Consider the following 245,565-nt stretch of genomic DNA (forward strand, 5'->3'; position numbering starts at 1 on the left):
ATTCCGTTATCACTCCTTGCTTTGTGTTCTTCAGAAAAGTGCCTCGTGAGGCATCCCTATTCAGATTGGTGATTGAGGCCTCAGAGTGGTGGCATCAAGAGAAACTAGTGGATAAACAAGAATGTAGAGAAAATTACTTGCCTTACAAAAACTGCGTTTTCACAGTCAACCGAATTCTGATTTTTTTCACAAATTGGTCCTTTGACCAATCAGATCAGCTCTGAAAAAGACCTGACCGTAGGGTTTGGCTTGGAGTCTCAGGTAGACGTTACGGTTAGGCCCTGGTAGTTAGGCTGCTGTGGTGAAGGCAATCCCCAAAAAGAGAACTCCAAATTAGTTCTGGACTGCAGGTGCTGAATGGTTGGCGATATTGTTGAGGTAGTACAGGCATACGGACGAGATGCCCACAGAGTGAACCAAACTTAGATCCCAGGAGAGCTAGCAGAAGCGATAGTGGCAAGGAAAAAAATCTCCTTGAAGGAAGAATCCAAGTGATGGTTAGTGGATCGGATGGAGGGGCATGTTGAGATTGTCTGAGCTGCAGGAGGTAGGTGAGTAGTTCGTAAGGGCTGAGGGCAGATGTTAGCCGGAACAGGTAGACTGGTGTGGTTCTGCCAAACTGATCAGTTTTGGTGTGTTTGATGGTGAAATCTTTGTCGAGGATGGTGACATCTGACTCGCTGGGATTACGAGAAGGGTTGTAGATAGCAGATGAAAACTCCAAACATTGCAGGAATAGAAATTGTATCCAAAAAAGAAACATTAATTCTACTGTGGAAGAGACTGCGATGGCGATAACCGTACCGCATTGTCTGGATGCAGGCAGAAAGGATGTTGATTGTGATGGGCTGGCAGCAAGGGGGGGGGGGGGGTGTACTTAGGTGCAATGGAGGACCTTGAGGAGAAGGGAGACTTGCAGGTGAGAGGAGGATGAACATGGAGACCCATTAAGAAACTTGAGAAAGTTCGTCTCGGCCAGGTATGTCTGGATGGAGGATGTCCGCATGGAGGGATGAGCTGGCATGGGTGACGAAGGCAGCCATGATGACCAAGTTTTTGGAGTGAAAGGCATGTGACAGATTTATGGAAAAGCATCTCCAGGCTGTCCAGAAAGAGGACAGGGTACTGCTAGGATGGAGTGGCGTAGCTGGGAGATGAGGAAAAGGAGTGGATGATTCACAGGAAGGTAATCATGGAATAAGGAGAGACTGGGGTTGGTGGGGGTTCTGTATACGGGGCCAAGCGCCTGAAATTGGTGACTGACAGAGAATTAGCGATGGAGTTGCATTGGTCGGGTACATGTGCAGCGCTAAGAACTAAACGATTGGTTAAGAGATTGCCAGGCTAGACGTCTTAGGAAACTCATGATACGGAGGGAGTCAGAATGGCCATTGTTAATGTGTACCACGAAAAGTTTGTCGGAATGGATCAGTATGGCCCTTCTGGATCATTCGTGCCCCCAGGGAGGTGGCTACAACAATTGGGTACAACTCGAACAAGGCGAAGGAGAGGGGGGGGGGGGGGGGACGCAGGAGAGGAGGCAAGTTCAGGAGGCCAGGCAGCAGCAAAACAACCACTGTAGAAACCCCTGTACCTGGCATCGGTGAACAGCTTTAAGTCTTCAGGAGAAGGTGATACCGTTCAATTGACTCTGGAGGTAGCAAAGCCTGAGCTCCGAGGGATCAAAACACCAGTGTGAAGCAAGGAAGGCACAGAGGTGGCCAGGGAGAGAAGGTGGGAAGGAGCAGCCTTGAGGGATGATCCTGATGGCATAACTCAGGTGGCCCAGCAGTGACAGCAGCTGACGTTTAGTGCAGCGGGGAGATTCCAAGTAATTGGAGGGAAATGCACTGAAGTTCATTGAGACACAGGGAGGCCTGAAAGGAGACTGGGTCCAGCATGATGCTGAGGTATTTGAGGCGAGGAGGGATCTTTGTCTTCTCAGAGAGAAATACGCCAAGGCGGTTGAAGATGGACGAGGGTGGAGACATTCATCAAGAGCCAATGGAGGGCCTCGGCTAAGGTGTTGATCGTTCGAGGGCTGCTATTGCATCCAAAAGTCAGGCGGACAGAGAAGTAGTACCGCCCCTCCCAGCAGACTCCGAAGAGATGCTAGGTGTTGGGGTGGAGGGCCAGCACCTTGAAGGCGGAGAGGCCAGGGCAGGCGTACAATTTGGAGGCCACTGCTGGCAGAGGAGACAAGAGCAGGGAGGGAGGAATGGATGGAGGGTGGGAAAAGCTGATGATAAGATAGACAAAGGGGCGGGGGAGGACACACAGAGATGGAAGGCCATTGGTAGGGGGTGGAGCCATGGCGTCTGGGATGTTTGCGGGCTGCGTCTGGGCAGAAGCAGTGTGCTTACCCCCCCAGAGAGCCCACGTACAGGCGGAACAGCTCTGCCTTGTTGTCATTACGATGGAACGGGATCCCTCATTCCCGGAGCTTCTACTGTAGCCTAGAAACGGTCCAGTAAGACAGCACTGAAGGCCCAGATTTGGATGCCTCAGAAGTGGAAGCAAATGGGAGAGGTTCTGTAGATGGGTGGGATAGTGGGGGCCCGAGCCATCCCCGCATGCGGAGAAGGGAGGCTGGTGAGCTCCGGCAGGCAGGGCGGTGAGGAGATCAGCCTGGAATCTGGCCAAAGCATTCCGGTTCTTTGGGAGGCCTGGAACGGTGAACTGAGACAATGGACCACAGCTGTCTGGTTAGAGGTGGTGCGTCCCCGATAATGGAGAGTCTGGAACTTGGTCTGAAAACATCTCTGAATACAAGGCAGTGAGATCAATCTCCATTGTAAACGAAGTAAGTTATCTAACTTAGGTAACTAAGTAAACTTTGAGTAGACCTTTCGATCAATCAAGGCTTTTCACACACAGTGTCTTGCATGCGACACAAAAGAAAGAAGGAAAGACTGTTTGGTCAGGTTTAAGTAGGGTGGTAGTGGTGATTAAGGAGAGTGAGAACAGGTGTTGAGGCTGATTAGCAGTTAGTAGCAGCTGGAGCTTGTTTGAGGATCTAAGTTTAAGGCAATTAGTTAAGTGTTGCAAACGGTAGTGGAGACTGATTGACAATGGTTAGCAGCTGGTGCTTGTTGAGTTGCTAGGGAGCTGAGTTCAAGGCAACTAGTTAAGTGTTATACTATATTACCAAAAGTATGTGGACACCTACTCGTCGAACATCTCATTCCAAAATCATGGGCATTAATATGAAGTTGGTCCCCCCTTTGCTGCTATAACAGTCTCCACTCTTCTGGGAAGGCTTTCCACTAGATGTTAGAACATTGCTGCGGGGACTTGCTTCCGTTCAGCTACAAGAGCATTAGTGAGGTCGGGCACTGATATTGGGCAATTAGGCCTGGCTCGCAGTCAGCGTTCCAATTCATCCCAAAGGTGTTCGATGGGGTTGGGGTTGAGGTAAGGGCTCTGTGCAGGCCAGTCAAGTTCTTCCACACCGATCTCGACAAACCATTTCTGTATGGACCTAGTTTTGTGCACGGGGGCATTGTCATGCTGAAACAGGAAAAGGCCTTCCCCAAACTGTTGCCACAAAGTTGGAAGCACTGAATTGTCTAGAATGTAATTGTATGCTGTAGCATTAAGAGTTCCCTTCAATGGAACTAAGGGGCCTAGCCGAACTATGAAAAACAGCCCCAGACCATTATTCCTCCTCCACCAAACTTTACAGTTGGTACTATGCATTCAGGCAGGTAGCGTTCTCCTGGCATCCGCCAAACCCAGATTCGTCCGTCGGACTGCCAGACGGTGAAGCGTGATTCATCACTCCAGAGAACACATTTCCACTGCTCCAGAAGCCAATGGCGGAGAGCTTTACATCACTCCAGCCAACGCTTGTCCACCTTCACATTTACCACTAGCCCAGTAATCACTCCTTTCAATGGCACCCTGTTATCACCGATCTTTCCTTGAGTTGTGTGACATGGAGCGCCCGCTCCCTCTGGGTGAAAGAAACACACACAAATATGGCAAGCCCACTACAGGTTTCCTTCACTGACTCAACTGCACCCAACTCCTTTCCCACCCACTCTGAAATCACAAATGGATCTGCTAAATGGCAAGGATCCACTTTCTCCCAAAATGTCACTCCTACTGGACCAGATTCTTCTTTATCATGTCCATCGATGATAGGCTCAGGCTCCAAGCTCTTCAGCACACGTTCCACTTCACTTAACTCGCCCTCACTTACTTCCATTTCAACCTCCATCACTCAACCTGGCGTACTGTTTACTCTGTTTGTACTTGCCACCAGTCTCCTTTTTCCACTCGACCGTCCCCAGAAAATCTTCTCCCGGCGTTGAAACGAAGAGGAAAACCCATCACCGGTTGGAAACTGGAATGTTTGTACCGCCCCTGCACATCGAGTCTGTACTTGTACCCTGTGTATATAGCTAAGTTATCGTTACTCATTGTGTATTTATTCCTTGTGTTATCGTTCTATTATTTTTCTCTCTGCATTGTTGGGAAGGAACCATAAGTCTACAACTGTTGTTTACGAAGCATGTGACAAATAAGATGTGATTTGATCTCCCACACATAGAGCTAATTGCAATAGAGAGAAATAGTAATGGCGTCTTTTTGTAGGCACTAACTCCGCCATGGTTTGTTGGACAAAGCCTATGAGGAAAATGAATGGCGTTTTTGGATAAACGCCCAAAATAAGGTCTGTGGTAAACACAGGCTTAGGAGATCTTATACGTTTTGTTCTATGAGATCATCTTCATCAGCTAACGTCACTTTTTGTGAATTTTGAAGAATGTAATAATAAAAAACACATATCACATGAAGGCTTCATCATTCATTAAGTTCATGTTAACTAACTGCTATTATCTCGTAGCACAAAACATATAAAATGTCCTAAACCTGTGTTAACCTCAGACTTTATCTGCGGTGTTTAGTCCAGAACCCTATTCTTTCCCATACATTTTTTCCTATAGGGATAGCTGAACTAACCAGAGGTCATTTTTTCCCCGGGTTTTAGGACTACAAACTGGCGAGCTCTATAGCGGTCTATCAATCTGACCACCATCAAAAAAGAGGCTACCGTCCCTTTAAATCCTCCCCCGTATTATTCCTGGAGTAAGCAGTTTACCATTAAAAAAAAGAGCGAAAAATAAGGAGAAAAGCACACTCCCGCTAAAACACACACACTGACAAACACAAACACACAAGTGTAAAAGAAGAGACCAAGTGGATTCGTGTTTCTATCGTCCTCTGGATTTAGTGGGAGGGGGGAAGAAGTTTCTTTCCCCAAAGCCAAACTCTTGGATCAGACTTGCAGACTCACAGAGACGATGCCTTTCTTTTGCCTAGTCTCATAAACCGCTCAGTGGATTTGATAGCCGCTCAGATTATTTTCTGCAAATTATTCCAACGGGAGGTATTGAGAGACTGAGCCAGAGAATGCTCCCACAGGTCATAAGGATTCTATATGTCTTGTCTTTTTGCTTTTTTCAAGGAGGCTTTATCAGGTAAGACAGCATTGCATTGCTTGTGGGTTATCTTTCACAGGGCAACAGAGTGGATTTGAAGCTGTTGTTTTCTTTGTTTTTTTCTACATTTCATATAATCCCTTACCGAGATTATATCAATATCTATCTGATTATTGTGGTTCAATTTTGCTGTGAGGATGCAGAGGAATATCAAATTTGGATCAATTGATCTTGAGACTAACCAGGCATTGATTGCTACCTGACTTTTGTCTATTTGGACCTTGGCAAACACATTCTAATATATAATATTTGAGCCCTAGAGCCTTTGTTTAAAAATGCATTAAAAGTGATCTTGACCGCGGAGTCAAAAATATAGAGGGAAGAGGTTGACAACAAACAATCTAATTATAACGGCCATGTAAACCATGAGGGTAACAATTACTGCAACAATAACTAGCAACAAAAGAGACATGCATACAATGGATTATTCACAGCACTGTCTCCTTATGTGCAAGTAACATATTCGTTTGATTCTACCTGGCATGTTACCCTTGTATTAACACAATGTGATGCAAAATACGTATATCTCACCAACACCTAAACAGAGAAGATAGAGCAGATTAGAGAACCTGTAATGACCTAAACTACCTGTAGAGCATCCAGTTGAATTTATATTAGTAGATACTGTGTGGATACATGTATATTGTAACCATTGTGTAACAGTCACCATAACCTGGTAACCTCATCATAACCTGAACCTACTAAACCATTTTAAAAGTTTTTTTTATAACAAATGCCTTCTTTTGAAAAATCTGTCCTGACGAGTTTCAGAAATGGAGTGATGAAATGAGTGTGCCTCGCATGTGTGCAACGCTTGATTTAATTATCATAGGAAAACAGTGGCATGCTGCTGTCTCATTTCTGTTTAGACAAGGTGTCTGGGTTGACAGACACGGGAGAGACGCTCACTCTCTTTCTCTCTCGGTCGAGCTATCTCTTCCCTGCTTTCTGTATATTTCTCATTTAATTTTTTGCTTGCTATCTCCCTCCCCCCTCTCTCTCTATCTCCATCTCTCCCTCCCCTCTCTCTCTATATCTCTCCCTCCCCTCTCTCTCTATATCTCTCCCTCCCCTCTCTCTATATATCTCTCCATCCCCTCTCTCTCTATATCTCTCCCTCCCCTCTCTCTCTCTATATCTCTCCCTCCCCTCTCTCTATATATCTCTCCATCCCCTCTCTCTCTATATCTCTCCATCCCCTCTCTCTCTATATCTCTCCCTCCCCTCTCTCTATATATCTCTCCATCCCCTCTCTCTATATATCTCTCCTCTCCCTCCCCCTGTCTCTCTCTATATATCGCTCCTCTTCCCCCCCCCCCCCCCTCTCTCTCTCCTCTCTCTCTCCTCTCCCTCCCCCCTCTCTCTGTCTCTCCCTCTTCCCCGTTTGCTGTATCTCTCTCCCTGCGTAGCAGAAACTTTTGCAGTGAACGCTTTCCCTATTTCATGCCCTGTCAAACCCAGGTGTGAGCAGGGGAGGGAATTAAGATCTGCATAATCCCACCGCCAGGCTTGACACTCTGTGAACCTTGGGGCTGGAGAGAGCAGCCCTTTAGCTTTGGGAGCAGGGGAACTGACAGCACCTCCTCAGAGAAATCAGCCCATCAGCCCTCCAACCAGGCAGGGAGAGAGGGGAGACAGAGGGTGGCAGAGGGTAGGGATAGGAGAAGTGTGGGGGGAAGGAGGGGAGAAAGAAGTGTAGATGGAGGGACGGGAAGGAGAGACATGGAGACAGAGAGGATAAAATAATTAGAGAGGACAGACTGGGGGAGAGGGAGAGAGCAGGCCTAGAGGGGGAGGGGGGGGGGGGGGGGGGGGGGGGGTAGACAGAGCGAAGACAGAGGGTGTGGAGAAGAGGGAGATGGGAGGAAAAGAGAGACAGAGAAAGAGAATGGGGTGGAGAAGAGGGAGATGGGAGGAAAAGAGAGACAGAGAAAGAGAATGGGGTGTAGAGTAGGATAGAGAGGTAGACTAGAAGGAGGGGACAGCTGGTGTGGGGGCTGGGAGAGGGCAAAATATAGCAAGAAATAAGAGAGGGAATGACTCCGTCCCCTGTGGCGATGGGGAAGGAGGGACCTGTGGCTTCTGTGGCTGGGTAACATGGTTGGTTTCTTAGGGACTGACACGTCAGGACATCGAGCCGGGCTCAGTAAATTACACGCTTTGTAATCAGTCATTGTAGTGGAGATTCAGTTGTGTGTGTGTAATTTACGTCTGTGTGTTCACTACACTGCCAACCCAACATGTGGATAAAGCAGGCACGCTAAACGGGAGTCTGCTCTGGCCCACTCAGATGCTACAATATCCCTGTCTGTCTTCCGCTCTGAACTGACCCATATCATCACATGTCCCAGTGAGGGACGACAGGGAACACGAACAAGGACATTAATTTATAAAATGTGTACTTAACATGCTAAACGGGCGCAAAGAGATGATAAACTGGATGGTCAGTGACTCAACACTGGATAGTCAACTTCGAGATTCTAGCGTTTTCTTCTGAAAATGGGTCAGTGGTCATAATTATGTAAATAAGCAAGGGATTGGGTTGAGCTTGGTCGAGTGTGTGGAAGTAGGGCTGTGGCGGTCATGACATTTTGTCAGCCGGTGATTTTCATGCAAATAACTTCCAGTCTCATTTACCGATAATTAACATAAACACGTTTAGTATCTCCGGTTTCCACGCATAGCCTACAAGCCACTGATGCAGACCTTTTGTAGCATCTACATTTTAAAAAGTAAATTTTATATAGCTTACTAGGCTTGGGTGGAATCTAGATTGTCATACCTTCATACCGGGATATTCGGTAATACCGGGACTGAACACAAGGGGCATTCTTTTGTAATCCGAATGTTAGCAATGCTAACAGGTACATGTAAAATCCCATAGAGAATGCTAACTAAAAGCGAGTGCATTGTGAACATTTTTATACAGTCTCTGACCAAAATTATTTTCAGGACAGAAATCCCAGCTCATAAAGTTATACAAGTAACTGAAAAATGTTACTCACAATTTGCTGCGAAACAAATATTAGACAGCAAGGCTCTTGATCCAGGATGGGATTCTCTGCTGTTACCGGCAAGTGAAGCTTGATTTTGAAGAAGCTAACCACTTAGCTAACTAGCTATTACATTATCAAACCAAATTCACAACTGCATAACATTTAGCACCTTTTAGACAGTTAACTTCATATTTATAAGATATCTAGCTGGCAAATATTTAGTTGTGAATTCCATACTGTAACTAGATCACCTGGTGCATGCTGTACAACAGTGAGTGACTCACAAGGCTCTGGTCTCTCGTTAGCCTCATATGAACCATCCTGATCTCTCGAGCTCACATTCTGTTTCGCTACTTGGATACACAATGTGAGCTCACAAGATCAGGATGGTTCGTACGAGGCTAGTCTCTCGTCATTGTGTGCTTGTAAACAAACACCACGTGACTGAGTACTACCGGTAAGCTTCATAATTAAAAATTATGTGACTGGTGAAATTAAGAATGCGATCTAAATCTCCTAACATATTGCACAAGTTCACTGCAGGTATTTACTTAAAGTAGCTACGAATATATATACAGTGGGGAGAACAAGTATTCGATACACTGACGATTTTGCAGGTTTTCCTACTTACAAAGCATGTAGAGGTCTGTAATTTTTATCATAGGTACACTTCAACTGTGAGAGACATAATCTAAAACAAAAATCCAGAAAATCACATTGTATGATTTTTAAGTAATTAATTTGCATTTTATTGCATGACATAAGTATTTGATACATCAGAAAAGCAGAACTTAATATTTGGTACAGAAACCTTTGTTTGCAATTACAGAGATCATACGTTTCCTGTAGGTCTTGACCAGGTTTGCACACACTGCAGCAGGGATTTTGGCCCACTCCTCCATACAGACCTTCTCCAGATCCTTCAGGTTTCGGGGCTGTCGCTGGGCAATACGGACTTTCAGCTCCCTCCAAAGATTTTCTATTGGGTTCAGGTCTGGAGACTGGCTAGGCCACTCCAGGACCTTGAGATGCTTCTTACGGAGCCACTCCTTAGTTGCCCTGGCTGTGTGTTTCGGGTCGTTGTCATGCTGGAAGACCCAGCCACGACCCATCTTCAATGCTCTTACTGAGGGAAGGAGGTTGTTGGCCAAGATCTCGCGATACATGGCCCCATCCATCCTCCCCTCAATACGGTGCAGTCGTCCTGTCCCCTTTGCAGAAAAGCATCCCCAAAGAATGATGTTTCCACCTCCATGCTTCATGGTTGGGATGGTGTTCTTGGGGTTGTACTCATCCTTCTTCTTCCTCCAAACACGGCGAGTGGAGTTTAGCTCTATTTTTGTCTCATCAGACCACATGACCTTCTCCCATTCCTCCTCTGGATCATCCAGATGGTCATTAGCAAACTTCAGACGGGCCTGGACATGCGCTGGCTTGAGCAGGGGGACCTTGCGTGCGCTGCAGGATTTTAATCCATGACGGCGTAGTGTGTTACTAATGGTTTTCTTTGAGACTGTGGTCCCAGCTCTCTTCAGGTCATTGACCAGGTCCTGCCATGTAGTTCTGGGCTGATCCCTCATCTTTCTCATGATCATTGATGCCCCACGAGGTGAGATCTTGCATGGAGCCCCAGACCGAGGGTGATTGACTGTCATCTTGAACTTCTTCCATTTTCTAATAATTGCGCCAACAGTTGTTGCCTTCTCACCAAGCTGCTTGCCTATTGTCCTGTAGCCCATCCCAGCCTTGTGCAGGTCTACAATGTTATCCCTGATGTCCTTACACAGCTCTCTGGTCTTGGCCATTGTGGAGAGGTTGGAGTCTGTTTGATTGAGTGTGTGGGCAGGTGTCTTTTATACACGTAACGAGTTCAAACAGGTGCAGTTAATACAGGTAATGAGTGGAGAACAGGAGGGCTTCTAAAAGAAAAACGAACAGGTCTGTGAGAGCCGGAATTCTTACTGGTTGGTAGGTGATCAAATACTTATGTCATGCAATAAAATGCAAATTAATTACTTAATCATACAATGTGATTTTCTGGATTTTTCTAAAAATTACAGACCTCTACATGCTTTGTAAGTATGAAAACCTGCAAAATCGGCAGTGTATCAAATACTTGTTCTCCCCACTGTGTGTGTGTATGTATATATATATATATATATACTTTTTTTTTTTAAACATCAAAGAAATTGTTTCTAATGACGGTATTGAAAAACCATCCCGTGGCTATTTCCAAATACCACGGTATATGGTACACCGCCCAAGCCTAGCTTGTAAGACATCAAAGGGGTATTTTATTATAATCCTCAACGTTTCATCTTTCAGAACACATCGACTCCTCTCGATTTACAGCATTTCCCTCACTCAGACAACAAGTACCCAAGCCTATAGCCTACACCATCAAAATAAATGAATTATTTATTTTAGGCAGGTCTAAAGAAACATTATGATAAGAAGAAAATGTAGCCTATTTCTGAGGTACAGAATAGCATATTTTGAGTCATCCTGATCTGGCTATGCCATATGGCTGTGGGCTACACTAGTTCATTTAGCAGCCAAGATTTATTTATAGTTCCCGTGGCATTATTTTATAGTAATTGATCATAGCTGAATAAAATAGAAAGGATATTTTCCCAAAACTAGTTGCATGAAAGGCAAGCCCTCTACTCTGTTTCTTGCACAGGCTGCACACACTTCATCAATCTCTCATTCACAATTTGACAAGCACTTGATCATATTCTTACCCATCAGACTATTCTCAATTTAATCTGATGTTTACATATGGCCTACTAATATATGTGTGGAATGATTTATTTTATTTGGAATGGCCCACAAAAATAAATACATGTCATCCATACCCTGCACTCGAATAGCAAATGGAGATTATGTGCGGTTACATTTTTAATATGCCAGGTAGGCTACACCGTTTGTGAAGCGAATTAATGTGCTTCATTTAAAGATTTGAGCAATAAATATAGCAGCACGAGAAATCTGGGATCCTCTTTTTTAAATAGTGGCCAGTCAAAACTGTTTTCACATGCGATTGCTCTATGACTGGGCTTATAAAAACAAGTTTCACTAGGTTCTGTAGGCTATGGCCTCTCTACCCGTGTTCCAGGAGTCCTAGGCCTATAGGCTATTGTAATTTTGGAGTGATTTGGCCACTTAAGTTGTGATACAAACCTTATCAAAACATATAGGCCTATGAAGGCTAGAATACATGATGCATGCGACTGATTTGAAAAAGTAGGCAAAAAATACATGTGCTGTTTCTCTCCTTAGACTGCACACCCTGGGCATCATTCACAAGTGATAATATTCTCACCCATCAGACTGTCAATTTAATGTCGCCTTTACATATACTAAATAATATGTGTGAAATTAGTTTTGACTTAGAATGGACCATTATCATGTACCTAATCGCTTGAATAGCTAACGAAGGACGCTTTTCCCGCGGTTCATTTTCATGCCAGCCAGGTAGGCTGCTCCTGTTGTAAAGCGTAGCGATGTGCTTAATATTAGGAAAGTTGAGAAATAAATATAGTAGGCCTAGCCTATAGAAAGCTAATGGGATCCTCTTTTTAATAGAGGTCATCAAAACTCTGTTTTCTCACGCAATAGCATAGCCTATAGAAATGTTCCGCAACAGGGGCATATAGGAACACTTATTTCATTCCATGCATCAACCAACTATGAGGAGCTGGCACTCGCTGTGCAACAGGTGATCCTATTCCGCTCAAACTCAATACCAGTGCTCTCATGAAGTGTTTTGATTTGATTTTCGATTTCCTTTGCATTGATGTCAGAGTGATTAGAGGGACAATAGAGCGCTGAGTGCTGGCCATTAGCGACTGGCCGTTAGCAAGTTTGGTAGGCTACTAATGACCATCAGCAGCATCAGATTGCAGTTTTGGAGCAGCCTAGTTACTGTGAAAGAGTAACGTGGAATTTGACTGTGGTCATGACTTTTGACTGGCGGTAATATGGTCACCGTAACAGCCCTAGGTGGAATGCATAAGACAACGCACAGAGGGATATCTGAGAGAGCCCAGCAATCTTGTTTATGAGGGGAGTCCTTGTTCCAGTTCAGATCATTTGCTCCTATTCTAGGCCCTTCCGGTCTTCCCTTAATGGGCCAAAGAGGATTGGGTAGTTTTAAGATGGAAGGTTGCTTGATCATATTGGAATTGGGCCAACTGAGTCAAGACCAACCATGTCAAATAGTCTGGGCATATTGCTGTATGTAAAATGTATGCACGCATGACTGTAAGTAGCTTTGGATAAAAGCATCCGCTACAGTGCCTTGCAAAAGTATTCATCCCCCTTGGCATTTTTCCTATTTTGTTGCATTACAACCTGTAATTTTAAATGGATTTTTATTTGGATTTCATGTAATGGACATACACAAAATAGTCCAAATTGGTGAAGTGAAATTAAAAAAATAACTTGTTTAAAAAAATTCAAAAAAATAAATAACAGAAAAGTGGTGCGTGCATATGTATTCAGCCCCTTTGCTATGAAGCCCCTAAAATAAGATCTGGTGCAACCAATTACTTTCAGAAGTCACATAATTAGTTAAATAAAGTCCACCTGTGTGCAATCTAAGTGCCACATGATCTCAGTATACAGTGGGGGAAAAAAGTATTTAGTCAGCCACCAATTGTGCAAGTTCTCCCACTTAAAAAGATGAGAGAGGCCTGTAATTTTCATCATAGGTACACGTCAACTATGACAGACAAATTGAGGAAAAAAAATCCAGAAAATCACATTGTAGGATTTTTAATGAATTTATTTGCAAATTATGGTGGAAAATAAGTATTTGGTCACCTACAAACAAGCAAGATTTCTGGCTCTCACAGACCTGTAACTTCCTCTTTAAGAGGCTCCTCTGTCCTCCACTCGTTACCTGTATTAATGGCACCTGTTTGAACTTATCAGTATAAAAGACACCTGTCCACAACCTCAAACAGTCACACTCCAAACTCCACTATGGCCAAGACCAAAGAGCTGTCAAAGGACACCAGAAACAAAATTGTAGACCTGCACCAGGCTGGGAAGACTGAATCTGCAATAGGTAAGCAGCTTGGTTTGAAGAAATCAACTGTGGGAGCAATTATTAGGAAATGGAAGACATATAAGACCACTGATAATCTCCCTCGATCTGGGGCTCCACGCAAGATCTCACCCCGTGGGGTCAAAATGATCACAAGAACGGTGAGCAAAAATCCCAGAACCACACGGGGGGACCTAGTGAATGACCTGCAGAGAGCTGGGACTAAAGTAACAAAGCCTACCATCAGTAACACACTACGCCGCCAGGGACTCAAATCCTGCAGTGCCAGACGTGTCCCCCTGCTTAAGCCAGTACATGTCCAGGCCCGTCTGAAGTTTGCTAGAGTGCATTTGGATGATCCAGAAGAGGATTGGGAGAATGTCATATGGTCAGATGAAACCAAAATAGAACTTTTTGGTAAAAACTCAACTCGTCGTGTTTGGAGGACAAAGAATGCTGAGTTGCATCCAAAGAACACCATACCTACTGTGAAGCATGGGGGTGGAAACATCATGCTTTGGGGCTGTTTTTCTGCAAAGGGACCAGGACGACTGATCCGTGTAAAGGAAAGAATGAATGGGGCCATGTATCGTGAGATTTTGAGTGAAAACCTCCTTCCATCAGCAAGGGCATTGAAGATGAAACGTGGCTGGGTCTTTCAGCATGACAATGATCCCAAACACACCGCCCGGGCAACGAAGGAGTGGCTTCGTAAGAAGCATTTCAAGGTCCTGGAGTGGCCTAGCCAGTCTCCAGATCTCAACCCCATAGAAAATCTTTGGAGGGAGTTGAAAGTCTGTGTTGCCCAGCGACAGCCCCAAAACATCACTGCTCTAGAGGAGATCTGCATGGAGGAATGGGCCAAACTACCAGCAACAGTGTGTGAAAACCTTGTGAAGACTTACAGAAAACGTTTGACCTGTGTCATTGCCAACAAAGGGTATATAACAAAGTATTGAGAAACTTTTGTTATTGACCAAATACTTATTTTCCACCATAATTTGCAAATAAATTCATTAAAAATCCTACAATGTGATTTTCTGGATTTTTTTTCCTCAATTTGTCTGTCATAGTTGACGTGTACCAATAATAATAATAATAATAATAATAATAATAATAATAATATGCTATTTAGCAGACGCTTTTATCCAAAGCGACTTACAGTCATGCGTGCATGCATTTTTTGTGTATGGGTGGTCCCGGGGATCGAACCCACTACCTTGGCGTTACAAGCGCCGTGCTCTACCAGCTGAGCTACAGGCCTCTCATCTTTTTAAGTGGGAGAACTTGCACAATTGGTGGCTGACTAAATACTTTTTCCCCCCACTGTATATACACCTGTTCTGAAAGGCACCAGAGTCTGCACACCAACTAAGCAAAGGGCACCACCACTAAGCAAGTCAACAGAGACCAACGATAACCCTGAAGGAGCTGCAAAGCTCCACAGCGGAGATTGGAGTATCTGTCCATAGGACCACTTTAAGCCGTACACTCCACAGAGCTGGGCTTTACGGAAGAGTGGCCAGAAAAAAGCCATTGTTTAAAGAAACAAATAAGCAAACACGTTTGGTATTCGCCAAAAGGCATATGGGAGACTCCCCAAACATATGGAAGAAGGTACTCTGGTCAGATGAGACTAAAACTGAGCTTTTTGGCCATCAAGGACAAAGCTATGTCTGGCGCAAACCCAACACCTCTCATCACCCCGAGAACACCATCCCCACAGCGAAGCATGGTGGTGGCAGCATCATGCTGTAGGGATGTTTTTAATTGGCAGGGACTGGGAAACTGGTCAGAATTGAAGGAATGATGGATGGCGCTAAATACAGGGAAATTCTTGAGGGAAACCTGTTTCAGTCTTCCAGAGATGTGAGACTGGGACGGAGGTTCACCTTCCAGCAGGACAATGACCCTAAGCATACTGCTAAAGAAACACTCGAGTGGTTTAAGGGGAAACATTTAAATGTCTTGGAATGGCCTAGTCAAAGCCCAGACCTCAATCCAATTGAGAATCTGTGGTATGACTTAAAGATTGCTGTACACCAGCGGAACCCATCCAACTTGAAGGAGCTGGAGCAGTTTTGCTTTGAAGAATGGGCAGAAATCCCAGTGGCTAGATGTGCCAAGCTTATAGAGCCATACCCCAAGAGACTTGCCGCTGTAATTGCTGCAAAAGGTGGCTCTACAAAGTATTGACTTTGGGGTGGTGAATAGTTATGCACGCTCAAGTTCTGTTTTTTTTGTCTTTCGTGTTTGTTTAACATTTTTATTTATTTTGCATCTTCAAAATGGTAGGCATGTTGTGTAAATGAAATTATACAAACCCCCAAAAAATCTATTTTAATTCCAGGTTTTAAGGCAACAAAATAGGAAAAATGCCAAGGGGGGTGAATACTTTCGCAAGCCACTGTAAATGGCCTCTTATTTATTCTACATATCAGTGACATCCACAATGATAGTAGGGAATATGACAGCTTGTGTCAAGGAACTGTTGTCTGAAGGAACTGTTCCTTTTCAAATTGACACGTCAAAGGAAAAACTGTTTTCCCGAAAAACAAAAACCTTGCCTTTGGAGAAGCTTTGGATTCGGGACAGGCTTTTAACTACTAATTGATACAACAGACTTTGAAAGAGAATACAAAAGTCCAGAAGTGACATGAACTTGTTATTACTGCTGTTTTCTCTGGTATGAAAGCATCAAGGGAGCAAGACTCGGGGCTAGTCAACAAAGGAGAGAGCCTTGATTTTGAATGAATCACAGTCCTGTTGCTCAAAGAATGTTGGGGTACAGTGGTTCATACAAATGAAGAGAGAAATATATTCTTAATAATAAAGTGTACGTGGGGACACATTTTTATCTTACATTTGTCTAAAGGTTTATTGAGACCGAAAACGTTGGTATAAGATTAATTGAATCTGAGTAGCATTTAAGATCTCCAATGTGCTGGAGTTTCTTTTTATTATCTTACATTTCTCTGACTCAGCCGATATGGTAGTTTTTCACAGTCAGAGTAGATTAATGAGGAGATGTTTTGGGGAGGAGGAGGAGAGAGCGGAAGGACAGATGGGATGCAGACGTGGGTTAACGGGAGAAAATGAGGACCAAGTTAGTTGGTGGGTGGTGAAAAGGGACTGTTCTCCTCTGCCTGTCATCTCTGCCTTGAAGGAGCGCGCTATGAGGATCCAATCAAACAAGACAAGGAATACTCAAAGAGAATGGATACAAATGAGTTACTGAAAAGGAGCCAAATAATTTAATATCGTTCTTGTTAGAAAACCACCAAAAGCCTTGAATATGGACCCAGCCACACAGAAAGGTCACCTCTGTCAACCGTATTGAGCCAATGTTTGTCTATGGGGCTCATCATACGTGACGGACAACAGAGATGTTGGACAGCATCCGTCATTCTGTATTTTATTTTTTTGTTAAACAGATGCATAACGCATTCTTCATGCATTTCATCCATGGCCAGGAAGCCGGCACTAGCTAACAGCTTTGGAATACCAACACCATCAGAATACACTTCTGATTTCAGTCAGACAAAAATACAAATATTCCTTTGGATAGACTTATCGTTTTACCATTCATCCCCTGTGCACATAGTTGTCTGAGGCTGTTTACCAGCATCTTTATATGAGCTCAATAGCCCTCCGTCCAGCCACGCTCATTTTGTACAGAGCAAACCAACTTTTCCCCCTCTATCAATATTTGTCTCGTCGCCTCTGTGGCTTTCGGCAAACAGGAAATGAGCACACAAACCCAAGGCATACATTCAAGCATGCATTGCAGCTTCCTCTTTGCCAGGGCTCACTTGAAAAAAAGATTCCTATCTCAATGGGACTTACCTGATTTTAAATAATTGGATTTTTAAAAAAGAAGACATTGCAAAATGTGGGACCCAAAAAAATGTGTATTAGGACACATACAAAGCCGTCTAGTGCTTCAGTGGGCATTAGTTTTGAGCATGGCTATATGGCCCGGAGGGGTGACAATTTACTGATGGTCTCTCCAGTGTGTTAGTGGCAGAGGCTGACACCTTGGGCCAGGAGAGAAGAAACGGATGGTTCTCAGCCCATTTCACCCAGCACCTCACCTCGCCTGACCTGTACCATGTCTCTACCATGAGATGGAATGTGCAGAACAACCTCCTTTTGTCCACAACTGAAGGATAAGGGATTGGCTAAAATAGAGTATGTAGGGCTGAGAGGTACAGTAGCCTGGGATCCACACTGAATATCACTCTGGCCGTGTCCGAATACCCTTGCAGCCTAAATAGAAGGCCGTTTTGAGTATGCGGGGGAAAAAAGAAAGTTTAATAGTATGCAACATTTTGAAAATCGAGGAAAGTTTAAATGCCTGGATGTCATACTCGTTTTGGCTTTGACAACAGCTGATCAATTAGATATGGGGATGCGCTACAGAAATCAACGAATAGCGGGAAACGACACAATCACGCATGACGCATTCTCAGTATGCAAAAATAGAATGTTTAATGGTATGCTACATTTTGAAAATCGAGGATGTTATACTCATTTCAACTCTTCATCAAATATACTTTGATGCACACTTTTCCACTGTGCGTTGGAAGAGGTGGGCTGCGAGTGATAGGCCCTAGTCCTCTTCAAGTAACCAACAACAAAACTAGGCTATTTAATTAGGAAGATGCCCGACGCTTCTGCGGTAGTGTTTAAATGTATAATAAGTAGTTTTTGTTCTCCATAAAATGATCAAGAGTATTGCATCGTAGGCTACATCTTTTGAAAGCAGGTGTTTTTTTCTCGCTGAAAAGTGTTTATTGTTCTCTTGGCCTTCGTCAGAGCTTTTAAACTAAATACTAAACCATCTTTAGATTTCTGAATATGTCTGCACCAGGGATGTTATTGATGCCAGGTTAATCAGGCCTTTTGATCTGATTGTTTTAGTTTTGTAGGCTACCTATTGAATTATTTAATATATGGATCAAGCCTTAGCAGTCATTCTGATCTCGTTCCCAATGATCAGTGCTTTAGTTTATGTTACTGTCCAGCGGTTTTGAATTTGTGATGCACCCGACTGTCCACTTTTGTCTGTGCAATAGCCATTTGATTTTGAAAAGTTTTGGTGTATGTACTAGGGCTATTTGATTTAATTTATATACACTACCGGTCAAAAGTTTTAGAACACCTACTCATTCAAGGGTTTTTCTTTATTTTTACTATTTTCTACATAGAATGTAGAATAATAGTGATGACATCAAAACTATGAAATAACACATGGAATCATGTAGTAACCAAAAAAGTGTTAAACAAATCAAAATATATTTTATATTTGAGATTCTTCAAATGGCCACCCTTTGCCTTGATGACAGCTTTGCACACTCTTGGCATTCTCTCAACCAGCTTCACCTGGAATGCTTTTCCAACAGTCTTGAAGGAATTCCCACATACAGTGGGGAAAAAAAGTATTTAGTCAGCCACCAATTGTGCATGTTCTCCCACTTAAAAAGATGAGAGAGGCCTGTAATTTTCATCATAGGTACACGTCAACTATGACAGACAAATTGAGAAAATAAAATCAAAAAAATCACATTGTAGGATTTTTAATGAATTTATTTGCAAATATGGTGGAAAATAAGTATTTGGTCACCTACAAACAAGCAAGATTTCTGGCTCTCACAGACCTGTAACTTCTTCTTTAAGAGGCTCCTCTGTCCTCCACTTGTTACCTGTATTAATGGCACCTGTTTCAACTTGTTATCAGTATAAAAGACACCTGTCCACAACCTCAAACAGTCACACTCCAAACTCCACTATGGCCAAGACCAAAGAGCTGTCAAAGGACACCAGAAACAAAATTGTAGACCTGCACCAGGCTGGGAAGACTGAATCTGCAATAGGTAAGCAGCTTGGTTTGAAGAAATCAACTGTGGGAGCAATTATTAGGAAATGGAAGACATACAAGACCACTGATAATCTCCCTCGATCTGGGGCTCCACGCAAGATCTCACCCCGTGGGGTCAAAATGATCACAAGAACGGTGAGCAAAAATCCCAGAACCACACGAGGGGACCTAGTGAATGACCTGCAGAGAGCTGGGACTAAAGTAACAAAGCCTACCATCAGTAACACACTACGCCGCCAGGGACTCAAATCCTGCAGTGCAAGACGTGTCCCCCTGCTTAAGCCAGTACATGTCCAGGCCCGTCTGAAGTTTGCTAGAGTGCATTTGGATGATCCAGAAGAGGATTGGGAGAATGTCATATGGTCAGATGAAACCAAAATATAACTTTTTGGTAAAAACTCAACTCGTCATGTTTGGAGGACAAAGAATGCTGAGTTGCATCCAAAGAACACCATACCTACTGTGAAGCATGGGGGTGGAAACATCATGCTTTGGGGCTGTTTTTCTGCAAAGGGACCAGGACGACTGATCCGTGTAAAGGAAAGAATGAATGGGGCCATGTATCGTGAGATTTTGAGTGAAAACCTCCTTCCATCAGCAAGGGCATTGAAGATGAAACGTGGCTGGGTCTTTCAGCATGACAATGATCCCAAACACACTGCCTGGGCAACGAAGGAGTGGCTTCGTAAGAAGCATTTCAAGGTCCTGGAGTGGCCTAGCCAGTCTCCAGATCTCAACCCCATAGAAAATCTTTGGAGGGAGTTGAAAGTCCGTGTTGCCCAGCGACAGCCCCAAAACATCACTGCTCTAGAGGAGATCTGCATGGAGGAATGGGCCAAAATACCAGCAACAGTGTGTGAAAACCTTGTGAAGACTTACAGAAAACGTTTGACCTGTGTCCTTGCCAACAAAGGGTATATAACAAAGTATTGAGAAACTTTTGTTATTGACCAAATACTTATTTTCCACCATAATTTGCAAATTAATTCATTAAAAATCCTACAATGTGATTTTCTGGATTTTTTTTCTCATTTTGTCTGTCATAGTTCACGTGTACCTATGATGAAAATTACAGGCCTCTCTCATCTTTTTAAGTGGGAGAACTTGCACAATTGGTGGCTGACTAAATACTTTTTTTCCCCACTGTATACTGAACACTTGTTGGCTGCTTTTCCTTCACTCTGCGGTCCGACTCATCCCAAACCATCTGTTTGGTTGAGGTTGGGGGATTGTGGAGGCCAGGTCATCTGATGCAGCACTCCATCACTCTCCTTCTTGGTAAAATAGCCCTTACACAGCCTGGAGGGGTGTTGGGTCATTGTGCTGTTGAAAAACAAATGATAGTCCCACTAAGCCCAAACCAGATGGGTTGGCGTATAGCTGCAGAATGCTGTGGTAGCCATGCTGGTTAAGTGTCCCTTTAATTCTAAATAAATCACAGACAGTGTCACCAGCAAAGCACCCCCACACCATAACACTACCTCCTCCATGCTTAACGGTGGGAAATACACATGTGAAGATCATCCGTTCACCCATACCGCGTCTCACAAAGACACGGCGGTTGGAACCAAAAATCTCTAATTTGGACTCCAGACCAAAGACACATTTCCACTGGTGTAATGTCCATTGCTCATGTTTCTTGGCCCAAGCAAGTCTCTTCTTCTCATTGGTGTCCTTTTAGTAGTGGTTTCTTTGCAGCAATTCGACCATGAAGGCCTGATGCACACAGTCTCCTCTGAACAGTTGATGTTGAGATGTGTCTGTTACTTGAACTCTGTGAAGCATTTATTTGGGCTGCAATTTCTGAGGCTGGTAACTCTAATGAACTTATCCTCTGCAGCAGAGGTAAATCTGGGTCTTCCATTCCTGTGGCGGTCCTCATGAGAGCCAGTTTCATCATAGCGTTTGATGGTTTTTGCGACTGCACTTGAAATGTTCCATATTGACTGTCCTTCATGTCTTAAAGTAATGATGGACTGTCATTTCTCTTTGCTTATTCAAGCTGTTCTTGCCATAATATGGACTTGGTCTTTTACCAAATAGGGCTATCTTCTGTATTCCCCCCCAACCTTGTCACAACACAACTGATTGGCTCAAATGCATTAAGAAGGCACACTTGTTAAATGAAATGCATTGCAGGTGACTACCTCATGACACTGGTTGAGAGAATGCCAAGAGTGTGCAAAGCTGTCATCAAGGCAAAGGGTGGCCATTTGAAGAATCTCAAATATAAAATATGATTTGTTTAACACTTTTTTGGTTACTACATGATTCCATATGTGTTATTTCAAAGTTTTGATGTCTTCACTATTATTCTACAATGTAGAAAATAGTAAAAATAAGGAAAACCCTTGAATGAGTAGGTGTTCTAAAACTTTTGACCGGTAGGGTATGTTACAGCACTTTGGTTTCACTAGTAAATATGTTGAAATGGAACCAAATGATCTGTTTCTGTCTTCAGTCATTTTTAAATAGGATAGATGGGCTACTATGGTATAGGTTGAATGTGATAGTCGGCCTACTCAGGCTGGTTATAGGCATAGAACTCCATTCATATTCTATTCAGATTTTAAAGAAATTAATCAAATTGGAAATTAGCTATTATCAGGATGGTTAATGTGATGCATGTCTGTTGAATTTGGAAAAATCCATCTGCACTCGGCCCCGCCCCACCTACTCAGCCAGTCAAATCAAATCAAATTTTATTGGCCACATGCGCCGAATACAACAGGTGCAGACATTACAGTGAAATGCTTACTTACAGCCCTTAACCAACAGTGCATTTATTTTTAACAAAAAAGTAAAAATAAAACAACAACAAAAAAAGTGTTGAGAAAAAAAGAGCAGAAGTAAAGTAAAATAAAATAACAGTAGGGAGGCTATATATACAGGGGGGTACCGGTGCAGAGTCAATGTGCGGGGGCACCGGCTAGTTGAGGTAGTTGAAGTAATATGTACATGTGGGCAGAGTTAAAGTGACTATGCATAAATACTTAACAGAGTAGCATGGGGTGGGGGGGCAGTGCAAATAGTCCGGGTAGCCATGATTAGCTGTTCAGGAGTCTTATGGCTTGGGGGTAGAAGCTATTGAGAAGTCTTTTGGACCTAGACTTGGCACTCCGGTACCGCTTGCCGTGCGGTAGCAGAGAGAACAGTCTATGACTAGGGTGGCTGGAGTCTTTGACAATTTTGAGGGCTTTCCTCTGACACTGCCTGGTATAGAGGTCCTGGATGGCAGGAAGCTTGGCCCCAGTGATGTACTGGGCCGTACGCACTACCCTCTGTAGTGCCTTGCGGTCGGAGGCCAAGCAGTTGCCATACCAGGCGGTGATGCAACCAGTCAGGATGCTCTCGATGGTGCAGCTGTAGAATTTTTTGAGGATCTGAGGACCCATGCCAAATCTTTTCAGTCTCCTGAGGGGGAATAGGCTTTGTCGTGCCCTCTTCATGACTGTCTTGGTGTGTTTGGACCATGATAGTTCGTTGGTGATGTGGACACCAAGGAACTTGAAGCTCTCAACCTGTTCCACTACAGCCCTGTCGATGAGAATGGGGGCGTGCTCAGTCCTCTTTTTTTTCATTCATCTCCTTTGTCTTGGTCACGTTGAGGGAGAGGATGTTGTCCTGGCACCACACGGCCAGGTCTCTGACCTCCTCCCTATAGGCTGTCTCATCGTTGTCGGTGATCAGGCCTACCACTGTTGTGTCATCGGCAAACTTAATGATGGTGTTGGAGTCGTGCCTGGCCATGCAGTCATGGGTGAACAGGGAGTACAGGAGGGGACTGAGCACGCACCCCTGAGGGGCCCCCGTGTTGAGGATCAGTGTGGCAGATGTGTTGTTACCTACCCTTACCACTTGGGGCCGGCCTGTCAGGAAGTCCAGGATCCAGTTGCAGAGGGAGGTGTTTAGTCCCAGGATCGTTAGCTTAGTGATGAGCTTTGAGGGCACTATGGTGTTGAATGCTGAGCTGTAGTCAATGAATAGCATTCTCACGTAGGTGTTCCTCTTGTCCAGGTGGGAAAGGGCAGTGTGGAGTGCAATAGAGATTGCATCATCTGTGGACCTGTTGGGGCGGTATGCAAATTGGAGTGGGTCTAGGGTTTCTGGGATAATGCTGTTGATGTGAGCCATGACCAGCCTTTCAAAGCACTTCATGGCTACAGACGTCAGTGCTACGGGTCGGTAGTCATTTAGGCAGGTTATCTTAGAGTCATTGGGCACGGGGACTATGGTGGTCTGCTTGAAAGATGTTGGTATTACAGACTCAGTCAGGGACATGTTGAAAATGTCCGTGAAGACACTTGCCAGTTGGTCAGCACATGCTCGGAGTACACGTCCTGGTAATCCGTCTGGCCCTGCGGCCTTGTGAATGTTGACCTGCTTAAAAGTCTTACTCACATCGGCTACGGAGAGCGTGATCACATAGTCATCCGGAACAGCTGGTGCTCTCATGCATGCTTCAGTGTTGCTTGCCTCGAAGCGAGCATAGAAGTGGTTTAGCTCGTCTTTAGGAAGTCTTGTCACTGGGCAGCTCGCGGCTGTGCTTCCCTTTGTAGTCTGTAATAGTTTTCAAGCCCTGCCACATCCGACGAGCGTCAGAGCCAGTGTAGTACGATTCAATCTTAGTCCTGTATTGACTCTTTGCCTGTTTGATGGTTCGTCGGAGGGCATAGCGGGATTTCTTATAAGCGTCCGGGTTAGAGTCCCGCTCCTTGAAAGCGGCAGCTCTACCCTTTAGTTCAGTGCGGATGTTTCCTGTAATCCATGGCTTCTGGTTGGGGTATGTACGTACGGTCACTGTGGGGACGACATCATCGATGCACTTATTGATGAAGCCAGTGACTGATGTGGTGTACTCCTCAATGCTATCTGAAGAATCCTGGAACATGTTCCAGTCTGTGCTAGCAAAACAGTCCTGTAGCTTAGCATCTGTGTCATCTGACCACTTTTTTATTAACCGAGTCACTGGTGCTTCCTGCTTTAGTTTTTGCTTATAAGCAGGAATCAGGAGGATAGAGTTATGGTCAGATTTGCCAAATGGAGGGCGAGGGAGAGCTTTGTATGCGTCTCTGTGTGTGGAGGAAAGGTGGTCTAGATTTTTTTTTCCTCTGGTTGCACATTTAACATGCTGGTAGAAATTAGGTAGAACGGATTTAAGTTTCCCTGCATTAAAGTCCCTGGCCACTAGGAGCGCTGCATCTGGATGAGCGTTTTCCTGTTGATTTATGGCCTTATACAGCTCATTCAGAGCAATCTTAATGCCAGCATTGGTTTGTGGTGGTAAATAGACAGCTATGAAAAATATAGATGAAAACTATCTTGGTAAATAGTGTGGTCTACAGCTTATCATAAGATACTCTACCTCAGGCGAGCAAAACCTCGAGACTTCCTTAGTATTTGATTTTGTGCACCAGCTGTTGTTTACAAATATAGACAGACCGCCACCCCTTGTCTTACCGGAGTCAGCCGTTCTATCCTGCCGATGTAGCGTATAGCCCGCTAGCTGTATGTTATCCATGTCGTCGTTCAGCCACGACTCGGTGAAACAAGAGCCGCTACTGCGTTGCAACCGTGGCATACTGCATACTTTTTACTAAACGGTGCGTGCTAAATAGTATGCAACGATGAGTAAATAGTATGCAGTTTAAGTATGCAGTACACTAGTATGGGTATTCAGACAAGGCCACAGTCTGTGTCTGGAATGAGGGGTGTTTTGCAATCACTGTGAAGACTGATCTGACCTGCTGTAATTTAGCCAATTCTAAGTGGCCCTCTGTTGAAGCAGGCCCAGACTGACTCGGTGAAGTGAAAATGAGTATTCCGTTTTCAATTTGCAACACAGGGAAAGGGGCCAATTCTGTCATATGTCCTTGTCAAGCACATCACCTCACATGCACAGTAACATAAATTAGTGTTTGTTTTCACACAACTTTTTTCCTGAGAGAGGATTGACACTTAATTTTTACCCAGTAGTAACCCTTACCCGCTACGTCCCCGGGCTTGTGTGGCAAAGTTGACAAAGTTACATTTCTCCACTGCCATCCACCAAACCCAGAGCGACTGAATAAAGCACCCATCATGGAGTGTAACTGATGCGGATGATGGGAGCCCCGTGTCGACTTTTAATCTCTCCCTCCTGACAAGTCCCCCTAATGATTAAGGGTGCATCCCAAATGGAACCCTATTCCCTGTTGTGCACTACTATAGGTTCTGGTCAAAACTAGTGCACTGTGAAGGGAAAAGGGTGCCATTTCAGATGCAGCCTTAGACAGCAGTCGGCTAGAAGTCATCAGTATGCACAATCGTCCGCTGGTCTGGATCGGAGTTGGAGAGAGACGCAGACTATATAAAGTGCATATGTAAGATGACTGGTGTTCCGCTCGCAGTGTTTCCTAAACCCTGCCAAGTGACACAAACTTCTATCATTACAACCCAATATCAACAAATAGTCACAGCCTCTCCTTGTACTAACATAGGAGTCATTACAACTGTCTCGTATTACCACATACCGTTCCATAGTGGCCGTGTCCGAATACCCATACTAGCGTACTACTATGTACTCATTGTTGCATACTTAGTAAAAGGTATGCAGTATGCTACGGCTGTAACGCAGTAGCGGTTCCTGACTGGCTGAATAGGTGGGGCGGGGCCGAGTGCGGTTGGATTTTTCCAAATTCAGACTAACCAGCCTGATGGTAGCTAATTTCCAATTAAATTAATTTATTTTAACTTTGAATAGGAATGGAGTTTTATAGGCCTACTCAGGCTGGTTATAGGCAGACTATCACATTTGACCTATACGTAGGCGATATAGCCCATCTATCCTATTTAAAAAGGACTGAAGACAGAAACCGATCATTTGGTTCTATTTCAAACATTAGGAACACCTGCTCTTTCCATGACAGACTGACCAGGTGAAAGCTATGATCTCTTATTGATGTCAGTTGTTCAGTCCACTTCAATCAGTGTAGATGAAGGGGAGGAGACAGGTTAAAAAAAGATTTTAAAGCCTTGAGACAATTGAGACATGGATTGTGTATGTGTGCCGTTCAGAGGGTGAATGGGCAAGACAAAGGATTTAAGTGCATTTGTATGGTAGTAGGTGCCAGGCGCACCGGTTTGTGTCAAGAACTGCAACACTGCTGGGTTTTTCACGCTCAACAGTCTCCCGTGTGTATCAAGAATGGTCCACCACCAAAAGGACATCTAGCCAACTTGACACAACTGTTGTCAACATGGGCCAGCATCCCTGTGGAACGCTTTCGACACCTTGTAGAGTCCATTTCCTGACGAATTGAGGCTGTTCTGAGGGCAAAAGCAGGGGGTGCAATTCAATATTAGGAAGGTGTTCTTAATGTTTTGTACACTCAGTGTATATCAATTAAAATCAAATAGCCTAGTACACACACCAACATTTTCAAATGTTCAAATCAAAAGGCTATTGCACAGGCTAGATCCATAAATTGTATAATTAAATAGGTAGCCTACAAAACTAAAACAATCCATATGTTCAAATCAAAAGGCCTGATTAACATGACATCAATAACACAGCCACATCCCGAGTCCCCGGTGCCAACACATTCAGAAATAAGCTCTGACGAAGGCCAAGAGGGAAAACCAAACACTTCAATGAGGAAACAGAAATCCATTTTTTTTTTTGACTTCTGTTTTCAAAGATAGCCTATGATGCAATACTTGTGATCATATTACGGAGAACAAACTACTTAGCATACATTTGAACACCACCGCAGAAGCTTCGACATCTTCCCAATTAAGTAGCCTAGTTTTGTTGGCTACTTGACGAGAACTAGGGCCTATCACTCGCAGCTTACCTCTTCTAATGCACTGTGGAAAAGTGTGCATTGAATTCAATTAGATGGAGAGCCGAAATGAGTGCAATATCCTGGCATTTAAACCATCCTCGATTTTCAAAATGTCGCACACTATTAAACATACACTTTCGCATACTGAGAATGCGTCATGTGTGATTGCGTTGTTTCCCGCTCTACGATGATTTCGGTAGCGCACCCCCATTATCTAATTGAACAGCTGTTGTCAAAGCCGAAATGAGTATGACATCTTGGCATTTAAAATATACTTGATTTTTGAAATGTCGCATACTATTAAACTTTTTATTTTTCCACACACTCAAACGGTCTACTATTTAGGACACAAGTATGTGTATTCGGACACGGCCACTGTGGCATATTGAACACAATGGCGAGTGTATAGGCCATAGATATAGAATCCTAATATACTCTATACCAGGGGTACTCAAGTACTATTTGAGAAGTTCCGGTCACACAAATGTCCTAGGTGGCAAAGGTCTGGATGGATTTAGTCATTTATCAGCATAGTAACAACCCCCCACCTCGCAACACATGCATCCCCAGACTGTTTCCTGCATTCTACACATTTCCCATGTCTTATGTGTGTTTGTATGATACCAGGTGTGACGAGGTGTGAATGAAGGAGTCAGGCGCAGGAGGTAAAATCCAGAGTCCAGAGTTTATTCTGTTTACATAAATCAAACGCCCAAAGTGTCAAACAAAACTATTACAAGGGAAAACATCCACCTTGGCATAAACACAGTGAATAGTAGCTCAACCGAGCTACACGCTCTCACAACAAACAATCACTCACAAAGACAAGGGGAACAGAGGGAACACTTATACACATACTAATTAGGGGAATGAGCACCAGGTGTGTGTGATGAGAATGGGATCGGCAGTAGCTAGTACTCCGGTGACGACGAACGCCGGAAGTCGTGACAGTAGGAGGCAAATCCCAACCGAATTCCCCCCCAAATTATTTACAGTGCCTTCAGAAAGTATTCACCCCACTTGACCTTTTACACATTTTGTTGTGTTACAAAGTGAGATTACAGTTTAACAATACTCTAATATCAATTATACAATTTTTCAATAATTAAACATTTGATAACTAAAATATAGTCAATGCATAAGTATTCAGCCTCTTTGTTTAGGTAAGCCTAAATTAGTTCAGGAGTAAAATTTGACTTAACATCACAGAATATGTTACATGGACTGTGAAATAATAGGGGTTGACATGATTTTTTTATGACTAACCCTTCCTCTGTCCCCCATACATACAACATCTGTAAGGTCCCTCAGTCAAGTATTGAATTTCAAGCACAGATTCAACTACAAAGACCAGGGATCCTTTCGAAAGCATAAAAGGTTAGTGATTGGTAGATCGGTAACAATATCAAATCAGATATTTGAATATCTCTTTAAGCATGGTGAAGTTAATAATTATGCTGTGGTTATGTATTAAACCACCCAGACACGTCAAAGATACAGTCGTTCTTCTGAACTGAGCTGCAGGACAGGAATGAAACTGCTCAGGCATGTTACCATGAGGCCATTGGTGATTTTAAACAGCTACAGAGTTCGATGGCTGTGAAGTGAGAACTGAGGATGGATCAACAACATTGTAGTGACTCCACAATAATGATTTATATGACAGAGTGAAAATAATAATACAAATATATAGAATAAAAATATTCCAAAACATACATCTTGTATGCAATAAAGCACTAAAGTAATACTGCAAAAAAACGTTTTGACCTAAATGCAAAGACTTATGTTTTGGGCAATTACAACACATCACTGAGTAACTGGCGCCTTGTTTTCAAGCATGGTGGTGGCTGCATCATGGTATGGGTATGCTTGACATCGTCAAATACTGTGGATTTCAGGATAAAAATGTATGGGATGGAGCTAAGCACAGGCAAAATCCTAGAGGAAAACCTGCTTCAGTCTGCTTTACAACAGACGCTGGGAGAGGAATTCACCTTTCAGCAGGACAATAACCTACAACACAAGGCCATATCTATACTGTTACTTACCAAGAAGACAGTACATTTTCCTGAGTGGCCAAGTTACAGTTTTGACTTAAATCTGCTTGAGAATCTATGGCAAGATTTGAAAATTGCTGTGTAGCCGTGAGCACCAACATCTTAACAGAGCTTGAATAATTCAGAAAAGAATAATCCAGGTGTGTAAAGCTCTTAGAGACTTACCCAAGAAGACTCACTGCTGTAATCGCTGCCAACTGTGTTTCTAGCGTGTATTGACTCAGGGAGATGAATACTTATGCAAAGACTACATTTTAGTTATTTCATTTCTATCAATCTTTTTTTAAAATAAAGAATCTTCTACTTTGACAGAGAATGTTGTGTAGATTGTTGACAAAAAATGACAGTTAAATCAATTTGAATCCCACTTTGTAACTTGTCGTGGATATTCTAACCAAATGGAAGATTCTTCAAACAACAACTTTATTATAAGATTAGCAAAAATGGAGTGGTTAACAATCACTCAATGGTGTAGAGTTCAGAGCCCAACGAACAGAGTTGGGTCTCAGCTTTTATAGGAAAGTACAACCTCTGTTTTACGTGGCAGTTAGCAGATGTGTGGAAACAGGGGCGGGGAACATTAGTGTGTAAAAGGTGATTAGCTTGTCTGTGCAGATTAAGATAGCTGACGTTGCCACTATTCTCTGTTCCTTCCTGCAAGTTTCCACACAGCTGAGTTCCTGCAGATTGTGAAAACAGGAAGTCACATACTGCGGTTGCACCCAAACGGCTCTAATCTGTACGCCCAGACTTATGACTAAGTCACACAAGACACGTTTTTTCAGTAAAAAACACTAGCAAATAACAATAGACAATTCTCTAAGTAAAAAACAGCATAGCATGTCTGTGTAATTTTCCACCATAAAGTATGAACACTTTTTCAAGGCACTGTAGTTTCAGTGCCAATAATGATTTTTGAAGTACTTTCAGAATTCCTGTTCAGAAGAGTGCAGAGAAAGTTGACAAATATAACAATTGTTTATTGCACAGCTGAGGAACATGCTTCCTGAGAGTATACTTTTTAATATCTCAAGAAAATATACTTAAGTATTCTATCATAAAAGTATATTTAACTTAAATGTCCACAAAATATGTTTAAAGTATACTTTCAAAAATGCATGTGCACAAACATTTGCATATTCCCCAGCATCCTTTTCTGCAGTTGAAGTTTTGATTTATTATATGATATTGTTCCTCATATTTAGCTTATTCAGATGTTTTGATGTTCATTTTCAAACTGAATCATGTTGTACTTTTTAATAACACATAACATATTTTATTGAAATGTAAATGCCAATGGTGCACAGTTCTCAAAAGTCTTACTTGTAAATTGCTGTTCCAGCTGCAACTGCTTTGTAAATAGCATGTTAACATTGGCTGAGAAGATGCCTTGGTAACCTTTACATGGCTAATTACAATAGCTGATGTGGTTAATGAGTAGAAGTGTATTTGTAAAAGTATACTTGAAATGCATTATAAATACACTTTTTTGTTAAGAAAATACAGGGATTCTAATTGAAATACCAGTTTAGTATATGTCTAGTTGATGAGAAATATAAAACATTTACTTAAGGTGTATTCAAAGTATATTTGTTTTGCTCTTTATCTAATATACTAAGAAATGTCCCAATTTAGATCATTTTACATTTATTTAATATACTTAAATGTGAATTTTATTAGAGAGACCGAGAGAGAGAGAGATCCTGAGGGTCTCTCGACCTCCGCTTTGTCAATGGATTACCAATTTGGGCTCTATTATGTAACGCTTATGCATGCGATTACTCCATAATTACTATTGAAGCCGGTATGTAATGTCCTTTGCTCTATATGGAAACAGCAGATAAAGCAATGATTCCATTATATAGAACAAAACTGACCAGACTCTTACAAATTAGTGCAATTAAGTGTAGTGCCATAACATTGTAGTAATTTATTAGGCAACGGTGTAATGAGTTCAAGCAACAACCAAAATACAATTCCATATGCTATGCAGTGGGGGGAAAAAAGTATTTAGTCAGCCACCAATTGTGCAAGTTCTCCCACTTAAAAAGATGAGAGAGGCCTGTCATTTTCATCATAGGTACACGTCAACTATGACAGACAAATTGAGAAAAATTTTCTCCAGAAAATCACATTTTAGGATTTTTTATGAATTTATTTGCAAATTATGGTGGAAAATAAGTATTTGGTCACCTACAAACAAGCAAGATTTCTGGCTCTCACAGACCTGTAACTTCCTCTTTAAGAGGCTCCTCTGTCCTCCACTCGTTACCTGTATTAATGGCACCTGTTTGAACTTGTTATCAGTATAAAAGACACCTGTCCACAACCTCAAACAGTCACACTCCAACCTCCACTATGGCCAAGACCAAAGAGCTGTCAAAGGACACCAGAAACAAAATTGTAGACCTGCACCAGGCTGGGAAGACTGAATCTGCAATAGGTAAGCAGCTTGGTTTGAAGAAATCAACTGTGGGAGCAATTATTAGGAAATGGAAGACATACAAGACCACTGATAATCTCCCTCGATCTGGGGCTCCACGCAAGATCTCACCCCGTGGGGTCAAAATGATCACAAGAACGGTGAGCAAAAATCCCAGAACCACACGGGGGAACCTAGTGAATGACCTGCAGAGAGCTGGGACCAAAGTAACAAAGCCTACCATCAGTAATAATATAATATGCCATTTAGCAGACGCTTTTATCCAAAGCGACTTACAGTCATGCGTGCATACATTTTTGTGTATGGGTGGTCCCGGGGATCGAACCCACTACCTTGGCGTTTCAAGCGCCGTGCTCTACCAGCTGAGCTACAGAGGACCACAGTAACACACTACGCCGCCAGGGACTCAAATCCTGCAGTGCCAGACGTGTCCCCCTGCTTAAGCCAGTACATGTCCAGGCCCGTCTGAAGTTTGCTAGAGTGCATTTGGATGATCCAGAAGAGGATTGGGAGAATGTCATATGGTCAGATGAAACCAAAATAGAACTTTTTGGTAAAAACTCAACTCGTCGTGTTTGGAGGACAAAGAATGCTGAGTTGCATCCAAAGAACACCATACCTACTGTGAAGCATGGGGGTGGAAACATCATGCTTTGGGGCTGTTTTTCTGCAAAGGGACCAGGACGACTGATCCGTGTAAAGGAAAGAATGAATGGGGCCATGTATCGTGAGATTTTTAGTGAAAACCTCCTTCCATCAGCAAGGGCATTGAAGATGAAACGTGGCTGGGTCTTTCAGCATGACAATGATCCCAAACACACCGCCCGGGCAACGAAGGAGTGGCTTCGTAAGAAGCATTTCAAGGTCCTGGAGTGGCCTAGCCAGTCTCCAGATCTCAACCCCATAGAAAATCTTTGGAGGGAGTTGAAAGTCCGTGTTGCCCAGCGACAGCCCCAAAACATCACTGCTCTAGAGGAGATCTGCATGGAGGAATGGGCCAAAATACCAGCAACAGTGTGTGAAAACCTTGTGAAGACTTACAGAAAACATTTGACCTGTGTCATTGCCAACAAAGGGTATATAACAAAGTATTGAGAAACTTTTGTTATTGACCAAATACTTATTTTCCACCATAGTTTGCAAATAAATTCATTAAAAATCCTACAATGTGATTTTCTGGATTAATTTTTCTCATTCTGTCTGTCATAGTTGACGTGTACCTATGATGAAAATTACAGGCCTCTCTCATCTTTTTAAGTGGGAGAACTTGCACAATTGGTGGCTGACTAAATACTTTTTTTCCCCACTGTATGTGCAAAGTGTGAGCCTGATTTGTAATGGTGTGGTTACAGAATTAGATTTTGAAAGATGGATACTGTAAGTTGGCCAAGGTCTCATAGTATGGAATTGTGTCAGTGCCAGTAGAATCCTTCCGAGGAGAGGAGGAGATATCCTCAGCTAAGATGAAACAGCGTGAGAGGGCAGGGGTGAAACGGAGTTGACAGCTAAAGGAATTTGGACCGAATGAGAAATCAAGAGGTCAACATTTCAGTTTAACCTTGCGTTGGTCTGTCAAAATAGATGAGAATTGAACTGAATGCAGAAGAACTGTTAAAGTGATTGATGAGACTGCCCTTTTGCACTGCCTAAATGAACACCTGTCTTGACTAGATGGGCATATTATGCACTTCAGACTTCTACCCGGTACAGCCAGAGGAGGAAGGAGGTCTGGTTCCTATCAAGATCTCTTCCTTCAAGGGAGTTTTCCCTTGATACTGTGCTGCTGCGTCCTCTTAGGTAGGCCAGGTTGCTGTAAAGCACTTTGTGACAAATGTGGTTGTAAAAGGGGCTAAGTGAATAAAGTTTGATTGCACATAACTACACTTAAATCTAGGTTATTGGCACTGCTTAGCACTGTCTCCTTTTTATGTTGGTCTATGACATGTCTACCTAAGATCCTTAAGACCATATACTGCAAGTGATATGCATTATAGAATGCAATTAAGAGAAAGTGGCAGCAAAAGCAAAGTGGTGTCCATTAGGGGTTCACTGTGTAGCTCGTCTGTATAGGTGATGCCATCAGAGGTAGCATATAGGGTGGTGTTGAGGTCACTCTTATAAAGGACAGACGGTAAACAGGCATGTCGATTATACCCCAAACAACAACAAAACAACACATTTCTATGTCCTTCTCTCTCTCTCACCACCTTTACCCCATCTCCCCAACTTCTCTCTCTCTCTCCTCCCTTTCTCTCCCCCCCCCCCTCTCTTTTTTGAAGCCCATGTCAAGCATGGGTGGCGACGCAGTCTTGAGAGAGGGGGGGAGAGGATTACAACTGCGCTCGTCAGATAACAACACAATGGTAGCGCGTTGTGGGCCCCGCTCCTCTCCAGGAGCATGAAATGAGAGCGAGCCGTTGCCGGGGCACACATGAGACGTTTAATTCCTCACAACGCCGCATAAATTAGCAGCGCTGGTGTCAGAGCAGATCTCCACAACCCTTGACTCCATCCAGCCTGCTACTGCAAGAGCACATAAACTCCAACAGCACTAATCACAGCCGTGCCACCGTCGAGTAGCAAAGGCTGACTTGTGCACTGACCTCGCTACTGAAGCTAGCTACTACACAGGAAGTGTGTACTAACTGTTTATCGACGTTCTGCATCCTCCACTGTACTGGCCAAGAACCAATGAGACCCTTGGAAGTTTCCTCCAATAATTTGTTGCCTTGACAATTGTAATATATTGATTAGTTCGGTGTTGTTCTCCATTACGTTTTCATACTTGTCCTGTGTTTCGCATTAGTACAGGTTTTAGGATATATTTTACAGATAAACTGATGGAGGTGCTTTCTCAAGGGTAAACAGCAGAGGCTACCCATGGTCATAAGCCCCCTATACTGTGGCCTCAGGTCCAGTCCCAGACACCCGACTACACACCATAAATGAGATTGACTAGCTGTCCTTAAGTGAGGCAAGGTCGGGAGATGTAGTCTAAGTTGTTACAGTATTGGGGTTTCAGGCCTGGGGTGGTCCAGTGGTCTAAGTTGTTACAGTATTGGGGTTTCAGGCCTGGGGTGGTCCAGTGGTCTGCCTCTGGGTCACATGTACTATCTTTGTTCCACTGCATGGGTTCGAATCCGACCCACTTCTCTCTCTGTCCTTCTTTGTTTTTCTCTTTCTCACAACCTTGTCCAATAAACATAAAAAATAAAAAAACGAGTGGGAGTTACCCACTCCTTTAAAATAAGTGATTAGGACATGTGACGCAATATATTCAGTACACTAACTAACCCAGTGCCGACACACGGGACACAATCTATCATAATGAAATCGTTATGGGAATACAGTATTTATGGGTTTGAACATTGAGCGTGTATCCATACTGTATGTGCACAGAGCAGGGTTGTGTTCAGCAGGCCATGCAACAGAAAACGTTGTAAAATAAGCATTTATTATTGGTCCTGGTGGTCCCTCCCTGTTTCAGTCCTTTTTCTTCCGTTTTTGTGCCTAACGAATGGGAATCTGCCCACCGTTCCCTTAGAAAACCTCCCCAGTCTCCTCTCCTGCTAGGTGCTGTGGTACTGGTCTGACAGGCTGTCTTCATGTTTATCTGAGCACGCCCCACCGGGCCCACAGCCTCCTCCACATCATTACATGACTGCCACTGTATCTCGTTTATCGGGCAAACATACACCGATTAGGCTCCCGACGTTCGCCCATGGTTGCGTCCCAAATGGCACCCTATTCCCTATATAGTGCACTACTTTTGACCGGGACCCATAGGGTTCTGGTCAAAAGTAGTGCACTATATAGGGAACAGGGTGCCCTTTGGGACATTGCCCTTGTTTTTGCCCTCGCCTTGATGCTTGACCACTGTGGCTCCTCTCATTAATCTGTCTGGCCCTCGTAAAACGCCCAGTCACCCACATCGTTATGCTGTGGGGACATGACCAAATTGCTGACTGCCTATTGGCTGGAGGGCCAATATCATATCATTGGATCGCTGGATAAACATGTCGTAGACGTTAACTGATGGCACTGTGTGGTGGGTACTTTTTTTACTGCAACGATCTCTGGAGATGTCTGTCTACACAAAGTGAATTTGTCTTAAAGATTTAAGGAGTTTTTCTTCACATTCTTCACAGAGGAATCAGGTGTACTGTGGCATGGCAATGCTACAGTGTGTGTGTGTGTGTCCAACACACTGTGGAGGTGGTGCCAGTTTGCAAACAGAAGGCACTCCACACAAAAGACGACTCGTCCTCTGGACAACCATACGAGTGGGCAAGAGCTCTGCTGGAGTATACTCCAGTATACTCCTGAGTGGCGCAGTGGTCTAAGGCACTGCATCGCAGTGCTAGCTGTGCCACTAGAGATCCTGGTTCGAATCCAGGCTCTGTCGCAGCCGGCCGCGACCAGGAGACTCATGGGCGGCGCACAATTGGCCCAGCGTCGTCCAGGGTAGGGGAGGGAATGGCCGGCAGGGATGTAGCTCAGTTGATAGAGCATGGCGTTTGCAATGCCAGGGTTGTGGGTTCGATTCCCACGGGGGGCCAGTATAAAAAATAAATATGTATGAGTCGCTCTGGATAAGAGCGTCTGCTAAATGACTAAAATGTATAAATGTAAATGAGTTAGACCAGCTAGTGAGTGAGGATTATACTGTTCAGGAGTGGAGCCAAAGTCTATCCACTCAGTTGGCTGATTCACACTATAGTGTTGAATCGTACCGTACTGGCTCGGATATATAATTTTTATGTAGTCCTTTCCTGCAGCAGCTATGGCGTATGCATAACCAGGCCAGCCCAGTAGAGCTCAATTTGGCCCTTTTGTGTGAATCAGACATACACTGAGTGTACAAAACATTAAGAACACCTTCCTAATATTGAGTTTGCCCATGTTGACTCCAATGCTTCCCACAGTTGTGTCAAATTGGCTGGATGTCCAATAAGGGATCATAGCTTTCACCTGGATTCAAATGGTCAGTCTACACTCTGTATGTGTCTATAACACATAATACCATAGTGAACCAGGAACCATTAGGGCAACATGAGAGAAAAGGGAAACCCAACAGTATAGGGCACAATGGTTCAATTTCTATCTCCATCACCCCTCTGTCCTCCCCTGCTTTATCAGCAACTAGCAAACTAAAAATATAGAAACACACAGGGACAATATCATCTCTCCCTCAGAGGGCTCCTAGGGTTCTTAGTGTTGTCTGGGGGTTGCACTGACGGGAATTCCAATTAGTCACCAGGTAGCAGGAAGCTGTGTGTGTGTGTGTTCTTGTCATGCTGGGCTTCATGTGTCTCTGAGAGGGATCTCAGAAGGCTAGCACAGATAAGGGAGCAGAGCTGGGTTGCGTTCAGTAGGCATGAAATAGGAGAAAACATTTTGAGATGCCATCCATCTGAAAGCTCATTTTGGTTTTCCATTTGAAGACATTTCCACCTGTAGGAACCCAGCTGAACTAATCTACTCTGGGTGTTGTGTGCCCTATATAATCTACTCTGGGTGTTGTTGTGTGCCATATATAATCTTGTCTGGGTATTGTTGTGTGCCCTATATAATCTACTCTGGGTGTTGTTGTGTGCCATATATAATCTACTCTGGGTGTTGTTGTGTGCCATATATAAAACATTTAAATAATTCCAAAAGCTCGTGTGGATCCTTGTAGATTGGCTATACTTTCATATTGTTGAGGAGTTTGTGGGTTACTTTTGCTGGTACTTTTGCTGGTTTCAACAACACAATCCATGTCTGGTAGACTGAGATGCTGTTTCTCATTAGAACTGACTTTTGAATAGTGAATAGCTGTTGTTGGTAACGCAAGATGTTTCCTGAAAAAGCAGTTTGATAATTTTACAGATGGCAACAAAAATCTCTAAAGTTAAGGGTGTTTTCTTGACCATGGCTATGAGGGTGTGAACATGTATTTCTGATAGCCTCAGAGAGGTAAATATTAATTCTGTTAGGACTTACAGTGGAGAGGGTTCACATGCTGTCTGTTATCTGGTGCTGTGCATCTGTCAGGTTTCAGAAGAGGAACCTCCTGCCAGGGTTTGTACACAGTCAAATGCAGCATTAACTGATACGGAAAACGACCAATTTGATGAGCGTCTTTCACGAGCATGATTAAAAACCCCAGCCGACACACAAACAAACACGGATGCGTGCAGGCACACACACACACAATCTCTGGCAGGCTCAGGTCCAGCTTTGCCACGTCTCTCTCCACCACTGTCTGTCTGTCTCTGGTCATGCCATTGAGACTGAGAGACCAGGGGCCATGCCTTTGGTGTTCCTTTACCTCTCTCGCTATCCTGGCCAAAATGTGGGTCATACCCAGTGCAGTGTGTGTGTCTCTATGAGTCAGCGTGTCTCTGTCTGTGTGTCTGAGTTACCATGTGTGCGTAATCTGCTGAGCCCCTGTTATGCAGAGCGGCAGACCCCGTAGGGCTGTCTACATTGGTTTACGGTACAGGTGGGCCGTAATTGGGGCCAAGCGCCGGTTGACTCACCCAACCCCGCTGGGACGTTGGTTCACCCCAGGGGGGGTGGGGGGGGGGATAAGCTAACAACCCTGTGACTCAGCCTGGTAGTGACCAAACAGAGGAGCCAGGGTTAACAGCAGCTAGTTCACTGCTAGTGCTCCTCCGTTATCTGGCCAAGTGATGACTGATGAGCTGACACCTCCATCCATATTCAAGTGATTACCAATGAGACTGATGAGCTGACACCTCCATCCATATTCAAGTTATTACCAATGAGACTGATGAGCTAACACCTCCATCCATATTCAAGTGATTACCAATGAGACTGATGAGCTAACACCTCCATCCATATTCAAGTTATTACCAATGAGACTAATGAGCTAACACCTCCATCCATATTCAAGTGATTACCAATGAGACTGATGAGCTAACACCTCCATCCATATTCAAGTGATTACCAATGAGACTGATGAGCTGACACCTCCATCCATATTCAAGTGATTACCAATGAGACTGATGAGCTGACACCTCCATCCATATTCAAGTGATTACCAATGAGACCAGTGGAAGCTCCTCAGCGGAGGAAGGGGAGGACCATCCTCATTGAATTTCATAAAAATACAAATAGTGAAATATTAAAGTGATCCTTTTTAGATAAAACTATACTAAATATATTCACGTCACCAAATAATTGATTAAAACATTGTTTTGCAATGAAGGGCTACAGTAGCCTCAACAGCACTCTGTAGGGTAGCACCATGGTGTATCCGAAGGACAGCTAGTTTCCGTCCTCCTCCTGTTACATCGACTTAATAAAAAACCTAGGAGGCTCGTGGTTCTCAGCCCCTTCTATAGACTTACACAGTAATTATGACAACTTCCGGAGGACGTCCTCCAACCTATCAGAGCTCTTGCAGCATGAACTGACATGTTGTCCACCCAATCAAAGGATCAGAGAATTAATCTAGTACTGAAAGCATAGGTTAGCTAGCACTGCAGTGCATAATATGTGGTGAGTAGTTGACTCAGAGAGAAAAAGACAATAGTTGAATAGTTTTGAACAAATTCATTTCTTCAAAAATGAAAGAAGCAAGCGCGAGAGAGAGCGAGAGAGAGCAAGGGCTAGCTATATTTTGTATTTTTTTCACTTTCACTTACTTATGTTGACTTGACATTAGCTAATATGGTGACAATGATGTTGGCTGTGTGTAGCAGTTAGCGGTTATGATATGGTTTGGCTTGGAAAGGTTTTTTCGCCTGGTCACAGACAGCTGATGTGTTGTGCACTGAAGTCCACAAGTGAAGAGAAAAGGTGAGAGGAGGAGAGCGCGTAGATGCGAGAAGGAATTATAGAATGATCTGGCTGCTATGGAAGTGAACTGTGTTTGCGTGTGATCAGGGGTGTATTCGTTCCGCCGATTCTGTTGAAAAGCCGTTTCGCAAATGGAACAAAACAGGGATAAACATACCTGAATTTATCCAATAGAAACTCTTGTTTGCAGCTGTTGGACTAATGATTACACCATATATCAGCTAGATTCAGACAAGTTTGTGCAAGGCGGTATTGCATGTGTCACTGTCTGTCACCTGGATTACTCATCTCTCTCGACCTGTAAACTTTCATTCATAGGCTAGATTGTAGCAACCTCGTGATGGGTATAGGGAAAGTTTGAGTATCATGTAGTAAGTAGCCTAAACATATCAATGTTACATTGAGCTGGGTAAATGTAATATGAATGACAGTCATCAAATATGATGTAACAGAAATGAGGCCATGCTCATAAAATAAATCAATATTGTCCTCATCTTAAATGGCACCGACCGCCACTGAGTGAGACTGATGAGCTGACACCTCCATCCATATTCAAGTGATTACCAATGAGACTGATGGGAGCTGACACCTCCATCCATATTCAAGTGATTACCAATGAGACTGATGAGCTGACACCTCCATCCATATTTATACTGACTCAAGCAGACTGCGTTTGCATCCTATTCCCTATACAGTGAACTACTTTTACAAAAGTGGTGCACTATGTAGGGATAGGGGGTGATTTGAAAAGCACACTGCAGGTTCTGATTATACAGTAAGATACTGTATGTAGACTCCTCCAATGGGATTGTGTGTGATTTCCGTCTGGTGAGAGATCCAAATGGGATTTGAAACAGGTGGTGTCTTGTCAGTGGTGGGAGGGAGGGAAGGCATACACTGGGAGAGAATCCGCACTGACACACACACACACGCAACAGTGATTTTGCGCACGCACACACACACACTGAGTAACACACAGACTCACTTCATTTATATAACCCAATTACCAATCCAATCCAGTTCGCTCGCATTGAAAATCCAATCGTACTCCTCTCTAATCGCTACATTTCATTACCTTGACTAGATCAAGAACATGAAGCCCCCTACTTCTCTGATCAGGGAGATTATACTGACAACGTTTGAACACACCCACTTTGCATACGGCAAGGTTAGTGAAAAGGTTAGTGACCGGTGTAAATGACATCAACCCACGGTCAGCAAACATCTGCTGTAAATGTTGTGTGTGTGTGAAGAGCAACACACACACATACACGGTGAGCAGCCAATAAGCATGTTAGCCTAACGAGCCAAGATGCATACATCTCGCCTACTTGCTTAATCAATTATTCAATGGTCAGATCCACTCTAATGCACTGTGGATTAGAAAATAGAATAGTAGAGGATATATTCTAGTAGTGTTTTAATGCAGATGGTAACCCTCAGATGGATACAATGTAAGTAAGCTTTGTCCCAGCCAGAACTGGCCATAGGGCAGGAGCCCATCTCCCATTTCTGTAGCTTGAAGTACAAGTACAGCGCCTTCAGAAAGTATTCAGACCCCTTGACTTAATCCACATTTTGTTAGGTTACAGCCTTATTCTAAAATTGATTAAATTGTTTTTCCCCTCATCAATCTACACACAATACCCCATAATGACAAAGCAAAAAACGTTTTTAAAACCCCCCCGCAAATATCACATTTACATAAGTATTCAGACCCTTTACTGTGTACTTTATTGGCAGCAATTACAGCCTCAAGATTTCTTGGGTATGACGCTACAAGCTTGGCACACCTGTATTTGGGGAGTTTCTCCCATTCTTCTCTGCAGATCCTCTCAAGCTCTTTCAGGTTGTATGTGGAGCGTCGCTGCACAGCTATTATCAGGTCTCAACAGAGATGTTCGATCGGGTTCAAGTCCAGGCTCTGGGCCACTCAAGGACATTCAGAGACTTGTCCCGAAGCCACTCCTGCAATGTCTTGGCTGTGTGCTTCGGGTCGTTGTCCTGTTGAAAGGTGAACCTTCGCCCCAGTCTGCGGTCCTGAGCGCTCTGGAGCAGGTTTTCATGAAGGATCTCTCTGTACTTTGCTCCGTTCATCTTTTGCCTCGATCCTGACTAGTCTCCCAGTCCCTGCCGGTGAAAAACATCCCCACAGCATGATGCTGCCACCACCATGCTTCACCGTAGGGATGGTGCCAGGTTTCCACCAGACGTGACACTTGGCAAAAAGTTAAATCTTGTTTTCATCAGACCAGAGATTCTTGTTCCTCATGGTCTGAGAGTCTTTAGGTTCCCTTTGGCAAACTCCAAGCGGGCTGTCATGTGCCTTTTTACTGAGGAGTGGCTTCCGTCTGGCCACTACCATAAAGACCTGATTGGTGGAGTGCTGCAGAGATGGTTATCCTTCTGGAAGGTTCTCCCATCTCCACAGAGGAACTCTAGAGCTCTGTCAGAGTGACCATCTGGTTCTTGGTCACCTCCCTGACTAAGGCCCTTCTCCCCCGATTGCTCAGGTTGGCCGGGCGGCCAGCTCTAGGAAGAGTCTTGGTGGTTCCAAACTTCTTCCATTTAAGAATGATGGATGCCACTGTGTTCTTGGGGACCTTCAATGCTGCAGAAATGTTTTGGTACCCTTCCCCAGATCTGTGCCTCAACATAATCCTGTCTCTGAGCTCTACGGACAATTCCTTCAATCAGTTGAATTTACCACAGGTGGACTCCAATCAAGTTGTAGAAACATCTCAAGGATGATCAATGGAAACAGGATGCACCTAAGCTCAATTTCGAGTCTCGTAGCAAGGGTTCTGAATACTTATGTAAATAAGATATTTCTGTTTTTTATTTTTAAAACATTTGCAAAAATGTCTAAAAACCTATTTTCGCTTTGTCATTATAGAGTATTGTGTGTAGATTGCTGAGGATTTATTTTATTTTTTATATCCATTTTAGAATAAGGCTGAACGTCACAAAGTGGAAAAAGTCAAGGAACTGTCCACCCCCTGGACAGGCCGCTTGTCTATTGAAGGGCATTACCCCCAATTAATTTCCTTAATGCTGAGTGCCAAGCAGATGCATCAGGTCTCATTTTTACATTCTTTGGTATGACTGGACTGGGGATCGAAACCCCAACACTCCAATCTCAGGGCGGACACTAACCACAAGTTCACTAAGTTAGTATGGAGTATACAGCAGCACCATAAATATACCAGGACTAAGGTGTGTGTGATGCCTAAGCTTTGTATCCGACTACTAGTTGACTAAAGTGTGTGTCTATTAGGGCTGACCCCATTTAGTCGTTTGTTTGGTCGATAGGCTGTTGGTCGACAGAGATTTCTTTAGTCGAGCAGTAGTAAAAGAAAATAGTGGTGTACAAGACACCTGTCTGATTGGCACCTGTCTGAGTGGACTGATCCATTGTGGAGGCCGTGGGGATGGCACAGTCCATCAGTCTAAGTCATGTGCTACTGAAATTGTATATGGTTATATTACATAAGAACAATGGTGCAACACTAATACAATAATATTATTTCATAACAAATGCGCTTTCTCCCTCGTTGGAAAGTGGTCGCTGTTTACGGTTCTGAAACACATCAGTGCGCTGTTGAATTGGGGCCTTTTCCTAGATCATGTTGCTATGTGCATAGCAAAGTTAACCAGCATATTGGTGTTGAGAACAATGCTGCGGAGGTAGCAGCAGAATGAGGAGATGAGAAAACAGCCCTTGCCTTATTGTCTAAGAAAGGTGAGGAGAGAGGAAACCTGAACTTAATTAGGTCTATAATCAATAGCCTAACTGTTAAATGTGCCTGGCTTTATAAATCATCAATATATCTACAAAAATAAGACCGATCCTGCTTCTGTTGCCTGTTTGAGTGTTTGTTTAATAACCTACTGATTCCGTGAGGTGAGCACCAAGCCTCACGTAACGACATGTCAAGTAAACAACTTCACAAATGTGGCTGTTTTTTTTTAGCTTTGCTTAGCTGTAATAAAGGCTTTACCCTTTTTTTTTCAGTTACAACAGCCTCTTTGGTATTATTTATGTAGTGTTTACACTGTTCGAAATTGTCTGGAAAAAATATTTTTCTAATAATAATAATAATAATAACGCTCCTTTTTCTTGATCTCCTTCTTATTATTATTACTATTATTATGTTAATCATTATAATAAGTAATGTCATTATCATTAGTAGGCTTAGTATAGTAGCCTTGTATAACCACCATCGAGCTGTAGGCCAAAGAGCACATCCTGTTTAGTCTTAATACCGTAACTTATTATATTTCAATACTTCTATAGGCTACTATATCAATCAATCATTAATTCGTTCATGTCATCACACAGCATACGAGTCATTCATGATTTGAAATGCAATCAAGCATTTTAGTTTTAAAATAAAATAAAGCAAACCTTGAATAATTACCTTAAACAATAAATAAACTGCTCCATTTCGGAAAGTGCATTCATAAATAAATAGCGACAATTTTTTGTCTTTGCTGTAATAAAGACTTAGCAAAAAAAACTTTACAACAGACTCTCTAGTAGGCTTATACTTTATTTAGTGTTTACATTGTTCCAAACGGTCAGAAAAATTATATTGTAATCTACACAGCACCTGTTTGGCACACATAATATGCACGCAGCGCTTGCGCCTTACCTTATTTTGCTTGATCTCCAGTATTTTCCACAACTAGTCACATTTATTCCATACATCTGACTTTCCCTTCCTGAGCAACCTATAAAAAACTCAGCAAAAAAAGAAACGTTCCTTTTTCAGGACCCTGGCTTTCAAAGATAATTCGTAAAAATCAAAATAACTTCACAGATCTTCATTGTAAAGGGTTTAAACACTGTTTCCCATGCTTGTTCAATGAACCATAAACAATTTAATGAACATGCACCTGTGGAACAGTCGTTAAGACGCTAACAGCTTACAGACGGTAGGCAATTAAGGTCACAGTTATGCAAACTTAGGACACTAAAGAGGCCTTTCTACTGACTCTGAGAAACATCAAAAGAAAGATGCCCAGGGTCCCTGCTCATCTGCGTGAACGTGCCTTAGGTATGCTGCAAGGAGGCATGAGGACTGCAGATCTGGCCAGGGCAATAAATTGCAATGTCTGTACTGTGAGATGCCTAAGCCAGCGCTACAGTGAGACAGGACGGACAGCTAATCGTCCTCGCAGTGGCAGACCACCTGTAACAACACCTGCACAGGATTGGTACATCCGAACATCACACCTGCGGGACAGGTACAGGATGGCAACAACTGCCCGAGTTACACCAGGAACGCACAATCCCTCCATCAGTGCTCAGACTGTCCGCAATAGGCTGAGAGAGGCTGGACTGAGGGCTTGTAGGCCTGTTGTAAGGCAGGTCCTCACCAGACATCACCAGTAACAACATCGCCTATGGGCACAAACCCACCGTCGCTGGACCAGACAGGACTGGCAAAAAGTGCTCTTCACTGAGGAGTCACGGTTTTGTCTCACCAGGGATGATGGTCGGATTCGTGTTTATCGTCGAAGGAATGAGCGTTACACCGAGGCCTGTACTCTGGAGTGGGATCGATTTGGAGGTGGAGGGTCCGTCATGGTCTGGGGCGGTGTGTCACAGCATCATCGGACTGAGCTTGTTGTCATTGCAGGCAATCTCAACGCTGTGCGTTACAGGGAAGACATCCTCCTCCCATCATTGGTACCCTTCCTGCAGGCTCATCCTGACATGACCCTCCAGCATGACAATGCCACCAGCCATACTACTCGTTCTGTGCGTGATTTCCTGCAAGACAGGAATGTCAATGTTCTGCCATGGCCAGTGAAGAGCCCGGATCTCAATCCCATTGAGCACGTCTGGGACCTGTTGGATCGGAGGGTGAAGGCTAGGGCCAATCGCCCCAGAAATGTCCGGGAACTTGCAGGTGCCTTGGTGGAAGAGTGGGGTAACATCTCACAGCAAGAACTGGCAAATCTGGTGCAGTCCATGAGGATTAGATGCACTGCAGTACTTAATGCAGCTGTTGGCCACACCAGATACTGACTTACTTTTGATTTGTTATGTTCATACAAATATTTACACATGTTAAGTTTCTGAAAATAAACACAGTTGACAGTGAGAGAACGTTTCTTTTTTTGCTGAGTTTATTCCCCCCTTTCGAATGTATTTGTCTCTTCCTCTGCATCCATTTTGCTGTCCCGTGTTACGGTGTTCAGAGTTTGTTAAAACCAATTGATTGATGTGATTATGAAAATGTATGCACTCACTAACTGTAAGTCGCTCTGGGTAAGAGCGTCTGCTAAATTACTAAAATGTTAAAAAAAAAAAAAAAAAAAAAATGATATGATACACTATAGGCACTGCCTGCCCGCTCATTAGGCAGGATGGAGCCGGCCCGCTCATTAGGCAGGATGGAGCCGGCCCGCACATTAGGCAGGATGGAGCCGACCCGCTCATTAGGCAGGATTAGGAAGCCACCTATGGCAGCAGATTTACGAGGGAGGCATTTTCTGAGCTAAACTGACCGAGACACACCACCACCAACAACAACACATAAAACCTCACATAATTCTGCCTGAACACAATGACAAATTCTCTCAACCAGTGGAATATGGGCTTTTTAGGTGAGCTCTGATGCTGCCCTTTAATAAGCAGTGCCCACTTTGTCAAAGGCAGGGGGCCAAAATATTTAGCTTGTCCATTCCCAGCGCGCCTCTCCGGGGTGCTGTTGGAGAGACGCATCTCTGCAGCGCTCCACCAACGTTCTGTCAAAAAAAGAATCTAACATAAATCATGTAGCAGATATAGGATATGGTAGAAAGAGCATGTGGCCTTTTCTGGAGGTAAAATGTATGACAATGTAATAATGAGACGGACACTTTTTACTTTTTTTCTTTTTACATCCGGTTTCTCCGATCAAATAGCCTAACCTAAATGGTGCTCAATCAAAAACAAATAAGAGCTGTCATGTTAACAAAGCAACATATCCTTAAAACAGGTCAGGTCAAAGAAAAATGGACAATATGGAATGGACAATCACAACTGTTGGCCAGGAGTTTCACCCCATTGTCATGATCAGTGGTTTCAAGTTTGAATCCGTACATTTTTTTGAAAATAATATTTCCCGCTGTGTAAACGCATTGCAAATGCTCGAGATGACTCCTGATAAAGTTGGGTAGCTGATATTCAGAGCTTAAATAGCCAAATTGATTAGTCACATGAATCGGGACTAATAAAGCCAATGCAATAGCCTAATTTACAAATGGTGGGCCTACCACATGGATGGGCATTCATACAATTCCATTGGGGGCGAACATGGTAGGCTACACGAGCCAACGTCTTTTGGACATCTTTTTTTGGTGCAGTTCCGGACCGGCCTTGATTTCCACATCCATGGACATTGGTTCAGATTTGGTCCGGACCGGACCAAATACCAATCATAGACGTCTACGTTTGGTTCAGATTTGGTCCGGTCTGAACCAGCCTTGATTTGGTCCAAACATAGACGTCTATAAATTACTTATTTTCAACCTTCATTCAGAACCAAAATTGCGCCTCCTTTCAACATCCGCCCAAAATACTTAATTTCAACATCAGGAAAATAAGTATTTTCAACTTTCATTCAGAACCGAAAATGAACCTGATTTCAACGTCCAGAAAATATGCCACCTTAGCATCCTGGAAAATATATATTTTAAACATGCAGAAAATACATTTTCACCTTTCATTCAGAACCTAAATTGAACCTAACTTCCAACGTCTGGAAAATACGTCTTTTAGACGTCTTTTCAACGTCAATTCGCTTACTGGGACTATAATGCAGGGTGCAGCATTTTTTGGTCTCGGCAGAACGGTAAAGTCCTGGCTATAGGTCTTATTGTGCCCTATTAGGACGGGATTAGTTTTACTGGGGAGGTCGGGTAATGTAATTATGTGCACGAGAACAAAACGCCACATCTGTAATTTTAGTCCCGTCCGAATCTGCCATGGCAGTAATTTTTACATGGCAGAAGAGTAACAATTCAAGCCAGAATAACCTACTGCTTTTTGGCGAACTCCAATGTCCTCTGATAATACTAGTCCCGTCCGAATCGACATCCCTGTGTTTTGAGAGAAATGTCTGAGTTTGAAAGGTGTTGCTCGCTGTTTGCGCAAGAAAACAATAACTGATTTGATAAATTGAACGAAGTGCTGCGCATAAACTATATATGAATGGCCTACATGTAGCCTATCAACTTTCACAGTGAATGCTTTTGTTTATGTTTTGTACCTATGAATTGAATATCGCCAAATGCATCAGTAAAAAATTCTGAGCCTATTTAATGCAACCTTGCTGTTAATAGATCGCAAAGCAGCAACATACAACTGACCTAAACTTATGGAAATTATAAGTTAACTTTCTCATCCATAGCCTTAAAATGCATCTCAAGTGCAATTGTACAGTTTAGCTCACATCTGAAGGCTGTGGGGCATTTAGGACATACTGCGAATCGCTACAATATCCTAATGATAATGATCAGTGGCGATTTTAGCATGTAAATCTTGGTGGGGCAAACCCCCCCCCCCCCCCCCCCCCCCCATTTTTTTTTTTTTAAATGCATGCCAGCAAAGCCACTACACAACACTAAACAATATATTCATTGCACTATAACAGTGACAAACGGTGCCCACAAACTGTTAGGGCCTACATAAAGCTGTCCCAACAGCAGAGCTTTGTGTGAATCCTTACCACCGCTACACCTGGCTATCAGCGGAGCCTTGTCTGGCAGTGAAACAGTTCATTCAGCCTCATTTACTGCCTTTTTAAAAAACAGAGCTGATATGGCTGACTTGCTTCAACAAATGTAATTCCTACTGACAATTGAGATGTACAAACTATGGCATAAGGGAACGATGAGCGGATAAGAGGCAATCCGTAATTTCGATTAAGACATTAATGAGCGAGCTAAGACGGACATAGTTCATAACTTTTTGTTAATCACTTTTGAAATGTGCAGCGACAGAATTCAGAACATGGGCCGTTCTTTCAGTGTTCTCCCTGTACACCAAGTCACAACCGTAGGATAAATAAAGGGGGCATATAAGCAGACAATGAAAGCTCTTACAATATTCGATGATGACATTTCTCTTAAACAGGCTATAGGCTACATGTGCACCACCAAGTCAGAACAGTAGGCTAAGTTATAAGGTGAAAAGGGACCAAATTATTAGGCAGAGGCACATGGGATACTAACAGCTTACTACACAACATGCACTTAGTATTACTTTCTTAGCTACAGTATACATATCTCCCTGGCATATTACATCATTTATGCAGCAGCATACAATAAATTTTTGGACTCACCTTGTTGTGCTGTGCTCACTTGAACAGGAAGGTGGCGCGGCGGTCCTTCTTGTGGGCAAATTTTGACATCAAACTTTGTCATCAAAGTCTGGCGTTCTCTGGATTTATGGTTCTTTCAAGACAGCTGGAAATTTGGAAAAAAACTAGGTTGAATCATGACGTCAGTGAACTTCATGTCGGAGCTCTAGAAAGAGGCCCGAGTTCCCGACTTGGAGCTCGTTTTTTTCAGAGTTCCCAGTTGTCTTGAACTCACTGAAGTCTGAGATTTCCCAGTTCCGAATTTCAGCTGTTTTGAATGCGGCAGAAGTCATGCTGGATTGACAGCATGGCCAATGTATTCAACCTTTTCTGGCCCATGGTGTTGCATGTGAATGTTTTTATCCTTTTAAGCTTGGAAAAGAGACCCTTAAACCCAGATTTGGACCACACACCCTCTCCACTGAATAGCAGGCTAATGATTGCTTTGCAATGCTTGCAGTTAGCCACTGATTCCTTCCAAACCAGTCATTGTTGAATTAGCAATTTCCAACTTGTTGTGTAATGTTTGGCCGATGAGCACCGATACGTTTTATCTATAATTTCTCTTCATATGAAAATCCTTGAAAAGGATTTGCCAGTAGATTGTCGACTTGATTCATGATGATGACTGCTTGTCTAGCTTGCTAGCTAAGATTTTGAAAGTATGATGTTGACATGATCAGTCCAATCAAAGCTACGGTAGATATAACATGATTTGGCGTCCTTTTATCTGTGGCCAATGACCTTGAGCCTTCTTGGATGGGGACTTTTAATGTAAATCTATGGCAGGACCCAAGGGGCTTGAATATTTAAGCTCTCCCCGTAGATTTTGCGGTGACGTAGTGTCCCCACGAGTGACAGAACACTGAGCCAATCACGGCGCAACTAGATAACATTACCAACCTCTACGCTCTGTATTTTCTGCTGGCTGCCCCACCACCACAGAAAGCACTGAGCTAGGCTGAAACGCCTGCATTTTGGAGCTGCCTTACTCAAGAAAGCAAGAAAGAGATCATATTTGTATGCAGCTTTATTAACTCAATTAACTATTTATTTATTTTTTATGTTGTTTGCAAAGTGATATGTGACACGTATTAATGCATTTTTTTAAATTTTATATAGTTTAACAGGTGGGACTCAAAACAGGTGGGGTTCTGCCCCACCTGCCCTGAATGACGGGTCACCACTGATTATGATCACACTTCCTCAATTCAAATATTATGGCTACACTATAGGAAATGTGGTTTGGTGTGGTTTAGAAACTTGGGAGCCAAGCTGGAGTTATCAGTGTGGCCCTATCACCTGGACACGTTGAAATAATGTATCTTCACGCCTGGAAGAAACCTCCAGGTTTCTGTCATAACTGTCAATTTATTGGAAGAAAATAAAGAATTACAGGGGACAGTTTGGAAAAAAACTAATCCCGTCCGAATAGTTCTCTGGAATAACAGACATTCTGGAGTAATAATTACATAACCAACGTTCTCTAGTAATACTAGTCCCGTGCCAATAGGTCTTTGGTCACGTGCATGCGATGCATACATGTGTCACTTAAAGAGAGCAAGGGTTGAGGGAATAGGGAATGTTTTTCCTAAACAAATGAGGGATTTCGGTAGCAGAACTTTTCAGTCAAATGCCTGTAATTATGTTGCAGCTTCAGCAACATGGACAGCGCGATAAACACTTTGATGTTCTGTGGTGGTCGCTGCAGCAGGGAGGAGAGCGAGAAAACGCAGCAAGTCTGAGCCCGCCTGGCACAATCAAATCAATTGCTGTTCGGACTCCCACTAGTCATTTGTGTGTCTTAATTATTTAATCAAACCGTGTGCTTAAAGCATCAGACGAGCTCAGTGAAATATAGTTGATTTGATGAAAACACATAGGATGTGTCAATATATAGAAAAAGTCACGTTTTTAGTCGGGGACAGCCCTAGTGTCTATAGAGCTGCTCTTGCCGTATCTCCAGCCCTAAACAGACACATCAACCGCTGTACTCCTGCCGTATCTCCAGCCCTAAACAGACACATCAACCGCTGTACTCCTGCCGTATCTCCAGCCCTAAACAGACACATCAACCGCTGTACTCCTGCCGTATCTCCAGCCCTAAACAGACACATCAAAGACTTATTTCACAGCCAGCACAATCACTGTCTCTATCAGAGATCCGTGTTGCAGTGAGACTGACAGGAGGCAATCCGTGCTGATATCAGATCTGGGACGTGTGGGAAAGTGTGTTGAATACAGGGAGGATGGGAGAGACAGGAGATATCTGGAGACTGAGGGCTCAGCAGAGCTGACTGTATGTGTGTCCGAAATAGAAGCCTAATCCCATAGGGCTCTGGTCAAAAGTAGTGCACTGTATAGGGAATAGTATGGTGGAATTTGGGACGGACACCTGCTAGAAGCCCTTAAACCCTGCTGTAGGGTAGAAGTGGGATCAACAGGGTAGAGTTCAATCCGCTTGTCAACATTATTATGAGTAATTGCCGTTTTTAAGACGACAAGGAGGATGTTGAAGTATTGCAGGTGTTAACAGAATTCATCAAGTCCTTCAGGTCCTGAGCAGAACAATGCAAACAGTGCCATTCACTGTACAGTAGGCCTTCAGTAGCGTGATTACGTCTAGCACTTTGAGTATTTCAGTCTAGTAACAGCTATTTTTAAAGGCAGTGCTAAAGACCTTATACCAATGCTTTGACAAGATACCGCAGAAAAACAACTATATTGGGCTCATTGTGTGAATTTCTCCATATGTAAATCCTTTTAGTGGGTGACATTTTGAGTATGTATGCGCATATTAAACTGTATTCTGCCTAATCAGTTAGTTACTTAGACGAATGCTGAAAAGAGGCAACAAAAACAACAGCCATGTTATTAATAACAGAAGAATCAACTGCTGGGTTTTTGCGAGTCGGCACTCAGTGAGACGGTTGAAAGTGACAGCAGATGTAGCAATTAAGAGTTGAAGAGACCCAACGTGATAAAGCTTCTCTCATTTCTACTCGTGTAACATCCAGACACCTAGCTGATAGCAGCATCACATTAGAGAGGAGAACAGTCAATATGTAATATGAAGGTTTCGGTGTGAAGAAATATGGAAGTTGCAAGACTGAAACTAGAGGAGTAGATCAGCTAAAACTGCACTGGGTCATCAGACCAGATGTACTACCATCAGACCAGATGTAGCTCTACCATCAGACCAGAAGTAGCTCTACCATCAAGAGTGCAGGCCTATTGTATCCTGGTCAGTCTGGAGACGCTAAGTTTGGAGACATTGTTTCTGTTGGGCCTCTAGAGATGTCGAGACTCACTCCCGCAAGATTAAAGATTGCATTACAAACTAGAGAGCATGAGCGTCGGAAGAGGCGATTGACTTCTTAGTGGGTTAGCAGCATGGATTAGTTTAAATCATTATACCCCAGAGCTTGCAATAAGATAGCTAAATATACAGTGTTTCCATGAAGCTAATTTTGCACACAAACAATGTGTTGTGCACTAAACAATTTTATATTTTGTTATTTAAAAAATACTTAGCATAAACACAGTAATGAATGTTAATAGTTCAGTGAAGAGGTGGAGATGGAAGAGAGACCATTAAGAAAGAAAAAAACGATATGCTATGTGTCATGACTCTGGTTTGAACACCCCCTTTCCTGGGGGCCAGTTTTATGACCGGTCCTAAATACCGTGCAGACTTTCTCTTCCTTGCCATGAAGTATTGGGAGAAAGGACCCCTTTGTTAACAAAGGAAGTCTTCCTGCCAAGACTCCAACATCCAAAAGTGGATAAAGAAACAATATTCCTACTTAAAATAATGTGGGAAATGGTTGGTGGGGACTTAAAGAACAATCATGTCAAGTTCGTTACTATGTTGTGATGTCATTTAAAGACGGTGGAACAGCATAACTGTATCTCTGGGGGGCTACACTTCCCAGTTATGAGGTTTGCATCAAATTGTTGTATAAAACGAATGATTTAAGTATAATAATACTTTTGTGAAGATAACAATGTGATTTTAGCATTCTAGATTAGATTGTTTTCCATATTGATTTGTTCTCAGTGGCCACGCCCAGATGAGCACAAACACGATGGAACGCCCCTTTTACCCCGAGTGCATAAAAAGCCTCGTGACGAAATTCACCTCAGACCAGCAGACGTGAAGCGTGAGCTAAACGTTACAAAATGGTTTAAAACTACAACTCCATTACCAAAGGAAGACCAGCAGACGTGAAGCGTGAGGTAAACGTTGCAAATGATTGAATTTCTACCAGACCAGGAAGCCCACAGCTTAAAATGGTTGACACTCTACAAGACCAGCAGACGTGAAGCATGAGATAAACGTTACAAAAGGAAGACCAAGCATACTACGGTAAAAGCTGGATGTTGCAAATGGTTGAATTTCTACAAGACCAAGAAGCGTGAAGCTGAAGCTACACGTTAAAAAATGGTTAGACCAGAAAGACCAGAAAACGTGAGCCGTTAGTCCACACGTTTGAAATGGAGTAACTCTGAAACTCTCAACCTCTACATGAGGTGAAGAAGAAGACAATGCACTAGACCTTATCATTTCAGTCTGCAGCTGGCATGTATAGTCGTCTAGAGAACTTTCACTAAAGACACGAGAGGAGAGGACAATCCCTCTCAGACAACCGCTGGTACACCTGAAGTATCCATTCTAACCACAACTAAGACCAGAACCTCTACCAAGGACATTGGGATCTCTGGTGAGCAAACCAGAGTCCTACATCATCAACTCAACTATCGAGGACAGCTACACGTAATTACATGTTGCATTTCTAACGCGAATGAGCGTTATTAGGGTGCATAAATATTATGATTACTGTGAGCGTAGTTTCTAAAGTAACCACGATAGTTTAAATCTCTCTCTCCCTTCCACTCTGACCCTCCTTCTACCCAAGCATTCATGCTATTGTTAGTCCAGTCCACTAGGGACCTGTTTTCATTGTGTTACGTTAGTAATCAATAACCTGTGTGTGTTTGTATTGTGTTATTATTTATTTAGTTAGTAAATAAATAATTAAGCCAATTTGTGTATTGCTGATTCATCAATGAGGTTAGGGTTCTTGCAGGTTCAAGGAATATGTGACGTTCAGAATGAGACTGATAAGAGGTAATTATTTAATAAGTGACTGTGAAATGATAAGAAATATCTAGATATCTTGAGTTAATTCGGGAAACGGTAACTCGTTAAACAACTTTTCCCGTGGTGCCCCAAATTCCTAATGAGTTAATTGTGACATGATTAATTTAATCTAGTAACAATTAAACATAGTAGGTAATTATTGGATCAATAATAGTCATCACAATAATGAAAGTCACGTCACGACATATTGGAGCCCCCGTGTGAGGAATCTAAGATGGAATGAGGCCTTATTGTTGAATTTATATGAATTGTGCAGCACATTACGTTATACACCCAGGTTACGTTATACACCAGTAGAGCCGTAGGCAGGATTTGTTGAGGTACAGTTGAAGTCTGAAGTTTACATACACTTAGGTTGGAGTCATTAAAACTAGTTTTTCAACCACTCCACGAATTTCTTGTTAACAAACTATAATTTTGGCAAGTCGGTTAGGACATCTACTTTGTGCATGACACAAGTAATTTTTCCAACAATTGTTTACAGACAGTTATTTCACTTTTATAATTCACTGTATCACAATTCCAGTGGGTCAGATGTTTACATACACTAAGTTGACCGTGCCTTTAAACCGCTTGGAAAATTCAAGAAAATGATGTCATGGCTTTAGAAGCTTCTGATAGGCTAATTGACATCATTTGAGTCAATTGGAGGTGTACCTGTGGATGTATTTCAAGGCCTACCTTCAAACTCAGTGCCTCTTTGCTTGACATCATGGGAAAATCAAAAGAAATCAGCCAAGACCTCAGAAAAAAAGTCTGGTTCATCCTTGGGAGCAATTTCCAAACATCTGAAGGTACCACGTTCATCTGTACAAACAATAGTACGCAAGTATAAACACCATGGGACCACGCAGCCGTCATACCGCTCAGGAAGGAGACGCGTTCTGTCTCCTAGAGATGAACGTACTTTGGTGCGAAAAGTGCAAATCAATCCCAGAACAACAGCAAAGGACCTTGTGAAGATGCTGGAGGAAACGGGTACAAAAGTATCTATATCCACAGTAAAACGACTCCTAAATCGACATAACATGAAAGGCCGCTCATCAAGGAAGAAGCCACTGCTCCAAAACCGCCATAAAAAGCCATACAGCGGTTTTCAACTGCACATGGGGACAAAGATCGTACTTTTTGGAGAAATGTCCTCTGGTCTGATGAATGGAACTGTTTGGCCATAATGACCAGCGTTATGTTTGGAGGAAAAAGGAGGACTTACAAGCCGAAGAACACCATCCCAACCATGAAGCACTGGGGTGGCAGCATCATGCTGTGGGGGTGCTTTGCTGCATGAGGGACTGGTGCACTTCACAAATTAGATGGCATCATGAGGAAGGAAAATGATGTGGATATATTGAAGCAACATCTCAAAACATCAGTCAGGAAGTTAAAGCTTGGTCGCAAATGGGTCTTACAAATGGACAATGACCCCAAGCATACTTCCAAAGTTGTGGCAAAATGGCATAAGGACAACAAAGTCAAGGTATTGGAGTGGCCATCACAAAGCCCTGACCTCAATCCTATAGAAAATGTGTGGGCAGAACTGAAAAAGTGTGTGCGAGCAAGGAGGCCTACAAACCTGACTCAGTTACACCAGCTCTGTCAGGAGGAATGGGCCAAAATTCACCCAACTTATTGTGGGAAGCTTGTGGAAGGCTACCCGAGATGTTTGACCCAAGTTAAACAATTTAAAGGCAATGCTACCAAATACTAATTGAGTGTATGTAATCTTCTGACCCACTGGGAATGTGATGAAATAAATAATTCTCTCTACGATTATTCTGACATTTCACATTCTTAAAATAAAATGGTGTCCTAACTGACCGAAGACAGGGAATTTTTACTAGGATTAAATGTCAGGAATTGTGAAAAACTGAGTTTAAATGTATTTGGCTAAGGTGTATGTAAACTTCCGACTTCAACTGTGTGTATCCATTTGAACAAGATACTAGAGGTTGCCTCCGGTGTTGTATATCTGACGAAAAGTCAGAGTGTGTGTGTGTGTGTGTGTGTCAGTGAATTACTGAATACTACGAGCCAGGACCTATTGGTCCAGATGATTTTTAGGTATTCTCAGACATTGTCCGGTTGGGCCAAATGGGTACTATTTCATCTGTCTCCTGCGTCTCAGGAGTGAGTTGACTTGGTCAGTATGATTTTTTTAGAGCGTGGACATAGGGCTAACAATGATAGAAATTTGGATAGATATATTAATTGACCGGGCCGGAGTTATTATCCATCTGCCTATCGTGCTTCGGTAGCGTGGGTAGGCCACAGGTGTATCTCTTATGTTACCACGCATTCCGGTAATATAGTGCTAGCAAAGAGAATGCCGAATGGGTTTGAATGTGAGACATCACTAGTAAACCCTTCCCGTAGTGTATGGGATACTGTTGTGTGCTTAAAACAAGTATAAGAAAGGTTAGCTGTGCACTAGATGCTAAGCTAACAAAGGGAGAGCACCCATTTTGTTTTTCCTGTGTCACGTTGAAATCCCCGTCTTGGCCGACGGAAGTCCCACACCTCTTTACTCCTGTTCGAGTTCAGCTTTCTGCGATCAGTGACCCCTAGTGGTGAAGAATCGCAAGTACGTTTTTTGGAAAAATGTGAGAGCAAAACGTGTTCTTATAGTGTGTAACTACGGGCCAATCTCAACTGATTGGATATCGTTGTCTCATTCAATTGAATAAGTTAAATTGCCGAACATAACTTTTCAGGTTCTTCCAACTAATGAGACATTTTAAACTTTTCCATATTAATCTAGATAAAGCAACGCTTTTCAGGTTAATTAAAGTTTAATACCCAGATAGCCTATATCATTAACATTGATTAATCAATTCAATTTGCTTTTGCAAACTCATTGGAGCCTACCCCCACAGTACTGAACCAGTATTGATGGAAGTTCCGCCTTCACGGGAATCCCACGTGGCTTCAGCCTTAAGGATAAGTGGTGAATGTACCCTCACATTTGAACTACTGCTTACACTTATGATAATCCAACCAATCTCAACTGACTGGATATCATTGTCTCATTTAATTGAATAAGTTAAATTGCCGAACATACCTTTTCAGGTTGATCATTTGGATAAGATCCAAATTGATTTTGTTCAACAAAGGAGACATTTTAAACTTTCCATATTAACCTAGAGAAAGCAACGCTTTTCAGGTTAATTAAAGTTTAATTCCCAGATAGCCTATACATGTGTGATTAATTATTATCATTGATTAATCAACTCAATTTGCTTTTGCTAATTCATTCACATTACGGATGCAGTATTGATGGTTCATTAATGATTTATAGATTCAAAATGTATAGATTAAAATCGTTTTTGCAGCTTCCTACTCAAAACCCAAACTTTGGAGAACCCCCCCCCATTAAAAAAATGTAATAATGTGCAAGCTATCAGAGGGGGTGGTCCCCACTCCCCTGCTAATTAGTGAACCCTCACCCATAAAAAGATTGATCGCTGACCTCTGCAGCGATACCAACCCTAACTATGCCATTAGTGGAAAAACAGCAGAAATTGCAACAAAGGCCCTCCAAAATCAACCATCGGGCGCAGTCCTTGTAAAGGTTCTCTCCAGTTTAGCCCTGATGTATCACCATCAGAGATTGGCATCGGTCCAATACCGCAGTGCACAGCTGAAGCACGAGCAAGAAATGGTTGATATGAAGGGACAGGTGGAGAGAACCGGGAAACGAATAACAAAAGCAGATGAGGGAAAACATTCTGTTAACCGAGGAACTGCGTTTGAAAACGTAACAATTTAAAAAGAATTACAAAAATGTATGATGACGAACGAGCACAAACTCTTCAACAAAATCGTCTTCTACAGGAACAAAATCATCTTCTACAGGAACAACTCGATTTAGCCAAAACTATATACGACGAAGTCCATGCCAAACTATATAAATCTGACGAGTTATCTACAAACAATTTGATAACCTACATGCTGTTTTGATGAACGTTACCCAAAGCAATAATGTTCTAGTCCAAATGCTGCACTCCAAAGACGATCAGTTAATGAACACAATGACCAAGTTGGATGACAAATCAGCGAAACTCATTGAAGTCGCTGACCAAGCGGAGGAAATCTCATCACTGAATCTCTCGCTTCGTACTCAATAACTCTACCTGCAAACCATGTCAGATAAGTATGAGGCCGAACGGAGCAAGTGCGACACTCACGTGTCTGAAATAAGTACTCTAAGTGCCCAAGTGGACTCTGCTATGCAGCAGAATACCACCCTTAGGTACCATCTGGAGGAATTCCAGAACAGTCACGTGCTACAGCGTGACTACCCAGTTAAGCAACCAAGCTCGCAACCGGAGCTCTGTACACAAAGGAGTGAAGATGACAGAAGGTTTCAGACTTTGCCTCTCGCAGATGTCCTTCAGTCTTCCCCTCTTGGCCATTCGGTACAGGGTAATATGGCGCCTCCTCGCCAACAAAGCTTCACTTCTCCTCTTGGCCTTTCGGCCCACAATTCCCCACAGGATGAAGCCAACCCTCCCCACGCACTTGGCACGGAACGCCTTGACAAACTCGTCAAAAACATTCGCACCTTTGACCCTGTTCCAGGTAAGCCAAACGACACTGAGACGTTCCTAGCAGATAGAGGACGCCTTGGATAGCTACCTGAACGCTACGGGTGCTGACAGGCTTTACTGTTTTGAATTGAACGTCGAATAGACACGTGACAAGGTTAATTCGTCTCCAACAGCAATACGTGCAAATCGACTATGCTAAACTTGCCACAGCTTTAAAAAGCTAAGAGCCCTGACATCTCGATTTTGGGGTTTGAACAGGAGCACTCACTCCAGTTAGAGGGTGCATTATCAGGTATTGAAGCATCAAGAGATGACGTACAACAACAGTTTCTACCACAAAACCACAATACCAATACCCACCACGGTCGAAATAACTGTAAAATACGTCGCCAGCGAAACGACTACCGCTACAATCGACCGGATAGCTACGTTCCTGCACCCAATCCACCCAACGTGTCAGAGCACAAGGGTAACAAGGGTGTAAAAGGGTTCAATGACGACACAAGCATATACCAATACTCGCTAAGAGAAATAAAGAACCGGAAAGAATTTGATAAACAGGAAAAAGACAAGTCACTATGACTAGATGTGGAATTGCCGGACAACAGGTCTGCCAGAATTAACACCCTTAGCAAGGACGTTAACAATCAAATGACTCCCACTCTCATTCGAGACCTTATCCAGGGCCCGCTCAATCAAGACACAAGCACTACAAGCTTTGTCTATAGTCACTGATACAAACGTTGCAAAGAAAAAGGTCAAACACATCGCAAGAGACAATTCCACTCGAAACCCGATAAGTCCATCTGTTTTCACCATGAACAGAAATTACACATCACGTCGTTGCGAACGACCACTCCACTTTGTGGGGGAATATGACCACAAAACGCGACTCAAACAGCCCATACCTGGAAACAGTCCTGGAGGACTGCTTAGCCTGTCATGTGCTTGATTCAGGCTCGACAATATCGCTCATCTCTCAAACGTTGTTCAATGATCTCAAAAGGGCTTTGAACCCAGCTAAACGTTTGTTGAAAACGGAACGATGCGATACTTCACTTCGAGGTTTCACCCAGACTACCTCACCTCTCACAATGCGACTCATGCTGAAATTACACTTCCAAGACGTATTGCTTGTTCACCCTGTGTATGTTACCAGCCTCAAAATTGAACCCCTGCTACTCGGAGTAGACTTGATGGATCGGTTGATCCCACTGATGGATTGGAAGACCAACCAAGTGTGGTCACAGGCAACCGTGCCGTATCCACTGACCATACTGTCGTCTCCTACCGCTGACTGCGACACAGTCATTCACAAAGAGCATCTATCGAAAAATGTCTCAACTTCTCTGTGAAACATCTGACCCAAGGAGATATTACGATATCTCATCACATTCAATCAGCAAACCTGATTGACCAGTCCTTTCATGATTTCAAGCCAGCAGTCTCTGTGAATGAGCCACTTCCCTCCTCCTTGGAGTCATGTGATACTGTAGCTGAGATTAATTTATCTTGTCCTACGGACACTTCCGCAAGCACTGCTGCCGTCTCAGGAATAAAAGCATCGACGTACAGAGTGTACTCTGCTTCCGATGTTACATTTTCCGCTTTGAAGGGGACTGAAACCCCTTACAATGAAACTAACGGCGTCAGTCCTGAAACTGACCCGATGACTCCCACTGGTGAAACACTGTGCCATATCGCAGAAAGATATCCTCGTCTCAGTTCGCAGGTACTGGAAAGGTCGCCACACTGACAGGCCACGACAGCCACAGAGCGTTTTCAAGCACAAACACCAGGAGATTTGGTTGAATGGTTACAGCCAATCTACTAACCACGCGGCTGCTGACAACTCGTACAAAGGGTCCGACCTTTTCGTTTGTGCCTCGGACACCAACACCCACCGCTGGTGGGGGGGGGGGGGGGGGGGAATACTAGCCCAGACCTATGATGAGCCTCATCGAGTCCAGTGGGGGGGTCGAGTCTACGTGCAACACTGTACGAGACCGCCAGAGCAGGAAACAAATCTAGTTGTAAACTTCCCCAGGAGAACAGAGAGGAGCAGACAAGCCCCTCAACGGGGATAACCTTAGAACACATCTGAGATATCACTGAGGTGTACCATACTGTTCGTAAAAGAACTCCAGTGGACTTTCCACCTCCAAAACAAATGGCAACAATAATCATTCCTTGCCATGTGTAGTTTCAACTACAATGCAACTAGTAAAATGCTCTAATCATGTATTCCGGTAGGATAACATTTCAGAATAAATTGGTAGGATAGCTGGTCCCCTTGAGTAAGAGTACCAGTATCAATGCCAGCAACAGTCAGTCCAGCCACAATCAGTCAGAAGGTTAGAGACCTAACAAGTCAAATGGCCCTTGACAACAGCGACAGAGGAGTTAGTAGTCACTCAGATTGCAACACGTGGAAGGGAATCTCCCAAAACACTCTTCTAATGGTTAACACACATGCCACTAATAAATCGAACTCTCCATTCAGGAGGAAAGTTATTAGAAGTCATGAACCATGATCACACCGCGTACGACTGGTTCAGTGCTTATAGAGTACTTCCGTTGTGAGGTTAGCTCCTCCGTGGATAACATAGCTATGAAATAGACTCCTTCATACCTATTGCCACTACAATGGTGTAAGACACTGTGACCTGTAGTAAAACCACTACAGGTCCCCTCGACACCAATTCTTACTGACCTCCAGGCATTGACATGAAAATTATCTGATTATGTCAGACTTATTCTGAACAGGTTGCAGCCTACCAGGATACTTGGGTTTCTTTCCCTAGGCATGCGCGCTTATGGAAGCATAAACGCACATGTACAATGGAACATTTAATGAGGATTTATGCTAGGATCACTTAAAGGTCTGAGCAAAACACCAGCCTGGGTAAAGTTGAATATTTACCCTGAGGCCTTTGATTCTACAGCTACCATAATCAACAGTTTCTCCCCAGAAGTCCATAGGTCATCCCTGTAGACTGTCTGAAGCTAGTGCCTTACAAACTGTAGACTTATCATATAGTTATCAATTTAGGATAGAGCCTAAGCAACACACCACTAATTGGGAAAACCCTAGACTTGACATTTGAGACAATGCCATGATAGTCATTTAGCCAAGACCGTGGACGTATATAGAATACAGTCCAATTAGATGATTAAGCTGTGGTAACTATATTTTGTATCTCTTTTGTTTATGCTTTTATTCATTTTGTTTCATTTTCTCTGACACTTAGGAAGTGATAGAGCCTTAAACAAGTTCCCCATAAACCATCAGTTAGTGCCACAACGCTGCTCATTTGGGAAAGAAATGTAATCATGTATTTTGTGAGTGTGTGTGTGCGTTGTTAAGTTAAGTTAAGTAAACCTAAGTTACTGCCCAGATCTACCAGCCTGGACGACCGGACGATGGGTCCGGAATGGCAATGCCCAACCAGGACACCCGCTGCCCATTCTTGTGGCGGACTGCTCCGTTGGAAGAAAGCCTACCAGGGTAAACCACCAGAGGGGGACCGCAACGGCGATCCCCAACCAGGACATCCCCTGGCCATTCTTGTGGTGGCCTGCATCTTGCAGAGATCCTCTCAAGGTAAACCACCAGAGGGGGACCGCAACAATGATCCACAACCAGGACATCCTGTGGTCATTTTTATGGTGGGTTGCAACTTGCATAATAATACCAAGATTGAACCACCAGAGGGGGACTGTCATGACTTGCCCTCATGGGTTGAGGATCAAACATGCCGGCGAGGCAAAGGATTGAACACCCCCTTTCCGAGGGGCCAGTTTTATGACCGGTCGTAAATACCATGCAGACTTTCTCTTCCTTGCTATGAAGTATTGGGAGAAAGGACCCCTTTGTTAATAAAGGAAGTCTTCCCGCCAAGACTCCAACATCCAAAAGTGGATAATGAAACAATATTCCTACTTAAAAGAATGTGGGAAATGGTTGGTGGGGACTTAAATAACAATCATGTCAAATCCATTACTATGTTGGGATGTCATTAAAGACGGTGGAACAACATACAGTGGGGAGAACAAGTATTTGATACACTGCTGATTTTGCAGGTTTTCCTACTTACAAAGCATGTAGAGGTCTGTAATTTTTATCATAGGTACACTTCAACTGTGAGAGACGGAATCTAAAACAAAAATCCAGAAAATCACATTGTATGATTTTTAAGTAATTAATTTGCATTTTATTGCATGACATAAGTATTTGAAACATCGGAAAAGCAGAACTTAATATTTGGTACAGAAACCTTTGTTTCCAATTACAGATATCATACGTTTCCTGTAGGTCTTGGCCAGGTTTGCACACACTGCAGTAGGGATTTTGGCCCACTCCTCCATACAGACCTTCTCCAGATCCTTCAGGTTTCGGGTCTGTCGCTGGGCAATACGGACTTTCAGCTCCCTCCAAAGATTTTCTATTGGGTTCAGGTCTGGAGACTGGCTAGGCCACTCCAGGACCTTGAGATGCTTCTTACGGAGCCACTCCTTAGTTGCCCTGGCTGTGTGTTTCGGGTCGTTGTCATGCTGGAAGACCCAGCCACGACCCATCTTCAATGCTCTTACTGAGGGAAGGAGGAAGTTGGCCAAGATCTCGCGATACATGGCCCCATCCATCCTCCCCTCAATACGGTGCAGTCGTCCTGTCCCCTTTGCAGAAAAGCATCCCCAAAGAATGATGTTTCCACCTCCATGCTTCACGGTTGGGATGGTGTTCTTGGGGTTGTACTCATCCTTCTTCTTCCTCCAAACACGGCGAGTGGAGTTTAGACCAAAAAGCTCTATTTTTGTCTCATCAGACCACATGACCTTCTCCCATTCCTCCTCTGGATCATCCAGATGGTCATTGGCAAACTTCAGACGGGCCTGGACATGCGCTGGCTTGAGCAGGGGGACCTTGCGTGCGCTGCAGGATTTTAATCCATGACGGCGTAGTGTGTTACTAATGGTTTTCTTTGAGACTGTGGTCCCAGCTCTCTTCAGGTCATTGACCAGGTCCTGCCGTGTAGTTCTGGGCTGATCCCTCACCTTCCTCATGATCATTGATGCCCCACGAGGTGAGATCTTGCATGGAGCCCCAGACCGAGGGTGATTGACCGTCATCTTGAACTTCTTCCATTTTCTAATAATTGCGCCAACAGTTGTTGCCTTCTCACCAAGCTGCTTGCCTATTGTCCTGTAGCCCATCCCAGCCTTGTGCAGGTCTACAATTTTATCCCTGATGTCCTTACACAGCTCTCTGGTCTTGGCCATTGTGGAGAGGTTGGAGTCTGTTTGATTGAGTGTGTGGACAGGTGTCTTTTATACAGGTAACGAGTTCAAACAGGTGCAGTTAATACAGGTAATGAGTGGAGAACAAGAGTGCTTCTTAAAGAAAAACTAACAGGTCTGTGAGAGCCGGAATTCTTACTGGTTGGTAGGTGATCAAATACTTATGTCATGCAATAAAATGCAAATTAATTACTTTAAAATCATACAATGTGATTTTCTGGATTTTTGTTTTAGATTCCGTCTCTCACAGTTGAAGTGTACCTATGATAAAAATTACAGACCTCTACATGCTTTGTAAGTAGGAAAACCTGCAAAATCAGCAGTGTATCAAATACTTGTTCTCCCCACTGTAACTGTATCTCTGGGGGGCTACACTTCCCAGTTATGAGGTTTGCATCTAATTGTTGTATAAAACGAATGATTTAAGTATAATAATAATTTTGTGAAGATAACAATGTGATTTTAGCATTCTAGATGAGATTGTTTTCCATATTGATTTGTACTCAGTCAGTGGCCACGCCCAGATGAGCACAAACATGATGGAATGCCCCTTTTACCCCGAGTGCATGAAAAGCCTCGTGATGAAATTCACCAGACCAGCAGACATGAAGCGTGAGCTAAACGTTGCAAATGGTTGAATTTCTACCAGACCAGGAAGCCCCACGGCTTAAAATGGTTGACACTCAACAAGACCAGCAGACGTGAAGCGTGAGCTAAACATTACAAAAGGAAGACCAAGCATACTACGGTATAAGCTGGATGTTGCAAATGGTTGAATTTCTACAAGACCAAGAAGCGTGAAGCTGAAGCTACACGTTACAAAATGGTTAGACCAGAAAGACCAGAAAACGTGAGATGTTAGTCCACACGTTTGAAATGGAGTAACTCTGAAACTCTCAACCTCTACACGAGGTGAAGAAGAAGACAATGCACTAGACCTTATCATTTCAGTCTGCAGCTGGCATGTATAGTCGTCTAGAGAACTTTCACTAAAGACACGAGAGGAGAGGACAATCCCTCTCAGACAACCGCTGATACATTTTGAAGTATGCATTCTAACCACAACTACGACCAGAAACTCTACCAAGGACCTTGGGATCTCTGGTGGGCAAACCAGAGTCCTACATCTTCAACTCAACTATCGAGGACAGCTACACGTAAATATATGTTGCATTTCTAATCTGAATGAGCGTTATTATGGTGCATAAGTATTATGATTACTGTGAGCATAGTCTCCAAAGTAACCATGATAGTTTGAATCTCTCTCTCCCTTCCACTCTCACCCTCCTTCTACCCAAGCATTTATGCTATTGTTAGTCCAGTCCACTAGGGACCTGTTTTCATTGTATTACGTTAGTAATCAATAACCTGTGTGTGTTTTGGATTGTGTTATTATTTAGTTAGTTAGCAAATAAATAATTAAGCCAATTTATGTATTGCAGATTCATCAATAAGGTTAGGGTTCTTGCAGGTTCAAGGATTATGTGACGTTCAGAATGAGACTGATAAGAGGTCATTATTTAATAAGTGACTGTTATCGATATATAACCTATACACTACCGTTCAAAAGTTTGGGGTCACTTAGAAATATCCTTGTTTTCGGAAGAAAAGCCATTTTTTTGTCCATTTAAAATAACATCAAATTGATCAGAAATACAGTGTAGACATTGTTAATGTTGTAAATGTCTATTGTAGCTGGAAACGGCAGATTTTTAATGGAATATCTACATAGGCGTACAGAGGCCCATTATCAGCAACCATCAGTCCTGTGTTCCAATGGCACGTTGTGTTTGCTAATTCAAGTTTATCATTTTAAAAGGCTAATTGATCATTAGAAAACCCTTTGGCAATTATGTTAGCACAGCTGAAAACTGTTGTGCTGATTTAAAGAAGCAATAAAACTAGCCTTCTTGAGACTAGTTGAGTATCTGGAGCATCAGCAATTGTGGATATGATTACAGGCTCAAAATAGCCAGAAGCAAATAACTTTCTTCTGAAACTCATCAGTCTATTCATGTTCTGAGAAATGAAGGCTATTCCATGCAAGAAATTGTCAAGAAACTGAAGATCTCGTACAACGCTGTGTACTACTCCCTTCACAGAACAACGCAAACTGTCTCTAACCAGAATAGAAAGAGGAGTGGGAGGCCCCGGTGCACAACTGAGCAAGAGAACAAATACATTAGTGTGTAGTTTGAGAAACAGACGCCTCACAGGTCCACAACTGGCAGCTTCATTAAATAGTACCCGCAAAACACCAGTCTCAACGTCAACAGTGAAGAGGCGACTCCGGGATGCTGACCTTCTAGGCAGAGTTGCAAAGAAAAAGCCATATCTCAGACTAGCCAATAAAAATTAAATATTAAACTGGGCAAAAGAACACAGACACTGGACAGAGGAAGATTGGAAAAAAGTGTTATGGACAGACGAATCGAAGTTTGAGGTGTTCGGATCACAAAGAAGAACATTTGTTCAAAAGTTTGGGGTCACTTAGAAATGTCCTTGTTTTCCATGAAAACATACATGAAATGAGTTTGAATAGGAAGAGATTTCACCCCATGCTTCCCGAAGCACCTCCCACAAGTTGGATTGGCGTACGGTCAAGCTGCTCCCACAACAGCTCAATAGGGTTGAGATCCGGTGACTGTGCTGGCCACTCCATTATAGACAGAATACCAGCTGACTGCTTCTTCCCTAAATGGTTATTGCGTAGTTTGGAGCTGTGCTTTGGGTCATTGTCCTGTTGTAGGAGGAAATTGGCTCCAATCAAGCGCCTTCCACAGGGTATGGCATGGCGTTGCAAAATGGAGTGATAGCCTTCCTTCTTCAAGATCCATTTTACCCTGTACAAATCTCCCACTTTACCACCACCAAAGCACCCCCAGACCATCACATTGCCTCCACTATGCTTGACAGATGGCATCAAGCACTCCTCCAGCATATTTTAATTTGGTCTGCGTCTCACAAATGTTCTTCTTTGTGATCCGAACACCTCAAACTTCGATTTGTCTGTCCATAACACTTTTTTCCAATCTTCCTCTGTCCAGTGTCTGTGTTCTTTTGCCCAGCTTAATCATTTATTTTTATTGGCCAGTCTGAGATATGGCTTTTTCTTTGCAACTCTGCCTAGAAGGTCAGCATCCCGGCGTCGCCTCTTCACTGTTGATGTTGAGACTGGTGCTTTGTGGGTACTATTTAATGAAGCTGCCAGTTGAGGACCTGTGACGCATCTGTTTCTCAAACTGGACACTAATGTATTGTCCTCAGTTGTGCACCGGGGGCTTCCACTCCTCTTTCTATTCTGGCTAGAGCTAGTTTGCGCTGTTCTGTGAAGGGAGTAGTACACAGCGTTGTACGAGATCTTCAGTTTCTTGGCAATTTCTCGCATGGGATAGCCTTCATTTCTCAGAACATGAATAGACTGACGAGTTTCAGAAGAAAGTTCTTTGTTTCTGGCCATTTTGAGCCTGTAATCGAACCCACAATTGCTGATGCTCCAGATACTCAACTAGTCTCAAGAGGGCCAGTTGTATTGCTTCTTTAATCAGCACAACAGTTTTCAGCTGTGCTAACACAATTGCCAAAGGGTTTTCTAATGATCAATTAGCCTTTTTAAAATGATAAACTTGGATTAGCAAACACAATGTGCCATTGGAACACAGGACTGATGGTTGCTGATAATCAGCCGTTTCCAGCTACAATAGCCATTTACAACATTAACAATGTCTACACTGTATTTCTGATCAATTTGATGTTATTTTAATGGACAAAAAAATTGCTTTTCTTTCGAAAACAAGGACATTTCTAAGTGACCCCAAACTTTTGAACGGTAGTGTATATGTTATATATCGATAAGTCACTTATTAAATAATTACCTTTTATCAGTCTCATTCAGAACGTCGCATAATCCTTGAACCTGCAAGAACCCTAACCTTATTGATGAATCTGCAATACACACATTGGCTTAATTATTTATTTGCTAACTAACTAAATAATAACACAATCCAAAACACACACAGGTTATTGATTACTAACGTAATACAATAAAAACAGGTCTAAGTGACGCCAAACTTTTGAACGGTAGTGTATGTGTTTGTAGAAATGAGGCCGGGTAGATTCCAACTCAGCCACACAACTCGCAAGGTCAATTTATGTCCCGGGACTATTTTTACTCTACTGCCTGCTCCTGTGTCTCTTGTAGCCCTGTACAGCATTTTCCTACCGACTCTATACCTCCAATTCTCAACTGTACTCTGAAAAACAATTGTTGAAGGAGGATAAGGAATTCTCTGAGCTCCATAGACAAATGATGATGCAATGAAGGGGAGTCGAGAATGTGATCCTTTGTGTCCTATGTGGTCTTCCTTCAGACTTCAATGGTAAACAGGAAATACAATTCCTCATTCTTAAGATTTTCTCTTGAATAAAAATCATATAGTAGGCCTATTAGAATATTTTGGGATGGTCAACACTTCCTGCAGTGTGGTTGATTACATAGCGGGTGAAGCTGAAATGTGTGTAAAATTGGAAACATATTGGAGTCATTTGTCTTGCAAAGAGAAGCAGTGCCTCTGCTGTAAATTGAACCAGGAACTCCCTTATCACCATTTATGACTTAACTTATCTTTCACAACCCAGTCACGACTCAACAAAAACATGTTTCTCCTCCCAGGTATATTTCTGTATTTCTGGCATCTTCTTTGCTCCTCAATTCATGCACCTTGGTTGGAAAGCGATGCAGCGGCAGTGATCCCTTCCCTTGGCACTGTATTCCAGTGTGCTGTGGTGTGTGGTTTTGCCCCCTGCTCACAAAGGATAGATCTGGCCTTTACATCTGACCCATGCCAGTTTCTCACAATTCCTCGGGCAGAGCATTTTCAGATTTAGAAAACGTTTATGTCCTCGAGGCAATTCATTTTTCAGCAGTCAAAGAACATACAGACAATATACATATTAAAATGTCGAACACAACAGAGAAAAGCTACGGATATTTACAGAATATTTACAAAAAGTCGGCAGGATAGTGCAAAGGTCTTAACATGTCTGAGTAAGGCTGGGCCGGTATTTGCATGTCAAAGTGCTTAGTGCTTAAAGTGCATATTAGTCCAACGTCTTGTTCATTTGAATTATTTTGTCCAGCTGTTGATGCGATCACTTTGTTGTGTTTGACTGGGACTGGGAGTTGCTGAAGCATGCTACTGTATAGAGCGTCAACGCTGTTCGCCATAGGCATAGGCATCACTATAGTGCAGTGTCAGTGAAGACGAATGCGCAGTGGTAAATTGCAATGTTCTCCAAATCCCATTCCCCAATGAGGCTATTGATCAATAGTGAAGGGCTTCTGTTACAGGCCATGGAGCGAGAAGGTCCACATAGGTCATTACAGACAAAAAATGACATGTTGATATATTACCATTTAAAGGTCAGTGGATATGTAACATGAAATAGGGCTTGTCAACGGTCTGTGTATGGTCTGACAAGGTTCCATTCATTTTGGTTTTATTGTCAAAAATATTCACATACTGAAAATGTTTTAGCGTGTGATTGGGTCAGATGAACAGTCAATTGTGAACCGCATCTGTGTACTTTGCAATGTAACCCAGTTGTTACAAAGGGTGTCTTTTTTGCTGATCAAACACGCTAGTGCAAAGACGGATGTACTAACACAATCTGGTCTGGTTGATGATGATGATGATGATGATGATGATGATGATGATGATGATGATGATGATGATGATAGTATATATGCCATTCAGCAGATGCTTTTATCCAAAGTGACTTAGTCATGCATGCTTACAAAATTTGTCTGAGAGCAAAATCGAAAGCTTGAGTGGACATAAAGGACAATTTCACAGCTAGGGGAAATTAAGAAGGCCAATTTCAACAGGTGGAGGGACCTGTTTTGTTCCGTCTCCCATTATGCTAATTCCACACATGGCTGTCTAAATGACTGATTTCCCGTGATGCGTGCTGAATCCAAGGAGCGGCGAGGCCACTATTCCGAATTGATATGCTTTCTGATCACTGGTCTCACTAATAAAAAGCAATTGGCAGCATATGTTTGCAATTCATGCGCTGAATATGGACTCGGTCTAATTTAAACTAATCTAGTTCAGTGAATTCTACACAGATGCACTGCCAACCCAGGTTCATACAAAATAATAGCCAGCTCCGTTAGCACAAATACTTCTTGTTGTCAGGCAAAATGATTTCAACAGTGCTTGAGTAACATGAGAGAAAAGAGAAACCCACACTCTGCTCTTGCTAGTATCACTGGTCTTTTATTAAGCTTCACGTATCGGCCTCAAGGCCTTCGTCAGAGCTTTTGAGTGTTTTTAATTTGCACCCTTATGTAGACATTGCTCCACCCACATCCATTCAATGCATCGAATGGGGTTGGAGTCAAGAAAAAATTAACATGTTACAATGTGTATTTCATAAATATTCGAATAAAGTGTGTTTTTTAGATGTGTTTAATACACTTTGTGTAGACACTTTATTCGAATATTTATGAAATGCACAGTTTTATATTTTGTAACTCATGTTTATTTTTCCTCGACACCAACCCCATTCGATGCATAGAATGGATGTGGGTGGAGCAATGTCTACATAAGGGTGCTAATTAAAAACACTCACAAAAGCTCTGACGAAGGCCTTGAGGCCGATACGTGAAGCTTAATAAAAAACCATGATACTAGTAAGAGCAGTGCGAGTTTCTTATTTTTCTCTCATTTGTTCCCATGCACCTGTAGCAAAGATGGCTCAAATGTGCGAGTGCCATTTTGAATAACAGTGCTTGAGTAAAATGGTTTGAGACTTGCATTAAGGTAGGTCCAGAGGCGAGGATGTATTATTTAAGACTGTCCAAGCTAATAGTGTCGGCTATAGCTTTAATGTGAGGAAAGAGGGAGTAAAGAAGTGTGCTTAATAGACTCCTAGGGGTCCAATGATGCCTATGGAGGGAGAGTGGAGAGAAGAGTTGGTGCCCTAAGCACTGACCCGATCACCCTTCCCCCTTCATCCAGTTTATATATATATTTAATACAATGCAGTTCAATGCAGTCAGACAGTTCTGTTGTTCTACACCGCCTGACTCGTCTCAGTTCTGTTTTCTTTCACTTTCAGTTGTATCTTCTCATAGTCCCTGCATTTTAGTGAATGTTCACATTATATATTATATAGCGTTGTTAGCCCTCTCTTGCTTTACCTCAGCCTTACTGGTTGCCTCACTACTCCTCATGAAGATTATAGCCTCATAAATCCAAGCATGTAGTTCATGGGAGAAAGAGAAAACAGTGCATTCTGTATGGGGGTAGAAGACATGCTACTGTATAATGCTGTTCTATGGTGCTCCAAATGTCAGAAAACCTTTAGCTAAGTGAGGCTCAGGCAGAAGGCTGGACTGTCTTGGAAGCATTGGCTGCAAAAGCTCACTGGAGAAAAACTCCCCCACATGACTTGTATAGTCAACAGAACACCAAAGACAGTGAACATGGTCACTTCAGACTCAGAACAAGCTGTGGTACCTAAAGAAGCTCTCTATGCCCATGAGCAAAATCTTATATTGTAAGCCTAAAGATTGTCTGGTTTAATGACTGACATAAGAAATTGATTAATATTGTATCATCTGTCAAATCAAGAAGTGATGAAAAACTTGAAAAGCAGCAAAGGGAGGCCTCCAAAGATGTTTCCAATAGTTCCAGGACTGTCAGATACTGTTGCTGTGCTGACCTTACACTCACTGCTCCTGACAGGTCTGACACAAGTCGACACAGTACTTCCTTCTCAAACCAGACTGTCAGCATATTACACTGGCTCAAAACAATCAACACAGGATGAACAGATACACACTCACCTCCCTTATTGAAATGTGAAATATTGGTCCTGTGGTTTTCTGCTAGTAATTAAATATCGCATTCATTCTGAATTAGTACTGAGCAGTTCCATCTTTGAGGATAAACAAAAACTGACATACAAGACAGGGAGTTGAATACACTTGTCCAGATTTAATAATCATTAGTCGCATGGCATGAAGCCATCTTGAGAATCAGAAAATACAAATTATCGCTATGCGTTCATCTGTCTCGGTTGTTGCTCAAAGAGAGATGTACAAATTAGAAACCAAAACGATTTATACTCAAGTTCTGCATGTAATATTCAGTGACAAGGATGTTTTACAGGGTTATTTTTTCACCAAAATGCATTCTGAACAGCTGTTGAGTTATGATGCAATTCTCCTGTCGTATTTGGTAACAGCACTGTTCAAGGTTTGCCCAATCCCACAGTTTTGTGATGTTTCCAATTGCATTTGAACTGTGGCAGAAATATATACTTTTTTTCTCCTCTCCGATGGCGGAGCAGTTACAAGTCCCTGTGTATCTGTCTTTGTTTATAATTTCAAAAAATATGGCAACAATTTGACCTCCATTTCAAAACACATTGTCGACCAAATTTGTTATTTGTCTGGAACTCAATAATAAACATTTACATTACATTTTAGTCATTTAGCAGACGCTCTTATCCAGAGCGACTTACAGTTAGTGAGTGCATACATTTTTCCTTTTTCATACTGGCCCCCCGTGGGAATCGAACCCACAACCCTGGCGTTGCAAACGCCATGCTCTACCAACTGAGCTACATCCCTGCCGGCCATTCCCTCCCCTACCCTGGACGACGCTGGGCCAATTGTGGGTCTCCCGGTCGAGGCCGGCTACGACAGAGCCTGGATAAACTAAATAAACTAACCACATTACAGGAGTCTGATACAAAGACAATACAAGCCATTGTTCTGTGAGGGGGGAGGAAGGTAGAGAGCGAGATTAGGAAAACAGAGTTGTTAGATATTCTTGGACACGCTCCGATGTGGATGCAGAGATCAGACGAGGTAGAGAAGGCCTGAAAAGGTCATTCAATGTCCCCGACTTGCATCTCAATGATTTAGGAAGAGGCCTTTTATTTAACAGGCTCCTGATGCTAATAGGCTCCTGCTACTCTGTCAAGCGCCATCACCACTGACCTAAAGATACAAGCAATACAGACTTGACGGACCACAACCTCTGTTAGATAGAAGTGGCACAATTTACATTCAACATTGGGTAATCGTCAATATTAGGATATCGTCAATTGTCCAGAAGAAAAAAAACTCTCAGACCTTAATGTCGGTGTTGTTTTTTGGGCTGCTTAATTGTTGTAGTTGGCAGGTTTCACTGGCTTAACGGGAAGGAAGAACATTCTACCCTTGATGACGGAGGACAGCGTAGGCAAGACTCCAATTAGAAATGTGTTAGGGTTGATGGAGAGGTGATGTACTGTAAGGCCTAAGTGGATGCATAGGAATCCCACAGCCTTCTCAAGGGCACATGGCTAAAGATTCAGGATTCACAGGAGAGAGGGCTGCAGACCATTACAAACAGGACCTAAGAACTGCTGAACTGTTGTGGACTGAAGGAAGCCAATATAATGTTGTTAAGGATCTAAACTCAAGGACCACTCCAAAATAAAAAATTTTTTTTTTTTTTTTTTTTTTTAAAGGATAGCTTATTATAGTAGCGGTCGGTATGTAACGGGTGGGTTGGACGGTCCAAATAAAGATATTCTCAGTCCCGATGTCAAAATTATAACTACTAATTAAAGTAACAGCTTTAAAAAAAATGACATTTTAAATAAAAAATCAAATCAAATTTTATTTGTCACATGCTTCGTAAACAACAGGTGTGGACTAACAGTGAAATGCTTACTTATGTGCCCTTCCCAACAATGCAGAGAGAAAGAAAATTGAGAAATAATAGAAAAGTAAAACACGTAATAATAGATACACAATGAGTAACGATAACTTTGCTATATACACGGGGTACCAGTACCGAGTCGATGTGCATGGTAGTTGAGAGCCATCAGATGAGGCATTTCAAACTGAGCTGTCCTCAGTGCCTATTAGTAGCACCAGGCACAGAATGAGTCACCCAAAGACAGCTCCACGATCCTAGGCTGGAATTAACTCAAACGTTCTCTCAAAAGTATGTCTTGCCTAATAGCTTTGGCTCCAGAGCATTGCCTCGCTGATACAGTATATGGCAGGGAAGTAGGTTGGCTTATGCGCTCGGCTCACTCTGTCTTAAGCGAGAATGTGAATGAAAGTTTCCTCAACTCCACTGAACCCTTTTGCGGCTTAACTGACATGGGCGTCATAAAATGGACACCCTATGGAGATTTGTTAGATTTTCTCAGGTAATTGTCATCAGTCACCTTCCCGCCGGCCTGTCACAATCACCCAGAAATCCATGCCAACACCTTCGCAATTGTATTAAAGGAGACCAGTTTCTCATGTGTCAATATTTCTTGAACTGTCACAGCTATTTAGTTTTTTAATGCTCGAGGTGAGATCGAGTCACAAATCTGCAGCTCAGAGAAAATCACTGTTTAAAACTTGTCAAGAAAATCTGATTGCTTTTGTCTTTGGAAATATAACTATTTTGTGTTTGCACTTCAATTTGGCGCTTGGTCTCGCAGCAGATAGGCACGAAACATATATTTACTGGATAGAATTCAATTCAGGTTACCCATACAACGCTGTGTGTGTGTGTGTGTGTGTGTGCCCGCGCCTCTGTGGCCATAACAGAGAGTAAAAGAGATGGAAGGTGCATCAATATTGTAGCAACTGTAAACTTCATCCAACAGCAGATGAACCAAAGACAGGGGAATTCAGGAACTTTCCCGCAGTAAGAGAGACTGAGATGTAGCTCAGTAGAATCCTCAGGGGTATATAAATTAGTTGATTGATTTTCAATGGAGGGTGGAGAAAGTGAACGTTAGTCAGACATCCAAGGAGACCAAGGAGGCCGCAAATCAAATCCTAATCCATCTGTCATTAAAAATGCATGTTTTGTGCAGGAATCATCTTATGAAACATATCACAGCAAAGTTTGAACGAGGGAGAGAGAGAAATGTACAAGTGTGATGTGTAATACTATTCAAGGCTTTTAAACTATTTTATTTCCTGTTTAAATTTAGTCATCAGAAACACCAGAGCATCAAAAACATGAAAAAAAATTACAATCATATCTATGTAGCTAAGTTTGCTACCCAGTTTCATCAGATTTGGGGGCTCTTCGGGATTGAATCGAGTCAATGTTGTGGCTTTTCAAGGTGTTTTCCTGTGTAGCTGGCCAAAGCATGTTGGGTTTCATTATGTTTTCTCATACCCGACTCTATACACAGATCAAAAGAGCCAATGCATCTGAAATGGAGGTGGTGGTTCGTTGAACCATGTTATTTGGATAAGTAACCTTGCCTGAGACCTGAATACATTTACATTATTTAGCAGACGCTCTTATCCAGAGCGACTTACAAATTGGTGCATTCAACTTATGATAGCAAGTGGGACAACCACTTTTTTCCTTTTTTTTTTATGGGGGGTGGGGGAGGGGGGGGTACTATTCCAGGTATTCCTTAAAGAGGTAGGGTTTCAAGTGTCTCCGGAAGGTGGTCAGTGACTCCGCTGTTGAGGACAGCTCATTAGACTAACACAGTCTTGTGGCACGTAGGAGACCGGGGTTCGAACAAGAGTCTATGGGACTCAGCAGATGAGTACAGTTCAAAGACCTTGTGATCTGTCTGGAACCTTCACCACCCAGGTTACACAGGGCACCAGGTTACACAGGGCACCAGGTTACACGGGGCAGACGGCACACAGGGACCCTCTTCACAGCCCAGGTTCCACAGGGCACCAGGTTACACAGGGCACCAGGTTACACAGGGCAGATGGCACACAGGGACCCTCTTCACAGCCCAGGTTCCACAGGGCACCAGGTTACACAGGGCACCAGGTTACACAGGGCAGACGGCACACAGGGACCCTCTTCACAGCCCAGGTTCCACAGGGCACCAGGTTCCACAGGGCACCAGGTTACACAGGGCAGACAGCACACAGCGAGCCCCTTCACAGCCCAGGATACACAGGGCACCAGGTTACACGGGGCAGACGGCACACAGCGAGCCCCTTCACAGCCCAGGATACACAGGGCACCAGGTTACACGGGGCAGACGGCACACAGGGAGCCTCTTCACAGCCCAGGTTACACAGGGCACCAGGTTACACAGGGCACCAGGTTACACAGGGCAGACGGCACACAGGGACCCTCTTCACAGCCCAGGTTCCACAGGGCACCAGGTTACACAGGGCAGACGGCACACAGGGACCCTCTTCACAGCCCAGGTTCCACAGGGCACCAGGTTCCACAGGGCACCAGGTTACACAGGGCAGACAGCACACAGGGAGCCTCTTCACAGCCCAGGTTACACAGGGCACCAGGTTACACAGGGCACCAGGTTACACAGGGCAGACGGCACACAGGGACCCTCTTCACAGCCCAGGTTCCACAGGGCACCAGGTTACACAGGGCAGACGGCACACAGGGACCCTCTTCACAGCCCAGGTTCCACAGGGCACCAGGTTCCACAGGGCACCAGGTTACACAGGGCAGACAGCACACAGGGAGCCTCTTCACAGCCCAGGTTACACAGGGCGCCAGGTTACACAGGGCACCAGGTTACACAGGGCGCCAGGTTACACGGGGCAGACAGCACACAGGGAGCCTGGGGGAGGGGACTGGGGTGGGATAGCCGTCCATACTTCACAGGAGGGAGCCCGGGTTATGACTGATCAGCTAACGATTGCATCAAAAGCATCGGGCGAAATCAGCGGCGTGCCAGTCAGGAGAGATCCATCACACAAGCTAGGGCCCGTGGGCTCTGGAACTGCTATCTCCCCCTCACTCTCAATCGCTCTCTCTTTGGTCTGTTGGGCCTGTCAGTGTCAGACTGAGCCATGCTGGAGCTGGAATCGAAGCCTTCCTCCCCTGTTGTGACATTCACAGCATTTCAATTGAGCCATCAATCTGTCAAGCCACACTGCTGCTAAGCCAGGCGAGAGTACACACTGAAAGAGAGAGTGCTGGGGTTGGACGTGGATGTACCTTTTCCCCTTTCGCCGCCTCACTGTAGTTAGTGTCTATTGAGCACAATATGTACTGAACATCATGTGACAAAAGAGGGGTGTTCGGGGGTGGCTGTGCAGAAGTTGTTTTAGACCTTGTTTTTCCTTCTCGTGTTTTCTCTTCCTGTGTATTCCACTGATGCCGATTTGAACTTTCACATTCTCTAACTATTGCTTCTCTCTCCCTCTCTTTCTGTGTTTGTTTTTGTTCTTCTTCAGATCGGGCTTCTGTAAGGAGGAAATAAAGTCCTCCAGTAGGACAGTCCCCTCCTCGCAGTCCCCGTCTGACTTCCTGGACAAGCTCATGGGGAAAAGGTCTGGCTATGACGCCCGCATCAGACCCAACTTCAAAGGTACCTTAAGTATGTTAAGAAGTGGGCCACAGCTCCCATAAAAAACACAGAGACTTCTCGGAATGAATGCAAGCAGACAGCCACCTTTCTTTTAATACAAAGTAAGATAGGACTTGCCTGTAGAAGTGGATATGAAGCATAGAACTGCTCACTTGCTTACTTAGTTTGAGTAAGTTAGAATTGTATCCATAAATGTACCCAGATTTCTATTAATAGTAAATAGTTTGATTACTGAATGCCATAATGTAATTATTTTGTTAGATACTTCTCCCTATTAGCTGAAATCATATATTTTTGAAGCCATTTTAGCCGTCGCGCTAGCTGTTCAGTCCGAACATATTCACAAATCATGGGAATTCATCGTGCTATGCAGACTCGGTCTCCCTCCGAGGCACGTGTTGCTAGGCAACCCTCCTGCACTTGCCTGGGCTGGCCTGCTCCCTCCATGGCTAAAGCCAGTGTGGGGAATGTGCTAACAAATGTTTGTGCTATGAAACTAAATAAATACTGCACTCTGTCCCACAACTTTTTTACTAGATTCATGATAGTGTTGTTAGACAAGGCAAGGAAAGTGAACTAATTTTGCCCGTGCTAACTTTCAATCAAACCATAACTGAATGCCTCAATGCCTGCCTGCTTTATATAGCAAGCTATGGCTACGTGACTCCCTGTCTGTAAGAGCTAACCATTTTCATGAACAGGGCGGTGTACCTAATTAACTGGCCACTGAGTGGATATTTCATACTTGCACCACATCAGAGAGTTGACAGCAAGACACTCTCCACTTCCTGTACATACAATAACCCTCAGTGTCATTCAAAGATTTCTAAATGATCTCTAACAAACTTTTACACATCAGGTCAAACAGTTGAAAGGATTCTTCCATATAAGGAGTGATGGATTGTCTTTTTATTCATTTTTCAGGTCCGCCTGTGAATGTCACCTGCAATATTTTCATCAACAGCTTTGGGTCCATCACGGAAACTACTATGGTGAGTCAACTGAGTAACTTGAATTTCCACAGTGAATTAACATCCTAGAATTAGAAACCATTCATAATTTTAAGCTAATAATTGACTGTGTTGCCGACTGCTGCCATCTTGAACGGGTCTCAAAGAGACAAACCAGTATAAAGAAAGGTGAAATAAAAAATGTAAATTAATATACGCTTTATACAAAATACCATAAATATCCAGGTAGCATGATAACCCTAAGGCAGTCTCATTGTTTTGTAATCATGAATTATCGTGATACAAATCTTATTTGAGCAGGTATACACTAGCTAAATCCCAGAATTTACAAAAGATAAATCTAAAGGATCTCCTCCAGCTAATACAATACCCTGTTAATTCCTACTCTTTGGCCTGCTCAATATTGGAGCAATTCCCTCACCTCTCTCCCTTTTATTTCCTGGAGTCTATAAGAGCAACCTTCAGAGACCAGTGGGTCAGTGATGTTCTGATAATGAACTGTCCGCTCTGCAATTAAAATGAAAAATTGGAGAAGAAATGAGTGAAATGGAGAGAAGAGAAATATAATCTCTCCCTGTAAGCCTGTCCAATACAAGAGGGAAAGTGCTTGGTCAGTAGATTGTAGCAGTAAACTGTTAAAGGTTATTGGGCACAGAGGGCTTGACCCCAGGTTAGGTCAGTGTGGACAGAGAGGACACTAATGATGTCACTGGACAATGTGGTAAAGGCCTAGTGTTTATTGTGATAAATGTGTTGTGCTTTCCTTTGTTTATTTGTGGTACCTCATGGGAACAGAGACAGACAGTTGTAAACTGCTGGAGAAGAACACAGACACAGCTGAGTCTTTCAATACCATGAGGATTTACTAAAATGATTTACTTGAATAACTCCTGTGAATAAATGAGGACGTTAACTTTTTGTGGAATTTACCCAATTTCAAAGTAGCTATTCATTGATTTTGCTTCACACAATGCAGATTTTTGTCATTTCAACAGGCACTGAACAGAACTTAGATTAACCCAGAATATGGTACTTCAGCCTGCACTAGGTATTCTAGGTTGTTGTCTGTGATTTCCACCTTTACAAATGGACAAAATGTAAATTACTCCTGCATGACTCCTAATTCCATTAGTATAACCCTAAACTACATAGATTCACCCTACTTTTCAAACAACCAATTAAAATGTGTCGCATTGTCTTGGCTATAATTAACAACAGTAAAGGTTATTAATTTAATCAGACTTCCCACTTTACATCAGAGACAGACGATCATGAACTGAACAAGCTAATTAAATAATTGAAACCTGGCAACGTTATCACTTCATTAATTGCCTCCTATAGTGTGTGACAAGGTATGACACACTGTCTCGAACTACTATGTCTCAATCTCGATTCATCTTCCACAATTCCTCACATCCTACATCCTATCTCCTCGCCTCCTTCTCAGCCGCAATCGAGGAGAAGTTCCAAAGTCCATCCCCTCTGACCTTCTCTAGTGCGTTTTTGAGGAGGAGGCGAAGAAAGAGGATGCGAGGAATCGAGAAACAATTAATTGAGAAAGGGACAATTACTAAATTTCTTGTTCAATCCACAGGACTACAGGCTTAATGTGTTCCTACGGCAAAAATGGAACGATCCCCGTTTGGCTTACCAGGAGTACCCAGACGACTCCTTGGACCTGGATCCTTCCATGTTGGACTCCATCTGGAAGCCTGACCTTTTCTTCGCTAATGAGAAGGGGGCTAACTTTCACGAGGTCACCACCGACAACAAACTGCTGCGGATCTTCCAAGATGGGAGTGTACTGTATAGCATCAGGTGAGCAGAGACAGTTCGGTGTGTGGCCACAGGGGGAGCTAGTAAGTTATTCAAGACAATTCTGGCTATGGCCACGGGGGAGCTAGTGAGTTATTCAAGATGCTTCTGTCTGTGGCCACAGGGGGACCTAGTGAGTTATTCAAGATGCTTCTGTCTGTGGCCACAGGGGGAGTTAGTGAGTTATTCATCACATGAACTTTGATACCAATATATTAGCCCCACAATCAAAACCAAAGTTTTGAGTTGATCTATCTCTCCTCCAACATTCATGACCCCATGAAAGGAATTGAAAAACATGCAGTTGGTTACAACGGCAGATTTATTTGCTAACAATGATCACACACTAGTCCAAAAGGCGTTTTAGTAGCTACCTCTCTGAAACCGAGGACGCAGAGAAACTTTGAAGGCTCATTCGTCAGTGTATCTGTGGGCGATTTATTTTTTTTGCCTGGAATTTCACGTTATCGCAGCACAATAGTGATGGGGCTCCTGCTGCGAGTAGTGTAGCGCTGGTGGCTCTCGTCTGTCCTCTGGGCTGCGAGTAGCGTAGCGCTGGTGGCTCTCGTCTGTCCTCTGGGCTGCGAGTAGCGTAGCGCTGGTGGCTCTCGTCTGTCCTCTGGGCTGCGAGTAGCGTAGCGCTGATGGCTCTCGTCTGTCCTCTGGGCTGCGAGTAGTGTAGCGCTGGTGGCTCTCGTCTGTCCTCTGGGCAATGCATTACAGCAGGTAATTACACGGCTTCTCTTTTAACTCAAATTCCCTAATAGTTCCTTCTCTTTCCCACGGCTCCTTGAAGGCTCAATGCGTCAGCGCCTCAATCAATAAAAGGAAGATGTCTACCAATTAGTTTGCTATTGTAACCAAATGGCATTGTAACTCACAGCATCCTTTACAATTAGCCTTTTTTTGATCGTGCGGAAAAATGCTCACAATTCATCCCGTAATGTATAGTACAATGTTAATCTTGAGGTAGGTCGTAAAACTGTCCACCGTCGAAGCATTAGGTGAGTTTAAATAAAATGTCTGCCCTGTGAAGTCCCTTTACTGACCTTTGCAGCTGTCCTCCTTGCCTCGGTCTTCATTTCTCCCTGTATGTTGTAATTCTCTTCTTTCACGCTCTCCTTTGCCCTTTACCTTCACCTAAAACTGCCCTTCTCTCTTTCTATCTCAGGCTGACTCTCATCCTGTCCTGCCCTATGGACTTGAAGAATTTCCCCATGGATATTCAGACCTGTACCATGCAGCTTGAAAGCTGTGAGTCTCCCTCTATCTCCTTCTTCCTCTTTGTCTTCCTTCCTCTCCCCTTTTCACAGCTATTAGCTTCCTCTCCCCTTTTCACAGCTATTAGCTTCCCCTCCCCTTTTCACAGCTATTAGCTTCCTCTCCCCTTTTCACAGCTATTAGCTTCCTCTCCCCTTTTCACAGCTATTAGCTCCTCTCCCCTTTTCACAGCTATTAGCCTCCTCTCCCCTTTTCACAGCTATTAGCTTCCTCTCCCCTTTTCACAGCTATTAGCTTCCTCTCCCCTTTTCACAGCTATTAGCTTCCCCTCCCCTTTTCACAGCTATTAGCTTCCCCTCCCCTTTTCACAGCTATTAGCTTCCTCTCCCCTTTTCACAGCTATTAGCTTCCTTTCCCCTTTTCACAGCTATTAGCTTATAGATGGAGCATTTTAAGTTGTGAAATTCTTAAGAGATATTATCATCACAAAGGAGTGACATTGATTTGAGGTTACATTCAATGCCTGAATGTGACAGGCTAGGTTTTGAGTTGCTGCTTTTATCAAACATCCTCTGATGATGGTTACTCTTGCAAAATTAAAGATGGACTTTCTGACACCGGCTTGTGTAGTCACTGACTCTGCAATAACAAATTACAGGCTAGCTTTGACAGTGATATCCCGTCAGGGTAATGAAATGCATGTGCGGTGTACCAAACATGTAGGAATCTCTTCATAAAAAATATAAATAGAGCAAAGTCAGTCGATAAATCCTGTGCATAGCATGTCCTTCCTTATTACCTAGATAAAAGGTAAAGAAAAAAATAATTCAATTCGCTGCCCCCAGCACTGATAGCATCTGCCCCCCCACAAATCCAATTTCCAGGATATCAATAATGAAACCTTCATTTTGTGTTCCCTTTTATTCTATGACCCACCCCTGGCGCCCGCCACCAGGCCAGACAAGATAACTTAAGTCTAGTGAATATTCCTATTGCTTTCCCACTCTCTGTTTCAATTGGAAGATTTATACTAGTGTAGGAACTTATTGAAGCATATACACTGAGTATACCAAACATTAGGAACACCTTCCTAATATTGAGTTGCACCATCCCCCCTTTTGACCTCAGAACAGCCTCTGTAGAGTACCACAGTATGAGTCATAATACCCATAAAACCTAGCGGTCAAACAGGGAAATGGTTCCAATCGTTTTTCCATTGGAACCATTTCCCTGTTTGACTGCTAGGTTTTATGGGTATTATGACACCTCCACTGTGGGGCTCTATTCGTCAGGACATGGACTCTACAAGGTGTCAAGCGTTCCACAGGGATGCTGGCCCATGTTGACTCCAATGCTTCCTACAGTTGTATATATATATACTGTTGGTAGAGCATGGCGCTTGCAACGCCAGGGTTGTGGGTTCGATTCCCACAGGGGGCCAGTATGGAGAATTTAAAAAAATTATGCACTCACTAACTGTAAGTCGCTCTGGATAAGAGCGTCTGCTAAATGACTAAAATGTAAATGTAAAATGTCCTTTAGGTGGTGGACCATTCTTGATACACACATGAAACTTTTGAGCATGGAAAAACCCAGCAGCGTCGCAGTTCTTGACACAAACCGGTGTGCCTGGCACCTACTACCATCTTGCCCATTCACCCTCTGAATGGCACACAGACAATCCATGTCATAATTGTCTCAAGGCTTAAAAATCCTTCTTTAACCTGTCTCCTCCCCTTCATCTACACTGATTTTGAAGTTAACAAGTGACACCAATAAGGGATCATAGCTTTCGCCTGGATTCACCTGGTCAGTCTATGTCATGGAAAGAGCAGGTGTTCTTAATGTTTTGGATACTCAGAGTATACACATTTCAATGCCAAATGTGATAAAGATTAATACATATATTTTTGGGAATCAACATGCAGATGCATGTACAGATGTAGGATCTTAATTTGACCTATATTGTCACAGCTAAATAATCGTGCAGCAACAGGATTTGAAAGTTGAGGTCAAAATGTTGCTTGATCGGTAGATAGGCTATTAGTTGGCCAAAAGTAGGCTACATGAAAAGTGCTATACTGTTAATATAACCATGTTGGTTTTCTGTGAATTTATGCAAATCATGAAGCTCAACTGCATTTACTGCGGTGCAGGAAAATTCACTGCAAAAAAAAGGTGATCAAATTAAGATCCTACATCTGTTAGGTTCACTATTCTCAGCATTGCCCTACAGAGTAACCCTATACCCCCCCCCCGCCCCTCTTTTTTAGTCGATGAGTACCTGCCCCCCTAAATGTTTCCACTCATTGTCTGCAGTTAAACCCTCCTAAAGTGTGGAGAGCAAGTGAGGAGAGAAATCTGCGGAGAACGCGCCAGCAGGTTTACTACCTGACAGGGCCATTACAGGAGTCCTAATCCTTTCTGATTAAATGAAGCCCTCCTCTCCATGGCTCTAAAGGGGCAGGCCAGCTCTGTTTTGACAAGTGTTACTACACTGCCCAAGGGTGTGGTCACCTTGGCTGCCCAGGGAGGACATGGTGAGGACACAGTTGCAGGTTTAACTGCCACGCGATGTGCCAACTGCCAAAGCTGCCACATTGAGGGTGAGAGCCAGGAGAGAAAAGAGAGGGGGGAGAGGGAAAGAGGGAGGGGTCTGAGGATTCCAGGCCAGTGCTGTTTGTTAGCCGTAATCTTGATGCCTTGAGCTCTAGTAGATATAAATAGACCTTCACATGTTAATGTTTGCCTTATTCTGACAGATCATGTAGCTATATCCTACTTCAAGCAATCTTTAAAACCATCATGTGTTCTCGTGACCCAATTTGGTATCATTAAGCCAGTAAGTATATGGATAAAGTGTACAGTGCATTCGGAAAGTATTCAGACCACTTATTTTTCCACATTTTGTTACGTTACAGCCTTATTCTAAAATTGATAAAATACAAAAAAAATTCTCATCAGTGATATATATTTTTATACATTTGCAAAAAAATCAAAATCACTGTGTTTTGTCATTATGGGGTATTTTGTGTAGATTGATGAGGGGGAAAAAATTATTTAATCAATTTTAGAATAAGGCTGTAAAGTAACAGTGGTGGTGGCGTTGTTTTCAAGCTGCTGGTAAGGATTGGGGGGATAATATCTTCAATAACTGATGTCTTTGTTACTCGGGCCCCAGATGGACGTCAGTAGTATTATTCAGATGTGTCAAGTATACCACGGCAGCCTCAGTTTACTGTCCTTTGTCTGAGGCGAGGCATTCCCAATCAACTCCTGTAAGCTGTGCTCCCATGGGCGCGCAAAGCAATTACGGTTTCGTCTTGAGTGGTTACGTATGTCCGCTTGGTCGAGTGTGATGTATGTTTGCTTACACAGTAACCTTGCCAAACTGACCGGCTTTGCGGGTCTTCAGCGGCGCAAACACGTGTAAGCGAATGCAAGGGCAACCCTGCATCCATTAAGCCATCAGCTCTCGCTGTCGGGGAGGCATGCACCTCACGTTCACCCTTCGCATTCAACCTTCAAGCAACCGGTCTGCCACTTTGGAAGCTGTGGCGTATGACCTTTTATCATGACAAACAGGCGGGGAGGGAGATGTGAACGGAATGGCAGCTGGACTGAGGGACGTCACACTGTATACCCCACACCTCTCTCTCCCTCTACCACCCTCTCTCCATTTACACCTCGGTCTATCTCGGGCCAACCCTCCATCTCTCCCTTTCTCAACTCTCTCCCTCTCTCCATATGTCTATATCGTTTAGGCTTGGGCGGTATACCGTATACCAGGGTATTTGGAAATGGCCACGGGATGGTTTTTCAATACTGTCAATACCATTTGAAACTTTCTTTGAAGTTTTCCAATACATTTTTATATTTGTAGCTACTTTTTAAGTAAATACCTGCAATCAACTTGTGCAGTATGTTAGGAGATAAAGCCGGTTCTTCAGTTAACCCTTCACATTATTTTACATTATGAAGCTTATAGTTCCCCAGAACATTTGAGCCAGTCACGTGTAAATAGCACAAAGGGTGAAAGCCGGAGCAGGTGAGTCCAGCTGTGTATTGACGGGTCGTGTTTCATATTAAAAGTCAAGTGTTTTTTTGCTTCAATAGAGTGATCAGGGACGTGCAACTATAGTTTTCCTTCACAGAAAATAGCTTCATTTTCATGAACAGAAGTGGAACACTATTTGGCTGGCAGCCTCACAAGTAAACAAGTTTTTTGCAAAAACAATGCATGGCCATCATATTTCTAATGTTTATCATAGAAAGAATGTAGCCTACATTCTTAATGTTTTGCTTAAAGTTCATCTTGGTAGGTTGGCTATACCAAGAAAAGTACAGGAGAAAAAAGCTACACATCAGTCAGAGTGCTGTCTGCAGATAGAATGCCAGTTCGTGAATTCTCATCTGAGTGGAGAGGTGCAACTGAAGCACAAAATGTGTGTGATGCCCAGCAGAAATTACAAAAATAAGCATTTTAGATCTGCGTTTACAAAATGCAGCATGAGATTTCTTACCCGTATTATCTTTATTTCCTGCGGGAAAAATTAAGAATTCTGCGTTAATGCGACCCCTAAGTTTAACTTCCCTTACGAAAAAAGATTGCAGTATAACCGAGGTACAATGCAGTATAACTGCAGTTAAATTGCAGTCTAACTGCAGTATGCTGCAAATACTGCTTTTTAAAAAACGTTTTTCTTACTGCAGTAATTTTGCAGTACACTGCAGTTATTCTGCAATTACCACATCCAAAATACCACAGTCGACTGCAGTTACTGCACTTTTACTGCAGCTTAAAAACAGTTTTTTTTTTTTACGGTTTGCTATTTATCTAAGTAAGTTACTGAATTAATAAGGTGACTTAGCTTTCTGCCATGTTTGAGAAGTCAAAACCCTTTGGATGAGTTACCTGTACAGCTGCCACTGCTATCCATTGTACTCCTCCGTTCTCGGCCTGTCTGCTCCTCCTGGTCTGCTCTTCTCCGAGCAGAGCAGGCAGGCCCATTGCTCTAGCTACTCCAGACATTCGGTAGCTCCTACATATATTTATAACTTTATGAGCTGGATTGTCTGTCTTTGCAATTTGTTTATTATCGTTTGTGCTTGTTAGCATATTTAGCTAGCAGCCTCAATGAAAATTCGCTATTACTTGTGCTACTTTTGTTAGCATTCTGGTAACAGATGCCCCCTTGTGTACTAAGCAGGTAATACCGTAAATCCCGGAATGAGAGAAGGACGATATGAACATCTGGAAACCGCCCAACCCTAATATCTTTCCCTTTGCACCTCTGTCTCCATTTCTCATAATCTCTCCCACCCCTCCTCCCCTCACTCTCTCGCTCTCTGTAGTTGGGTATACCATGAATGATCTGATCTTCGAGTGGTTGGCCGAGAACCCGGTGCAGGTGGCTGATGATCTGACGCTCCCACAGTTCGTGCTGAAAGATGAGCAGGATCTGGGCTACTGCACCAAGCACTACAACACAGGTGGGACCTTGGTGGAACTTCACTTCAATTGTTCTTCTGATAGAAACAGAAATTACAGTATAGAGGTTTGGGGATTGAATCCAAGTTTAAGAAAAGAGTTCAGAGCATAAAGACGGTGCTTTTTGCTCACTTAGTTTACATGAGAAAAAATATATAATTAAGTCCCGAATGGAGTAGCAACAACTTCCTTCTCAATATAGACCAGTGGCAACTTTTCTAACCTACACAATTCTTCTGAATATGCCAAAAAGACTGACACAAATACTTACCATTGCTATTGTCTCTGGTGGCAGGTAAATTCACCTGCATCGAGGTTAAGTTCCACCTGGAGAGACAGATGGGCTATTACCTGATCCAGATGTACATCCCCAGCCTGCTCATTGTCATCCTGTCCTGGGTCTCCTTCTGGATCAACATGGATGCTGCCCCGGCTAGAGTGGGCCTGGGCATCACAACCGTGCTCACTATGACCACCCAGAGCTCCGGATCCCGGGCCTCTCTACCCAAGGTGAGCAGAGATAAGGGTCTACCAACATCAGGGATAGTGTTAAAAAGTAAGACAAGTAAGCGGGATGATGGATGGCGAGTATAGTAAGTGCTAGCAATGCTAAGGCGCGTAAACACTATTCACCAGATGCGTCACTGTCAACGCAGAGCTTGTAGGAACCGCTAACATTGGTGGGTATGTATCAGAATCTTTCAAATTGTTTCAGTCCAATCAGATGACTCCTCTCCCAATGCTGATTGGCTCTTTCAGATGTCACTTTAGTAGGCTGGCTCAAAGTAGACCGTGCCAATTTTCGAAGTATGAAGCTAAGCTCGATCTGATGTTACACCTGGTTATCGTCACCTGCCAGATCAACGGAACGCAATGTAATGGTCCAGTTCATAACCAATACTTCCAGCATCTGCAATGCTTGCCATGACACACATGTGGATGTACAGTGAGGGGAAAAAGTATTTGATCCCCTGCTGATTTTGTACGTTTGCCCACTGACAAAGACATGATCAGTCTATAATTTTAATGGTAGGTTTATTTGAACAGTGAGAGACAGAATAACAACAAAAAAATCCAGAAAAACGCATGTCCAAAATGTTATAAATTGATTTGCATTTTAATGAGGGAAATAAGTATTTGACCCCTCTGCAAAACATGACTTAGTATTTGGTGGCAAAACCCTTGTTGGCAATCACAGAGGTCAGACGTTTCTTGTAGTTGGTCACCAGGTTTGCACACATCTCAGGAGCGATTTTGTTCCACTCCTCTTTGCAGATCTTCTCCAAGTCATTAAGGTTTCGAGGCTGACGTTTGGCAACTCGAACCTTCAGCTCCCTCCACAGATTTTCCATGGGATTAAGGTCTGGAGACTGGCTAGGCCCCTCCAGGACCTTAATGTGCTTCTTCTTGAGCCACTCCTTTGTTGCCTTGGCCGTGTGTTTTGGGTCATTGTCATGCTGGAATACCCATCCACGACCCATTTTCAATGCCCTGGCTGAGGGAAGGAGGTTCTAAACCCAAGATTTGACAGTACATGGCCCCGTCCATCGTCCCTTTGATGCGGTGAAGTTGTCCTGTCCCCTTAGCAGAAAAATACCCCCAAAGCATAATGTTTCCACCTCCATGTTTGACAGTGGGGATGGTGTTCTTGGGGTCATAGGCAGCATTCCTCCTCCTCCAAACACGGCGAGTTGAGTTGATGCCAAAGAGCTCGATTTTGGTCTCATCTGACCACAACACTTTCACCCAGTTCTCCTCTGAATCATTCAGATGTTCACTGGCAAACTTCAGACGGCCCTGTATATGTGCTTTCTTGAGCAGGGGGACCTTGCGGGCGCTGCAGGATTTCAGTCCTTCACGGCGTAGTGTGTTACCAATTGTTTTCTTGGTGACTATGGTCCCAGCTGCCTTGAGATCATTGACAAGATCCTCCCGTGTAGCTCTGGTCTGATTCCTCACCGTTCTCATGATCATTGCAACTCCACGAGGTGAGATCTTGCATGGAGCCCCAGGCCGAGGGAGATTGACAGTTATTTTGTGTTTCTTCCATTTGCGAATAATCGCACCAACTGTTGTCACCTTCTCACCAAGCTGCTTGGCGATGGTCTTGTAGCCCATTCCAGCCTTGTGTAGGTCTACAATCTTGTCCCTGACATCCTTGGAGAGCTCTTTGGTCTTGGCCATGGTGGAGAGTTTGGAATCTGATTGATTGATTGCTTCTGTGGACAGGTGTCTTTTATACAGGTAACAAGCTGAGATTAGGAGCACTCCCTTTAAGAGTGTGCTCCTAATCTCAGCTCGTTACCTGTATAAAAGACACCTGGGAGCCAGAAATCTTTCTGATTGAGAGGGGGTCAAATACTTATTTCCCTCATTAAAATGCAAATCAATTTATAACATTTTTACATGCGTTTTTTTGGATTTTTTTGTTGTTATTCTGTCTCTCACTGTTCAAATAAACCTACCATTAAAATTATAGACTGATCATTTCTTTGTCAGTGGGCAAACGTACAAAATCAGCAGGGGATCAAATACTTTTTTCCTCACTGTACCTTAACTGGATAAGTAGCTGCTGCCTCTTGCTAGGCCTCTAGATTCGTTAGACTGGATAAGCAAATATCACAATAGCTAGGCCATGTCTAGACATGTAGCTGGCAAACTATTACTATGGAATTTCAAATTTGAGTTTGACCTGTTTTGACCTTGGTGTGTTCCTGAATAGAGCGGAGTTGACTTTCCCTGGGTTTTACTGTGATCTCTCATGGATGATGTGTCTGCCTGTATCTTATTGACTCCCATTGGAATTCTGAGCCAATCTGAGTATATGGCTCCATAGTCTGCCTGGTTGAGGGATGGGCTGAAAGTTCTTGCGCCACACCCCCGTCATTATGTACACCAACATCTCCATTGATTGGCTATTGATGACCCGGTGACCTTGTGTGCCCCTTGCCTGCGTCTCCAGGTGTCCTACGTGAAGGCCATTGACATCTGGATGGCTGTGTGCTTGCTGTTCGTGTTCGCCGCGCTGCTCGAGTACGCAGCAGTCAACTTTGTCTCACGGCAACACAAGGAGTTCATCAGACTGAGGAAGAAGCAGCGGCGGCAGAGAATAGTAAGTGTAAACCACCACGCACCAACCTGTCATCTCCTATCACACTGACTTACGCCCCATGTTATTGTGCGCCACTGTTTATTCAGAAACTGACAACGGCAACACGCTACAGCTGGCCGTCACATTACACAAGAAAGATCAGCTTGTTTCAGACTCAGCTCATTCCCATGGTGAGCACTGACCTGCACAGAGGTCTGTGTGCTCCCGGCTCCCGCCAGCACCCCATTCCCCTGCTGTGTTAACAGGCTGTTCTCCAGCCTCACATCACTGGAACTCTGGGAAAGTAATACAGGGGGTTTTAAAGGCTGAACAAGAGCTTAGGAGTTAAATTGCTGATCTGAAGTATTACTTTCCAGCCAAACAACCAATCCACCATGTACCCACTTGTAGAGGGTGGAGAGCGGTAGTGCTACTGAGAGCATATGATCAAATAGGAGACCCTTTAGCGAAACGGAATTCAATCTCAAGAGCAGAGACAACAGAGTCCGAAGGAATCACATTCAACTGTGCTCCAAAATGGCTGGGCTGCTTTCCCAGACTTGTAGTAAAGCTTCCACTGTCCAGGGCAGACAAATCCCACAGATTTAGTAGACCGTCTACTGGACCCAAATCAATAACAGGAGAGAAAATGATTGTCCATGAGAGCAAGAAGTAACTCCTCCCATAGACGCGGGAAGATTTTTTTGTCCACGCTACAGACGGCTATATCGGTCCGCTAACACAGGACTAGTAAAGGGCCAGTGCACTATTTTTGTGTGGAAATATTAATATTGTTTTTTAATTCTGATTTTTCAGGGGGTGCTGCAGCACCATCGGCACCCCTACTTCCCGCGGCTATGATTCCTCCTCTCCACATCAGTTGGGCAATTACTCCCATCGAGAAATGTATCGAGAATTATCCATAGGGTGGTATTGACGCAAGGCCTTGGGCTGATGGAGCACACCTAGCTACCGCCACTGACTGACCAGGGTTAATCAATAGCTACTGTACCTCCATGCTTGGCTTTGAAAAACCAGAGAGAGCAGTCAGACCCTAAGCCCCATGTACCCATGGACCTCTACTGTATACACTACAGCTTACGTCATACAGGAAATAAAATGTGTGTTATATTGTAGGGTTTTTGCTGAGCCAAAAATTGTTGGGTGTTTGTAGAACAATTGTAGGGTGTTTGCAGAGCCAACAATTGTAGGTTGTTTGCAGAGCCAACAATTGTAGGGTGTTTGCAGAGCCTACTCTAGTTCCTTAAGGATATTTTTCTCAGCCTCCTGAGCCACAGTAATTCCCTTGGTAACAGCTATGGAAGATGTATCGTCCGTTCAACGTTTTCCTTTTTTTTTCCTGACCTAAAGGCTAAATAGCATAGCTTGTTTTCCGTTTAGTTCTGCACCACGTTTGATACATTTTATGTCCACATCTTTTATCACTCATTTTGGCTCAAAGCTAGTGCTTTAGCTGAATTTGGAATGAAGCAGAGAAAATGTCCTGCACTCAGCAAAAAGCAGATGAGCATTTCTGAGGAATTACGTTTTGGAGGAACGAAGCGAATAATTATCTCGAATCTTGTAATATCATAAAAGCTGAGCAAATAAGTACACAATCCAATGTGCAACTGGTTTCTGACTGGTATTAAAAGAGAGAATAGCATGGTTTATGACTGGTATTAAGAGAGAATAGGATGGTTTCAAATGGCATTATTCCAATCTGTGTACTTGCTCCTTTCCCTACGGAGGCCCTGGCCTTGGCCAATCAACCGGGGAGTGTAGAGTCACTGAGGAAAGTGAACGACCTGCCTGGCAACAACACTACCAGCACCAGCTACCACGGGAACTTGAATCAGCACTGCAGCGCCTGTGCCAGGGTAAAACCGACCCCTGTGTCACCTCTGACCCCAAACCGAATGTCTTCCGCCACTTCTGATCCCCAGACAGAATGTGTTCTGCCCCACCATGTGTCGAGTATTTGATCCCTTGCTGATTTTGTACGTTTGCCCACTGACAAATAAATGATCAGTCTATAATTTTAATGGTAGGTTTATTTGAACAGTGCGAGACAGAATAACAACAAAAAAACGCATGTCAAAAATGTTATAAATTGATTTGCATTTTAATGAGGGAAATAAATATTTGACCCCCTCTCAATCAGAAAGATTTCTGGCTCCCAGGTGTCTTTTATACAGGTAACGAGCTGAGATTAGGAGCACACTCTTAAAGGGAGTGCTCCTAATCTCAGCTTGTTACCTGTATAAAAGACACCTGTCCACAGAAGCAATCAATCAATCAGATTCCAAACTCTCCACCATGGCCAAGACCAAAGAGCTCTCCAAGGATGTCAGGGACAAGATTGTAGACCTACACAAGGCTGGAATGGGCTACAAGACCATCGCCATGCAGCTTGGTGAGAAGGTGACAACAGTTGGTGCGATTATTCGCAAATGGAAGAAACACAAAATAACTGTCAATCTCCCTCGGCCTGGGGCTCCATGCAAGATCTCACCTCGTGGAGTTGCAATGATCATGAGAACGGTGAGGAATCAGCCCAGAACTACACAGGAGGATCTTGTCAATGATCTCAAGGCAGCTGGGACCATAGTCACCAAGAAAACAATTGGTAACACACTATGCCGTGAAGGACTGAAATCCTGCAGCGCCCGCAAGGTCCCCCTGCTCAAGAAAGCACATATACAGGCCCGTCTGAAGTTTGCCAATTAACATCTGAATGATTCAGAGGAGAACTGGGTGAAAGTGTTGTGGTCAGATGAGACCAAAATTGAGCTCTTTGGCATCAACTCAACTCGCCATATTTGCAGGAGGAGGAATGCTGCCTATGACCCCAAGAACACCATCCCCACCGTCAAACATGGAGGTGGAAACATTATGCTTTGGGGGAGTTTTTCTGCTAAGGGGACAGGACAACTTCACCGCATCAAAGGGACGATGGACGGGGCACCGTCAAATCTTGGGTGAGAACCTCCTTCCCTCAACCAGGGCATTGAAAATGGGTCGTGGATGGGTATTCCAGCATGACAATGACCCAAAACACACGACCAAGGCAACAAAGGAGTGGATCAAGAAGAAGCACATTAAGGTCCTGGAGTGGCCTCTGTGATTGCCAACAAGGGTTTTGCCACCAAGTACTAAGTAATGTTTTGCAGAGGGGTCAAATACTTATTTCCCTTATTAAAATGCAAATCAATTTATAACATTTTGGACATGCGTTTTTCTGGATTTTTTTGTTGTTATTCTGTCTCTCACTGTTCAAATAAACCAACCATTAAAATTATAGACTGATCATGTCTTTGTCTGTGGGCAAACGTACAAAATCAGCAGGGGATCAAATACTTTTTTCCCTCACTGTACTTGCTGCTTTGCTTTGGCTCTGCCTCCCAAGTCAAAGTCGATAATGTAAAACATTGGTGTGAATTGCCCTGGCCAATTTCTGGTCCTTGTCCGCCCCTGCCCTGCAGAGTCAGGACACTGCAGAGTCAGGACACTGCATGGTGTTGATCACAGTGGTGAGAACGGCACTCCTCTCCAACAAATCACAAAGTGTGTACCGAAGCTACCTGACTGGGGCCATGAGCACAGGCCAACAAGGATTAGTACCTATTATCTTTAGTGAAACGCATCATTAGACCTCAGCACATGACATACTGTAGTTTAGGTGGAGGTAGAAGAGATAATTAAGTGCAAGAAGAACTCCTCATCCTTCTGTTGTAAGGTGTAATTTGTCACAGTGCAACAGATAAACGGTTAGTTTCTACCAAGTTCACTTACAGCCAAGGAACAAGGCAGGCAAGTCGGAGAGGGAAGCCAATGCTCATTATTGAAGAAAGGAACTTGGCGGAGCTGAAGTTGGGCTATAAATGGGGACATATTGCCAACTGCCCTTCACTAAGGGCATTTCAAGGGTCAGGGAGAGAGACACTTGGGGGGGGGGGGGGGGGGTCAATCAATTCACTCACTGCTTTCACGCTGACTACTAATCACCCAATTTAGATCCTACATCTCCACTTTCCCCCTGCCAAATGGCATCTCTCAAGGTGTCAAAGGACTGTCAGTGTTAAGCTACATGTCTATTAATATTCTCCACAAAGAGAGGGAACAGGGCATCTCACTCTGCGTGGAAAGGGTGCCATCCATCACATGGTAATGCCCATTGTGAGTTTTTTGTCAGACACTGACTTTTCACTCAGGCACCTTGAGAGGTCCATTATTTCAGAAGTTTAGGGAAAAAAAGTGTCCTTAGCCTACAAAGATAAATGGAGGTAAATTTTTTTACACTGATAATTAAAATTTCACTTTTGCTCTAATGATGCTGTTCCTCTCCCGCTATCCTCCCTCTCTGTAGAGAGACTCCAGAAAGGCAGATGATTGAACAAAATTGATCTTAGGCCGCTGGCTTGATTAAACACCATCTCTCATAAATCATTCATCACACGAGGCAAAAGTACAATACTGTAGACTGGAAATACGTCTCCCTTTAAATTATATTTTCAGGCATGCTTGTTTTAATTATTTTTGTCGAGTATGTTGTGCCCTCACCCTGTAGCCCTTTTGCTACGTTACACCCCAAATGCCTGTGTCTGAGAATTATCCACTGGGAAGAAATATGAGCTAATGCCAGTTGACAGTGAGAAGCCAATCTGTGTTTTACTTTTGCTTCCCCAGGAAGAGGAACTGGCGAGAGACAGCCGTGGGTTTTACTTCCGTGGCTATGGACTGGGTCACTGCCTACAGACCAAGGACGGAACAACTGTGGAGGGGGCTACGGTCTTCACCCCGCCGCCACCGCCGGTGTCCACTGTTTACGATGGCGAAGCGGTCCGCAAGTGCTTCGTGGACCGGGCCAAGCGCATCGACACGATATCCAGGGCCGTCTTCCCTCTGAGCTTCCTCTTCTTCAACATTTTCTACTGGATCACCTACAAAGTGCTGCGACACGAAGACATCCACGCAAACTTGTAGTACGCCCTCTGCTCTAATCCCCACAACTTCTTCATTGTTTCATGCTACTTTTCAGTTTTTCTTCTTTCAACCAAAACTGCCTGCCAGATATACATTAAAAAATAAGTGTTTCAGAGGCGTATGCTTCGTAACCGTTGATGCTAAAAACTCTGCTCAGGTAGGTCTTCAGGATCTCAGAGAGAGATCATGTGAGCAGAGAACAAAGTGAAGATATGGATTCAAACTGTTGTTAGATTGCTGTTTTGTTATTGCGTTCTCTTTTATCTTACTCATCTTGTTTTGACTGGATTTCAACAGATGCTACAGACGCTAGAGACATAACAATGCTAGTCTTTGAACTTCTTCCTGAACTCTGAAGTCGTGGTCTTTGCCTTTAGCCATATTCCAAAGTGAATATTGATTGTGGCTGGATGGATAATGCTGACTTGAATTTTAGCACTCAATGCATCTTTTGAATGAATGTTTTTAAAAAATAACAATTTTAAAAAATAAGGCTTTTTTACAACTTTAGATTGCTAAACAAATGTGGGAGGGATTGGGGTCTTTGATATTCTGGATATTTAATGGGGTGGTGATATGTTGTTTTAACTACATATGACAAGAGATTATATATATATATATATATATATATGTATCACACACACAAATGTATAAACTGTAGATAAACAGAGTTGTTCATCAATTGCACACATCACAAATGTGTATTTCCTTTTGTCTAACATTTGAATAAATGGGATATTCTGCCATGAAATCGCAATTGCTTTTGCTCCTCTGTCGCTAAATCTATTGTTGGCGGAAGATCGAAATTGCTCACATCACAGAAGTGCAGAGCCGTAATACACAGAAGATTCAAGTCTGACTTTCAGAACACACAGTCAGGAAATTCCCCAACAGATTTACAGCATCATAGACAATTGCTTTCTGTTATAGTCTTCCATTAGTTTCCATTATAAACTGGGTGGTTCGAGCCCTGAATGCTGATTTTGCTAAAAGCCATGGTACAGTATATCAGACAATACCACGGGTATGACTAAATATATATATTTTTACTGTTCTAATTATGTTGGTAACCAGTTTATAATAGCAATAAGGCACCTCAGGGGTTTGTGGTATATGGGCAATATACCATGGCTAAGGGCTGTAATCCTAAGAACAGCCCCTTAGCCGTGCTATATTGGTCATATACTACACCCCATCAGGCATTATTACTTAGAGTACATCAACAGTGGGCCAAATTCCATTAGGCAAGTGCAAAATAGAAAAGTGTCACCACTATTTCATGACATTTTACAACTTTGCCTCCCAGCAAATAGAATATCAGTGAACAGCTCACATCAACAGTTTTTGAAGGCTTTTTTCCCAGGTCATTAATTGTCGCTAGCAGAAAAATGCATCACTCCTATGCTTTTCTCTATTAGAAGCATTACTGACAGAATCCTTGAGTGAAACGTATGAAAGCTACTATTCATTTTCTTGTCCCCAGTATTGCTATGGAGGTGTGGAGACGTGGAAAGAAACAGGGCATTGCCGGCAAGGGAGGATAGTTAAAAAAAAATGGGATATCAGAGGGTGTTTTATCAACTAATGAGTTCGAAAAGGACTCGCCGTTCATTGCTAATGACAATGAATTCAGACCAGCAGCTTCTGTATGCTATGCTCCCATGGGCGGGAGAGGGGTGTGTGTGTGGGGGTGGGATCTGTGCCTTTAGATGTCTATGTTCATGGAAGGTTAAGGTAGGAGGTTGTGGACCCTTGATGAATCGATGCATATGGACAGAACTATTATCAAAAACCAGCACGTAAACCAATCAGACTGAAAGGGAGTGGGAGCTCCTCTCTCTACTTGGGGGATAGTTGCATACGATCTCCATACAATCCCATTTTGAAGGGGCTATTTTTCCCATCTGATGGAGCTTGTCATTATGGTTCTGAAATTACGTGTACAGTCGTGGTCAAAAGTTTTGAGAATGACACATACTAATTTCACAATGTCTGCTGCCTCAGTTTTGATGATGGCAATTTGCATATACTCCAGAATGTCATGAAGAGTGATCAGATGAATTGCAATGAATTGCAAAGTCCCTCTTTGCCATGAAAATGAACTTAATCCCCCCAAAAACATTTCCACTGCATTTCAGCCCTGCCACAAAAGGACCAGCTGCCATCATGTCAGTGATTCTCTCGTTAACACAGGTGAGAGTGTTGACGAGGACAAGGCTGGAGATCTCTCTGTCATGCTGATTGGGTTAGAATAACAGACTGGAAGCTTTAAAAGGAGGGTGGTGCTAGAAATCATTGTTCTTCCTCTGTTAACCATGGTTACCTGCAAGGTAACATGTGCCGTCATCATTGCTTTGCACAAAAAGGGCTTCACAGGCAAGGATATTGCTGCTAGTAAGATTGCACCTAAATCAACCATTTATTGGATCATCAAGAACTTCAAGGAGAGAGGTTCAATTGTTGTGAAGAAGGCGTCAGGGTGCCCAAGAAAGTCCAGCAAGCGCCAGGACCGTCTCCTAAAGTTGATTCAGCTGCGGGATCGGGGCACCACCAGTGCAGAGCTTGCTCAGGAATGGCAGCAGGCAGGTGTGAGTGCATTTGCACGCACAGTGAGGCGAAGACTTATGGTGGATGGCCTGGTGTCAAGAAGGGCAGCAAAGAAGCCACTTCTCTCCAGGAAAGACATCAGGGACAGACTGATATTCTGCAAAAGGTACAGGGATTGGACTGCTGAGGACTGGGCTAAAGTCATTTTCTCTGATGAATCCCCTTTCCGATTGTTTGGGGCATCCGGAAAACACCTTTTCCGGAGAAGACAAGGTGAGCGCTACCATCAGTCCTGTGTCATTTTAACAGTAAAGCATCCTGAGACCATTCATGTGTGGGGTTGCTTCTCAGCCAAGGGAGTGGGCTCACTCACAATTTTGCCTAAGAACACAGCCATGAATAAAGAATGGTACCAACACATCCTCCGAGAACTTCTCCCAACCATCCAAGAAGCTTTTCCAGCATGATGGAGCACCTGGCCATAAGGCAAAAGTGATCACTAAGTGGCTCTGGGAACAAAACATCGACATTTTGGGTCCATGGCCAGGAAACTCCCCAGAACTTAATCCCATTGAGAACTTGTGGTCGATCCTCAAGAGGCGGGTGGACAAACAAAACCCCACAAATTCTGACAAACTCCAAGCATTGATTATGCAAGAATGGGCTGCCATCAGTCAGGATGTGGCCCAGAAGTTAATTGACAGCATGCCAGGGCGGATTGCAGAGGTCTTGAAAAAGAAGGGTCAACACTGCAAATATTGACTCTTTGCATAAACTTAATGTCATTGTCAATAAAAGCCTTTGACACTTATGGAATGCTTGTAATTATACTTCAGTATACCATAGTAACATCTGACAAAAATATCTCATAACACTGAAACAGCGAACTTTGTGAAGACCAATACTTGTGTCATTCTCAAAACTTTTGACCACGACTGTATACCCTTCCACATGCCCACTGCAGAGTTAATCCAAGGTGGTCTAGAAGGCCCATCATAAAACACTGTCCTCACTATGACAAGTTAGTAACTTTGATGATGACCCCATTTTCCAGACACAAATACATGAAAAGAAACATCGGAAACGGGGTAAGGCGAGGCATATCACCTCGGAGAGTTGAAGGGTTTCTGGACATGAGAACGAATATAGTGGGATGACACATTCGCTTAAGCCCTGCATACTCGCCTCTGACTGCTTAAGTAGATTTTTCAAAAGGAATCTGAGGGCAATAGGCAAATGTCAAAAAGATTGGCTATTGTAGTTGACAGTGAGGGTCTGTCTGTCTCTCGGTTTCCTCACAGCAATCACAACGCAAGGGGGAGAGACTGCAACAGGAAACGTTCCAGGTCCAAAATGGAGACTTTACTTTAACAACCCTTTACAGCAATAATGTATCCATTTATTTGAATTATGGCTCTGTATAACATGAGAAGATATTGTCTCATTTTGTGGAGAGAAACAATGCTTTTGTGTCAGTTTAAGAGGCTTTTCTAAATCTGCAATCCATGACTGACACGCAAAATAAGCCCTGTGTTTTCTGGCGCATCACTCCCACTACGCTCCATCCTGCTCCCACCTGCTTCATCCCCACCTCCTGAAGGGAACAGTTATCCTCATGGTCTCTTTACGCAGGGAAATGGGGGAAGATTGAGGGGTGGGGGGGCTCTAATGGTTTCCAATAAAGTGGAATCTCATGGATGCCCCTGTAAGACAGCTCCGCGGACCTTCCTCTTGACAAGCGACCGGGATTCATAAGCTAACTGTCATTACGCACTTAATCCCCGGGAACGTGAGGACTTTTACAAACACCGCTCTCGCTCTCTTGCACACTCTGTGAGAGTAGCATGATTGATCTTGGCGAGGTGGCCCCCAGGTTTTCTCCTGATGATTGATCTTGGTGAGGTGGCCCCCAGATTTTCTCCTGATGAGCATCATAGGTAAAGGCGGAACCACAGAGCCCTCTAACGGTCTAATCAATAACCTAATTTTCCATTGGAACGATGGCTTCAAATGAGAATATTAAATATTTATTCACTCGCCCGACCTTAAAAGCCGCTTAACAATGCCACGTCATTCCCAACAGGTGACATCAGTCGACTTCGATGACTTCTGTAGCGAATTTGGCCCAACCAGGCACTTGAGAAAAGGATATGGTCTGTGTGTTGTTCCATTTCTTCTATTTCATCATGGCAGGCTTTATCATTTGTTGGTTGTCCATGAGCATTCAACAGCACAGGTAAACAGGACAGACCTGTTGGTTTGATGGATGCGTTGGTCCGCTGTGTCATGGGCATGTCCTTGCCTCCCCCATGGGGATAATCAACATGCTTTCGCCACTTCCTCTGAGTAGAATGTCAATGGGAGCCACAGGTAAAGACTGATGTGTGCGCCACCATGGAGCATCCTGGGACTGTTGTAATCAATACTGTTGTCCTTTTGAATTAAAGCCTTTTCCGTCTTTCAGTACTATTTCTCACACACAAGCACAGAAACACATGAATATAATCATAATTGATTACATTTGTAGTCCTCTGTAGCTCAGTTGGTAGAGCAAGGCGCTTGCAGCGCCAGGGTTGTGGGTTCGTTTCCCACGGGGGGCCAGTATGAAAATGTATGCACTCACTAACTGTAAGTCGCTCTGGATAAGAGCATCTGCTAAATGACTAAAATGTAAATTTGTAAAGCACTTTTCTCAAAGTGAATAAAATAACAAATAAAAAGAACTAGAATGGTTGTTGACACAACTAGACAGGGGAACTGACACAAGGAACCCAGCTGACACTACAAGGGACAAGGACACCAAGGAACCCAGCTGACACTACAAGGGACAAGGACACCAAGGAACCCAGCTGACACTACAAGGGACAAGGACACCAAGGAACCCAGCTGACACTACAAGGGACAAGGACACCAAGGAACACAGCTATCAACAGCAAATATGCACTTATCGAACCACTACCTTCCTCGGACTCACACAATATAAAATATGATAGAAGAGTGTTTGTACCGAGATAATTGCTCCAAGCAGGGTTTTTGAAAATGTCACCAGGCACCTCAAATATAGATATCCGTGCATGGTGAATATACCTTTCATATGTGGTCACTTCAATAGCTCCATTTACATAGGGGCCAGGAGAGAGGAGTGATCCTATTTAGCTGTTCCTCTTCCTTTAGAATTCCCCTGACAACCTTAAAAAGGCTCATGACAAGGTCTGTCTCCTCCACAACATCACATCTACATTAAACAGAATACACGGGACTCTCCTGCAGGAAAACCACAGAAAATTCTGTGCAGAGAAACAAGGCGCAAACTCACAACCCTCTGCACACCAACACAACTAAAAAAGCACCATCAATACTACTGACCCAGAAAAGCCAAGGTGCACCACAACTAACCAGCTAGCGATTCTACATCAGCTGTAATCACATAAAAGGAGACACGTCCATACAAACACGGTTAATTTTTTATTTTCTAATTACTGCTGTCTGAGGTGCCAGTAAGTCTGTTAAGTCCACTGGCAGCAACAGCAGAGATACCACAACACACAACCATTACAGAGTTAGAAACTCAATTTCGAGACTGTATACTGCAGGTTTCCTCCAGATTTTCAGTAAACAGAGGGAAACATTTCCCCGGTATCCTGCAGTTCATCTGTCAATCTCAACCCCAAGGTTAGCGGCTTAAAAGCCCACATAATTGATGGTGCCTTGAGGTCACAGAAATACAATATTTGTAACCAGATTTCTAAAACTCAGCGGAGCCTGTAGAGAAGAAGGGAGGGGGGGGGGGGGGGGGGGGGGACTAGCATTGAGACAATGGTGAAGAATGGAGGGGAGACAGCCTTCAGCAATCACTTCAGCCGTCCGGCTCCCTGTCCCTGTGGCAGAGGTTTCAATCATTCCGCTAGATTTACGGCTGAAGCCCTTCTGAACACCCCCCTCCCCCAGTCCTCAGAGTGAGAGACAAGGATACAGTCCAGTATGTGATCAGTCCTCCGAGTGGGAAGACAAGGATACAGTCCAGTGTGTGATCAGTCCTCCGAGTGGGAAGACAAGGATACAGTCCATTGTGGGTTCAGTCCTCCGAGTGAGAAGACAAGGATACAGTCAAGAGTGTGATCAGTCCTCCGAGTGAGAAGAAAATCCATTTAAAAAAGCATTTAAGTGCTCACTGTTCTGCACACTTAGCTATAGTAGCCTACATAGAAAATCCATACGGTTTCCTTTTCACTAATCCCCCTCACTGCTTATGCATTTCTTTAATTCAGTAATCTGAGATAAATTCATTTTCAGCCTAAATGCTTCACGGTTTATATGGGATGATTAAGGGCATGTTTTCCCACTACCCTTCTCCTCTTTGTGTAAGAACATGACAAAGGGATTTAGCACTTTGGCAAATCCTTAAATGTCGTGGAAAATAATCACCGAAATGACTGCCAAGCCTGCTACCCAAATCTCTTCACTTGCATGATGAAAGTCAGGGAGAGCAGCCTGGTCTCATAGACTAGATGTAACATAGTAAATGTAAATCCGTGAACCTCAAATTAGTATGATATGTTACATTTATTATGGTTACATAAGACAGATGGTTACTTAAGACAAATACAAAAGTAGAGTGGTTGGTCGGTCGGCATGGATGAGGGGGCGTATAATGAGAACGTCTATCAACCCAAAGGTTGCGAGTTTGAATCTCATCACAGACAACTTTAGCATTTTTGCCAATTAACAACTTTTCAACTACTTACTACTTTTTAGCTACTTTGCAACTACTTAGCAGGTTAGCTAACCTTTCCCCTAACCATAACTTTAACCCTAGTCATTTAGCAGATGCTCTTATCCAGAGCAACTTACAGTAGTGAGTCCATACATTATTCATACTTAACCCTAACCTTAGCCCTAACCCCTAACCTAGCTAACGTTAGCCATCTAGCCACCTAGCTAGAATTCGTAACATATCATGCGTTTTGTAAATTCGTGACATATAGTATGTTTTGGAAATTCGTAACATATTGTACGTTTTTCAAATTCGTAACATATAATACGAATTGTAATTTGTAACATATCATACGAAATGGATGATTGACATCCACAAATTAATACATACTACATGAAACGTAACATACAATACTAAATGGAGTGTCTCGGATTTACGTACAGAATTAAACTGTTTTCGGTTGGAAAACAGTTTAATTTTCGGTTGGAGAGTATGTGTAGTTGTACCTCATGGTATGGACAACAAGATCCACATAATGTAAAAACTCTTAACACAACAAAGCATAAACTGTGATTCTATGTAGGAAACACATATAGCATGTTGCGTAAATTCACAATATTATCAAGAACTAAACTAAACCATTCTAAACAAATCCTTTAAAAAACACCTGAATGACCAGCTATGGCCAATTTATTTCACAGGTGGGCGATTACATGCCAGCATAGGCGAGAAATATTGTTGGCATCTTGAATTGTTCTGGCAGTTCTCACATAGAAACGTAATTGGGAGGAAGGATGTTTGGCATGCTTTTTACATTTGTATCACAAACTGTTTTTGAGAAGATCATGATGAAAGTGACCATTTGAGGTCCTTTTTAGACCTATACATGCCTGCTGTAAGACCTTAGGATCCATGATAATCCGTGAACAATCTGAGATACCAAAAATATTTTACGCCTACGCTGGTGTGGAATTGCCCAGGTCACAAAGTACAAGGGCAATATCAGGACTTTAATTTCTTCATCTCACCTCAAACTCAATTAGATTCACAGCAGATCTCCCCTCTCTCCAAACTTCCCTCCCATGGTTCTGAAAAGAGCTGAAGTGGAACAAACTGATACAATATTAAAAGAGAGAGAGAGAGAACCTCTCTTTTGTAATAACAGATCTCTGGGGGTCTGTCCACACTGACCCGTGCAGACACGGAACGGACCATCACCCCGGAATCCCTCCCTCCCTCCTCTCCTCCTTCCCAACCTCCTCTCCTGTTGGTTAATACCCTCTCTCCTCTCAGTCTCTCCATCTGTCCAGGCACTATATTATTAACTGAGCTGATTTAAGCAGCCTGCAGGTAGGAGGCTAGACCTGGGGACTTTGACAGCTTTGAAAGGAGGGGAAGAGATAGGCAGGTACGGTGCATATGCTGCTGCCTCTGCCTGACTTACTCTCTCTACAGTGTGTCCAACTCAGCTCTCATCCACCTCCACTCTTAGGTCCTCTACCCCGATCTCCAAGAGGATTTATTCTCCTCCCCCCTTTTTTTCTGCCCATCAGACATCGCTCACACTGGTGTAAATGCCCAGGAGAACGGGACAGCCCCACAACGGTTTCCACCGCGCTCTGACACTGATTCAGTGCTGTAGGTTTGGGCCGAGAGAGATGCGAGCGAACGGGGGGAAATAATGATTTCCCTCCCTGGGAGAGATGTGTGTGTGTTTGTGTGTGGCTCACTGTTCCTGAAGCGCAGGGTTAAGGTAACACAGCTAAACGCCTCCTTGCCTCCCCGCAGAGAAAATATGGACGAAAGCCACCCACCCCCCTTCCTCTTGCTCCCCTGTCAATACCACACCACTGAGTGATGACAATTACAGTGTGTCTGTCTGTCTGTCTGTCTGTCTCACCATTCCAAATGTCTGTCACTCTGAAGGGTGGTTACATGTCTGTGCTTTGATTCCAATTGACTACCCTTCTCTGTGATTCCCTTTATTGGTGGGGGGGGGGAATATATGAGACATACCCATCAGAGTTTGTCAGACTTGACAGGGAAATTGGCAATCCTTTTATACTTTGGCAGTTGGGCTCTCTTAAAATGTCATACAGTGCGTGCCTTGTAACTTTACAAGACACTGTCTTAAGAAATACTGTATAAAAGCCATAGAGTAGACAGATAGTGGAATGACAACAGTCTTCAAACCCCTAATTCATCAAGCCAAGGACAGTATCTTCAATCTCTTATCAGTGAAAGGTATGACTTTCAAGGAATTACTGTACACTTGGAAAATAAAAGGGCACTCTTCACTCTAAACCACCCAGCCAGCCTTCTTGTGTTTATATACCCACTGTACACCTCCCACTCAGTGAATGAGGCCCGTCACATGTTCTCCTTGAATAAAAGAGCTTGGCCTCCCACTATGCTGAGTTGGTAGCCAGGAGACGTTTCTGTGGGAACAGGGATGTATTCAATAGGGCACGCATCAGAAAACATTCTAAAACTTTTTGTAAGTCCAGGTAAGTCCCTGGCTGTTTCAGTCAGTTTTCTTCCATTTGGTGCATAATGAACACAGCCCAGGTGTCATCCCTGTGACCTGGACCTCTACCAAGGCGACGACGGCAGAGGCCTGTAATGAATCAAAAGGTAACTTCCTCCATGCTAATTAGCGAGGGGGTGGGGTGGGGAGGGAAAAGTCCCTCCGCTAAATATCATGTGAATCCCTGTGAATGCCACACTGCATTATAATGAGCGTCTTAAGGTTAGCCTGTCCGTTCTCGTCATCCTCATGCTTGTTTCCAAGGTGACAGGCGAGGCAATAGGGAGGAGGATCCTCTCACACTGGGTTTAGTCTCAGGGTATTTCTTTACTCTTTGCCGCATTTAATCAATACAATTAACAAATGTCAATTTACAAATGTCACCCAAACACAGTGGAAACTACTTTGTAACACCGTTTTATTTGTTTTGGATAGGATTCTGAATAAGTTTACCTGGGAAGGCGACAAACTCATGGAATTAATCTAAGTAAGATACAGTCAAATTAGTGTAACCTCACCCAAATACTGGATCTAGAGAGTTTATCTTAAATTGTGCCTTAGACTAACTTTGGGTGATTCTGGGTTATTTTAGGTAAAAGAGTCAAACTTAGAGGGGTATTTGTCTTATCACTTTGTCCTGGAATTAGAAGACTACCTTCTGTCTGGGCGAGCCAAAACCATTTCTCACTTTCTACCCTGTCTGCTCTTCTCAGCAACGAACTATAATAATACCGCTGCAAGGACAAGGTGTTGGAGAGGAACAAAACTCCTGGACTCCTTTTGGAGTTAATGGTTTGTTTTGATTCATTTTTCTATTTTTTTTTTCATTTGAACTGCTGCTTTATTTGTCTGTTAAAGGAAGTTTGGAGAAGTTCCCTGCCAACTACGAGTTGGTGGTTTTCTTTTTGAGTGTCAAACTAATTGGCAAAGAGCATTGATAAGAACCTCTTTCCTTCATATACACTGCAGCTATATATACAATACATGACCAAAAGTATGTGGACACCTGCTCGGCGAACATCTCATGGGCATTAATATGGAGTTGGTCCCCCCTTTGCTGCTATAACAGCCTCCACTCTTCTGGGAAGGCTTTCCACAAGATGTTGGAACATTGCTGCAGGGACTTGCTTCCATTCAGCCCCAAGAGCATTAATGAGGTCGGGCACTGATGTTGGGCGATTAGGCCCGCAATCGGCGTTCCAATTAATCTCAAAGGTGTTCGATGGGGTTGAGGTCAGGGCTCTGTGCAGGCCAGTCAAGTTCTTCCACACCGATCTCGATAAACCATTTCTGTATGGACCTCGCTTTGTGCACAGGGGCATTGTCATGCTGAAACAGGAAAGGGCCTTCCTCAAACTGTTACCACAAAGTTGGAAGCACAGAATTGTCTAGAATGTCATTGTTTGCTGTAGAGTTAAGATTTCCCTTCACTGGAACTAAGGGGCCAGGCCCGAACCATGAAAAACAGCCCCAGACCATTATTCCTCCTCCACCAAACTTTACAGTTGGCACCATGCATTGGGACAGGTAGCGTTCTCCTGGCATCCGCCAAACCCAGATTTGTCCGTCGGACTACCAGATGCATTTCCACTGCTCCAGAGTCCAATGGCGGCCAGCTTTACACTACTCCAGCCGATGCTTGGCATTGCGCATGGTAATTTTAGGCTTATGTGCGGCTGCTCAGCCATGGAAACCCATTTCATGAAGCTCCCGACGAACAGTTCTGACGTTGCTTCAAGAGGCAGTTTGGAACTCGGTAGCTAGTGCTGCAACCAAGGACAGCCGATTTTTACGCGCTACGCACTTCAGCTCTCGGCGGTCCTGTTCTGTGAGCTGATCGGCGCAGCTCTAGCAGGGCAGAAATTTGACGAACTGACTTGTTGTAAAGATGGCATCCTATGACGGTGCCACGTTGAAAGTCACTGAGCTTTTCAGTAAGGCCATTCTACTGCCAATGTTTGTCTATGAAGATTGCATGGCGGTGTGCTTGATTTTATACACCTGTCAGCAACGGGTGTGGCTGAAATAGAGGAATCCACTCATTTGAAGAGGTGTCCACATACTTTTGTATATATAGTAAATGTCTACCGAAAATACTGTAGATTTGAGTCATTAGAGCGGACGCAAGAGCTGGAAATGTAAGATGTCTTCTTATTGTTTAACATTATGGGGAAATGTGCTCAAAAATTAATTATGACGATTATTATTATTACAATTTTAACTTTAATTTTCTCTATCAAGCCTTTGCTTCTCTTATCTGTGGTTACCAAAATAATGATGATTGTCTAGACCAGAACAACTTCCCAGATACACAGCAACATCTTGTTGCCTTGGAAACAAGGGCCTGCTGAGAAGCTGGGCGCTAGTAATTCTGTGGGAGGAGGAGGGCAACCTAACCCATAAGGGCTGTGGGGTGAGGAGTGGGGAGGAGAAGATGCGACTCTGGAACCATGCTGAATTGAGCTCATGGACCATTTCTTCACCACCCCCCCCCCATCTCCTCCCCACACGCACACACCCCTAGATGACCCCAACTCCCGACATCATCATCACCATCAACAACATTTGTCTCCGCTGGGGCCTCCATCCTAAAAATCACCATCTCTCTTTATTAACTCTGCGTTGAAGGAGAGAAGCCTTGCTTCACCGCTCCTGGTGTGTGGAGTGTTTGGGTGGAGGTGAAGGAGTGTTGTAGGGGTGGACTGGCCCACCAATCGGTGGAGCGAGAGGCCCAGGAGGGCAAGGCTCTAGAGGTGCTCCTACGCTCCATTATTTACTGTCTGCCCTCTGCGTTGAGCACTGAATGCTGCTGGTTGCCCATCCAGTCCAGTCATCCCCCGCTACACACCACTGCAATGTGTCAACTTAACTACTGGGCATAAAAAGTGATGTACAAACTCAAATTTGTCTGGGGCCTTGCCATTGCTCATAATGTAAATAAATAAACGTGTTGCAGATACAGAAAATGGGTCCATGAATGCCATTTGTCAAGCACTCAACCCTGCTCCTGAGTTGGAAAAGTTATCACTTTTTCCCTGCATCACCTATATTTTCATTTTGGATGAGCATGGGCTACAAAATGCAGTGTGACTGAGTTCCACACATAAAACCATTCTCTACATTAAAGGATGTATTCTAGTACTTGAACTTAAAGTAATTTAATTATTTATGAATATGTTTTTATATTTGTATTCATAGACAACAATAACAAGAGGTACCTGAGAGCATTGTTTGATTGAATCAATCGTTGATAGGGCTTGAAGCGGCAGCCTTTGAATTATCCTTAATGAAAAACGTGGAGAAAATAGATTATCTGCTTTAGCTACCAGGCTCATTGGTGGAGCATAAACCTGTGGGCTAAATATTGTCTGTTTTCCTGTTAGTTTTCTTTCAGGGAAAGAGTTACTTGTGGTTGCAAATATGAAACTGGTATTGTTTTTGTTTTTTGAAGAGGTTTCTTACTGCTGAAAATCCCCTGAGCATGTTTGACGCTTTACACAAAACTCATAAAAGATGAAGCAGTTAGCAGTTTATTTTATTTTCCCCTCTAAGGACAGATAATAAACAGTGTATTACAACATCAGATCTTGTTCTGTTTTCGGAAAAAGATTTCATACTGTACAAAACCCTTGGGAAATCATATTTTACCACTCAAAGACAAGGTGTTGTAATATGGATTATGGAGGCAGTGTTCAACATCATACAGTAGCCCCATTTTGCTGACAGTAACTGACTGAACTGGCGATTGGAGGTATTTAACGAAAGGCAAGAGGGAGTAGTAGGGACTAGGCACAGCTTGGATCAGTTTCTCTAATAACAATTTCCAAAAACATAGAGCATTCCTATTATAACACCTTCATGCTCATGAGAAATATATTATTTTTGACTGGGTTGAAACTAATTTTAATAACATGTTGCCTTTGCCACATGATTCCCACGTCGCAATGCTTGCCAGTCAATTGCAACAAGAGGTAATTATGGGTTGAACCTTCCCGTTTTAGCATGATGGAAATTTCAGACCAGACAATGTCTGGATGCCACAATCATTAAAATCTAAGTTGTATTCCCCTGCTCAGACGTTGCATGCATCAACCAATGGTTGCGTGCCACGTCATCGACTGTGCCATCGGGCACTAGATTGCTATAACATATGATGTGGTTAGCTGATACGTAAAATAACTATCCAGGCGTTGTAGAATCTGGAATGCATCAGCGACGCCTGGGCAGAGGAACCCGCCCATTGCTTCCATGGGATCCTCTGAACATAGATTCAAGGATATTACCTTGTGTGGTTTCCATAGGGATCCCTATTGTATATGGATATACCCAGTGCCATTTAGCTAAGCCTGTAGACATACACTGTATATGGCTGTGGATATATTTGTTGATAATAATGTATTGTGTTCTATAGTAAATAATGCTATGGTAAAAAGAAAACAATTGATGCACTCTCTCCTTCTCCACTAGCTTATCACGTTTACAACCAGTGTGTTGTTTTACAAAGGCTATTGCAACAGACAATGCCCAATTAAAAAGGTATTTTTAACCAAACTGATAGGATTGAGATCCCATGTGTTCTCTTCCAAAAACCCTTGCCTTTGGCTCATTTTACCTTCCTAAGTGACCAGATGAAATAATTTGATTTGATAACCCGATCGTCTTATCAGATTTGTTTTCTCACCAAATAGAGCCATATTGCACATTGTGTTTAGTTTGATGACAAAGGAAGTAGATAAGATATAGAAGAACCGTGTTCATGAATCATGACATATTTTCTATCTCAGAGCAAGGAGAATAAGAAATGCTGCACAATTCTAGGAAATCTATTTGCTGGTTATAGTTAGTGAAATAGTGCAGTCATAATGCCAGAATAATCTCCGCGCATTCTACAGCAGCAATGGCTCAATGCAAAACAGAACTAATTAATTTATATTATTTGTGGGCTTCTTTTAAACCACTAACAAATGTGGTAAACAAAATCCCAAATCAAATCCAATACTGTATCGTTGGAACAAACCTGGCAACACAGAGCCAATAAAATCACTTTCCTTTATGATTCTTATATAAATCAGGGAATCTAAAGCTTCGTTTTTTCCTCGGGAGTTACAGGTGCCTTGGAGCTTGGTGTGTAAACTAGGCTTGATGTCTCATCCAGCCTTTGGGGGCCACCATTGTTTTTACCTCAGAATGAAAAGGTAATTCCTGTACTCTCTCACACTGATGCAGCAACCCGTGCTGTGAACCAAAAAAAAAAGGCATCTCATCCAAGTAAAAATCTCTTGCTTTGTGCCATATGGCAAGGTTAGGTGATAGAGAGGCAGAGCATTCTACAGCGTGACCGCCGTCTCCTCTCTGTCCTGCAACACAATAATAATTATCTAATCAAAAATCACCTGAGGATATTATTCACCTCATCAGCGAGCACAAAGGTCCTGCTGAAGCAGCTTACTCAGTGTGAAGGACCAGTGGTGTAAAGTAGCGTGGCATTAGCTGGATGACACAGAGGACCCATCAAAGCCTCCTGGAGGAAATCAACTTTCACATTCTTCTTTCTATGAAAAGAATAAGAAATATGCTATCTTTCAAGGTGAAGGACGGTTTATTTATTATGTGTGTACCACTGTTTACATGTTTTTTTTTACAAAGGAATAATCTGATAAAATTTTATATTTACTGCCAAGTAATTCATTTTGCTTCATTTGTGAAACATTAAAACAAGCGCCACAGAGTATAAGTTGGTATCGGGTAGTTGCTAATCGTGTTGAATTATTTGAAGTGAATCCCCTCTGTGCCATACCAGGTACAAATACCACCTCCCTGAAATAGCCTAGGTCTTCGACCATAAAATCCAGTGTTACCGGTACCCATGACTCTACCTGTCTATTCAAGTCCTACACGGACAGACGGATGATTTGTGACTGTGATGGAGAAAAAATGCGCTCAGACAAACACCAGGAAGACTGTCTGCAGAGATCCTTGAGCTGCTCTCTCCACCAGCCTGCCTGCAGCCTGTTTCTGTGGAAAACATACTGCCGCTACTCTTTGCTTGGCATTTTGCCATGGCGCTTCGTTTACCAGCTCCTACTCCAGCAATAAAGCAACAATATGCAGGTCTATCTAATTATTACAGGGGGCATGAGATCCATCAAGGCTCCTCAAAGTCGAGATTAGTCATGGCAACCCTGCAGTACAGTGCTGCGAACGGTAATCATAGTCAGAGCGAAGGTCAGGCTTTGTGTACTCTCAGACTCTTTAAAGGACTACAAGCTGAATCGTATCGATTACCCTATTAAAATTGATTTTTCTTTTTCAAATATACTGAAAGGCCCTTCACCAATGCCTTGTAAGTCGTCGTTGAGGTATAGTAGCTCTGCTAGATCATTATTAATAATATTTTAGATTTTAATCACGAGGAAGCCATTATTGAAAACCATTTTCATAACAGCAACCAATGTAAAATTATAATTAGGCGCATCCATTTCGTGGCATTACTCTTTTCACTGTTTGATTCAAACAGTCTGGGCTTGGGCTTGAGTTCTCTGGAGCAGGGGAGAGTTCTCTGGAACAGGAGGGAAGAGTTCACTGGAGCAGCAGATAGTTCTCTGGAGCAGGGGAGAGTTCTCTGGAGCAGGGGAGAGTTCTCTGGAACAGGAGGAGATAGTTCTCTGGAGCAGGGGAGAGTTCTCTGGAGCAGGGGAGAGTTCTCTTGAGCAGGGGAGAGTTATCTGGAGCAGGAGAGAGTTATCTGGAGCAGGGGATATTTTTCTGGAGCAGAGGAGAGTTCTCTGGAGCAGGAGAGAGTTCTCTGGAGCAGGGGGAGTTCTCTGGAGCAGGAGAGAGTTCTCTGGAGCAGGGGAGAGCTCCCTGGAGCAGGGGAGAGTTGGGAACGCAGGCCTTCTCTGTTAGATGGATGATATAGGTGGCCACTATTGACTATTGAGGTTCACCCTTGGTTGAAAAGTGTGTGTGTGTGTTGTGTGTGTTGTGTGTGTTGTGTGTTGTGTGTTGTGTGTTGTGTGTTGTGTGTTGTGTGTTGTGTGTTGTGTGTTGTGTGTGTGTGTGTGTGTGTGTGTGTGTGTGTGTGTGTGTGTGTGTGTGTGTGTGTGTGTGTGTGTGTGTGTGTGTGTGTGTGTGTGTGTGTGTGTGTGTGTGTGTGTGTGTGTGTGTGTGTTCCCACCTACAAGGACCAGAGAGTGTCTGCCCCTAGAAAGTGTCCATCAATTCATCATACTGGGTATCATTCATCAAGTGGGACTGATAACAATCTGCTCTCTCCAGAAATGTGAAAGTAAATAACAGTGAATAAATACTAAGTATTTTGGTGGCTGTTTACCAATATACCGATATATGTAAAAGGGATGAATGGTATACTACAATTTTTAAAACATGAACTAAATTGACACACTGAAGCCATTAAAGTGCTTATGAAGATGCAATCTGTCTACACTTTGCCATACTTCCTGAGGTAAAAGGTCGATAGGTCATTGATATACATTACATGACCAAAAGTATGTGGACAACTGCTCGCCGAACATCTAATTCCAAAATCATGGGCATTAATATGGAGTTGGTCCTCCATTTGCTGCTATAACAGCCTCCACTCTTCTGGGAAGGCTGTCCACTATATGTTGGAACATTGCTGCGGGGACTTGCTTCCATTCAGCCACAAGAGCATTAGTGAGGTCGAGCACTGATGTTGGGCGATTAGGCCCGCAGTCGGCGTTCCAATTCATCCCAAAGGTGTTCGAATGGGTTGAGGTCAGGGCTCTGTGCGGCCAGTCAAGTTCTTCCACATCGATCTCGACAAACCATTTCTGTATAGACCTCGCTTTTGCACGGGGGCATTGTCATGCTGAAACAGGAAAGGGCCTTCCCCAAACTGTTACCACAAAGTTGGAAGCACTGAATTGTCTAGAATGTCATTGTATGCTTCAGCGTTTAAGATTTCCCTTCACTGGAACTAAGGGGGCTAGCCCGAACCATGAAAAATAGCCCCAGGCCATTATTCCTCCTCCACCAAACTTTACAGTTGGCACTATGCATTCAGGCAGGTAGCGTTCTCCTGGCATCCGCCAAACCCAGATTTGTCCGTCAGACTGCCAGATGGTGAAGCGTGATTCATGGTGCTCTTAGCCTTGTGTGCGGCTGCTCGGCCATGGAAACGAGACCGCCTATAGGGAGGAGGTGAGGGCTCTGGGAGTGTGGTGCCAGGAAAATAACCTCTCACTCAACAGCAAACAAAACAAAGGAGATGATCGTGGAATTCAGGAAACAGCAGAGGGTGCACCCCCCTATCCACATCGACGGGACCGCAGTGGAAAAGGTGGAAACCTTCAAGTTCCTCGGTGTACACATCACTGACAAACTGAAATGGTCCACCCACGCAGACAGTGTGGTGAAGAAGGCGCAACAGAGCCTCTTCAACATAAGGAGGCTGAAGAAATTTGGCTTGGCACCTAAAACCCTCACAAACTTTTACAGATGTACAATTGAGAGCATCCTGTCGGGCTGTATTACCGCCTGGTATGGCAACTGCACCGCCCGCAACCGCAGGGCTCTCCAGCGGGTGGTGCGGTCTGCCGAACGCATTACCGGTGGCAAACTACCCACCCTCCAGGACACCTACAGCACCCGATGTCACAGGAAGGCCAAAAAGATCATCAAGGACATCAACCACCCGAGCCACTGCCTGTTCACCCCGCTATCATCCAGAAGGCGAAGTCAGTACAGGTGTATCAAAGCTGGGACCGAGAGAATGAAAAACAGCTTCTAACTCAAGGCCATCAGACTGTTAAATAGCCATCACTAGCACATTAGAGGCTGCTGCTGCCTATTGAAATCCCTGGCCACTTTAAGAAATGGAACACTAGTCACTTTAATCATGTTTACATATCTTGCACTACTCATCTCATATGTATGTACTGTATTCTATAATATTCTACTGTATCTTAGGCCATGCCGCTCTGTCATTGCTTGTCCATAGAATATGTATATTCTTCCATTCCAATGTTTGTCTATGGAGATTGCATGGCTGTGTGCTCGATTTTATACACCTGTCAGCAACGGGTGTGGCTGAAATAGCGGAATCCACTAATTTGAAGGGGTGTTCACATACTTTTGTATATACAGTGTATGTTTAGTCTTGGAGGTTGGGGGGGCTTATCAGGTGGGTAGAATACACTCACCGGACAGTTTATTTGATACACCCCGTTCACGAAAATGGTTAGCTCCTACAGACAGTCAGTCACGTGGCCGTGGCTTGCTATATAAAGCAGGCAGACAGGCATCGAGGCATTCAGTTACTGTTCGATTGAACATTAGAATGGGCAAAACGAGTGACCTAAGCGACTTTAAGCGTGTTATGTTCGTCGGTGCCAGGCGCTGGGTGGTGTATCCAGTATCTCAGAAACGGTTGCCCTCCTGGGCTTTTCACGCACAATTGTGTCTAGGGTTTACAGAGATTGTTGTGACAAACAAAAAACATCCAGTCAGTGACAGTCCTGTGGGCAAACATAGCTTGTTGATCAGAGAGGTCAAATGAGAATGGCAAGAATCATGCAAGCTAACAGGCAGGCCACAAACAGACAAATAACAGCGCAGTACAACAGTGGTGTGCAGAACGGCATCTCGGAATGCACAACTCGTCGATCCTTGTTACGGATGGGATATTGCAGCAGACGACCACATCGGGTTCCCCTCCTATCAGCTAAAAACAAGAACAAGCAGCTCCAGTGGGCGCGCGATCACCAACGCTGGACAATTGAGGAGTGGAAACACATCGCCTTGAACATGACCGTGAATTCAGTTTACTTGAGTGGCCTGCGCAGTCCCCAGACCTTAACCCAATAGAGCATCTTTGGGATGAGATGGAACGGGCTGTTCGCAGCATAAATGTACCACCGTCCAATCTGCAGTAACTGCGTGATGCCATCGCGTAGGCATGGACCAACATCCCTGTGGAACATTTCCGAAATCTTGTAGAATGCCCCGAAGATTTCAGGTTGTTCAGGAGGCAAAGGGGGTTCCGACCCAGTACTAGATGTGTGTACCTAATAAACTGTCCGATGAGTGTATTAGCTACAGCTTTCTTTCTAATTTGGCTTCATATAACAACGATAGGTACATAAGTCAGCAGTGACAATATCTTCAATTATGTGGCACGGCTGGAGAATGGCATGTGATGGATTGACCAAACTGCTCTGGGGAGGACAGAGGAGGGCAGACAACAACCTGCGCTCCCCATCTGTCACCAATCACAAGCCCAGTCGGGATAGGGCACCCACCCTCACTTTCAAGTAATCCTAAAAAAACAAAGAAATTGAGAATCTATCACTGCTGTGGCTGCGAGCGAGATCATTTTTATAGTGAGGAAACCAAGTAAGTTTGTAACCAAGTAAGTCGACTGGTCCATCCATCAGGTGGGCCGAGTCAAATTGAAATCTGACATTTAGAGCCTCAACATCTTTGCCCAGGCTCTCTGAAATTAAATACAGTGAGTGACAAATTGTTTGTATCAGGCCTGTCCCTCTCGGTGAGGCCTCTGATGATGTTTAGGGCTGAAATACACACCCTTGACATTTGCACAAAGGTCGGGTTTTGTGTTCCTTTTATGACGCTTGCTTTCTAGACCCATGGCAGCACAGCGACAGGGATTATTATGATAATCTGGGGTTATGCATTCTCATTAATTCTACCCTGTTTGTTTACAGTCTAGGCTGGGTGTTCACTAGCCCAATAATGGACTAAAGGAGCCTAACGTCACTCCTTATAGTCCAAGGACCTTACATGTTCTGTTTAAAGGCAAATTACACAGTTGCAGCAGACAGTATTTTCAAGTGACAACACGTTTGTGGCATCCGTCTTCCATTTACACACAGGTGTTGGAAGATGCAGATAGCTAATTAGCACAGGTAGTCCACTCTGTCTTCCGTCTGTTTTCAGTAAACAAGCGCTGTAACATCGAAATATGGCCATGTGGGAACACTAACCCTATAAACGTGTATCAATTTAACCTTTTGCTTTTTGAAAATGATTTCTCGCTGATATGAAAGATAAGGTCCTTATACTTCCAAAACCGTACTGCAAGAGATGCGTGTTAATGTTCAGACCGAGCGTCGGGGCTCTTAACAAAACTCCACCATACAGAAGACGCCTTTGTCCAATGACTCTTAAATGTAATGTAATGGAACTGAGAGTCATGATCAAGGGCTAGGTGTTCACCAGTACAGAAGTTGTCTATTTGGTGTGGCCTTGTCCTGGTCAAACAAATTATAGTAAAATGTTTAATTGGTGCATGTGTCTGTGCATGTGGTTGTGATAATGTTTTATGTGGACCTCAATTAGGCCAACACAGGGAAAGCCTCCATTTCAGATTTGGAGAGCCTTGAAATATAGGTCAAATAACTATTTTTGCCACCTATTTCATACCTGATACACTTGCTTTTTCTGTTGATTCCAATGCTGCTGAATAGTCAGGTCATTGACAACGCATGGGCACGCATGGCTGCTTCTCTGACGCTGCCAACAGTGTGTGAACATGTATAATCTCGTTACAATGCGCATGAGAGGTGGGTAAAACATTGGCCGTGTTGGAGACGGTTTGAGAGGATTAAAACCACAATGTATCATGGGTAAATTGTGACTGACTGACTGATCTACAAATAATAATGAGTAGTTATTTATGATGCAAGGTTCTTTGTAGCTCAGTCAGTCAGCAATCGCCTGCACTGTCGGCTGCAATGTCGAACAAGCCCATCAGGGCCGGCTACAGGCCGGGGGGGGGGGGGGGGGGGGGACTCAGTCGGGGTTCAACTGTTGACTGTTGAGAGTTAACATAGTAGAATACACAAGGTGCAAGTTCAAAATTTGGTTGTGCATCAACAATTCTTCTCTTGTTACGTCAGTCACTGGCAGTCACTCAATTAGCCATGTCAGCTAACAATTTTCAGATTGGTAAATTAGTCTAGCCAACTATCTAAACTTGTAGTAATCATGGCAGAATACCTACCGGGCACGCAGGGCATTTGTAGAATTGCAGGAAATTAGCTGTAAAACGGCAATAACAACTGAAAATATCTGCCCCATGACAATTGACAAAATGAGTAGAATTGCATGAAATGTGTTATAAAACTGCAACATTTTCTCTTCAACCCATGGCAAAATGTGTAGAATTGTAGGAAATTAATTGCAGGAAAATTGACCTCTGTTCTCTAGGCCCTCCCACCACTACGGGAGGGCAGCTCCCGCTCAGCCCGGTCCAAGCTCTTCTCTGTCCTGGCACCCCAATGGTGGAACCAGCTTCCCCCTGAAGCTAGGACAGTAGAGTCCAGGCCCATCTTCCGAAAACATCTGAAACCTTACCTCTTCAAAGAGTATTTTAAATAATCCCACAGCAGCCCCACCGCTCGCACCCCCTCCTCACCCCTTGCACCCCTCAATAATAAAATAAATAAATATCGCACTTGACATTTTTCCCCCTTACTAGCTCTGACTTTGCTGATAGCTACTTAATTGAGGAAAAATGTACTTACTATTACTGTGTTATGTGGTTGTCTCACCTAGCTATCTTAAAATGAATGCACTAACTGTAAATTGCTCTGGATAAGAGCTTCTGCTAAATTACTAAGATGTAAATGTAAATGTGAAACATAAATGTTTCTCTTGCCATCAAGAGGGGGGCCACTAAAATGAGTTGCCTGCTTAGGGTCCCAAAAAAGCTAGAGCCAGCCCTGTAGCCCATGCTTTTTCAAACCTGTTAAACAGGAACAAATCACAATTTACAGGCAAACATTTGGAATTACAATCCATGTCATCAAGCAAACACATGACACAAGTGCGCTTCCTTGTATATATATCCAACCACGGGTGCAACGTGATTGGCTAGTTTCCAGCACATCATGATATTAGTGGTCCATGTTGCAGTCAATCTTCCGCGAGGGCGGACCCAGTTTGTATAACTATCAGGAAATAGACGCGCATTCAATTCACATATTGTTGATGAAGATTACTCGTTGATCAAATGAAACTAGTAACTAGAATGGGTGCTGTAGTTCTGGTGCTATTTACAATCGGTGCTTTTATCAGTCCAGTTCGATCTCTGGATAATGGTCTCGCGCTCAAGCCTACAATGGGTTGGCTGCATTGGGAGAGATTCATGTGCAATGTCGACTGTGACACGGACCCCAATAATTGCATCAGGTATGATATCTAGCTTCACCCTCAACTCTACACGTAAATTAAAAAAACTCAACACGTAAATTAAAATGTTCCAGACTCAATCAAACATTGAAGGCAAAGGAAATAAAATGGACAACTCTAAACTAGCTTAGACCATTTTGATTTCAGCTCAATTCAAACTCATAGCAGGAAATGGAGTAACTGTAGGCAGTAATGTGAGTGGGGTGATTCTACATTCATCAGGTATAAATGGCCTCTCATGTTCACTATTACTTCATTGGCACATTGAAGCATAGTTAATATGACAATATGAACTGGCTAATAGTTTCCTCTGTCTGTCCCTGACCTCTGTGCTGCTAGTGAGAATCTCTACATGCAGATGGCAGATGTGATGGTGACTGAAGGCTGGAAGGAGGCTGGCTACGAGTATGTCTGCATCGACGACTGTTGGCCCAGCCACCAACGTGACGCCAAGGGACGCCTTCAGGCAGACCCGAAGCGGTTCCCCAGAGGCATCAAGAAACTGGCCGACTATGTGAGTGTATAGCCTACAGCGAGGACGTGCTCATTAGGGCACACATGTAGAAAAACGTTTTGCAATGGAAAACTAAAACAATAATTTGTTATTGGGCCATTTTCTTTGGTTTCATGTCTGAAGATGAACCAGTTGTTGAGGGACAACTTATATTATCCACATACAGTTGGTGATGCACTGCTTATGTCAGATCTAACTCCAATGTAGCCAAGTTCCCAGTGCTTTTCTATCACACACTCTGTGTCACTTTAACACAACAAACAGAAACATGTCCTTCCTCCAGTGATAACCTACCCAATGAGACTGTAAGGTTATGTAGTTTACTAATTAGATCATCCACCTTGCTAAGAGTGCCACATAACTATGGGCAAACAGAAAGGGAATATTGCTGTTACCATGGTGCTAAACTACCAAAGGTTTCAAAACCCTCTGATGAAGCTCCATGAAAATGTTTTTTTGGTAAAACAACACCACCATCTACTGGTTTCAACTGTATGGGTCCACTTTGTTCAGGGATGTTGGCCTACATGACAAACCTGTTCTAAAAGCCTATATATTATAAGATTGTTATTTGTTATTGTTTATACAGGTCCATTCCAAGGGTCTCAAGTTGGGGATCTATGCTGATTTGGGAACCTTAACATGTGGAGGCTTTCCAGGGAGCCTGGGATACTACGACATCGACGCTCAGACCTTTGCTGATTGGGGTGTGGATCTGCTCAAATTTGATGGGTGCTACATGAAGTGGACTTTACTGGGAGAAGGTGATTTACATATTAATTGTCTTGCTACAAAACTACTAATTCAACAGCTCATAAAATTATTTCAGATTAAATTACGTGTAATTAATTAAATTAGAATGATTAATTGGTAACACCTGAAACCCTATAATTACTGTTGTGTGTGATGTTTTTCCCAGGTTACACAAACATGTCAATAGCACTGAACCAAACTGGGAGAAGTATCCTGTACTCCTGTGAGTGGCCACTGTATGAGTGGTCGTACCATCAGGTAAGAAAGAGCGAGGTGGTAAATGCCTTTATTCATAGCATTCCTTCATTTTGTTAGCTAATAAAATTGCTAAATATACCAGACGCTGAATTGATTTCATATTAGTCAGGAGGACCCATTCATTATTCATTTTACATTGATTAATGTGTCCCACCATGTCAATTATGTACTCACAGCCAGACTATGCTGCCATAAGGAAGGCCTGTAACCACTGGCGCAACTATGCAGATGTGTATGACTCCTGGGACAGTGTGAAGACCATCTTGGACTGGACTGCCGACCATCAGGACGTCATTGTCCCAGCGGCTGGGCCTGGGGGCTGGAATGACCCTGACATGGTACCGTGGCTATTCCACTTTTCACTATGGGCTATGGATAAAGGGTTGGGGTCAATTCATTCCATTGTTTTCTATGGGGAATGTTCAAGTGAACTTCCTGAGTTGACCAATCCAATCCTGCTGCTCAGTTGATGGCATTCAGAGAAACTGTAAAACTCCTCATCTTACTCACACCAGCTGTTCCTGCCATAACCCATGTACTTTGTCTGAATAGTATCTCTGACTGACATTGACGGTGTTCCTTCCTCAGCTGGTGATTGGAAACTTTGGCCTGAGTCACGCCCAACAGGAGTCTCAGATGGCATTGTGGGCCATCATGGCCGCCCCCCTGCTGATGTCCAACGACCTGAGGGACATCTGCCCCCGGTCCAAGCAGCTGCTGCAGAACACAAGGATCATCGCCATCAGTCAGGACCCACTGGGCAGGCAGGGCTATCGCACCGCCAAGGTATTACACCTCTGTTCTGTCACTCACTGGGGATATTTAATGGTAATGCACAATGGAGAATAGTAAAACCGCAACACATAAAACAAAATATTAAATAAAATAAATATGCCATTTAGCAGACGCTTTTATCCAAAGCGACAGTCATGCGTGCATACATTTTTGTGTATGGGTGGTCCCGGGGATCGAAGCCACTACCTTGGCGTTACAAGCGCCGTGCTCTACCAGCTGAGCTTATAAATGTGACTACTCGGTGCTAATGCAGTTCAATACAACTACACTGAACAAAAATATAAACGCAACATGTATAGTGTTGGTTTCATGAGCTGAAATAAAAGATCCCAGAAATTGTCCATATGCACAAAAAGCAAATTTCTCTAAAATGTTGTGCACAAATATGTTTATATCCCTGTTAGTGAGCATTTCTCCTTTGCCAATATCATCCATCCACCTGAAAGGTGTGGCATATCAATAAGCTGATTAAACAGCATGATCATTACACAGGTGCACCTTGTGCAGGGGACAATAAAAGACCACTCTAAAATGTTTTGTCACACAACACAATGCCATAGATGTCTCAAGTTTTGAGGGAGCGTGCAATTGGCATGCTGACTGCAGGAATGTCCCCCAGAGCTGTTGCCAGAGAATTTTATATTCATTTCTCTACCATAAGCTGCCTCCAACGTCGTTTTAGAGAATTTGGCAGTAAATCCAACCGGCCTCACAACTGCAGATCAAATCAAATCGAATGTTATTTGCCACATGCGCCGAATACAACAAGTGTAGACATTACAGTGAAATGCTTACTTACAAGCCCTTAACCAACAATGCAGTTTAAGAAAAAAATAAAAATAGCAAATAATTAAAGAGCAGCAGTAAAGTAAAATAACAGTAGGGAGGCTATATACAGGGGGTATCGGTACAGAGTCAATGTGCGGGGGCACCGGTTAGTCGAGGTAATTGAGGTAATATGTACATGTGGGTAGAGTTAAAGTGACTATGCATAGATAATAATCAGAGTAGCAGCAGCGTAAAAGAGGGGGAGGGGGAATGCAAATATTCCGGGGAGCCATGATTAGCTGTTCAGGAATATTATGGCTTGGGGGTAGAAGCTGTTAAGAAGCCTTGGCGCTCCGGTACGCTTTCCGTGCAGTAGCAGGGAGAACAGTCTATGACTAGGGTGGCTGGAGTCTTTGATAATTTTTAGGGCCTTCCTCTGACACCGCCTGGTACAGAGGTCCTGGATGGCAGGAAGCTTGGCCCCAGTGATATACTGGGCTGTACGCACTACCCTCTGTAGTGCCTTGCGGTCGGAGGCCGAGCAGTTGCCATACCAGGTGGTGATGCAACCAGTCAGGATGCTCTCGATGGTGCAGCTGTAGACCTTTTTGAGGATCTGAGGACCCATGCCAAATCTTTTCAGTCTCCTGAGGGGGAATAGGCTTTGTCGTACCCTCTTCACAACTGTCTTGGTGTGTTTGGACCATGATCGTTTGTTGGTTATGTGGACACCAAGGAACTTGAAGCTCTCAACCTGTTCCACTACAGCCCCGTCGATGAGAATGGGGGTGTGCTCAGTCCTCTTTTTTTCCCTGTAGTCCACAATCATCTCTTTTGTCTTGATCACGTTGAGGGAGAGGTTGTGGTTGACCATGTGTAACCACGCCAGCCCAGGACCTCCACATCTGGCTTCTTCGCCTGCGGGATCGTCTTAAACCAGCCACTCGGACAGCTGATGAAACTGGGTTTTCACAACCGAAGAATTTCTGCACAAACTGTCAGAAACAGTCTCAGGGAAGCTCATCTGCGTGCTTGTTTTCTTCACCAGGGTCTTGACCTGACTGCAGTTCGGCATCGTAACCGACTTCAGTGGGCAAATGCTCACCTTCGATGGCCACTGGCACGCTGGAGAAGTGTGCTCTTCACGGTTTCAACTGTACCGGGCAGATGGCAGACCGCGTGTATGGCGTTTGCTGATGTCAACGTTGTGAACAGAGTGCCCCATGGTGGCGGTGGGGTTATGGTATGGGCAGGCATAAGCTACCGACAACGAACACAATTGCATTTTATCGATTGCAATTTAAATGCACAGAGATACCGTGACGAGATCCTGAGACCCATTGTCGTGCCATTCATCCGCCGCCATCACCTCATGTTTCAGCATGATAATGTACAGCCCCATGTCGCAAGGACCTGTACATAATTCCTAGAAGCTGAAAATGTCCCAGATCTTCCATGGCCTGCATACTCACCAGACATCTCACCCATTGAGCATGTTTGGGATGCTCTGGATTGACGTGTACGACAGCGTGTTCCAGTTCCCGTCAACTCTATTTGAAGGAGATGTGTCGAGCTGCATGAGGCAAATGGTAGTCACACCAGATACTGACTGGTTTTCTGATCCACGCCCCTACATTTATTTAAAGGTATCTGTGACCAACAGATGCATATCTGTATTCCCAGTCATGTGAAATCCATAATTTAGGGCCTAATGTATTTATTTCAATTGACTGATTTCCTTTATATGAACTGTAACACAGTAAAATCTGTGAAATTGTTGCTTTTTATATTTTTGTTCAGTGTAATAATGGTCAAATACCCATATGCAGCTACACTATATCACAGGGCCTAATCAAACTCAGAAAGCATGAAACTCCCAAGAAGCATGAAACTCCCAAGAAATTACATCAAACATCATGCATTCACTAAAGTGCCAACTCCAAAACCACATGGGATTCATCTGTAGCCACATAAAATATGTACTTTTCCCCCTCAATGATCAACACCACCGATGCTGCCAAAAGCTAAACACCTATAGACGAGTTGGTTGTTTAACAACACAACCGTCGCGTGCGCAACTATGGGGCAATACAGACGGGGTTGGCTTCGACTGTTGACATAAACTATATTTAGTCTGTGTTCATTGAAAACATAAATACATCTGTACAATTAGCACTTGGCTCTCAAATACATCGTTAGTTGTTTAGCTAACTAGCGAGTTTTTGCCATATTAGCATAGACATGACATCGATTCGCAAAGTGGCCAGCCAACCCGTCTTGAGACCATTCTGAGTTATCTCTTTGTATATACCCCCACCTACTGGCCATATGCAAGACTTATCATTTGTAAGCAGGTTGTAAAGTAAAATGTACAAATGCAAGTTTGCAATGTCGTGGCTCTGTAGCTTATGTTGTGGTAGTGTGTACGCTAGACAGTTCACCCTATTATATAATCTGAAATCAGTCTGTGGAAACTAACCTGACTGTTGATTGACAGGTGGACAGTTTCGAGGTGTGGGAGAGACCCCTGTCTGGTGGCCGGTTGGCTCTAGCGGTGATGAACAAGCAGGAGATGGGCGGTCCCCGAGGCTTCCCCCTCACCCTGGCCACGCTGCCAAGCTGGAAGATCTGCCACCCCCAGTGTAATGTCACCCAGGTCCTGCCCAGCTACAATGAGCTGGGGGTCCAGACCCTCCTCAGTAAACTGGTGGTGGTGGTCAACCCTTCTGGCACAGCACTTCTGACTGTCACTCCCATTTAAGGGTGACTTCAAGACCCAATGGCAAATATGGAAGGACATACCCAACGTGAACACACAAACAGTTATTTAGTATGGTATAGCTAGCAGACAAGGATATGGGCCCTGGCCCTCGCCCAGCACTGATTTGAAATGCACAGGATGTATGAGCACTTTAAATTCACAACAAGTTACATTGCTTATTGTGATTATTCTAGATGGTGATTATTCTAGATAGTGTGCTTATTTGCCAAAGCGCCATGTACATGCTCACCCTTTGAATAGGTTATTTAGTTGGTGTGCTGCCCTTGAATGATTTAAACAGAGGGTTTCTTCATCTTTATTTTAAGTATGGAATGCGTTAGTAATTGTCCATGTTTTGTATGCCAATTGTTCTGGTCACAAAAATATTTGCTGGATGGCAGACACCTGAATGTTAAGATATCAAATATATCAGCAGTACTGTAACAATTTTTCCTGATTGAAAGAAAAATGGTACTTTGGTACAATCATGTCTTCATATGTTAACATTAATTAAAGGGGCAATCTGGAATTCAAACAAAACCAAAGGATACCCTGCCACCTTTTTGGTAAACTTAGGGATGGGCCTGGAGAAACATTACCACTCAAATTTACGGTAACACTTTACTTGACACCAAGCATCATAACACATTATGACATGGACATAACTGTGTAATAATGTCATAACAGCTGACATAATTTGTTATAATATAGTCAACACTCATGACCCATGTATTTACACCTGTTGTGACAATAATTGCGTTATTTTATGGCTGGTTATGACACCTACACATTTACTCAAATGTTTTTTCCCTGCCAAGAACTTTCCTTTAGTTTGAAAGTTTGTTTTCGTAAGTCCTTTGTCGTTGTAATGAATTCTTTAGTAATGATTTTTTTCATCATTATTTTAAATAACTTGTAGAAAATACATTTTATGACACTGTCAATAAGCATTATGACCATCATACATGCCCTTATGTCAGTCATCAGTCAAAAAGAGGGTGTCTTGCCCTGCTCCTGCATTCATTCCTGTCATCAGAAACTGAGCATTGGGGTAGATGCATGTCTGACATCAACGAGTGCGCAATTACAATGATAATTTAATACGGTCTATTTCAGAAAATGTTACATAACAAACGTACTGTTAACAAGTAGGCTATGGTGTAATGGAATGTTTTGTGTTTTTTGACACTTCTGTAGGTGTCATAACAAGCCATAAAATAACTTCCGTGGTAGGTTGACACCTATGTAGGCGTCATAACAGCCATAAAAGAATGCAATATGTCACAACAGGTCTAAATATGTGTCATGACAAGTTGTCAGCTGTTACGACCGTGTCATAAACTTATGACTCTGGGTGTCAATTGTTACCAAATTTACACAGGCTATGGAGGCAAGGACTGACCATATCGAAATGATTGTTTTAAAGCGATACAATGCTACCTAGACTATCTTTGCGCTACCCTCATTAGCATTGGCTGGCAAAACTACTGCCAACTTCCTTCATACTACACAGGCAGAAATTGTATCTGTGAGTTCATCTGACTCTGGGTAAGTAGAACAAGGTCTTTAATGCCAGAATCTCGCAGTATCCCTTTAACAACCTTATATTGTGGGTTCTAATCAAATATATACAGGTAAAAGTCAGTAAATTAGAATATTTTGAAAAACTTGATTTATTTCAGTAATTGCATTCAAAAGGTGTAACTTGTACATTATATTTATTCATTGCACACAGACTGATGCATTCAAATGTTTATTTCATTTAATTTTGATGATTTGAAGTGGCAACAAATGAAAATCCAAAATTCCGTGTGTCACAAAATTAGAATATTACTTAAGGCTAATACAAAAAAGGGATTTTTTAGAAATGTTGGCCAACTGAAAAGTATGAAAATGAAAAATATGAGCATGTACAATACTCAATACTTGGTTGGAGCTCCTTTTGCCTCAATTACTGCATTAATGCGGCGTGGCATGGAGTCGATGAGTTTCTGGCACTGCTCAGGTGTTATGAGAGCCCAGGTTGCTCTGATAGTGGCCTTCAACTCTTCTGCGTTGTTGGGTCTGGCATTCTGCATCTTCCTTTTCACAATACCCCACAGATTTTCTATGGGGCTAAGGTCAGGGGAGTTGGCTGGCCAATTTAGAACAGAAATACCATGGTCCGTAAACCAGGCACGGGTAGATTTTGCGCTGTGTGCAGGCGCCAAGTCCTGTTGGAACCTGAAATCTCCATCTCCATAGAGCAGGTCAGCAGCAGGAAGCATGAAGTGCTCTAAAACTTGCTGGTAGACGGCTGCGTTGACCCTTGATCTCAGGAAACAGAGTGGACCGACACCAGCAGATGACATGGCACCCCAAACCATCACTGATGGTGGAAACTTTACACTAGACTTCAGGCAACGTGGATCCTGTGCCTCTCCTGTCTTCCTCCAGACTCTGGGACCTCGATTTCCAAAGGAAATGCAAAATTTGCTTTCGTCAGAAAACATGACTTTAGACCACTCAGCAGCAGTCCAGCTCTTTTTTTCCTTAGCCCAGGTGAGACGCTTTTCGCGCTGTTTCTTGGTCAACAGTGGCTTGACACGAGGTATGCGGCAGTTGAAACCCATGTCTTTCAAGCGTCTCTTGGTGGTGGATCTTGAAGCCCTGACTCCAGCAGCTGTCCACTCCTTGTGAATCTCCCCCACATTTTTGAATGTTTTTTTTTTCACAATCTTGACTAGGGCGCGGTGATCCCTATCGCTTGTACACTTTTTCTGACCACAGTTTTTCCTTCCCTTTGCCTCTCTATTAATGTGTTTGGACACAGAGCTCTGAGAACAGCCAGCCTCTTCTGCAATAACCTTTTGTGTCTTTCCCTCCTTGTGCAATGTGTCGATGGTCGCCTTTTGGACAGCTGTCAAATCTGAAGTCTTCCCCATGTTTGTGTAGGCTTCAGAACTGGACTGAGAGACCATTTAAAGCCCTTTGCAGGTGTTTTGAGTCAATCAGCTGATTATTTTGTGGCACCAGGTGTCTTCAAAATGTAACCCTTACACAATATTCTAATTTTGTGACACACGGAATTTTGGATTTTCATTTGTTGCCACTTCAAATCATCAAAATTAAATGAAATAAACATTTGAATGCATCAGTCTGTGTGCAATGAATAAATATAATGTACAAGTTACACCTTTTGAATGCAATTACTGAAATAAATCAAGTTTTTCAAAATATTCTAATTTACTGACTTTTACCTGTATATATTATATACACACACACACACTAGATGACCGGGGGCGCTGTGTTGATTCAGGCATGGTTATTCGCCAGTGTGTTTATACTGTGATGTACTGCAACATGCTTTAACCACTCTTGGAAAGGTTATTAAGTTGTAAATTCTGGAATGGCCAATTACATCTTCATATCCACCAACTTTAATTGCCATCACTCTTGTAATTACCACCATTAAACCGCTAAGCTACAGTTAAGGAGAGATGAGACATCGGGTACAATTTCAATACATTTATTGGGAAAAAATGACAAGTCCATCCAATAGATCGACCCACAGCCTAGAACTGGATGACCTGGCCCTGAAAGGAAAAAAACAAGGTTACAAGGCAGCTCAGATATTCAAACAGCACATTGAAACTATTCACCTTTCCACAATGAAAAATACAAACACCACTTCTGAATCCAATCACATCTTTCAATTTGACAACTTAATTAATACAACTTGTTAGAGCATATCTAAAATCCAAACAGTTCAAGAGCAGCATACGTTCGGCCAGTGAGGGCCTTCAGACTGCTATTGTCAATTCCTCTCCAGGTAGTCTAATAACCGAGTTCAGAGGAAGCATGCATTTTTGGAATTGACTAAATGTTCTATTGAGCAACGATCTAAAGTGGAAGAGATCCGAGGTGTATCAAGGATAGTTGAACATTGTCAAATGTCACCAACGATAACACTAAACGTAATTTAGACATCCAGAAACCATACACCCATCAAATGCAACTCTGGACCTCAAAGCCAGTTCCACTGCTTATTTTACATTGTTCCCCTCTAACCAAGAATGGATTTAGACCTGGGATACCGGGTGGGTGCGTTTAATGATCAGGCAGAACAGAAAAAACAGCAGGCTCCGGACCTCGTAGGGTAAGAGTTGAATACCCCTGGTACAGTGCATTCGGAAAGTATTCAGACCCCTTGACTTTTCCCACAGCCTTATTCTAAAATGGATTAAATTGCCCCCCCCCCCCCCCCATCAATCTACACACAATACCCCATAACGACAAAGCAAAAACTGGTTTTTAGAAAAACTTTCACATTTCATTAAAAAAATATCTATATATGACATTCACATAAGTATTCAGACCCTTTACTTTCCGAATGCACCGTCTATACACATTGCTTTTCATGGCTGTGGAACAAATTCACAGCCCTTTCCACATGCAGAATAAACATGGGCCAGGAACATCTGTGTTGCACTACTTGGCTGGAGTTTAAGCTTACCTTTCTCTTCTTGTCACCTCCCAGCTCAAAGTGTTTGCATCTCTTGATGGGCACCATTCTCTTGGCCCTGCAGTTGGGCTCCACACACTCCAGCCTCAACACGATCTTCTTTGTGGTCTTGGCCTGAGGAGAGAATCCATGTTGCCACAGTCCAGGATCCATGCACACATGACAAGGCAGCGGCATTCTATTTTTAACTTAACACTCATTTTTCTTAAAACTGCATTGTTGGTTAAGGGCTTGTAAGTAAGCATTTCCCTGTACGGTCTACACCTGTTGTATTCGGCGCATGTGACAAGTACATTTTTATTTGATTCTGATGATCTACCCTTCTCCTGAAGTGCGTTCTCGTTCACTCCCCATCATGCATTAACCATTGGATTGGTGCAAACACGGCTAGAATAAGTTTCCATGCATTTCTTTCAAATCCATGAGGGGGCGTGTTCAAGTGCTCAATTTGGGAGAAGGGTGGATAATCAGAGCGTTGCCTTGCATTTCTCAACTTCAGAGCTCAAAGTAGTACCCTCAACACCTTTTCATTTTCTGGAGTGTAAAAACATTGTCAATACTGTATTATATGTAGGTGCAGAAGTAAACGGGAAATAAAGTGTTCATTAAATCAAGTTGTCTGAGGTTTACCTATAACCTTGCCATGGAGGAGACACAGCAGGGCCTCAAACCATCTCAGTTCTCTCTAGCAGACACCTTAGGAAAGGACAAAGCCACTACAGGCCAAGCCTCGCTGACAACGGCCTGCACGAACAGTACACATTTGTAAGATATTTCAGTGGTTCAACTCCTTTCCTTGAGTAACCAACAGTACAGGTACAGTGGCTTGCGAAAGTATTCACCCCCCTTGGCATTCTTCCTATATTTGTTGCCTTACAACCTGGAACTAAAATGGATTTTGGGGGGGTTTGTATCATTTAATTGACACAACATGCCTACCACTTTGAAGGCGTAAAATATATTTTTTTGTGAAACAAACAAGACATAAGACAAAAAAAAAACTGAACCCCCCCCAAAAAAAAGTCAATACTTTGTAGAGCCACCTTTTGCAGCAATTACAGCTGCAAGTCTCTTGGGGTATGTCTCTATAAGCTTGGCACATCTAGCCACTAGGATTTCTGCCCATTCTTCAAGGCAAAACTGCCCCAGCTCCTTCAAGTTGGATGGGTTCCCCTGGTGTACAGCAATCTTTAAGTCATACCACAGATTCTCAATTGGATTGAGGTCTGGGCTTTGACTAGGCCATTCCAAGACATTTAAATGTTTCCCCTTAAACCACGCAAGTGTTGCTTTAGCAGTACGCTTAGGGTCATTGTTCTGCTGGAAGGTGAACCTCCGTCCCAGTCTCAAATCCCTGGAAGACAAACGGGTTTCCCTTAAGAATTTCCCTGTATTTAGCAACATCCATCATTCCTTCAATTCTGACCAGTTTCCCAGACCCTGCCGATTAAAAATATCCCCACAGTATGATGCTGCCATGGTGTTCTCGGGGTGATGAGAGGTGTTGGGTTTGCGCCAGTCATTGCGTTTTCCTTGATGGCCATAAAGCTCGATTTTTGTCTCATCTGACCAGAGTACCTTCTTCCATATGTTTGGGGAGTCTCCCACATGCCTTTTGGCGAACACCAAACGTGTTTGCTTATTTTTTTCTTTAAGCAATGGCTTTTTTCTGCCCACCTTTCTATAAAGCCCAGCTCTGTGGAGTGTACGGCTTAAAGTGGTCCTGTGGACAGATACTCCAATCTCCGCTGTGGAGCTTTGCAGCTCCTTCAGGGATATCTTTGGTCTCTTTGTTGCCGCTCTGATTAATGCCCTCCTTGCCTGGTCCGTGAGTTTTGGTGGGGGGCGGCCCTCTCTTGGCAGGTTTGTTGTGGTGCCATATTCTTTCCATTTTTTTAATAATAGATTTAAATGGTGCTCCTTGGGATGTTCAAAGTTTCTGATAAAAAATGTTAACCCAACCCTGATCTGTACTTCTTCACAACTTTGTCCCTGACCTGTTTGGAGAGCTCCAAACTACATATACACGCACCACTTTTCCGTTATTTACTTTTTAGAATTTTTGAAACAAGTTATTTTTTTCATTTCACTTCACCAATTTGGACTATTTTGTGTATGTCCATTAAATGAAATCCAAATAAAAATCTATTTAAATTACAGGTTGTTATGCAACAAAATAGGAAAAAATGTCAAGGGGGATGAATACTTTTGCAAGGCACTGTATGTTGCCCCAGACCCACAGGACAACATAACTGTACTGTTGGGGTTCTTCAAGGTTAGGAAAGTTGAACCACTGATATAAGGTACCTTTAGGTAACGTACCCAGTACACACAAAGCTTTGCAAGCTTACCTTTTTGCGGAAAATAGGCTTGGTCTGTCCACCGTAACCGGACTGCTTTCTGTCATATCTCCTCTTACCTAAAACACAGATCGTACATCAATTATTTATCTTGAAACACCTGGCAGTCTATACTACATCATATGGTCATCACATCTGCCAATGCTCATTTTGAGACTGAAACTCACCCTGTGCGTAGAGGGAATCCTTTCCCTTCTTGTACTGGGTAACTTTGTGAAGCTGGTGCCTCTTGCACTTCTTGCAGTAGGTCCTGCGTGTCTTCGGCACGTTCACCTGAATCACACAGATTTATAATGTATACTGACAAAGTGCTGCAGTATGGTACATTTCAAGTACCTCTTCATTCAAATTGTGTCACTCAATGAGGCACTGGGCTTCACAGCAAATATCCAGCATGGGGGTCAGGTCACTACCATTCAACCTAGGGGGCTACTAGCCGAGGAACGCTCAACTCTGTTCTCATATCAAGGCAGAGTGGAGTTTGGATAACTGGTTGTGAGATTTTCTATCAACAACATTGAGTCACCAGCATTCCGTACATGTAAAAATGTCACAAATTCTGAAAACAATTACCAGTAGTTATGTTTATACTATACAACTGCGATCCTTCCGTGGGGTGCAGAAATCTCAAATACAATAACTTTTTCCTCAATTATTTTACATTATTATTGTTGGACTTAAAACGCTAAACACACCAGCAAATCTGCTCCAAGTGATTTTAATTTTGGAAACCTCTTCAAAAGTATTCAGGTAGGTGGCTAACTTACCGGCCGGCCAAGAGCCTTTTCACCATCTATGTAGCATTTTTGTTCCAACGACTACATGTACACACGTTTAGTGTTGTTGACTCAAAAAGTTGTATAATCAACTCTACCAACAATCCCTTTGGTGTGAGCAGCTAGCTCTATTGTTACACAACAGGATCGCCTTGATAGCACGCATCATAGGCCAGCACTACTTGGTAGCCAGCTTATAATACATTTACTATGTTACAATTTTGAAAGGTATTTGGCAATGATGCATTTATAAAATGTGAACACCAACTTTATTATATTGCCAAGAACACAGTAAAACGGGCAATTTCAATACGAGACTGTCACTGCCGTCATTAACTACCTAGGTAGTTAGCGATACAATCCCCGAAGCGTAGCCATTCGCTCGAGTTTTGTATATAGGCAACTTTTGGGGGAGATATACAGATAAAATCACTAATAATGGGCTATACATGTCCCTAACCATTGCATTCACACATTGGGTACTTTCAAATGTAACAATTGAATGTATAGTTTGAAGATTACAGTTGATCTTTTTTAAAAGTATATTAGTGGTGGAGTTCCATACCATGGTGACGGCCCGATCCAGACGAAAAGAGGAAGAGTGACGCCGGAAGCACTTTTTCATTAAGAACATTGGCGGATGCAGAAGTATGGGTCCTAATTTTGAACACTGCCACCTTGTGTTTATGTGTAGAATAGAACCAAGTAGACTACAGCAGTAGTAGTAGCAGTCCTTCAGTACAAAGCAAAAAACAATATCGATATATTGGTAAAATGACAAGGCTACTGGTGTGTATGCTTAATCATATGAGGATCCATGAAGCCATCACATTTTTCAGAATTATAAATTATTACCCGATAAATTATAATTTATTAATCATCATTTAGATCAGCTTCCTTTGGGTACCATGTAGGTGATGTGATAAATGAGGGCTAAACATATATTTCATTGCAGATAACCACCATAAATACACTATTTTGTCCTATCTATTTATATCACACACAGACCTTGCTGACAAAATTGTAACAATAATGTATATACATACAGTGAGGGAAAAAAGTATTTGATCCCCTGCTGATTTTGTACGTTTGCCCACTGACAAATAAATTATCAGTCTATAATTTTAATGGTAGGTTTATTTGAACAGTGAGAGACAGAATAACAACAAAAAAATCCAGAAAAACGCATGTCAAAAATGTTAGAAATTTGATTTGCATTTTAATGAGGGAAATAAGTATTTGACCCCCTCTCAATTAGAAAGATTTCTGGCTCCCAGGTGTCTTTTATACAGGTAACGAGCTGAGATTAGGAGCACACTCTTAAAGGGAGTGCTCCTAATCTCAGCTTGTTACCTGTATAAAAGACACCTGTCCACAGAAGCAATCAATCAATCAGATTCCAAACTCTCCATCATGGCCAAGACCAAAGAGCTCTCCAAGGATGTCAGGAACAAGATTGTAGACCTACACAAGGCTGGAATGGGCTACAAGACCATCGCCAAGCAGCTTGGTGAGAAGGTGACAACAGTTGGTGCGATTATTGGCAAATGGAAGAAACACAAAATAACTGTCTATCTCCCTCGGCCTGGGGCTCCAAGCAAGATCTCACCTCGTGGAGTTGCAATGATCATGAGAACGGTGAGGAATCAGCCCAGAACTACACGGGAGGATCTTGTCAATGATCTCAAGGCAGCTAGGACCATAGTCACCAAGAAAACAATTGGTAACACACTACGCCGTGAAGGACTGAAATCCTGCAGCACCCGCAAGGTCCCCCTGCTCAAGAAAGCACATATACAGGGCCGTCTGAAGTTTGCCAATGAACATCTGAATGATTCAGAGGAGAACTGAGTGAAAGTGTTGTGGTCAGATGAGACCAAAATCGAGCTCTTTGGCATCAACTCAACTCGCCGTGTTTGGAGGAGGAGGAATGCTGCCTATGACCCCAAGAACACCATCCCCACCGTCAAACATGGAGGTGGAAACATTATGCTTTGGGGGTGTTTTTTTGCTAAGGGGACAGGACAACTTCACCGCATCAAAGGGACAATGGACGGGGCCATGTACCATCAAATCTTGGGTGAGAACCTCCTTCCCTCAGCCAGGGCATTGAAAATGGGTTGTGGATGGGAATTCCAGCATGACAATGACCCAAAACACACGGCCAAGGCAACAAAGGAGTGGCTCAAGAAGAAACACATTAAGGTCCTGGAGTGGCCTAGCCAGTCTCCAGACCTTAATCCCATAGAAAATCTGTGGAGGGAGCTGGGTTCGAGTTGCCAAACGTCAGCCTCGAAACCTTAATGACTTGGAGAAGATCTGCAAAGAGGAGTGGAACAAAATCCCTCCTGAGATGTGTGCAAACCTGGTGGCCAACTACAAGAAACGACTGACCTCTGTGATTGCCAACCAGGGTTTTGCCACCAAGTACTAAGTCATGTTTTGCAGAGGGGTCAAATACTTATTTCCCTCATTAAAATGCAAATCAATTTATAACATTTTTGGGCAAACAGTAGTGGGCAAACATACAAAATCAGCAGGGGATCAAATACTTTTTTGCAGAGGGGTCAAATACTTATTTCCCTCACTGTACATTCCATATTCGTCACTAGGCCTATACTCAAGCTGTTTTCCTTCTAATCATTGGTCCATAAAGGCCTCAAGGCAGTCAAGTTTGAACACAGACTAATGCTACTGTATATAACTAATTCCTTAGCCTACGTTATGGATACTGGCGTGTTAATGGTTAGTTGGCCCTCTCTGACCTCACACACTGCTCCAGAGAGCTAGTATAAAAATGAGCAGGAAGCAAAAGGGGAACTGTGTGAAGTCAATTCCTCTGAAAGGGTGGTGTGTAGTCGCCTGCTGCTACACACTGGCAGTACATGGAATAAGAGCAGCCATAGCAGAGGTCTTTGTCCATGTCAATCCTCCACATCACAGTCTGCAGACAGTGGTCCGTCTATAGGCCTTGCTGAGGGTCAGAGTCAAGGTAAGTGCTGATGTATTTGCTAGCTAAATGGTAGAGATCCATCTATTGAGGAAAGACGAAAGCTCTATAGGTTACATGCAGGCTATGTATTACTGTATGCATTATATTGAAAAATAGGCTTCTATTGAGTATGCAGGTCCTCATTCCCTGAGAGAGAACCAGGTGATCAATGTAGAAGAGAGTTTGCTCTGAAAGACTTACCTGGGTAAATAAAGGTTTAAATAGATATATTAAAAGGATAGTCAGAAGGTTGACATTATCACTACATGATATCTAGGAATGCATTAGGAGTAATCAATTTGGTCTGTTTCTGTGAGGTTTCAACCAGATAGGGGACTATGTAAAGCATGAATGACAGTAAGCTCCACTACATTGGGAGGACATTGGGAGCTCCAACATTGAAACAAGCTTGACGTTTCTGGACTTTCGCTATAACATCCAAAGCAGCAACACTGTTAAATCAAATTGCTTGTTCATAAAAAATGTTCTCTTACTGATGGAAAATGTCAAAACAGACTACAGCCTATCATTCATGTATCATTCCTAAGCATCTCTAGTTAGATGTTCATTCATTGTCCAGGCTTATCTTGGACGTATTGTATGTTGAAGGGTGGAAGATGCCCACATGCATATCACAAAATATGTCTTCTTTACGATTGTTTTATAATTTTTTTACAGACATTGCCCCCAATGCAATATGTACAATACAGTGGCTTGCGAAAGTTTTCACCCCCCCCCTTGGCATTTTTCCTATTTTGTTGCCTTACAACCTGGAATTAAAATTCATTTTTGGGGGGTTTGTATCATTTGATTTACACAACATGCCTACCACTTTGAAGATGCAAAATATTTGTTATTGTGAAACAAACAAGAAATAAGACAAAAAAACAGAACTTGAGCGTGCCTAACTATTCACCCCCCCAAAGTCAATACTTTGTAGAGCCACCTTTTGAAGCAATTACAGCTGCAAGTCTCTTGGGGTATGTCTCTATAAACTTGGCACATCTAGCCACTGGGATTTTTGCCCATTCTTCAAGGCAAAACTGCTCCAGCTCCTTCAATGGGTTCCGCTGGTGTACAGCAATCTTTAAGTCATACCACATATTCTCTATTGGATTGAGGTCTGGGCTTTGACTAGGCCATTCCAATACATTTAAATGTTTCCCCTTAAACCACTCAAGTGTTGCTTTAGCAGTATGCTTAGGGTCATTGTCCTGCTGGAAGGTGAACCTCCGTCCCAGTCTCAAATCTCTGGAAGTCTGAAACAGGTTTCCCTCATGAATTTCCCTGTATTTAGCACCATCCATCATTCCTTCAATTCTGACCAGTTTCCCAGTCCCTGCCGATTAAAAACATCCCCACAGCATGAAGCTGCCACCACCATGCTTCACTGTGGGGATGGCATTCTCGTTGTGATGAGAATTTGTAAGTTGCTCTGGATAAGAGCGTCTGCTAAATGACGTAAATGTAAATTTGCTGGGTTTGCGCCAGACATAGCGTTTTCCTTGATGGCCAAAAAGCTAAATTTTAGTCTCATCTGACCAGAGTACCTTCTTCCATATGTTTGGGGAGTCTCCCACATGCATTTTGGTGAACACCAAACGTGTTCGCTTATTTTTTCTTTAAGCAATGGCTTTTTTCTGGCCACTCTTCTATAAAGCCCAGCTCTGTGGAGTGTACGGCTTAAAGTGGTCCTGTGGACAGATACTCCAATCTCCGCTGTGGAGCTTTTCAGCTCCTTCAGGGTTATCTTTGGTCTCTTTGTTGCCTCTCTGATTAATGCCCTCATTGCCTGGGCCATGAGTTTTGGTGGGCGGCCCTCTCTTGGCAGGTTTGTTGTGGTGCCATATTCTTTCCATTTTTTTATAATGTATTTAATGGTGCTCCGTGGGATGTTCAAAGTTTCTGATATCTTTTTATAACCCAACCCTGATCTGTACTTCTCCACAACTTTGTCCCTGACCTGTTTGGAGAGTTCCTTGGTCTTCATGGTGCCGCCTGCTTGTTGGTGCCCCTTGCTTAGTGGTGTTGCAGACTCTGGGGCCTTTCAGAACAGGTGTATATATACTGAGATCATGTGACACTTAGATTGCACACAGGTGGACTTTATTTAACTAATTATGTGACTTCTGAAGGTAATTGGTTGCACCAGATCTTATTTAGGGGCTTCATAGCAAAGGGGCTGAATACATATGCACGCACCCCTTTTCCGTTATTTATTTTCTAGAATTTTTTGAAAGAAGTTATTTTAAAAATTTCACTTCACCAATTTGGACTTTTTGTGTATGTCCATTACATGAAATCCAAATAAAAATCAATTGAAATTACAGGTTGTAATGCAACAAAATAGGAAAAATGCCAAGGGGGATGAATACTTTTGTAAGGCACTGTATTTAGCCAATTAATTAGTTGCAATGCACATTGGATCACAGTGGAATGATTGGAAATAGAAAACAAACACTATCATGTTCATCCTTAAACTTCATTGTTACTTGTCCACTGTCCATGCTCTTGCGTCCATTTGACTATTACATTTCACAGTGGAGAGTTTTGCAGCTGGATATTAAACATTAATTACTTAATATTAATTTGATAACATACACAGTGTATAAAACATTAGGAACACCTGATCTTTCCATGACATAGACTGACCAGGTGAATCCAGGTGAACGCTATGATCCCTTATTGATGTCACTTGTTAAATCCACTTCAAATCAGTGCAGATGAAGGGGAGGAGACAGGTTAAAGAAGGATTTTTAAGCCTTAAGACAATTGAGACATGGATTGTGTATGTGTGCCATTCAGAGGGTGAATGGGCAAGACAAAATATTTAAGTGCCTTTGAACTTGAAATGGTAGTAGGTGCCAGGTGCACCAGTTTGTGTGTGTCGAGAACTGCAACGTTGCTGGGTTTTTTACACTGAACAGTTTCCTGTGTGTGTCAAGAATAGTCCACCACACAAAGAACATCCAGCCAACTTGACACAACTGTGGGAAGCATTGGAGTCCACATGGGTCAGCATCCCTGTGGAACGCTTTTGACACCTTGTAGAGTCCATGCCCCAACGAATTGAGGCTCAATATTAGGAAGGTGTTCTTAATGTTATGTACAGTTAGTGTATGTTGGTGTGTGCAACTTCAGCAATATCCCTGAAACATTGATACAAAGAAATTGCAAGCCGAAAGCTCCCTTTGCTTCTACAAAGTCCAGACACCCCGCTATGCAGTACCTCTTCTTGACCCATTTCCTTTAGTAGCAGAAAGCTTTCTAGTATGTGACATTAAGGGAGAAAGTAGGGTTTGTAAAGCCAAGATCTGTTTGTGTGTTTTGACCTGCTTGTATTATTTGAGGAAGCCTTCTGCCTAAACATCTTCACATGGAGAGTTTCCTTTTGTGGTCAGACATACTCTGAGTGTGTGTGTGTGTGGGGGGGGGGTGTCACCACAAAAGTAACCTCTCCATATAAAGACACACACACACTTATCAGACAGGAAATGTTCAGAGAGCATTTGTTGCAAGGTTCCTGTTATCAACAAACCAACAATTTCATTGGAAGAGAGTGTGTCATTGATAAGAAGACTAAGTATTTCATAAAATGATAGTGAACCCATGTATGTTATTGTGCACAAAGTCTGTATTCCTCCTCCCCATTGGTTGGTAGATTTTAAGAGACACATCCGCAGTGTCATTGATTGGATGCTGTGTCCCTGGCATTTTGTTTATCCCACATTGATGGCCAGAATTGGCACAAGGCTTGTATCAAACAAATAAATACTTTGATGGTATGTTTACATTTTTACATTTTAGACATTTAGCAGACGCTCTTATCCAGAGCGACTTACAGTTAGTGAGTGCATACATTTTCATACTGGTCCCCCGTGGGAAACGAACCCACAACCCTGGCGTTGCAAGTGCCACGCTCTACCAACTGAGCTACAGGGGACACCTATAGGGCAGGAACAGACTATGTGTTAGTAGTGTTATGACAGGGTCAAGAGAGGAAGAGGGGATGTAACAGTAACTAGTTGAACCACTGTGGCGCCACTGATCCTTTCCAACATAGTCTATTTTCTTTAGCATTGTAATGCAATACTGTTGCAACTTCCCTATAAATTCTACTGTGTCAGCCCAAGTGACTCAAGCCCTTTAGAAAACACTAGCACTTGTGTGGATGACAGGCTAAACACGACTGTTGTGATACAAGATTGTGTGATTGATAGGACAGCTACAGCCACTAAAGAGACAAATTGCTACTTGCTCTATCTAGCAGCTTTAGGTCAGTGTTTTACCCATGCTTATATCTGCATGTAAACAACCTACATTTGAAATATTGTGTGGACTGTACAGTATAAGAGCTTGCAGCAGAGATAAGGGGTTTGATTATGTGTGTCAAAGAGGATAATTTGTAACATTACACAGAATGATAATACTGTTGTTGACATACTGCACAGTATCAAAATCAGCTAGCTAGAGTGAAAACAAGATGCCACTCATGGCTAGTCGTGTATGTCTACTATCTAGAGCTGTGAAAAGAGAGGGTGTATCAGCAGCAGATGCAACCAGGAAGTGAGAAGGAGGGTGTTTAAAATAGTCTGAGCTGAGTTAACTTGTATCATGGAGACAGCAGGCAGAGGGAACATAACGATTCAGCTCCTTTGAATATATCTATGGTACGAGGGGCCCTAAGGAACATGGGTGAGTTGGAGTTGATGAGAAAACGCTCTGTCATTACATGTCTGTGACATTGAAGTATTCCTTTTTTGAGTGCTGTGTTCATTTTAGGACACTGCCTATGTTAGAAGAGAACTAGAAGGTTGTATTGATGATGCAGGCAGGGAACTATATATGCTTGCTTGGACTTTGAAATAATTCCTCATTGGGGTTAAGTCATTTGGGGTTAAGTCAGTTATTTGAAAGAAAAAAAATTATGTTGTTGATTCTGTGGCCTGTATGAAAGGGAAGGTCAAATAGATATCAAATACTATTGAATACTTAAGGTATGCTTGATTTAGTTTGCCAACGTTTGCAGTGTATCCAATGGAATAGTCCCGAAAGTGCAAACCCAAGATACCAGTAAATCTAGAGTACCTCAAATACAAAGTATTTGACATATGTATGAATCACCACACCAGTGTCCATAGTGGAGCCACTATACTGATCCCTAGATAATTAAAAATGTCTGTCTCTCTCTATTTGTCAAACTTTCTCACCTTCCATCTGATGCTGGAATGAATCAATAGAGGCCTTGTTTTGTGTGGAAGGTTCACAGCTACAATGGTGTGGTTGGCCAACCCAGCAAGGTGCAATGAGCCTGTCTTTTGGTAGATACAAAGAAGAGCATCGGATTCTTTTTTGTCTCTGTGTCTTATGTTTTCTACAATAGGGACCTATTTCTCCCCATATTTCATGAGTTCAACAAAGTATTGTCATTTCAATAGAACTACATTACCAAAAATAGAGTTTGTGGACATTTATCAAATTAAAGGGATAGTGTATGCCAGCATGCCAACAGAAATCCACATTATTTTGCACTAAGAAATATTAACGCTAAACTGTAAGTCAATGAACCCAAGTCCTTAGTGAACTTTCCCTTTAACAATATCAGAGATGAGAGCATAAGCATTGGCAACGATTGTAGGTGGGGAAAGGTTGCCTTCATGTCATGCCTTCATCGTATGGGGGAAAGAGAAGGTCAATGTGTTATGGAACATACAGATGTAGGATCTTAATTTGATCATACTGTTGCAGGATAACTTTCCTGCAATGCAGGACATTTAAAACTTGTAGTGTATTTGAGGTTTAAAAGTCTTCTGAAGTTTGTAATTTCCCCTTTGAAATTTCAGACTTGATTTTCCCTTATGAAAAATATATCAACTCCAACAAAAAATTCCATTAATTATAATCCACATAATAATTCACATTTCCTGTTGCTGCAGTATTATTTTCCTGCTGTAGCAAACTGGATCAAATTAAGATCCTACATCTTTAGAGAAGCAGGAAGATGTGGGTAAAGGAAACAGTGGCAGGAGCGCTCATGCAAACCAGGGGTTAATATATATATACACTGATATCTGCTCCGGATCGCATCTGTTACTATCTGTTTCTATCTGCTTTCAGATCTATGCTGTAGATCTATGCTGTAGTGACACAGCGCAGAGTTCATGAAGAGTGGGTAAGTAGTTAGTAGTATAAGGACCGGTGGGAAGTTGGTCTTATAGGCACCTTATAGTTTTACCTTCCCAAAATCCTAACCTTAACCATGAGGGATGGCAATGTAAAACTGACCTTAGGGCAGTGTCTAGATGGCAACGTTACCCTACTCTGTTAAGCACTGTGGAAATTGGTGATAAACTGAGTTTCAGTAAAATACCTGTACAGTACACCATTAATGAAATGATCTTGTTCATGATTTTTCCAATGGAGAACAGTCAACTACACGTTTCCTCCAGTAGCTACGGTCACTAGCAAGGTTTGCTACAGCACTTGATGTGGTTGAAGCCACTGGTCTCTTTATCCCCCATCAGGCCTTGAATGCATGGGATCAAAATATGACCAAAAAATGAATACATTATTCCATCTCTGACTGTAACTGTTTTGTTGATTTGCCTTTTCTAAAGGTAGGGAGATAACATCAGATCAGACCATGTCAGACAATCTCCTGGAAGAGATCTTTATAAAACGCTCCCAGCAAAAGAAGAAGACCTCCCCTTTAAACTTCAAAGAGAGGTTGTTCATCCTCACACTGGACAAGATTGCCTACTACGACTATGATCTGGACAAAGGGGTATGTACTCTTAGCCTGGATCTGTTTGTGCTGTTGCTGACAATGACCATAGGAGTTGTCATAGGACAATGACCACAGCACAAACAGATCTGGGACCACGTTAATGTACTGTACGTTTTCATTATATACAATGACCATGACCAAACGGTAACTTTAAGATCAGCAGTTTAATACTATAGCAATACTATCAAACTACGCTATGCTCCCACAAATATACTGCAGTACCTGTATTGTTGGTCATCTAAATAGGTCTGGGTCTATTAGTCCTGCTGCTACCCCAACTCACTGTAATCCCTGTCCTCTGTGCAGAAAAAGAAGGGGTTGAAAGGCACCGTGGGCATCGATAAGATCAAGTGTGTGGGGACAGTACAGCCGGAGCCCTGTGCCCCCGCGGAGCGCCTGTACCCGTTCCAGGTGAGCAACTGCTGTCCTAGATCAGTTAACATACTGTAGCTCGGTGTCTCTTACCAATGAGATTAACATAACCACAGATCTCAGACCAGTGGATGTTTTAGTTCACTCTCTCTTCTTCTCGTGTCCTGTTATAATAATTCTGTGTGGCAGTAAAAAGAGAATGCACTCCAGTAGAGTGACATCAGATCACCTATAGATACTGTAGGATGTTTAATGAAGCATATGTGGTATGCTCTCTGACACTATTCTCCAGGTATTTACTTTGCTCAGTCTTAGTTGAGGTTCCAGTTATCCCTGGGCTAAAAGCATGCAGGGTGAAAAGCCCATAGAGACTATTCAGGTAGCTTTGATGTGAAAGGGGATATACTGCATCTACCTAAGAGAAACTAATTTACCCAGCAGTGCAGAAATAGTTAAAATGCTGAAAGTCAATCTACCTCAAGAGAGAAAGTCCTTTACCCAGTAGTGCAGAAATGGTTAACATGCTGAAAGTCAATAAGAGGTGAAACAGACTCTCTTGACAGTGGAGACCGAGATGAACTGAGGGTTTCAACAACAGCGCAGGTGTCACCACAGTAGACATGGTGACTAAGCAGCATCTATAAAGACACAGGAAATACCCAATATATTTGCATACCCCTAAATGAGGAGTTTGTGGGATGGGTGGCAGCAAGGTTCAGAAGCACAATACATAAATGCCTGATACATTAGGTTAGCTCATCTCCAAAGCAGTAACCTGGTCCTAGATGTGTTTGTGCTGTATAATTCCTGTGGTCATTGCTTGCTATATAGCACAAACAGATCTGAGAGCAGATTCAGGAAATAGTATTTTCGTGTTAAAATAGATACTTCTACACTATTGTATTGCTTTCATGTGTACGGCCTGACCATGTACTACCCTTCACCAACTGAAGAAACAGCTGTTTCCCTCTCTCCCCTAATTTACCACAGATTATCTACGATGAGGGCCCACTCTACATATTCGCCAAGAGCGACGAGGTCCGAAAGCAGTGGCTCCACAAGCTGAGGCATGGTCAGTATGCAGCATCATCATACACCTAACACTAAAGTGCCCGACAAAGAATAGACAAAGGGAGCCATGTGAGATACCATAAACATTTCCTTACGGCCCATAATCTACCAGCCCCATTGTTTAGTCAGATCTAGGTGTCTATGCAAATTGCCAGTGTTGATCCAATGTAAATGTCGTCCCACATTCTGTGCCGCCATGTTAAGTGGTGCGCTTCAACAAGGACTTGATACAGAAGTACCACCCGTGCTTCTGGATGGACGGCATGTGGCAGTGCTGCCAGCAGGAAGTAAAACAAGCCATGGGCTGCAGGATGCTGGAGAACAAGAATGGAGGTCAGTAATGTGGTGGGAAAGACGCCCATAAAACTGGCAGTAAAAATAGTATGTTCTCTACCAGCTTATGTAATTAGGAAGTAAATGGGAACATTTTACTGAAAGCTTGCAGGTATAATGCACTATGATGCCGTTATAATGCATCACAGAACCATATGTTCAGATACATCTCAATATATGGCTCGGATGCATTGTAAGATGTATGATGATGATGTCTTATAATGCATGTATGATGTCTTACAATCATCTCATAATGACCAAGACTAATACCAGCCATTTTGAATCAGTATAAATGTTGATACATATAGAGACATGCTTTTATAACAATTGAAGTGATAACAAGTAACTGAGGAAATTCGTACTATAGGTAACTGCAGAGAAGCATAAACTGTAGTCACAGAGAACAAAACATGAAGCATTCCCTTTCCCTTATAGGGGTTTCAAAGGGGTCTCGGAGGCAATCCAGAAAACCACTTCCACCTACGCCAGAAGAGGTCTGTCTTACATGTTCTCCCCACTCTTACGTTCAGTTACAGTATCTCTACTTCTGATTGATACAGGAAGGATATACAGTATCACCCATCTTCATCAATGTTGTCTCCCATCCCATTTTTCAGGAGAAACCTTTGAGGCCTTTACCTCCGCAGCCTCCCGAGCAGCCTGCGCTCTCCGCAGGCATGACGGTGGTCGCTGAGTACGAGTACACGCCCTCCACGCCCCAGGATCTGGAGCTGAGGAAGGATGAGGAGTACATCATTCTGGAGATGTCTGACTCCAACTGGTGGAGGGCCAGGGACAAATACGGGTGAGAGAGGTAGAGAGGAAATCGAAAAGAAACAGATGGAGGAAGGGTTGTTTAAGAAAGTTGAAGCTCATTTACTGCATTTCTATACAATTTATGCTAATTTTAAAATGCTATTTGGGGAACAGCAAAAATAAGCAAAAATGACCCCAGACATTATCACCTTGGTTGCTGTAGCTTCATTCACCTCAGTCCATCTACAAACACATAGCCACTACACAATAACTCACATGAACTCAGCACCAGGATTAAAAACTATCATTTAATATACGTACAGAGGGATTTGTTATCAGAAAAGGTATTGTATTAATAGTTTTGCTTTACAGAACAATGTTTTTTGCAGTTTTACAGTAAATTCCCTGCAATTCTACAAATTTTTCCTTGACTTATGCCATGTTAATATGATATCTGAGTGAGAGTGACTAACAAAATCAATGGGGGCCCCCTAGAGGTCAGGGTCCCTGGGCACATGCCCGGTGGATAATTCGGCCATGATTACCTCAAGTTTGAATAGCTGGCTAGACTAATTTACCAATATATATTTTTTTAGCTGACATGGGCTAATTGAGTGACTGCTAGTGAGTGACATACACTGAGTATACCAAACATTAGGAAAAACCTTCCTAATATTGAGTTGCACCCCCCACCTTTTGCCCTCAGAACAGCCTCAATTGGTCGGGGCATGGACTCTACAAGGTGTCGAAAGCGTTCCACAGGGATGCTGGCCCATGTTGACTCCAATGCTTCCCACAGTTGTGTCAAGTTGGCTGGATATCCTTTGGGTGATGGATCATTCTTGACACACACGGGAAACTGTTGAGTGTGAAAAACTCAGCAACGTTGCAGTTCTTGACACAAATCGGTGTGCCTGGTACCTACAACCATACCCCGTTCAAAGGCACTTACATATTTTGTCTTGCCCATTCACCCTCTGAATGGCACACATACAGTGCCTTGCAAAAGTATTCATCCCCCTTGGTGTTTTTCCTATTTTGTTGCATTACAACAGGGGTGTCAAACGTCCGGCCCGCGGGCCGGATCAGGCCCGCAAACGGGTTTAATCCGGCCCGCGAGATGATTAAAAAAATAAATAAAAAAATAACAATTGTAAAGTATAAAAATGCGCTGCAATTTTTCTATTAAATTAACTGCTGTTCCAATTGCGTCCACTGGATGGCGCAATAGCAATTGTGTTAAGCAAGCAAACTGTTTATACCGGGGCAGAGCAAGTAGGTCAAGCACGTGCAGCCAATGAGCTACTTTGTTTTGCCCGCGATATTTATTATGGCTTCTACTTTTAACATTATGTGCTTTGGCACCCTCATTGCCCCAATATGTCTCTGTCAAAAAAGAGAAAAGTGGACGCAGAGTGTTCCAAGAAAAATGGTCATCCTATTTATTCACGGAATTGAATGGGAAAGCTGTATGTTTGGTGTGTTCAGAGCATGTTGCAGTGCTGAAAGAATATAACCTTCGTCGCCACAATGTGAGTCTTCATGCCGACAAATATGACAACTTTCAAGGACAGCGGAGATGAGAGAAGGTGAATGAACTGTTGGCGGGTCTGAAGAAACAGCAGTCTGTGTTTACTCACAGCCGAGACATCAGTGACGCTGCAGTGAAAGCTAGCTACCTCATTGCTAATGAAATCGCAGTGGCTTCAAATCATTTAGTGAGGGTGAATTTGTAAAAACATGCATGATGAAGGCAGCGGAGATTGTGTGCCCTGAAAAGCGGCAGGCTTTTGCAAATATCAGCCTGACAAGAAACACAGTTGCAGACAGGATTTCCGATCTTTCAGTGGATTTGGACAGCCAGTTGAAGCAAAAAGTAAAGTCATTTATTGCGTTTTCGGTTGCAATTGATGAAAGCACGGACATTACAGATGTTGCACAACTGGCCATTTTCATCCGCGGAGTTGATGACACATTGACCGTCACCGAGGAGTTCGTGGAGTTTGTGCCGATGACAGATACAACGACAGCAGCTGATATTTTTACCGCACTCGTCGGCGTGCTGGACAGGGTCGGAGTGGACTGGTCCCGCGCTGTCAGCCTGGCTACAGATGGTGCGCCCTCAATGATCGGGAAAAAAGCAGGCGTTGTGACAAAGTTCAGAGAGAAAGTGCAATCTGCAAATGGAGGATGTGATTTTTGGACTTTTCACTGTATTTTGCTCCAGGAGGCTTTGTGTTGCAAGTCATTAAAGATGGATAACGTCATGAAGGTGGTCATCCAAACTGTTAATTTCATCCGATCCAGAAGCCTGAATCACCATCAGTTTGACAGCCTTCTCAGAGAGAAAGACCACATCTATGGCCTGCCATACCACACTGAGGTAAGATGGTTAAGCCGAGGTGCTGTGCTGAGGCGTTTCTTTGATTTACGAGAAGAAATTGAACAGTTCATGGAAGAAAAGGGCAAACCAGTGTTAGAATTTCATTCCGCAGAATGGATGCAGGACCTTGCATTTATGGTGGATGTTACAGAGCACCTGAATAACTTGAACAAACAGCTGCAAGGGCGCAACAAAGTTGTCACGCAGTATTATGACAGCATACGTTCTTTCAAGTTGAAGCTGTCATTGTGGGAGACGCAACTTGCCGGTGGTGATGCAGCTCACTTCCCCTGTCTGAAAAATGTGTGCGCGACCCAACATGTGGCAGACATGAAGCGGTTCAAAGATAAAATAACGGGACTGTTACGGGAGTTTGAGCAACGCTTTCAGATTTATGTTTATATGTTTTTATGTTGATGTGCTATTGTTTTTAATTGATTTTATTTGTATATTTAACCTATTCTTGACTCTGTGGTTCTTGCACTTGTTTGGGGAACAGGATTTCATTATTTTTATCTACATTTCTGCCTGAGAAATGACACCCTGATATAGTTCTGTGATATACTTCTGTGAATCACTGAGGCATTGTGTGTTTGTGTGTTCTTTGTCCTCAGAACTTTCAAATAACTTGAGGTGTTTTATGATTAATAGTGATGTTGTGCTTTTGGACACTGTCCTCAGGCTCCAGCTTTATGTTTATATGTTTTTATGTTGATGTGCTATTGTTTTTAATTGTTTTTATTTTATTTGTATATTTAACCTATTCTTGACTCTGTGGTTCTTGCACTTGTTTGGGGAACAGGATTTCATTATTTTTATCTACATTTCTGCCTGAGAAATGACACCCTGATATAGTTCTGTGATCTGTGAAACAGTTCTGTTAATCACTGAGGCATTGTGTTTGTGTGTTCTTTTTCTTTAGAATTTTCAAATAAACTTGACGTGTTTTATGATTAGTAGTGATGTTGTGCTTGTACTATTTTGGACACACTGTCCTCAGGCTCCAGCTTTATGTTGTATGTTGATCGTATTAAAACAAAGAAAACAATCTGAAGTTGTTGTTTTTAAGTTATATATACCATGATTTTTCCGGTCCGGCCCACTTGGGAATAGATTTTCCTCCATGTGGCCCCTGAGCTAAAATGAGTTTGACACCCCTGCATTACAACCTGTAATTTAAATTGATTTTTATTTGGATTTCATGTAATGGACATACACAAAATAGTCAAAATTGGTGAAGTGAAATGAAAAAAATTAGTTGTTTCAAAAAATCAAAAAAATAAATAACGGAAAAGTGATGAGTGCATATGTCAGATTGCGACGTGAATGCGGTAGGCGAAGTCAAACGCAGGACACCGAGCTACTGGAAACAATACTTTACTAACAAAGTAACCAGAATACAAAACAACCTCCAAACAGGGAGGGGAATACCCGCACACTAGCAACTGCCGAAAATGACGAGAACAATCACACACAACACACAATGAACGACAGAGGGTTAAATAGGGAATACAATACAACATAATAGGAAACAGGTGTACACAATCAAGACAAAACAAGTCAAACACAGAAACATAGATCGGTGGCAGCTAGTACTCCGGGGACGGCGAACGCCGAAGCCTGCCCGAGCAAGGAGGAGCAGCAGCCTCGGCTGATTCTGTGACAGTGCCCCCCCACTTGACGCGCGGCTCCAGCCGTGCGCCGACCCCGGCCTCGGGGACGGCCAGGAGGACGCGGAGCAGGGCGAGTCGGATGACTCCGGTGGAAGTCCCTCAACATGGAGGGATCTAGGATGTCCCTCCTGGGGACCCAGCACCGTTCCTTCGGACCGTACCCCTCCCACTCCACGAGATACTGCAGGCCCCCCGTCCGACGCCTTGAGTACGCCGGAGCCCCCTCGATGTCCAACGGGGGCGGAGGAGCCTCTCGTACCTCACTCTCCTGGAGTGGACCAGCCACCACCGGCCTGAGGAGAGACACATGGAACGAGGGGTTAATGTGGTAATTAATGGGCAGTTGTAACCTATAGCATACCTCGTTCAATCTCCTCAGGACTTTAAATGGCCCCACAAACCGCCGACCCAGCTTCCGGCAGGGCAGGCGAAGGGGCAGGTTTCGGGTCGAGAGCCAGACCCAATCTCCCGGTGCATACACCGGAGCCTCACTGTGGTGGCGATCGGCGCTCGCCTTTTCCCGCCTGATAGCCCGCTGCAGATGGACATGCGCAGCGTTCCAAGTTTCTTCCGAGCGCCGAAACCACTCGTTCACCGCAGGGGCTTCGGTCTGGCTCTGATGCCAAGGTGCCAGAACCGGCTGATAACCTAGCACACACTGGAAAGGCGTAAGGTTAGTGGACGAATGGCGGAGTGAGTTTTGGGCTATCTCTGCCCAGGGAATATATCCCGACCACTCCTCTTGCCGGTCCTGGCAATACGACCTCAGAAACCTACCCACATCCTGGTTCACTCTCTCCACCTGCCCATTACTCTCGGGGTGAAAACATGAGGTAAGGCTAATCGAGACCCCCAGACGTTCCATAAACGCCCTCCAGACTCTAGAGGTGAACTGGGGACCCCGATCAGACACTATATCCTCAGGCACCCCATAGTGCCGGAAAACGTGTGTAAAAACAGGGCCTCAGCAGTTTGTAGGGCAGTAGGGAGACCTGGCAGGGGAATGAGACGGCAGGCTTTAGAAAACCGATCCACAACAACCAAGATCGTAGTGTTCCCCTGGGAGGGGGGAAGGTCCGTGACAAAATCCACCGATAGGTGAGACCACGGCCGTTGTGGAACGGGTAGGGGTTGTAATTTCCCTCTGGGCAGGTGTCTAGGTGCCTTACACTGGGCGCACACCGAGCAGGAGGAAACATAAACCCTCACGTCCTTCGCTAAAGTTGGCCACCAGTACTTCCCACTAAGGCAGTGCACTGTCCGACCAATACCCGGATGACCAGAGGAGGGTGACGTGTGAGCCCATTATATCAAACGATCGCGAACCTCGAGCGGCACGTACCTCCGACCCTCTGGACACTGTGGAGGAGTAGGATCGGAACGTAACGCCCGCTCGATTTCCGCATCAACCTCCCGCACCACCGGTGCCACCAGACAAGACTCCGGGAGTATGGGAGTGGGCTCAATGGACCTCTCCTCTGTGTCATATAGTCGGGACAGGGCGTCTGCCTTAGCGTTTTGGGACCCTGGTCTATAGGTGAGCTTAAATACAAAGCGGGAGAGATCTCCACACCTTAAGGGGTTGAACCACAGCTAGCAGCTCCCTGTCCCCCACGTCATAATTGCGCTCCGCCGGACTGAGCTTCTTAGAATAGAAAGCACAGGGGCGGAGTTTAGGTGGCGTACCCGAGCGCTGAGACAGCACAGCGCCGATCCCAGTCTCGGAAGCGTCCACCTCCACCTGGAATGCCAAAGAGGGATCCGGATGCGCCAGCACCGGAGCCGAGGTAAACAGGTCCTTCAGACATTTAAACGCCCTGTCCGCCTCAGCTGACCACTGCAGGCGCACCGGACCCCCCTTTAGCAGAGAGGTAATGGGAGCTGCTACCTGTCCAAAGCCCCGGATAAACCTCCGGTAGTAATTGGCAAAACCCAAGAAGCGCTGCACCTCCTTTACCGTGGTAGGAGTCTGCCAATTACACACGGCAGAAACGCGGTCAATCTCCATCTCTACCCCTGACGCGGACAACCGATGTCCCAGAAAGGAGAAGAACTCCTGGAAGAACAGACATTTCTCCGCCTTCGCATACAGGTCATGCTCCAACAGTCTACCAAGCACTCGACGCACCAGGGACACATGCTCGGCTCGTGTAGCGGAGTATATTAGAATGTCATCAATATACACCACAACACCCTGTCCATGCAAGTCCCGGATAATCTCGTCCACAAATGATTGGAAGACTGAAGGAGCATTCATTAAACCGTATGGCATGACGAGGTACTCATAGTGACCCGAGGTGGTACTGAATGCTGTCTTCCACTCATCTCCCTCCTTAATGCGCACCAGGTTGTACGCACTCCTGAGATCCAATTTTGTGAAGAATCGCGCCCCGTGTAATGACTCCGTCATACTAGCAATCAGAGGGAGAGGATAGCTGTATTTGATTGTGATCTGATTTAGACCACGGTAATCAATACACGGGCGTAAACCCCCCATCCTTCTTCTTCACAAAAAATTTACTTGAGGACGCAGGGGAAGTGGACGGCCGTATGTAACCCTGTCTCAGAGATTCGGTGACGTAGGTCTCCATAGCGGCCGTCTCCTCCTGAGACAGAGGATACACGTGACTACGTGGAAGCGCAGCGCCTACTTGGAGGTCTATCGCACAATCCCCCTGTCGATGAGGTGTAATTGAGTCGCCTTCTTCTTACTGAAGGCGAGTGCCAAATCGGCATACTCAGGTGGAATGTGCAAGGTGGGAACTTGGTTCGGGCTTTCCACACCGCCCAGTACACTGATCAGACCATCCCTTGAGAGCTCTCTGCTGCCATGAAATGTTGGGGTCATGAGATGTTAACCAGGGAACCTCCCCAATCAATCCTGACCCCAAAGGGCGGCTATCTAGAGCATGAATAGGGAAGGGCACATCAACAGGTACGATAGGAATCCCTAACTTATAGGTGAACTGGCGATCGATAAAATTCCCAGCTGCGCCTGAATCTACTAGCGCCTTATGCTGGGAGTGAAGAGAAACCTCGGGAAACACCACTTTAATACACATATGATCAACAGAGAGCTCTGGGTGAGTTGGGTGCCTACTCACCTGGAATGACTCATCAGTGCGTCGCCCACTGCCTCGATTCCTAGGAGACCCTCCCCAGCACCGACCAGCAGTGTGTCCTCTGCGGCCACAGTTGGTGCAGGGGACGGCCTCCCTCCTGGTCTCCCTCCTGGTCTCCCTAGGACCAGCACCCCCGAGCTCCATAGGGGTCGGCTTGGAAGTGCTGGGGGATGGAATGGACGGCCCCGAATCCGGACATCCGCGGGTAGCCAACAGGGTATACAGGCGAATCGACATGTCCACCAGTTGATCAAAGCTGAGGTTGGTGTCCCTGCAGGCCAATTCCCGACGCACGTCCTCCCTCAGGCTACATCTATAGTGATCGATGAGGGCCCTCTCATTCCATCCCGTGTTGGCAGCCAGCGTCCGGAAGTCCAGCGCGAACTCCTGCGCGCTCCTCCTCCCCTGTCTAAGGTGGAATAGACGCTCACCCGCCGCTTTACCCTCTGGTGGATGATCGAATACTGCCCGGAAGCGGCGGGTGAACTCCGCATAGCTGACCGTAGCGGCGTCTATCCCACCCCACTCGGCGTTGGCCCACTCCAGCGCCTTGCCGGACAGACAGGAGATGAGGGCGGACACGCTCTCGTATCCCGAGGGCGCCGGGTGAATGGTTGCTAGGTAGAGTTCAACCTGGAGTAGGAAACACTGGCACCCGGCCGCTGTGCCATCATAAGCCCTCGGGAGCGAGAGCCGAATCCCACTGGACACCGGAGGTGAAACGATGGGCATCGCCAATGGTGGTGGTATCGTTGGAGGGGGTATAGGTAGACCCCCTCTTTCCCATCACTCAATGGTGTTCACCACCCATTCCATGGCGGTGCCGAGAGCCTGGATCATGGCCGCTTGGTGTTCAACGCGTGCCTCCATAGATCCAGCTGGCACCGCCTCTCCTGCTGACTCCCTGAGAGTGGTGTGTGATTCTGTCAGATTGCGACGTGAATGCGGTAGGCGAAGTCAAACGCAGGACACCGAGCTACTGGAAACGATACTTTCCTAACAAAGTAACCAGAATACAAAACAACCTCCAAACAGGGAGGGTAATACCCGCACACTAGCAACTGCCGAAAATGACGAGAACAATCACACACAACACACAATGAACGACAGAGGGTTAAATAGGGAATACAATACAACATAATAGGAAACAGGTGTATACAATCAAGACAAAACAAGTCAAACACAGAAACATAGATCGGTGGCAGCTAGTACTCAGGGGACGACGAACGCCGAAGCCTGCCCGAGCAAGGAGGAGGAGCAGCCTCGGCTGATTCTGTGACAGCATATTTATTCAACCCCTTTGCTATGAAGCCCCTAAATAAGATCTGGTGCAACCAATTACCTTCAGAAGTCACATAATTAGTTAAATAAAGTCCACCTGTGTGCAATCTAAGTGTCACATGATCTGGCACATGATCTCAGTATATATACACCTGTTCTGAAAGGCCCCAGAGTCTGCAACACCAGTAAGCAAGGGGCACCACCAAGCAAGCGGCACCATGAAGACCAAGGAGCTCTCCAAACAGGGACAAAGTTGTGGAGAAGTACAGATCAGGGTTGGGTTATAAAAAAAGATCAGAAACTTTGAACATCCCACGGAGCACCATTAAATCCATAATTTAAAAATGGAAAGAATATGGCACCACAACAAACCTGCCAAGAGAGGGCCGCCCACCAAAACTCATGGACCAGGCAAGGAGGGCATTAATCAGAGAGGCAACAAAGAGACCAAAGATAACCCTGAAGCGGAGCGGAGATTGGAGTATCTGTCCACTTTAAGCCGTACACTCTACAGAGCTGGGCTTTATGGAAGAGTGTTCAGAAAAAAGCCATTACTTAAAGAAAAAAATAAGCAAACACGTTGTTCGCCAAAACGCATGTGGGAGACTCCCCAAACATATGGAAGAAGGTACTCTGGTCAGATGAGACTAAAATTTAGCTTTATGACCATCAAGGAAAACGCTATGTCTGGCGCAAACCCAACACCTCTCATCACCCCGAGAACACCATCCCCACAGTGAAGCATGGTGGTGGCAGCATCATACTGTGGGGATGTTTTTAATCAGCAGGGACTGGGAAACTGGTCAGAATTGAAGGAATGATGGATGGTGGTAAATACAGGGAAATTCATGAGGGAAACCTGTTTCATACTTTCAGAGATTTCAGACTGGGACGGAGGTTCACCTTCCAGCAGGACAATGACCCTAAGCATACTGCTAAAGCAACACTTGAGTGGTTTAAGGGGAAACATTTAAATGTCTTGGAATGGCCTAGTCAAAGCCCAGACCTCAATCCAATAGAGAATCTGTGGTATGACTTAAAGATTGCTGTACACCAGCGGAACCCATCCAACTTGAAGGAGCTGGAGCAGTTTTGCCTTGAAGAATGGGCAAAAATCCCAGTGGCTAGATGTGCCAAAAAGGTGGCTCTACAAAGTATTGACTTGGGGGGGTGAATAGTTAGGCACGCTCAAGTTCTGTTTTTTTTGTCTTATTTCTTGTTTGTTTCACAATAACAAATATTTTGCATCTTCAAAGTGATAGGCATGTTGTGTAAATCAAATGATACGGCAGGTAGCTTAGTGGTTAAGAGTGTTGTGCCAGTAACCGAAAGGTCGCAGGTTCTAATCCCCGAGCCGACTAGGTGAAAAATCTGTCGATGTGCCCTTGAGCAAGGCACTTAACCCTAATTGCTCCTGTAAGTCGCTCTGGATAAGAGCGTCTGCTAAATGACTAACATGTAATACAAACCCCCCAAAAATCAATTTTAATTCCAAAATAGGAAAAATGCCAAGGGGGGTGAATACTTTCGCAAGCCACTGTACACAATCCATTGTCTCAAGGCTTAAAATTCCTTCTTTAACCTGTCTCCTCCCTTCATCTACACCAGGGTTCTTCAATTCCGGTCCTGGAGGGCCGAAACACCTCTGTTTTTCATCCTCTCCTTCTAATCAGGGGCTAATTCAGACCTGGGACACCAGGTGAGTGCAATTAACTACCAGGTAGAAATAAAAAAAACAGAAGTGTTTCGGCCCTCCAGGACCGGAATTGAAGAACCCTGATCTACACTGATTGAAGTGGATTTAACAAGTGACATCAATAAGGGATCATAGCTTTCACCTAGAAAGAGCAGATGTTCTTAATGTTTTGTACACTCGCCTCCCAGTGGGCAAAAGTTGGTTGCAATCATTATGACAATATTATGTGAAGTTGTTCAGGTTGTACACTGTTTGTAAAGGAACAAGTCTTTTAGCAACCAGTAAAATGTATTTTACATGGTTGTTATCTGGTGATACTGTAGGACATCTCAGCCAGAAAACCAGTTTACAACCAGAATATGATACCATTATGATGTTGAATGCTACCTGCTGGGCTGTGTGTTTGCTGGAAGAACACTTCTAAAACATAACACCATATAGCCCTATCAACAAGAAAGCACAAGAAAAACACGTCAAAAAAGATGACCGACCCTTGGCCCTGTAACAAAACAATGACACGCTTCCAAGAATAGAGATGAGGACTGGTGATATGATCAGTAGATCAAGGTTAAGGTACATTGGTAGCTTAAAGTCACTGGTGCATTCAAACTGTTTGAATGATCTGTGTGTTGTTTTAACAAACAGTAAGAATAACAATCCTATCCCTTTCATACATTACGAGCAACATTTTCATGATGCAAAATAGTGATGATGCGAAACACAGTAAAACTAATTTTAATCTGGCAGTGTGATTTCATTTGATACCTTTCTTCAGAAATGTGTGTTTATGCATTGCTGAGATTACTAAACTCAGTTAAATAATCATATTTGTATCATGCATATTGTTGAGGAAATGTGTTAAATTGAATCACACAGCTAGATTATTATTTTGAGTTTTAAGGTATGTTTTGCACAGATGTGAACTGTTTTGCAGCATGAAAACGTCACCCTGTGTCTTTAACATACTAAATGTACATTGACTTATCAGGAGATTGTGTGTGGCCTTCCTTTGCAGCAAGGAGGGATACATTCCCAGTAATTACGTTGTGGAGGCTGGAAATGAACTGGAAAAGTTTGAGTGAGTATGGAATTCTCTTGCTACAAAACATTGACTATTAAACATTGCATTACAATGATAGGATTGCATCTCAAACCCTACACCTCTCCAATCCTGTGGGAACCAAAAATAATGAGGTACCAAGTCACCACACCTTCCGAACACATTAAATCCCTGCAGGGCCGTGTTCAGTGGGGCACGCAACAGAAAACGCTTCAAAACATTTTGCAACTGAATGCGAAAATGTGCATTTCTTATTGGATGAATCAAGGTAGTCCCTTACTGTTTCAATCCGTTTTCTTCCTTTTAGTGCCTAATTAACACAACTCAGCAGAATACTGCCTCATGTGACCTGCTTTAATACTCATTTGCTATGAGGTCATGTCAACCATAGTGGTTTATAACATGCACATTTCACCTTCTCTTTTTCCCAGCTGGTACCGCAAGAGCATGAACCGCAGCCAGGCAGAGAATCTGTTGAAGACAGAGGTAATCTCAATGGAAAAAAAAACATCTGTAACATACAGTATTAGTTGACATACTACTGTTCCTCTCCTTTGCTTACACCAGCAACACAAGTGGATGCACTGCATTTAAAATAATTGAGAATAACACAAAAGTTATTTATATTGTGGTCCTCTGATCTGTGGTCCTTATACTATAGCTATGGGCACCAATTTTCCTTGTGGCATCATCTGTCAAATAGCTTAGAATGACAGAATGTTGCTATGGGATACTCACAAAGCAATACAAAGCAATGCTGCCTCTGCGTTGTATGTACCTTTGCTATTGAGGTTATTGTTTTTTCTTTTCCCAGAACAAAGATGGTGGTTTCTTAGTACGAGACTCAAGCAAAGTTGGGAAGTACACAGTTTCTGTGTTCACCAAGGGCGGGTGAGTTCATTGAGGGCAGACAAATGGGGCATGGCTAACTGTGTCTGCATCGCAAATGGCACCCTATTCCCTTTATAGTGCACTACTTTTGACTAGAGCCCAGGGGGTGCCATTTAGGACACATCCTGTGTGTAGGCCTATACACTAGCCAAAACTGTGAATGTGTCCAAAATGGTACACTATTCTCTATGTATTGACTATTTTTGACCATAGGGCTCTGGTCTAAAGTAGTGCACTACATAGGAATTGGATGCATTGTCAAACGCAGACCATAAATGGACAGTCAAAAGAAGAACTGCTCAGCAGTAGATAATGAAAGCGAAAACAGCCGCCTGCAGAGGAAGAGAGATGTAAATGTCTCCATGCAAAACCATGATTATTCTTTCTGCACTACTTTTCAAAGGGCTTGGGCTTCGTCCCAAATGGCAAATGGGCTCTGGTCAAAAGTACCACACTATATATGGCAGGGGTATTCAAATCTTACCGTGCGAGGTCCGGAGTACTGCTGGTTTTCTGTTCTACCTTAAACTGCTGGTGTCCCAGGCAATGTTCCCTCAAAAATGTTTTGCCACTGAGCAAATTTCAGGTCTGCTGAGCGCAAACTTGAACGTTGTGAAAATTCTGTGCAACTACCGGCGCGCATTTACTGTGAACACTGAGGCTGTACCCGCTTTAAGTTACAGTTTTAACAGTGGCCAAGTAGGCTATTGTGGCTATTTGATCATAATGTAGGCCTATCAGAGTGGCCTACCATCAAAAACCATGGAGAAAAAGGCATCCCTTAACATTTGAACAGGAAATAGCTGTTCTATCATTCAGCCTACAGTAGCAGCAAATGTGTGGTGTTCAATGTAGGTCTACATTCCATGAGACTTTTGAAAAAAACATGCAGGGCTTGACATTAACCTGTTTATCCACTTGTCCTTCAGACAAGGTGATGGAAAATGTTGTGTTGTTTGATGCAAGAAACCACTTTATAAAATAAAATGTATTATTATTCCCATACTATCATTACAGAGAATCAGAACATTATGCTACCCTCTGCCTATTGGCTACATATCTTATTCAAGCCTGTCTCAAAATACTACACTGCCCCTTTAAAGAAAAACACTTTACCTGACTGGCTTTTCAAAGATGGCTAGAAATGCACACATGTTGTGCTCTTGTAGGAAGCAACCACTCCCCCATTGTTGACTAGAAATTAGCTATTACTGGGCTAATAACTCACTAACTAGCAAAGAATATGAACAAACGTGCAGCTCTCGCTTTGATCTCAAAACAAGCACATCTACTCTCGATCGCTCACACTGTAAACACAGTCCAGTTCAAAGTGAATGGCACAGATCCATATATGGCAATGGCTATTTGCATATAGGCCTACTGCAGCGCTGATTGGTCATGGCGCACTGGTCTGTGTAGAGTACAGGACTGAGTCGTGCCTGTCAATGCAATAGAATCCTACTCCAATGCACTCTGCCTACAAGAACATCTTATAAACAGTTAGTTTAGCATACTAAGTCTTGCATAGTTCGTTTTGTTTGGGTATGTTACATTGAAAGTGGCTAATATTGCGTTGATTCGATCACAATTCCCACAGTAAAGCGAAACGTTGATAGTGTTAACTAACTGTTAAAACTCTAGAAAGTTGAGTGAAGTTCAATCTTGTGCTTCTCTGTGCGGGTTGATATTTCTTCTGCGTGGCAGTCCGAGGGGAGCTGCGTGCCTGCACGCAGCTTAGAGGGAACATTGGTCCCAGGTCTAAATCAATCCCTGATTTAGAGGGGAATCATTTTTAAAAACCAGTGTAACTGGCTTTGAGGTCCAGATTAGAATTTACAGTTTATAGGGAATAGGGTGCCATATTTGATGCAACCAATGTGTCAGCGAATGGAGCACCTTGTTGTTACTTTCAGATTCACAGCCCATGAAAAGAAACACATCTATTAAAGGGACATTACACTCCAATATCAAAGATCCGGCTATACACCACAATAGAAAAATGAACAAAAGAGATAAGAACTATGTAATTTCTAGATTTGCAGTGCTTATCTTTTACATTCATTTGGGGATGAGGCATATAACTAGATCTACACAACCAAGGGTGTGGGATGTGGATTCATATTGGCATTAGGCCCTTTTGAGGTCTAAAAATATCTGACAAACTTCAATTGGAGTGTTGTGTCCCTTTAAATTCCTATCCCTTTAACACAACCCTCACACCAAACATAACTATCCTCCCTCACACCAAACCTAAACACTCCTCACTGTTCCCATTAGGGAGACTGCGGGTAACTGCAGACACTACAACATCTGCACCACCCAACAAGGCCAGTTCTACTTGGCAGAGAAGCACAATTTCAGCAGCATCCCAGACCTCATTAATTACCACCAGCACAATGCAGCAGGTACAGATAACCCCAACTAAGGTTGCAAAATTCCAGTAACTTTACTAAAATTCCCAGGTTTTCCAGAAATCCTGGTTGGAGGATTACAGATTTCCTTCTTATTCCCTCCTGATTCCGGGAATCTTCCAACCGAGATTTCTAGAAAACCAGGACATTTTGGGAAACTAACCGGAAATGTGCAACCCTACCCCAACACACCACTTCATATGCATCTGTGTAACAGTACAGGTTCATCATTATGAAATACAGCACTTAAGATATATTGTCCATCATGTCCCATTCCAGGTATGGTCAGCAGGCTGAAATACATTGTGTCAAGTCATGCAAAAAATGCCCCTTCCACAGCAGGGCTTGGGTATGGTGAGTGTGTTCTTTGAATACATTTCTATTGAGAGAGTATTATGTATATACTGTAGCCTGGTGGTCCGGTCTGTTTGTGTTCTGGCCAACTCCTCTCTGTCTGTGTTGTCAGGCTGAAGATATGTAGCTGTACCACTTGACAACAATTGATTAGTTGGCTGTGGCACATACAAAAGGGACCAGACTAGTGCAGTAACAGAAACCCTTATGGCTGACTTTGAGAAACGTTATCTGTAGCTTGATTGCTAACATGAGTAAACGTTGTGTTCCTTCAATTTGTTGTTTTGTCCTCCAGGGGTATGGGAGATTGACCCACGCCACCTCACCTTCATCAAGGAGCTGGGCAATGGGCAGTTTGGAGTGGTGAAGTACGGGAAGTGGCAGGGCCAGCATGACGTGGCCATCAAGATGATCAAGGAGGGCTCCATGTCTGAAGACGACTTCATAGAGGAGGCCAAAGTCATGATGTAAGCACAGCTCTCTCTATCTCGCAGGGGTGCAGTCAGTGGACTATGGGGTCAATTTTAACCCACATAGGCCTACAACACATGCTTAATCTCGTCTCTTTTCGCTTGAACCAGGAAGCTCCGCCACGAGAACTTGGTTCAGCTGTACGGCGTATGCACCAAACAAAGGCCCATCTACATTGTCACAGAGTTCCTCTCCAACGGCTGCCTACTCAGCTATCTGCGGGAAGGCCTGAAGCAGCACCCATCCCCCATCCAGCTCCTGGAGATGTGTAAGGACGTCACAGAGGGCATGGCCTACCTGGAGGCTAACCAGTACATCCACAGAGACCTGGTAAGATGTTATACTTATAAGTCAAATAGCTTGGGTTTTGCAGTTTGCACTTTTGGGACTATTCCACCGATTGTTCAAACTAAATCAAGCGCAGCTCACGTATTTGAAAGACACAGCAGGTCTGATCCTGATATGGTACTACTACTATCCTACACTAAACAATACTGGGCCCAAATAACAAATACTCTGTTCTGTTTCTCAGGCTGCAAGAAACTGCTTGGTAGATACCAATGGGACCATTAAAGTCACTGACTTTGGACTGTCTAGGTAAACGACTGTGAATGTTGTGCTTGATTCTGGCAGCTTTTACAAAAAAGTACACACTGCAGAAATACCTGACAAATAAATCCAATCTACAGTTGATTCTTACAGCAATATTATGTAATTCAAGCTACTTCCATTATAAGTTGACAACTGTCCCTGTCATTTCAGGTATGTCCTGGATGATGAGTACACCAGCTCTGCAGGCTCCAAGTTCCCCGTGCGCTGGTCTCCTCCTGAGGTCCTGCTCTACTGTAAATTCAGCAGCAAGTCAGACATCTGGGCTTATGGTTCGTAAAGGCCTCCTATCTTAGCCCAGATCCAGGTCCCAGATCTGTTTGAGCTGTCTTGTCAACTCAGTATGGTTGTTGTCACGCCAATGACCATATGAGTTGGCGAGAGCGAACAGATCTGGGAACAGGCCACAGCTATTTAACCTTTATTCACTCACTATTTATTCCTCTGCTGATCATTTAATACATATTGACAAGGTTACCTTGCTCTCCATAGGGGTCTTAATGTGGGAGATCTACACCTTAGGAAAGCTGCCCTACGAACGGTTAAACAACAATGAGATAGTGGACCAGGTGTCCCGAGGCCATCGCCTCTATCGCCCCCAGTTGGCCAACGACAGAGTCTACACCATCATGACCAGCTGTTGGCTGGATGTACGTACAGTATAAAGTAGCCAGAATAATGCCTGGTCACAGATCTGTATATTCTGTATGCCAAATGTTATGGTCATTGTCAAACCATGTTTGCAAAACAGCACAGTTCAGAGATCAGGCTAGATAAGTGGGGGTCAAAGATAAATGTCAGCAAAATGGACGTCAGCTTGACACCTTCTAATCTAAAACAGTTTTTTGCCTCACCCTCATGTCTTGTCTCTCCTCTTGCGTTGACTGGCAGAAGGCGGACGAGAGACCCACCTTTCAGGAGCTGTCGGTGACTGTTCAGGACTTGCTCCAGTAGATCCAACCACCACATTCTGAGATTGAAACACAGTTCGCAGATTCATCCCTCTGGCAGATACACTTCCTCATGCAGAGCAGACTCGAGGCTTCATTCCCACAGGGCCTCATCCATTCTGTGCATCAGCCATTGAGGAACCTGCTTTAGGAGACGTAGATAAAACTGTTAAAGAAGGTTCAGCCATCCAATGGGAAAGCTGAGAGATGCTTTATGGTTGAACATGGGACTCCCATGACGAACTCCAGTAGTGAAATAAAATATAATTTGACGAACGTATCTGTTGGTTATTGAGAACATGAAAAGAATATGAAAAGTTTTTCCTTATTTATTTCGTATGTTTTCCTTTAATACTATCATTGGTGAACTGCATTCAATAATATATATATAGGCCTATCTGTTTCTGTAAGATTTCATATTTATTTTCTATGTCTAGCCACTGAAATGCATAGTAAAAAGAAATACCCTTTATCAACTGAAAATGTAGATGTTCCTTCATGAAATTATTGAGAAAGAAAAGTAGCCAACCTTGCAGCGTCTGAGCCTCAGTATCTCAGAGAAACATATTTGCACATAATGACAACATGGATAACGTTGATAAAGCTAAATAACAACAATTTTGGGTGACTTCATTTATGTAGCATGTCCCCATATCCAATGGAATTTACTGTTCTTAGCGGCGCACTTTCTGATTGGTCCAGCACTCTTCCGTTTCCTGTGATGCGCCTAGCCTATTCACACACGTGAAGGTCAGGAACTGTAGTCAATCGTTTACAATTATCTAATAATTGTACATTTCTCTCTAATTTATAAGCGATTTGTGCATGAACATGGAAAACCAAGGAGCAACAGCAGACCCTCAGCTTCAGCAATTCATCGAAATCGAGTCCCAAAAACAAAGGTTTCAGCAGTTAGTCCATCAGATGACTGAAGTGTGTTGGGTAAGAAACGCTTCTGCAATGACAACTAGCTAGCTACTTGGACATCTGGCGATCAAGTGAATGAATGCATAAAAATTGACACAGTTAGCCAATGATACAATGGGCATGTAGACTTAATTATTGTACTAGCTAGATTGTTTAGTAGCTAAAGTTAGCTAGCTGGTAATGCCAGTTGTTTTGTGGCCCAGCGTAGGTGGCTAAGTGCAAACGTTTGCTGCATTTAGCTCGCTAGCTACTGTAACTACGCTCCTGTATTAATCTCCTACATAATCAACCACCTGTAGGGTACTCGCCTAAAATAGTGTTTAATGTGAACAAATTACTCATGCACGATGCAATGTCCTCCACGCCATGCAATGACATGTGATCCAGCCAATGATCGAGCACCTGTCTGCTCTGGTTCCTTACAGGAGAAATGCATGGATAAACCTGGGCCCAAGCTGGACTCCCGGACAGAGATCTGCTTTGTGAACTGTGTAGAGCGTTTCATTGACACGAGCCAATTCATCCTGAACAGACTCGAACAAACACAGAGGAGTAAGGGCTCCTTCTCAGAATCCATGTCTGAATAGTCTAGCAACAACCTCCACTGGATAGACTGACAAGAGAAGACACTGAACAGCCAATCAAGATATTTTACAGCAATGACAGCTTTCTATATGGTGCAATGAGAACACTGTCCAATAACCAGGGTGGGGAAGAAACAAGTCGTTTTGATAAGTGCCTCGGTTTTGCACCTTGTATCATGTCACATAGCCAAGTCTTGGCCAATTTCTCTCACCTAGTGGGACACGAGATTAAGTGCAGTAATGTCAATTCTGGTTGGTCGCTAGCTAATGTCTTCATATTGATGTTTCTTAAACTGTGTAGTAAATTGAATTAGAGCCTGTTGCATGTCAATCATAACAAACTGAGATGGGAGATCTTCATTAGTATGCTTTAATAACAATCTTACCCAGCTGTTGAGGTTGTGTCCTGGGGCAGAGGAAAAGGGCCTAAAATCTGGGACATTCAATTTGCCACCGCCTCGGAAAGCCACTGGAACTCACTGCATTGAGTAACAAGTCAGAGTACGAACAATGTCTTGTTGGGAAAAGGGCACGATCTATGGCTGAAATAAGTGTTCAATTGTATATATGCAATAAACAAATGTTATATTGCCTGCTTTGTCATCATTGGGCTTTAGAATAGTGTGGTCCAAGTATTAGGGTCTTGCTGCATAAAAGGTAATTGTTTATTCACATACTAAAAGAATAAGCAGTATGTTATAAATCAATGATTAAGAAACACTAAGTTAGTTTGGCACATGCAGTAGTAGGAATGCATTTCAAAAGGGGCTATGTCAAGGAAAGTGCCTCAGTTAATACTGATGATATTCATAAACATGATCAATGAAAAATACAATTGAGGTATTACATTACAGTAACTTGTCACTCAGATTGTTCAACATTCACAATCAGTAACTTTGAAAGATGATTGAACCCAAGTACACAAAAGGTAAAAGCTGCAGTGCCTTGACTCACAATAGATTTTCTGGCATTTTAAGGCAAATGAACACAGGAATAAGACAAATAGGCCTATCAATAAGTTACAGTTCAGACAGTGAAAAACAGAAGGGACTAGTCGCTTCATATCAAAACTTGATCTTAAAACTAAAATCAGTACATTCAATTTCATCACACTGTCCATGATTAGATATTTTAAGTGTGTACGTACACCAGTTTTTTTTATACAGTAGAAACCATTCAGAGAAAGGGGAAACCTGTAGGACTAATACTTTCAACCAGTTGAATGGTTTAGGTGTACCATGAGTAAAACCATGTTGGACTTCGCTAATCGCTAGACACAATGTACATCTGTTGGTATAGAAATGCAGTGTGCTCACTGGATTGCAGTGCATGACAGTTAAAGGCAAGCTGTCCTTCCAGTGGTTATTGCATTGTAAGAATCTCCAACTCAATACATATTTAGTAAACATATTTTCCACTCGTCTACGCAGGTGTGTAAATATCAAATAAACAGAGAAATGTAAAACTTGGCAATGGGATATTGAAATCTAAACATTTGGCCTTTGTGCTAAGTAGGGTTTGAATTGATCCCAAGTGCTAAGTGGTGACAAAGCTATTGTTCCTCCTCATTGAGCCCTCCGGCGAGTAGCTTCCCTTTGAGCTCCCCTCTCTGGCCAGCTTCGCCTCCCCTGGCCCCTCCGCCTGGCTCTCCTGGCTGGGCAGGGCCACGTAGGGCTGCTGGCCCCAGAGGGACCCCTGAGGCCCCTTCCTCAGGTACAGTGGCAGCGAGTCCCAGCTGAATGTAAGATCTTTAAACGCATGGAGGAGGAAGATACCCAGGATGATTGTGAGGAACCCACTGACGGTCCCCACAACTCCGTCCGTGCTCATGCTCAGCCACTCCTTGAAGAGGATGGCCGAACACGCCATTACGGAGGTGGTGAAGAACACGTAATAGATGGGCGTGACGATGGACGTGTTGAAAATGTCCAAGGCTTTATTGAGATAGCTGATCTGGATGCTGACGCAGATCACCAGGCAGATGAGTAGACACCAGAACAGGGGTTCCTTTAGGACGGCGGTGCCGGCGAACAGCTCCTTGATGCCGATGCCCAGGCCCTTGACGCAGGACACCGACAGGGAGCCAATCACGGAGCAGATCAGGATGTAAACCAGCACGTTCTTCTGGCCATAGCGCGGGGCGACCAGGAAGATGAGGATCAGGCTGCTCGCCACAACAGACACGGCGAACGCGATGAATCCTGGGAGAGATCACAGTCGGAACGTTTGAATCAGTACATTCTGAGAGCATGACGCAATAGTTGAGAGTCTTGCATTTTTACGTATTAACAAGCCAATTATTTTTTGGATCAGTGGCTCTGAACAGCAGCTGAGGGATTCAGCATAGGTCAGTATGTGAGACATTGGTATGATTGTAGTAATATGTTTCTCAAATTCTAATCTTAGTTTATAGCATGCTGGTCAAAAAACATCAGTGCATACAAGGGGATTGGCCTAAAGAAGGCACTGCATATATTTTTTAACCTTAAATCACATAATGAGTACTTATTTGGGATGCAAGATGATATTATAGAAAAGTGTTTGTGTATATGTGGACCCATGATGTCAGTTACAGTACCTGGGTCTTGGAGCTTCTCAGCCATGGCAGTAAGGGAGGCAACCTCCTCCTCCTGAGGGGCGTGGATGACCATGACAGTGGAACCCAGGATGCACAGCAAGCAGCCCATCTTCCCGTGAACATTCAACCGCTCATTCAGGAAGTATGAGGACAGCACAGCACTGCAGGAAGCAGGCAAAATAAGTTGATCTAGTCAAAATGAACAGATTTGTTGTAGTAGCGGTCTTCATTTTAATGTCATTACATTGTTAGAAGGCATGCAATAAGACTGACTGAATTTAGGCCCAAATATGTGTTAGGAAAACATCCTAGAACTAGCTCTTTGCAAATGGATTATTACATTTTGAAACAGAATGTCACCTCACCCCTATCTTAACAGTTCATGAGATGAGGAACTCCGTACCTATCAAAGCACAAGCCGAAGTTCAGTAATCAGACATTTACCTCACAAGAACGCTCATTGCTCCCAGTGGTGTCACCAATGTGGCAGGGGCAAAAGCGTAAGCGGCAAAGTTAGCTGCTTCCCCAGCTCCCACTGAAACACAGAAACCAGCATTAGTATGCAACAATGACATGGGACTATGCACATGATACTGTAAATGTAGGGGGAGGCGAGTTTTCATTACTATTCTCTCATTCAACCTACATGTGCAAATGTGATCTGAGGAATGTGTACTTCAAAAGATTTCCATAGGACAGTGTGGGTCGTTGCATCATCACAAAAGACTACCAGCAAAAATACCAAACCCACAACAGCCTCCTCCCTTTCTCTTTGAAAACAAAGACCACATTGTTAAACAGAGAAAGGTCAATGAGGACTGTTACTACAGGGTTTACCCTACTGTACCATATGCTAAAGTTCAGTAAGGGCAAATTGTTATTTTAATATAAAGAACAATTGTGATCAGGTGACAAAAGATTTGTCTACACTTACTTGCTATGAGTCCTGCCCACCACAGCCATTCTTTGAGGTAAGCATATCCCCCCTGACCTAATAAATACAATGTATGATCATACAGATAGGGCATACTATACTAACAATACAAAAAAGTGATTATTAAAGTTTTATTCAGTAAGCATACTTTCAACGGCCCAACGTAGCTAAAGTTAAGATGTAGTTATGTATGGTGGTGGTAATACCTGCTCGCATAAACCCCTTACTGGCCAATCGCAAAAGACCTTTCTTCTTCAGGATGAAGCTTCCTCCAATGAAGATGCTCGAGCTCATGGCAAGAGAGAGGCCAATGTAGAAGTCGGTGCGGTTTGGTCCGATATCCATCTGAAAATCACCACCAGATTTTTGGACTAGTAATAATAATAAAAGAGTGGCAGATTTTGAAAGGTTCTGGATGGCGGTTCTCTAACCATGTCTACTACTGTTAATGTCTATTAACCTAAACACTTAACTAACCCTAAAGACAAACCATGTATTCGTTGTTTGCCGACGACAACAGTGGTAGGCCTGATCACCGACAATGAGACAGCCTATAGGGGAGGTCAGAGACCTGGCCGTGTGGTGCCAGGATAACAACCTCTCCCTCAACGTGATCAAGACACAGGAGATGATTGTGGACTACAGGAAAAAGAAGAGGACCGAGCACGCCCCCATTCTCATCGACGGGGCTGTAGTGGAGCAGGTTGAGAGCGTCAAGTTCCATGGTGTCCACGTCACCAACAAACTATCATGGTCCAAACACACCAAGACAGTCGTGAAGAGGGCACGACAAAGCCTATTCCCACTCAGGAGACTGAAAAGATTTGGTATGGGTCCTCAGATCCTCAAAAAGTTCTACAGCTGCACCATCGAGAGCATCCTGACTGGTTGCAGCACCACCTGGTATGGCAACTGCTCGGCCTCCGACCGCAAGGCACTACAGAGGGTAGTGCGTACGGCCTAGTACATCACTGGGGCCAAGCTTCCTGCCATCCAGGACCACTACACCAGGCGGTGTCAGAGGAAGGCCCTAAAAATTGTCAAAGACTCCAGCCACCCTAGTCATAGACTGTTCTCTCTGCTACCGCACGGCAAACGGTACCGGAGCGCCAAGTGTAGGTCCAAAAGGCTTCTTAACAGGTAGCTTAGTGGGTAAGAGCGTTGTGCCAGTAACCGAAAGGTCGCTGGTTCTAATCCCCGAGCCGACTAGGTGAAAAATCTGTCTATGGGCCCTTAAGCAAGGCACTTAACCCTAATTGCTCCTGTAAGTCGCTCTGGATAAGAGCGTCTGCTAAATGACTAAAATGTAAATGTATAAGACTCCTGAACAGCTAATTAAATGGCTACCCGGACTATTTGCATTGTTTCCACCCCCTCCTTTATGCTGCTGCTACTCTGTTTATTATCTATGCCAGGGGTGTCAAACTCATTTTAGGTCAGGGGACACATGGAGGAAAATCTATTCCCAAGTGGGCCGGACCGGAAAAATCATGGTATATATAACTTAAAAACAACAACTTCAGATTGTTTTCTTTGTTTTAATACGATCAACATACAACATAAAGCTGGAGCCTGAGGACAGTGTGTCCAAAATAGTACAAGCACAACATCACTATTAATCATAAAACACCTCAAGTTATTTGAAAGTTCTGAGGACAAAGAACACACAAACACACAATGCCTCAGTGATTCACAGAAGTATATCACAGAACTATATCAGGGTGTCATTTCTCAGGCAAAAATGTAGATAAAAATAATGAAATCCTGTTCCCCAAACAAGTGCAAGAACCACAAAGTCAAGAATAGATTAAATATACAAATAAAATCAATTAAAAACAATAGCACATCAACATAAAAACATATAAACATAAATCTGAAAGCGTTGCTCAAACTCCCGTAACAGTCCCGTTATTTTATCTTTGAACCGCTTCATGTCTGCCACATGTTGGGTCGCGCACACATTTTTCAGACAGGGGAAGTGAGCTGCATCACCACCGGCAAGTTGCGTCTCCCACAATGACAGCTTCAACTTGAAAGAACGTATGCTGTCATAATACTGCGTGACAACTTTGTTGCGCCCTTGCAGCTGTTTGTTCAAGTTATTCAGGTGCTCTGTAACATCCACCATAAATGCAAGGTCCTGCATCCATTCTGCGGAATGAAATTCTAACACTGGTTTGCCCTTTTCTTCCATGAACTGTTCAATTTCTTCTCGTAAATCAAAGAAACGCCTCAGGACAGCACCTCGGTTTAACCATCTTACCTCAGTGTGGTATGGCAGGCCATAGATGTGGTCTCTCTCTCTGAGAAGGCTGTCAAACTGACGGTGATTCAGGCTTCTGGATCGGATGAAATTAACAGTTTGGATGACCACCTTCATGACGTTATCCATCTTTAATGACTTGCAACACAAAGCCTCCTGGAGCAAAATACAGTGAAAAGTCAAAAAATCACATCCTCCATTTGCAGATTGCACTTTCTCTCTGAACTTTGTCACAACGCCTGCTTTTTTCCCGATCATTGAGGGCGCACCATCTGTAGCCAGGCTGACAGCGCGGGACCAGTCCACTCCGACCCTGTCCAGCGCGCCGACGAGTGCGGTAAAAATATCAGCTGCTGTCGTTGTATCTGTCATCGGCACCAACTCCACGAACTCCTCGGTGACGGTCAATGTGTCATCAACTCCGCGGATGAAAATGGCCAGTTGTGCAACATCTGTAATGTCCGTGCTTTCATCAATTGCAACCGAAAACGCAATAAATGACTTTACTTTTTGCTTCAACTGGCTGTCCAAATCCACTGAAAGATCGGAAATCCTGTCTGCAACTGTGTTTCTTGTCAGGCTGATATTTGCAAAAGCCTGCCGCTTTTCAGGGCACACAATCTCCGCTGCCTTCATCATGCATGTTTTTACAAATTCACCCTCACTAAATGGTTTTGAAGCCACTGCGATTTCATTAGCAATGAGGTAGCTAGCTTTCACTGCAGCGTCACTGATGTCTCGGCTGTGAGTAAACACAGACTGCTGTTTCTTCAGACCCGCCAACAGTTCATTCACCTTCTCTCATCTCCGCTGTCCTTGAAAGTTGTCATATTTGTCGGCATGAAGACTCACATAGTGGCGACGAAGGTTATATTCTTTCAGCACTGCAACATGCTCTGAACACACCAAACATACAGCTTTCCCATTCAATTCCGTGAATAAATAGGATGACCATTTTTCTTGGAACACTGCACTCTGCGTCCACTTTTCTCTTTTTTGACAGAGACATATTGGGGCAATGAGGGTGCCAAAGCACATAATGTTAAAAGTAGAAGCCGTAATAAATATCGCGGGCAAAACAAAGTAGCTCATTGGCTGCACGTGCTTGACCTACTTGCTCTGCCCCGGTATAAACAGTTTGCTTGCTTAACACAATTGCTATTGCGCCATCCAGTGGACGCAATTGGAACAGCAGTTTATTTTATTGAAAAATTGCAGCGCATTTTTATACTTTACAAAATTATTATTATTATTATTATTTTCTTTCAAAATCATCTCGCGGGCCGGATTAAACCCGTTTGCGGGCCTGATCCGGCCCGCGGGCCGGACGTTTGACACCCCTGATCTATGCATAGTCACTTTACCTCTACCTACATGTACATATTACCTCAATTACCTCGACTAACCAGTGCCCCCGCACATTGACTCTGTGCCGGTACCCCCTGTATATAGCCTCACTACTGTTATTTTACTGCTGCTCTTTAATTACTTGTTATTTTTTAATTATCAATTTTTTTACTTAACACTTATTTTTCTTAAAACTGCATTTTTGGTTAAGGGCTTGTAAGTAAGCATTTCACTGTAAGGTCTACACCGGTTGTATTCGGCGCATGTGACAAATACAATTTGATTTGTTCAATGCAGCAGCCCTGACACTAGGGTTTGCAAAACATGTGAGGAATGGGGCTGGAGAAATGCAACCATTCTCAAATTTGTAGATGCAGCTATGGATGCTGACAGTCCATTTGATCAACATAGGCATATTTAGAAGCCCAAGTGTTTGGGTTTGTAAACAAAAACGTAACTTTGTACTAATAATGTCTGAAGTTAAACAACCTTGAGTTATGATGATAAACAGTAATATGCTCATGAGGATCTATAAGTTATTAAAGAAGCAATGCCTATGGAGATTGATTGAAGTTCCAGTAAGTAATCACCACTTAGCTTTTACAGTTCAATTCGGGCTGTTGACTTCAGCCTTAATCTTTGTTTCAGCTGCTAGTCTTATTTTTGCCAGCTAGCTAGCTAACTTTTTAATCACGTGACGATGTCTACTAACGTTACACATTTGATAAGATTGATGCGGTGAGATAGCATTGGCAGACATATCTCCTGCCTAAATGATCTGAATAACGTAATTGTTTTAGCTGTAATTACTCATTATGAACGGAGGTCATAAGATGTAGCTGGTAGTAATAACTTGACAGGCAAAGCACAGTAACGGGGCCATTAGCCTAGCTAGCCAGCTACCTAACGTTAGCCAGCTAACTTTTGAAGTAAGCAAGCCAGCAGGAGAGAAAAGTTTCTACAACACAGAATTATATAACTGACTTGCCATTCTATTTTCTTGTTTGCACACAACATTCACGTGAACACAAAACGCTAATGTAGCACACATCCTAAAACGTACTTTTGAGCTCACCTTTGCTTTCAACCCATCCAATCTGAAGAGAAGCAGCTGACTGCTGGAGTCCGCCCAGAATAGATACTTCCTCGTGCAGTGTCAGTGAGCGTGTCAAATATAATTATATAGCTATATTTTTTTCATACAATATCTGGCCAACGTTAACGAACTCGCCACAATAATTTTTCATTTACATCAACTGACTTTATAAAAACGCAAATTAACAAGCAAATGGGAGTTTATGTGGGAAATATCAGCGACAGAAATGTCCGAGTCCTACCCCATTTGAAGTTCACATTTAAAATGGTTAAAGTAAGGGTAACATCGTTTCCCAAACTCGGTCCTCAGGACCCCAAGAGGTACACATTTTGGTTTTTGCCCTAATAATACACAGCTGATTCAAATGATCAAAGCTTGATGATTAGTTCATTATTTTAATCAGCTGTGTTGCGCTAGGGCAAAAAACAAAATGTGCACCGAGTTTGGGAAACCCTTGGTTAGGAAGGGTTAAGGTTAGGGCAAATATTGTTTATAACTAACCCAAGATAGACTACAGCCTGTCGTTTCCAATGGGAGCAAATTAATCATAGTGGGCAGAACAAGCAAGGAGGTGGGCAGAGCCAAGCACGAGCATTTGCGCGTTCTGGTATGTATTTGCATATTTCCGTCAGGGAATGTGAAGTGCGCGTGTGCAATAACTCAATTCTCCCTTGCACTCCTTCTAAACAACGCAATTTTTGGAGACTTTGGCAAAGGGTCAAGTCTACAAAACTTAGTCCACTTTTTTCGTAACATATTCTAGTTTTGGAAACAGAAAACTGTATTGAGATCAAATGTTTCATCGATGAGAAAATTATTTACATTTTAGTCATTTAGCAGACGTTCTTATCCAGAGCGACTTACAGTTAGTGAGTGCATACATTATTTTTTTCATACTGGCCCCCCGTGGGAATCGAACCCACAACCCTGGCGTTGCAAACGCCATGCTCTACCAACTGAGCTACATCCCTGGGCACAGAAAATTATCAGAATGTCGGCCAAAATCCATCTCGCTCCAATCTTCACCCACTACCGGCCACTGGGCTTCCTCTCATCACCATATTTGGTAGTGCGTGGAAACGCCAAGGCTTCACATTAACACATCTGTGGTTAGGGTTTCGTCCGAAGAATCCCGAATAGCACTCGTTTTGGGTGGAGATTTCTCTTACCAATGGAATGGTTAAAAATGAGCTAACCCGGGGCACCGGGCCATGCAAAACGAATTCGCCCAATGTCACGTGTGTCTTCTCCTGCTGATCGGATTGGTTGCTCCCTGTAGAAAGGGGCGGTGTAATGATTTAGTTGAGCACTGTGATTGGATTAATTCGAAATTACGTTGAAACAACCGGAAGAAGACCTAACCTTGACAGGGAAACAGACGTGCATTTCTTGAAGATCTATAAAGTGGAGTCCTCTACGGAATTATATTTTAAAAACAAAGAATTACCAGGATTACTCAAAATACTAAAATAACTTATTGACATATTTCTGGTGTCGTTACTTTTCTCTACGACTCATGGGCTTTTAGAAATGAACGACACAGGGTGAGGATATCACTGTTTGCCATTTACTATGGACCACAATATCACTGCGGAGTTGGTAACGTTAGTCATATGATCCTTCATAACCTCATAGTTATGTCACTCATAACCTCACAGTCATAGTTTGTGGACAGTGTCAACATTTGCCTGTTGTCCCATGATGAAGACGTACCTCTCCATAATCAGAAACTGTAAGGTTGCACAGAGATGGTCATTCAGCCATGCTACAAGATGTGCACTTTCTCCATCACCATCATTCTCCTCAAAATGGAATTGCAAAATGCTCATGGTGAGACGCATGGGCACGGATATCCCCACGGAAGATCGGACCTATTACATCACCACCCCTATCTTCTATGTGAATGCTGCCCCTCATATTGGACACCTGTACTCGGCTGTTACAGCTGACTACCTGCACAGATACAAGCTTCTACAGGGGTTCAACTCCAGGTTTGCCACAGGTGAGTGAAAAACACATGAGAATCAATGTGGATTGATTGACATTGTGATAATATTGTAGTTACCCTAGTTTATAAGCCATTTATGACCTCCCCCATGTGAAATATTCCTATTGAAGCAGTGGACTTCCTGACGGGCCGACCGCAGGTGGTGAGGGTAGGCAACAGCACCTCCGCCACAATGATCCTCAACACGGCGGCCCGCCAGGTGCTTAGCCACCTCCTGTACTCCCTGTTTATCCATGACTGCTACACACGACTCCAACTCAATCATAAAGTTTACTGACGACACGACAGTGGTAGGCCTGATTACCAACAACAACGAGACCGCCTACAGGGAGAAGGTGAGGGCCCTGGCGGAGTGGTGCCAGGAAAATAACCTCTTCCTCAACGTAAAAACAACAACAAAGGAGCTGATCGTGGACTTCTTGAGACAAAGGAGGGAGTACGCCCCCATCCACATCGACGGGGCCGCAGTGGAGAGGGTCAAAAGCTTTAGGTTTCTTGGCGTGCACATCACTTAAGACCTGAAATGTTCCCAACACCGAAACCGTGGTGAAGGCGCAACAGCGCCTCAACCTCAGGTGGCTGAAGAAATTCAACATGGCCCCTAAGACCCTCATGAATTACTACAGATGCACCATTGAGCGCATTCTGTTGGGCTGCATCACCGCCTGGTACGGCAACCGCAACGCCCTCAACCGCAGGGCTCTCCAGAGGGTGGTGTGGTCAGCCCAACGCATCTCCGGGGGCACACTGCCTGCCCTCCAGGACATTTACAGCACTCGGTGTCAACGGAAGGCCAAGAAGATCATCAAGGACCTCAGCCACCGAGCCACGGCCTGTTCACCCCGCTACCATCTAGAAGGCGGAGACAGTACAGGTGCATCAAAGCCGGGACCAAAAGACTGAAAAACAGTTTCTATCTCCAGATCTCTATCAGACAGTTGAACAGCCATCATGCCATCTCCTGTAGTAGGAGACAAAGATAGACTCACTCACACAAAACACACAAACAAGCTCACACACACACACACCTTTATACTGTATATATACATACACACACAGACTCCTGTACTCACATATACACTCACACACACGCATATGCCCATACTCAGAAACCCATGCACATTGGTGGTGTGCGGGTCAGCTGTTTGTTCACCCGCACCAGCCCGCAATTGCTAACAACCCATCCACAACCGCCGACTATATGTGATAAAGTGAAAATCTGAGGCCCGTACCCGACCCTAACCGTGTAGGCTATAGTCAGAGACGACAGAAAGATTTTTTGACAGGGGGTGCAGGATGTTTTTGTTTAGATCATTTAGATACGTTTCTGCTCATAATTTCATTTTTTTTGGTAGGCTATTTGTTAGTCATCTTGTCTATAATTAGATACATGGAATTCTGTTCGGTCATGTTGCCCTCATGGACCTCGCTAATATTTTCTAATTTAAAAAAATTATATCTACAGTTGAAGTCGGAAGTTTACATACACTTAGGTTGGCGTCATTAAAACTCGTTTTTCAACCACTCCGAAACATTAGCAAACTATAGTTTTGGCAAGTCGGTTAGGACAGATACTTTGTGCATGACACAAGTAATTTTTCCAACAATTGTTTACAGACAGATTATTTCACTTATAATTCACTGTATCACAATTCCAGTGGGTCAGAAGTTTACATACACTAAGTTGACTGTGCCTTTAAACAGCTTGGAAAATTCCTGAAAATGATGTCATGGCTTTAGAAGCTTCTGATAGGCTAATTGACATCATTTGAGTCAATTGGAGGTGTACCTGTGGATGTATTTCAAGGCCTACCTTCAAACTTTTTGGAGAAATGTCCTCTGGTCTGATGAAACAAAAATAGAACTGTTTGGCCTAATGACCATTGTTATGTTTGGAGGAAAAAGCGGGGTCTTGCAAGCAGAAGAACACCATCCCAACCGTGAAGCACGGGGGTGGCAGCATCATGCTGTGGGGGTGCTTTGCTGCAGGAGGGACTGGTGCACTTCACAAAATAGATGGCATCATGAGGAAGGAAAATGATGTGGATATATTGAAGCAACATCTCAAGACATCAGTCAGGAAGTTAAAGCATGGTCGCAAATGGGTCTTCCAAATGGACAATGACCCCAAGCATACTTCCAAAGTTGTGGCAAAATGGCTTAAGGACAACAAAGTCAAGGTATAGGCGTGGCCATCACAAAGCCCTGACCTCAATCCTATAGAACATTTGTGGGCAGAACTGAAAAAGTGTGTGCGAGCAAGGAGGCCTACAAACCTGACTCAGCTACACCAGCTCTGTCAGGAGGAATGGGCCAAAATTCATCCAACTTATTGTGGGAAGCTTGTGGAAGGCTACCCAAAACATTTGACCCAAGTTAAACAAATGTAAAGGCAATGCTACCAAATACTAATTGAGTGTATGTGAACTTCTGACCCACTGGGAATGTGATGAAAGAAATAAAAGCTGAAATAAATAATTCTCTCTACTATTATTCTGAGTGTCTCCTGAGTGGCGCAGTGGTCTAAGGCGCCGCATCGCAGTGCTAACTGTGCCACTAGAGATCCTGGTTCGAATCCAGGCTCTGTCGCAGCCGGCCGCGACCGGGAGACTCATGGGCGGCGCACAATTGGCCCAGCGTCGTCCAGGGTAGGGGAGGGAATGGCCGGCAGGGATGTAGCTCAGTTGATAGAGCATGGCGTTTGCAACGCCAGGGTTGTGGGTTCGATTCCCACGGGGGGCCAGTATAAAAAAAAAAATATATATATATATGTATTCACTAACTGTAAGTCGCTCTGGATAAGAGCGTCTGCTAAATGACTAAAATGTAAATGTAAATTCTGACATTTCACATTCTTAAAATAAAGTCGTGATCCTAACTGACCTAAGACAGGGAATCTTTACTAGGATTAAATGTCAGGAATTGTGAAAAACTGAGTTTAAATGTATTTGGCTAAGGTGTATGTAAACTGCTGACTTCAACTGTATGTATCTCTATATATACTGGTTGCTAAAATCCTACATTATTAGCTCAATTTCAGTTTATGTGAGAAAACAAGCACTTAATAGTGTAGGGAATCATTGTACCATCTTAATCGCTGTGAAATATTATTTCAATAACAAAAAATATAGTTTTTACAGCTGTTTGAAGCAGGTGGACCAAAACCAACTTTAGTTTTGGTCCACCAGCTTCAAACAGCTGTAAAAATGATATTTTTCAGCGATTTTGAGCGAACAGTGTAGAATTTTAGCAACCAGGAAATGACAAAGCGACACAGAACAGATTTCCCAGTTTGACAACAGATGCCGCTCCTAAGGGAGAAATCATAACACTGGCGGGAGTACTGTGAAAAATTGTGAAACACTATCATTCCACTATTAGCGGCAGATATATTATAGACATTTTCAGAAATTACAATGCAAAAATTCAAAACAAAAATTCTGTGTAGCACTTTTAATATAGAATCGTATGTAGTATTCTAATTCATGTGAATGTGATAATACGATAATCTGTGTACTCCATTGATGTCTGTTTGTGCGGCGCTTGATTAGTAATGCCTAGGAATACAAACTCTATGTAATTTGAGTGTTTAATTGAGTACCACAGTATGTCATATTACCCATAAAACCTAGCGGTCAAACAGGCAAATGGTTCCAATTGTTATTCCAACATTAATTTTTCCCATAGGGGATTTTAGAAACACTTAAAATAAGGGTTGTGTTTCGTGTAGGCATACCCTGGCGTGACGTTTTGATAACAATGTAAATCTCTCTCGGACAAGGTGACTTTTAGCAATATATTTGATTTCCAGGTGTTTGATGCCATTCCATTTGCTCCGTTCCGGCCATTATTATGAGCCGTCCTCCCCTCAGAAACCTCCACTGGTATTATGTCACCTCCACTGTGGGCTCTATAGTCACATGTACAGGGTTGCAGGTGTGTTTGCAGGGTACAGTGAAAATCTTAGGCTCCGAGCAGGACTAAGTGAAATATAATAATAAATGCTAATAAATAAAAAATACAATAGAAATAGCACTATATACATCATAACTGTAGCAGTGATGAATAAATACATGTCCATTGGGGTGGAGGCAGAGTAAAGACTGTTGAGTAATGACAACAGTAGGAGCAGCATGACCATTGAGGGGGTGTATGGACCAAGTTAAATAAAAACATTAAAATGATGATCAAAAAAATGCTATAATATGTGAATGTCCCTAATGGAATGTCCCTAGGGGGAGCAGCAGGTAAGGTAAGAAAATAGATCTATGTAAAGAGATGATTTTATGCAATTCATCATTACAACTGACTGAACAGTCGCTGATGCTCCGTGTCAGCGTGAATCATTTCTCATATTTCCCTCCTTTCAGGGGTATAACATTACAATTGTATAGCTAATAGGCTGTGTGTTTGTAGATGGACTGAGGTTAATTAAGCTACAGCAGCAAAGGTGATAATGGCTGGGGTCATTTTTGCTTATTTTTGCTGTTTTTGAAAATTACGACCTCACGAAAACTCAAACCCTAATACGGCCCTGGTTGCCCTAGAAGACTGAATAAACTCTTGCTCACCAGAATAATGTCATAAATAATAGAATGAATGCTCCAATCTAGTTGACATCAGTAACGTTTTCTGTCATCTCTGTTCTAAGACGTTTAGGTACCGTGGAGAAAATGCAATAACTCTACAAGAAAACTTGAGGATTTTCTGTGCAAAATTTCCAAATGACATCAGTTTGACCGGTTGTAAGGAAATAGAAAGCTGTGAAAACGACCCACCATGTTTATGATAAGATTTCAGTTCGGCTTGGATGCATATTTTATGTGGTTGAAATACTATCAGCTTTTATGATGCTGATAAAGATGGCACCTCTACAGACGGTCCCTAACTGTGCATTCTCTCAAAATGCTGAAATAAATTATATTTTTCCTCTCCTGTTCCCCAGTTAAAATATACCTTTGCTGTATTATTTTTACAGCAAGAAATGTTTAATTCTGCAGGAGTTAATATTAAGACTATGAGAGAGGTTATAGACCTAGTCAGGTCAGTGTCCAGATTTCAGTTTCCATTTAACCCATCTGAACAGTAGGCTACAGTTCCCTTGAATTGCCATAGCCTATTTGAAGTCCCCGTCTTGTGACTGTCAAATGTGTATGTATAGCGCCTCATAATAACATAGGCACTGCTTTCATCCTTTTCTGGCCCTCCATTCTCTTTATTTTCAACTCTCCATTTTGCAGCTTTTCTCTTATTGAATAAAACTCAGACATTATCCTTTTTGAGTCAGTGGATCAAGGTTGACTTTTCTGCCCGTTCCCAAAAAGCGTTTGGCGATTGGCATGTAAGCTATTTGCCGTGCATAAAGTTAGCATTTTGGACACCAAAAGTACAGTGCATTCGGAAAGTATTCAGACCCCTTGACTTTTTCACATTTTGTTACGTTACAGCCTTATTCTAAAAATGATTAAATAAAAATGTTTCCTCATCAATCTACAAACAATACCCCATAATGACAAAGCGAAAAGAGGTTCTTAGACATTTTTGCAAATGCATTACGAATAGAAAAAATACCTTATTTACATAAGTATTCAGACCCTTTGCTATGAGACTCGAAATTGAGCTCAGGTGCATCCTGTTTCCATTGATCATCCTTGATGTTTCTACTACTTGATTGGAGTCCACCTGCGGTAAATTCAAATGATTGGGCATGATTTGGAAAGGCACACACCTGTCTATATAAGGTCCCACAGTTGACAGTGCATGTCAGAGCAAAAACCAAGCCATGAGGTCGAAGGAATTGTCCGTAGAGCTCTGAGATAGGATTGTGTCGAGGCACAGATCTGGGGAAGGGTACCAAAACATGTCTGCAGCATTGAAGAGCCCCAAGAACACAGTGGCCTCCATCATTCTTAAATGGAAGAAGTTTGGAATCGCCAATACTTTTCCTAGAGCTGGCAGCCTGGCCAAACTGCGCAATCGGGGGAGAAGGGCCTTGGTCAGGGAGGTGACCATGAACCCGATGGTCACTCTGACAGAGCTCCAGAGTTCCTCTGTGGAGATGGGAGAACCTTCTAGAAGGACAACTATCTCTGCAGCACTCCACCAATCAGGCCTTTATGGTAGAGTGGCCAGACGGAAGCCAATCTTCAGTAAAAGGCACATGACAGCCCGCTTGGAGTTTGCCAAAAGGCACCTAAAGGACTCTCAGACCATGAGAAACAAGATTCTCTGGTCTGATGAAACCAAGATTGAACTCTTTGGCCTGAATGCCAAGCGTCACATCTGGAGGAAACCTGGCACCATCCCTACGGTCAAGCATGGTGGTGGCAGCGTCATGCTGTGGGGATGTTTTTCAGCAGCAGGGACTGGGAGACTAGTCAGGATCAAGGGAAAGATGAACGGAGCAAAGTACAGCGAGATCCTTGATGAAAACCTGCTCCAGAGCGCTCAGAACCTCAGACTGGGGCGAAGGTTCACCTTCCAACAGGCCAACGACCCTAAGCATACAGCCAAGACAACGCAGGAGTGGCTTCGGGACAAGTCTCTGAATATCCTTGAGTGGCCCAGCCGGAGCCCGGACTTGAACCCGATCGAACATCTCTGGAGAGACCTGAAAATAGCTGTGCAACGACGCTCCCCATCCAACCTGACAGAGCTTGAGAGGATCTGCAGAGAAGAATGGGAGAAACTCCCCAAATACAGGTGTGCTAAGCTTGTAAGGTCATACCCAAGAAGACTCGAGGCTGTAATCGCTGCCAAAGGTGCTTCAACAAAGTACTAAGTAAATGTAATATTTATGTTTTTTTATTTTGAAAACATTTGCAAAAAATTCTAAAAACCTGTTTTTGCTTTGTCATTATGGGGTATTGTGTGTAGATTGATAAGATTTAAAACAAAATTAATCCATTTTAGAATAAGGCTGTAACGTAACAAAATGTGGAAAAAAAGTCAAGGGGTCTGAATACTTTCCGACGGCACTGTACATTATTTTCCAATGGAACGCTGCGTTTGCCTTGGTGCGCGTTCTCTGTGGTGTATACGTTGGATTTACCGAGCGTATGCGTTAGACGGCATGACAGAAATGGTAGCAGAAGATTGTTATTCTTCACATAGCTCATTCTAATATCTCTACTACTGTACATTTAGTTACTGTTTATTTATACACTGGATTCTCGACATAGCTCCCTGTAATATTAACTGCTGTACATATCATTTTACATTTACATCATTTAGCAGACGCTCTTATCCAGAACGACTTACAAATTGGTGCATTCAACTTAGGATAGCCAGTGGGACAACCACTTTTTTTTTTCTTGTGGGGGGTGGGGGGGTAGAAGGATTACTTTATACTATTCCAGGTATTCCTTAAAGAGGTAGGGTTTCAAGTGTCTCCGGAAGGTGGTCAGTGACTCCGCTGTCCTGGTGTCGTGGGGGAGCTTGTTCCACCATTGGGGTGCCAGAGCAGCAAATAGCTTTGACTGGGCTGAGCGGGAACTGTGCTTCCGTAGAGGTAGGGGAGCTAGCAGGCCAGAGGTGGATGAACGCAGTGCCCTCGTTTGGGTGTAGGGTCTGATCAGAGCCTGAAGGTAAGGTGCCGCTGTTCCCCTCACAGCTCTGTAGGCAAGCACCATGGTCTTGTAGTAGATTCGAGCCTCAACTGGAAGCCAGTGGAGTGTGCAGAGGAGCGGGGTGACATGAGAGAACTTGGGAAGGTCGAACACCAGACGGGCTGCAGCGTTCTGGATAAGTTGTAGGGGTTTAATGGCACAGGCAGGGAGCCCAGCCAACAGCGAGTTGTAGTAATCCAGACGGGAGATGACAAGTGCCTGGATTAGGACCTGTGCCGCTTTCTGTGTAGATTCTCGCCACGCCACCTGGTAGGAGCGACCTGTCAGGTAGGACGCAATCCAAGAGTGAGCAGCGCCGGAGATGCCCAACTCGGAGAGGGTGGAGAGGAGGATCTGATGGTTCACAGTATCAAAGGCAGCGGATAGGTCTAGAAGGATAAGAGCAGAGGAGAGAGAGTTAGCTTTAGCAGTGCGGAGAGCCTCCGTGACACAGAGAAGAGCAGTCTCAGTTGAATGACCAGTCTTGAAACCTGACTGGTTTGGATCAAGAAGGTCATTCTGAGAGAGATAGCAGGAGAGTTGGCTAGAGACGGCACGCTCAAGAGTTTTGGAGAGAAAAGAAAGAAGGGATACTGGTCTGTAGTTGTTGACATCGGAGGGATCGAGTGTAGGTTTTTTGAGGAGGGGTGCAACTTTCACTCTCTTGAAGACGGAAGGGACATGGCCAGCGGTCAAGGATGAGTTGATGAGCGAGGTGAGGTAAGGGAGAAGGTCTCCGGAAATGGTCTGGAGAAGAGAGGAGGGGATAGGGTCAAGCGGGCAGGTTGTTGGGCGGCCGGCCGTCACAAGTCGCAAGATTTCATCTGGAGAGAGAGGGGAGAAAGAAGTCAATCTTGTTGGTGTATATTTGCATAGATTGCATTTGGATTGCTGATACAATGTTAGTTGGGTTGTTAACTGGATTCATTCTGACATTCGTGATTTCTTGTTTCTAGTTTTTTATTATTATTTGTGTACTTGTTTGACATTTTGCACCACTGTTAAGAGCTAGTAACACAAGCATTTCGCTGCACCCGCTATAACATCTGCTAAACTGTGATTTGATTTACCTTAGGGCCAGGTGACCCGAGTACGAGACTCACCCCCTCCATTCACAATATCTTTATTTTTATTTTTTATATCTAAATAACATCTTTGCATTTCAGGTACAGATGAGCACGGCCTCAAAATCCAACAGGCTGCTGATGCTGCCGGACAGGATCCTCTAAGTTTCTGCACTAAAGTATCTGAGGGATTCAAACACCTCTTCGAGAGCTTTCACATCTCATACACAGACTACATCCGTACCACTGAGGAGAGACACCGCTGTGCAGTGGAGCACTTCTGGACCGTGCTTCAGAGTAAAGGCTTCATCTATAAGGGGAGTTATGAAGGCTGGTACTCCACGCAAGACGAGAGCTTCCTCACGCCATCACAGGTGGGCGATGCCAAGGATTCATCAGGGAAGGAGATCAAGATCTCTCTGGAGAGCGGCCACAAGGTAGGCTGAAGGATGACTTTAACAGTTGCTAGCATCATAACAAGGTTTACTACTACATCTCATCATTGATTCATGTCATTTTCCCATACTGAATGTTGTTCCTTGGTGTGGCCATGTAGCCTAACGCTTCTCTTTCTAGCATAAGAAATGTAATAACTATTAGGATGGTGAGTTAAAATGTAGAAGGTGTATCTGTGCTCAAAAGGTGATGTTTCTGAAGTAACACCTACACAAAATCTGAAAGAGAACAGAAAAAATTATATCCATCCGTCATGTATCAGATAAATTCAGGTCCAGTCACTCAAGTAGGTTTTAATTATTTAAAAAAAACTTTATTTACTACTCTAGTGCTCTTTATACATAGTTTTTCTCATAAAATATAATCTGGTTTGTCTTTTGCAGGTGGAGTGGATGAAGGAGGAGAACTACATGTTCCGTCTGTCTGAGTTCCGGTCCCGGCTGCAGGAATGGCTGGAGGGGAACCCCAGAGCGGTGCAGCCAGAACGGTTCCACCACGCCGTTCTCCAGTGGCTCCAGGAGGACCTCCCAGACCTCTCCGTCTCCCGCCAGAGAAGCCGCCTCCAGTGGGGCATTCCGGTTCCCAGTGACCTCGACCAGACAATCTACGTGTGGTTAGACGCCCTGGTCAACTACCTCACAGTGGCCGGTTACCCGGACACACACTCTCAATGGTGGAGTGCTGCCCATCATGTCGTGGGAAAGGACATTCTGAAATTCCACGCCATCTATTGGCCGGCATTCCTACTGGCTGCTGACTTGCCCCTCCCACAGACCATACATGTGCACTCTCATTGGACAGTGGGGGGGAAGAAAATGTCTAAAAGCTTGGGGAATGTGGTGGACCCGCTGGAGAGGTCTCAAAGGTTCACCACAGACGGTATGAGATACTTCCTCCTGCGCCAGGGGGTCCCAGACACAGACTGTAACTATGACGATGATAAAGTGGTCAAACTGCTCAATGCTGAGCTGACAGACTCGCTGGGTGGCCTTCTTAACCGCTGCACTGCCCCCTCTCTCAACCCAGATCAGGTCTACCCCCACTTCTGCACTGACTCCTTCCCCAGTCAACGGACCAAAGCACATGAGGGGAGGGCTGTGGATGAAGATTATCACATGCTGGACTCTGTACATGCACTACCAGCCGTGGTGGATCAGCACTACGAGAGTGTGCACGTGTACAAAGCTCTGGAGGCCATTAACGGGTGTGTGAGGCAGACCAACGGCTTTGTCCAGCGGCACACGCCATGGAAGTTGGACAGGGGGGATAGGAGAGACCAACTGTGGCTGGACACCATCCTCCACGTGTCCCTAGAGTGTCTGAGGATGTATGGGACACTCCTCCAGCCCATAGTGCCAGAGATAGCAGACAAACTTCTGTCCAGGCTGGGGGTGAAGCCAGAGGAGAGGAGCTGGGCTGCTCTGGACTTCCTGGTTAAATATCAGGGAAAGGACTGCCCCTTTGAGGGCAGAGCACTGGGTCCTGACACTGGAGTCCTGTTTAATCGTCTGGAGAGGCCAAATGCAGAGAAAGGAAAGCCCAAGAAAGCTAAGAAAGCTACTAAAGTGAAATCGTAAACATGGAAATTCAATTTTTTGTCTGTCCATGTAAAATGAGTTGAAATAAATGAGAGATTGAATATGTCACTAGTGTAATGCATTATTTTTCCTGCCTGTTTGAGCTTTCCTGACTGCTGCTTATGTTTACAATTGATCATTATTATATTCAATAGTGTTAATAATTTTTTGGGTTGTTGAGAGAAATGAAATTGTTCTACCTAAAACCACCAATTAACACAAGGTGGTAGGTGTAGTCATGGAAATAGACTAGGTCTACATGACAACACTGTTCAATAAGCCGTTTCATTTGAAGTAGTTTTATCAAGTCAAGTTTGTAGGTACAGAACTAACACTACTTTAAGAACTAAAAAGTACAAATAGGAAGTGTTCCATATGATTATTTTCTCTCCCACCTCCCATATAAAGACCATACAAGTTCAGTACAGTATTTCCTCTAACACGTTTCCTTTCACTGTTCTCTCCTCTATAGAATGACCATCAGCTGAGGTTAAAGTTCAATCTGAGTGACAGGAGAGAGAACCAATGGGCCAGAGTTTTCACCACCATCATAATAACCTGGGTAGAGAAATGGATAGAGTTTCTCAGTGAAGCTGCAGCCAGAAGAAGAGAAGATATGAGATCTGGCCTCCACAGCATAGAAGGAGACCTGTCCCTCCTCATAATCCACAAACACCCCAACCTTCTGGGGCTTCTCTTTTAGGGAGAGGGGCTAGTACAGGCCTGACACTCATTCCAGTTCATCAGTCCCACAGTCTAGTATACATTCTCAGGGCACAGTGCTATCCTCATTTTCCTATTGATGGACTCTGGCTACTCCTAAATACCACCTACTCTTTCCCTCCCCCACCAGTACCTCATATCAGAATCTCCCTGAGGAAAAGCCCTCCTTTCCCAGGACACAATGATTGGTATAAAACCTCTCTGGGTTGTTAGGGAGTTTATGTCTTGTCTCTAAAGACCTCACTTGTTTCCTGTCCTCAGACAGAATGAGATGTGGATGTGCTGTATCAGGGTCCAGAGTCACAGCCACAGCATACTGCTGCATCCTCTTCAGCTTAATATCAGGAAAACTCTCCATCTCTTTATTGAATTTCTCCTCAAGTTCAGAAAATGCTCTCCTTGCCATCTCCTCCAGCTGAGACAAAGCTCTCCTCAGGTTCCACTCAAACAGTTCCCTGTGAACACTGATCTCAGACCAGTCCTTGATGAGTGTCAGAGGGCACAGGGATGAGGAGCTCTGAAGGAGGTGGAGGTGGTCCTCACTATGTGAGAGCTGCTCCAGCTCAGTGCGTCTCCCCTGTAGCACAGTGATTTCCTGCTCCAGCTCTTTAATGAGCCCTCCAGCCTGCCTCTCTGCTGCTTTCTGCTTCTCCTCAATCACCTCAATGTAGTCAGCCTGGCTTCTCTCAATGAAGTGTCCCAGAGCAGTGAAGACCTGCACACTGTCTGATATCTCTCTCTCTGAGTCTCTCTGGCTGAGCTCTACTGAGTGTTTGATATCTTGAACCTTCTGCAGTCGCTCCTGGATCATCGTTGCACTTGTGCCTCTGTCTTCCCCAGCTGAGCCTTCCTCTCTCCAAACTCTTCCTCTAGAGGGACGGTGTGGTGAGTTTTAACTGACACATGCCTGGTCAGTCCTACAGAAGAGCTCCAGTAGTCTGTTGTGCTTCTTCCAGGGTCTCCACAGGGTCGATCAGTTTGTGTCTCTTCAAGGCTGGGGCTATCTGATGCGGCTGCAAGTGAGTCTCACAGAAAGAAGTCAGACAGTCCAGACAGGACTTCAGGGCTTTGAGATTCGCCCCAGTGCAGACATCACAGAACACTTCTCCAGGCACAGTAGGATGATGGTCTGAACCACTAATAGCTTTCACCTAAACTGACTTCCTGAACTTAACAGTCATCTCAGAAGTGAAAGTATTGACTAACAGATCTGGTCTACTAGAAAACGTTTTCTTACATACTGGACACTGGCACAGATCAGTAGTATTCCAGTATCTGCTGATACAGGCCTTGCAGAAGTTGTGTCCACATAGAAGAGAGACGGGCTCAGTGAACACATCCAGGCAGATAGAACACATGAACTGCTCTTCAGACAGGACAGTGTTGCAGGTAGCCATATCTAAAGAGACAAAGGTGGAATTATGAAACGATAAAGCTTTTCCTGATTCAGTTGACTCATATTGTTTGAGACTCAACATTTTGAATAAACAGATTGTTTTAGAGAAGTGTCATGCTGTGTTTTTACATCATTATAACTATCAATCTTGATATAAAGTTGTACTATTTCCTTCTAGTTTGCATTTCGGCCTTTAACGTAAAGCAGAATAGTTTTCCATAGGCTCACTATAGATAGATAGATAGATAGAGACAACAGGAAAACGTCTAATCATGGTTAGGCTAGGCTATGGGTTGTAAACTGTCCTTTCACACCTCTGGCCCTAGCCAAACCGATTGGTTGCTAAGGTCATGGTTGCCAGGGGCCTTATCACACCTTTGGGTCAGCCAATTACAGGCAGTGATCTTGAGTCCCAGATTCCCAATTCCTGCCTCCCCCTCTGTCTCCTTCAAGCAGTCACAGAGCAGCAAGCTCATCTCTGTCCTGCACATTAAACATCTGGACTCACATCTCTGGACATGTGTGACGGTGTGCATGTCCAAAATGAATATGTAACATGTATATAATTATTCCTTGTTGTTCTTTATAGTTTTTACTATTGCATTCTGCCTCTGTGTATATCATTGTTGTAATATGCGCAGGTGGCATAGCCATCTATACAGTCTTTTATTACCTTTATGCTATGGTATGTATAGTGTATTCATTCCCCCCGTTTTCTGTCCATTACAGAACCACTACCATTCCACTACCTTTTCATTCATGTGTGTGTCAATAAAGTATCCTAGTGTGTAACTCTGAGGTTGCCTTATTCCCCTCTTAGCGGTGGAGGTGCTAGCGGGTCAGATCAGCCCAAACGGAGTCGCACTCTTTCATGGTCCTTCGAGACAGATTTGTGACTTCCCTAGCACCACTATGGCAGCTTCTTGGGAACACACAGGGTACTTGACATACAGCCAGTCTGCAATCTACGGGAGGGATCGGTGGACCCATTACAAAATATATTTTAAACTTCAGTCATTTAGAGCTCTTATCCAGAGCGACTTACAGGAGCAATTATGGTTAAGTGCCTTGCTCAAGGGCACATCAACATATTTTTTACCTAGTCAGCTCGGGGATTCGAACCAGCAACCTTTTGGTTACTGGCCCAATGCTCTTAACCGCTAGGCTACCTGCCGCCCTGGCCCCCTCCTCGGCCCCAGCAACATTGCTGAGCGCATTTGGTGGAGGGACTGAGCATGGACGTACCGCCTCTGCCACTTGGCTAGGGAAGTCTGCACCTACAGAAGTGCCAGCCCACCTTGGTCCTGCAGCATCGCCAGCAGGGGACGTCAGATATATCGCCTACCATCACCCTGTCTCCTCCCCATTGCCACGTGGTGAACTGCAACAAGCGGACATGTGGAAGCAGGAGTGCAAGATGATGTTCATGTCATTCCTACAGTAGCGCTATCCTGGCTGTTACACCTGGCTTCCTAGTGCCTAGTGTCGGTGGCAGCCTGCAGGGAGGTTCTGCCGCCTCCCAGACTCTATATAACAGAGCAGGGATCTCTTCCGCCACACCCAGCACCACAGATCCTGCCGTTTTACTGCCTGCCTGTGGCCCAGCGACCGCCAGGATGACAGACAGTCCGGTCGCCTTCTGAGCCGGCCCAGCGATCTCCGGGACTAGAACCATTCCGGTCGCCACCAGTGCTCGAGCCAGCACTTCAGCTGACAACGGAGACAGCACCACAGCTGGTGCCTCAGTCAGTACCCCCGCCTAGCACAGGGCCGTAGGCCCCTTTACTAGGCCAGTAGCAGCCAGAACACCTGCTGACCCAGTGCTATCTATCCCGCAGACGCCTGCCTGCTACTAACCCTGATGAACTGTCCTGCCCTGGTTTCGTCTGGGGTCCCAGCTGCAGCCCCCAGTCCACGACTCACACCATGTCCTGAGGGCCCATCCTCTCCTGACCAAGCTACCACCCTGGGTCCCAGTGTGGAAGTCTGTGAAACCCCTGTCCAACCAGCACCGCCCGACCCAGCACCAGTCTTGTCCTGCGGCCGCTGGACTCCTCGGACCTACCACCACTGATTCCTGGCCCGGCCTTAACCCACCGGGGTCTGCTCCAGACCCTCCTCTGGTTCCTGCAATGGGGGGGACAGCCCGCTTCGGTTGGGGAACCACCGCCGCCGAGACTGTTCTCCTCTGCTGGGGCACAGCCCGCCTCTGTGGGGGAACCACCACCGCACCTGCTCTTCTCTGCTGGGGAAAGGCCCACAAGCGGTGTGAACGGGCCCTTAACACTCCTCCACCCCCTCTCTTCGGAGGGCAACATTATTGCTCTTTATTTGATCAAGGCCAGGGTTCAATCACAGGTATGTGGTCGCAGTCGACAAGCGCACCTGCCTTTAAAATTCGCCTTTTAAAGGCATTTTCCCTGATGTTCGCGGAGATCGCATTCACACTAATTGCTGCAGATGTCGGCACAAGTGTAAAATACCTTTAAAAGTCAAGTGCAGTGCGCTTGACGAAAATATATATTTGATGGAATCCTGGCCCAAGTTACAATAGAGTTTAAAATAGATATTTGATGGAATCCTAGCCCAAGTTACAATAGAGTTTAAAATAGATATTTGATGGAATCCTAGCCCAAGTTACAATAGAGTTTAAAATATATATTTGATGGAATACTGGCCCAAGTTACAATAGAGTTTCAATTATTATTACTTATGTATTGTTTTGTATCATCATACTTCATCATATATGATTTACGTATGTAATCACCCTACATACGAAATGGTTATACTTACATATTGCGGTCCTTTTCACCAATATCCACATTCAATGCATCCTTCTTTTCACCCAGTTTGCTGTAATAGACTCTCATGATGTCATGGGGCTTTTCCCAGCTCTTGTGGAATCCACAACAGATCTGTAAAACTTCATAGACATGGTAGAGGCAACATCAAACTCATACTCACTTGCCCTCATCACCGCTGGTAGTGAAAATCACAAGCTCAGACCTTCCAATGGTGTGGTAACCATAAACTCCAAGACAGTGAGTGGACTGCGTAACCCTGGGAGGGGCCCTTACCAGGTACTGACAGCCGGGCCAGCTGAGCCTGGGACTCACGTAGGGCAGGGACGTCGCTCCCTGAAGTAGTTTGTTCGTAATACTCACAAACTACCCGCTACCAAAAGAAAAAGCAACAAAGAGAGCCTTAGCATCAATGGTTTACATGCAAATTATATTAATAATAACAATAAAAACCCACAACCAATAGTAGTAATGGTTTGTCTTGTTATTACTGTGCATAACATATTATCATCGAACAGTTAACACTTTTGGGGGGATTGAAACAGGCCTTCTTACACTATCCCCTCTGTTCGGGAGAGTTTGTCCCCAGGCTTCACTATACCAAGTCTCTCACGTGGGCACACCTCTCCAATGGCCAAGATGGAAACGTCAATTATTTAAATTCTTATAATTAAAGGTTTCTTAAACAAGAGCTGCGCCTGTTTTTGGCCCATGTAAATCCTATTCACAAAATAAAGGTGCACAACTGAGTTTACCCCTCCATGGGTACATCACTGGTCATGACGTTTCAGTTTCCACCGTCTCTGGTAAATAGGGTAGCCTATGCCCAGTAAAAGGCTCTGCATGGTCAATCTGTTGTCTGCATTGGCCGTGCAGCATTTATGGTAATTTGGATTCTGCAGAAATCAGTGCATTCAAACTTCTTGCGTTTCGCCGAGCAGCGCAGTTGTGAAGGAAGTGAGTTTATCAATGCGGCGCTATACAGAGCCCTCCGCATTGTTGCAAAATTTGAGGCACACAGCGATGCGGTATAGCTAAATTTGCGTCACACCATCCATACTGCTCCTCCGACCACACTTTCGGATCAAGCATAAACTGGCTCTTAGAAAGTGTGCGTCCAAAATTGAACATTTGAACAGAGCCCATATGCCATGGTCAAAAGTACTGCACCATTATATAGGGCATCATTTGAGACGCAGCAATAGTCATTCGCTTACCTTTTTGGTTAGCACAAGTAACCCCGAGCAAAGTCTTGTATTTCGTGCTGCTCACAATTGTTTTTGCTCTGTCCAATGAAAGCATCATGCGTCTGTGTGGTCATAAAGATGTTGAGGCGGGGGCGTGGTTTTGGATCAAAAGTATTTTCAGAAGCTCGCATGAAGAAAAAAAAGACTAACCTCGATATTTTTTTATTACTGGACTGACGGGTTTTAGCGACATTTCTAACAGGGTTCCCATTTCTAAAATATACCATGACTTTCCATATACCTTACTGAATTTACATGACAATGGACAAAAGCTCACTGGGCAATGCAATGTGGAAAAATAACAGAATACATTTTTCTGATCATTTCATTTCCAAGTAGTGATCAATATGTAAAATTCCCTGACTATCCCTCTGCAATGCACATCATAAAATTCCATGACTTTCCAGAAAATCACGGACCTGTGCGAACCCTGATTACACAAAAAATGATAACAAAAGTAACTACAATCAATAAGTGGATAATAATGATGACTCATAGTATTTCAATATCATTAATAATATCCTGATTATTCACAACCTGATGAGTAAAATGCTGTGTCAGGATGAAAAGAATGCACCAAACACAAGTACAAGACATAAAAACTGACATGATATTTAATGAGAAATACACTAAACTGAAATTGTACAAATTGAAAAAAAATGTTTTTTGCATTATTCTTATAATTTCTTGTACTTCTTTTTTACATAGACTCTTCCATTCCATTATTCTCCATGATCATTATATTTCACAGCACAATCCCTCCTCGGATGTTCAGAAATTACATGACTGAAGTTGAGATGGTTTTCGAATGGCATGTTGGGCCTCTGGTTGAGTTGAGGGTTCCTCTGTCTGGTCGTCCTTCTTGGCCAATAGCAGCCTTTCCCTCCTAAGAGCCTACGCCTCTAAATCAGGGGCCTGCAGGGCATTGGACACATCTATCTGCCAATCTACGGGCTGGCTGGGGACACGCCCACACACAGGGTCTCCCTATCCTTCCACACACACTAATATACAACAAGCACTATCAGTAATATGAGTTGGTGTTCTGTCCGGGTTGTGTATCTGGGGAAAATAAAATAATACACTTGTTATCAACACACCCAAAATGACTGGAAATGGTCAAAATAAAATGTCACATTTTGACTACAAAGCACAATATGCAACATATGATCGTCATATAGAACTGTTTCCAATATCAGCTGTTTAATTAGGGCACCCAACAAAAAAACATTTTAAAAGCAAAGAAACCAAAAATGTTTATTTCTTATTGGACAAATCCAGGTAGTACCTCCGTTTGACTGTTTCTTGTTTGGTGCCTAATGAACGTGACCCTGGGGTTAGTACAAGGCTATAACAGATCTCACTAAAGTACACTGACATGAGCGTCTTCCTTACTTGAGAGTTGTTGTTGGAGCTGCCTGACCAGTGCTGCAGTCTGCTGCTGCTGTTGAGTCTGCTGCATCTGAGTCTGCTGCATCCCCTGTCGTGGGAACTGACACACACACACAGACATTTCGGTGTTTGAATGTACAGACAGACTATAACTTCACATCATACCTAATTTGAGAGGAATTAACTAATACAAATACGGGTGACCATGACTTGGGACTCATTGTCCCTTTTCAGTAGCACACATTTAGAAAAAAGATGACAGAGGCAAGAGGTCAGAGATTAGAGATTTAGAATCTGAAAATGGAACCAATGTTTGAGCCAATGTTTGAGACAGTTGACAAGATTGTCCGTAAAAAAAACACAATATTTCAGCCTTTGTGTATGCAACTCTTCCCAAAAAGAGTTGACTTGAGTTTAACTTTTGATGGTCAAAAACTGGCAATTTATACGATACAAATTCCTATTAATGCGTTTCTGTCTGGCTAAGTCCTCAGTCTTGTACTAGTGAATTTCTGATATCAGTACTCTGCGAGATGGCCCCAACTGACACTAAGGCAGGAGTTCCCTCTCGCCATCTTTAATATGTTAGTTTCCTGCTAATTACTTATACCCATATTATCCTTATCGATATAGGAATAACATCTCTTTTCGATATATCGTGCCGACCCAAACCTCTATCCAATAACATGTCTGGTGCCAACCTAGAGGGGCATAGTTCACTAGCCATGCCTTGACTAAACCAGGCTGGACATAGGCAGTGTGCGCTAACCTTAAACTGAACCATCTTCACTGAAAAGATAAAGTAGCAAAAAACTATTCAGGTCAGCGTGATAGTTGGAAATAGATCTAGGCATGGTAGGGTTTGATTTTGGACTTGTGGGGTGTTCCAGAAAGCAGAGCCCTATACTACATACATGGTTTGAGGAGTTAGCGAGGTAACTTTGGACAACTGAGTTCGGGATAACCGGTACCATGAAAGTGGTTCACCTTTTATCCAAGTTCCCTTTATCTAATATTAGGTTTTGGTTGAAGATCTGATAACATTCAGTATCAACAATATGCAAAAATAGAGAAAATCAGAAAGGGGGCAAATACTTTTTCATGGCACTGTATATGTATGTAAACTCAGCAAAAAAAGAAACGTCCCTTTTTCAGAACCCTGTCTTTCAAAGATAATTTGTACAAATCCAAATAACTTCACAGATCTTCATTGTAAAGGGTTTAAACACTGTTTCCCATGCTTGTTCAATGAACCATAAACAATTAATGAACATGCACACCTGTGGAACGGTCGTTAATACACTAACAGCTTACAGACAGTAGGCAATTAAGGTCACAGTTATGAAAACTTAGGACACTAAAGAGGCCTTTCTACTGACTCTGAAAAACACCAAAAGAAAGATGCCCAGGGTCCCTGCGTGAACGTGCCTTAGGCATGCTGCAAGGAGGCATGAGGACTGCAGATGTGGCCAGTGCAATAAATTGCAATGTCCATACTGTGAGACGCCTAAGACAGCGCTACAGGGAGACAGGACGGACAGCGGATCATCCTCGCAGTGGCAGACCACGTGTAACAACACCTGCACAGGATCGGTACATCCGAACATCACACCTGCGGGACAGGTACAGGATGGCAACAACTGCCCGAGTTACACCAGGAACGCACAATCCCTCCATCAGTGCTCAAACTGTCCGCAATAGGCTGAGAGAGGCTGGACTGAGGGCTTGTAGGCCTGTTGTAAGGCAGGTCCACACCAGACATCACCGTCGCCTATGGGCACAAACCCACCGTCGCTGGACCAGATAGGACTGGCAAAAAGTGCTCTTCACTGACGAGTCGCGGTTTTGTCTCACCAGGGGTGATGGTCGGATTCGTGTTTATCGCCGAAGGAATGAGCGTTACACCGAGGCCTGTACTCTGGAGCGGGATCGATTTGGAGGTGGAGGGTCCGTCATGGTCTGGGGCGGTGTGTCACAGCATCATCGGATTGAGCATGTTGTCATTGCAGGCAATCTCAACGCTGTGCGTTAAAGGGAAGACATCCTCCTCCCTCATGTGGTACCCTTCCTGCAGGCTCATCCTGACATCACCCTCCAGCCTGACAATGCCACCAGCCATACTGCTCGTTGGGTGCGTGATTTCCTGCAAGACAGGAATGACAGTGTTCTGCCATGGCCAGCGAAGAGCCCAGATCTCAATCCCATTGAGCACGTCTGGGACCTGTTGGATCGGAGGGTGAGGGCTAGGGCCTTTCCCCCCAGAAATGTCAGGGAACTTGCAGGTGCCTTGATGGAAGAGTGGGGTAACATCTCACAGCAAGAACTGGCAAATCTGGTGCAGTCCATGAGGAGGAGATGCACTGCAGTACTTAATGCAGCTGGTGGCCACACCAGATACTGACTGTTACTTTTGATTTTGACCCCCCCTTTGTTCAGGGACACATTATTAATTTACATTACATTACATTTATGTTAGTCACATGTCTGTGGAACTTGTTCAGTTTATGTCTCAGTTGTTGAAACTTGTTATGTTCATACAAATATTTACACGTTAAGTTTGCTGAAAATAAACGCAGTTGACAGTGAGAGGACGTTTCTTTTTTTGCTGAGTTATATATATATATATATATATATATATATATATATATATATATACACACTTTATTTTTTATATATAATTTTCTGGTTCATTTTGAAAGCTAAACTTGAATACGCGTTGTTGGTTGTCAAGTCAATTATACCATGCTAATTTCAAGACTATATGTCTCAAAATGAATAAGTTAATTGAGAATATTTAGGACAGTTAGCTGGCTAACTTGATCCGTCTTTTTGGAACCACCCCCGCGTAATTTGACTGCATCACCCTCTAAGTGGGACGTACCATGGGTTGCTGCGGGGGCAGGGGCTGCATGCCCAGGTTCTGAGCCTGGGTACCGGGGGGCTGGGCCGATGCTACCTGCTGCTGTTGTTGTTGCTGCTGCTGCTGTTGAACTTGTTGGGGTTGAACCTGTTGCTGCTGCTGTTGTTGCTGTTGTTGAACCTGTTGTTGTTGTTGAACCTGTTGTTGTTGTTGAACCTGTTGTTGTTGTTGTTGTTGTTGAACCTGTTGTTGTTGTTGTTGTTGAACCTGTTGTTGTTGTTGAACCTGTTGTTGTTGTTGAACCTGTTGTTGAGCCTGCTGCTGAGCCTATAGGGGCCAGGGACAAACACAGGAACAGTGCAGGGTTAGACCATAGTACAACTATATAGGAATTCCTACACTGACTATGATGCAGCGGTGGGCTAACGACGGCCCATGGGATGTTATTAGGGTTGATTATTTTGGGTTACAAAAAACACTCCAGGCCTCTCTTGAACGTCTAAAACTAGATAGAAAGTATGTAGAAATTTGACCTATATTCTTTCAAATAACTGCCCTTTTTCTGGCCCGCAAATAGACTGACGAACAAATCGGTCCCCCAAAAAATCTGTGCGGCCCTCAGTTGAATTTCGAAATCCCCATGTGGCCCTTGAGTCAAAAAAGTTTGCCCACCCCTGTCAGAGCATCAGGTAGAGCATTGAATGAATGTTTAAGTGATTATGTAGATATATAGCACATTGAGTGCCAATTGCAGTACATGTGTAGTTACAATAGTATTGATCCACTGTTCAATGTTGGTCTGTAGTGTTAGATATTGTTAGTAGACATAGCATACTCTGAGTGCCTGCTGTCTGAGGTACTGCTGTTGCTGCTGCTGGGCCTGCTGCTGCTGCTCGGCCAGCATCTGGTTTGGTCTCATTCCCGGGTGGACCACCTGTCCCCCCATGTGGCTCAGGGCATGCATGACGGGAGCCGGTTGGATGGACTGGTGGGGAAACCTGGAGATGGTGGAAGAGACACAGATTCAGGGGACCGGTTCTTCATCAATGTTTCACAAATACACCACTATGTCTAGAATAAGGTCACTGTTGTCCAATAGTGCTACAGCATGAAACAAAGACTGTGACTGCACTGTCCAATGTTCCCATCCACCACATTAAAGTAAATGAAGAGTGCAGTTTATAGGTGGGACTGACTGTTAACGCTGTATCCAGATACTAGGCAGTGATGCTAAATGTGACATTTTAAAGGCCTTGATATCTGCAAGAAAAAGGAGTGAAAAAAGGAACTCCATGAACACAATATGAGCTAAAAGTAGCCGAAATATCCTTAATAAATGGACAGTAGACCACCCTGTGCTATTGGAGTGTATTGTCCACAACACCACCCCTCTTCAACTCTTCCCTCCTGCCCACCTTGGTGTGTTCTGCATGGTGTGTGAGTAGCCCGGTGCCTGCTGGTGAACGTAGCCGCTGGGCCTCTGCCCCATCTGCCTCAGAGAGTCCACCACGGCCGGGTTGGCCCCTGGGTGGCTGGCCTGGAAGCCCTGGTTCCCGTACGACGGAGGGACTATACCACCCGCCTGGGAGGGGTGCGGCTGCATCCCCATGTGGGAGCCGTACGTGGTATAGCCCTGGGAAATGTTCTGCACACGGAGAGAGAGAAACCAGAATGTTCATGAAAATAGGACAAATATGCAGGGAGAAAATGGGTGGAATAGTGATGATCAGGAATAGAGAACACTAGTTTACGCATGGGGTCAATTTCAGAGGTGGAGGAAATAGAAAGATAAGAAAACAGGTTCTATGGATTCATCTGGAAAGAAATCACATGAAATGTTGGTGAAAGTGTCTCATCTGAAAGACTTGCCTGAGTTGGCTGCATGGAGCCGTATTGTTGGTTAGGCGTTATCTGCCTTATCGGTTGTCCCATCATACTCTGATTCTGAAAATGACAAGAGACAACAGTCATCCTCCAACGTTCTCAAAAAGCGATGTGCTGCTTTCTACACCTGAAGGTCACATTTTTTTTCTCCACAGGGAGTAAATTCCAAATCAAACCTATAAACATGTCCTGCGTACAGTGAAAGCCAGGTTCAAGGTCCTATTCTGTGAGCACGTTAATAACACCCTCCAGACACACTGGTAGGTCCAGTCCAGAATAACCTCTGTACTCACTACTGTCCCATTCCAGTGGAGTCTAGTTCCTGCAGACTCACCAGTCTGACCTGTAGCTGCTGGCGCAGGATCTGACCCTGCGGTATGTTGGGTTGGGGCTTGTAGCCCATCGGGTACTGCTTGTCCATACCCATCATGCCTGGCATGCCACCCTGCATGCCGGGCATCATGCCTGGGTAGTTGGGCCGCGTGGGCATCATCTTGCCCATCTGAGGGTTCCGGGCCGGTCGGTACGGGGTGTCCAAACCAGGGCCTCCTGAAGGGTAAAAAGATTAGCATTAAAGTCAAAATTCCAAATAGCTTCAACACAGTCCTGGGGGAACTACGGGGTGTCAGGGTTTTGCTCCACCCCTGCATTAAAATCTAGTGCTGGGCTGGAACAAAACACTTCACATTCAAACAGTCATGAGAGGAATACAGGTTCCGGTGTGTTTTTTCTTGATAGTAATGTAAAAACGAACTAGTAATAACTACAACAGGGACTGTTTTCATCAGTATCAGAGTACGAGTGCTGACCTAGGATCAGGTACCCCCTGCTGTCCATGTAATCTTATTCATTATAATCTATAAGGCAAAACTGATCCTAGATCAGAACCCTGGTCTTAGACAACGATAATGTTGGCACTGACCTGGAGGCAGAGGCTGGTTCTGGGCATACATGCCCATGATGGGCTGCTGGTTGTAGCCTATCCTGCTGTAGGGGTGAGTCTGCTGGCCCATGAGGTCTGGGGGCATACCTGTCCCATACGGCACTCCACCCTGGGTACGGGTCACATAGTCCTGGAGAGAGAAGACATGCATCTTCTATGAGACATGCTACTTGTATAGAATGCTAATATGTGCAACAACAATATCATCCAGCTTTTGGACCCTTAGAACAAGGCCTTCAAATCCCTCGTCAAGATGCCACTCATGAGTGCTCAGTGATAAGAGTCCTTAAAGCTATGAGTAACTTTATATTTCTACGATAACTAATCCAGAAAGACCTATCGCCTAGATCTGAAAGGTCCAGACACGTATAAGCAATATGGTTGTAACTCCATCTTGCCTTCTGATAGGCTAGGTGGAATACCTTCGACACCGTGAACCATCAGATCCTCCTCTCCACCCTCTCAGGGCTGGGCGTCTCAGGCTCTGCACTCCTGGACTGCATTCTACCTGGCAGGCCGCTCCTACCAGGTGACGTGGAGAAGCTCTGTGTCTGCACCACAAACTCTCACTACTGGTGTCCTCCGGGGCTCGGTTCTAGGCCCGCTCCTCTTCTATCTATACACCAAGTCACTCGGTTCCATCATATCCTCACATGGTCTCTCCTATCATTGCTATGTGGATGACACACCACTACTTTCCTCTTTCCCCCCTTCTGACACCCAGGTGGCGACACGCAACTCTGGGTGCCTGGCAGATATCTCAGCTTGGATGTCGGCCCACCCCTCAAGGTTAACCTTGAGAAGACGGAGCTGCTCTTCCTCCCGAGGAAGGCCTGCCCGCTCCAAGACCTCTCCATCACGGTTGATAACTCCACAGTGTCCCAAAGAGCAAAGAAACTTGGCATGACAACGATCTTCTGATATACCTGACTAATATTAAACTCAAAGCCCCCCTTACTGTTAAAACTATTTCCAGAATACTCTAAAACTCAGGATATAACATTTACATGAAACAAAACTTAATCGCAATAGGAAAAATAAAAATAATAACTCATGATCTAAAGAAATCCTTTAAGTGGACCACAAAAATATGAAATACTTAGGATGCTTAATAAATGACTAACAATAAATATGAAGATAACATTATCCCATTACTCAACATGAAAGCAGATAATTAAATGGAACAATCTTCCCATAAATCTTACAGGTAGAATAAACCTCTTTAGAATGGCTCCCAAAGTTTTTCTATTTATTTTTGGTAATACCAATTACCCCACCGAAGACACTTTAAAAAAGTATACTCGGCCATAAGAGACTTTATATGGGCAAATAAAACTCCGAATAAATAGGTAAGTTTTACATATCCCCAAGTCTGAGGGTGGTTTTAACCTTCCAGACTTGGAATTTTATCAACTCGCCACCCAAGGCTTTTATTTGCGTCATATTGTTAAATGCACTAAAGAGGAACAATGGGTACATATTGAAGATGCGCATGCTCAACCCCAGAATCATTTCACGTGTCTGTTTTCAAAGGATAAAGCTAAGACAATTATCAACATACAGTGGGGGAAAAAAGTATTTAGTCAGCCACCAATTGTGCAAGTTCTCCCACTTAAAAAGATGCGAGAGGCCTGTAATTTTCATCATAGGTACACGTAAACTATGACAGACAAAATGAGAAAAAAAAATCCAGAAAATCACATTGTAGGATTTTTAATGAATTTATTTGCAAATTATGGTGGAAAATAAGTATTTGGTCAATAACAAAAGTTTCTCAATACTTTGTTATATACCCTTTGTTGGCAATGACACAGGTCAAACGTTTTCTGTAAGTCTTCACAAGGTTTTCACACACTGTTGCTGGTATTTTGGCCCATTCCTCCATGCAGATCTCCTCTAGAGCAGTGATGTTTTGGGGCTGTCGCTGGGCAACACGGACTTTCAACTCCCTCCAAAGATTTTCTATGGGGTTGAGATCTGGAGACTGTCTAGGCCACTCTAGGACCTTGAAATGCTTCTTACGAAGCCACTCCTTCGTTGCCCGGGCGGTTTGTTTGGGATCATTGTCATGCTGAAAGACCCAGCCACGTTTCATCTTCAATGCCCTTGCTGATGGAAGGAGGTTTTCACTCAAAATCTCACGATACATGGCCCCATTCATTCTTTCCTTTACACAGATCAGTCGTCCTGGTCCCTTTGTTTTAAGATGGTCATTCCATGGATCATATAGCTATTTGATTTTGAATTTTAGGACCCCTTTAGGGTCAAATCATAAGGAAAATGTTTTTGAAGTGTCTGTCCTATGTCTATATCTAGGAGATATAAGAAAGATCAGCATTTATTTATTTATTTTTTGGACACATATTTAAGGACACATATTTAACCCCTTACTTTTGTTTGCACAAAACTATCTCCATATGTCCATTGGTTTGTATGGGTTACCTTCAGACGAGTCCCGTGACACTGGTGGGGGTCGTAGAGCAAAACGGAGAACACCATCGTGAGAGTTTCCCCATAACAGTTTGCAGGCCAAACCGTTTGGACGCTACAGACGTTTTCATGAGAAGACCGATTTTTGGGATGTCTCACGGTCTGACAAACACCGCTGTAGCTCGGCCACCTCCCACCGCAGATGCAGAAGGCTGACATAGGCGAATGAGGTGGATTGAGATGCAACCCAGGAAAAAAACTGATATCTCTAGCTTAAATTGACTGATTTTTATTTTTTGATTGTGTTACTTAGATTGACGCACAGGTGCATCAATAGATTTGAGGTTTAATTCAAATGTACCCTTAATCCAGTATAAACTAAATGTACAGAATTGATTATACAAGAGACAAAATTCACAAATTCTACAGCACAGCAGAGTCATGACTTAATTGTAAAACGAACAGTTACTCAATGATTCATGCCTTCTGGGAGTGCTATAAAGTCCAAAAGTTATGGGCGGAGGTAGAAAGTTGGCTGTCAGAAGTTTTACAATATAAGTTTAATTTCAATCTGTCTATCTGCATATTTCAAGACATGACATGAGGGTGCGGTGAGATACCCAATGGGTTGGACCGTACTTTTCTCATCAATGATTTTGAAAACAACTTCAGCTTAAAACAGTGGATGAATCAAATGCATTATTATCTAAATATTTAAAACATTTGGGCTAGAGAGACAAACAAAATAGTACAATTTGAAACCATATGGCATAAAATACAGTATTGCAAGCACTGGAGATATCCAAAGGATGAGGAAGGAGGGAAAATATTATTGTGAGACGGCAGGATGGGTGTGGATACAGTGGGAACATGTGGGTCTGAGCTAGTGTGATGTCATTAATGTTTGTGGAAATGAATGTACGTAAAACGTTAAATCGTCTTTTGTCTTTATAATGAAAACAAATGGCACTCTTGCTGGTGCCATCAAACCCCTGCAACTTATCCAGAAACGCTGCAACCCGCCTGGTTTTCATTCTTCCCAAGTTCTCCCATGACACCCCACTCCTCCGGACACTCCACTGGCTTCCGTTCTAAGTTCGCACCCACTACAAGACCATGGTACTTGCCTACAGAGCAGCAAGAGGAACTGCTCCCTACCTTCAGGCTATGCTCAAACCCTACACCTCAACCCGAGCACTCAGTTATGCCACCTCGAGTCTCTAGGCCCTCCCACCCCAGATTAATCACACTTCACCATCTGGCAGTCCGACAGACTAATCTGGGTTTGGGGGATGCCAGGAGAACGCTACCTGCCCCAATGCATAGTGCCAAATGTAAAGTTTGGTGGAGGAGGAATAATGGTCTGGGGCTGTTTTTCATGGTTCGGGCTAGGCCCCTTGGTTCCAGTGAAGGGAAATCTTAACGCTACAGCATACAATGACATTCTAGACGATTCTGTACTTCCAACTTTGTGGCAACAGTTTGGGGAAGGCATGACAATGCCCCCGTGCACAAAGCAAGATCCATACAGAAATGGTTTGTCGAGATCGATGTGGAAGAACTTGAGTGGCCTGCACAGAGCCCTGACTTCAACCCCATCGAACACCTTTGGGATTGAATTAGCCAGGCCTAATCGCCCAACATCAGTGCCCGACCTCACTAACGGTCTTGTGGCTGAATGGAAGCAAGTCCCCGCAGCAATGTCCTAACATCTAGTGGAAAGCCTTCCCAGAAGAGTGGAGGCTGTTATAGCAGCAAAGGGGGGGACCAAATCCATATTAATGCCCATGATTCTGGAATGAGATGTTCGACGAGCAGGTGTCGACGAGCAGGCCATGTAGTGTATCTTAAGATGAATGCACTAAGTAAGTCGCTCTGGATAAGAGCATCTGCTAAATGACTAAAATGTCAATTTTGGCCATATTCTTTATACCTATCCAATTATTTCCGGTCTACACAAATGCCTAGGGTATAGGGCCTAGCTAGTAGTTGTTCCTGGACAGGACCTGTCCCAGTGTCTCACTAACCTCAGTCTTGTTGGTGGACGGTGCCTTCTTCTTCTTGGTCTTCTTCTTGGTCGAGTCGGACGACACTGCAGGGACGCTCTTCTCCGGCTTCACCGGCTCCGCCATCTTCTTCTCGGGTTCCTGGGGAACAGGCGTGGGCGGCTCCTCGTCCTCAGGGGGCAGGGGGAGGGGCTCCAGGTAGTAGCTGCGTGGCTTGGGCTTCAGGTGGGTGTGGTAGAGGAGGAAGCGCTGCTGCTCCTCGAACTTGGTGACCTTACGGTCCACGCGCACCGTCCCGAACCAGCCCCAGGAGAGAGGGGCCGAGTGCTTGAGGCCCTCGAACACGTCCCACGGAGAGATCTTCTGCTTGGTCGACACTTGGAGGCCCTGATGGTAAAGAGGAAAGATGGTTTTACATCTCTATAAATCACAATTATTGGTGTTGCCACAAATATCTCCTGACAACTACAATGTCTAGATGCAGGAGTATTAAGCAGACGTGAGTTCAAATACTATTTGTTTTCAGAAACTTTGAGCATTTGAAGGGGCCTGGAGTGCATCTAGACAGAGTGTATGGTTTACAGTTTTGGGACTATTCCATTAGTTCCATTTCACCAGGCAATCTCAACCAAGTATTTGAACTAAAACCCAGGTCTGCTATTTAGAGAAGTTACTGAAGACATTCCTAGAGAACAGCTGAGAGACAAGAGTTTATGAAGAACAGTGTGGGACAAAAGGTTAATCTCAATATTGGTGACAGAGAAACAGTAATAAAGGCAACAATTGAGTTGACAATGTCTTCCAAGGGTCAGAGCTCATAGTACTGTACCTCCTTCTCAAACCCAGCGATCTTGTTGCCCTTGGTGTCAATAAGCGAGCCCTGTGGTTCACATGTGATGACATCACGGGTCTGCTTGGGCAGAGGGAGCAGCTGCCGCACCTTCTCCAGACTCTCCGACTGCCGGTCACCCAGCTCTTTCTGCAAATACACACCACAACATTTGAGTTATTGATACCTTTGAGCAGAGAACGAGCCAAACACCTTGAAATAAATATTTTTTAAAAGTATTTCATTGAGATGCTTCCTAGTATTTGTTTGACAGTAGTTTGACTCAACTGAATTCTAGAAGAGTGGGGACCTCTTGTAGTGAGCATATAGCATAACACCCTTCCATTGACTTCAATAGATAAAATACAATACCGGAAAACTCTGCTACATAGGACATACAGTTGAAGTCGGAAGTTTACATACACTTAGGTTGGAGTCATTAAAACTCGTTTTTCAACCACTCCATACATTTCTTGTTAACAAACTATAGTTTTGGCATGTCGGTTAGGACATCTACTTTGTGCATGACACAAGTAATTTTTCCAACAATTGTTAACAGACAGATTATTTTACTTAGAATTCACTGTATCACAATTCCAGTGGGTCAGAAGTTTACATACACTAAGTTGACTGTGTCTTTAAACCGCTTGGAAAGTTCCAGACAATGATGTCATGGCTTTAGAAGCTTCTGATAGGCTAATTGACATCATTTGAGTCAATTGGAGGTGTACCTGTGGATGTATTTCAAGGCCTACCTTCAAACTCAGTGCCTCTGCTTGACATCATGGGAAAATCTAAAGAAATCAGCCAAGACCTCAGAAAGAAAATTGTAGACCTCCACAAGTCTGGTTCATCCTTGGGAGCAATTTCCAAACGCCTGAAGGTACCACGTTCATCTGTACAAACAATAGTACGCAAGTATAAACACCATGGGACCACGCAGCCGTCATACCGCTCAGGAAGGAGACGCGTTCTGTCTCCTAGAGATGAACGTACTTTGGTGCGAAAAGTGCAAATCAATCCCAGAACAACGACAAAGGACATTGTGAAGATGCTGGAGGAAACAGGTTCAAAAGTATCTATATCCATAGTCAAACGAGTCCTATATCGATATAACCTGAAAGGCCGCTCAGCAAGGAAGAAGCCACTGCTCCAAAACCGCCATAAAAAAGCCAGACTACGGTTTGCAACTGCACATGGGGACAAAGATCGTACTTTTTGGAGAAATGTCCTCTGGTCTGATGAAACAAGAATAGAACTGTTTGGCCATAATGACCATCGTTATGTTTGGAGGAAAAAGGGGCAGCTTGCAAGCCGAAGAACACCATCCCAACCGTGAAGCACGGGGGTGGCAGCATCATGCTGTGGGGGTGCTTTGCTGCAGGAGGGACTGGTGCACTTCACAAAATAGATGGCATCATGAGGAAGGAAAATTGTGGATATATTGAAGCAACATCTCAAGGCATCAGTCAGGAAGTTAAAGCTTGGTCGCAACTGGGTCTTCCAAATGGACAATGACCCCAAGCATACTTCCAAAGATGTGGCAAAATGGTTTAAGGACAACAAAGTCAAGGTATTGGGGTGGCCATCACAAAGCCCTGACCTCAATCCTATAGAAAATGTGTGGGCAGAACTGAAAAAGCATGTGCGAGCAAGGAGGCCTACAAACCTGACTCAGTTACACCAGCTCTGTCAGGAGGAATGGGCCAAAATTCACCCAACTTATTGTGAGAAGCTTGTGGAAGGCTACCCGAAACGTTTGACCCAAGTTAAACAATTTAAAGGCAATGCTACCAAATACTAATTGAGTGCATGTAAACTTCTGACCCACTGGGAATGTGATGAAAGAAATAAAAGCTGAAATAAATCATTCTCTCTACTATTATTCTGACATTTCACATTCTTAAAATAAAGTGGTGATCCTAACTGACCTAAGACAGGGAATTTTTACTAGGATTAAATGTCAGGGATTGTGAAAACTGAGTTTAAAAAGTATTTGGCTATGGTGTTTGTAAACTTCCGACTTCAACTGTACATTATTATGTATTCAACATGACCAAAAGTATGTGGACACCTGCTCGTCGAGCATCTAATTCCAAAATCATGGGCATTAATATGGAGTTGGTCCCTCCTTTGCTGCTATAACAGCCTCCACTCTTCTGGGAAGGCTTTCCACTAGATGTTGGAACATTGCTGCAGGGACTTGCTTCCATTCAGCCACAAGAGCGTTAGTGAGGTCGGGCACTGATGTTGGGCGATTAGGCCTGGCTCGCAGTCGGCCTTCCAATTCATCCCAAAGGTGTTTGATGGGGTTGAGGTCAGGGCTCTGTGCAGGCCAGTCAAGTTCTTCCACACCGATCTCGACAAAACATTTCTGTATGGACCTCTCTTCGTGCATGAGGGCATTGTCATGCAGAAACAGGAACGGGCCTTCCCCAAACTGTTGCAACAAACTTGGAAGCACAGAATCGTCTAGAATGTCATTGTATGCTGTCGCATGACGATTTCCTTCACCGGACCTAAGGGGCCTAGCCCAAACCATGAAAAACAGCCCCAGACCATTATTCCTCCTCCACCAAACTTTACAGTTGGCACTATGCATTCAGGCAGGTAGCGTTCACCTGGCATCCACCAAACCTAGATTCATCTGTCAGACGGTGAAGCGTGATACATCACTCCAGAGAATGCGTTTCCACAGCTCCAGAGTCCAATGGCGGCGAGCTTTACACCACTCCTGCCGATTCTTGGCATTGTGCATGGTGATCTTAGGCTTGTGTGCGGCTGCTCGACAATGGAAACCCATTTCATGAAGCTCCTGACGAACAGTTCTTGTGCTGACGTTGCTTCCAGAGGCAGCTTGGAACTCGGTAGTGAGTGTTGCAACCGAGGACAAACAATCTTTACGCGCTTCAGCACTTGGCGGTCCTGTTCTGTGAGCTTGTGTGGTCTACCACTTTGCGGTTGAGACGTTGTTGCTTCTAGACGTTTCCACCTCACAATAACAGCACTTACAGTTGACCGGGTCAGCTCTAGCAGGGCAGAAATTTGACAAACTGACTTGTCGGAAAGGTGGCATCCTATGACGGTGCCACGTTGAAAGTCACTGAGCTCTTCAGTAAGGCCATTCTACTGCCAATGTTTGTCTATGGAGATTGCATGGCGGTGTGCTCGATTGCATGGCTGTGTGCATGATTTTATACACCTGTCAGCAACACATACTTTTGTATATATAGTGTACATCCAGTGTGATGTGTGTGATCTTACCCGGAGCTTCTTGACCAGGTTCATGTAAGCCCTCTTGTTCTCCTCCATGCTGCCCTGAGAGATGCTGGACATGTCAGCAGCCAGCGTGCCATTAATCAGCACACTCAGCATGTCCAGTACCGTGGTGAAGAGCTCACTGAGGGAGAAAGAGGGGGAGCAAGAGAGAGAGTGAGGGGTGGAGAGAGAGGAGAGAGAGAGAAGGAGAGTGAGGGGGAGAGAGAGTGAGGGGGAGAGTGTGGGGGAGGGAGAGAGCAAGAGAGAGGGAGAGAGCGAGCGAGAGGGAGAGAGGGAGGGAGAGAGAGGGGAGAGAAGGAGAGAGTGAGAGAGAGTGGGGGAGAGAGCAAGAGCGTGGGGGAAGGAGAGAGCGAGAGTGTGGGGGAGAGAGCGAGAGAGTGGGGGAGAGAGCGAGAGAGAGGGAGGGAGGGAGGGAGAGAGCGAGAGAGAGGAAGGGAGAGAGCGAGAGCGAGTGAGGGGGAGGGGGAGAGCGAGAGGGAGGGGGAGAGCGAGAGGGAGGGGGAGAGCGAGAGCGAGGGAGAGCGAGAGAGAGGGAGGGGGAGAGCGAGAGAGAGGGAGGGGGAGAGCGAGAGGGAGGGAGAGCGAGAGAGTGGGGGAGGGAGAGAGCGAGAGAGTGGGGGAGGGAGAGAGCGAGAGAGTGGGGGAGGGAGAGAGAGAGAGAGAGAGAGGGAGAGAGAGCGAGAGAGAGAGAGAGGGAGGGAGAGAGCGAGAGAGAGAGAGAGGGAGGGAGAGAGCGAGAGCGAGAGAGAGGGAGGGAGAGAGCGAGAGAGAGGGAGGGAGAGAGCGAGAGAGAGGGAGGGAGAGAGCGAGAGAGAGGGAGGGAGAGAGCGAGCGAGCGGGAGGGGGGAGGGAGAGAGAGAGCGAGCGAGCGGGAGGGGGGAGGGAGAGAGAGCGAGCGAGCGGGAGGGGGGAGGGAGAGAGAGCGAGCGAGCGGGAAGGGGGAGGGAGAGAGAGAGCGAGCGAGCGGGAGGGGGGAGGGAGAGAGAGAGCGAGCGAGCGGGAGGGGGGAGGGAGAGAGAGAGCGAGCGAGCGGGAGGGGGGAGGGAGAGAGCGAGCGAGCGGGAGGGGGGAGGGAGAGAGAGAGCGAGCGAGCGGGAGGGGGGAAGGAGAGAGCGATCGAGCGGGAGGGGGGAGGGGGGAGGGAGAGAGCGATCGAGTGAGCGGGAGGGGGGAGGGAGAGAGCGATCGAGCGAGCGGGAGGGGGGAGGGAGAGAGCGATCGAGCGGGAGGGGGGAGGGAGAGAGCGATCGAGCGGGAGGGGGGAGGGAGAGAGCGGGAGGGGGGAGGGAGAGAGCGGGAGGGGGGAGGGAGAGAGCGAGCGGGGGGAGGGAGCGATCGAGCGGGAGGGAGAGAGCGATCGAGCGGGAGGGGGGAGGGAGAGAGCGGGAGGGGGGAGGGAGAGAGCGAGCGGGAGGGAGGGAGAAAGTAGAGAAATTACACAGTGATGCTTTACATGGTGACATTACAATCTTAACAACAAATAAAGACATGAAGTTTAAAATGTGTGAGCAGTTGTGTTGTGACTTACTTGTTGGACTGCATGTCCACCGTACCGCTGCTGATGATGTCGAGGAGTAGCACAGCCCACTCGGTGGTCTGCTGTGTGCTGCGTTGTACCGTGTCAAACATCCCACCCACCTGGAGAGCAAAGATAACACATCCAATTTCTTCTTAGTATGCATTTCAGAAATGTTACTGAAAACTCATTTAAACTGTGAGAGTTTAAAAAATCATAATAATTTGACCTCTATATCTCTTTGTACTTTGAATGGATAAAACAGCAGTGTTCTGTAGCAGTAAGTAACTGGGTTTCATTTGTTTCCTGGGTACTTTCCAATCCTTTCTAGTGAATCATTTCTGTCCCCTTAGATTATATCTGGCCCTATCTGATACTGAGACAATTGACCATGTTGGTGGTGACGAAGAGCCCTCACCAGATTGAGCCGCAGCTTCAGCGCCTCGTGCATCATCTGCTTGGCCTTGCAGTCGTCCTGGTACTGGTCCTCCCGCCAGTTCGTTACAATCTGGAAGATGGAAACGCAGCCAATAGCAGCAGTCAGCATGAGATGGCACATTCAGCCAACAGTGAGCACACTGAGGGGGGAATCCTAACTTGAGATGAACACACTTGGATTTCTGTGTAAATCATACATTGATGTCAATGGAACCTTCAGTTATGCACACAGATCTCAAGTTGGGATTTGGGCCTAATAGAAGTGATGTGGGAGAAGATGGGGGAATTCTTCCGCTGCTCTGTTAGCTACATACTTCAGTCAGACTGACATAATATAATAATATAATATGCCATTTAGCAGACGCTTTTATCCAAAGCCACTTACAGTCATGCGTGCATACATTTTTGTGTATGGGTGGTCCCGGGGATCGAACCCACTACCTTGGCGTTACAAGCGCCGTGCTCTACCAGCTGAGCTACAGAGGACCACAGCTACAGAGGACATCGTTGAAGTCGTTTGTGGTGACGTCAAAATGAGGGGTGTTGAACAAAACAAAGTAATCAGCGATTGGATTATCTCTAACCAATCAGAGTATCAAAGCCAATTACGAATGTTCAAAACATAGCTTTAACCATGTGTGTTCTGGTTCTGGCCCAACCCATCAGTTTCTGGGACCAATCAGAAAAGTTAGAATGTGTTTGCGTTCTATAAATAGTCAGGGAGGTAACTCAGATCCAGACTCACTGCGGAGAAAAAACTAACTTCCGTGGGCCTGGCGTAGCATTTGGCAGAGCAAGGAGTTTGGGTAGCCAGGAAAATGGGGGAGAGGCTGTGTTGGGTCTTACCTGCTGCACCTGGCTGTAGAGGGAGGTAAGGAGACCCTCTCTCTGTTCATCCTGGCCTTTTAGACAGGTCAGCACCAGAGACAAGAAGGGCTGCTGGCTCAGCAGAGACATGCTGGAAACAGACAAAAGTGTAGGGGCAATACATCCACCATCAATTTGGGAATATCGAAGCCGGGGCCAAAATCGTATCATAATTGGGGACTCCTGCATCCAATTAGTTTTTAGTATCTAAAGCAGATTGTTACGCTTTCTGGATGAGAGTATAACCATGTTGATAAAATGAGCATTATCTACATGACCCAAAATACTACCTCATAAAGCCCCTGGTTTTGACACCAACTAAAACAAGCTGTTCTGACAGACTGAGCCAGTCCTGTGTGTTTACTACTCATAACATCTGTCAAGACCATTCAAAAAAAGGGGTTCCTCAGGGGTGAGTTGTCTGACCTTTTCTGTTTCTGCCGGTCCCTCTCCTTGCGTGAGGAGGACCCCAGATGCTGGCCCTTCTCTAGCTCCTCCCCTGCCGCCTTCAGGACGTGGCCCTGGACCGAGGTGGGCAGCTTGGCTATCAGTGGCGCCACCAGCCACACACCAGACCGCTCAGACGAACTGGGGGTGGAACACAAACAAAAATAATGAGATGTTACACTGAGGTTAGATTTCACCAACAATGAGAAAGCATGTTTGATGATCCTTTAGCCCAGGGGTAGGCAAATAGATTCAGCCACGGGACAATTTTTTTCATCAGTGGATGGTCGGGTGGCCAGAACATAATTATAATAATTTGTACACTGCAAATTGACCACAACAAATTTTTAGCTGAATTCCTGGTGATTTTAATAATTTTTTAAAACCTAAAAACAAAAATCCATATTTTTTTTATAAATACACAGTGTACAAAACATTAGGAACACTGCTCTTTCCATGACAGACTGACCAGGTGAAAGCTATGATCCCTTATTGATGTCACTTGTTAAATCCACTTCAATCAGTGTAGATTGAGACACGGATTGTGTATGTGTGCCATTCAAAGGGTGAATGGGCAAGACAAAATATTTAAGTGCCTTTGAACAGGGTATGGTAGCAGGTGCCAGGCGCACCGGTTTGATTGTTTTTACTAAAAACTTTAGGGGGCCAAAAAAGTATCACTCGCAGGCCGGTTTTGGCCCGCGGACTACCTGTTGCCGACCCCCGTTTTAGATGATTCAAATGGTTTCACCAAAAGAGAATGTGAAAACAATGGATATTTTCTGGTTGAAATTTGTCAATTGGTAGTGCACCTATGATACATGCTTGTTTCAATGTATCTCACAGAAAATGTATAATCAAATAAGATTGCAAATAACCATTTTACCATTTGATTTCTCAGTGAACTCAATATTCCTACATATTTTTTACGGTGTGGCTGCAGATCCGACTTTTCTGGAGCCCTCTTCCTGGCAGCTAAAGGTCCAGAAGCTTCTGCGCATGGGCGGGATTCTCTACTTTACGAGAAACCTGCACATGCGCAGGCTACTCTGGCGAATGGTGCTTGTTTAATAAAGTGAAATCAATGTCTGCAAGATCAAATAATTATAGTATTCTACATAACAGAACAGAATATAATAACATAGTATAGTATAACGTTACTGAAAGACAAAAAACACCACCTCATTTCTTAGGAGATTTTCGGATGATTGCGCAAATTATGGTCGCATTTTTCTGTAATGTGACGAAAACGCAAAAGCGGACACCACTAGGCAAATATGTGCTTTGATTGAAACTAAACACTTGTTTGGTAACACCATGCTCTAAAATTCACTCACTGTACCTAATAAAAAAAAACACAATATGCTACTTTGAAACAACACTGTATAACTCAAGATCTAAAAGCATATCCCCATGAAACTGATTGAGATCAAATGGTTGGTATGCAGCTGCTGCATGGACGTTTCACCGGTAAAACTCGAATTATCATTCACAATTGACAGTGAGAAATTTGACCACAGAAATGTGTGCGTAAAGTAGAGGTAAAGAAACCCTTGCGCAGACCGTGATTCAGATCTTCCGCTCTGGTGAAAAGGGATCCAGGGGGGCGGGACGGGGGAGGTTACCTACAGATCTGCAGCCTCTGCCTATTTGTAAATAGGCGGGAGAATTTAGAAAGGTCACACACACACACCTCAACACTGGTTTCTTGCCAGGGTTGTTGCTGTTGGAGGCAGAACCTCCGGCGCTGGCTGACCCGTTCCCTGAGAGGTTGGTGGAGTTCATCTCCGCTGACTTCTGGAACACCTCGATAGTGGCCTTGGCGATGTTCTCCAATAAGGAGTACAGCTCCTGCAGGGAGACACAAGGAATACGAGTCCATCCACTTACACTCAATCACAGGGAATTTATCCCCGAACAAGATGGCTGCACATTCTACAGTTATGAAGGGTTATGACATAATCCACTTTAATATTCTCTCTCTACGTACTTCATTGAATCAGATGCACATTTGAACTTTACAGATGGATTGCATTCTAAATCAATATTCTATTGAGAAAAAAACAAAATAATACTTAATTGTGCCTAGATAGCAGTGTTGTCAGTGTTTTGAGGGCCTTACAGGCCACTGGAGTCTGGTTACTTACGTTGTTTGTACTCTGCTTGATCATAAGCTGCAGCTCCAAGGATGACTGTCTCATGGTCCACTGATCCATGTTCTAGAGGCATGGGACATAACTTTTAGACATTTATATACCACAACAATCCCCAAGCAGTTAAATAGTCAGAGAGAGACCATTAGCTCCACTCTCCCTGTAGCGCTGCTTTAGTCAGCAGATGGCAGTAAAGCCGTTCACAAAACTCAGAACACTCATGTACCCTAATGTGGTCTGCTGAGCTAAGGCAGGGGTTCAGAGACAGTTCACCCACTGATTCATTCTAGCACCCACAACCCCCCATTTCTAATGGATGTGCCGTGTGCGTCTTTCTACTGTGCTCTCAGCCATCCCCAACGATCATGTAGGGCTGACACTGATTCACTTACAACTTGCCTTGATGGCTTCAAAAAACCATTTCAAAGCAATTTCCAGAAAAAGCATTTAGGTCATACATCTGCTGCCCTTGATGGAAAAGTGAAAAGTCTACTCTGCCCATGAGAAGTGCTGTCTGTTGCCAGGGCAACATTCAGCGCAGATAGAAACGTAATGAATAGGGCTGACGTGATTCCTTATTCTACATTACAGAAAGGCATTTTTGTTCTACATAATATGTTTTTATCTGAATGTTCCACAACGTTGTGCCCTACTGAACGCAGCCCTGTGGTCAGTGCTGGGGGCTTCTGTGGCCTGACCTGGAGGATGTGTTTGATGCGCTGCCTCTGGGGGTTGTCCCCCTCCTCACTGTCCAGCTGGCGGTGGGGGTAGCAGATGAGCTGCAGCAACCGCTGGGCCTGGATGTTGACTAGCACCGGGTCTTGCAGGGCACTGCTGTCCTCCGACAGGGACTTGAGACAGCGCTCACCCACCCACTCCTGATGGAGGAGGATAACAGGAGAGAGGGAGAGACGGGTGAATAGAGAGAGAGAGAGATCACCAAGGGTTATATACACTGAACAGGGTTTAGGTTAATTCAGTTTTCAATTCAGTTTTCAATGCAGAAAGAGAATCGAAATTAAAATCAGAATTAGAAAATTCCTTATTGTATCCTATGAAGATTGTTTTTAATTCACTACTTGAATTTAAAACTTTTCTGAATTGACAGTTTGACAATTGACAATTTTCCACTGTACACAATCTGTTAACGACAGCTAGGCACACTCTCCTTTTATTTATGGTAAGAGCAAATTCAGATTTACAATGACTAGCACCTGTTGACATTCGGCAACTACCATTAAATAATGTGCTTCTCTGTGGAAAACACAAGTAGCGGTCAGGACACAAGTTTGTAATTGTTGGTGTTGTAATTGCTGGTGATGTAATTGCTGGTGATGTAGGGGAAAAGAGTGAACCAAGGGGTGGGGGTCAACCTTGCCTCTCATGAGAGCACCAGGGACCAGTTTTCAAACGTTATCTATCTGGATTTAGCCTATCGGATAGGATTAAATCCATAGAAGTAGAATGAATAGAACGGGAGTCCCCATTCAAGTAAATTATTAATCTGTTATATTAATTACATTTCTATGTATTTAACCCTAGGTTTAAGTCATAAGAGCACTATGCCACTGAAGACTGATTCACTCCTAGTCCTAACTGAGCTTTAAGTGCATTGCCATTACCAGAGATGGGGTCAAATCCATTTCAATTCAGAAAGTGAACAGAAATTGCAGTTGCTTTTCAATTAGAAAAATTTGAATTTCAGTTTACTTCCTGGATTGACTGAAATGAAACAAATGAAATGGACTCCACACCTGGACATTACTGCATTAAGAAATATGTAGCTTCTGGTGGGTGAGGGAAACGGATGGGAGAAAAATAAGTTCCAAAAATGTGACCCTGGTGTGAACGATAACCCTCTTTCTCATGTTCTCACCTGTTGGCAGATGCTCTTCAGCACATACTTGGCGTACACATCCAGGCTGGCTGTTTCGATGGAGACGGTGCGGCCGCCCGACTTCTTGGAACCCATGTCGTCGTCTGCGATGTCGTCGAGGCTGGCGGGGTGAGAGAATCCCGATCCCTTCAGTTCTGCATCGCCTGGAGGGAGATGGAGATAAAATGTTACAAAATGGATAACTTAAGGGTTTCTGTGGTCTTACTGGTGACCAGTTGTAATAGATAGACGCATTTAATAACTATAATTACATCAATCTAATCACATTAAATTGTAAAAGTGGACTTATATGCAACTTTAAGGACAAAATAATAGCATAATACTGAAAGTAGTACCCAGCATAAAGACGGCCTTTAGGACAGCAAAGACAGCTCCGACCACTATGCTGTTCTGTGAGGCAGCCAGAAGGTGGCGATCACATGACGACCGAATGCCAACAGAAGATTTATCTGCAAAATATAAAATCGTATCTTTAGAATAATCATTAAGTCAAAGCATTTATTTATTAATCGCATTAATGAATTCACATTTTATCCGATGTGGGTTCAAACATGGGGGGGGGGGGGCTTGCTATGTATGTACCTGACTTGGCTCCATCCTGGGGGCAGGGGTTGCGCTGGGGGGTCTTGAAGAGGTGCAGCAGGATCCTGCAGGTCAGACGGGCTCCGGGCTCAGAGTCCTGCTCACTGCAGGCTGGGAGGAGAGACACACAGAGAGAGACGTAGAGAGGTAGGTTAGAGGGGCACTCACACACAGTCAACCTCAACCCTGAATCTGAAGGGGATTACAGCTGCTTTAGCTAAGTCACATTTTTCAAATTTAAACTAAAATCTAATACATAATGAATGGCCAGTATGACAAAAAAAGTGTAGACTTTACACTAACTGCCTTGAGCTTCAAGTTGTCATGATGACATGGCAAATGAATAAAACAGCAAACTACAGAGAACAGAAGCGCTTGAAGAAATTGGAATGTGTCCTAAATTGACTTTCAAGGAGTACCAAATACTAAGTGCCATTTTCAGAGCTGGGCTGCGAAGGAGTGTAGGCAAACAAGAATTTGACACATAGCTGAACTGCTGGCTGAGAAAGAGGAGAAGGGGAGGGGGGTCTGGCAGCACACGTGGTACCTAACATCCACAGGGGACTTAGAAAACAGGCTGAATAGGGCCTTGTCCTTGAGCGAGGGGCAGCCTTGACTGGCCATAGCGCGCATGCGAGCGCACACACACAGCAGAGGGGGATCAAACACACTGTGGCGTTTACCTCCCTCTCAGACAGACAGAAGTAAGTAATGCATTATGGGGCAGGGAGTTCCTTCAGAACTTGGAGAAGCAGGCAGGCACGGCAGGCCTCGGTGTACCGTTCACTCATTTCTAACAGGACCTGTTGGCTGGGTAGCTAGGCTGCATTAAATATAGATCCTGTGGAGAGACTGGGACCTGAGAATCTGTGAGTTAAAGTCTGGGTGGTGTTCATTAGGGTATGCGATGGAAAACGTTTTCCAATAAAAAGTGAAAATATAAGTTTCTTATTGGACAAGTCCAGGTAGTCCCTCCATGTTTCAGTTCGTTTTTCTTCCGTTTGGTACCTAATGAACAGGACCCTGGTTATGGGTCTGGGGCTGAGAGAGGAGCTCTTACCAGCGTTGAGGAGGGAGGGGATGGCTACGCAGCGGACCAGGTCCTCCAGGAGAAGACACTGGCGGGCGATGAGGATGGCTACGAAGGTGGCCAGGGAGTCATGGAAGGAGAGATCGCTGACCTGAGACAGGAGAGAGAAGAGAATAGAGAGATGTTCAAATTTGATGTGAGCTGCTAATTATTTAATGCGTAGTGGTGTAGAGAGAAAGACATGCTGGAATGTAACTGTCAGTGTTCCCCTCTAACCCGTGCCTCTCAGAGCCTGAGTGAGCAATGCATTTTCACTGGTGTAGAGAGAAAGATGCGCAAGGCTATTGCAAGGTGTGTGTGTGTGTGTATGTGTGTGTGTGTGTGTGTGTGTGCCGCACATGTGAACACACTCACATCCACGTTGCACAGGAGGTCGTTGAAGCCACAGTTGCCGTTGTTGGAGGAGCAGCAGAGGGCTTTGAGGACGCCCAGCCACTCAGCACTCAGAGAGCGACAGTAGGCAGTCAGCTCCGCACATAGGATCCCAATGTCATTCACTCTGCAGGGATACACACACAGAGATGGGTATTAAACGCATAAAACACCTTACTACAGAATTCATGTAAGACACGTATACCTGGTGAGTTGACAGTTACTAAGTCAAGAATCCTGTACTGTTTCAATGCATCTGGATGTATCAACAATCAATTATTGATAACGGTTTTATAGAAAAACAGTGCTTGCCTCTCGGGGTCCCGGTGGTCCACGCACACGTCCATGAGCACGTTGCAGACGAAGCTGTAGCGGTTGGCGGGGCTGTCGTTGAGGATCTTACCCACCATGCTGTGGTTGAAGTTGTGGGCCGACGGGTTGGCGATGGCCTCCATCATGAACACGGGGTCCCACAGCATGTTGGAGTCAGACGGGTCAATGTTACAGTAGATGGAGTTCTTCACCTTGGAGCAGAACTCACTGGACAAGAGGGGGAGAGAAAGGATACCGATTGGTTCTCCAATCATTATATGGCTACCATGGGGGGACAAATATTTTTGTTTCAACACAATATTAGCATTTAAAACGCCTTCGCCCCCTAAAAATTATCAGAATAAAATAAAACTGCATCGAACAGTTGGTGGTCCATGTTGATGTTTTACCTGAAGATCTCGCCAAACTTGCTCTTGAGGTGACAGCAGGAAGTATAGAGGTCGTACAGGTAGGCCAGGATGCAGCGCTCCGCTGAGGAGCAGTCGGCTGGGTTCACCCCTGACTTCACCACGATGCGCAATCTGGTCAATGAATAGTATTAAAACACGTTAATGCAAAACAACAAAGAACAGAAAGCTTTCTGTACTAAATTAGTTATAGAAGACAGGCTGAATTGAGTGCAGGATACAAGGGTACCAATGGAATAGTCCCAAAAGTGTTCTGTAAAAAAGCAGAGGCAGGTTTATTGGCAGTGAATAGCTTAGGTACCTTACTGTTTCTGCATCCAATAACGCTATGTTATTGAATGGCGCCCCCAGGCTATTGATGTGAATGGCTAAGGCTTGGATAACATTATCACCCAGGCTATAGAGGTGCATGGTTAAGGGCGCGGCCAAACGGGCCCGTAGTTTTGATCCATATCCGTGATTTCCAATGCTTTCTCAATGGGAGTCACACGTTGTCGGTCAATGGACAAAAAGTTCAGATGAGTTGAACTTTTGACAGGCCAACGGATACATTAGCCAATTAGAAAAAGAGGAGCACGCACAGACCAAAATGAATCCGTTCTTATTTGGTGTCCGTTCTCCACGGGTCAGTCTGGCCAAAGCCTAAGGGTTAAGCTTGTAAGACTTACCCGTCAAAGACCTGCGCCGTCTGCTCGGGGTTGAGGATGAGGCAGGAGTGGTACCTCCTCAGCACGGCCACGATGCACAGACACAGACCTGTGGTGTAGCTGCCCACCAGGCTGGACGACTTCAGCAGCAGCTCTGCCTCCACCAGGCTCAGCTCGTTCAGCAGCTAGATACACACACAGGGAAGAGAGAGAAGGTTCGTTATAGAAAGATTATTCATACAAATGATACTAAAGCATCAAGGGGAGAACAGCATAAACAATCACTAACAGAAACTGGTTAGAGAGAAACAGACTCAGGCATCAAGTACACATTAAAGGAAATATGACTGTAACTATGAGAAGTGGAATTAAATGCTGTGATTAAATGCCTTGACATTAGAGATAAAGCTGTACCTGAATGGCAAAGTCGATGAGGCCACTAATGTTGAGGGAGTACTCCATGAGGTCAAAGATGAACTGGATGTGCTGGACCAGGGGCAGGTGATAGGACATCCCTAAGGCAAAGCTGGTGATCTGTTCCAGAACATTCCTGGACACCTAGTCAGAAAGAACGGCAACAGGGTTATTACCTCTAGACAATAGTGATGTGCAGTTCGCTAACAACTCGTTCTTTTGGAATGACTTGTTTTACTGAGTGACTCATTCATTTGACCTGCAGCAGGATTAACACATGCTCCTCCGGCTCAGGAGCTCCAGAGACGCGTTCCGGCCACCAACTGTCGGTCATATGCGCGCAGGACAATAGCTCATGAGCATAGAGAAGAAAAATATATGTTTAGAAAGTAGCGGTGCATGGGTAAAATCACTGGGGAAGCCAAGCCCCCCCCCAAAAGAAAAGCCATATTACAACCAGTGTTGTGATAATTGCGTTGTTTGTTCTATAAATCCTGTAAACTCACATGCCTTGCGACTGTGATATATAGGCCTAAAGGCCAAGACAATAAGAAGACACAGTGGCAGAATAAATTCAACCACACCTTTGTTTTATCACAACACCTGTTAGCAACCTATGTTCAGTGAAGTCCACAAAGCATATTGCATGTACAGTAACATGACCTACAGCATGGTCAAGCAAGTTAATGTTTCCGACATTTTCGGACCACTAAACAACTATTGATTTAGAACCACAGAAAGTTACCGCAAGTCGCAAAGAAAACAGGAGCTGCCTCCACTATTCCAGCACCATTTCAACATCATCAAATCTGTTTAGTCTAATACAGTGACAACTAAAAGATACAAAAAACAATTTAGTCCAATCAATGTAAGCTAAATATAATGTGGCCACCGGAGGACAACACAACGAGATGCAACAATTCAAGTTTTTCTGTCAATGACGTATGCTCTCAATTGGATATGATAGGAGTGATGCCAAAATCCAAGCTGGCTTCCCCTTGACAGTTTTTTTTGGTGTGCCAGGACCATTCACAGTTGAGCTCGCTCAGTTTAGCGCAACACTGATTGGCTAATTTTGTATACTTTTTTTGTCAAGGGAGACCAGATGCTCACTGGCTTCCCTTGCCTTCAATGCTACGGGCGGTAACAATGTCATACTCGTTTGGACCAGACCGCATCAGATACATGGCCTACACGTAGAGAGACAGAGGGGCGCTGTTTCACTCGCTCGGATGCTTTCTCCTGTGAGATACATTCAGCCTCTTGCAAATTGAAGGAAAATTATGAAACACAGAGAGAAAAAAATTGGGGAAGCCTGGCTGCCCTTTGCACCCATGAATAAATGTAAATACAGGCCACTGTTTAGAACTGATAATTAATCGCATGACTACGAATAATTGATTATTGAATGAATGTTATGATGGACACAGCTCTGAAGAACCAAAACATACACAGCCTCTGCTCAACAAATTCAAACGCGAGAACAAATCGTTTGGGGGGCTGCAGTTCGCAAACGACTGTGCTTATTACCTAGCCTGGCTACCCAGACTCCTTGCTCTGGTCAAACGCTACGCCACGCATATTAGTTTCTTCTCCGCAATGGGAAGTATGTACAATATGTAGTGAACAACAGAGCAACGGAATAATTGAACGTGAGTGGTCAGGCTACTTATTACCCTGAAAGCAGTCAATGCATTCCGCCAAGAGTCGTTCACAATCTAGTCTGGTTGCGGCCACAACAAGTCCTCGTTTCAAATGTATCAAGAAATAATCGTATTTGTATGCCTAGCAATCAACAAATATACATAGTTTAAAGCACAAGTCTCAGCCACAAAATGACAGCTCCAATAAGCCCCCTACAGTGAACAACATGCTCGTAGAATCATGACAAGGGTGGGAAATTTACTTTTTGGTCCACCAGCCACTGTTGCAGGTAGATTTAAAAAATCTACCAGCCACTCAGATTTTTTACAAGCCCAAATATTTTTTATCTACATAATTAGACAAATAAAACAGATTAGCATGCTTTCTAATGTTTCAAAAACAAGAAATGTATTACTAGTAAGTAGCAATAGGGTATATTGCTTAATTTCAATTCATTTTTGTGACCTGCGTCTTTTAACCAATGTATGTTAAAATAAATAATTTAGATACAATAATAAAAACAGATACAGTTTTACAACTGAACATCAAGAATTAACAAAGTGCTTACCCTGCCACAAACAAACTGAGTGATACAGCTTATTTATTATTATAGTTCAGGGCTCTACGCTGACATTAATTATACATGATGATACATGATGTGCTCCTAAGTAGAAATGTAGAAGCAAACAAATAAATAAAATCACATTTTATTTGTCACATGCGCCAAATACAAACAGGTGTCGACCTTACAGTGAAATGCTTACTTACAAGCCCTTAACCAACAATGCAGTTCAAGAAATAGAGTTAAGAAAATATTTACTAAATAACTAAAGTAAAAAATAAAATAAAAAATAACAATAACGAGGCTATATATACACAGGAGATACCGGTACCCAGTCAATGTGCGGGGGTACAGGTTAGTCGAGGTAAATTTGTACATGTAGGTAAAATATATATATATATATACACACTGCTCAAAAAAATTAAGGGAACACTAAAATAACACATCCTAGATCTGAATGAATTAAATAATCTTATTAAATACTTGTTTCTTTACATAGTTGAATGTGCTGACAACAAAATCACACAAAAATTATCAATGGAAATCAAATGTATCAACCCATGGAGGTCTGGATTTGGAGTCACCCTCAAAATTAAAGTGGAAAACCACACTACAGGCTGATCCAACTTTGATGTAATGTCCTTAAAACAAGTCAAAATGAGGCTCAGTAGTGTGTGTGGCCTCCACGTGCCTGTATGACCTCCCTACAACGCCTGGGCATGCTCCTGATGAGGTGGCGGATGGTCTCCTGAGGGATCTCCTCCCAGACCTGGACTAAAGCATCCGCCAACTCCTGGACAGTCTGTGGTGCAACGTGGCGTTGGTGGATGGAGCAAGACATGATGTCCCAGATGTGCTCAATTGGATTCAGGTCTGGGGAACGGGCGGGCCAGTCCATAGCATCAATGCCTTCCTCTTGCAGGAACTGCTGACACACTCCAGCCACATGAGGTCTAGCATTGTCTTGCATTAGGAGGAACCCAGGGCCAACCGCACCAGCATATGGTCTCAAGGGGTCTGAGGATCTCATCTCGGTACCTAATGGCAGTCAGGCTACCTCTGGCGAGCACATGGAGGGCTGTGCGGCCCCCCAAAGAAATGCCACCCCACACCATGACTGACCCACCGCCAAACCGGTCATGCTGGAGGATGTTGCAGGCAGCAGAACGTTCTCCACGGCGTCTCCAGACTCTGTCACGTCTGTCACATGTGCTCAGTGTGAACCTGCTTTCATCTGTGAAGAGCACAGGGCGCCAGTGGCGAATTTGCCAATCTTGGTGTTCTCTGGCAAATGCCAAACGTCCTGCACGGTGTTGGGCTGTAAGCTCAACTCCCACCTGTGGACGTCGGGCCCTCATACCACCCTCATGGAGTCTATTTCTGACCGTTTGAGCAGACACATGCACATTTGTGGCCTGCTGGAGGTCATTTTGCAGGGCTCTGGCAGTGCTCCTCCTGCTCCTCCTTGCACAAAGGCGGAGGTAGCGGTCCTGCTGCTGGGTTGTTGCCCTCCTACGGCCTCCTCCACGTCTCCTGATGTACCGGCCTGTCTCCTGTTAGCGCCTCCATGCTCTGGACACTACGCTGACAGACACAGCAAACCTTCTTGTCACAGCTTGCATTGATGTGCCATCCTGGATGAGCTGCACTACCTGAGCCACTTGTGTGGGTTGTAGACTCCGTCTCATGCTACCACTAGAGTGAAAGCACCGCCAGCATTCAAAAGTGACCAAAACATCAGCCAGGAAGCATAGGAACTGAGAAGTGGTCTGTGGTCACCACCTGCAGAACCACTCCTTTATTGGGGGTATCTTGCTAATTGCCTATAATTTCCACCTGTTGTCTATTCCATTTGCACAACAGCATGTGACATTTATTGACAATCAGTGTTGCTTCCTAAGTGGACAGTTTGATTTCACAGAAGTGTGATTGACTTGGAGTTACATTGTGTTGTTTAAGTGTTCCCTTTATTTTTTTGAGTAGTATATATATATATATACACACACACACACACACACACACACACACACACACACACTCTAGGAGAACAATGACTAAAAGTTCATGAATAAATGTTTTTGGCAGTGATCCATGCTCAATCAAGCACAATCACCCGCCAACGTGGCTGGTAAAATATAAATTCTTACCCGCCAATGACAAAATCGACCCGCATTTGGCGTGTGTTAATATCCAACCCTGATCATGACTCTTTCGAGTTTTCAGTTCCTTTGTTCGCGGTAGGGGGTCCTGTGAGCGTCGCATTACTTACTCAAATTAACGAAATTAGTCAAAAGATTGGTTCTTTTGACTGAACGAGTCGAAAAGATCTGTCAGTAAAAATAGCCAAACTTCCCATCACTACTACAGAGGCCTACTGTAAAAACATAACTGAATATCCATAACATTGTACACTAGTATTGAAATAAAAGTAATTGAAAATATAAGTTTACCGTTAAAGACATTGTTTTATGAGAATCATTTAACTGTACATACCTTGGAAGCATGGTGGATATATCATAAGTATCGATTTTTACTGAATAACTTGAGAGGATACCATTAGCAAGTTTTGAAGCACACTTAAAACGATGACTGGACTGCTATGAGGGGGTGGGGGGGGGGGCTGGATCTCACCTGAGAGGTGACCTGGTGCTGGTCAAAATGGGAGAGGTGCTGGAATTTGGAGAAGATGTCCTCTGCTGTGGGGAAGGCCTCCGGCTTAGACCTCTTCCTCTTCTGTCCCTCTCCTCCTGAGAGAGAAGAGACAAAGAAAGTCCACTATTACACTGAACAAAAATGTAAAACGCAACATGTCAAGTGTTTCATGAGCTTTTTTGTGTGCACAAATTTGTTTACATCCCAGTTAGTGAGCATTTGTCCTTTGTGCTGGGGATAATAAAAGGCCACTAAAATGTGCATTTTTGTCACACAACACAATGCCACAGACTTCAAGTTGAGGGAGCATGCAATTGGCATGCTGACTGCAGGAATGTCCACCAGAGCTGTTGCCAGAGAACTGAATGTTCATTTCTCTACCATAAGCCGCCTCCAACGTTATTTTAGAGAATTTGGCAGTACATCCAACAGACCTCACGACCGCAGACCACGTGTATGGCGTCATGTAGGCGAGCGGTTTGCTGATGTCAACGTTGTGAACAGAGCGCCCCATGGTGGCAATGGAGTTATGGTATGGGCAGGCATAAGCCAAGGATAACGAACACAATTGAATTTGATAAATAGCAATTTGAATACACAAAAATACAGTGACGAGATCCTGAGGCTTATTGTGAGGTCCCATTTTTTTTAAGGTATCTGTGACCCACATATGCATATCTCAAGCTCTGTCAGGTTGGATGGGGAGCATCGCCACACAGCTATTTTCAGGTCTATCCGGTTCAAGTCTGGGCTCCGGCTGGGCCACTCAAGGACATTCAGAGACTTGTCCCGAAGCCACTCCTGCGTTGTCTTGGCTGTGTGCTAAGGGTCATTGTCTTGTTGGAAGGTGAACCTTCACCCAGTCTGAGGTCCTGAGCAGGTTTTCATCAAAGATCTCTCTGTACTTTGCTCCATTCATCTTCCCCTCGATCCTGACTAGTCTCCTAGTCCCTGCCACTGAAAAACATCCCCACAGCATGATGCTGCCACCAGCATTCTTCACTGTAGGGATGGTGCCAGGTTTCCTCCAGACGTGACGCTTGGCATTCAGGCTAAAGAGTTCAATCTTGGTTTCATCAGACCAGAGAATCTTGTTTCTCATGGTCTGAGAGTCTTTAGGTGCCTTTTGGCAAACTCCAAGCGGGCTGTCATGTGCCTTTTACTGAGGAGTGGCTTCCGTCTGGCCACTCTACCATAAAGGCCTGATTGGTGGAGTGCTGCAGAGATGGTTGTTCTTCTGGAAGGTTCTCCCATCTCCACAGAGGAACTCTTGAGCTCTGTCAGAGTGACCATCGGGTTCTTGGTCATCTCCCTGACCAAGGCCCTTCTCCCCCGATTGCGCAGTTTGGCTAGGCGGCCAGCTCTAGAAAGAGTCTTGGCGGTTCCAAACTTCTTCCATTTAAGAATGATGAAGGCCACTGTGTTCTTGGGGACCATTAATGCTGGGGTACCCTTCCCCAGATCTGTGCCTCACAATCCTGTCTTGGAACCCCAAGGACAATTCCTTCGACCTCATGGCTAGGTTTTTGCTCTGACATGCACTGTCAACTGTGGGACCTTACATAGACAGGTGTGTGCCTTTCCAAATCATGTTCAATCAATTGAATTTACCACAGGTGGACTCCAATCAAGTTGTAGAAACATCAAGGATGATCAACAGAAACAGGATGCACTTGAGCTCAATTTGAATCTCATAGCAAAGGGTCTGAATACTACAGGTCAAAAGTGGTGCCCTGTATATAGGGACTAGGGTGCCATTTCGGGAGTAAGCATTATAATCACATTCTCAAGGCCCTTCACTTTCGAAGTTCACATTATAATGACAGCGCTGAAATAGCTTAAAATATCAAAAGGAAAAGAGAAGGTTATGCAAAGCACAAGGGAAACGGGCTTGTAACAAGAAGGCCATCCGCTCAACTCCTAAGCAGGAATATGGCTGAAGATAAATGACATAAGAAAAAAGCACTTTAGCCTGCATAATTATAACTTTTCAAATCACCCTTGTTAACGTCACGTGGCAGCAAATCACAGCTATTAGCATAGAAATTGGACAGGAAGGAAATTAATATTGAATATAGGATGCTAGCCCTGGAGTCAATAGTCAAAAAGTCAAAATCCTGTGTTCTATAATGAAGAACAGAGGGGAAAGAGTGTTGGAGAAAAGATATGAAGGTTTCTGAGGACAGTTTTCAACTTGGGAAACGTTGAGGGGATCAGATAGGGGCAGATGTAACAGCAGACTGTCTCTCTCAAATGGTACCCTATTCCCTACATAGTGCACTACTTTAAGTACCGGACTATATACGGAATAGGGTGCCATTTGTGACGCAGAAAACAGGCACATCATCCATCAAAAACAATGTTAACAAAATAACGTCTCACCGCAATCTGCTCAAACATTATCTGTGATGTGATAGACGGGACACATCTGCTGAGAGTTGTGGGAATATACAACCTTGCTCAATAAATCTACGGTTGACATCACGACTTGCACTCAAATTCATGTCAAAGTCTCGAGTTCCCAGTCTTTCTTATCTCTCTACGAGAAAAATTGTAAAAGCAACGGCAGATAAAAACACAAACAGGCCATATTGCTCCAGGGAAAACAGAAGGCCCATAGATAAGGTCATTAAAAACCAGTGTCAAATAAGAAATGGAAGCAGTACTATTCTTACCTGTCTCTGCTGTGCTTTTGCGGTTGAGCACCTTCAAGATGTCTTTCGTGATTTTCTTGATGGCGTGCCTCGCTTCATCTCGCTGCTTGCCCACGCCGTAGAGCACCACCAGGCGCTGGTTGCACTCATGACTGGCACTCTCCTCCTGGGGACGACGACAACGTCAGTTAATGCATGCACTGTGTATTATGTAGTGGCATTTCACATAGCCTGAGATCTGAAGACTTATGTTGGCACTTATAGCTAATGCCTAGGCTTTAGTTTAGAGGGCTAACTGTGTCAAGGAGTGAGTCAATTTGTGCATAGGCTATGTAGTGGAGGTTGGGTACAAAGCAACGCCAGAAACCTGAAAACGTGTGTTAGCTCCCAGAGTTAATGCAAGTAAAGGCTTTAGCTTGAAGGGCTAACATGGCCTTGAGTTAGACCAACAACATGTGCCAATGTAGCAGAGGTAGTTCATTAAGCTTTGCTGGGGTGAAACTATAAAGCTCCCAGAGCCTGGACTTCTCCTCAGAGGGCTATCATGGTCTACATTTGCACTGATGACCCAGTTTGAATTCCATGTGTGTGTTAGAGCTGAGCTAGCCAAAGCCTCTCTCAGGGCTGCTTACCTGGGGGATGGGGAAGTGGGTAGCGTATTGGATGTGGCGGGGCTGCTCGTACACCAATGGGAAGACAGGATCCAGGGCCTTGTCTTTGCAGGCGCCCTTCCCTTCCTGTTCCGGGGCAGGCTTCTCGGGGGAGGGGCTGCCCTTCGACTCACAGTGCATTGGGGGAGAAAACATCTACAAAACAAGAGACAGCTCAAATTAACAGGGCTGCACACAACATGGAAAGGTTATCCAGAGGTCAATGGGACAGTCCGATGGAGCACAGGTATGAATACTATATAAACTCAGCAAAAAAAGATTCGTCCCTTTTTCAGAACCCTGTCTTTCAAAGATCATTAGTAAAAATCCAAATAACTTCACAGATCTTCATTGTAAAGGGTTTAAACACTGTTTCCCATGCTTGTTCAATGAACCATAAACAATTACTCATGTTCAATGAACCATAAACAATTAATGAACATGCACCTGTGGAACGGTCGTTAAGACACTAACAGCTTACAGACGGTAGGCAATTAAGGTCACAGTTATGAAAACTTAGGACACTAAAGAGGCCTTTCTACTGACTCTGAAAAACACCAAAAGAAAGATGCCCAGGGTCCCTGCGTGAACGTGCCTTAGGCATGCTGCAAGGAGGCATGAGGACTGCAGATGTGGCCAGTGCAATAAATTGCAATGTCCATACTGTGAGACGCCTAAGACAGCGCTACAGGGAGACAGGACGGACAGCGGATCATCCTCGCAGTGGCAGACCACGTGTAACAACACCTGCACAGGATCGGTACATCCGAACATCACAGGTACAGGATGGCAACAACAACTGCCCGAGTTACACCAGGAACGCACAATCCATCCATCAGTCCTCCCGAGTGGCGCAGTGGTCTAAGGCACTGCATCGCAGTGCTAGCTGTGCCACTAGAGATCCTGGTTCGAATCCAGGCTCTGTCGTAGCCGGCCGTGACTGGGAGACCCATGGGGCGGCGCACAATTGGCCCAGCGTCGTCCAGGGTAGGGGAGGGAATGGCCGGCAGGGATGTAGCTCAGTTGGTAGAGCATGGCGTTTGCAACGCCAGGGTTGTGGGTTCGATTCCCACGGGGGGCCAGTATGAAAAAAATAAAAATAATGTATGCACTCACTAACTGTAAGTCGCTCTGGATAAGAGCGTATGCTAAATGACTAAAAATTTAAATGCTCAGACTGTCCGCAATAGGCTGAGAGAGGCTGGACTGAGGGCTTGTAGGCCTGTTGTAAGGCAGGTCCTCACCACAACCGGCAACAACGTCGCCTATGGGCACAAACCCACCGTCGCTGGACCAGACAGGACTGGCAAAAAGTGCTCTTCAATGACGAGTCACGGTTTTGTCTCACCAGGGGTGATGGTCGGATTCGTGTTTATCGCCGAAGGAATGAGCGTTACACCGAGGCCTGTACTCTGGAGCGGGATCGATTTGGAGGTGGAGGGTCCGTCATGGTCTGGGGCGGTGTGTCACAGCATCATCGGATTGAGCATGTTGTCATTGCAGGCAATCTCAACGCTGTGCGTTAAAGGGAAGACATCCTCCTCCCTCATGTGGTACCCTTCCTGCAGGCTCATCCTGACATCACCCTCCAGCCTGACAACGCCACCAGCCATACTGCTCGTTGGGTGCGTGATTTCCTGCAAGACAGGAATGACAGTGTTCTGCCATGGCCAGCGAAGAGCCCAGATCTCAATCCCATTGAGCACGTCTGGGACCTGTTGGATCGGAGGGTGAGGGCTAGGGCCATTCCCCCAGAAATGTCTAGGAACTTGCAGGTGCCTTGATGGAAGAGTGGGGTAACATCTCACAGCAAGAACTGGCAAATCTGGTGCAGTCCCTGAGGAGGAGATGCACTGCAGTACTTAATGCAGCTGGTGGCCACACCAGATACTGACTTACTTTTGATTTTGCCCCCCCCCCCCCCCCTTTGTTCAGGGACACATTATTCAATTTCTGTTAGTTACATGTCTATGGAACCTGTTCAGTTTATGTCTCAGTTGCTGAATCTTATGTTCATACAAATATTTACACATGTTAAGCTTGCTGAAAATAAACGCAGTTGACAGTGAGAGGACGTTTCTTTTTTTTGCTGAGTTTAGTTGTGCCAGGGAGAATATTCACTTGTACACACTAGCTGCCCATTTCTACTGGTATGATCCAAGACATGATGCATATACACTTACCTCATCGAAATTAGCGCTCGAGTTGTGATCGATCTCCATTGACTCGGAGAGACCAGTGTCCTGTATAAAGAAAAGAAAATACATGTTTCAGTCCCAAATCAATTCAAAAGCAGTGAGTAACTACCGATGATTCATCATGCACACTAAAAACAGCTGTCAACACATATCATGCCTCGTTCTTGACGCTGCTGCCTGCCTCCTGCTCCTTGCGCTCCGATTCGTCCAAAGGCTCATCACTAGGGGAACGGGGGCGGGGCAGGTGGGAGTCAGAGGCCAGGTCACCGCGGGAGATGAGCGTGCACATGTAGATGTTGTGAGAGAAGACATCGTGTCGGATGAGCTCGCAGAAAAGCAGCACCAGGTTAGAGAACTCCACACGCTCGCTCTCGTTGCCCGCCTCCGCTGAGAAGGAGGGACAGAAGGGGATAGTTTGTCACTATACACTCCAGCATTAGCAGCAGTAAGAGACCGTTCCTAACCTTTATAATATAATATGAAATTTAGCAGACACGTTTATCCAAAGCGACTAACAGTAGTGCACGCATACATTTTCGTATTGGGTGGCCAAAGCGGGAATCGAACGCATCATCCTGACATTGCAAGCGCCATGCTCTGATAACTGAGCCACACATGACCCTGTGTGCCATTCTAACCCAACACTAATGTTGCAAAATTTGGTTAACTTTCAAAAAACTCCCGGTGGAGAATTCCTGGATTTTCTGCTTATTCTATCCAGGGTCCAAGAATCTTCCAACATGGATTTCTAGAAAACCAATACCCTTTTGCGACTACGGTGCCGACCTGAACCATACTGTGCTGTTGTGGATGTTGTTGTTGTCCTTTTCAGCACTATGGTGGATGTGTAACAAGGCCCGCGCAGTACAGCACGGCTCAAGTCCCAAACACATAGCAGTGCATAACAACTCAACCGCTTGGCAGACTAAATCCAAAAGAGCGCTGGAATCAGGAGCAATACCAAGAGATGCAGAGAGCCTAGCTAGCTCATAAATGGCACCCAATATTCCCTATATAGTGCACAACTTTTGACCAGGACCCATAGAGCTGTGGTCAAGTGCCCTATTGGCCCTGGTCAAAAGTAGCGCATTATATAAGGTGTTAATTGTGTGGATACTCCTCTAAGAAAACCAATGGTCCAAACCTCATGTCTCTATCATAATCCGTTCAAAAGTTATTTGAGTTTTTACCCTTGTAAAATGGCCAGAATTAGGGTGACAAAATCAAATGGAGGCAAGAGAAAATAAAGTGGTCATAAATCAGGAAAACAACATTGCGTCAACTGGGCTGGATGCTGTGGAAGGATCGAGGCTAACTAACAGGCTTACTGTGGAACTCATCTTTCTTCTCCCATCCGGAGGACATAAAACAATATAGAGGAATTATATAGAGGAATTTCATATTCTAGTATACGCTTTTCATATGAATGACTTCAAAGATTTCTCTGAAAAACATTTGCGTAATGTCAACGGAGCACTGAGCGTACCGCTTGCTTTTTTATTTTCAAAGCCTTTTACATTTAATTCAGTTTGTGTCATGTTAATTAGGCTTTTTGCGACTGGCGGAAACAACTTTGCAGACAAACACCACAACATGTAAAATCCTCAAAAGTCGCTGCGAGAAAGCGCACCGCTCTGTCAATAGAGCTCACTGCTTATTTTCAGATGTATTAGGTTACGAAATCTGGGCAGAGTGGGTGGACACTTTACAGTATAGGGAATAGGGTGTGATTTGGGACATAGCCGCAGACAACCCAAATAAGGGAATATAATTGACTAGTAGTGAAGTGAAGGGTAGACTCACTGAGCATGGGGGCCTGGGTGTCCAGGAACTGTAGGAGCACATCCTGAAACACAGGCAGGGTGGCCGCCGAGAGAGAGCCCGATGACACCGATCCTTTCTCATCCACCACCTCCGACTCGCCGCACCTCTGAACACAGACAATCACATGCATAGCCTGAGAACCACTGCCATTGAGCAAATATACCTTACACCTGTGATAAGAATGGTATAACATTTGAGCAATCGTTTCTTCGGTTTTACATCTACTGTATACACAAGTTTGCCGGGAATACAATTTAATTAAATGGATTGAGACAGCATTGCAAACAACAATAGCCTTGAGGAAATACAAAAACCTATACCTCACATCTTCTAAAATAGTTTAGAATCTTGTTATTAAAGGCTGTGGCCATCTTCATCCTTTATTTACACAGGTGAAATCTCGAGATTAAAATCTCTTTTGCAAGAGAGACCTGTTTTCATGAGGCAAGAAGTATCGTTGAGAATACTCGGGAACAGCCGTGGCCGAGTGACTCAAGGCCATGTGTCACTGTGGGGCAGTCACGGTGCTGTAGTCATGATGCGGAAATGTGTATGTGCAAGTGTGCGGCCCTCCCTCTCACCTCGGCTTCGATCTCCGCCTGTCTCTTCTCCAGCAGCTTGGCCACCACCATGGCTCTGTGACGGCCAGACCTCTTGCAGCACACCGCCCACTCACACAGCAGGGTCACCACGGCGTCATCATCAGGGGACATCTACACAGAGAGAAACATGTCAGGGAGAAGACCATACAGCACGGAAGCCTGTGTCTGGGGCCATCTAAGTAGTGTTTCTAGAAGAATACAATAGAATAGAATACAGTTAATTGTCTCCAGAAGAAGAAATTCTATGTGTTCTACTGTAATGATTAGGGCCAGATGGTGTTAGTTGGCCTCTTGCTCACACTTGACATTTTGCCTTTTCATCTGTGATTGAAAACCATTAAAAGGTCCAATGCAGCCATTTTTATCACAATATCAAATCATTTCTGGGTAACAATTAAGTACCTTACTGTGATTGTTTCAAATTTAAATGGTCAAAAAGAAACAAAAATAACTTCATAGCAATGGGACATTTCTCAAACACAAATTTCGCTAGACTGTCTGGGAGCGGTCTGAGTAGGGAGGGGAAAACTGAAAATTAGCTGTTACTGACAGAGGTTTGGAACTTTTTTTCTTATTGGTCTATTAACTAAATGTGATGTCACCATGAGTGGCCAAAACTCCATCCCATCAAAACAGGCTGACATTTCAGGCAGTCTTTTCAAACAGCTCTTACACTAAAAGGGTATTATCATAATTTTCACAGAATTATTCCAACCTCAATGTGGATGGATATATACAGTGCCTTCGGAAAGTATTCAGACCCCATGACTTTTTCCACAGCCTTATTCTAAAATTGATTAAATTGTTTTTGATCGGGTTCAAGTCCGGGCTCTGGCTGGGCCACTCAAGGACATTTAGAGACTTGTCCCGAAGCCGTTGTCTTGGCTGTGTGCTTAGGGTCGTTATCCTGATGGAAGGTGAACCTTCGCCCCAGTCTGAGGTCCTGAGCGCTCTGGAGCAGGTTTTCATCAAGGATCTCTCTGTACTTTGCTCTGTTCATCTTTGCCTCGATCCTGACTAGTCTCCCAGTCCCTGCCGCTGAAAAACATCCCCACAGCATGATGCTGCCACCACCATGCTTCACTGTAGAGATGGTGCCAGGTTTCCTCCAGACGTGACGCTAGGCATTCAGGCCAAATAGATTAATATTGGTTTCATTAGACCAGAGAATCTTGTTTCTCATGATCTGAGAGTCCTTTAGGTGCCTTTTGGCAAACTCCAAGCGGGCTGTCATGTGCCTTTTACTGAGGAGTGGCTTCCGTCTGGCCACTCTACCATAAAGGCCTGATTGGTGGAGTGCTGCAGAGATGGTTGTCCTTCTGGAAGGTTCTCCCATCTTCACAGAGGAACTGTGGAGCGCTGTCAGAGTGACCATCGGGTTCTTGGTCACCTCCCTGACCAAGGCCCTCCTCCCCCGATTGCTCAGTTTGGCCGGGCGGCTAGTTCTAGGAAGTCTTGGTGGTTCCAAACTTCTTCCATTTGGACTCCAATCAAGTTGTAGAAACAACAACAAAGGATGATCGATGGAAACAGGATGCAACTGAGCTGAATTTCAAGTCTCATAGCAAAGGGTCTGAATACTTACATAATTAAAGGTATTTATGTTTGTTTTGTTTTGTTTGTCGTTATGGGGTATTGTATGTAGATTGATGAGGGGAAAAAATTATTTAATCAATTTTAGAATAAGGCTGTAACGTAACAAAATGTGGAAAAAGTCAAGGGGTCTGAATACTTTCCGAATGCACTGTATATAAAAACACGGGGGGAAAAAACACACACATTTTTAACTGCACTGGGCCTTTAAAGTCTTCAGACTTGACATATGCAAAAGTTGTCATGTAAGAGAAAACATCTTTACCTCGTGGCCGTCTTTGCTCTGGCCCGAACCGAAGATGCGGTTGTAAAGGGAATCCAGGGAGTTGCTGAAGTCTGACTTCTCAAAGCTGTGGTTGTCTAGAACCTCCAGGGTGTGTAGGACCCTTCCAATGGTGAAGCCTGGCGAAAACAAGTAAATCAAAGTAATACACAAAATGTACCTAATTTCCTTTTTCCTTATACACCTAGGGCCGGTTTCCAGGACAAAGATTAAGCCTAGTGCTGGACTATAAAACATGCTCAGTGGAGAATCTCTGTCGAAATAGATCATTGGTCCAGGACTAGTCTTACTCTTTGTCTGGGAAACCGGCCCATAGAGTCATTGTCTGGATGCAATGTTATGTCATTTTATAGGTGTCTATGATCTAATCATGAAGGAGCAGTTTCCTTACCAGCAGTTGTCTCCTGACATTTATCAAAGGACCAGCGGAACTCCACAGCCTGCCCTCTGTCCTTGACCTGCTCCTCTATTTCTCTGACCTTTGCACGGACCTGAGGGAAAAGCACAGATAAGACTGAGATAAGCAGACGGGACGACTGAGAAGACAAAGTCAATAGCCATGCATTGATGTCAACCTCTCAGCGTGTGGAGGGCATTCAATCAACCAACTGACAAATGCATTAGTCGTAATCCAAACCCCAAATGCATTAGTTGTAATCCAAACCCCAAATGCATTAGTCGTAATCCAAACCACAAATGCATTAGTCGTAATCCAAACCACAAATGCATTAGTCATAATTCAAACACTAAACAATATAAACTCAATGCCAAAGGTACAGTGGCATGGAATATCTCCCTAGGTGGGAAGAAACCTTGACAGGAACCAGACTCTGGGCCTTACCTGCTGTGTAAAGGTGCTGTTGCCCCCTGGCATGGGCAGGTTGGAGGGGGATATGGGCAGTAGGTCCAGCGGGGAACCCGTCTTGTTACGGCTGTCTGTCAGAGAGTAGTGCCACACCAGGGCACTGGGACAGCACAGCACGATACTCTGACAAAACCAAGACCAGGAGAAGAAGAATTTAGGGATGCGATTGACAATATTGGAAATCAGGAAAAATGAAGTCTACAATAGATTTTTAAATCAGGAACAATACCAACACTGATGATGTAACCAGAGCTAGTTTACCAACATAGCCATGTACTTACTATACTAGCCTCATGGCATAACAGTAATATTAATAGTAGTGTAATAGTACTTACTATACTAGCCTCATGGCTTAACAGTAATATTAATAGTAGTGTAATAGTACTTACTATACTAGCCTCATGGCATAACAGTAATATTAATAGTAGTGTAATAGTACTTACTATACTAGCCTTATGGCTTAACAGTAATATTAATAGTAGTGTAATAGTACTTACTATACTAGCCTCATGGCATAACAGTAATATTAATAGTAGTGTAATAGTACTTACTATACTAGCCTTATGGCTTAACAGTAATATTAATAGTAGTGTAAAAGAACTTACTATACTAGCCTCATGGCATAACAGTAATATTAATAGTAGTGTAAAATAACTTACTATACTAGCCTCATGGCATAACAGTAATATTAATAGTAGTGTAATAGTACTTACTATACTAGCCTTATGGCTTAACAGGAATATTAATAGTAGTGTAAAAGAACTTACTATACTAGCCTCATGGCATAACAGTAATATTAATAGTAGTGTAATAGTACTTACTATACTAGCCTCATGGCATAACAGTAATATTAATAGTAGTGTAATAGTACTTACTATACTAGCCTTATGGCTTAACAGTAATATTAATAGTAGTGTAAAAGTACTGCAGTAGCAGTATTAGACAATCTATTCAGTTCAGTGGAAAGGCTATTCAGTGTGTGTGTGTGTGTGTGTGTGTGTACCTGTAGCATGCAGCTGAGCCCAAACACCAAGGGCCTGTGTTGAGGGCAGATGTAGAAGTCTGTGAAGGGGGTCTGGGGTTGGTTGCCCCCCGTGGGCTGGGAGGTGGGTGTGGGGGGCAGGGCATTCCCCGGCTGCGCCAGGATGCTGTGGGCCGGGTGCCCCCCGGCACCAGGTCCCAGGCTCCCGTCGCTTAGCAGTAGGTTGAGGCGTCGCGTGCAGAAGTAGGCCAGTCTCCTGGACAGGTAGGCCGACTGCACAAACTCCCCTGAGTACTGATGGAGGGGACACGACTCACAATGTCAGTTCAAACTCTTCAGAGCTGACATGTGATCACAGCAATGGAATACAGGGAAAAACAGAGGAGAGGGTAGCTAGGTCAGCCTCAATGACGTACAGTTGGGGGTATTCAAAAGTTAACATTTACTGCAGCTCAGGTAAAAACATTTGCTTTGAAGTGGATTAAACGGCACCTCCAAGGGCATATGTCAGAAATGTTTTTTGTTAGATAGGTTATTGTTAGATGATTGCTACTGAACTTGGTGCTTGCCACCACCCTGCGAGAGTTTTTCACATTAACAATGTACCATTGCTGCACCAAAGGTAATTTGAAAAAGTAGTTTTTAATGTCCCCAACTGTATAATTAGAGGACGTCAGAAAACCTGGACTTTTCCTGATTCATGAAGATAAACTACATCTCTGTCTCCTCAAGTTACTTCTTCCACATGAAATATGTGGTTTGCTACTGGAAGGAGAATGAAATCCATCACTGCATTAGGAGAAAGATAGCCTAGCGGTTAGAGCATTGGGCCAGTAACTGAAATGTTGCTAGTTCGCATCCCAGAGCTGACAAGGTGAAAGGTATGCCGATGTGCCCTTGAACAAGGTACCTAATCCTAATTGCTCCAGGGTCGCCATTGATAATGGCAGACCATGGCTGTAACCCCACTCTTCGAGGGTCTCAGGGAGAGTGGGATATGCAAAAAACACATTTCCAATTCACACAAGCATATTAATACACACTTGTACATGTGTGAAATAGGACAATTTTAAGCACCCACCAACTGATTATTAAGATGATGGGTGCTAAAGGGATGGTATATAGGCATTACCTGTAGCAGGAGGGGCAGCAGCAGCTTCAGAAGCTCATCCTCTCCAGGTCGGACTTTCTCGAAGCATTCCAACACCCACGTCAGGAACTCGTGTCTGTCTAGCATGCCATCCTGGACACAAGCAAACAACCGTTTGTTATTGCTTGTTCTTCTACAGCATGAAGTATTTAGGGTAAGTTAAAGTGATGCTTCAGAACTTTGTATAATTTCAGCCAGTCGTTTTTAAAGTGGTGATCACGAGCCAAAACGGGTCCCCGTTTTTTGTGAAGGACGGCGCCGAGGAAAATGGCAGCCGTTTTACAGCCCTCTAACCAAATTGTACAATTATGTGTGTTTTTTCGCGTTATTTGTAATTTATTCTGTACATAATGTTTCTGCCACCGTAGCTTCTGGATATCAGGACAGCGATTACTCACCTCGTATTGGACTAAGATTTTTTCTTCAATGAGTCGGTTGCGAAGGATATCCTACAGACACCCGACAAGGCCCAAATCCCCGTCATTCACATGAGAAAGAGACGGTGATATCGTGGACGTAGGTCGGGGTGCCTTTTAAGGATCCGACGGCGAGCGAGTAAACTGCCTCTTCCATCAATCCTATTAGCCAATCTTCAATCATTTGAAAATAAATTAGACGACCTAAGATCAAGGTTATCCTACCAACGGGACATTAAAAACGGTAATATCTTATGTTTCACCGAGTCGTGGCTGAACAACGACATGGATAACATACAGCTGGCGGGATATACGCTACATTGGCAGGATAGAACAGCTGACTCAGGTAAGACAAGGGGTGGCGGTCTGTGTATATTTGTAAACAACAGCTGGAGCATAAAATCTAATACTAAAGAAGTCTCGAGGTTTTGCTCACCTGAGGTAGAGTATCTCATGATAAGCTGTAGACCACAGTATTTACCAAGAGAATTTTCTATATTTTTCATAGCTGTCTATTTACCACCACAAACCGATGCAGGCACTAAGATTGCACTCAATGAGCTGTATAAGGCCATAAGTAAACAGGAAAACGCTCATCCAGAGGCAGCGCTCCTAGTGGCCGGGGACTTTAATGCAGGGAAATTTAAATCCGTTCTACCTAATTTCTACCAGCATGTTAAATGTGCAACCACAGGGAAAGAAACTCTAGACCAACTATACTCCACACACACACAGACGTGTACAAAGCTCTCCCTCGCCCTCCATTTGGCAAATCTGACCATAACTCTATCCTCCTGATTCCTGCTTATAAGCAAAAACTAAAGCAGGACGCACCAGTGACTCGGTTAATAAGGAAGTGGTCAGACGCAGATGCTAAGCTACAGGACTGTTTTGCTAGCACAGACTAGAATATGTTCCGGGATTCTTCCGATAGCATTGAGGAGTACACCACATCAGTCACTGGCTTCATCAATAAGTGCATCGATGACGTCGTCCCCAAAGCGACCGTACGCACATACCCCAACCAGAAGCCATGGATTACAGGCAACATCCGCACTGAGCTAAAGGGTAAAGCTGCCGCGTTCAAGAAGCGGGACTCTAATCCAGACGCTTATAAGAAATCCTGCTATGCCCTCCGACGAACCATCAAACAGGCAAAGAGGCAATACAGGACTAAGATTGAATCGTACTACACCGGCTCTGACGCTCGTCGGATGTGGCAGGGCTTGAAAACTATTACAGACCACAAAGGGAAGCACAGCCGCGAGCTGCCCAGTGACATAAGCCTACCAGACAAGCTAAATCACTTCTATGCTCACTTCGAGGTAAGCAACACTGAAGCATGCATGAGAGCATCAGCTGTTCCGGATGACTATGTGATCAAGCTCTCTGTAGCCGATGTGAGTAAGACTTTTAAGCAGGTCAACATTCACAAGGCCGCAGGGCCAGACGGATTACCAGGACGTGTAATCCGAGCATGCGCTGACCAACTGGCAAGTGTCTTCACTGACATTTTCAACATGTCCCTGACTGAGTCTGTAATACCAACATGTTTCAAGCAGACCACCATAGTCCCTGTGCCCAAGAACACTAAGAAAACCTGCCTAAATGACTACCGACCCGTAGCACTCATGTCTGTAGCCATTAAGTGCTTTGAAAGGCAGGTCATGGCTCACATCAACAGCATTATCCCAGAAACCCTAGACCCACTCCAATTTGCATACCGCCCCAACAGATTCATAGATGATGCACTCCACACTGCCCTTTCCCACCTGGACAAGAGGAAAACCTACGTGAGAATGCTATTCATTGACTACAGCTCAGCGTTCAACACCATAGTGCCCTCAAAGCTCATCACGAAGCTAAGGACCCTGGGACTAAACACCTCCCTCTGTAACTGGATCCTGGACTTCCTGACGGGCAGCCCCCAGGTGGTAAGGGTAGGTAACAACACATCTGCCACGCTGATCCTCAACACGGGGGCCCCTCTGGGGTGCGTGCTCAGTCCCCTCCTGTACGCCCTGTTCACCCATGACTGCATGGCCAGGCACGACTCCAACACCATCATTAAGTTTGCCGACTACACAAAAGTGGTAGGTCTGATCACTGACAATGATGAGACAGCCAATAGGGAGGAGGTCAGACACCTGGCCGTGTGGTGCCAGGATAACAACCTCTCCCTCAATGTGATTAAGACAAAGGAGATGATTGTGGACTACAGGAAAAAAAAGAGGACTGAGCACGCCCCCATTCTCATCGATGGGGCTGTAATGGAACAGGTTGAGACCTTCAAGTTCCTTGGTGTCCACATCACTAACAAACTATCATGGTCCAAACATACCAAGACAGTCGTGAAGAGAGCACGACAAAGCCTATTCCCCCTCAGGAGACTGAAAAGATTTGGCATGGGTCCTCAGATCCTCAAAAAGTTCTACAGCTGAACCATCGAGAGCATCCTGACTGGTTGCATCACCGCCTGGTATGGCAACTGCTCGGCCTCCGACTGCAAGGCACTACAGAGGGTAGTGCGTACGGCCCAGTACATCACTGGGGCCAAGCTTCCTGCCATCCAGGACCTCTATACCAGGCGGTGTCAGAGGAAGGCCCTAAAAATGATCAAAGACTCCCTAGTCATAGACTGTTCATTCTGCTACCGCACGGCAAGCGGTACCGGAGCGCCAAGTCTAGGTCCAAAAGGCTTCTTAACAGCCTCTATCCCCAAGCCATAAGACTCCTGAACAGTTAATCATGGCTACTCGGACTATTTGCATTGCCCCCCCACCCCACCACCCTCTTTTACGCTGCTGCTACTCTGTTTATTATTATTTATGCTTAGTCACTTTAACTCTACCCACATGTACATATTACCTTAATTACCTCCACTAACCGGTGCCCCCGCACATTGACTCTGTACCGATACCCCCTGTATATAACCTCCCTACTGTTCTTTTATTTTACTGCTGCTCTTTAATTATTTGCTATTTGTATTTTTTTCTTAAACTGCATTGTTGGTTAAGGGTTTGTAAGTAAGCATTTCACTGTATTGTCTACACCTGTTGTATTCGGCGCATGTGGCAAATAAAAATGTATTTGATTTTTATTTAGGGTAAGTTTAACTGATGCTTCACAACTTTGTATAATTTCAGCCAGTAGTTTTTAAAGTGGTGATCACAAGCCAAAACGGGTCCCCGTTTTTTGTGTACTACGTCATCCACTTCATATATGTTAAACCCTGCAAAAATTAATCAAATATTTGTTTAGCAATTCGTATGATATGTTACGAACCTAATTCGTACAATATGTTACGAATTTGTTGTGCTTAAGATCCCAGACTGCATCTTTAACCCTATGCAATTACTCCATTTCACTATTACTCAGTGTAAACAATGTGCTGTATGATGCGGGCGAACTAGAGATGTTCATCCAAAAAATGCCCAAACCGTTTCATCTTGCTTGTGATGCTACGATTCCATCTGGCCTTAGTCATAAAATACATATATTGTCTTATCGCTTACCTCATAGTTTAGTTTACCACAGAAATGGCTCACTCTCTAAATAGAAGCTAACTTGCTAGCTGTTTACTGCTTATTTTCCCCCTAATGAACCCGGCATGCAGCATGGTGTTTATGCGATGACGTAATAGTGAAATAGGGTTATACTACCACGACAGCCATTGCAGACAGCTGTGTAATGACAAAAAGCAAACATTGAAGTCACAAAATTCTAACCAAGTAACAACTCAATCCATTTGAAATTGTTTAGTGAAAATATATCTAAATTATATCTATATATATCAAAAATAATATGCCATTTAGCAGACGCTTTTATCCAAAGCGACTTACAGTCATGTGAGCATACATTTTTTGCATGGGGTTGCCCCGGGAATCGAACCCACAATCCTGGCGTTTCAAGCACCATGCTCTACCAACTGAAGCATATCTATTTTGCTTATCAAACGCATCAGACATTGGAGATACATAGGTCCCCTGTTGAGGCAGGCAGACATGGAGACAGACATGCAACCTGAGACAGGCAGGCAAACAGACAAAAAAAAAAGACAGACAGAGCAAAGGACCAACCGACCTGGAACATGAACATGGCCAGCTTCTCGTTGTACTCCCACTGCTTCATGGCCGTGTCCACCTCGGCCGGATTGGCCGGGAGAGGGGAGCCACAGCCCTGGCTGGGAGACTGGCGGTAGAACTCGGCCACCTTCTGCAACTGCTCCCACAGGTACTTAGTGATGATCTGAGTCCATTCTGCAGTGCAGACAGAAAGAACATAGCATTAAGAGTTCAATTCATCCCAGTGGCATTTGCTCCTGTTAATGCAGCATGACTGAGAAAAATTCTAGAGATGTAGCAGCCTATCTTTTCTAAATGGCAGTGAACACACTCAGGATATTGGAATGTTTTAAACGATGTTGTTCAAGGGAGGATGGGTAGGCTATATATTTTTTAAGGAGTGCTTGATTACCTATGCAGGGGTCAATCACGTGCCGCTTCTTGACTTTTGTTTCTGTGATGGCGGCGTGATACGCACAGGTCATCTTGATCATCCATGCCGAACGCATCACAGGTACTGTGTACTTGGCCAAGTAGCCAAAAACCTCCTCCTTTTTACTAAAGATCGGCACCTGGTACACAAACCCCAAACAAAGCCAGTAAAGGAAGATTCTGCAGAGAAATAACATACTTTTTTTTATAATTGACATGTGTCAGTCTTATAAATCTCAATTAAGTTACTTTGGATAATTTCAGGAAGATAGTGTATAAGTCTCCCAAGGCAGACATATTGCGGTTAAATTTGACTTGGTCACAGGAAGAGTAGGGCCACATTCAGCAGGCAAACATTCTGGAACTTTGCCGATAGAAATGTAATCAATAGAGCCAGCATGATTCCTTAGTCTACATGTCAGAGCCTTGTTTGTTCTACATACAGTAACATATTTCTATCACGATGTGGTGCTCTGCTGAACGTGCCCCCAGGGGTGTTTTGGTACAAAGTCCTACCTTCTTGGCCAGCAGGGTGAGGGGTTTAGTCCCAGCCAAGTCTGTAAACCAGTTGTTGATAGAGCTCTGTGACCTGGCAGTAACGAGCCAGAAATTGTCCTTCTGGTTGACCTGTGGCTTCCGTTTGCCTGTGTCTGGAAAGGTGTTGTAGCGCAGCTTCTCTGCAATGATGCTGCTGAAGTTTGAACTAATCTGTTTGGGTAATAGGAAAGAATGCTATGAACAAGAGATCCTACAACATGCATGATTCACTACGTGTCTGATACAGATGACAAAGAAACAGTGATGAGTATTAGATCACCTTTGAGGGATTGAAGTTGACATTTTTAGCACTTCCATGTTCATCTCCAGACACTGCTGGTTGATTATTAAATCCTTGCTTCACATTCAACGCAGTCAATTCATCCTGGAACACAAATTATTTACATTAGTTCTCTGTTGTGAAATTCAGACCATGCAGTTGATGAAGTCACCCAATGAGCACATGTACAAGACACTGGACATCCCATTCTCCACCTCTGTTTACAAAACAAATGGTGATTATCTCAGTGGGGGCCTGCTTAGCCAATTAGTTAACTAGCTAGCTAGATAATCAAATTGAGTTTAGGTTGTTTGGCTATAAAAAAAAAAAACTAAGTCTTAGGATCCCATTCCACATATGCCTGATATGTTAAGTGACATGTCATTGTAGCTAAATAAATCATGACCGATAGTTCCCCACATCAATTTGGACAAAAATGGTCTCCTGACGCAGTAAACGAGATTTCCAGACAGTGCTAGCTAGCTAACGTGAGCTAAAATTAAATGGCTGCGTTATCTAGCTAATTAGTTAGTTAGCTATGGTATTGGTAGCTAAACTAGTAACGTTAGTTAGGACATTTGGCTAGCTAGAAATACATTGCACATGATAAAACCGTTAGTTAGACACACATAACACAACAACATGGTAACGTTAACGTTGACTGTTTGCCAATTTATGAAAATGACGACATTTAGCTAGCTATCCTACAGTAGCTAGTTGCTAATCACGCTAGCTAGCTGGCCAAGTATCTATCAAGCTGCTCCAAATGTATCCTAGTTGTGTTGTTCGTTAGTTAATGTTATTTGAAATGCAAACAATGGTTCGTGCAATATTTGTTAATTTGAAAGTTAGCCAAATGATCTTTGTCGTATCATTTACCTAGCTAGCGTTAACTAACTAAATTACTTGTTAACGTTAGCCCCATAGAAAGCTATCAAGATAGCTAGCTGGTTGGTGTTTTCAGTACGAGCAGGCAAGCTGACAAGCCAAGTAGCTGTTCATTGTTATTGCTAGAGAGACTGTTTTGGGCCTGATAGCCGTCTGGGGGGGATTAACGTTAGCTAACGTTAGCAACCATAGCGTAGCTAAGGGCTCCTTTCAAAATAGGCTCTTTGTGTCAATTTCTCTTTGCAACGTTGGTTTGAGAAACGATTGAAGTTTATCTGACCTCTTTTTGCTTTGGGTCTTGTGGATAAACGTCCGGAGGTCCGAGTCGTGGCCGCTTCAGGGGCCGGTGTTCGTAACTTAAGATCCCGAAAGCAGCCATCATCCAGCGGCATCACAGCCAAGGCTTTCCCCTTTCCGTTCGAGTCTTGGACGCCGGAAGGACGCCGATGCAGACCAACGCAGACAAGAAAACTCAAATATATCCCATAATACCCCACTGCATGTCATTTCATATTCTAGCTACAAAATAATAATATTATTTCTTATTTTTCCCCATTTTTTCTCATGCTATACGTTTATTTATAAACCGGTTAGTTTAGATCGTGGATGCTGATTGGCTGGAATATCATGTATAATGCATAGTATGGGATATTGCAACAAAATGTATGTCCACTAAGCAGTCTCTCTCATTATGTACATTGTCTCTGTCAGGGTGAAAATATAAATGGATTTGCTGAACAGAAAGTTGGATGAATTCTATTTAGCCTAGCCCAGGCGTTCTCAAAGTGGGAGTCCGCGGTACTGTAGGGGGTATTTATTAATACTAACAAAAACATATTAAACACATTTTGGACAAGGGATACGTGGAATAAATTTAGAGGGAGTAATATAATACAACGCAATATTATTAATCTGCAATTTATGTTCTTAACCCAGGGCAACATGTGCTTGGGAGGCTCACAGGGATATTGATATCCACAGTACTCCACCAATTATACATTTTTCAACTCAATACTTCTTCTATACCCCCCAAAGTTTTTTTTTTAAAACATAAATGCACTGTGATGTAAGCTTTCCAACAAAATGTGTAGAATTGTATGATATTAGCTTTAAAGCTGCAACAACAACAAAAAATATATGCCCATGACAAAATGTGTAGAATTGTAGGAAATTAGCTTGAAAACTGCTAAATGTTCTCTCTGATGCCAAGAGCTGGGCCTTTTAAAATGTTCCTTCCCAGGGCCCAAAGTCATGGTTAAACTCCTTGTATGCTATTTTTATCTCACTTGAGTTGTGTTCTGATTATGAGGCGGTTCCTGATGAATTTGCTATCGCAAAAGGGGTCCCCGGCTCCAAAAAGTTTGAGAACTCCTGGCCTAGCCTATGGAGATAATAATTTGTTCAGAAGCTGTCTCATCATATTCTCATCTCAGACACCCTGGACCCACTCCAATTTGCATACCGCCCAAAACCCCCCGACAGATGACGCAATCTCTATTGCACTCCACACTGCCCTTTCCCACCTGGACAAAAGGAACAATTATAAAACCCATCTACACTGAACAAAAATATAAATGCAACAAAGTTGTTTCATGAGCTGAAATAAAAGATCCCAGAAATGTTCCATATGCACAAAAAGCTTATTTCTTTCCAATTTTGTGCACAACTTTGTTTACATCCCTGTTAGTGAGCATTTCTCCTTTGCCAAGATAATCCATCCACCTGACAGGTGTGGCATATCAAGAAGCTGATTAAACAGCATGATCATTACACAGGTACACCTTGTACTGGGGACAATAAAAGGCCACTCTAAAACATGCAGTTGTCACACAACACAATGCCACAGATGTCTCAAGTTTTATGAACAGAGTGCCCCTTTGGTGACCGTGAGGTTATGGTATGGGCAGGCATAAGCTACGGACAACAAACCCAATTGCATTTTGTCGATGGTAATTTGAATGCACAAAAATACCGTGATGAGATCCTGAGGCCCATTGTGAGGCCCATTTTTTTTAAAGGTATCTGTGACCAACAGATGCCTACAGTGGGGAAAAAAAGTATTTAGTCAGCCACCAATTGTGCAAGTTCTCCCACTTAAAAAGATGAGAGAGGCCTGTAATTTTCATCATATGTACACGTCAACTATGACAGACAAAATGAGAAAATAAAATCCAGAAAATCACAATGTAGGATTTTTAATGAATTTATTTGCAAATTATGGTGGAAAATAAGTATTTGGTCAATAACAAAAGTTTCTCAATACTTTGTTATATACCCTTTGTTGGCAATGACACAGGTCAAACGTTTTCTGTAAGTCTTCACAAGGTTTTCACACACTGTTGCTGGTATTTTGGCCCATTCCTCCATGCAGATCTCCTCTAGAGCAGTGATGTTTTGGTGCTGTCGCCTGGCAACACGGACTTTCAACTCCCTCCAAAGATTTTCTATGGGGTTGAGATCTGGAGACTGGCTAGGCCACTCCAGGACCTTGAAATGCTTCTTACGAAGCCACTCCTTCGTTGCCCGGGCGGTGTGTTTGGGATCATTGTCATGCTGAAAGACCCAGCCACGTTTCATCTTCAATGCCCTTGCTGATGGAAGGAGGTTTTCACTCAAAATCTCACGATACATGGCCCCATTCATTCTTTCCTTTACACGGATCAGTCGTCCTGGTCCCTTTGCAAAAAAACTGCCCCAAAGCATGATGTTTCCACCCCCATGCTTCACAGTAGGTATGGTGTTCTTTGGATGCAACTCAGCATTCTTTGTCCTTCAAACACGACGAGTTGAGTTTTTACCAAAAAGTATTTTGGTTTCATCTGACCATATGACATTCTCCCAATCCTCTTCTGGATCATCCAAATGCACTCTAGCAAACTTCAGACGGGCCTGGACATGTACTGGCTTAAGCATGGGGACACGTCTGGCACTGCAGGATTTGAGTCCCTGGCGGCGTAGTGTGTTACTGATGGTAGGCTTTGTTACTTTGGTCCCAGCTCTCTGCAGGTCATTCACTAGGTCCCCCCGTGTGGTTCTGGGATTTTTGCTCACCGTTCTTGTGATCATTTTGACCCCACGGGGTGAGATCTTGCGTGGAGCCCCAGATCGAGGGAGATTATCAGTGGTCTTGTATGTCTTCCATTTCCTAATAATTGCTCCCACAGTTGATTTCTTCAAACCAAGCTGCTTACCTATTGAAGATTCAGTCTTCCCAGCCTGGTGCAGGTCTACAATTTTGTTTCTGGTGTCCTTTGACAGCTCTTTGGTCTTGGCCATAGTGGAGTTTGGAGTGTGACTGTTTGAGGTTGTGGACAGGTGTCTTTTATACTGATAACAAGTTCAAACAGGTGCCATTAATACAGGTAACGAGTGGAGGACAGAGGAGCCTCTTAAAGAAGAAGTTACAGGTCTGTGATAGCCAGAAATCTTGCTTGTTTGTAGGTGACCAAATAATTATTTTCCACCATAATTTGCAAATAAATTCATTAAAAATCCTACATTGTGATTTTCTGGATTTTGTTTTCTCAATTTGTCTGTCATAGTTGACGTGTACCTATGATGAAAATTACAGGCCTCTCTCATCTTTTTAAGTGGGAGAACTTGCACAATTGGTGGCTGACTAAATACTTTTTTTCCCCACTGTATCTATATTCCCAGTCATGTAAAATCCATAAATTAGGGCCTAATAAATGTATTTCAATTGACTGATTTCCTCATATGAATTGTAACTCAGTAAAATCAATAAAATTGTTGCATGTTGTGTTTATATTTTTGTTCAGTATAAATGAATGTGTATTCTTGACTTAAGAGAATAGTGCACACATCAGTCCAGGGACAGACTGACCATATAGCATTTTTGGCAAATGCCAGATGGGCTGGTCCATCTAATAGCCAAGTGCACCTGTCTAAATTGTGTGTGTGGGGTGTGTTTGTTGTCCTTATTTTAATACACATTTTAAGCCATTATTTGACTTATTACACTAATTCCTTATTTAGTTATAGCCATACAAAATCAACGAAGTTCCTCCTAATTAGAATGAATGGTGGCCATCTTGGAAATATGGTGCCTGTCTAGTCCCCTTCATCTCAAATCAAATACAATTTTATTGGTCGCATACACATATTTAACAGATGTTATTGCGGGTGTAGTGAAATTATTGCAGTACTATCTAACAATTCACAACAATACACACAAATCTAAAAATAAAAGAATGGAATTAAGAAATATAGAAATATTAGGACAAGTGGCATTGACTATGACTAAAACAGTGGAAACATTATTAAATTGACCTGTGTTCCATTACTAAAGTGACCAATGATTCCATGTCTATGTACATAGGGCAGCAGCCTCTAAGGTGCAGGGTTGAGTAACCGGGTGGTAGCCGGCTAGTGACAGTGACTAAGTTCAGGGCAGGGTACTGGGTGGAGGCCGGCTAGTGATGGCTATTTAACAGTCTGATGGCCTTCAGATAGAAGCTGTTTTTCAGTCTCTCGGTCCCAGCTTTGATGCACCTGTACTGACCTCGCCTTCTGGATGATAGCGGGGTGAACAGGCCGTGGCTCGGGTGGTTGATGTCCTTGGTGATCTCGTTGGCCTTCCTGTGACATCGGGTGCTGTAGGTGTCCTGGATTGAAGTGATCGAAGTGGATTTAACAAGTGACATCAATAAGGGATCATAGCTTTCACCTGCATTTACCTGGTCAGTCTATGTCATGGAAAGAGCAGGTGTCCTTCATGTTTTGTATATACTGTATACTCAGTGTATGATGAGTCTGTACAACAACAACAAAAAATTCTCAATGGGTCTCCTTGTTGTGTGATATTTGGTGTTAGTTATCATCTAGGTACCATGTCATAATGGAGCACTTCCCTATACTGTACGTCCATTCTGGCTCGATGTATACCCCAAAATGCAAAGGTTTGACCTTTGACCCCCCCACGGTGGACCCATAGAGATGTCACTACTGTTGTAATTATTCCATACCTTCTTTCATGTTGTATTATGAAGTTAATAACATATCAATACCTTGTTTTGAGAAGATTGTTGTTTTATAATACATTTCATACAATCAATCCAGTTGTCCCAATTAAAAGCATAGGGGTCATAACATTAATGCAGTGATAACACAGTTAGCTCTGTCCGATAGTGGTTATCATACCAAAATATAACTCACAGACATGTACCTTTGCCACCCCATAGTGGACCAATATGTGAAATTTGGCCCTCTGGCCCATGGACTATTGATCTAATTCATTATCAGAGCACCATTACATTTACATTTTAGTCATTTAGCAGACGCTCTTATCCAGAGCGACTTACAGTTAGTGAGTGCATACATTTAAAACAATTTT

At 43.9% G+C, this 245,565-nt stretch overlaps 7 protein-coding genes and 1 pseudogene across 15 annotated transcripts; 4 read left to right on the forward strand and 4 right to left on the reverse strand.

The window, feature by feature from the left end:
- Window positions 1-5,418: 5,418 nt before the first annotated feature.
- Window positions 5,419-94,856, forward strand: LOC311107735 (glycine receptor subunit alpha-4-like; the record flags this gene model as incomplete). Of its 3 annotated transcripts, XM_084150253.1 has the most annotated exons (10): window positions 5,419-5,486; window positions 33,565-33,587; window positions 77,192-77,281; window positions 78,206-78,273; window positions 79,847-80,070; window positions 81,239-81,321; window positions 86,644-86,781; window positions 87,075-87,289; window positions 89,742-89,891; window positions 94,560-94,856. In XM_084150253.1, the coding sequence occupies 10 exons, from the start codon at window positions 5,419-5,421 to the stop codon at window positions 94,854-94,856; spliced, it is 1,356 nt and encodes a 451-aa protein (XP_084006379.1). The 3 variants fall into 3 exon arrangements, with proteins under 3 accessions (XP_084006379.1, XP_084006378.1, XP_084006380.1); XM_084150252.1 differs by lacking the exon at window positions 33,565-33,587 and having other exon boundaries at window positions 77,148-77,281; XM_084150254.1 differs by lacking the exon at window positions 33,565-33,587 and having other exon boundaries at window positions 77,187-77,281.
- Window positions 94,857-117,567: 22,711 nt separating this feature from the next.
- On the forward strand, window positions 117,568-125,423 carry LOC311107391 (alpha-galactosidase A-like). Its single transcript, XM_084149884.1, has 7 exons — window positions 117,568-117,841; window positions 118,181-118,355; window positions 118,945-119,119; window positions 119,275-119,366; window positions 119,543-119,704; window positions 119,955-120,152; window positions 123,427-125,423. The coding sequence occupies exons 1-7, from the start codon at window positions 117,663-117,665 to the stop codon at window positions 123,688-123,690; spliced, it is 1,245 nt and encodes a 414-aa protein (XP_084006010.1). The 5' UTR covers window positions 117,568-117,662; the 3' UTR covers window positions 123,691-125,423.
- Window positions 125,424-127,182: 1,759 nt separating this feature from the next.
- On the reverse strand, window positions 127,183-131,964 carry LOC311107795 (large ribosomal subunit protein eL42-like; the record flags this gene model as incomplete). Its single annotated transcript, XM_084150346.1, has 5 exons — window positions 127,183-127,265; window positions 128,186-128,308; window positions 130,546-130,613; window positions 130,722-130,827; window positions 131,896-131,964. The coding sequence occupies 5 exons, from the start codon at window positions 131,962-131,964 to the stop codon at window positions 127,245-127,247; spliced, it is 387 nt and encodes a 128-aa protein (XP_084006472.1). The 3' UTR covers window positions 127,183-127,244.
- Window positions 131,965-134,210: 2,246 nt separating this feature from the next.
- LOC311107486 (tyrosine-protein kinase BTK-like) lies at window positions 134,211-160,816 on the forward strand. 2 transcript variants are annotated; one of them, XM_084149983.1, is made up of 19 exons: window positions 134,211-134,322; window positions 140,440-140,494; window positions 140,940-141,106; window positions 141,416-141,520; window positions 142,472-142,553; window positions 142,757-142,885; window positions 143,321-143,379; window positions 143,503-143,690; window positions 154,812-154,874; window positions 155,288-155,342; window positions 155,671-155,747; window positions 158,025-158,152; window positions 158,438-158,512; window positions 158,808-158,979; window positions 159,094-159,313; window positions 159,516-159,580; window positions 159,746-159,864; window positions 160,085-160,242; window positions 160,484-160,816. In XM_084149983.1, the coding sequence occupies exons 3-19, from the start codon at window positions 140,966-140,968 to the stop codon at window positions 160,544-160,546; spliced, it is 1,899 nt and encodes a 632-aa protein (XP_084006109.1). In that variant the 5' UTR covers window positions 134,211-134,322; window positions 140,440-140,494; window positions 140,940-140,965; the 3' UTR covers window positions 160,547-160,816. The 2 variants fall into 2 exon arrangements, with proteins under 2 accessions (XP_084006109.1, XP_084006108.1); XM_084149982.1 differs by lacking the exon at window positions 134,211-134,322 and adding an exon at window positions 138,912-139,017.
- A 1,595-nt stretch (window positions 160,817-162,411) lies between these two features.
- LOC311108007 (magnesium transporter NIPA2-like) lies at window positions 162,412-170,536 on the reverse strand. Of its 2 annotated transcripts, none has more exons than XM_084150644.1 (6): window positions 170,251-170,536; window positions 165,772-165,910; window positions 165,566-165,622; window positions 165,076-165,166; window positions 164,632-164,792; window positions 162,412-164,254 (listed from the first exon to the last, which is right to left on the reverse strand). In XM_084150644.1, exons 2-6 carry the CDS (start codon window positions 165,908-165,910, stop codon window positions 163,590-163,592), a joined length of 1,113 nt encoding a protein of 370 aa, XP_084006770.1. In that variant the 5' UTR covers window positions 170,251-170,536; the 3' UTR covers window positions 162,412-163,589. The 2 variants fall into 2 exon arrangements, with proteins under 2 accessions (XP_084006770.1, XP_084006771.1); XM_084150645.1 differs by having other exon boundaries at window positions 162,422-164,254; window positions 170,239-170,269.
- Window positions 170,537-171,640: 1,104 nt separating this feature from the next.
- mars2 (methionyl-tRNA synthetase 2, mitochondrial) lies at window positions 171,641-183,052 on the forward strand. The gene is made up of 3 exons (XM_084150255.1): window positions 171,641-172,273; window positions 181,053-181,387; window positions 181,790-183,052. The coding sequence occupies exons 1-3, from the start codon at window positions 171,970-171,972 to the stop codon at window positions 182,981-182,983; spliced, it is 1,833 nt and encodes a 610-aa protein (XP_084006381.1). The 5' UTR covers window positions 171,641-171,969; the 3' UTR covers window positions 182,984-183,052.
- A 421-nt stretch (window positions 183,053-183,473) lies between these two features.
- LOC311107231 lies at window positions 183,474-186,777 on the reverse strand (annotated as a pseudogene). The gene is made up of 2 exons: window positions 186,663-186,777; window positions 183,474-184,575 (listed from the first exon to the last, which is right to left on the reverse strand). The product of its transcript is annotated as an uncharacterized misc_RNA (transcript).
- Window positions 186,778-189,746: 2,969 nt separating this feature from the next.
- Window positions 189,747-240,615, reverse strand: LOC311107875 (mediator of RNA polymerase II transcription subunit 12). Of its 4 annotated transcripts, none has more exons than XM_084150456.1 (45): window positions 240,493-240,615; window positions 239,325-239,429; window positions 239,024-239,215; window positions 238,488-238,647; window positions 238,095-238,270; window positions 233,578-233,688; window positions 232,467-232,739; window positions 231,440-231,586; window positions 230,990-231,089; window positions 230,581-230,717; window positions 228,702-228,833; window positions 228,100-228,226; window positions 226,454-226,683; window positions 226,282-226,341; window positions 224,081-224,254; window positions 223,470-223,614; window positions 220,774-220,889; window positions 215,937-216,080; window positions 215,544-215,707; window positions 214,858-214,989; window positions 214,448-214,675; window positions 214,118-214,262; window positions 213,734-213,854; window positions 212,674-212,784; window positions 212,427-212,540; window positions 212,071-212,234; window positions 210,893-211,072; window positions 210,189-210,260; window positions 209,735-209,892; window positions 208,021-208,182; window positions 207,574-207,685; window positions 206,708-206,797; window positions 206,302-206,411; window positions 204,759-204,894; window positions 201,495-201,644; window positions 200,687-201,052; window positions 196,209-196,359; window positions 195,621-195,835; window positions 195,272-195,346; window positions 194,818-195,047; window positions 194,238-194,400; window positions 193,706-193,729; window positions 193,424-193,645; window positions 190,546-190,642; window positions 189,747-190,212 (listed from the first exon to the last, which is right to left on the reverse strand). In XM_084150456.1, exons 1-45 carry the CDS (start codon window positions 240,592-240,594, stop codon window positions 190,175-190,177), a joined length of 6,561 nt encoding a protein of 2,186 aa, XP_084006582.1. In that variant the 5' UTR covers window positions 240,595-240,615; the 3' UTR covers window positions 189,747-190,174. The 4 variants fall into 4 exon arrangements, with proteins under 4 accessions (XP_084006582.1, XP_084006581.1, XP_084006580.1 ...); XM_084150455.1 differs by having other exon boundaries at window positions 193,424-193,669; XM_084150454.1 differs by having other exon boundaries at window positions 193,424-193,729; window positions 220,774-220,886.
- Between the last annotated feature and the right edge of the window lie 4,950 nt (window positions 240,616-245,565).

Source organism: Coregonus lavaretus (genome assembly GCF_964263955.1).
Source record: "Coregonus lavaretus genome assembly, chromosome: 32".
Classification (NCBI taxonomy): Eukaryota; Metazoa; Chordata; class Actinopteri; order Salmoniformes; family Salmonidae; genus Coregonus; species Coregonus lavaretus.

Bases quoted from the DNA above. Each gene is read 5' to 3' on its own strand.
- LOC311107875 (XM_084150453.1), bottom strand. From the start codon at position 240,594: ATGATGGCTGCTTTCGGGATCTTAAGTTACGAACACCGGCCCCTGAAG. The intron at 223,615-224,080 runs GTAAGCAGCCCT...CGTCGTCCCCAG, and splicing joins CCCACTTCCCCATCCCCCAG to GAGGAGAGTGCCAGTCATGA. The intron at 214,990-215,543 runs GTAAGTCTTACA...TTCATTGACCAG, and splicing joins ACGGCGCAGGTCTTTGACGG to ATTGCGCATCGTGGTGAAGT.
- LOC311107486 (XM_084149983.1), top strand. From the start codon at position 140,966: ATGTCAGACAATCTCCTGGAAGAGATCTTTATAAAACGCTCCCAGCAA. The intron at 141,107-141,415 runs GTATGTACTCTT...TCCTCTGTGCAG, and splicing joins ACTATGATCTGGACAAAGGG to AAAAAGAAGGGGTTGAAAGG. The intron at 158,153-158,437 runs GTACAGATAACC...GTCCCATTCCAG, and splicing joins CCACCAGCACAATGCAGCAG to GTATGGTCAGCAGGCTGAAA.
- mars2 (XM_084150255.1), top strand. From the start codon at position 171,970: ATGATGAAGACGTACCTCTCCATAATCAGAAACTGTAAGGTTGCACAG. The intron at 172,274-181,052 runs GTGAGTGAAAAA...TTTGCATTTCAG, and splicing joins CAACTCCAGGTTTGCCACAG to GTACAGATGAGCACGGCCTC. The intron at 181,388-181,789 runs GTAGGCTGAAGG...TGTCTTTTGCAG, and splicing joins CTCTGGAGAGCGGCCACAAG to GTGGAGTGGATGAAGGAGGA.
- LOC311108007 (XM_084150644.1), bottom strand. From the start codon at position 165,910: ATGGATATCGGACCAAACCGCACCGACTTCTACATTGGCCTCTCTCTT. The intron at 165,623-165,771 runs GTATTACCACCA...TGTATTTATTAG, and splicing joins TAAGGGGTTTATGCGAGCAG to GTCAGGGGGGATATGCTTAC. The intron at 164,255-164,631 runs GTACTGTAACTG...GATCTCTCCCAG, and splicing joins TGAGAAGCTCCAAGACCCAG to GATTCATCGCGTTCGCCGTG.
- LOC311107391 (XM_084149884.1), top strand. From the start codon at position 117,663: ATGAAACTAGTAACTAGAATGGGTGCTGTAGTTCTGGTGCTATTTACA. The intron at 117,842-118,180 runs GTATGATATCTA...CTGTGCTGCTAG, and splicing joins GACCCCAATAATTGCATCAG to TGAGAATCTCTACATGCAGA. The intron at 118,356-118,944 runs GTGAGTGTATAG...TTGTTTATACAG, and splicing joins TCAAGAAACTGGCCGACTAT to GTCCATTCCAAGGGTCTCAA.